Consider the following 277,833-nt stretch of genomic DNA (forward strand, 5'->3'; position numbering starts at 1 on the left):
GGGGGGAGTGGGGAGGGGGAGAGAGAGGGGGGAGAAAAAAGAGAGGGAGTGGGAAAGAGATGAAGGGGGAGGGAGAAAGAGAGAGAGAGAGGGGGGAGGGAGAAAGTAAGAGGGAGAGAGGGAATTGGGGAGAGAGAGCGGAAATGGAGAGGGGGGAGAGAGAGAGAGAGAGAGGGAGGGGGGAGAGAGGGAGGGGGAGAGAGAGAGGGAGGGGAAATGCGAGAGGGAGGGAGAGAGAGAGTGGGAGGGAGAGATAGAGAGAGGGGGGAGAGAAGAGAATGAGGGAGGGAGAGAGAGCCCTCCCTCACAAAAAAAAAAAAAAAAGAGAGACAAAGAGCTAACCTATTGTGTGGATTTCCACAGACATACAGCTGCAGAGAGAGCCCAAACTGCAGGGTACAAACATATCTTTGCTTGGATGCACACATTCTGCATTTGAGCTCAGGTCAGGCTGTCTTGTTCCCGTTCACTTCCCAGAAGCTGGGCACTCCTCCTCTCTGAGAAGGCCAATCACTGAGAGGTAAGCGCCACCTGACCTTCCCGCAAGCTAAATCATTGGAGAGGAGGAGGCAAGGAGAGGATCTGAGAAATCTCTCTGTTTGACCCATGTGTTACCCCAGGGCTGCAGCTGGGTTTTGCGATGCAGAGACTAGGCTGGCTGCTGCCCATTTTTTGAGATTCTCCCCGGGACATTAATCAGTTTCCCGTGAATGTCCTGGGAAATCCTTGAGTGTTGGCAACTAGGATAACATGAAGCAGTGCATTGCAATAGTTCAGCGACTTCAAAGTGCCTGGCTCAGTCAAGAAACAGTCTAGGGGTTTTGGTTTTTGTGGTTTTATTGAGAACTTGGATAGGAGAAGGGAATGAGTGGGATACTCCAACTTGAATAAACTATGCACAATTTGCATTTAGGGAGGACTTGAGGAAGCAGTGCAAAAGGACTTTTGAACTAAAAGGAGTGTCAGAAGTCAGTTTCAGCTCAGTGACAGCAAGTCAGTAATCACAAGCACTAGCAAGCGTTGGTCGGCATTCAGCCGGCGTCAAGTCAGCGCTGGAAGGCATTTTTCTTCAAGTGTCCCAATTTGTGTCCCAAATTTCCCAAATAGAAAAACCCTACTAAAATACACTGTAGGCATGTTTTTATAACTGTCACTGTACTTTTAAAAGCATTTTAAGGTCTTTAAACACACTTTTAAAACAATAGAAACTCATTTAAACACATAAAAGATACTGAGAGACAGAGCAAGAGCTATGGAAAACACAAAAATATTTCATTTTCAGTGATTTCATTAGTAAACTAACATTACAGAAAAAAAACACAATATACCGGGACCGCAAAAACTGAACCGCGATGAAGCGGGGGTTTACTGTACATACAAATAGTTACTTCATCTATTTCTGACACATCAGAAGTACTAATCAATCTGTAGTGAGTGGATCTCAATGCGTTTCACGAAAACACTAATTCGCTTTATCAGGAGAGAACACAGATATATATATATACTTTGTATAAATGTCAGCCATAGTCACAGTCCACTAGTATGATCACTACTGTTTCTCTACATCCAAACCAATAAATAAAACAGCGACAGAAGAAAAAACGTTCCTCCTCTCAAGGGAAATTGTATGTGCTACTCATTCCCACCGGGAGTTGGGGAGGGAAGGGACACTGGGCCAGGGAGACAGAGGCACAACCTCCAGATGGAAAGGCCAGTAGATGGAATTCTAAGGGCTCTTTCAGACAGTCCGCTCCGTCGGCGGACTCCGTTTATCTCAGTGGGGGATCGATCCGCCGATCCCCCGCTGAGCAGGAGAATGACAGCTGTTCTCTCACTGTGTGCGGAGACACAGCTGTCAGAGCCCCATACATCTCTATGGGGGAATCCGCTGGACGGATGGAAAATAGGGTTTCCATCCGTCCAGATTTGACGGATCGGATCGGGTAGTTGAGCCAGAGTAGTATCCCACTCATTCCCTTCTCCCATCCCCATATAAAATAAACAAAAACAACCAAAGATGCCAGACTGTTCATTGTCTCAGATCTCACACTTGGGCAACAAGCTTAAATGTGCTGTTGGTAGTAACGGTAACCTTGGCAGACCCACATCAGGCCCAATGCCTGGAAATATTGCTACATTTATAAGAGGAGTTTATGTTTTTAATTTCTTTAAAAAGAGCCCCATGCTGAGGGAAAACATAGTCCTCCCTTGTTGGTCTCACCTTCTGGAATTGCCTATTGCCTGGCTGGCATGCTGATCTCAATGCTTAAATACTTTCTCAGTCACTGAACTAAAATATGTATGCTGCGCAGATCGCTGTCTTCATTCGGTCTTTACTTGTTGCCTGCTTGTCAGGATCAGCCAGTCAGAAAATAATGAAATCAGAGACAGACAGCCAGACAGTTCTAAAGGTTAGTCACTGCAATCTACATATTTCTTTTGGCAGAAGCTTGGCATATAGAAAACTTTGCACAAGTCCCCGGCTACGATGTTGCCCAAAAAGCTAAATTTTCCATAGAAAGAAGCTGAAAGGTTTCTATGTCATCACAGAGATGCTGGAATCCCTCCCAGCCTTGTGACTTTAGTGCTGGATGCAGCGTTTGTTATGAAATCACAATACGGTCTTTCAAGACCCTAAAGGGCTGTTTCTCATTAATCCTTGCTATAAGTCTCCTGCCGCTGTGTAGTTACTTACTTAACTTCCACATAACAAGGGCATGATGTATAAATGTTAAGGGTCAGATATGAAAAAACGGGGAAGGTATTAGCACAAACATGATTCCCAACTGGTGCCGATTGTGCTGCAGAATTAAACTGTGGAAAAAGCTGGGAATATTTTATACAGCCCTCAAAGTTATGTGGGCATCAGATGTAAAAACACCAGAGATACACTGGATTCTGGACACTGAAAGTCTACACTGTGCCTAGACAAAAAAGGGGCAAACAACAAATCGGCAGTCATGTTCCCCCAGCCGCAGAGAATTGCCAAATTGGCCTCAGTGATAATAAGGATGGAGGGAATAATGATGATGACTTGGTTGGGGAATAGAGCAGAGGAGGAAAGTTAGTGTGAGACACAACCCCAACAAGGCAGCCATCATGGAAGAGAAGAGATCAGCCAACCTATTCCATTACATCTCCTGGCCCACTTCCCACAGCTCAGCTATCTGGGCCATTTTTAGCACATGGGCAGCTGATCACACTGTTGCACAAGCAGGTTAGGCATGACAAAAAAACAAGCCATTTGGGTACCACATGCTTAACAAGGCATTTAACCTCCCACCACTCAGCCCGTGAGTACCTAAAAGCCACACAGAAGAGACCTAATTCTGCTCCTCCTCACCTTTCAGGTCTACCCCTGCTATATCTTATGACCTCTCAGCAGCCTCCACTAACAGGGAGTATGGTATAGCAATAGGAGTCACGGGTCCTTGCAGCACATCTGCCAGCAGCACACCACCAGCTGTAGACTATAGTAGGCAAATTTGCCCCAGCTGCTGACTGCCGCAGCAAAAATAAAATAAAAAATACAGTCACTGCCACCCACATGCCCAGCATCTAAATTCAAGCTTGTCAAAGCTCTGGTTTTACAACTCCTGTCTTTCCCTCTGGTGGATTCTGCCCCTTCTGTGAATTTGCAGAATGTCCTGTACCCCAATGGCAGGCTACCAGTCACTATTTATTTTCACATAAGGCTATTTCAGCTCTGTACCATCACCTAGAAGGCAATGTCGTGGCGCAAGGTCCCCATTACTGCTGGCACGTGTTCCAGCAAGCATGGTCAGGAACTATATAGTTGATTCACAGCCCACTGGGTAACTCTGCTTGCAACCTGGAATGATGCAGGACAGGGCTCAGTGTTGCAGCTTGTTTTGCTGCCACGTCTCCATACAGCTGGTGGTGATGTGAGATTTGTCAGCTCCACCCCCTCCTCCTCCTCCTCCATGCTCTCCTCAGCTGTATTGTTCTATGAACCACCAGTACTGCCTAAGAGTTTCAGGGGCTAGTCGACTAGTCAGGCTAAAAGATGCCATGCAGTGTTTCAGCTGGTCTGTGTAGGGGACAGGAGCCACACCTGAGCAGAGATTCTTTCAACTCTGCAGAAGCAGGCCCAGAGGTGGTTCACGCAATGCCAGCTGGAGCCAGGAATGGTGGTGTGCAATAATGGCAGTAACCTCCTGTCTGCTCTTAAACAGGAAAAGTTGACATATGTGCCATACCTGGCACATTGCCTTAATTTGGTGGTGCAGCATTTCTTAAACAGGTACTCAGGTTTGGAAGATCTGCTAAAGCAGGCCAAAAGAGTCTATAGCCATTTCAGGCAGTCATACACAGCCAGTGCTTGGTTGGCTGAAATTAAGCGGGAATTCCACTTGCCCGTAAACCGTTTGATTTGTAACACGCCTACCAGGTGGAACTCAACTTTGGCAATGCTGCAGTGACTGCACATGCAGCAGAGGGCCATCAATGAGTCCCTTTGCGAGTATGGTGGGGATTTATTTCCCCACGCCAAATTGCTGCTGATAAAGGATGCATGCCCCGTACTGTCACCATTTGAGGAGGCGACAAGGATGGTGAGTCATGACAATGCATGCATCAGTGACACAATCCCTGTTGTGTTGCTGCTGGAGCAGACTCTGCGTGGCATTATGGACAGGGCACTCGAGGCAGAGCAGCGGGAGGAAGAGGAGGACTTCCTTTCCGCTCAAGGCCTGCTTTATGCAGGCACCATTCTTGCGATGCCAGAGAACACACAAGAGGAGGAGGTGGAGGAGGATTATGGCAGTTTTGGAGGCATTGAAGCAGAGGAAGACATACATCAAACCTTAAGAGATTATTTTCCGTCCCCAGAACCCTTGCGAGTAGTACATGGCTGGCAGGAGGCAGTTTCAGATACTGTAATCTTTAGTGACCCCGAGGACTCTGCTTCTTATGCCTTCGCAAACTTGCGGTGCAAGGGCTCCCTCATTCTTCAAAACCAGTGAAAGAACCTGAGAATTTGTGTCATCAAGGAAAAGGATCACTATTGGCTGGCAACCCTCCTTGACCGCCGTTGCAAGGGGAAAGTCTCGGAACTCATCTTGTCCTCACAGAGGGGGCAGAGGATAAAATATCTTCAGGACACCTTAAAGAGGAATTTATGTAATGCCTTTCCAGACTCTGCTAGGTTCCAGTCTCATGGAAAGACTATTTTTTTGTTGTTTTCTTTTTTATTAATTACATTTTTTATTTAAATTTTCACAATAAAGTTACAAACATAGAAACAGATTCAACATTCAGCACAACGACGCATCAGCACCAGTGAACAATGCAGCTCTCAGGCCAATAATAGTGACAATTGTCTTGTGGTATTGCCTCTGCAAATCTTATTTTATTCCTTTTCATGTACCTTTTTTACATCACCCCGGAAATACCAACAGTAACTGAGTCAGGTGCCTATCAAGGCCTACATATATTCAGCTTCTTGCCCACAATACGAACCTTTAAGTAACAATCAATTAATCTGACACTGAAGAATTATCATCTATCCAAACACCCCACACCTTTTTAAATTTATCAGGTACCCCTCTATTAAGGTACGTAGTTTTATATAGCAGTAAAGTATTATTTACAAATGCCTTCCAGGCCATGATGGTGGCGGCCACCGGTTTCTTGCATGACAAAAGATTATTTTACGTGCATAGTACAGGAGCAATATAAGTAGCATACGGATCACCTTTTTGGGTGGAAAGGCTAGTTTTGAGGCTTCTGTTGGTCAAGAGAGCCGCATCAGTGATGCCTTTCAATATTTTTTTAGTCCTCAGTGCCCAGGGTTGTCAGCGCTTACATCCCATCAGCAGCGTCTGCATCATATGGTGGGAGATTATCTAGGGGCAAAAACAGACATGGAGAGTTTTCCAGTTGACAATGGGTTACTGGGTCAAGAGAATAGACCACTGGCCAGAACTTGCCCAGTATGCAATTGAGCTACTGGGCTGCCCTGAATCCTGCGTGCTTTCCTAAAGAGGCATTCAGTGCTACTGGAGGTTTTGTGACAGATAAAAGAGCACGTCTGTCTACAAACTCCATAGACTGGCTGACATTTATCAAAATGAATCAGTCCTGTATTAGCAGCAGCTATCAAGCCCCTGATGCCGATGTCACCAATTAAGGAAACTGGATCTGGAATCTCTGCAAGGCTGTCTACGCTTCTTAGCATTGTGGGCACTCTCTGCCATTTGGGGGTCGGTCAGCTGCTGGTTTTCCAGCATGCTGGTCAGACATACACACGGGCCAAATGTCGGCCAGTTTTGTTTTCAACCAGAAAATGTCTCCCGAAACCTACAGATGTCAAGCCTTTATCTGAACTGAACCCAAGCCTTTATCTGAACTGAACCCATTGGCTACTCCATTCTCTCCTCCAACACCTAAATATCAGGTATCAGATACCACCACTTCCAGCAGAAGGAGCATCTATTATTATAACCAGGCCTAAAAGAACTGCTACGTCAAACATTGTTAAGTACATGACTTGCAAAGAACTAATTAACACTGGCCTCAAGTTCGACAATCACCAGGAAACTACAGAAACTGGGGATCCACATATCAGTCGGTATTTAAAGACCTTAGCATCTCACCTCTGCTAGAAGTGGATTTTATAATCAGAAGGTAAGGTGCTCAGTCTTCAGACTGTGTTAAGACACTTAAATTGTTCACATCCAAGAACCAGGCATAGGCCCTATTCTTGCATGGGGCAGATTAGAGTAAATTTAGGTTTGCCCTAAAGTCATAGAACTTGCTTATTTAAAAGACTGCAGGACTTTCCTAGGTTGCCCAACAAACACAAGTTCCAGGAACTGAGCATTCTTCTTGAGCTTGAAATCGGCACAGAAGACCCACATCTACCAAGTCTTCACTATCTAGACACTACAAATATTGTGAACCCAGCTGTAGCAACCCTTATAATATCGAAAAACAAAAAGGTCAACAGTGTGTTCTCGGTATAAAGAGAAACATTAAGAATGGTCCATTAGTCTCAATTATCGACTGGAGTACAGGACAAGAAGTTTCTTAGGAACTATGATGTTTGTTTTAGATGTTTCGCAACTATACTCTGCACTTTACCAGAGACTGCAAGATTACAGTTAAGTGCTCAGAATGTAACAGCGATATGCACCTATGAGCATTACATTGCGCCCCCTTTAAACAGGACTCGACATCGACAAAGATCACCCACATCAGATCATGGCTGGGAGAGCCATTAGCAGTTGCCTAGAATGATCGTATCCATAAAAAAATTTCTCCTGAGACAACTAGAGAAAGCCATCAAAATGTACGCTGTCTTGAATGACCAAAGCAGTCATTGGTTTGCTACTTCTGAATTCTTTGACACACTTAAAGAGGAAGTAAACCCTCCTCTACAACTTGTACCTATAGGTAAGCCTATGATAAGGCTTACCTATAGGTACTGTAAATATCTCCTAAACATGTACAGTTTAGGAGATATTTACCTTACATGTCGCCAGTGACGTCACTGGCGCATGCGCTCTGAAGGAACGGCCGATCGTGCCGTTCCTTCAGAGCCCCGTGCCGTGACTGTCGGCTCTAGCGCGCGTGCGCGGGAGTGACGTCACCGCGGCTCCGGCCAATCAGATGGCCGGATGCCGCGATCCCGGAAGACGGGCGACTAGACATGTCGCCCGTCATAGAGGTGAGTGAGCGGCACGGCGGGGGCTCGTTCTGAGGTAAGTATTGCATAATGAGCTAATATGCGATGCATACTAGCTCATTATGTCTTTCTTTTGCAGGGTGTAAAAAAAAAAAAAAAACTCAAACGAGTTTACAACCTCTTTAATGTAAAGGGGGATGAATTGTCCTACCCTACACACCTGCTGGCACAACTAAAACAGGAAGAATTACCTCTGCTAATAATAATTATAACAGACATTAAAAGGGACTTATCTTTTTATACTTAAAATGGTTGTAAAAGCAAGAAGTTTATTTACCTCAATGCATTATCTGCAATAAGGTAAATACCTTTAATATGCAGTTCCCCCTTGCCCCCTAAATACTTACCTGAGCTCAATCTTAATCCATCTCTGTGCCCAAGAGCAGCAGCCATTGGCCCCTGCTGCTATCAATCAAATCCTGTTAGAAGGGGGTGGGGCAAAGCCACGCTGTATAGGTCAAAAAACGCACATAGCCTGGCTCAGGATCAAGCCCCCACACGTGGCCTGCTATGGGTGCACTTGGAAGGGAGAAGGAGGGAGCTAGGAGCGCCAGTGGGGTACCCAAGCGGAGGTTCGAGGCCCACTGAGCAAAGCCTTTGCAAAAAGCAGGTAAGTATACCAGGTTTACTAATTTACTATTGACTATTTTAAAAATGTAGGTTTACAATCAATTTAATGCAACCAAATACATTAAACCTTGGATTGAGAGTAACTTGGTTTGAGAGCGTTTACAAGACAAGCAATATTTTGACTTGATAAGCAAGCGATGTCTTGATATACAAGTAGCGTCATGTCACAACTCAGTATAAAAACAGAAGAGAGGCGCCTCTAAGTGTAGCAATATTGTTACATTTAATGAAGGTTCAACATTTAGCAACATGTTGATAAAGGAAAAACAAGGGCGCCAGGTCCGAAATATATTGTATAAAAGCAAACTTTATTCAGAGGCACTTACATGAAAGAAAGCCAGCGTCGACATGCAGGTACTCAAATAAGCTGGTCCCCAAACATAATGTACTGAGGGATGGTGTTGGTGGCGTACATCCAGCTGCAGGTTGGCACCGGTATCGAGGGATGGAGGTCGGAAGATCCTGGGGTGCCGAGAGGAGTCCGAAACACACCGCCCACAGGGATGTCGACGGCGCTCAGCCGGGAGCCGTCAGCTGACGAAGGAGGTGGATCCTCTGAAACGACCTTGCGACCCGCCCTCTCCACAGCCTCAGTCGTCTCCTGCCGGCTTCCGTGGAGGAACCGGCAGTGTCCTGCGACGCTGCATCCGGCTTCCGGCTGAGCGCCGCCGACGTCCAGTGATCTAGGAAAGGAAGTGGGAATTGTAAAAGCTTTAGATGGAGCAGTTTTTAAGTGTAGAAAAGGTCCAGAAGAATGACAGTCCTATTTTACTTGGGTTGTGTGACGCTTAGACGATGGGCCTGCAATAGGGACTGTAGGTATTGGGATAATAATTTGGCCTGAAAAGGGTCGTTTGGAGAGAATTCAGGATCCAGGAGCATGTTGTTAACTGGTGATCACAATGCCACATCTTGATAAATTGTGGTGTGTGATTTGAACCAGAAAAAAAAAAAAAAAATATTGTGGTGTGTGAAGTTTGGTTTTTGAAGAGTAGTATGTTGAACGTCTTTCATGCATGGGGGGGGGGGGGGGACTTGGGGTTATATAGGATAGGAGAGGGGGAAAACCTATATGCATTTAAAGCTTGGTTGCACAAATGCCAAGTTGGTGCAACAGTCTGGTGTTTGCGGATGTCCAGAGCTAAAGGTTTGGTGCACCATGAAGCATATCCAACAGTATGGGGGGGGGGGTTTGCTCTAGAGAGACCCACTGTTTTTTGACACAGTGTCTGCACCAGTCAAGGGGTCTTGCGAAAAGTGACATTCCCCAAGTGGTTTTGGTCTACAAAGGATTGGAGGCTTGTTATGGCCTGGCTTGCCGTTCCACTAAAAGTGAGGATGGATTGAATGGATTTGATGTAGGACAATGCTTCCCAAATTTGGATTAAATTAAGTGGATAAAGGGTGCGAGGCAGGATATTTTGTTTGATAATGTTAAATTCCCTCCCAGGTTTTTTCCCACCTTGGCTACGGCAACTCTCTTCTCACTGGCCTACCTCTACACAGGCTATCCCTACTCTGGTCTATCATGAATGAACAATGCTCCCGGCTGCATCACCAACCTCATCTTGTATTGGCTAAATTTTACTCTTTGCTCCTGCCAAGACCTCCTGTTTTCTAGCTCCCCCATTACCTCCTCCTATGCTCACCTCCAGGACTTCTCTAGAACCTCTTCCATTCTCAGGAACTCTCTACCTCAATCTGCAGTTATCTCCTACCCTGTCTGCCTTTAGGTGATCCCTAAAAATGTATTCATTCATTCATTCATTCAGGGAAACCTACATCATCTCTGCCTAAAAACTGTTTTTTGACCACCTCTATTAGCTCATTCCTTACAGCTTTCACCTTTTGTATCACCCACCGCCCTCTCATTTAGATTGTAAGCTTCATAATCAGGGCCCACCTAATTCTTCTGTCTCCCTTTATATTGTAAAGCGCTGCACAAACTGTTGACACTATATGGGGGAGGGGGGGGGGGGGAGTTGGTAGATATGAGGAAGTTTAAAGAGTTCCCCATCTGGTGATCTAAGGGAGGAAAAAAAAGGAGCAGAGTAAGGTGGATGGGAGGTCTGGAGAAAATAGAAAGGAGGGGGGAAGGTATCAGAAGTGAAGTACAGTGAGGAAAAGGGGGTGGAGGAAGGGTTATAGGGTAAAAGAAAATGGGTCTATATGCTCTCAGCCAAGGGCTTAACTAGGTGGGTTTGGGGAGGGGGGACTAAAAATCTTTAGTCAAACCAGCTGATACCTAGAGGCTGCCTATGTGGGGTTATGTGGCAGAGCATTGGCCAGTGGAGTCCGTGAGCAGCAGGTCTGGCAGGAAACATGCTCAAAAACGGCTGTGCTCTGGACATGCCCACCTTTAAGAGCAAATCTATTGCTCAGAGAATTTAGGGTATTCAATTTGTTTCCCCAAAACGTGTGCTAAGGAACTCAATAGAAATACCGACTTTGACAATGAGACTGCTTGTGAGAGATCAAGTCTACTACAGATAGTCACCTTACAGTAGCGTCAGTGAAACAGCATTTCAAACTACTACTAACAGCAACAAGACTGAACTTTAAATACTGTAGGCTCCAGCTCCTGGACCGTGGAGGTAGTGCACATGATGTCATCTACCTGAAAATCCATAAAAGAAAAGGAATTGGCAGCACTCCAGGTTGAGTCAAAATCCAGGTTTATTGACTGGACATCCAAATATGACAATCGTGACAAGGTAGACGCGTTTCACACACTGACTGTGTGCTTAATCATTAAGCACACAGTCAGTGTGTGAAACGCGTCTACCTTGTCACGATTGTCATATTTGGATGTCCAGTCAATAAACCTGGATTTTGACTCAACCTGGAGTGCTGCCAATTCCTTTTCTTTTATCAAGTTTTCACGGAGGCGAGCCGGGGCATGCACCAGTGTGAGTCATCAGGCAATTACACCACCTTGAGCAGTGACTCCTTGTTTGTTCAATTGTTTACCTGCAACTCCAACTTGGCTAATCAAAAAATGCCTTGTATTGATTGAGAAAAATACAGGGCTCTGCCTTAATGGTTGGTATACCACATCTCTGACTTTCTTTCTGGTCCCACAAGAGAAGTGTGTAAAACTTTTCAGCAGATTGCTTTATGCAGCACAAACTCCTGCACTTTATTACAGCATACATTCAACAGTTGCTGGTTTTAACCACTTGCCGACCAGTCACGTCTGTACTGCGGCAAAGTGGCTCCTTATCGTCTGGCGATGTAGACCTACGTCACTAGACATTCCCCTCTCTCGGCGGCGCGCGTATTGTATATACGTATATATACATATATACGTGTATATACGTATATGTATTCAGTTACAGTGGGAGCTGGGACAGGGGAGGAGCGGCGGTGATCACCGCCGTCTCTTCCACGATCGTCTGGGATCTAGTGTGGAAATCCGCCCGCTTGTGTAAACAAAGCGGGCGGATCTCCTAAGTGACAGGAAGGGTCAGATTGCAGGGTTTAGCATAGCTGAACATGCGATCTGTCCCTGTGTCACTCAGTCCCCTCCCCCCACACACGTTAGTAAGCACCAGGCATACATTAACCCCTCCCTCTCCAATAAAAATTAACCCCTTCCCTGCCAGTGTCATTTTTACAGTAACAGTGCATAAGTATAGCACTGATTACTGTAGTAATGTCACTGGTACCCCCAAAAGTGTCAAAAATGTCAGTCAAGGGTCCAATCTGTCCACCGCAATGTCGCACCAAAAATGACAGAAATCTTTTCCTTGTTAGTAAATGCAATAATATTGTTATTTTTTCAAAATTGTCGCTCTTTTTTTGTTTATAGCGCAAAAAGTAAAAATCGCACAGGTTATCAAATACCACCAAAAGAAAGCTCTATCTGTGTGGGGAAAAAAAGGATATACATTTAATTTGGGTACAGCGTTGCATGACCGCGCAATTGTCAGTTAAAGTTGCACAGTGCCGAATCACAAAAAGTGGCCTGGAACGTAAGACAGCAAAATCCTCCGGTGGTAAAGTGGTTAATAAATTATTCTTTAAAGGAGAAGTTCACCTTTGGAACATGTTACATGTTCTACCCATTTTTTTGCTAAGGAAAGTGGAAGTATTTTGAGGAAAGCTTCTGAGGTCTGGCTGGCTGGTAAACAAGGCCAAGGCCTGCTGCGGCCAGATGCCATGGCCCCCATGTTTCCATAAAGCTCACTTTTTGTGTCACTGTGCAGCAAGGTATGCTGCTAGGTAGCTGTACAAATAGTGCAGTGTACAGTGGTCCTAAGATGCCTCTATGTTTATAGAATTTCTTTTTTTTTCTTTTTTTCTCGGGGCAGAGAGTTTGTTGGGCACTTCTTCCTTCCTGGTTGTGGCAAGGTTTTTTTCAGCAGGTTGTCTACACAGGGAATTCTCAATTCCTTAGTGTCTGTATGCCAAGGATGGTGCCTTGTCCCCATATTTGGTGCTTCCCTGTGGTCATTTTACAGCCCGTTTTTAATTCTTTGGATTAAACCACTCCCTCAGGTTTACTCCAGAAGTATTTCCCTAGAGTCTTGCAGGCTTATGGGCCATTTAGCACCCTGCTTATTGATCTTGATCACAGAGGCTGTACGCTTGCCTCTGCACATCCTCCTATATTGACAAGGCTCACTCAAAGTTGGGACTTACAGGTCAAACTTTTAGTTTTTTACAGTTCCATCCTCAATTTAGGCCACTTTAGGGTCCCTGTGCTGGAAAAATATTCAGGTCTTTCATGGTTTCCTTCTACGCTCCCCTCTGGTGACTGGAAGAACCCCACCCATTGTGCTCTTCTCCCTAACAAGTAGCAGCTTGTGCCCATTTAGGTGGCCTGTCTATCAATGTGTATTGCTCCTACTGTGAATCCAGCAAGGGCCCTCCCTCACTGGGCATAGTTCTTTCTAATGAGGATGCAGCTGCTTTTAGGACCCCATTGTCAATAACCTTGTTCCCCTGGAAAGGTCCGGTCCTGCAACCTGCCTTGGTGGTGATCTTTGCCTATCTCATTTTTTACTGGCTAGGTGCAAGCCATCAGAGATGACCCATTAGAGGTGTGAGTCTACTCCTTGTTCTGAACTTTTAGGCACCAACTTGCTGGTATGCCGTTAAAAAATAGAAAAGCATCTCTTCAGTTGCCCTGGAAACTCTCATTATGTGTCTCACTGGAGGAAAGAGCGCCTTTTTTGTCCTAGCGGAAAAAGACTATGACTTTGCCTAGGAAGGCTTTATTCGTCTTTGGATAGTGAGCAGAGTCCTTTGTTACTCTCAGTCCCACCACAAACCCTGGACTTCCAAGTTCCCCAATTCTTCAGATGGATCTTCTGCAGCATAGATACACTCTTATTTTCCTTTACTGATGGGACATCTGTTGGCCTTGTAGGCTTGGGCAGGCAGCATTTGGATGCCTTGGTGAGGAAGGTGGTTTTATGGGGCTACCAGCTGGATTTCCACTCTCAGACCCATTTCCCAGAAAGCTAAGAAACCTACTCTTGCAACACTTGCAAGTAGTCTGGTGCAGGGATCATGACTCTGGTTACGATTGTGGAAGAAACCTAAGTATTTTAACATACATGTTTAAAAGGTCCCCAAACCAAAAGGGGCCCCTCCCATACCTTAGCTTTCAAGACCCTATATATTTCTTCAGGGATAGGAGTTCCAAGTGGGCTTGCCAAGGTCTGTTTAAGCCCCTTTCCATCAGAGGAACATCTGTGGGTATTAAGGGCATGTAAGGGACTTTCTCAATTTGCTGAGAGGGGCCTATTACATGGTCTTTCCTTTGCATTCCAGAGTCCACAAGATGTTTGCTTCTGTACTTGCCCACTTCGGATAAAGCACCCCTTTGGTTGGTTATCTGAATGGCCTCCATATGGGGCGACTGTTAATACAGGTCCTCGCTACCTATTTGGCTTAACCGTTTGGACTCTGCAAAGTTTCAGCTATGCCAGACTCTTTTGAAGTCAGCATTGGAGCAGTCTCCTGGTTTGGAATCTTGAGTCTTACATTGAATACAATTAAGCCAAAAGGTAATTTCTCCCCAAGAACAATTTCAACGCTTCATTTCTGAAATCACTCTTTTCCAGTCTTGGAGTCAACTGACTCTTTAATTCTGCTTAAGTGTTCTGCAGCAGATGGTAGACTCCATTCATATCAGTCCCATGTGTCCAGTTTCAGTTGTAGTCTCTACTAGATGCTTATGTTGTTTTTGGGGCAAGTCAAGCCACTCTTGGACAGATTGCTTCATCTGGTCCAAGGACCATGTTGTTTCTAGCATAATGATTTAGGCCTTTTTAAAGTCCTGTAGTATATGGATGCCAGTCTGTCGGACTTCAGTGTAAAGGACTTCAAACACTACTGGAATCTCCGCACCAGATCCTTATCGGAGAATCCTAGGTGCCTACGGTTGGATGTCCCAGCTGGCAAGTCAAGAGCCCAGGATTCCTACCACCTTCCTACCCATGCCACAGTGGTGATAGATTCTGTCCTGAGTAGAAATACATGTCCCATCCTTGGTCACAGTATACATCCTGGGCATGGCTGAAGGAAGGCAGACTGCTTCAGGTGGCGGTGCCTGGATTCTGGAGACTGGTTGTGTTTCCAGACCTGTTTCTAGAAAGGGTTTGTTAAATTTGGACATTCTTGCCTTCAGGTTTAACAACTTACTGCACAGGTTGTCTTTAGTACAGGGATTTTTTGCTGGTTCCTGTGGATGTTTGGATAGTTCCATGGGATCAGTACAGCTTGTTCCATGCTCTTCCTTTCTTTGTACCATTGCCTTATCTTCTCTTTATTCTTCCGTGACGTAGGACTTCTGATGATAGTCTAGCACTGATTGACCCAGGCAGATTTGGTGCTCTGACCTGATCAGATTCCTGACAGACTCAGTGGGGGAGATTTTCCAAAACTGGAGAACTCAAATCGGGTACACCTGTGCATGGTAGCCAATCAGCTTCTTAAGTCAGCTTGTTCAATTAAGCTTTGAAAATAAAACCTGGAAGCATTTAGGTTTCTGTGCAGAGCTGCACCATATTCTGTACTCTCCAGTTTCACTGAATCAACCCAGTAGGTCTTCCTGACTATATTAATCTAAAGCCCCGTACACACGTACCGATCGTCGGCCGAACGATCGCCCGTCTTTTGTCCAGGGCTGTCGGTGTCTGTTGAAAAGTGCAAAAGACTGCACAAGAATTTTGTCCGACTACAGCCGACTGCAGAAGTGATGTCATGTGATGGTTAACTTTCCCTGTGTTTTTTCTTTTCTGAGCATGCCCAGTCTTGCAAATCTGCTGTCTGTCGGCCGAATTCTGTACTGACTGGCGAACAATTGGCCGCTCTGGTGTCGGCATACAAAAATTTTCATGCTTGCAAGACAGATTCTTTTCGGCCGAAAGTGCGCTGTCGGCTGTCGGAAGCATCATACTAACAAGCCTACAATCGGCAGATCGGTCGTCGGCCGAAGCTTTTCGGCCGACGATCGGTACGTGTGTACGGGCCTTTAGTCCCTTTCTTTGCCTTACAGGCCTGGTTGTTGAAGCCCAGGTCTTTAGAGATAGAGGAGGTTTCTCTAAGTTGTGAATCCCTTGCTGTTGAAAGCAAGGAGTCTATATCCAAGGAATCAGCCATCGATTTGGACGACATACAGTATGTCACCTGGGACAGATCCTGGCCTTCAGCTCTTGTTGTGTTATGTTGTTGGCCTTGAATGCCATTGAAGGATACATTTAGGTGCCAGCCATCTTATTCCTCAACCTGCTAGACTTCCCTTTCTTGTTTTAGTCTTATACTGAGTATCCCTTTTGTTGCTTTCCCTGTACCTCAGTTGACAGTGTTTGGTGTTTGGCACTTCTTCTGCCGCTTTATATACCTCTCAAGACCATTCCCCTTTCCATCCTGAGTGTCTTCCTGAATGCCATCACCTCTGTGATTTTTCTGATCTAATGGCTTTGTACTGTACAGAATCCCTTTTGTTCGTATACAGGGATACAGTGTCTTGGAGGCTCAGAGCCTCTTTCTTTCTTAACTTGAGTTTTGTCTTTTACCTCATTTGTGGTTCCCTATCTAGCTTCAGTGCCTCACGTGTAAGTCTTATATTATGATCTAGATGTTTTTCATGCTGCGACAGTTGCCTCACAGTCATTACTTTTAGGTCTGCTGGAAGGGGCTTCCAGCCCCCCAGGCATTATATCCTGTAGAACCTGGCTGTTGCATGTTTCCCATGTTTATCATGTTAAGGGACATGTCACATAGGGATTGTTTTGTCTACGATTTCACCTCCTGTGAGTTTTTACATGAAGCATGCGTTTTTCATGCCTTGGGGGAGTGGTTTTGTTTTTTCCAGCCCCTCAGTTGACACAGTTTTGGGACATTCCAATGGTCATAGATTAGGATCTCATCTGGGGCTGGATCTGGGGGGGTTGCTAAGGTCAGTAGTGCCCCCCCCCCAGTGGAATTAGTATAAGGAAGCAGAGGTGCCGGGGGGGGGGGGGCAGCAGATGAGATGTAGTTGGCATGGCTGTAGTTGGTGTTACCAGCCCCTTTCTGCCACACTGGCATTCCTTTTCATTGTGCATTGGTGCACACCAGGATATACAGCATCATATATTGATATGGTTCTGGCGGCCAGTCTGCCCACGCCTTGGAACCAGATGAAGGTAATCGAGGGTGCACATTCAGAAATCCTGCTTTCATCCTGACCTCTGCCTTGCCCCTTGCCATAATGCTGCAGCCACAGTGAGGATTTGAGGGTAGGACTTTATTTGTAAAGAGGGGGTAGTGAGGATTCTGTTTCAAAAGGGACTATAATGTGTAGGGTAGGGGGGCTCTCATGTGAAGTGGGCTGACTTTTTTTTTTTTTTTACATCAGGCAGACTATATCCAGCTCTGATCTCATCTGTGCCTGTCAAACAGAAATTGTGTTTCTTTTCTCTGCATTCATTGGAGGACACAGCACCAGTCCCTCTGGTTATCTCTACATCCAGTTATTATGGACCTCCCCTAGGCTGTGCCTTTGTTTTGTGCTGAGTGTCCTACTCCTGAAGGTGGCACCATAAACCAATGGGTCAGAGATCAAGATCACGGCTGTGACCCTTATAAAATGCAGAGAAGAGGATTTTACATCAAGTACAAAAAATCAAAAATCAAATTCTTTACAGTTTTCAAAAGCTAAAGCTCAAATTTACATAAACTGAGACTCCAAAGAGTGGCTCCCTGTCCCACCCACTCCCTTTACCAATTTCTGCTATTTATTAAAAAAAAAAAAAAATAAGTATTGGGACGTCTGTCTTTACATGCTCATTAACTTATATAATACATAATGGCATCCCAGTTTTAGAGTTTTAGTCTGTAAGGTTCAATATTGAGTTGGCCCACCCTTTGCAGCTATAAAAGCTTCAACTCTTCTGGGAAGGCTATCCACAAGATTTAGGAGTGTGTATGGAGGTGTATAATCATTCTTCGAGAAGCACATTTATGAGGTCAGGCACTGATGTTGAACGAGAAGACCTGGCTTGCAGTCTGCACTCTAATTAATTCAAGGTGTTCCATCATCAAGCAGACATGTTAGAACAGGAAGGGGCCATCCCCAAACTGTAAAAACAAAAGGAAACAAAGGCGCCATTCCCAAACTTTTCCCACAAAGTTCAGAGCATAAAATAGTCCAAAATGTCTTGGCATGCTGATGCCTTAAGAGTTCCCTTCACTGGAAAACAAGCCAAGCCCAATTTCTGAAAACAACCCCACACCAAAATCCCCTCTCCACCAAATGATTTTGGACCAGTGCACAAAGCAAGGTCCATAAAGACATGGATGAGCGAGTTTGGGGTGAAGGAACTTGACTGGTCTGCACAAAGTCCTGACTGACCTCAACATGATAGAACACCTTTGGGATGAATTAGAGCGCAGACTGCAAGCCACGCCTTCTCGTTCAATATCACTGCCTGACCTCACAAATGCGCTTCTGGAAGAATGGTCAACCATTCCCATAGACACACACCTAAACCTTGTGGACAGCCTTCCTAGAAGAGTTGAAGCTGTTATAGCTGCAAAGGGCGGGCCAACTCAACATCGAACCCTACAGACTAAGACTGGGATGTCTTTAAAGTTCATGTGCGTGTAAAGGCATGCGTCCCAATACAATGTATATGAACTCTGTAATAAATGTGTTAAGATTGTATGGAAAATAGTAAAAGAGGTATAACCTACCAGCTGATAAAAAAAAGAAAATAAAACTGACCTTAAATACTAATCCATCACCCTTTACAGAACCGCTATTCTCATACTTACAAGGTGTACGGTATTAGATTTGAGTCAAAATCCTACTTTTAAAAACGCTGTCTGGGCGCGGCCATCTTAGTCGTGGGCATCTGAAGCCGTAGTGTAACCTGCTGTGTCCTTCTTCCTGATTCCAGGGAGAGTTCTGGGAGTTCTTCCTGATTCCAGGGAGTGTTCTGGGAGTTCTTCCTGATTCCAGCCTCCTGGGAGTGATGACAAACAGCTCCCAGGATGCATTGCAAAAGCGGAAGTGATGTCGGTGGCCGTGGCCACAGAGGGGGGAGAAGGAGGAAGTACAATCAAAAATGCCCTGAAAATAAGGTAAGGGACCCCCCAAAAAAAATTGAAAATGCCCAATTGTTGATCAGCATAGGGAGCACTCCAGGAATCAGTAAAGTTGCAAAATAGGCCGGAACTCCACTTTAATAAATTATATTTTCCTTTTAATATTGTATATTTGAGTACTCATTGGGAAAGCCACCTGCCCAAGGTCTTTCACATCCATCAGTGTAAAATATATCATGCTGTCAAGAACTCCACTAGAAGAATTTCCCATCCTAAAACTGCAGCACGCATCCCAGTGACCTTTTACCCTAATGCATCAATTCACCATCCGCCAAGATTAGGCAGCCATTCCAGGTCTCCGGATGAGATAATGTAGGATTTCTAAGCTTTGCAAACACTGTCTCTTCTACATGAGTTATTAACCGGGACCTGAAATCCCTGTGATGGTTGATTTCCCTTCACCAGTTATGAGCAATAGAGACAGGCGTGATAGTAAAGACTGAGCAGTAAATGTCAGGTCTAGCGCAGAAGCTTTTTAAAACGAATCTACATAGTCCAATTATCCACCATGTTTTGGTTCTATAAATGATAAGATCTACATCTACCATATCCTGCCTTGATATTGGGTTGTTTTTATATACAGGGCCTTTATCATTCAGTTTTCTCAGTCACAAACATTACTTAAATTAGAAAATCAATAAACACATTTGTAGTACTATCCAACTTTACATTTTCTTTAAATTAAAGGATTAAACATAGATAGCACTATACTGAACTAGGGCGATGATGTAGCACAGAGATACTAAGCCTCTAAGGGACTTAGCCAATTCTCCATCTTCAAAGTACAGTTTAATCCGAGGTGTGAGTAAAATTAGCAGGGACAGGTTGGCGTGTGCTGTAATCTCTATAAATAGCAGTAGCCAACACTTGCTGTGTACAAGTGAATGCCCTCTGTCCTGAACTTGGGAGGCCGAGGACTCAAAGTGTCCCTGTAAAAGGTGGATTGCTTCCCCTTCAGGGAGTAGTTCCTTGAGAGGGGAGCAGAGAAGAGGCAAATTATGAATTTTGCTGCTCAGTTCCTGTACTCCAAAATACTAAGCAGCAGGGATCCTGCCCAGGACTCCGAGCGAGAAGAAGACTCTGATCCCTTCTGGAGCAGGTTGGGCAATCCATAACCCACTGTAGTCCCTTAGGAGGCATGGGCAATGACAGAGCTCTGGGCACCCCTCTGTATCCAGAACCTCTCCTTCCTCCCTTGGGGGCAGTAGTGGCGTGTGTGCTTCACATCGCTGTCTTTGTCATAGCTGTGCTATATAGGTAAATCCCTTTATGTGGCTTATAATTTGTTTGTTATTAGCTATATGCTATACACTTTTTGTCCCATATGCTTTTATATGCTACACCATTTAGCTTTCATTTGTTATTTAATGTCATTATGTCACTGACTTGCTTTGCTTTACTTTGATCAAGGTCATCAACTAGCTGGAAATAAGCAATACCTTACAGTTTACCACTTGTAAAAGAGCTGTTGTGTATAAATCACAAATCAAATAAAAATGTTAAAGCGATATTAAAACCAAACATTTATTATACTGCAGCCTACCAATTCTTAGATGTGAAGGCTGCATTGGCTTTCTTTCCTTTATTTTCATCTGGTTATCCAGCCAGTAATCTGTTTTTCAACACAGAAAGCTCTTCTGCAAATGTAGAAGTTAGAGGAATGAGACAAACCATTTGCCACTGACAGGGGTACCTAAAATAATTTTATGTAATTATGAAAAATCTTTACCCCAAAAAGAAAAAAAAAAAAAAAAAACTTCTTTTAACGGCTTGTGTAACTGCAGTGTGAGTTTGGCTTTAATTTGTTAGTATATCTAAATCGGTCAGTACATCAAAAAAACTCTTTGCCACCACCAAGCTGGCAATGTTGCTATCTAAGAGGTACCCCTGTGCTACTTCATCCAGAGCAGGGGCACTGTATTTTAGGAGGTGTATTACTGGTCAGATCACCAGGTGATAACAGAGAGGAAAAAGCCTAAAAAATGAAAACTAAATTGCATCATCCACATCCAAGGAATAGTGGGCTGTAATATATTACATTTTTGATGTTTGGTTTAATACGGTTTTAAAATATTAGGACTTTAAATATTTGGCATGGAGCTCCGATTGTGGCTTGATCCTGTTCTAAGCATATTCTTGGATTGCTAAAGCAGACTTCATATTTACAGTGAGGTCCATACTTTTTGGTTGTACCTTTTCTTCTGCAGAAATGACGTAAAAATTGCTAAAGAGATAGATTTGCAGATCTGTGAATTAAAAATAATCTCATAGTAATATGGGCCCAATTATAGTTTTAGGCAACACTTAATACACAGTTGCACCTTTATGGAGCCAGTCTCTTGTAGACCCCAGTGCTGTAGTTCTTCATCTCTACTCCCCAAATAGAACTGAAAATATTGAAAATACATTGTGCTGAGAGTTTGGGGTTTAATTAGACACATTCAACCGCTAGTGGATGTTTACTGATTTTTTAAACCCTTTACTAGTGATTTATCAGTGCATAAAATCTACAGATCAGACTAGCTCAGAACTAAAAGGATATCATCTGTAGCACCTTTGGGTAAAAATAAAGTACATTTTGACAAGTTACATATTTCCTATTGGTTTTACTGTTGCCTTCCCTTGACCTTGCAGCAGATTGACAACAGAATGGTAACTACTAGTAGTGAAAGCTTTAACTGCTGGCAAGTATCTACTGTAAACGTACTGTTGAAAACCTGTGCCAACTGCAAAATTCTGCCATACAGCATAGCCGGTGCAGCAACTAGACTTAAATTAGAAAGCACATCTAGGCCTCATCCCTGACCCCTCTTCCCACCTGGACAGTAAAGGGGCAGCCTTTAGACAGGTTGTTGAGATCATTCCTCCTATAAGCATGTTCCTTGGCAGTGGGACACATGATTGGCCACAAGTACTGCCCCTCCTCTCCCAGTCTCAGTGCTGCTGCTATACAGAACATTTTAAAGGGGTTGCAAAGTCATCATGTTTTTTATTTTAACTACTTGCCGCCCGTGCTATAGCCAAAAGATGTCTACAGCGCGGACCTTAATTGCCGGGAGGGCGTACATTGACGTCCTCCCATGCACGAGTGGCCTGCGCGCTCTATGCGGAGCACGCTTGGCTCGTTCTGTGATCAGCGAGTCTATGAGACTCGCCTGATCACAGATCGGAGTAAGGGGCAGTCCCGCCCCCTTACCACGTAATCAGCTGTCAGCCAATGACAGCTGATCATGTGAAGTAAACAGCAGCCGACGATCAGCTGTTTTTTTATCCTCACAATATCAGTGTGAGGAGAAAAAAACAACGATCACCGGCTGCTGTCAGAGGGACATCGGTCCCGAAGAGGAGAGGGCAAATTGTGCCCACCAGTGCCACCTACTAGTGCCAGTGCCCACTATTGCCACCTATCAGTGTCCACCAGCGCCACCTACCAGTGCCACCTACCAGTGCTCGATCATAAGAGTCACCTGTGAGTGCCTATCATTGCCCATCAGTGCCACATATTAGTGCCCATCAGTGCCCATGAGTGCTGCCTATTAGTGCCCTTCAGCACCACCTACCAGTGCCCTTCAGTGCTGCCTATCAGGGCCCATCAGCGCTGCCCATCAGCGCAGCCTATCAGGGCCCATCAGTGCCTCCTCATCAGCGCACATCAATGAAGAAGAAAATTTACCTGTTTGCAAAATTTTATAACAAACCATAAAAACTGTTTGTTTTTCCAAAATTTTGGTCTTTTTTTGTTTGTTCAGCCAAAAATTAAAACCTCAGTAGTGATTAAATACCTCCAAAAGAAAGCTCTATTTGCTTGAAATAGGCTGAAAGCTGAGCATTGGCCTGGGCAGGAGGGGGGTTTAAGTGCCCTGTAGGCAAGTGGTTAATGCATTCTATGCATTAAGATAAAAAACCTGTGTGTAGCAGCCTCCCCAGCACCCCCTAATACTTACCTGAACCCAATCTCTGTCCGGCGATGTCCACGAGTCTCTCGGCCGTCTGGGACTCTTCCTCCTGATTGGCTGAGACACAGCAGCGGCTCCATTGGCTCCTGTGGCTGTGAATCAAAGTCAGTGAGCCAATCAGGAGAGAGAGGGGTGGGGCCAAACAGCAGCTCAATGTCTGAATGGACACACAGAGCTGCAGCTCGACTCGGGTGCCCCCATAGCAAGCTGCTTGCTGTGGGGACACTCGATAGGAGGGAGGGGCCAGGACCTGAGAAGAGGAGGATCTGGGCTGCTCTGTGCATATCCACAGCAACAGAGCAGGTAAGTATAACATGTTTGTTGTTTTAAAAAAAAAAAAAAAAACGCGACTTTACAATCACTTTAAGGGCTCTTTCACACGGTCCGCCTCCGCAGGCGGATCCGTGTTGCTCAGCGGGGATCGATCCGCGATCCCCGCTGAGCCGGGCGGATGACAGCTCCGTCTCCGCTTGCAGAGCGGAGAGGGAAGTGTCTCAGCACCCGCTGCCCTCTATGGGGGATCGGAGGAGAGCGGACCGCTTGTCCGCTCTCATCAGATCCACTCCGCTCCGATTACTGAACGGATGGAAAAATAGGGTTTCCATCCGTCCAGATTTCAGCACAGGATCGGATGCGGATGGCAGCGGGTGTCAGCGGAGGTGACCTCCGCTGACACCCGCTGCCCCATAGAGCTGCATGGAGGATCCGATCAGATCCGCCTAAAAAACTGACAGGCGGATCTGATCGGACCGCCCGTGTGAAAGAGCCCTTAAAGACTGAAACCAAAATATTTGTATTTAACCTAACTGTACAAAAATATTTCAGGATTTTGAAATACATACCTAACTGCCATCATTGGCATTTTGCAATATATTATATACATACACACACACATAAACACACAGCTATTAACCACTTCCATACAGGGCACTTTCACCCCCTTCCTGCCCAGACCAATTTTCAGCTTTCAGCGCTCTCACACTTTGAATGATAATTACTCAGTCATACAATCATTTTTTTTCACACAAATAGAGCTTTCTTTTGGTGGTATTTAATTACCACTGGATTTTTTATTTTTTGCGATACAAGTGAAAAAAGAGCAAAAATTTTGAAAAAAAAACATCTTGTTTTAGTTTCTATTATAACATTTTGCAAATAAGTAATTTTTTTTCATAAATTTGAGCCAACAGTTATACTGCTACATATCTTTGGTAAAAAATAACCCAAATTAGTGGATATTATTTTGTCTGTGTGAAAGTTATAGTCTACAAGCTATGGTGACAATCATTGAAAATTGATCACACCTGATGTATTGATGGGCCTATCTCATTTCTTGAGGCCATGAAATTACAGGACAGTACAAATAACCCCTAAATGACCCTTAAGAGGCATGGTGTGTTTTTTGAAGTTGAAATTTTTCCCCCCATAATTCTTGGGAAAATGAAAAAAAAAATTGTTTTATAATATATATATATATATATATATATATATATATATATATATATATATATATATATATATATTTTTTTTTTTTTTTTTTTTACACAAAATTGTCATAACAACAAGGTATTTCTCACACACAGCATATGCATACTTGCAATTACACCCCAAAATACATTCTGCTGCTCCTCCTGAGTATGGCAATACCACGTGTGAGACTTTTACACAGTCTGGCCACATACAGAGGCCCAACATGCAAGGAGCACCGTCAGGTGTTCTACGAGCATAAATTAGACACATCATTTCCTATAGATCTAACACATTTTGAAGGCCCTGGAGCACCAGGACAATATAATTACCCAAAAAATGACCCCATTTTGTTAAGCAAACACCCCAACGTATATTCTTTGAGGCATATTAAGTCTTTTGAACATGTCATTTTTTTCCACATGTTTTTGGAAAATGTGGAAAGAAAATGAAAACGTATTTTCTTTTACACAAAGTTGTCAATTTAGAAGATATTTCTAACACATAGCATGTATATAGCAAAAATAACACCCCAAAATACATTCTGCTACTCCTGCTGAGTATGGCAATACCACATGTGTGAGACTTTAACAAAACCTGGCCACATACAGAGGCCCAACATCCAAGTAGCACCTTCAGGCATTCTAGGAGCATAAATTACACATCTAATTTCATTACAACCTATCACACTTATAAAGGCCGTGTAAAAATCAGGACAATGGAAACGCCCCCCAAAAATGACCCCATTTTGCAAAGCAAACACCCCAACACATAATCTATGAGGCATGGGCTCCAGATAGGTACTCAGGTATTTTGATGAGCTGAAGCTAGATCCTCGGGTACTCTGATGGGCTTCAGATAGATACTTGGGTACTCTGATGGGCTAGAGACAGGTACTCAAGTAATCTGATGGGCTGCAGATAGGTGCTCGGGCACTCTGGGCTAAAAACAGGTACTCAGGTACTCTGGGCTGAAGACAGGTACTCAGATGGTCTGCAGATAGGTACTCGGGTACTCTGATGGTCTGCAGATAGGTACTTGGGTACTCTGATGGGCTACAGAGAGGTTCTCAGGCACTCTGGGCTGGAGACAGGTACTCGGGTACTCCAATGACAGATCCTCCTGTACCCTGAGTACCTGTCATCAGAGTACCCGAGTACATGTCATCAGAGTACCTGAGTACCTGTCACCATCCCATCAGAGTAGCCGAGTACCTGTCATCAGAGAACCTGTCATCAGAGTACCCAAGTACCTGTCCCCATCCCATCAGAGTAGCTGAGTACCTGTCATCAGAGTACCTGATGGGCAGGTGACAGGTACTTGGGTACTCTAATGGGCTGGTGATAGGTACTGGGATGGGCTAGGGACAGGTACTTTGATGGGCAAGTGACAGGTACTTTGATAGGCTAGTGACAGGTCCTCTTTATTGGGGGGGGGGGGCAATCAGTGTGTTTTAGTGTGCACTGTAATCAGTAACTAGCTGTTACCGCATTTGCCTCCTCACACAGGATGGGTGTGTGAGGAGGAGAGCCGGGTAACATCTAGTTACTGTGGTTTTGTTGACATTCTGTGACCGGCTGTGATTGGACACAGCCGGTCACGTGGTAAAGAGCCAATTTCATTGGCTCGTTATCCTGATTGGGGATGGACTGTGTCAGAGTGACACTCTCCGGCATGCATGAGGACAGTGCATGTGGCCGGCTGCGATTATACACAGTTGGTCACATAGTAAAGAGACATTTTTTATACAGTTTTTGCAGACATTACATTATGCCATCAGTTTAGGTGTAATTAGAGAGTTATTTGACAATTTATGGATGTCTGATCCATCAGATATTATACATTTCCATATACTTCCTTAGTCCAAGTAAACTGGCAAAATTAGAGATTGACAGAAATAAAGGATTATAAAATTAGCAATCTACTAAACCTTTGGCCTTAAAGGGATAAAGCTAGTTTCTGTGGTCCAGCTTGCATTTCTATTTCATTTTATTATAAGTTGTGACGTTATAGGATACCGTTGCCATCCTTTCCTCCTCTTTGTGTGTGTTTCAGCTGTGTGCAGAAGTTGTTCCTAGACAAGTAGGTTTTATATCGTTCTATTTTTCTTCCTGGCTGCTTGCAGTGTTTTCATGCTACGATCACTTGGCCTGCATGTCCAGAAGTTATGTGGCCACATTACAGAAAAACCCTCATAGCACCGTGTGCTCGTACTTGGTGAAGGAACATTTTTGTGCCAAAACTCATCTATTAGATACAGATCTCTATATGGGAAAGACTGCATTACATCAGAAAACAATGATGACATTTATATTAGAATCTGATGTGTCTCAGCATTAACATAGTTTGTGAATGGTGTAATAGCCACCCCCTTGTTGGTCTGCAGCTTCACAGGGGACAGCTGAAAGAAGGAAATGAACATTATTATTTAGATTGATGGTGTAATCATGAGGCCCTGGGCCCTTTTGTTATTCCAAAGTAATTACACATGAGATTGCTGCCTTAGCCCCCGTTTACATCGGTGCGATTTGACAGATCAAATCGTAGCCTATTGCCAGTCCCAATCTGCATGGTGCCAACTTTGCGGCACCGCACTGATTTCCAAAAGCAGTTCTTGCACTACTTTTGGCAACTTAGGGGGTGACTTCAATAGACACCTGCACAGATGTCTTTCATGTCGCCCCCAAAGTCCGACTGAAATGCGGCTTTAAAATCGTGCGAGTTCAGGTGATTTCAAATCCGTGTTCACTGTGAACGAGGGCTAAATAGTCAGGGTTTGCTTTTTTTTTTTTTTTTTTTTTTTTAAAAAAGGACAACTTTATTATTATTATACAGGATTTATATAGCGCCAACAGTATACGCAGCGCTTTACATTAAAAAAAGGGAGACAATACAGTTGCAATACAATAAAATACAAGCGGGTTAAAAAGGCCCTGCTTCAAAGAGCTTACGAGTTTATAGAGTGTGTCAGGTAGTACAAAAAGTTGCAACTGTGGGGAATGAGTTGAAGGAAGTGGTAAAAGATTAGTCTGAGGTGTGAAAGGCTTTCCTGAAGAGAGGCATTTTCAGGGATCGCCTTAAGGCAGCTAGAGTAGGCGATAGCTGGACAGATTGAGGTAGAGCGTTCCAGAGGATGGGAGAGGTTCTGGAGAAATCCTCGAGAGAAGCATGGGAGTAGGAGACAAGGAAGATAGCGAGCAGGAGGTCTTGAGAGGAGCAGAGAGGACGATTTGGGTGTGGATGGCTTTGTATGTTGTAGTTCGAATTTTGAATTATATTCGCTAGACGATCGGGAGCCAGTGGAGGGATTGGCAGAGAGGGGTGGAAGACACTGAGTAGTTGGTAAGGTAGAGGAGTCTGGAAACAGCATTCATGATGGACTAAAGAGGGGATAGCCTATGAAGAGGTAGGCCTATGATCAGAGAGTTGCAATAGTCAAGGCGAGCAATAACAAGGGAGTGAATGAGTAGCTTGGTGGTTTCATTAATTAAAAAGAGGCGTATTTTAGAGAAGTTGAACAACGGTTGTATTTGGGGCTGAAGTCCAGGATTTCACCTACTACCCTGGTGTAAGGGGAGGGATTGATGGTTGCATTATTGGTTTTGATGGAAAAGTCATGGGGGGGGGGGGGCACGCGTATGTGTGTGTGTGGGGGGGGGGGGATATTATAAGCTTGATTTTAGAGAGATTTAGTTTAAAGAAGTGGTTCGACATCCATGCGGATATGTCCGTTAGTAATGCGAGAGGAGACTGAAGGAGTGAGATGAGGAGTACAGAGATAGATTTGGGATTTGGGTGTCATCAGCATAGAGATGAAATTGGAAACGGTGGGAGGTCATCAAGTGGCCAAAGAAAGAAGTGTAGATAGAGAAGAGAAGGGGCCCAAGGACAGAGCATTGGGGAACCTCCACAGAAAGGGGAACCTCCACAGAAAGTGAAATGTACAAATGCAGCACTTTAGAAATTGGATGAAAGGACAAAAAAAGAATACCAGCAAAAAAAAAATTCAGAAAAAAAAAAAAAAACGCATGGGCCCCCCCCAATTCCATAGCAGGCCCTTCAGGTCTGGTATAAGATTCTAAAGGGAACCCTACCTCAAAATAAAAAAAATAAATAAACCAACGATGTGGGGCCCCTCCCCAAGATCCCTACCAGACCCTTATCTGAGCATGCAGGCCAGGAAGGGGGGGGGGCGAGGGGTGCCCCTTCCTCATGAACCATACCAGGCCACATGCCCTCAACATGTGGGGGTGCTTTGGGGCAGGGAGGGGGGGGGGGAGGCTGGGATCTGGGGTCCCCCTTTCCTTGCCTGCCTGGGCTGCATGTTTGGATAGGATTCTAGCATGGATTTTAGGGGGGCCCCCACACAATTGTTTTTTAAATGTTGGCGTGGGGTTACCCTTAAAATGGGGGGGATACCCACACTGTTTTTTTTTTTTTAAGCCGAGCTAGACTGGCTATGAACACGCGTGTTGTATGGTGAAGGTGTTGAATTGGCTGACAGAACTCAATTACAGAGGAAATTACTAACTGCAAGAATAGGAGTAAATTTGTGAACTATTCCATGTGATCAGTTTGATGAAGTACCTATATGCAGCAATGAGCAAACACAGCTGTGTCCAATTTATTAAACATTACAGTTAAAATACAAAACCCTACTCCACCTTTCCCTTATTGCCCAAGGGTAAACCTAGCCCAATTCTGACTGCATCTGCTTAAATGATGCAAAAAATTCCATCGCTCAGTGATTGTGCAAGTACATAATTCTAAGTATATAAATTTAGGCCGATTTGTGAACAGATGGTGCAAAATTTGGTCGTGTTTTCAGAGTCAAAACAGAAATTCAAGGCTTCTTTTTTTTTTTTTTACTTTTTAATAGGATAGGGAAGGATTAGACTCGGGTCAGGTTTTATAAATCCAGGGGTTTACTTTAATTTGTTTTTTTTTAGATGCGTTAATCTAGTTATTCGAAAATGGTATAGCCATCTGTGCCCCATTGGGGAGATTTATTTTTACTTCCTGACCCACAGACCCAACAGTGAGGGAGAGTAAATTTCCCTCTTGGACAGATGGCACTGAAACAAACATCCCCATGGGAAGATTTCCCTTTTGTTCCAGTACTGGTAACAAATTAAAATGATTCCCCTCACAATTAAGCACATGAACAGCAATAAAAACCTGACAGTGGTTCAAACTCCTTACTTTGCTATTCACAGCTTAAAAAATAAAAATAAAAAAAAATACTGTGGGAGGTCTAGGTGTTAGTGCATGCTTCAAGTAAAACTATAGGCAAAACTTTTTTTCCCCATTTTGGATATAGAGTAGAAGAGGGCTATAACCCCTGTAAGGTTTATTTTTGCCATCTGTTTCCCATTAGGGAGATTTTCTTTCACTTCCTGTCCCATAGCCAAAACAGGAAGTGAGAAGAAATCCATTTGGATCACCAGAGCTAATGTCCCCATTGAAAGATGTCCCCTCTATTAAGGTTTCGGGGACAGCTCCAAATGTGGGATTTTCCTTGCATTCACTTTCAATGATAATGTTAAACAAGACAAAATGAGACAGTGAATTTCAACAGGGGGGATGCACAGCAATAAAAACCCAATAGGTGTTCTAATCCCTCATCACTCTATCCAAAAATTAAGAAAAGGGAGAACTTAAAAAAGTTTGTCTTTAAATATACTTTCAGTGTCACCTTTAAATATACTTTCAGTGTCACCTTTAGTTAGAACTGGTAATTTCATTAACTTGCAAAGCAGATTTGCTCCAAACTGGCAATGTGGTCCAAAGCACAACTTTCTTTCCTTTGCTGCAGAATCTACCTAAAGCAGACAGTAGAAAATATAGGGTCTAAGAAAGCTTCTTTCCCACCCACTTATAGCAAAAGGGGGACTTGGAGATTTTCAACCTATACCCCTTAGCGTGTCTAAAAGCAAGATCCCTGAAGGCCCCTGTAGGTGACAGCAGGAGGTCAGCAAAAAAAATGGGGAGCATTTAAATTAAATCATAAGTGGTTTGTGGGATTACTTTTGTTCTAGTTCAATTATCTCCACTAGGCATCATCAAATATTTACCTGGCAGAGAAAACAACAGAGTGCACTATGCCAGACTACCAGAAGAGTGGAACTTGCATTATTTGGTTATCTTTAAGTCGACCATAGAGGGTTTGAATCTTGGTCGGTTCAGCGGGAACTAGCCGATATTCAAACCATGTATGGGCAGACTGAATGTACCCAAGTAGATTGATCCATCAACTTGGGTACAACCAGCCTGTCGGTTATACATGTGATTATTGCTAGTGGCTGTTACAGTATAGCTGCTAGCAATAAATCACTGTGTTCTCCTGGTAGAGGGGAGGGAAAAGAAAAATCGCTCCATCTATGGCCAGCTAAAGATATATTACAGGACAACATTGCAAGTTTTATCTTGTAAAGGTGACAATCAGATTCTCTTGGCTGAATCAGATCAGAAACAGATGGTTGCACAGGATTACATTGAGGAGTATGTTTAATTAGGAATTCAGTTGCGTAATTGTATCACATATATTTTTGGCAACGATTTATAAAAAAAAAAAAAAAAAAAGAAAAAAAAAGGGGGGGGGGGTGTTAAAAAAAAAAAAAAGTGCAACAAATGTTGTTGTAACTGAAGTGCAGCCAACCAACTTTTATGTTTTTATTTTCTAAGCTGTTTGGAAAAAAATGAAAGATAGAAGCTGATTAGTTGGATGGGTAACAGCACCAGTTGAGAGAGAACTTTTCATTAATTCCCTAAAGGTCTTTGTTTTTTTTTTTCATAAGTATACTGTACAATGGTGTGTGAAATGATAAGTCCTAAGTCAACTGTATGTAAGCTCAGCTGAAATGACACAGACATTAATTTAATGGGTTACAGGAAAAATTCATTTCATGGGTTACTGGAAAAATGAAATTTAATGGGTTACAGGCATGAAATTCATGCAAAGGGGTTACCAACCCATGCTGCGTTATATAGATATTGGATTTCAGTCTTTTGCCTTTTTCCAGGTGTGTTCCTTCACCAAGTGCTGCCACAGTATTTGGTTATTTTATCAGTTTTCATTTGAATGTAATCTAATTATCTTCTAAACATGATAACAGCCGCATGAACAAATGGACAGTGCATTTATCTACGGAGTGGATTTAAGGGAAATTTAATAAAGACATAAATCATCAGTAAATTTACATAATAGTAGCTTATGCCCACCTGCTAGTTCTACATATTGAATAAGAGCTCCAGTAGTTCCTGTGTCCCATTTTTTTTTTATTGTGCTTAGTTCGCACAGGCTCCTATGTGTTGGACCACATTAACATGCACCTCAGCACACACAGAAACCCATTCAATAAAAGTAGACCCTGATGGAATTTAACTTCTCATAGACACAGGATGACAGTTTCCCAATGGGACTAATTTAATTTGGATTAGGCGATCTTATGGTTGTAGGCTCTCAAAAACGTCAACTGATTTTGACTGTTTTTAGGAGCAATCACGCAGGCAAGAAAATAAAATCTTGCTCATTTACTATTGTTTACCCTAAGCCAGAGGTGTTTTTGTGCACCTTCCCGAAAAGTGGCACTTTTTTTTTTTTTTTTTTTTTTAGAAATGCCATGCAGCCGTGTAGATGACCAACTTCCCCCTACTTAAAGTGGAATTACACTGCATCTGAGCACCGCTAACTAAAAACGCTATTTTTTCATTTTTAAAATTCAAAGCAAACTCACCCATCCATCCATGTCTCCATGCTTTATTTTGCTGAGACATCATTTTGAAAAACATCCCCCTAGCATTTCTGGCTGTGGCCGTTGTAAGGGCAGATGATCCATCTGCCCTAAGCCGAGGAATGTAGGCAAGAGGGTGTGCATAGCTGAGAAAACCCCTCCTCCCATCCTAAAGACTTTTGGGATGTATGACATAATTTGCCTAGGCATGGAAAGCAGGAAGTAGCCAAAGAAATGTAAAACAAAGATTAAAACAAGTGAATTTATTATACTTTCCTATCTCTTTACTAATGCTAGCAGCATACGTAAAAAAAATAATCAATGTTGATTGAGAGAGTGAAATTCCACTTTAATGGGTACCATCCCAGAATTGTGATGTGGATTATTGGCCTTTATTCCTAACTGTTCATCCAAGCACGAACAAAAGATATGTTCGTATGAATTATTCATTACAAAAATCTGTGTCTTGCCTGTAAATCTCCTCCAGTATATATGTGTGAGCTAACAAGATTTCTTTTACATTTCTTTCTTTACATTGGTGTGCCATACTAACACCCTACTAACAAAAGAATAAATGCACTTTTAAAATGTATTAGCTCTCCCAAGATCAAACCACTTTTACCCCTACTTTTTCTTCTCTATTTTCTGAGTGCTGTCATCACAGACCAAGGCCAATGTGAACACTGATTTGTTTCTATATACACCTCTGAAGTATCTGCTTGCCATCTGTATATTTGCACAGCAGGACAGAGAGCAAGGAAGGCATTAGAGATCCTTTCCAGACATGAAAACTGCCTTTATCATTTGTCTGTCTAGGATCACATAGGGTGGGGTAGTGATCTGTGGCTTCTGAGGAGGTTCTTCAATGATTTCATGGGCTTCCTGTGAGTATAGTACAGTCTACAAATTATAAATAATATATTCTTCCATTAAGACTTAAAATACACTACACTATATTACCAAAAGTTTTGGGACTCCTTCCTTTACACACACATGAACTTTAATGGCGCCCCAGTCTTAGTCCGTAGGGTTCAATATTGAGTTGGCCCACCACTTGCAGCTATAACAGCTTTAACTCTTTTGGGAAGGCAGTCTACAAGGTTTAGGAATGTATCTTTGGGAATGTTTGACCATTCTTCCAGAAGCACATTTGTGAGGTCAGGCACTAATGTTGGACGAAAAGGCCTGTCTCGCAGTCCCAGTTCTAAGTCATCCCAAAGGTGTTCTATTGGGTTGAGGTCAGGACCAGGCCAGTCAAGTTCCTCCACCCCAAACTCGCTCTTCCATGTCTTTATGGACCTTGCTTTGTGCACTGGTACGCAGTAGTGTTGGAACAGGAAGGGGCCATCCCCAAAGTGTTCCCACAAAGTTGGGAGCATGAAATTGTCCAAAATGTCTTGGTATGCTGACGCCTGAAGAGTTGCCTTCACTGGAACTAAGGGCCAAGCCCAACCCCTCAGAAACAACCCCATAACCCCTCCACTAGATGATTTGGACCAGTGCACAAACAAGGTCCATAAAGACATGTATGAGTGAGTCCTGACCTCAACCCGATAGAACACTTTTGGGATGAATTCAAGCATAGACTGAGCTAGGCCTTCCAGCCCAACATCATTGCCTGACCCCGCAAATACGCTTTTGGAAGAATGGTCAAAATTTCCATAGACACACTCCCCAACCTTTTGAACAGCCTTCCCAGAAGAGTTGAAGCTGTTATAACTGCAAAGGGTGGGCCAACTCAATATTGAACTCTATGGGCTAAGACTAGGATGCCATTAAAGTTAATTTGCGTGTAAAGGCAGGCGTCCCAATAATTTTGGTAATATAGTGTAAGTATGTGAAACCAACACCTGGCATGTTATTAAATAAACCTATTATTTTAGTTGAGTGGTGTGCAGATTAAAGCTGAACACCAGGCAGAAGATTAAGGGTCCTATTTTCAGTGTCCACATCAATGCTGACGCCATGAAGAGGTGACCAGTCAGAAAGGTCACAGTATGCAGTGCTGGATTCATTGCTCCATCATTACTTCTGGAAACCGTGCCTGTGAGGGACGCTGAAGGCAGATTTCTAAGTATAAAAACAGCTTTGTACAAACTTTTTTTTAAATTTCATATTACTGGCAGTCAGAAATCTTTGCCTGGAGATGGGTTTTAATACCACAAAGCAATGCAATGTGATTTCAGAAGGCGCAAAACTTCTGATTATGTAATGATGGCAGCATGAAGTTAAACCATGTTCTGTGTAGTTACAGATAAATATTGAAAAACTGGGAGCATAATGGGAATATATAATACACATATTTTACTTACAGTATATGTTTATAGCACCCCTTCAGAAAGACCTCTCCTTTTACAGTTGACTTGACCTAAAAGTGAAATGGGACCATAGAGCATCAGGAGTATATGAAATGTAGCACCAAACAAACAGTTTATGGAAACCAGAAATGGAGTCCAGACAAAAACTTCAGGAAAACAAACCTTTTTATTCGCTAGCAACGACTCAAGTCAGTTTGCCAAGTGCCCAAATAAACGTGTACATCACATATATAACAGCAGTTACGTCACAGATACATATTTTCCTAACTAGTTTGGCAAGCCATACAGATGTTCCTGGTTACTTCTTATCTATGGCAATTAACATTCCTGGCTTCACACTTATCTGTATTCTCCTTAGTTACAGGAGAAAAGAGAGAAAGAGATAGTGGGGGAGAAGGGGGATCTAAACTGTATTCTCCTTAGTTACAGGAGAAAAGAGAGAAAGAGATAGTGGGGGAGAAGGGGGATCTAAACTGTATTCTCCTTAGTTACAGGAGAAAAGAGAGAAAGAGATAGTGGGGGAGAAGGGGGATCTAAACTGTATTCTCCTTAGTTACAGGAGAAAAGAGAGAAAGAGATAGTGGGGGAGAAGGGGGATCTAAACTGTATTCTCCTTAGTTACAGGAGAAAAGAGAGAAAGAGATAGTGGGGGAGAAGGGGGATCTAAACTGTATTCTCCTTAGTTACAGGAGAAAAGAGAGAAAGATAGTGGGGGAGAAGGGGATCTAAACGGTATTCTCCTTAGTTACAGGAGAAAAGAGAGAAAGAGATAGTGGGGGAGAAGGGGGATCTAAAACGGTATTCTCCTTAGTTACAGGAGAAAAGAGAGAAAGAGATAGTGGGAGAGAAGGGGGATCTAAACTGCGCAGCTTGACCGTTTCTGTCTTTGTAGTACTACAGGGATCGTCAGAATCAATCATTTTGTTTTGCTAAATATTTACCATTTTAGAAGGCTTTCCAGGTGATGCCACAATTAGAGGAGGAGCTAATACTATGTTCTACCTAAAGCTAAACAAGTTAGTAAGAGCTGTGGTTATTTTGCAGCTTCACATTTCAGTTAGGGGTTCTAACCATAAGGGTTCTGGAAAATATTTAATATGCTGTATATAAATATGTTTTTTCCTTTTTTCCCCAGAAATGATGAGGGCACAGGCAAAAGACACAGTATCTCACAGAAAGATAAGGGTCAGCATCTTAAAAATGGTCCTGCTCCATGTGACCAAAACGGACCACCCATCCATCCTGAGAGACTGAAGGACTTTGTGGAAGAAGAATACCTCAATGGAGACCTGACCACATGGGAGAAGAAAGTAACTGGAAATGCAGAGGAAGCACTAAAAGGAGATACTGAGCCAGTGCTTCCAAAAGTGAGGAAGTCCAGTGTGCGACCAAAGAACGAATTCCTGAGATTTGAGGACATCAGTGCAGCAGCCTTTAAAATCCAAAGTGGCGTTCTGAAAACCCCTTGCATGGTAGGACATCCGCTAGTAGCAGGATACCATATGGTTGACACAAATTGTAAGCTAATGAACTGTGTTATAGCCATTAACATTGGTGGCTGCATATTTATGTATTTCTATTAAGGTATAAGTGACACAATGACTAAGTCACACTGCATAATGGAGATCTACAGCATACATTTTCATTTCTGCCTTGTGATATTAATACAAAATAAAATAGTCAAATAATAGTCATTATTGACAATCCAATATAAGCTTACTTGAAAGGTCTCCTTCCATGCTGTGACTTCTCTCTCTTTCCACAACTTCCTGCATTCCCTGCATGCTTTGCAGCAGTGGTGGAACTACCGGGGTCACGAAGGTCGCACTTGCGACCCGACCCTGGTGTTCCGCCACTGTCAGGGGATCCCAGCAGGGTTGCTGACCGCAGGACTCTGAGCTGAGAGCATCTCTCTCATACAGCTCAGAGCCTGCACTGACAGTCCCCTCTTCCTCCTCCCTTGCACAGATGGGAGAGAGCCAATCTTCTCCCTTTTTCCGGCTCCTCCCCTCCTGTGTGAACTGTGGGAATTGTGAAGCTAAGTAGCTGAGTAGCTGAATTTGATATTTAACTGCTGGGTTTCACAGTTCCATGGCCCACACACAGGAGGAGAGAGGCGGGAGGAAAGAAGCAGATCGTCTCTCTCCTCTTCCATCTGTGTCAGTGCAGGGCTCTGGGCTGTATGAGAGAGACGCTCTCAGCTAAGAGTCCTGCTGAGGAAGCACTGTTAAGCTGTACTGATGGGCACTGATAGGTGGCATAGATGAGCATTGATAGGTGGTACAGACGGCACTTATAGGCGGCATTGATAGGTGGCACTGATGGGCTGCACTCATAGGCACGGGTAGGAGGCATTGATGAGCACTTATAGGCAGCACTGATAGGCGGCATTGATGACCACTGATAGGTGATACTGGTTATCAGGGCACTGATGATCAGTGCTCTGATTAGAAGTGTAAACAATGTACTATCAGTCTCGCCAGTTAACGATTCTCGCCAGTTAACGGCACAGACACAGCGTGGGAGGAAAAGACTGCCGATAACCAGCAAGTCTGTTTACATGTGGTCAGCTGATCACATGGTAAAGGGCCATTGTGATTGGCCATTTACCATGATCGGTGATCAGCTGTGGGGGGGAGGTAGGGTTCTGGGAGGATGTCCATGGACGCCCTCCCAAAATTGGAACCCCGGGGCTTGGATGGAATGGGGGGAGGGGGGTCAGAGGAACCCTTTCTGGTTTCTTGCACCGGGGCCCTGAAGGTTCTAGTTATGCCTCTGCTTTGTAGCTTCTCCTCTGCTGTTTACTTTTATTCTCCAAGGACTACATACCCCATAGTACTTGCAGCTGGCAAGCTGTGATTGCTGTACTGACTCTGCGAAATGTGTGACACAGCAGTGCCTTATCACGGGGAATAGTGAATATGTATCACAGAATTCAAGAAAGTAAGTAAGTGTGTGTGTGTGTGTGTGGGGGGGGGGGGGGACTTCAAAATAAGCTTAAAAAAGTCAAGATCCTTCAGAGTAAAAGAAGGAGTAGATTAAAAATTATTGTTTAAAGCCTATTACATGTGGTCAACGGTTTCTACAAAATATATAAAGGCTACACTGAAAAATTGCATATATATTATGCTTTCAGAAACAAAAGTGTTGATAGTTTATTTGTATCAATGAAGAAAATGGAAAGTAAATCAAAAGTGGAATGGAAAGTTGGAAAGTAATCAGATCAATATTTAGTGTGACTCAGTGACTCAGCTCTTCTAGGTACACTTGCACGCAGTTTTTAATAGAACTCGGCAGGTAGGTTGTTCCAAACATGTTGGAGAACTAACCACAGATCTTCTGTGGATGTAGGCTGCCTTAAATCCTTCTGTCTCTTCATGTAATCCCAGACAGACTTGATATTGAGATCAGGGCTCTGTGGGGCCAAACCATCATTACCAGGATTCCTTGTTCTTTTTTATGCTAAAGATAGTTCTTAAAACATTGGCTGTTTGAGTCTGCTGTCCTGCTGCAGAATAAGGGACTAATTACATGCTTGCCTTATGGTATGATAGAAAATATATCTGCCTGTATTTCTCAGCATTGGAGACACCATTGATCCTGACCAAATGTCCAACTCCATTTGCAGAAATGAAGCCCCAAACTTGCAAGGCACCTCCATCCTGCTAGACTGTTGCCTGCAGACACTCATTATTGTACAGCTCTCCAACCCGTAGGCAAACAAACTGCCTTCCGCTACAGGCAAATATTTTATATTTGAACAAATCAGTCCAGAGCACCTGCTGCAATTTTCCTGAACCCCAGTTCCTATGTTTTTGTTCATAGTTGAGTCGCTTAGCATTGTTTCTACAACACAGTTTTGCTTTATTGGACAGTAGATGGGTGTACCTGGGTCCCACTGGTTTCCCCCAGTTCTCTGCTGATTGCACTGCTGCACAGCTTCTGATGTCGAAGGGCAATAAGCATGATGTGTGCATTAGGCTTCCTTGTCTGGCCACTGTGTCTACACTCCTCAGGGTTGCATGCTTCTTTGTGCTTCTTCAAAAGAGCTTATATAGCACATCTTGAAACCCCAGTCTGCTTTACAATCTTTGCCTGAGTCTTGTGCTGTCTTGCCATGGTGTATGGCAGTGGCGGCTGGTGCTCCATGGGTCACACCAGGCCATGCACCATACCCCCCCCCCCCCAAAACCACAGCAGGACAGGGGACAGGAAAGGACAGAGCAGAGGACAGAACCCCCCCCCCCCGCGCTCACTCGCCCTGCCTGGATATCTGCAGCAGCAGGCGGCTTCTTCCTCCTTTCTTCTGCATCTCCTCCCTCCTCCTCCATGCCCAATGGCATGTCTTCTCCTTTCGGCCAATCGGGAAATGGGTCTCAAGACCCGCTTCCTGATTGGCCAGGAGGAGGATCCGTGTGACAATAGCAAATTTTCATTCGCTATTGTCACACAACTGGGTGCTCTGCACCCCGAGACCACCCTTTTTTCTAGCCTATTAGAGCCTCTGGCTCTAATCACATGGCTTAAAAAAAAAAAAAGGAGCCCCATTGAAGTCCATGGACTGGGGGGGCGGCGCCCCTGCCAATGCACCAGCAGCCACTGGTGTATGGCCTGTCACATGGAACTGTCTTCCATAACCTCACCTTAGTAGCAGAGTTTGGCTTTTTCTCAACTTGTTTTCATCCTCCTACACAGTTGTTTCAGTTAATAATTGCGTTTCAACCTGTATATGAAATGAATGATCGTTAGCACCTGCTTGGTTTAATTGGTTAATCATACACCTGATTCTAATCCTACAAAGTCCCTGACTTTGTGCAAGTGTACAATGTGTGCAAGTGTAAGAATTGATGCTGCTTTGAAGCTTGGATATGGATTTTTCTTCTGTTCGCTCACTTTGCATTTTGTTAATTGATAAAAATAAACAATTAAAATATGTATTTTTGAAAGCAGTCTTTACTCTACAGCATTTCTTCACAGCTGCCTAAAAATTTGAACAGTAATATATACACACATAGTATTTTTTCTATTTGTCAGCCTCCGACTGCTTTCAGTAGGGCTTCCGCCCCAAAACTAATCGATGGGAAGCCCCCCTCCCGGTCTCTAGCATGTAATCGCTAATGACCTTAAAAAATACCACCCCAAAAAACAATGTTTCTGGTACAAAGCCTGGGGATGTTATTTAAAATTAAGTGGAGGATTTCTCAGAACAGGAACTGTTGCTCCCCAATCAGGGCCGACGCTACCGCTAGGCAAATTAGGAAGCCACCTAGGGTGCACTGCTGCCTAGGCACAGCCATGGCCCCTGGCTTCCCTACTCTCTGATGGGAGGAGGGGGCACCGGGAGCATGTCCGTGCCTCGTTCTTTATCCCACTGTGTGACAGTAGTGATACCACTGTCAAACCTTTCAGGGCGCCGTGCAGTCCTGTAGAGGAGGCATTGGGAGCTTGTCAGTTCCTCACTCTCTATCCCAGTGTTTCTCAACTCCGGTCCTCAGGGCACACTAACAGGCCAGATTTTAAGTAATACCTTGGGGAGATGCAGCCTAGAATAATGCAATCACTGAGCAGCAAATTATATCACCTGCAATGTATTTCAGTTTTCTTGACTGGCCTGTTAGTGTGCCCTGAGGACCGGAGTTGAGAAACACTGCTCTATCCCACTGTATGACAGGAGTGGCACCGCCATCACGCCGTTCATTTGGGTAGCTGGAGAACAGGGCACAGAGCCAGAACTGCAACAGCTGCTGCAGGGAGGTTATTTTTATTGTCTTCTCCCTCCAACAGTAGCTGGCCAAAGGAGAAAGTGAGCGAGACAGGTGCCCGCTGTGGAAGACATCAGTGTCTTATGCCAGGGAGAGAAAAGGTGAAGGTGGGCAGGACACAATGGTACATGTCACCCTGGAGATCAGACACTGCCCACACCGGTTCCAATGGGGAGGCGGGGGGATTTGATTTAGGGAGCTGTTCCATTTTCTCTAGAAAGATGGGGAACCTGAGAGCTCAACAAATGGGGGACACACATTCAGCCAGCAGTAGCAAGGCAAGAAGCTTGAGATTTTTTCTCTATTCCACTTGCAAAAGTGCTGCGTAGAAATCCCCAGTGTGAATTACCTGATTGGGACACAGTGTAGTGACATTAAAGTGATTATAATTGCATTTAAAAAAAAACAAATGGGTTTTTATTTACCTGCTCTGTGCAATAAAATTACACAGAGCAGCTCAAATGCCTCAACGGCAAGAAGCAGAGGCAGGTTTTTGGATTTTGTGACCACTGTGACTGAATGTCACAGCAGTCACATGATCACAAGCGACTGATCACTATTATACATCAGGGGCTGCCTGTAATATTTTATTTACTGTGCGGAGAACGCAATCTAAGCACAGAAAAGCCGTTCCCTGTGGACACATATTGTGATCTTAAATTTACTGTTGCACATAATATATGATGGATGCAGAGCCAATTATTTACTTCCAGTGACAACACTGACACAAGGACATTTTCCTTCTAGTGACACCATCAATGCAGGGACATTTTTTCAGTAACAGCACAGATGCAGGTGTATTTCTACCTAAGTCCCCGTCCACCCATGCAGTGACCTGTATTTTAAAAAAATGTAAGTTTTATTTTTTATTTTTTGCAAGTAACTGGTCTTGCCTGAGGCGCAAAATAATATAGCACCGGCCCTGTCCACAATGAATAAATTATCTGGAACTGGTTAGTAGTGACCAGACAAATGACCCTCCAAAATGTGCCATTTTACCTGGTATAGTACATGATTTTACATGTGTGTGGGTACTCTGGGTCTGCACCCACACTCAAAGACGTGATAATTGCCAAAATGTATCAGTCATAGCGTCAGAGAGCTGGGGAATGACTGAACAGATACATACATATACAACTTTATTAGTACTGATAAACGTCCCCTAGACCTGTTTTTTATATGTAAATATTTTTGTCAGTTTTTTTTTTTTAAAAGAGTAAACCTCTATGATGTCCCCTTTACTTCAATAAGAGCAAGAAGCTCCTCTCAGGCCAGGTTCACATATTTGCGGCCGCAGGTTTGTGCCTAGGGTCCGATGCATGTCTGTTCACTGGTTCAGGTCTGAATTTTTTTGCCTATATTTGCACCTGAACAAGACCCAAACAAGCACAGGACCCTTTTGGAATCTGGACTGCAGTCATCCCGGACCTGTGTGAACCGGCTCCATTGATAAACCCTCATCCAATTTGCCCACATATATTGTCAAAAGTATTGGGACACCTGGGGACTTTAATGGCATCTCAGCCTTAGTCCGTAGGGTTCAATATTGAGTCGGCCCACTCTTTTGCAGCTATAACAGCTTCAACTCTTCTGGGAAGGCTGTCCACAAGTTTTGGAAGTGCGTCTATGCAGGCCGGTTAAGTTCCTCCACCCCAAATTCGCTCATCCATGTCTTTATTGCTTTGTGCACTGGTGCACAGTCATATTGGAACAGGAAGGGGCCATCCCCAAAGTGTTCCCACAAAGTTGGGAGCATGAAATTGTCCAAAATGTCTTGGTATGCTGACACCTTAAGAGTTCCCTTCACTGGAACCAAAGGGGCCAAGCCCAACCCCTCATCATAATCCCCCCTCCACTAAATGATTTGGACCAGTGCACAAAGCAAGGTCCATAAAAAAATGGATGAACAAGTTTGAGGTGGAGGAACCTGATTGGCCTGCACAGAGTCCTGACCTCACAAATGCGCTTCTGGAAGAATGGTCAAACATTTCCATAGACGCACTCCTAAACCTTGTGGACAGCATTCCCAGAAGAGTTGAAGCTGTTATAGATGCAACTCAATATTGAACCCCACAGACTAAGACTGGGATGCCATTAAAGTTCATGTACATGTAAAGGCAGGTGTCCCAATATTTTTGACAATATAGTGTATTGGAACCCAGCCTCACTCTCCTCAGTGCTTTGTGCACTTACCTCACACACTCCTGAGAGTGGAACTATGCACACACTTCATTCTTCTTTTCTATAGCTAAAGCAACAGTCAGCTTTTTGTTAGGTACAGCACGTCACATCCTAATACAATACGGGCTGCCACCATAGTTGCCCTGTGCTTAGCAACTGATGTTATTCTGCCATATAATCAATACCACGGGTGTTTAACCGCTTGCAGACTGCCGCACGACTATTTACGTCGGCAGTCAGCCCCTCACAGGCAGAGCGACGTAGGGCAACGTCGCTAGCCGGTAAGGGTTTTGGGAGCGGGCGCACGCCGCCGGATGCGTGCTCCCGCTTGGTCACGGACCCCCCCCCCCCGCGCGTGTGACCGGCGGACCCGATGTCCGCCGGGCACTCGCGATCGTCTGTGACAGCGGGAGAAAGGCAGGCGGCTAGTGTAAACAAAGTCGCCTGTCAGTTCAACCTGTGTAAGAATGGTGATCAAACGGTTCTACTATGTAGGACCGTTGATCACTGTTCTTACACATCAAGTCACAGCCAATCACAGTTAGAAACACGCCCCTAGGACACACTTAACCCCTCGCTCTCCAATACAGTTAACTCCTTCACTGCCAGTGTCATTTTTACAGTAACAGTGAATATGTATAGCACTGATTACTGTAGTAATGTCACTGGTAACCCCAAAAATGTCAGTCAAGGGTCAGATCTGTCCGCCCCAATGTCGCAGTCCCGCAAAAAAAATCGCAGATTGCCGCCATTACGCGTTAAAAAAAAAAAAAACAACAAAAATATTTCCCTTTGTTAGTAAACGCAATAACTTTTGCGCAAACCAATCAAAATAGGCTTTTTGCATTTTTTTTTATCAAACATATGGTAAAAAAAAATTGGCCTAAAATGTTAAAAAAAAATTTAGATTTTTACATTTTTTTGGGGGAATTTCATATAAAAAAAATGTGAAAAATATTGTTATTTTTGCAAAATTGATGCTCTTTTGTTGTATATAGCGCATGATCAAAAAATCGCACAGGTGATCAAATACCACCAAAAGAAAGCTCTGCTTGTGGGAAAAAAAAAGGACACCAAATTCGTTTAGGTACAGTGTCGCACGACCACGCAAATGTCCGTTAAAGTCAAGCAGTGCCGAATCACAAAATAGGCCCTGGTCAGGAGGAGGGTAAAATCTTCCGGGGCTTAAGTGGTTAAAGAACACCACCACATCAATAACGTCAAAACCAAACAGAAAATGTATAGAAAATACATGTACACAAATTTGCACACCAAACAATAAAATTTGAAGTAATAAATCATGGCATTGTAGCGGAATTCTCAGACGTATAGCTATATTTATATTGTGGGGGGGTCAGCAAAAAGTCAGTCCACTTACCAAGCATCGGTTCAGGGTTGTAGAAGTGGCCACTTCTACGCCATCCAGAACAAGGTTTAGGGGGTACAGGCAGCAAAACACAAAATAACATAGGACTTTTCCACCCCCTGGCCTGCTCTCTTCACAGAATTCAGACTCTGCTTATTTAGGCCTGGACATACTACACACATTACCTCAGCAGCACCACCTTACAAAGGAACCCTGTCTGTGTACAGCCTCTTCCTTCACCCAGGTGAAGCACACCTGTCACCTAATTTGGCTTGCTTATTCCAGGCTGTCAGGCACTGTTTCCTTCCCATCGCTAGCTCCTCCAGCCCTATTCTGCCACACACAAAAAATGTTTTTATAAGGCCACAAAAATACATGTCATGAATTGCCAAGTATTGTGATGCCATGTGCCTGAATGTGGCAGAGCAGGTGACTTTTGTAGCCCCCACATGGGGCACTGCCATAGTAGATCCTATGCACTGTGATTTTTGCCCAAGTACAATAACTTCTCAGTCAGCAGTAGGAGACGAGGGGAAATAGAAAAAAATGCATGTGGTGGGCATGCTAACAACAATGGCTGTAACCAGAATAGGCACGGCCTACAGCTTCTGATGCAACTGACCACAGGGAAAGAGAGTCTTAGCTAATTGTCACCAAGCTAAATAGGATGGCTTGCTTGTGTAAAATAAAATAGTAGCCATTTTTTAGTCAATGTGCAACATGGAAACATTCTGGAGATCCTGTCAGTAACAGGAGGCTGACAATGCTGCTGCTAATCGGCCGGTAGCAGCTAAGCGTTGTCAGCCTGTGACAGGAAGTGCTGTTACTAGCAAGATCTCCAGGTAGGAAACTGTGCAGAGTGATGACAGTGGTGCCACTGTACTGAAAAACAGCACAAAGGACTGTACTTTTTTTTGTGCAAGCTTTATCAAAAATGTCACATTTCTGTAAAGAATAATTCCAGGTGTGGATATTGTTACATAGTTATATAGGTCCAGCTTAGACCAACGTAACTGTGGCTGGTTGCAGGAAAGAAATTTGTTAGATTCCCCCATCAACACAGACAGTGTTGACAAGGGAATCCCTCCTGTGGAGAACACAGTGATTATTGCTATAACACTCGCTAGCAATAATTGCATTTAACCACTTTACCACCGGAGGATTTTGCTGTCTTACGTCCAGGCCACTTTTTGCGATTCGGCACTGTGCGACTTTAACTGACAATTGCACGGTCGTGTGATGTCGTACCCAAACAAAATTTACGTCCTTTCTTTCCCACAAACAGAGCTTTGTTTTGGTGGTATTTGATCACCTGTGCGATTCTTACTTTTTGCGCTATAAACAAAAAAATTGTGTAAATTTTGAAAAAATAACAATATTTTTCACATTTTTTTATATGAAATTCCCCCCCAAAAAAATGTAAAAATCAAAATTTTTTTAAATTTTTGCCCAATTTGTTTTCTGCTACCTATGTTTGGCAAAAAAAAAATCACAATAAGCGTATTTTGATTGGTATGCGCAAAAGTTATTGCGTTTACTAACTAAGGGAAAGATTTCTGTCATTTTTGGTGGGTTTTTTTTTACGAGTAATGGCGGCGATCTGCGATTTTTTTTGCGGGACTGCGACATTGCGGGGGACAGATTGGACCCTTGACTGACATTTTTGACACTTTTGGGGGTACCAGTGACATTACTACAGTAATCAGTGCTATAAATATGCACTGTTACTGTAAAAATGACACTGGCAGGGAAGGGGTTAATTTTATTGGAGAGGGAGGGGTTAATGTATGCATGGTGCTTACTAACGTGTGTGGGGGGAGGTGACTGAGTGACACAGGGACAGATCGCAGGTTCAGCTATGCTGAACCCTGCAATCTGTCACTTAGGAGATCCGCCCGCTTTGTTTACACAAGCGGGCGGATCTCCAAACTCGATTCCCCAACGATCGGGGAAGAGCGGCGGTGATCACCGCTGCTCCTCCCCTGGCCCGACTCCCACTGTGACTGAATACAGCGGGAGCGAGCCTCCGGCGGTGCGCGTGCGCTGCCCACAAGGGGAGGAGTCCAGCGACGTAGGTCTACGTCGCTGGACGGGAACTAACCACTTTGCCGCAGTAGAGCTCCAGAGAGCGGTCGGCAAGTGGTTAAACCGCCTATGGCCGGCTTAAGTATACACTATATCTGACAATGCTCATGGAAGTTGAAATTTACTGAAGTGGATACTGCTACTCCAGGGACCTCCACTTGCTTCCAGGTTCTGTGCTGAGCCGCTGCCCTGCTCCATTCTGAACACGGGAGGTTGGCCACTCAGCACAGCCACCGTTCAGAGAATATTTAGCATTTTCTGAATGAATGCAAAGCGTTCTCTGACTGGAAAAGGTGGAGATAATGACATCAGCGTCCCATCCCTCCACCTCATCCATTATGCATTGTACTAATAAAGTAGAACTGTACAGAAAGAAATATGAAAGCTAGCATCACTAGTTGCCTAAATATTTGTTCCATATTGTTCAATGCCCTGGAACAAGCATGCAACTAGTGAAGTCAGAGGAAAGTAAGAACTCCTAAACGACATAATTGTCCTGGATCACTGATTTAGAAAGTATTAGATGGATTGACACCTGGCGGTCCTGGTGTTGGGTTTACATATGCACATTATGTTGGATGTTAATGTGCATTGTGTTAAGGCAGCCCATTCAAATGAAAACAAGAAAATGGACCATTTCTAGCAAAGAATCGCATCTCATTGCATCGTGCATTACCATGCTTTGTGGTATGCTGCAACACACGTTTTGATAAAGTGTGTTGGGTTGCCATTCAAAATTAATATAATACATGTGTTACTGCAAGGTATAGGTGCGATTCCAGGCTCAATGCCTTTAAGGCAACATAACTGCCAGGCCACTGGCATTTTTAAAATATGAGATTATTAGTGGTAGGCTATGCACTTTCTACAGGTTTCTCTTCAGTTTAGCAGTAGCTTAGTGCTAGGCAGAGGATCAATATGGCCCCAAACATAACTCTGACATTGTTACAAATATCAGGAAAATATTTTGGGGTAATTTCGATGTATTTGTGAAGTACGACAATAACAAATAATATATACGGCTAAAACAATTAAGATTCCAACCATCTTCTTTCTCGCTAGGCGAGAGGACTTCCCTGAACTTGCACAAAGATGGAGCAGGTACTGTATGGTAGTCCCAGATCACAGCTGTTTGCTCATGTGCAGGAAACCCCCGTTCATGCACAGATGTGCTACAGGGATCTGCCAGCACCCGCAGGCTGGGCAGAGCCCTTTAGCACATCGGCCCTTTGGCAGATTATCAATGATTACAGCAACAGTGATCAATGACATAGGGGACTGAAGTTCCTCTTTAAACCTCCAACAGGATTTTATTGATGTAGAGCAGGGGGTCTCCAAAAGGGCCAGTTTACTGTTCTTCATACTTTAGGGGGGCCTGACTGTGGCCATTGGGCGTAGAAAATGTCCTGGCATCAGTGGGAGAAAACAATGCCCCATCATTGGTATAGGGAAAGTAATAGTCCTCCATCGTTGGTTAAAACAGGAGGAATAGTGCCCCATCCTTGGTGTCAGGGGGAGTATAATTGCCCCATTGTTGGTGTTAGTGGGAGTAATAGTTCCCTATCATTGGCGTCGGTGGGAGTAAAAGTGCCCTATCTTTGGTGTCAGTGGGAGGAGTAGTGCCCAGTCGCTGGTTTTAATGGGAGTAATAGTCCGCCATCACTGGTTCAGTGGGAACAATAGTGCCCCATCGTTGGTGTCAGTAGGAGTAGTAGTGTGCCATCATTGGTGTCAGTGGGAGTAATAGTGCCCCATTGTTGGTGTCACTGAGAGGAATAGTGTCCCATTGTCCATGTCAGTAACAGGGACTATACCCCACTGTTGCTGACACAAGAGACAGATAAAGGTAAGCAGAGGGCCATATCTGGCCCCCGGGCCGCAGTTTGGAGACCACTGATGTAGAGGTTCACACTTTCCATTTGTCTTGGTGATGATGGAAAAAGCAAAATATTAAAGTTATCACTTGAACAGGGGGTAAGGGGAAATCTTCCAATAAGGACATCTGTTCTAGTGATGTCTATAAAGGAATGTCCTCTCACTTTGGAGAGATTACTTCTCACTTCCTGCCATGTTTCTGGGAAAGGAAATTAATATAAATCAAATCAATGGGACACAGACAGCAAAAAGTAAAGCTGGCAAATGTCCCCTACACTATTCAAAACTAAAACATTTGGCTTTAGCAAAACTTTAGGACTATAACTTTCCAGTATAGGTCATAAAAAGACTTGTGTAGCACCCTCCTAGGTAGGTGCTAGGATAGTTAGGTAAGTGGTAGTGTTTGGTTTTTATAGGTAAATTTAGTTGCCACACTTTAGTCAGTGTGGCTGCAATGTTTGGATTAGGCAAAAGCATATTTTGCTCACTGTATCAAATAATGTTGTAATCTGCTAGTTAGGTCTGCTTAGTGTGCTCAGCTGCTGACAGTCTAGCCTATAGGTTCCTCTGTATTCAGGAGACTTGAGAAGTTTCTGGATAGTGGGTGTGAATATAGATAGCAGCATAAATATTGATACAGCCACAGCCAATCCCAGAAAGGCAGGCTCTAAAGGCATGCTGGGAGACTGTATTTATTCGGTGAGCACACTAAGCTCTGGGTCTTGTCCCAGAGTGGAGGAGTCTAGCCTGAGGTGCTGCCCTCTCAGGCACAGACTACCATGTGGAGGTCTCAGGTGGGCGACCTGAGGGAGGAATGCAGAGGCCAGGGTGCTTAGAATAGGCCGACTGAAGGGAGCTGTCTGCCACAGATCTGTCCAGTGTCACTAGAGGGCATTGCTTGGAAGATTGGAAAGAGGCATCCATCTGTCCTTTGGCCTTGTGAGTGCAGACATTACTGCATCTTGGGGACCTTGTTCTCTAGCTACCATTTTGGGGCCTAGTATAGTCAGCTGTGGGTCTGTTAAAGAAGGGACTTTGCTCTACTGGTTTTACTACTACTTAAGCAGAAGGGAAGTTTAAGTCCTCCGTGTGCATAGTTTTTATTCTTGTAGTATCACACTACTACTCTCATCCCTATCCAAGTTCTTCAAAAATAAAAACAAAAACAACATCCCCGACCCCAAGACAGTTTTTTGGAGAAAGAGTGAATAATCCTGCTGTGTGCCTGGCTGCAGGGCTGAAGTTGAGAAGGCCTGGACAAGTGAATTCTGCAGGTCCTATGGGAGTAGCGCTACACTAGTAAAATTCAAACTTAGGTGCGTTTGTCACATTTTGAATTTTGTGTTCACAAAAATGTAAAACAATTAACTTTTTGCCGAAATTAGATAAGTATATTTTATTTTGGTATTAAAACCTTCCAGATAGCATAATATTTATCTTTCAGGTATTAAATAGTTATAAAATACTCTAATTTCCAAGTGTTCATATATTTAATTAATTAAGATATTTCACATCATTATCTTATGTACTGATATGATATCACAGTTCTGTTTTTTATTTATTTATTAATTTATTTATTTTTTGCTTTTTTTTTTAGTATTCAAGGATTTCAAAGCAGTATGGGGTAGATATTTATCTGAAGAAGGAATATTTGCAGTACACAGGTTCGGTCAAGGAGAGGGGAGTGTTGTACCTGCTCACATCCCTTCAGGAGGTAAGAGAATCAGCACAAATGTCCAAATAAATAAAATTAACTTGAGATGGGCTTTGCAGTTCTGCAGTTTTCCTTTCATACAGCAAGGTTTAAGTTTAGGTTGTGTGCAGGTTGGGACAATTTTCCCTTTGTCCACCCTACATTATGCCTAGCTGTCAAATGATTGCTAGTAGTTGCAAAAAATATAGAAGAAAGGGTACAACTGCACTACGGTCATACTGACCAAAGAACATTCTGTACCTTTTGGAAGAGAAAGCATAACCTCACTACTAAGACCAAAATCTTCAGAATTCTGTAGATCGGTACCTGTCCAGGGCTACATTCTCTTCTGTCAGCTTGGTAGACTGTGGATGAGCTTCCATGTGAGCCTTGGTGTACACGTGTGTGCACATATCTGCATATCTGAAGACAGACAGGTCACATCATAAGAATTTTAGGTGAACAGGGTAGTATTCAGGTTTTGTAGGTTACGAATGTACAAGAGAAAGGGAGCAAATGCACTAAACATTGTGAACTAGCTCCTAAATATAAATGTATTTATTTTTTATTTATTTATTTCAGGTTTTTATAAAACGCTGTCAATTTACGCAGCGCTTTACATATACATTGCACATTCACATCAGTCCCTGCCCTCAAGGAGCGTACAATCTAAGGTCCCTAACTCACATTCATACATACATAGTAGGGCCAATTTTATACAGGATCCAATTACTAGTTATTAACAGAGTGCTTTTTACCTTTATAAAATACCTGCTCCTTCATATTAAACATTAAACCTTAAGGACTTCTTTTGAAAGTGCGCTTATATTGAAAGCCCATATTTTAAAACAGCTTGCGCTGAAATTATAGCATTCCATGACTTCCCCTATTTATATATTGCTTGTAATATGTTACTATTCCTTACTTTATAATCACCCCTGAAATTGTTTACAGAAAAAAAATAGTAATTGAAAATTGACTATAGAGTAAACTTAAAGCCAAGCTCCATTGTTGGTAGTGCACTTAACCCCGGAGTCTATCAGCATGTAGGCTGGTGTAGTTAGTCTTACGACCCGTAGGCGCTCTTGTGTCACTATTGCATGGGAAGAAGGGGGTCTTGTAGGGGAATTTTCTCCTTGGAGATCCCGTGCAGTGCCTCAAGAGGAGAAGTTTTTGGATTGGACACAGAACTCTCCGGAGACTTGGTGGCCATCTTGGGTGAGGGCAGTGCTGTATCTTGGCCTAGGCCAACAAGGCCCAGGCCTAGGGCGGCACTTTGGAGGGGGGCAGCAAAAAAGCTGCACCCTGAAAGAAAAAAAAAAAAAACAGCCTTCTCCCGGCTCCTGCACGAAAAGGTCCCCACCGGCTTGCACTACACACTTTTAGTATAGTGCCAGTCTTATGGAGCGAATTGGGCTGGAGGGCAGGATCCAGGAGGTAAATCAGTCTGGCACCCCCATAAAGGGTCACACTGCTACCTGTGGGTATGATAATACTGACCGGTGAGGACATTCAGACAGACCGCAGGCCAATGACCACACTGATGAGGCTGCACAGATGGCCACTGATGAGGCTGCACTGATATGACGCACTGATAGGCTGCATTAATGGACATTGATAGGCTGCATCTGTGGCCACTGATGAGGCTGTACTGATGGGCAGTAATGAGGCTGCACTGATGGGCAGTAATGAGGCTGCACTGCTGGGCACTGATGAGGCTGAACATATGGGAACTGATTAGGCTGCACTAATGGGCACTGATAGTCTGTGGTTGTGGTTTACAGATGGTAAGGCGGGTCATAAACAGGAAGGGGTGTGGCCTTTACAGGAAGGGGTGTGGCCATATTTAAATTAGGGGGTGCCCAAGTTTAGTTAGGCCTAGGGCAGCACAAAACCTAAATACACCACTGGGTGAGGGAACCTTTTAAATAGAGAAACTCACGTAATGTTGGTGTGCTGTTTGTGAGTGGTTAAACAGGGAAAGGAACCTGCTTGTGAGGGACAGTATCCAGCATATGGAAAGGTTCCAGTCAAGCAGGAAATGCTCCTTCATCAGTACTCCAGTGGCTGGTCCAGTAGCACAGAGCTAGTGCAGATTGCTGAAATTACTTATCCGCTATTCCACCATGGAACACTACACTCTGTAGCTGAACATGTCCTTCATTAACATGTTTTGACATATGCCAAGGTTGATTATTCACTGTACTATTGTATCAAGTGCCAAACACTGGTTAATCTGTTGTACTAAGAAACCACCTCAAGATTTACAAAAAATACCTAATTGCATCACATGCTCTGGGTGAATGATTCCTACCAAACAAGGTACCTAACATATGCCCTGCCTACAACCACATGTATTTTTAAAACATTATTGAATACATACCTTTTTTTACCAGGGGGCCACATGATGCACATGGTCCTATGTCTCTTCTCTGGTAGTAGGTGGTCTTAACTAGTGCAGCATTGTCCTGTGAGCCCGGGCCGTAATGCTGATGCACCCCCATGAGGTGTGTACATGATAGCATGAGCTCAGGGAAAGTGGGTTGAATGACACTGGGTATCATTTAATCTATGAAAGAACCTAGGGCAGCAAAAGTTGCTTTATTTTGCTTTTAAATGTGCTAATTGTTTTTTTGTTAGTGACCTATTACCATACTTTTCCCATGGCTATAAGTGGAGTTGTGGAGGTCCAAGCTGATCCAGGTTACTGCTTCCATGCTTGGAGAGGAGAGCTCTGGTGATCTTTTTGTGCTTCTAAAGGCTATCAAGTAAAGCTGTGGAGGTCTGTCCCAAGTTGATCCAAGATTACTATTTCCAACTTGAGAGAGGATAGCTGGGCTTGTTTTTAATTGATATTAGGTGAGAGGCCAATCTTTATGGTAGTGGTCGATCGTGCACTGGATAGCACCTGTGTCCCCATTTAGGATCAGTCTGATTCACCTCCTTTCCACGGGTCTTGCATGGACTTTTTTCTACTCAATTCTATTTTTGAATATTTATGTTCTATTTTGTGAATATTTATGTTTGATTTGATCTATGAAGCGCTGCACTATTTCTTTGGATATACAGTAAATAAGCTAGAGTATAACTGTTTTTCCACTTATACAGTGAAACTACCCAATAACTATCCAAAAAAATGATCTCTTTACATCTTTCACCTATAGGCAAAGGACTAGCGTACCCAATGGTTTTTTGGGTTAGGTACCTCAGGCCTAAGGGTAAGGGGGACTTTATGGGCAAGGTAATAAGGAGTAAATGGAAATACAAATAATAGTAAAAAATTTAATTTGTTTACTGTATAAAAAACATTGTATAAACAGTGCACAGCAATGTGGGTGAGGGGGTTGTAGACCCCTGAGTGAAGAGGGTGATAAAGGTAATGAAGGAGTGACAGTTGTGAAAGTTGTGACTTGGTAAATGGGAAGCTTCTCTATGGGATTAGAGAGTTTTCCTATGTTCGCGTCCCAACGCGTTTCGGCTCGATCCTGGAGCCTTTTTCAAGGGTATAAGTCACACTTGTTTCTGTAATAATCATATAAATAGTCTTAGTTGCAGATTGGTGAATACCATTGATTGATATATCAAACAGTGGTATCTCCAAAAAATACATTAATACATACATTTGTGTTTTGCCGTAAGCGGTGATGGTGTTCCCTCAAAACAACGAGAACCTGTAACCTGCAAAGTATTGATTGGGTTCAAGTATGACGTATTTATCTTGAAGGGTGCTATGTGTATTAAAGGGCTTGAACTTACTGACTGTGTCACAGGTTTCTTAAGGCCCCTGTTGGCCGGATAGAACATCAAATAGTCCCATCCAAGTGATGCTCTGGTATCTGCTATGTTCCACTCCGGATTGGAATTGTGTGTCCAGCCTGGAGAGGTCTGTGTACAAATTTTATTGATTTGAATTTTAAGTTGCTAAGATTTAGGTATGAGTATTTTAAAGTAGTTTGAAGGGTACGCATGTAATACAACAAGTGTATCTGACCCTTTCTCGATTTGTACCTTGTGGGGTTCTTTGTTGCATAGAAGTCGAGCATATGTTCCAATGCGTGCTTAACCCTCAGTGTTGTATGCCCCGGTTGGTCGCTGGCTGTAAAAGTGCATATACACAACAAAAATGAATCCGTGTATTTAACTATATTTTGTGTGTGGCCATAATGCGGCCCTATGTGTGGTTATGTGCGGAGCATTCTTGGGTTCGTATACCTTTTTGCACGTGGTTGCGGTGCGTCCTTCTTAGGATTAAGTCCTAGATCGGGCGACTTGGGTCACTAAAGATGATAAAAATTATTATTGGTGACCAAAGGGAATATGTGTAGATATTATCTGAGGTCTGGGGTATCCCAATAGCCTAAATGGTTGTTGAAGCCAGGTTGTATGGAAGAATCATAGCCATCTACATAGGGTAAAAGAGTAAAAGGCGTCATGTATTGCCTTGTAGCAAGTGCCACATGTACGATCATACTCTGTGGCCTGCTGACTTAGTACAGGACTTGTGATAATGGGGCTCATTAAACATAATTTTCGTTGCTGTGAGTATGCAAAAAACAGGTGACTTGAGGGTTAATGCCAGGATTTCTTATCGACCTGTGTCCTGGTTTGTATATATATGGTGAAATGCTAGCCATTCAGCGGGCAGGGATTGCAAATAACTGAGAGGCACATAGGGATGGTGTGGTAGGTGAAGAGTTAAACAGTTCTCAGAGTGGAGATGGAGATCACAGTAATTGTTGTGGGGCACCTTTAAATGTAGTAAAATTGAAATGCTAGCATATTCAGGGCAGAGACTCACATTTGGATGGTATCGCTGGCAGGTATACTTGCTTGGTATGCAGGTCGGCACTGGCTCTCCCGGGACCTCTCTCCTCTCTGGTTGAATGACAGTGAGAGGACCCGAGGCTCCCCAGCCTATTTAAGAGGGACGCGCGTGCGCAGATCGCGCCGCACGTTCCTCCAGCTGATTCCCTTCAGCTGACGCTGGTGTGTAGGGCGCGTGCGCGCATTGCGCACGCACCCTCACATACGTCATCCGGGATATCAGCTTGCGGCCGCCGACACGGACGAGCGTGCGTGCTCCCATGGGTATGGGAGGGGGCGTGATGTGAGAAGCCTCCTCGCATCTGTGCGCCCCTGCCGGCCTAGTCAGCGACAGCAGGGGCTTTCCGTGTCGGGTGTTTTGGAGGTCAGCATAAACTTGCGCTACGGCTTACAAAACATGTAAATAAAAAGTATATTCAAGTGAGAAATTGTAGACATAAGAATAATCAAGGCTGGAATAAAACATATAATCCATGTCAGTGATCAAATATTCCACTAGTATTAACAGCAGTGCATAATTTAGAACCTGGATATGTATGGAGTGACAAATGTCAAGGGAGAGGGATATAGCCAGGGATGGTAGCCTGGGTTCTAAACGGATTAGACACCGGGATTGCCTGTTTCCTGGCTTCGTTCGACCTCTAAGGGGGGGACAGTCATTCAGGCCATTGATCATCTGAAGCGTACCCAATGGTAAATGTGGCCTTGTGTACAATATATAAGCAACAATAATATTGTTCTTTAGTATAGACCCCTTTTAAATGCATTTCCACTTCTGGTATTTATTGGGTATATGGGCATTTGTACATTTCCTAAAATAGGTAGCATTTCAGAAATAATGCTTATATTTTTTATGAAAAAGATTGCAAAATACTTCGGCACATTGTGATCTGGGGATATTGTTTTCACTCTACACAAAATATAAACCAGTTTTTTGGCTTGCAAGTCATTTAAATGGTGATGGCTTTTGTTATACCATGCTTTTGGGTCAAGTCTCCGATTTTATTTTATAATTATGTACAAATTATTATTAACTTTGCAGTGATCTGTTTTTTTCTTTCCATTCACCCACAGGATCAGCAAAGGAAAGGAGTCATTGTAGCTACAGACAGTAATTTTGCCATGGCAGTGGCTTTCCATGCAGCACAACTACAAATCCCAGTGTTTGTTATCATGTCAGCTGGAACATCTCCAAACCGTGTCAGAATATGTCGGGATTATGGGGCGATGGTTATCCTTTTTGGACCCACAGCAAGAGATGCCCAGAGCCATGCCAGGAGGCTGGCACAAGAAAATGGATACCTGTATATAGAAGAGTATGTCTTAATATTTAGACAGTTATTAATGTTCTGTAAAATGTGTTTTTAGCAAAGAAATTGAATAGGAACAGAGGAGACAACAGCAGAAAGTACCGTATTTTTCGCCGTATAAGACGCTCCGGAATATAAGCCGGCCGCAACACTTACTTTAATGGTCGTTAATGGGGCAGTTTTAATGCAGGCTAAATGTGTATTTGTCGTATAAGACGCACCAACTTTTCCCCCCCAGTTTTGGGGAAGAAAAAGTGTGTCTTATACGGCAAAAAATACAGTAACTGAGTTTAACGGAATGTTTCATATAGGGACTTGTCTTTAGTTCGCTAATAATATGATTTAAAAGGATATTGATAGTAAACCCAGGTACTGCCTTGTTTTTCCACTTAGGAAGGTTTTAGGATGTTCTCAAAACACTGCCAATCAGCAGGTCCGGCAGACGCAATGTCCGTCGGGCACCCACAATCGCTCCCCACGGAGACAGAATGGTGGTCTGCCTATGTAAACACGGCAGACCGCTGTTCTGTCAGTGATGAACACAGGGATCCTGTGTTCCTCCTATTTAAGAACACAGGTCTCTGTGTTCATCCAGTGATTACAACCCCCACACAGTTAGAAAGCATCCCCTAGGCACACATTTAATCCTTTGATCACCCCTGGTGTTAACCCCTTCCCTGCCAGTGTCATTAGTACTGTAACAGTGCATATTTTTAGCACTGATTACTGTAATAATGTCACTGGTCCCCCTAAAAGTGTCACCTGAGTGTCCGATCTGTCCGCTGCAATGTCGCAGTCCCGCTAATCACTGATCCCCGCCATTACTAGAAAAAACAATAAATAAAAATGACATAAATCTATCCCCTAGTTTGTAGACTCGATAACTTTTGCACAAACCAATCAATATACACTTTATTATTTTTTACCAAAAACATGTAGCAGAATACATATTGGCCTAAATTGATGAAAACGTTTTATTTTTTTTTATTTTGAATGTTTTATAGTAGAAAGTAAAAAATATTGTTTTTTTTTTTTTCAGAATTGTTGCTCTTTTTTTGTTTATAGCACAAAAAAATAAAAACTGCAGTGGTGATCAAATACAACCATATGTAAGCTCTATTTGTGGGGAAAAAAGAACATCAATTTTATTTGGGTACAGCGTTGCACGACCGCTCAATTGTCAGTTTAAGTAACGCAGTGCCGTATGGCAAAAAATGGCCTGGTCATTAAGGGGGTAAAACCTTCCGGTCCTTAAGTGGTTAAATAAAGTATGGACCTATGCATTATTTTATTGCCTGCATTCCGAAGATGAATTCTTCTTACTTCTAGTCCCAGTGATTCTTGGAAGTCAGGAGGTCTAGGCAGAAATTCTGGACCTTATACACTCTATTAAAGCCATATTTATTAAACATTTTTTGGTTTTGGTGTCCCCATCACTTATTTGAAAATGTACAACCTTAGCAGGAAGAAAATTAACACTTCTTTTCTTTTCACATACATAACTGTACGTCATACTCTTAACTCTTTACTCGAATACTGCCTGTTCTGTATCTAATCATTTTTCCAATCTGATACATTATTATTTTTCCGAATAGAGAAGACAGTGCTGGGTATCTCGCTGGCTTGGGAACGGTTGGGCTGGAGATATATGAACAAGTGCCCAGTTTGGATGCAGTCATTTTTCCAGCAGGTGGACATTGTGGGTTACTAGCCGGATCAGCAGCTGCCCTAAAACACCTCAATCCAAAAATCACAGTCATTGTAAGTTATGGTAATGCACTTTGAAATGTGTAAGTACTGTACGTAAATGCCTGAATGCATGCTGCTAACAAAGAGATGTAAAACCTTGATCATTCTGTGCTAGTCATGGATGTCACGAGGCAGTTTCTACTACTGGAAGACTTTTTTTTAGAAGGGTAGTGAAAAAGCATTTGGGACTAATGAGAACACATTTGGAACTTAAACGGGTATACTCAACTCAAAACTGCTAGATTTGGCAAATTGAATACTCCATCATGTAGTTTCCAGCTATCTTGTCCTAACTGCAGGGAGAGGGGGGGTCTCAAGTCTTTTTCTGTACCCTCCAAAAATGTACAGGGAAAGTAAAAAACGTAGAGAAAAGGGGGGGGGGGTTCCAAATCTACCCAGATGGGTAGGGTCAGAACCAAAGGGGATTTGGTTCTAAACCTTTGGTTCTAACCCTACCCATCTGGGTAGATTTGGACTACCCCCCCTTTTCTCTACATTTTTGCTTCTATGGGGAGGTGCCAATATACCTTAGGTCCTTTTTAAGCCAATTTCTCCCCCTCCACAACCAAAAAAGGAAAGTAAAAAACCCTTGTAACAGCAAGGTATAGGTAGACACAAGTGGAACTGAGATATTACTGCCAGAACCAAAGAAGCCAAATAATGATTTAGGTCACCAGACTACCAAATTAGAATCAATTCTCAGTTGACTTATCCTATAATAATGAGAATATTTGTTGCTTGGTCACACTTTGTTTCAGGGGTTAGATAAGCTAGACTGCTACATCCACCTAACATTAAAATCAACATGAATGTCTTGTATTTTCAGGGTGTGGAAAGTGAGAAGTTCCCTATAGTACAACAGGCATTAAAAGCTGGACGCTGCTTGACTGAGCACGACTATCTTACTCATCCTTTGTATGGAGGTAAGATTTATGTTGCACTGTTCATATGCTCTATAATTGCTACTTACTGTATATATTACAGCCTCCAGCCAGCTTAACCTCTTTAGCTCCGGAAGGTTTACCACCCTTTAAAAAATCCACAAAATGTAACCGCGCTAGTAAAATTAAATTAAATTGCAAGCAGCAGCTTCCAGTGAGATATCACCAAACAGCAAATATAATATATATACAAGCTGCGCTAAATGATAAATAGGTAAATGAAAAAATCTGTGCAAATAATAAACACAAATCTAAATAAAGATGATCATTCAAATATTAAACACAATAATCTAAATAAAGATGATCAAATATTGACCAATGACATAAATAAATAAATATATATATATATATAATGGTAGTCCAAAAAGTCCCAATAAAGTGACACGATCTGCAAATATAATTAAAAAGTGCTGAGTGATATCCACTGCCAGTGCTCAATCCACCACCAACTGTAGGTCTGCTTACCAGAAGCCGAATAAATATGGCTTATCGATCACCAGGCGAATGAGTTTCAAAGGCAGCAGGACTTGTAATGATCACTAAGACCTGGGGGGATGTCCACAACTGGAGGTATACAGGCCGTGTGTGTCCCCTAAATGGCAACACTTATCCAACCTCAGAGTCCACGGGTGGGCAAGCAACCATCATGGAAAACAAACATAGGAGGCTCCATAGTGTATACCGTTGCACAATTTATTAGAAATAAAAGAGGGAAACTTACATAAAAGCAAAGTATACACGCTAAAAGCAAAACAGCCGGCCGGCTGGAAAGTCCGCCCGTCCTTCCGGGTTACGTGGGTGACGTCAGTAAACCGTGACCAAGCACCTTGTCCCCATCAACATGGAGACAAGGTGCTTTAGGGTTGGGGGGCAAAGTTGCTTTGGGGTGGAGGGGGGGGGGGCTCACTCATTCCCTCCCTTCCTGACCTGCCGGTCTGCATGGTCGGATAAGGGTCTGGTATGGATTTGGGGGGGCCCACACTATTTTTTCTATATTGTGGCATGAGGTTCCCCTTAATATCCATACCCGACCCAAAGGGCCTGGTATGCATTGGGGGGGGGGGGGCTTAGCATCCAGCTATTTGTCAAAAAAACGAAGGGACCCTCACGCTGTTTTTTTTTACAAATACTGCATGTGATACCACCAGGAAAACCGTGGTGGTAAATATTGCATGCTTTTATACTCTCTGGTCTGTTTATAAAGCCATATATACCGGCACTTTTTTTTTTTCCGGTGAATGCCGCATAATCGTTTTTTTTTTTAATGAATTGGACTTAATTTACCGCATGCGATAATTAATGCAAATTAGTAATATGATACCCTTATCGTAGTGAATTGACCCCTTACTGGGTAAAAAAAGTAAAAATGTGGGTGGAGTGTGTAAGATGGATTGGTTTATCAAAATGGTCAGTTACTTGATAGAACACTGCCTGTAATGACCGGGATAGAAAAAAGCAGCCTTCCTTTTTAGGAGACAGGTGGTTCCTGGGTGGGATATTATTCTCTAGGTGGAGTATTAATAATCAACTCACCATCAGGAAAAGTGCAGTAATACAAACACTCTTTGGCTTAATGTTTTTGGATACACACCTATACGAGCTTGATCGATTTCCATTTCCAAAACCATGCCCATCAAAATTTAGTTGCCCATCCCTTTGAAGCTACAAACGTCTGAAATATTCTGGGAAGACATTTAACAACATGTTGCAGTGTTTCTGTGGAACTTTGTGCTTTTTTAGCCAAAAGAACAATTTTGAGGTCAGGTACTGATATTCCAACTCATCCCTAAGATGTATAAATAGGGTTGAGTTCAGAACACTTTACAAGCCGCTTGAGTTTCTTCACACTGTGACAGTACAAGGCCCTGGCACGGTATGAGTTTAGTAAATTGGTACAGAGGTGACAAAGGATTCCCAAATATTAAGTTTGAGAAGACCAGTATGTGTATTGGAAGTGGAAAACGCTCTGTTTTAAGTTTTCTCCAGAACAGGGCCTGGAGTGTGAAGGTTCCTGAATAGGGCCTGGAGTGTGAAGGTTCCTGAATAGGGCCTGGAGTGTGAAGGTTCTAAAATGTCTTGGGGGGGAAGAAACCTTCAATTCTGTGTCCGGACTTTGCGAGACACCTGCAGCCTGGGTGAGTACAGGGTGTCGAGGGTCGATATAAGCCTGATCTTAGCTAATGCAGTTGCTTCCATTCAGAAACACAGTTAGTGTGTGAGGACAGAGGTGTGTGGCGGCCAGGGGAGTTGACCAACTGGGAAGACAATACTCCAGGTGGGGGAGACTACCTTACCTGCAAGCAGGGCCTCTGATAGGGGGGACCACCAGCCCTCTTGTAGGGGGCCCCGAGCACACAGGGGGGCCCACACAGAGAGGGGGATTAGTGATGGACAACAAATACAGAAATCTTCCTCCAGCACCTGAATCTGATCTCTGTTCCTCTCCCTGCTATCAGCTTTTATCTGCTGAGAAAGACAGTTGTCCCTCACTAATCCCCCTCCCTTGTGTGGGCCCCCCTCCCAGCACTTATCTCTGCTCAGGAGTTTATTTGTAAATTGTAACTTTGTTTCTCTCTCTCTGTCTCTCTGATCACTGAGCTCCAACTGCCCAGCCTGTATATTTTTCTCATCTCATCTTCTTTTTTATTTAACATAGTTTTTTTTTAGATTTAGCAGGAATTATGCGAGTTGTGTTATATTTCTGTCTGCTAATAGTGATTTTGTTGGAATTGTAGCTAAATATATCTTTAATATTTTCTTGGGGGGGCCCTGCCAGGTAGTTTGTATGGGGCCCTGCGATTTCTAACAGCAGCCCTGCCTGCAGGACTGGGAGAGTTGAGACACGACTTAGGCAGGTCGGCAGAGGATTGGGAGAGCTGAGGCAACTAGAGAGGGACCTGTAAGTCTTGAGTGGGAGAGGCTGGGGTGCTGGGAGACCTGATCCAAAAGCCAGGAGTAGGCCAGCACAGTGAGGTTCTGTGAGTAAAGGCTAAATGAGCCTGAAGAACCCATGGTCTGGGTGACCAGTGCAAAGAGCAGAGGTACTGCTGAAGTGAGAGTAGGTGGCTTAGTATCTTCTGTTACTGGTTCTGCTGTTTGAAACTGAAACCTTTGGGTGGACAAGTTTGTGTTAAGACTTTCTTTTCCTTTTCAATAATTGTGGGCTGCTGTTCCCTTAAACTGCAAGTTTGGACTGACATGGACTCACCACATTGAGGTGTACGTTTAGTAACCGGTGTTAATTCTTGCATTATCACCGTTCTCCTAACACGATCTAACACCGCCAATTTTTACACCGGCTGTGAGGCTGTTTAGTAAACCGTGTTGTGTTGACACCAGCTCGGTGATAAGCGGTGTTAGCTAGCAGCGTGTTAGCACCGTGTTAGAGAATGAGGAAGGTTTAACTAGCTGCACAGCAGCCATCCTGTGTGTGAAAACCTATGATCCACAGTAAAGGAACATTGAGGTGTACGTTTAGTAACCGGTGTTAAATGGGTGTTAAGTGGTGTTAGGCTTTATCACAGAGAATCAGGGTGTTAATTCCCTAAGACGTGTTTAATAAACCGTGTTAACTAAGGTAGGAACCAAATATCACATCTCTTCACCTTACGGTGTTGTCTCTGTGATAACTACAGTGTTAGTATAGGAATGTACCTGTTTAGTAACCCGTGTTAGCTCAGAAGAGTCCTAAAACCAGTGTAAACTTGGTGTTAAACCCCCTGAATTTAACACCAAGTCAGACCAGGTGTTAAAGCCTTTTTTCAGTGTAGAAGAGGAATTTTACTGCTCAATGTGGTCAGTAAGTGTTTCAGGACAACATTATTGTAGACTGCAGGGTATGTGTTCATCTAGAACCCTGTGTCTGCAGCATTCACATATCATGAATATATAATGGCAGAGCAGAGGGCACATCTATGCTGAGAAAGGAGAGGAGTAGACCTCAATGACAGAGAGGTGCATATTTCCTACTGCATGAGACCACTATCTTAAGCCACTCATACATGGAGGGAAATTTGGCTGGTTCAGCACGGACCAACTGAAATTCCATCAATGTATGGGCAGGCTGGTTCTACAGAAGTTCAGTGGTAGATGGACTTCTGTACAACCAGCCTGTCAATTAGTGCCGCCAGGTATATCCTGCAGTACTGATCAGTATTCTGACAGAGGGAAATATCCCTGTGGTCAGAACTCAATAGCTCAGTGGAAATGATTCCCCCGTCCTCATAAATTGAATGAATGAATGGGTGAATCAAGTCCTTTTTTTGTTTAACTCGGTGGTTAAAAAAAAATATATATATTAATGTATGCCTTAGCATGTCTGATGCTTGGCAGCTGACACGTAGGATTGATATGTACTTTTTCTAAGGGCCGATTCACACCATGCCAGCACATGAATCACACAGAAATGCACTGTGAGTTCCTGTGCGATCAGAAGGCATGCAAAATGCATTCCATTTGTGATCTGCAGTGGGCGTCAATAGAAAGGTAATGACACTTCAATCCAGGTTGAAAATGCAGTGCGTTTGCCCGCACTGGATCGCATAGTGCTTTTGTACCATGCGATCTGGTTACAGTGTGGTTTAAAAAGTAGTGCACGCACTACATTTGGTGCAGCGTAGTGCGATTTTAGCCCATTCAAGGCTGGTTCATACTATGCCTACACATGCATCGCACAGAAATGAGCTGTGCATTCCTGTGTAATTTACATGTGGTTCTATGTAGTGCGATTTCAGACAATTTGTTTTGAATGCACTAAAATCACACCACGCTGCACCAAAAGTAGTGCATCCACTACTTTTTAAACCGCACTGTAATCAGATCTTTTGTACCATGCAGTCCAGTGCGGGCAGGTGTGGGAAAATGCAATGCGTTTGCAATCTGCGTTTGGGGTGTCATTAACTTTCTATTGACACCCACTGCAAATCGCAAATGGAGTACATTTTGCATGCAGTCTTAATCGCATAAGAAAGCACAGTATATTTCTGTGCGATTCATGTGTGGGCATCGTGTGAACCAGCCCTAAAAGAGAAAAAGAAATGTGTCTGGAAATGAATGCAGTTAGCTAAGGTGGGAGGGATGGCAGGGTAATATTAAAAAAATCTTTATTATTTTAATAAAGGTGTGTATAGGTTTTAAATGTTTTTTTTTTTTTTTTTATTGGCTATATTTTAACCCCATAACTCAGTGCTAAGGATTAACTTATGACCCTTTAGGGTGGAGGATGGTAGAGGAATAGTAGTTTTAAAAAAATAATATATGTAAATTTATATTTTAGAATATTAGTCAGGGTGTGTATGTGCTTTTACATGTTTTTATTTTTTATTTTTCAACAGCTTTGAGAAACATTCAATGCTCCTTTACTGTGGATCATAGGGTTTCTCACACAGGATGGCTGCTGTGCAGCTACTTAAACCTTCCCCACTCTCTAACACGGTGCTAACACGCTGATAGCTAACACCGCTTATCACCGAGTCAACACAACTCGGTTTACTAAACAGCCTCACAGCCGGTGTAAAAATTGGCGGTGTTAGATCGTGTTTGGAGAACGGTGATAATGCAAGAATCAACACCGGTTACTAAACGTACACCTGAATGTTTCTCAGAGCTGTTAAAAAATAAAAATTAAACACATGTAAAACACATACACACCCTGACTAATATTCTAAAATATAAATTTACATATATTATTTTTTTAAAACTACTATTCCTCTACCATCCTCCACCCTAAAGGGTCATAAGTTAATCCTTAGAACTGATTTATGGGGTTAAAATATAGCCAATAAAAAAATAAAACACATTTAAAACCTATACACACTTATTAAAATAATAAAGATTTTTTTTAATATTACCCTGCCATCCCTCCCACCTTAGCTAACTGCATCCATTTCCAGACACATTTCTTTTTCTCTTTTAGGGTTGGTTCACATGATGCCCACACATGAATCGCACAGAAATATACTGTGCATTCCTAGACTGCATGCAAAATGTACTCCATTTGCGATTTGCAGTGGGTGTCAATAGAAAGTTAATGACACCCCAAACGCAGGTTGCAAACGCATTGCATTTTCCCACACCCGCCTGCACTGGACTGCATGGTACAAAAGATCTGATTACAGTGCGGTTTAAAAAGTAGTGGATGCACTACTTTTGGTGCAGCGTGGTGTGATTTTAGCGCATTCACAGCAAATTGGCTGAAATCGCACTGCATAGAACCACATGTAAATCGAACAGGAATGCACAGCTCATTTCTGTGCGATGCATGTGTAGGCATAGTATGAACCAGCCTTGAATGGGCTAAAATCGCACTACGCTGCACCAAAAGTAGTGCGTGCACTACTTTTTAAACCGCACTGTAACCAGATCGAATGGTACAAAAGTACTATGCGATCCAGTGCGGGCAAACACATTGCATTCCCAACCTGCATTTGGGGTGTCATTACCTTTCTACTGACACCCACCGCAGATCACAAATGGAATGCATTTTGCATGCCTTCTGATCGCACAGGAACTCACAGTGCATTTCTGTGTGATTCATGTGCTGGCATGGTGTGAATCGGCCCTTAGAAAAAGTACATATCAATCCTACGTGTCAGCTGCTAAGCATCAGACATGCTAAGGCATACATTAATATATATATATATTTTTTTTTAACCACCGAGTTAAACAAAAAAAGGACTTGATTCACCCATTCATTCATTCAATTTATGAGGACGGGGGAATCATTTCCACTGAGCTATTGAGTTCTGACCACAGGGATATTTCCCTCTGTCAGAATACTGATCAGTACTGCAGGATATACCTGGCGGCACTAATTGACAGGCTGGTTGTACAGAAGTCCATCTACCACTGAACTTCTGTAGAACCAGCCTGCCCATACATTGATGGAATTTCAGTTGGTCCGTGCTGAACCAGCCAAATTTCCCTCCATGTATGAGTGGCTTAAGATAGTGGTCTCATGCAGTAGTAAATATGCACCTCTCTGTCATTGAGGTCTACTCCTCTCCTTTCTCAGCATAGATGTGCCCTCTGCTCTGCCATTATATATTCAGAGACGTGATATTTGGTTCCTACCTTAGTTAACAAGGTTTACTAAACACGTCTTAGGGAATTATCACCTTGATTCTCTGTGATAAAGCCTAACACCACTTAACACCCATTTAACACCGGTTACTAAACGTACACCTGAGTCTAATCAACCTACTCAACACACAACACCAAACTCATCAAAGCATGTCTCTATGGAGCTGGCTATGTGCAGAGAGGTAACATCATACTAGAACAGAAACAACATTTTCCCATACTGTTGCCACAAAGTTGGAAGTATACAATTGTCTACAGGGGCAGACTGGCAACTTTTGGCCCAGGGGGCAAGTACAAACCAGAGGCCCATGGTGCAGTGACCCGGCCCCCCTCCCACTCTCCCTCTTCCCTGTCCTCCTCCTGACCCCCATTCCAGGCTGAAGCTCCGCTCAAGGTACTCTCTACTCACAGGCATAATCCGGGTTCCCAACCTGGCCATCAGGGGGCAGTTGGGGGAGCTGGGACAGCTCAGTTGGGGCTGGCCAGGGGAGGAGAGTCTCCAGTGGGGCATGGAACCAGCCATTGCTGGGGGGGGGGGGGGAGGTCTGCGCTCGGTCCTTATCTCCATCCCGTACTCTGTAGGTCAGCAGTGGGGACTTTTTACTTCTCTTCATCAGGAATCCTTTAAGCATGTCTGTGGCAGAAGCGGTACAGCCTTTTTACAGGACATCAGAGCAGCCCAGGGGGCAATTGCCCCCCTGCCCCCTGGCCCAGTCCTCCCCTGATTGTCTAAAATGTCTTTGGATGCTAAACATTGGCAGTACACTTCACTGGACACTTATCATTTGGAGGGTTTTTCAACATAATTTTGGCCATACAGTATAGGAGTGATGGTCAGATGCACACAAATGTTTGGCCAAATAATTTACCTTATGAGATGAAACTTGTTTCTAGATAGAGAAAATGAATCTGTGCCTGTAACTGCGTGTGAAAGAAAACTACTTAGAATAAAATTACATTTATATCTTATACGTTTTACTGAACTTTGCATGATACTATGCCAACATAATACAAAAGTCAACTCTATCTATATGATTTTTATGCTGATTTCTGACCCCTTTTAAGTTTCTTACTGAGACAACAAAGGCAATGCATTTTTCATTGTGAAATAAAAGCTATAAAATGCATTTTTAGTGCAGAAAACAACCCATATATGGTAAAGGACGTTCTTCTCCTGCTCGGCTACATATGTTTGCTTTTTATCCTGAGTCTGGCTGAATACACCCAAAGCAATACACATAAGACTCTATAGAAACATTGTGCAGTACAAGCTGGATGGAAATGTTTCACTTCTGGGAACTTCTGGGCTATAGTTACAGAGACAGAAAAGTAAAAATACTGTGTAAAAGCAGACACAGCAGATGCCAGCTTTTAGAAAAGCTTCTATTGTGCACCTCTCTGATTTCATATTCATTACTGGGTCCTGAAATTCTTGACGTCATACTGGGTCCTGAAATTCCTGACGTCATACTGGGTCCTGAAATTCCTGACGTCATACTGGGTCCTGAAATTCATGACGTCATACTGGGTCCTGAAATTCCTGACGTCATACTGGGTCCTGAAATTCATGACGTCATACTGGATCCTGAAATTCATGACGTCATACTGGGTCCTGAAATTCATGACGTCATACTGGGTCCTGAAATTCATGACGTCATACTGGGTCCTAAAATTCATGATGTCATACTGGGTCCTGAAATTCATGACGTCATACTGGGTCCTGAAATTCCTGACGTCATACTGGGTCCTGAAATTCATGACGTCATACTGGATCCTGAAATTCATGACGTCATACTGGGTCCTGAAATTCATGACGTCATACTGGGTCCTGAAATTCATGACGTCATACTGGGTCCTGAAATTCATGATGTCATACTGGGTCCTGAAATTCATGACGTCATACTGGGTCCTGAAATTCCTGACATCATACTGGGTCCTGAAATTCCTGATGTAATCACCCTATCCAATGAGATTGCCTTTATAGCTACTAAGGTAGTCTCATTAAATAGTGGACTGAGAGTGGTCAGGGTTTATCTTTGAACTAAAGGAACCAATTGTCAGGACCAATTAAATTCATTGAAACGAAAGAAGCTTTTTTGACTAATAAAGGTAATAACAACCATCTAAAGTCTGATTAAATTCTTCCATATTTAGAGGGGATTGTGTATGGTGCATGACTGAATTCTAAACTCGCTGATGGCCTAGGGCAGTGATGGCAAACCTTGGAATCCCAGATGTTTTGGAACTACATTTCCCATGATGCTCATGCATTCTGTAGTGCAGTTGAGCATCATGGGAAATGTATTTCCAAAACATCTGGGGTGCCAAGGTTCGCCATCACTGGCCTAGGGCAATGATGGTGAACCCTGGCACCCCAGATGTTTTGGAACTACATTTCCACCGATGCGCATGCACGCTGCAGTGTAGTTGAGCATCATGGGAAATGTAGTTCCAAACCATCTGGCGTGCCAAGGTTTGCTATCACTGGCCTAGGGGTTACTCTCTATTGACAGGGGCATCCCAAAGGACCCCTGGAGAAGGTAACTGAAGCATAGGAAGAATGAGAAGGCCACACTAATATCAACAGATCATTGCAAATAAAGCCAAAGGGGGAGATTTAGTAAAACTGGCAGACACAGAATGTAGTGCACCTGTGCATAATAACCAATCAGCTTCTAGGTTTTAGGCTCCATTTAGAATTGGAGTTTCAGGAATTCAGGCAGAATCACTTTGATTTTGCCCACAATCTCAAATCATACTGTGATTTCAAAATGCATGTTCGGGTGCCATTCATTTTTAATGACACCTAAAAAAAAAGTGCGGTTTTGCTGCGACTGCGACAAGCTTCACACTTTTGGGCGACAAGCTTCACATACTGCAGTTCATGTCCTTATAAAGGCACATCCAATATTTTTTTTTAAATATTTATGCTCTTTATACTATATGGCTTTATGTGGACATGGACGCTATCAGTATTTCGTTTTTCATCATTACCATCATTATGAAGTTTATATTGTTTATTTTACACAATTATTTGTTCTCCAGATGTTAAACTGCTACTTTTTTATTCTATATGCAATGTTATTTACAATTTTATAAACTGTAAGTCTTTTATTCTATGCATTCTATCATGATTTTCAATGTAATTATTTTTGAAAGAAAAAAAAATAAAATGAATATATGCATATATACTCTATATTATCAAAAGTATTGTGACACCTGCCTTTACACGCACATGAACTTTAATGGCATCCCAGTCTTAGTCTGTAGGGTTCAATATTGAGTTGGCCCACCCTTTGCAGCTATAACAGCTTCAACTCCTCTGGGAAGGCTGTCCACAAGGTTTAGGAGTGTGTCTATGGGATTGTTTGACTATTCTTCTAGAAGCGCATTTTCTGGCACTGATGTTGGAGAGAAGGCCTGGTTCTCAGTCTCCGCTCTAATTCACCCTAAAGGTGTTCTATCAGGTTGAGGTCAGTCAATTTCCTCCACTCTAAACTTGCTCATCCATGTCTTTATGGACCTTGCTTTGTGCACTGGTCCAAATCATTTGGTAGAGGGGGGATTATGGTGTGGGGTTATTTTTTAGGGGTTGGGCTTGGCCCCTTAGGTCCAGTGAAGGGAACTCTTAAGGCGCCAGCATACCAAGACATTTTGGACAATTTCATGCTCCCAACTTTGTGGGAAAAGTTGGTGGATGGCCCCTTCCTGTTCCACCATGACTGTGAACCAGTGCACAAGGCAAGGTCCATAAAGACATGGATGAGCGAGTTTGGGGTGGAGGAACTTGACAGGCTCAGACTGCGAGCCAGGCCTTCTCTCCAACATCAGTGCCTGACCTCACAAATGTGCTTCTGGAAGAATGGTCAAACATTCCAATAGACAAACTCCTAAACCCTGTGGACAGCCTTCCCAGAAGAGATGAAGCTGTTGGGTGGGCCAACTCTATATTGAACCCTAAGGACTAAGACTGGGATTCCACTAAAGTTCATGTGCCTGCAAAGGCAGGTGTCCCAATACTTTTTGTAATATATTGTGTGTATATGTATCAATCATATATATATATATATAGCACCCTACAGGTAGGTGCTAGGCAAATGTATAATGGGCCTTGTCTGCCTAACAGCAGGGCCATGATTTCTTTTTGCCAGGTGTCAGGGCTTCCAGGTGTGCCTGCTGAGAGGGAAGTCTCCCCACTGGTCTCTGTGAGAGGCTTCTCATAGGGCAGTGGAGGAAACCCAATCAGGGGACACATTCAGGCTTGTAACTACCCCAGAAGGCATATTATGCCGCAAGGGATTCTGGGAGTGGGTATAAGTTTGTGGGAAGTGCGTGACTGGGTGTCTTTAGCAGGAGCAGAGTCCCAGGAGCGAGAGAACGACTGTCTCTCCTCCTGTTTGAGGAAGAGGATGTCTCTGGGTGCTGAGTTGAGCTGAGGGGGATCTGGTGTGCCTAGACCTAAACCCTATTGAGCATCTGTGGGGCATCCTCAAATGGAAGGTGGAGAAGCGCAAGGTCTGTAACATCCACCACCTTCGTGATGTCGTCATGGAGGAGTGGAAAAGGACTCCAGTGGCAACCTGTGAAGCTCTGGTGAACTCAATGCCCAAGAGGGTTAAGGCAGTGCTGGAAAGAAATGGTGGCCACACAAAATATTGACACTTTGGACCCAATTTGGACATTTGCACTTAGGGGTGTAATCACTTTTGTTGCCAGCGGTTTAGACATTAATGGCTGTGCCTTGAGTTATTTTGAGGGGACAGCAAATTTACACTGTTATACAAGCTGTGCACTCACTACTTTACATTGTAGCAAAGTGTAATTTCTTCAGTGTTGTCACATGAAAAGATAGAACAAAATATTTACAAAAATGTGAGGGGTGCACTCACTTTTGTGAGATACAGTATATATGTATATCTACCGCAACATTATATTTTTCTTTATTAAGTGTGCAAAGTGTAACATTTTAGCGTAACAGTAATCTAAAGCCTAGATGGGTTTAGGGGCTCTTTCACACGGGTGGTCCGATCAGATCCACCTGTCAGTTTTTTAGGCGGATCTGATCGTATCCTCCATGCAGCTCTATGGGGCAGCGGATGTCAGCGGAGACACCTCCGCTGACACCCGCTGCCATCCGTATCCGATCCTGTCTGTGAAACCCTATTTTTCCATCCGTTCAGGGATCGGATCGGATCGGACCGGATGAGAGCGGACAGACGGTCCGCTCTCATCCGATCCCCCATAGAGAGCAGCGGGAGCTGTGACACCTCCCTCTCCGCATTGCAAGCGGAGACGGAGCTGTCATCCGCCGGCTCAGCAGGGATCGGCGGATCGATCCTCGCTGAGCAGCACGGATCCGCCTACGGAGGCGGACCGTGTGAAAGAGCCCTAAACATTTTGTATTGCAGTATGCCATGTTTACAAATTAGCCATCATGTTGCAGTCATGGACCGCCAAGTGAAACCTAAAGCAGAACTATAGGCAAAACTTTTTTTTTTTCATTTTGGATACTAAAGGAGGGTTATAACCCCTGTATAGTTTTTTTTTCGCCATCTGTGTCCCATTGTGGTAATTTACCTTCACTTCCTGTCCCATAGCCAAAACAGGAAGTGAGGGGAAATCCCTGCAAAATAAGGGAATCCATTGGGAACCCCCAGGTCTCCAGAACTAGCGTCCCCATTGGAAGATTTCCTCTCTATTACTTTTCTGGGGACAACTCAAAATTTGGGATTTTCTTTTACGTGCCCTTTCAATGATAATGGTACACAGGACAAATAGAGAGGATGAATCTCCCTTACAGGTACACCGACAGCTATAATAGCCTGGTAGGTGTTCTAATCAATCTCCACTTGCATTTAGTTATACCTTAACATTTAATAATCAAACATATGCATGCTTGTTAGTGATGATGTCAAAGGATTTATTGCTGCTTTGTGTAAGAAGAAGTGATCAGTACATAATGACATACTTTATAAGTGAATTACAGAAAACAAAATACTAATTTCTCTTTTTTTAAGAACTAGGTGGACCTTCTTTTGGTGTCAATACAATAAAATTAACCAAGAAGCTTATAGACCACATTATCTCAGTAAGGTGAGTACTTTTGTTGCTATATGTAAATTTCTACAACCAGTATTTACATTTTAAATCATTAAAGTGTATGTAAATTCTAAATCTGTTTTTCAGTATGTTCAGCTTAATGCCTCACTGCCAATTTTCTTTAGCAAATCATTTTTTGTGAATCATTTTTAAAGTTTCTTACCTGGAGATCATGCCACCAACAGCACGTCTTCTTGCAGGCCAACAACTCAAACGTATAGCCTTGTGTTGGTGATCAAAGCATTATTTTTTTCTAAAATCTTTGGATCAATCACCATCAGTGGATCAACCGTGGACAGGGCTGCCATTAAAAAATCATGGGGCTTTGTACAGTCTACCTGATAGGGCCCCATTCACCTGCCAGGGCCTTCAGGCAACCAGCAGAAAAAAGATGGTGGTGTGCACAATGCACCGTTGAGAAATATAGATGTGACAATATCATGGTAATAGTAGGAGGGGTTTAAAGCGGTGGGTAACATCCATAGTTCAGAGGTCAGCAATGTTTAATGTACATAGTTCAAAGGTCAGGAGTGTGTAATATACATAATACAGGAGTCAGGAGTAGAAAATGTACAGGGGTCAGGAGTGGGTAATGTATATACCGTATCTCACAAAAGTGAGTACACCCCTCACATTTTTGTGAATATTTTATTATATCTTTTGTAGTGAGTGTACAGCTTGTATAACAGTGTAAATTTGCTGTCCCCCTAAAAATAACTTAACACACAGCCATTAATGTCTAAACCACTGGCAACAAAAGTGAGTACACCCCTAAGTGAAAATGTCCAAATTGGGCCCAAAGTGTCAATATTTTGTGTGGCCACCTTTATTTTCCAGCACTGCCTTAATTCTCTTGAGCATGGAGTTCACTAAAGCTTCACAGGTTGCCACTGGACTCCTCCATGACGACATCACAAAGCTGGTGGATGGTAGAGATCTTGCGCTCCTCCACCTTTACCCTCAGCTGCTTTAGCAAGGCAGTGGTCATCTTGGAGGTGTGTTTGGGGTTGTTATCATGTTGGAATACTGCCCTGCAGCCCAGTCTCTGAAGGGAGGGGATCATGCTCTGCTTCAGTATGTCACAGTACATGTTGGCATTCATGGTTCCCTCAATGAACTGTAGCTCCCCAGTGCCGGCAGCACTCATGCAGCCCCAGACCATGACACTCCCACCACCATGCTTGACTGTAGACAAGACACACTTGTCTTTGTACTCCTCACCTGGTTGCCGCCACACACGCTTGATACCATCTGAACCAATTAGGTTTATCTTGGTCTCATCAGACCACAGGTCATGGTTCCAGTAATCCATGTCCTTAGTCAGCTTGTCTATACCAGGGAGGGAAAATCGCTAACTGGGCCCAGTTTTTTTTCACTTAGGGGTGTACTCACTTTTCTTGCCAGTGGTTTAGACATTAACGGCTTCATGCTGGGGTTTTGTTGAGGGGACAGCAGATTTACACTGTTATACAAGCTGCACACACTCTACTTTACATTGTACCAAAGTGTCATTTCTTCAGTGTTTTCACATGAAAAGATATAATGAAATATTTACAAAAATGTGAGGGGTGTACTCACTTTTGTGAGATACTGTTGTTTAGGGGTCAGGAGTGGGTAATATACAAAGTGCAGGGGTCAAGGCTATGTAATGTACAAAGTGCAGGGGTCAGGACAGGGTAATGTACAGAGTGCAGGGGTCAAGGCTATATAATGTACAGAGTGCAGGGGTCAGGAGAGGGTAACATGCAGAGTGCAGAGGTCAGGACTAAGTAATGAACAGAGTGCAGGGGACAAGGCTATGTAATGTACAGAGTGCCGGGGTCAGGAGAGGTTAACATACAGAGTGCAGGGGTCAAGGCTATATATTGTACAGAGTGCCGGGGTCAGGAGAGGGTAACATGCAGAGTGCAGGGGTCAGGATTGGCTAGCATATTGAGTGCAGGGGTGAGGAGCGTGGTAGTGCAGCATTTAGAGGTTAGAACAGGTGGTGAAGAGGTTGTAGAACACCTCCTCACTGCCTGTCCAATGCAGATCGCTCTTCAGAGAGCAGCGATATTATAAATGGGCCCTAATGCTGTTCATCCAATCAGGTATGTTCTGCCAATTCAGCAGGGGACAAGGGGCAGGCAGAGGGGATTCCTATAATCTCTGTAGCAAAAAAAACTTTCCTGGGCCCCATTTGTTAAGCAGCGGACAGTGATTCCTCTCACTCATTTTTTATATTTCAAAACTGTCTCAGTCCGCACAGCTGCGTCATTCAATCACAGGAATCTGTAATTGAGAAAACTACAAGTCCCATCTTCCACCAAGGCAGACAGCTTGAAGTTTTAATGAACCGTGAGGGCACTAATGAGCACCCTTGTAGTTCATTCACAAGCTCTGCAGCTTTCAAACTGACAGCCCATACAGAGGTATAGCAAGAAAGCTGTAAGACTTGTCTGCAGGAACCTGACATGATTATTCAATCGACTTTTGTCAAAGGACCCTGCTGGAAATTTCTCAGCTGAATAGCAGCCTCTGTTGTGGTATTTTGAGAACCGCAGTAGGAGATCCATCCATCTGCGCTATATGTTTTTTTTTTTGCAGTGTATGGCCAACTTTAAGGCAAACATGACAGAATATACATTAAATTGATTATTTAGGTATACTCTATCACTACATAGTTTTCTTGTGAATCTAAAAAGGATTTTAATATTTCTCTGTACTGTATAATAAGGCTATACATAGGCAGGGGGTGTGCCAGGTGTGCCCTAATCACACCCTAATCAATTTTTGCAGTGCCGATTTCCCCCACTGCCCAGGCTTCCCTCTGTGTTGCGCCCCCCCCAATGCTGCTGGCTTCCCTTCTCTCCTTTCCCCCTGGTTGTTATGGGGGATGATTCAAGATAAAGAGAAGGGGAAGGAGCCAGTCAATATGTCATTGACCGGCCCCTTCCTTTTTTAAATGAACACAGTGAACACACTCACTCACTGTGTTCATTCATAGTTGAAGCATTGTAAAACATTTTACTAAGTAAGGGTGTGCCATTCTTCAGTTTGTGAATGAACACAAAGACGCTCAGCACAGAGCACTTTTCATTCATTCACTGTCCTGTGCAGCTGAGGCTGCAGAGAAAGGCATGAATGTTTGAGCTTTGGGGTGCACACCCTAATGAAATGGGCTACGCACACCTATAAGGCTGTAACAAGCTTTCGTCATATCTGTGTAGACTAGGTGGACTGGCTGACAAATGACTGGTGGCAACCTCATTCTATGGCTCTTCTATAGGCTTGCTTACATACTGATCTAATTTTTACTGCTGAGTGATGTATGCATGCAGAATAGGTCAATGGCACGTTGATACTAAGTCAATGTATCTGATTCCAGTGAGGAAGATGTACTGCTATCAATGCTGAGGTTACTTGAATGCGAGAGGGCTACAGTGGATGCAGAAGGTGCCATGGGACTTGCAGCTCTAATATCTGGAGCATTACCAGACCTGAAAGGGAAAAGGTATCAATATGTGATAATAGATTTAAAACCCAGTACTGAATCCACCAATCTCACAGTTACTTGAAGATAACTTTTCTTTTGTGTATACTGAGTGTGTTATAAATAAAGACTCATGTATCAAAAATGTAAGTGTAATACTTCTTAAGAAGACACCCTACGAGTTCTGCAGATGTGCGTGCAGGAGCTGCAATGCTTAGTTGAAAGAAATCCTCCAGATGCTGCAAAGAAGGCACGGGCATGGAAACATACCTCCCAACTTTTTTAGATGGTAACAAGGCACATCTATTAGCAAAAGTATTTAGCATGGGACCCCCTGCCACACACCCTTAAAGGGGAATTAATAAAAAAAAGATCAGTTAAACCAACAAGTGCTTTTTTACCACTACTCTTCCTTTATTATGGCTTTTGAAACTTACAAATGTAGCCATTTAGAAATGAGATAAAAGGTTTAGCACTGGGAAAAACATTTTGATAGATAAGTAATGCATTTTATATACAACTATATAGATCAGAGCAAAATGGGGGGCAAATGGGGAGGGAAGAGGGACAGGTGTTCCAAATCAGGGACAGTTGGGAGCTACTGTATGTGGAGACGAAGCCGGAATGGGCAAAAGCTTATACAAGGCCACCAGTCATGCATGTACTAGCACAAACCTTTTTCTCATTACTCGATTTTCTGTGATGTGTCCAAAGAATTTTTTTCAGCCATTTTGCATGTCCCCGTACAGGCTGACCTTTGTGGTTAGGGAGAACTTCTAAAGCAGGCCTGTAGTATTTTATTGCACAGTATAGAAAATAAGTGACCCAAATGTACTTCACTACTTTTTGTAAGGAAATGATTGATCATTGATTAAAAACATTTTCTGACAATCACCTTGGCACTAATTCTTGCAATGGACAAAGATGATGAATTCTGGTGTATGGCCATCTAGTGTGTGTATGGGCATCTATTGGATGGATGTCAAGGAAGACGAGAGAGAGATTCAGTTACTCAAATGTTGCACATTAACTTCAAACTAACAGAAACTTGTTTGGGTTCTTCTATGTTAAGGAGTTAAAGCACACTTACTTTCTAAGTGACTCTGTATTTAGTCCTTCTAGGTCCATGATGGCCAGAGGTTTTGTAGTTGGGTCTTCTAAATTTCTAATGTTTTTGTATTTGTAAAATACCCAAACATGTCATTTTTAATATTGTAGGACAGTCAATAATGAATTTCTAAGAACAAATCACTAAGTAAAGTGCAGTACCCTATAGCAAACAACCATCTATACTTAGCTGACTGCAGTAAACTAAAGCATAATTGTTTTTTTTTTGTGGATTGTTGTAGATTACTACAGTTTGCTATTTCCAATATTTAACCAATTTATCTTGAAAGAGTTCTTGAAGATCAGACTTCCTGAACATCTTCGATACTTTTCTTATATTATTCATGGTTCATAACTCTTAATAGCTAGATTTACTGAATAAACAATGAAAATAGAGATGTTTTATATCTGGAATTGTGAGTTCACCCAAAAATAACACTTTTGTATTTGTGAGATGTCAATGCAATGAATCATTCATCTTATGATCTGTGATTTAGCGACTCCAGTGGCCAAATCTCTGCAACTGAGTTGTCAGGTCTGCCTCCCATCTATGGCCACTACAAGTTGAGTCTCTCTCTCCCTCCTATTTTTTTTTTTATGTATTTTATATTGCATTGCTTGAAACAGAAGGAGTGACAGACTTTGAAGATACAGCATGAAGGTGTTACCTTGGGAGTCCCTGGTAGGAGAGTGGGTGAATTAGCCCATTGGTTTTCAATCATAATTAAAATATTGATTTATTTTTACTAACCTTTTAATAGCAAAAAAGTATAACTTTATACATTTGTGTGTCGTGTGTCATGCTTTTTACGCTTGCTTAAGTCCTTACTAAGACAATCACCTTTGCTCTACAGAGTGGCGGTGGTTGCGTGCAGTGGGAACCTGCCGTTGCCTTTGCTACGTCACTGCCTGGACAGAGCTCTGGTTCTTGATAATAGAGTCTGCAAATTCTCAGTCGTGTTGCCGGATTTTCCAGGGGAGATAACCAAGCTCTTGGAAGCCATTGGTCGAGAAGATGTCAGGTGATTATACAAGTGCACCAAGCAGGTTAGAAAGCTTACCCAGCCCTCCTTTCCCACCTTGAGGACTTTAACCTTTTATTTATTACAGATCAACTAAATTTATCTACATAGTGTTATGAATTGTTTGTTATCCCATATGCTAAATGGAAGCCACTTTAGCATGTCAGTAATTGCGTGTATCTTTTGTAAAGCGTATGGTCTGAGTGATTAACCACTGGAGTTATAGCATTTATGTTTTTGATTCAGGCAAACTACAGTGTGAATACCCTCTTTCTCTTAAATTAGTTATAATATTGTAAGAATTAGATTTTAACAATCATACCCTGAGCCAGGAAATTGGTATCATTTGGGGTGCCTGATATTGGCGTGTTTCCCCCAGAAGTGAATAGTAATGTAATACTGCAATCACGGTTGCTTCAAATTATCCTTTAAAAATGAATTTTGGCAGGCAAAAAAAAACATCAGTGTTTAAAGTGGTTGTAAACCTCTGACATGAAATATAAACAAAGCATGTGCCTCTATAGTGTGTATTTGTTTCAATCCAGAGCACTAAGAGTCATTTCTGTCTGCTACTCCTTTCCTAAGCTAGCTGCATGATTCACGTCTGATTTCCTAACACCAAGAGGTAAAAAGGTGATAGGGGAGGGAGCTCCAGCACACAGTCTGTGATTGACAGCTTCAGCTGTGTTCCTGTGTGCTGTGTGAAGGGGTGTGTGTCCTTTCCCCCCAATTGTCTCTCCTTACTGAGCTGTGCAGGCTGTAACTTGAGCCCCCCCCCCACACTTTATGAAAGCTCAGACAAGCTGTATGAATTCTGGACTTTAAACAGCTGTAGATAAACACGTGCAACTTATGTAGCAGGATTTGTTTCATCTCTTTGTATCACCTGAGGCTAATCACTTCACTGGGTACACGGTACGTAAGGGTATACAACCACTTTAAGCACTTTAAGTGATCCCAGCCAATCTATCTTTTTTTTTTTTTCCTTAAAGATTTTATTACCCAGTTATACTTTACTTTTACCTTGAAACATGGTCCCTTGTTCCACTGCATCAGTGCAGGTGAGGGCAACTGGTCAGCTGTAGCCACTCTTTATGTAGTAGACCAGTCTTGTTGCCGCCCCCTCATGCCAACATCATCACTGTAATTAGTGCAGAACATTTTTGCAAGTAAACTGGCAGCGTCCATGTAATTGGGATAGAATGCAGGCACTGCAAGAAGTACCCTACCTCTCTGCAGTGCTAAAGACTTGAGGACTAGGATGTAGGACTGTTGATGAAGGCAAGTAAAACTGAGTAATTAAAATATAGTTAACACAGATTGGCTCTGGAAGCTGGGTGCTTTAAAAGCCAGAGTTAAGCCTAGTACACACGCAACGATTATCGGCCGACCGATCGTCCGTCTTTTGTCCAAAGTGGTGTTTTGTTGGTTGGAATGTGCCTAGACTGCACACGAATTTTCTTGCCCGACAAAATTCTACTTCAGAAGTGATGTTATGTGTTGGTTTGCTTTCTTTGTGTTCTTTCTTTTCTGAGCATGCCCAGTCTTGCTCATTCGATTTTTTCCTGTCGAAATCTGTACTGACTGCACGAAAATCGGCCATGTTTTGACGGCGGACAAAAATGTTATAGCCTGCACACCAGATTTGTCGGAAGCATCATACTAACAAGCCGAAAATCGGCAGATCGGTCTTCGGACGAAAATTCCCTGCCGATTTTCGACGCGTGTGTACGAGGCTTTAGCTTTAAAGTTCACAATACAGTGTTGAATTAGACTTAAATGTCCTAAATAACATACAGGTAGTATTCAACACCTTTATATACTGTTACATAGTGAGTAAGGTTGCCTCGCTGTTCAGCTCTTAATTAATTAGCTATTATTTAGTGAAACAACAAATTAAACAGTATTAAAGGAGCTTTTATTTAGCCATACAAAACCTTCCACTGTCACAGTGGCTCCTGGTCCGATATCCCTGGCATTGCAGTGTTTTTTCTCTTTCTTGTCTGGTTAGCTTGCTGCACAGCTTGGCCGGCAATGGCTGAGAACTGGGTGGGCTGGAGGAAAGTTTCCACTGTATCATACTGGACATATTGTAAAGTGTCACTGTAAATATGGAAGAGCCTAGGAGTAAAATAAAGTGATCTGGAGAGTTAGGGAGAAGAATACGTAATGAGTATTACACTGTTGTTGTCCCTCCCCATGTTCACAATGGGATTAAAGTGTACTTAAGTATAAATTTAAAAAATGGCATATATTATGCAGACTTTTAGTAGCAACAACACAGCAGTTTTAATTTTTCTAAGTCCTCCACTTTACCAACATATTTGATGACCTGTAGACCACTGGGAGAAGGGTCATAACCCTTGTATGAAGAAAAAGGGGGCAGAATAGCAGCTAAATATGGGTTCGGGGAGTGGTACAGGAGGAAGAATAGCAACAGGTTGTAGAGTGGAGGGCGGTGGGGGGGGGGGGGGGCAATAAAGAGATATAGTGGAAGCCAATAATGGCAAGGGGTGGATGGAGAAGCAAGTGAAAAGTGCTGCCAATGAGACATTGGAAAAGGCAGAATCATAGCCTAATCTGAAGTAAAGCGATATGAGTAAAAGTGTATACTGACCAAGTAATGGTGAGGCTGAGAGAAAAAGAACTAAGAAAATAGATGATCGTTGATGGGGAAAAGAGGGAGAAATTAGAGCTTGAGCTGATTATGGACAGGGGGAAAAGAAAGGGAAGAGATGACTATGGACCAAGGGAAAAGAGGAGATGGGATATGGGATCTGACTTTGGATAGAGGAGGCTGACCACTAGGAAACAAGGGGGGGGGGGGTAAATAGAGGTAGGGCTAAGCATGGCTGGAGGACGTAAAGGATGGTAATTGTAGATTGGGAGATGGAGGTAGAGTAGGATCCCATTGTGGACAGGGTAAAGAGAAGGCACCGAGTATTGCTGGGAGGTGGCATAGGCATGCTTTTAGTGTCATACTGAATTCACTGTAATTTAGACCAACAATTCCTACATCTATTATTTGTAATATTTTACAGTATTATCAGTTTATGTAAACTGTCTTGTATTTTGGTGCGTTTGAATAAAATAAAAATTAATTATTATCATTATTAATATCTGTGTACCGTTAAGAAAAGAAGTGTTCTGATTTAAGTAAGAAGACTGAACATCCTGTGATCAATACAGTCTGCCAATAATAGGACATTGGCAGACTGCTAGCGCACATTTTTTAAAGTGATTTTTATGAGGAAGAAATCTTGATTTCCTTGCAACAAAATTGGCCTGGCACAGAATCTGGACTTATGGCCAGTTACAATGTGGCATTTAACACTTATGGCATTTTCCCAGTCTTTAGTTACGATTATGTTTGATGTTTATAAATTATGTAGATTGGTTGGTTTTTAATTAATGGGACTTTTTTATTTCAGGGTTCTGGATATGCAAAAGGAAAATATTTTCCTGAATAATGACCTGTTCACCCTAGAGGTAGGTAAAGGCACGAGAGTCACCATATACAGCAGAACCCGTATCAGATAAACAATGTTTCGAAGCTCCATCAAACTTAAGGCAACAGATACTGACTCATCTATAGTGAAGATGCATGTATTCTTATTTGCTATGTATTTGGTGTTTATTGGAAGTCCAGATGTGCTTCTAACATGTAATCCACTGCTGCCAAATAGTGAATCACAAAGGCCGTGTACATTCCTGGCTTCAGGCTCTTAAACCTTCCCCTTTGTTTTCCCTTTGGAGATGGAATTTGCTGTTGTAATTCACAAATGGTTCCCATTATTGTAACCAAAATAAACATTGGGGCTTAACTCCTCCGATCCTGGCCCAAAGTCTCAGCCGCACATTCTCAATGTGGAGTGGCTGCTTTGAATAAAGAGGAGCACACATTTCTCTCTCTGGAGACTATTTGTCATTCAGCATGCTCCATCGTTACACCTACCTGGCAGACTCACAGAGAATGAATGAAGGGTTGCAGAACATATTTCACAATGTTCTTTATCGATCGACCACCAACATATTTCAACATTTATGACCACTGTAGCAGAGTCAAATAAAAACATTCAGTTGAATGTATCTCCCAGAGTGAAAGAAGGAGACACTGAGCATGTTTTGTTTATGACATAATAAAAGTGTTGGAGTGCTTTGGCTAATTTAAAGTGGACCTATGGGGATGAAAACATTTTGGAGCAGTTATTGCTGACTTTTTTTCAAAGGTGTGAACTACAGACCAGTGAAGTCTGAGCAGTCTTCAGACTGGTCCTGCACCCACTAGGAAGTACAATCAGTACTAGGTGACCGTCCTGCACATTTAGAAACAAGTGAGCTATGACAACTCCCATACAGTGCCATGAAAAGTATTCATACCCCTTGAAGTTTTTGACATTTTGTCATGTTACATCCAAAAACATATTGGATTTTATGTCATAGACCGACACAAAGTGGCACATAATTGTCAAGTGGAAGGAAAATTATAAATAGCGTAGAACCCTCCTAGGTAGGTGCTATAGAGAGTGAGTATAATTTTGACTCTGTCTGCCTATAAGAGGAGCAGCAGGTAAATTCTATATTGCTTTCTGCTTAACAGAGAGCAGAATCTGTGAGTTAGGTCTGCTCATTGGACTCAGTGTGTGGTTCATCTGGTCTAGGGGAGTGTTTCACATTGGTCCAATAGGGAGGCATATTGGACAGTGGAGGAAATCTGACCAGTGATTTGCACAGACTGATTGTTTCAGTGCATTGTGGGGTGTAGTATAAATGCCAGGAGCACATTTGCTGCGGGGTCTTTGGCTGGTGAGCAGAGTCCCAGAGGGAGGGTGGCGGCTGTCTCCTCCTCTGTAGCAGTGGCACGAGGTCACAGGCAGTAGGCCGGGGGACCTGGAAGGAAGAAGCTGAACCCAGAGGTCCATGAGAGCTGACTGAGGGGGTAGAGAAACTGGAGACCCTCGAAAAACAGTACCGTGAGTACAGGAAATCGTGTCTATTGGCCTGAACTGAGGGAGGCCCCCCCCCCCCCCAGTGTAGGATAGTCAGAGGATGGTTGTCAGCAGTTGGAGTTAAAGGGGGTACTTGGAGTGTATCCCGAAGATAATTCATCCTAACAAGTAATCAATCCTAAATTAATCTAAGTGGCAAGGTAAAGCCGGGGAGGGGGAGGTGTGGCCTTTGTATGGGACATCAGAGCGGCCTGTGGGGAATTTGGCACCCTGCCCCCCGCTAGGGTGACAACATTTCAAAAATGGCATTCAGGGACGGGGGGGGGGGGGGGGATGTAGTCTCAGGGTTGATCAGCAGCAGGGGTGATTTGTCGGGCGAATGCCTGGTGTTAGCACTTAAATCATCCCGACGCCATACTTGATATGGTGTCATGATGATCAGACCACATTATTTCTATTACTTCATTGTAATATATAATGAAATAAATTTACTCACCATAATGCAGAATCGGTGAGAACCCTGAGCTTGTCACTTGCCACCACGAGTTTGTAGGCTGTCGAGCAGCCACTGGTGGTGATGGAGGTTGGGACCAGCAGGCTGTTTGTTAACCTCACCAGCCTGTGTATTTTCCAGGGCCGGATCTGCGCACTCGCACAGAGGAGAAGGACACGGGCACGCGCATAGGGGGAAGAAGAACCAAAGCCATGGGAGAACTCCTAACTTGAGGGGGGGAGAGAAGCCAAGCCTTCTCTCCAACATCAGTGTCTGACCTTACAAATGCGCTTCTAGGAGGATGGTCAAACATTCCGATAGACACACTTCTAAACCTTGCGGACAGCCTTTCCAGAAGAGTTGAAGCTGTTATAGCTGCAAAGGGTGGGCCAACTCAATATTGAACCCTACAAACTAAGACTGGGATGCCATTAAAGTTCATGTGCATGTAAAGGCAGGCGTCCAAATATTTTTGACAATATAATGTATGTGAACCCAGCCTCACTCTCCGCAGTGCTTTGTGCACTTACAAAGGGTAGGCCAATTCAATATTGAATGCTTACAGACTAAGACTGGGATGCCATCAAAGTTCATGTGCGTATAAAAGCAGGCATCCCAATACTTTTGGTAATATAGTGTATATAGATAGATAGACAGACCAGCAAGTATACCTGGAGCATGGTTAGGGCACAATGAAACACATCTGCCATTTCTCACCTGCTCTTGAAGTGTGCAGAGTCCAGATCTTCCTGGAGCCCAGAAGCCTCCCAATCTTCATCTAGTATAAACAGGCACATAAAAGGGTCCATGTGCAGCTACATGGTTTACAGGCCTTGGTTTTATGCACTCCAGTGCCCCCCCCCCCCATCCTTTACAGCCAAGGAAGCTGCCATATTAGCCTCTCTTTGGTCTGCATTTGCCATGATCTGACAGTAGTTCTCAACCACCAGACCATGGTCCACTGATGGGCCGTGGCCTCCCTCTTGCTAGGCCTCCAGCCACCTGCATATCTAGAGTTTTTAACCATCCCCTTCTTTATCCAAAAGGAAATACATGTCTGGCTTTGGATACTTTAATACGAATGTTATTTCAAAAGAAAAGAACAGAACATAAGCCCTGACAGATATTCCCAGTGATTAATTTTTCCTGTATCATGCTCATGTTTCCAGACTGACAGACTGAGCACACACTGCTCCACATATGGAATTTATGTCTCTTCCCTTAAACAGAAAATGACATATTTTTCTCTTGCAGTATATGGTGCTTGTAATAGCTCACTGGTTCACTGGCTATAAATAAGGCATTCTGGAATCTCATGTTTACTTTTAATGCAGCGCTCATTTAGTTTTACATATTTATGAAAACATATCTTATTGGCGTTCACTGGCGATTTCTGCTATGTTCTTATATTGTTATGGTTCCTAATCTAAATATCCGGATTGCGCAGCATACAATGTCTTCATAGATGTATAAACGTATTTTTGAGTGACCGAATCAATCGTTCTAGCTATTCATGCTTTATTACTGCTGATTAAATATAGCTCATTATAAAGGCTCAATGCCTCATGAGAATTGTAGTTCCTGAACAGCTGTAGGGCCATAGTTTGGACATGGGGTTTTTTTCTCAGAGAACAGGTTCAGGAACTCTTCTCTTTTAAGTCACCCTTCGCCTCTGCCCCTTACCCACCTCCAAGATCCGTTCCTTGGTTCCACCCATTACCCACCTCCCAATACCGCCCCTATTAGAGAATATAGACCCAAGTATAATTTTGTGGTGCTAAGTATTTTGTATGGAATTTGTTAATGATAACAAGAAAGACAGTAAAATAGATCTAGCAACAATGGACACTCCAACGACAACACTGTATATCCACCCCAGCAACAATAGACTCCCAACAGCCAACATTAATAGACCCTCGAGCAGCCAGCAACAAAGACCTCTCCCTCAACAGTACATCCCTCCCAGCAGCAATTGACCCCCTGCATCATAAGATTCACCCCCATTAACAATAGATCCCAACCAGCAACAATAGACCCCCCCCCCTGCAAAAATAGATCCCTTCCAGCAACAAAAGGTTCCTCAGTAGCCAGCATCAATAGACCCATTCCTCTACAGTACCTCCCTCCCAGTAACAACTGACCCCCAGCAACATACATTACATACATACATTCAGTTCTGGAGGTGCCGGAACTGTGTTCCCCCGCGTTCCTGCTGAAAAAAGCCCTTGCTTTAGCTAATTCATTATCGCTCTCCAGAAAAATGTGTAGGTCACCTACCTACTACAGGAAAAATTGTTAGTGTACTTTGTGTGTCATCTACCTTAACAGCTTATGTGTCATCTCTGCCTGGTCGGACATACTGCCGGATATTGGGAGAGGGGTTGGGGGGAACTATTAGCTAAATGTCGGGGCTGTCCTGCAGAAAGAGGGCCACTTAAAGGCTATAGCTGATTAGATGGAAACCATCTGAGTAACCATCATAATCTCCTTATGATTGTTCATGTGTGGCCTTGAGCCCACAGGGCAGTTAATGCATTTTCCTGGTGCATCTTGCATTTTTTGACATTTTTTTAATACGTTTTAGGGAGGTGTATGTTCTCATGCAGCAGAAACCAGCAAAAAAAGGCAGCAGAAATGCATCAAAAATGCAAGCACTGCGTTCTTGATGCATGTGTCCCATTACTTTTGGTAATATAGTGTTGCAGGCCTTCCCATACTTTTGGTAATATAGTGTGTTTGTATATACAGTTTTTTTTTTGGTTTTTTAATTTTCTATACTTTTTTTCCTACAAAAGTGGAGTTTACTTTTACCCACTTAAGCCCCCGGAAGATTTTACCCCCTTCCTGACCAGGGGGTATTTTGCGATTCGGCACTGCGTGACTTTAACGGACAATTGCGCGGTCGTGTGACGCTGTACCTAAACGAATTTGACGTCCTTTTTTTCCCACAAACAGAGCTTTCTTTTGGTGGTATTCGATCACCTGTGCGATTTTTTTGATCATGCGCTATAAACAAAAAAAGAGCGTCAATTTTGCAAAGATAACAATATTTTTCAAATTTTTTTATATGAAATTCCCCCAAAAAAATGTAAAAATCAAAATTTTTAAACATTTCGGCCAATTTGTTTTATGCTACATATGTTTGGTAAAAAAAAAATCGCAAAAAGCGTATTTTGATTGGTTTGCGCAAAAGTTATCGCGTTTACTAACAAAGGGAAAGATTTTTGTCATTTTTGTTGTTTTTTTTTTTTAACGCGTAATGGTGGCGATCTGCGATTTTTTTGCGGTACTGCGACATTGCGGCGGACAGATCGGACCCTTGACTGACATTTTTGACACTTTTGGGGTTACCAGTGACATTACTGCAGTAATTAGTGCTATACATATGCACTGTTACTGCAAAATTACACTGGTAGTGAAGGGGTTAACTTTATTTGAGAGGGAGGAGCTGTGTGTGTCCCTAGGGGCGTGATTCTAACTGTGATTGGCTGTCTGTTGAGCTGTAGAAAAAGTGATCAAAGGTTCTACATAGTAGAACCGTGTGATCACAGTTTCTACACAGGGGAGAATGACAGGCGGCTTGTTTACACAAGCTGCCTGACTTTCTCCCTCTGCAGCGGCGATCGCAGAGTGACCTGCGGACATCGGGTCTGCCGGTCACACGCACGGGGGGGTCCGTGACCACGCGGGAGCGCGCCTCCTGCGGCGCGCGTTCGCTCCCTAGACCCTCACAGGCTAGCGACGTAGACCTACGTCACTTTGCCTGTGAGGGGCTGACTGCCGACGTAGATAGTCGTGCGGCAGTCGGCAAGTGGTTAAGTTACTTATCCCTCTAGAAATACTATAATGCAAAACATTTACAGAATCAATTTAAATATGATAAGTTCCCCACTATGAGATAGCTTTGAGAGCAGTTAGTGTGTTGCAATGTTAGTTACTATTTTACAATTGCAAAGGACTCTTGATCTTACTCAAGGGTCCCCAAAATACTTTGTTGTGGGGTCCCATGGCTTATATACCATTTTTAGCTCTTAATTTGAATATCTAATTTCTGAGATAACACCAGGAGAATCTTTCTTGCTCATAGATGTGTTTATGCATATATCCTAAATTCGAAATGTTTGGGAGACTTCATAGTAACATTTCTCTAATTATGCACTGTATGTTTAAAAAATCTTACAATCTGCCTGAATTTCATAAAACAAAAGGTATAACTACATTGGAAAATACTTCTAGTGCCTGTGCGATCTAGGGCAGGGGTCAGCAACCTTTTTCCACTTAAAGAGGAAGTAAACCCTCCCCCAAAAATGAAAAAAAATAAAAAAACCCTGTAAGGCAAAGGCATAATGAGCTAGTATGCATCTCATACTAGCTCATTATGAAATACTTACCTTAGAACAGTGGTTCTCAACTCCAGTCCTCAGGACACACTACTAAGCCAGATTTTAAGTATTACCTTGGGGAGATGCAGACTAGAGTACTGCAATCACTGGGCAGAAAATTAGATTACCTGTGATGTATTTCAGTTATCTTGCAAACCTGGCCTGTTAGTGGGTCCTGAGGACTGGAGTTGAGAAACACTGCCTTAGAACGAAGCCCCCGCATTGCCGCCCACTCAGCGACAGGACAGCCGACATGTTTGGCCGTCCTGCTTTCTGGTTCGCGTCCAGGGGCGTACCAAGGGGTTGGCAAGATTGGCGCCCGCCAGGGGCGCAGGCTGAGGGGGGAGGGCGCAAAAAAATTGGCAGTGTTAGCAGTGATTTTTGCGCCCTCTGCTCAGCTTGAATCCCCAGGTCCCCCAGGCAGCGTGCGGCTCCAATTCTGGAGCCTTGTGCCCACTCCAGGCGACAGTGCGGGCTCTCCGGAGCTCTGTCCGCCAACACATGCAGCCGGTCAGCAGTCACATGACCGTGACATCATCAATCGGCTCCAGCTCGGTGGCAGGCTGGGGACTGCACTGGGGCTGTCAGAGGAGACCATATCGCTGCTCAGCACGGTGAGACTCCTTCAACCCCCTCTCCACTCCCAGGCAAAGCTGACTGGGGGACCCCCCTCTCTCTGTCACCCCCCTCTCTCTCTCTGTCACCCCCCTCTCTCATCCCTCTCTCTCTCCCCGTCACCCCCTCTCTCTCTCTCTGTCCCCCCCTCTCTCTCTTTCACCCCCTCTCTCTCTTTTATCCCCCTCTCTCTGTCACCTCCCTCTCTCTCTGTCACCCCCCCTCTCTCTGTCACTCCGTCTCTTTCTCTCTCTGTCACCCCCCCTCTCTTTCTCTCTGTCACCCCCCTCTCTTTCTCTCTGTCACCCCCCTCTCTTTCTCTCCATCACCCCCTCTCTCTCTCTCTCTGCCACCCCTCTCTCTCTCGCTGTCACGCTCCCTCTCTCTCTCTCTGTCACCCCCCTCTCTCTCTGTTACCCCCTCTCTTTCTCTCCATCACCCCCTCTCACTTTCCGTCACCCCCTCTCTCTCTCTGTCACCCCCCCCTTTCTCTCTCTGTCACCCCCCCCTTCTCTCTCTGTCACCCCCCCTCTCTGTCACCCCTTTTCTCTTGCTGTCACCCTCCCTCTCTCTCTGTCACCCCCTCTCTCTCTCTCTCTGTCAGCCCCTTTCTCTGTCACCCCCCTCTCTCTCTGTCAAACCCTCTCTCTGTCTGTAAACCCCCTCTCTCTCTGTCACCCCCACTCTCTTTCTGTCACCCCCCTCTCTCTTTCTGTCACTCCCTCTCTCTCACCCCTCTCTGTTTCTCTGTCACGCCCCGCACCTCTGGCCCTATTTACATTACACAGCCCCGCACCTCTGACCCCCTTTACATTACACAACCCCCTGCACCTGTAGACCCCTTTACATTACACAGCCCCCACACCTCTGGCCCCCTTTAAATTACACAGCCCTCTGCACCTCTGCACCCCTTTACATTACACAGCCCCCCGCACCTCTGGACCCCTTTACATTACACAGCCCCCTGCACCTCTGGCCCCTTTACATTACACAGCCCCCTGCACCTGTAGACCCCTTTACATTACACAGCCCCAGCACCTCTGGCCCCCTTTACATTACAAAGCCCCCTGCACCTCTGACCCCCTTTACATTACACAACCCCCTGCACCTGTAGACCCCTTTACATTACACAGCCCCCACACCTCTGGCCCCCTTTAAATTACACAGCCCCCTGCACCTCTGCACCCCTTTACATTACACAGCCCCGTGAACCTCTTGACCCCTTTACATTACACAAACCCCCTGCACCTCTGGACCCCTTTACGTTGTGGTGCATGAGCAGGCAAGTCAAAATGAAAAGGGATTGCCTTATCTCAATGTAGATGAATATAGAATATTGTAGAACAACCTGATGTGGCGTAGTGGAAAAGTCTAAGTGCCCCCTTACAGGAAAATCACATTTTACTTATAAGGTCCAGCTGCCTTTATCTCTGGATGCTTTGATAATTTTTCTCTACAGGTGACCCGTACTCATGTATTTTGTCTCTTTCCTTAGTCTAATTTGCCCAGGTTTATAATGGATTTGCTATATATAGTATATGATGAAAGCTGAAATTCAGGTAAACTGAGATGATGTTGATTTTTTTTTTCATTGAATACAGGTAACCTGCCTGGTGGAGACCAGGGATAAGAGCCACTCTTCACAGTTGAGGACTGCGCTAGCAGACAGATACGCCACCTTGAAATGGATAGACCAATAGAAAGAGGGGGTTGGTCATGCAGAAGGGATTTATGTTCTTACTGCAAGTATAGACTTTTTATTAGAACATGCTTTTGCTTTCAGGTTTGAAACAACCACAATAAATCATGTGTTTTTCTTTCTTGAATTATGTATGTATGTGGGCCAAGACCTCGCTCGTTTATCAAGTTAAAATTTATTTAAAAATTTTGCTCATCTTGTAAAACACTCGCAGACCAAGTTACTCACAATCCAAGGTTTTAATTTAGTTATATGCTGTAATAGTGTGCAGTAATCTATAGCAGCAAGCCAGGTATCCAGGGTTGGCCTAATGGTGAGGTCAGACTTCTGTTGCTAATCTTCACACAAGTTCATGTCCATTATTACTCTTGAAACATGAATTAAAATGACTTTCAGCATGACCGTCTGCTTATACACAACACAACCGTGTATCACATTCAGATTCAAACATACACTTTTGCTCAGTTTGACAGGTAAGAGACATACTAGGGACACTTCTAGTACAGAGGGATGCTCGGAGATGATGCTGCAGAGTGAATTACAACTGCTGTAGCATAGAATTGTTTTAGCTTAGATATTTGTGCATTCTGACAATGGGGCCTAAGAGGACATCTCTCTGGTATTGTGGGTTATAGTAATCTATGCCAGTGTTTCTCAACCGGGGTTCTGCGGAACCCTAGTCCTCAGGGGTTCTGCCGCAATTCATCATTGTGGCAGATGTATACCAATGGTGAGTTCAATGCGCAATGACAGTGAGTACTGTCAGGGCGCATTGATCCCTGGTGCATTCCCTGAAGTTCTGGCTGCTGTGACATCACTGAAGAGGGTGGCGCGGGACAAGAGGAGAGCATGCAGCGTGTCTCCCTCCCTTACTAGCAGCTATTGATTCCAGCAGCCGTTGAATGTTGTAGCAAGGTGAGCTATGTACAGCATACCTGTGCTCCTACTAATCCTAACTGTACTTCACTGATCCCCGCCAGCTCTTCTCTTCTGTCCTTCCCAGACACTTGTGTATGACATCCCCTGGGATGGATGAGAGGAGAGCTGGCATGGATCGGTGGGCCAAAGCAGACATGTACCAACAGCTTCCCTGAACACTCCAGCATGTGGAGGAAATAAACAGTACTACAGACCCCCTGTGTCCTGATCTGGTGACACCCCTGTGTCCTGATCTGGTGACACCCCTGTGCCCTGATCTGGTAACACCCCTGTGCCCTGACCTGGTGATACCCCTGTGTCCTGACATGGTGACACCCCTGTGTCCTGACATGGTGACACCCCTGTCCCTGACCTGGTAACACCCCTGTGCCCTGACCTGGTGAAACCCCTGTTTAATTCAGTTGAAGATAACATTTTTGTGTGCATATCCCAAGTATGACCCAGAACTGAGCATCTGCAGAAAAAAAGACAGCCCAAGTTTCACATTAAGGAAGTATGTTCTAATATTTATTCTATTATTTATTTCGATTTAAAAATAATAATTATTGTTATATTAACAGCTCTGTGATCACACCGATGTTCCGTGCGCTGTAGATATATGAATTATTCCACATTTAGGTTTAGCATGCCATTACAGGACAATGCCAAACACGGGAACCTCTGTAAAAAAATTCAAAATATTCCCCCCGAGATCTCAAATATTTTGCCAAGGGTTCCTGAATGGCAAAAAGGTTGAGAAACACTGGGGCAGATTTACTAAAGGCAAATAGACTGTGCACTTTAGAATGTGAAGTTGCACTCTGCAAGTACAGTTGCTCCACAGTTTAGTAAATGAGCAGAAGCTCTGCTGACTTCCCTCATCCCATCATGTGCAAGCAAAAATGTTGCTTTTTTTTAAATTTTCCTTGCATGTGATTGAGCATGGGAACACATAGTGTTCAAAAAGTGTGGGACTTTATGAGGTGTGGCCAGTATACACATAATGATAATGGTATTACATATACATCTGCTGGTAAGCATATGATTAACACCACGTGTTTATTAACATGTCCATAGCAGTTGGCATAAATACAGTAAGTACACAACAAGTAAAAGGGGACATAAATAATGTACATATGGATAACATGATAAGACCATCAAAAATAATAAAGAACAATAACAAAATAAACCAGAAAACGTAGAGTTTGGATGAATATTGATAATAGGATGCATGATGAATATGGCAGAATACATCCTATTATCAATATTCATCCAAACTCTACGTTTTCTGGTTTATTTTGTTCATTATGTGTATACTGGCCACATCTCATATAAAGTCCCACACTTTTTAAACACTATGTGTTCCCATGCTCAATATAATCAAGGATGGAGACTCAATTGCACGAGTCCATGTAAAGTCCCATCTTCCCCTTTTTTTCCCTTCCTTCCAACATCCCCTTTCCTCCCCTTTTTTCCTTTGTCCTTTTAATTACTTGCAGGTGATTGGGTATTCTTTGCAAAGTGACAGTTTACCTCATTTACTAAGCTCTGGAGCACTTGCAAAGTGCAGTCTATTTGCCTTTAGTAAATTATTCCCACTGATCTATGCTTAAATAAGGTGTGGTGATCTATGGGAATATAGAGAGGTTTCCAGTATAAACATTGGGTGCTGGAAGGTCTATGAACACTGACTAAAGCAGGTCATGTAACTGGATGCATGAGCAATTAACAGAATTGTGGCTGAAGAAGGGGTTTCATGGGTTTCAATAAATAGCAGTGGAATCCAGTGCATAAAATTACATAACATCCTTGACTCATTCTGGCCAGCTGATTTTTTTTTTTTTATCTGTTTTATCCCATTTCTACATTGTCAACTTTTTTGACTATGAAAGTGTTATAAGAGATAAATGTGATATAGGTGCTATCCTGACCAAGTAAGACATACATCATAACACCCCATGTATAGCAGGTAGCAGAACTTGATGAAGCATGTATAGTTGTAATGTTCAGCAAAAAGAAGGAACAATATCTGAGTAGGGTACAGACACTTAGGTGGATGGGTACTGGATTTAGGGATAAGAAATATGAGTATAACTTATTGTTAGCTAATGGCTCCTACCAGGATGCAGGGACGAAGAGCACCTGGTCTTTACTAGAGTTGGTAAAGGTACGGATGGACTCAGCCAACTCCCAGAATGTGACCCACAGGATTTCCTGAATGAAAAACCACAGACAGGTATAGAAAAGATCATAACCAAGAGCAACAAAATACAGAGACAACAGACACAAAAAAGTCAGCCAGTAATGGCTGAACTTAAATGCAGCAATAAGAAAAAAAGATATGATCTGAAGTATACACAGTAACAAACCTCCATCCCTAAATGTATATACAAAAAAAGAACAATGGTCACGGGACTGTGGATGAGGTAGGTTACTTGCTAAATGACTAGATTCGATAAAGTCTCAAAATAATTAATTTATTACATATTTCATGATAGACAAAAATATATAAAAAAAAAAATCACATAATCCAGATAAAAAAAAAAAAGACATATATGAATAGAGGACTGACATAAAAAAAGATATGTTACCGTGCATTTGTACAATTCATATAATAAATAAATATCATAAAAACGTGTGTATGTATATCAATCATAAATAATACATGGTCGATATCCAGATAGATATGTCATCACATCTATGGGCTCTATGCGTTTTGTGGATCCTTGTCCACTCATCAGGAGCTTGATTAAAAATATCTGTTAATGTAGACTCATTTAGAATATAAAATTATCGTATATGTGGAAAGAATACACCAAAATACTCCCTTGAAAAAAACATATATATGGAATCCTACTACTTACATGTCAATAACTGAATGACTGAGAATGAGAGCACCACGAAGCAAAGGTCTAACCCGGGGCTGAGGCGGGTATAAGCCAACCGGTCCTGGGGTTGGGGGGACCCTAGAGAAGAGGCATATAAGGACACCCATGGGAATTCCAGAGGATGTGAACACATGTGGTGGCCAGATATTCTATGAAAAAAATGAGTATAAAATAAAATGTGGATGTGTATATGTATAATCAGATCAAGAGAATATTTGGTAATATGTGGTACAGGACCAAGGAACATCCAAGGTATAATAATAAAAACACCAAAAAGTGCAAGGTGAACATGAATGCCAGTGATGAAACAGAAAGCAAAGAACCAGTGAAGAGAAGACATGAATAATGAAGCCAAGTGCCTGAATGGAGATAAGGGTGAATGGAATATAGAGATTGGAATGTATTGAAGGTAGCCAAACAACAATCTTACCAATGACAGGGTGGTATAAAGAGAAGAGTGATATGATAGTAGCCCAACCAAAAAACCAGGTGAACAAAGTGAGTCCATGCTCTGCCTCAGCTTAATACCCCGACGGACCAGGGCTAAACCCCACCAGCGCCATGTGGATGCCAGTATGTGGAGGCAGGGCAGAATGACCTCAGCATCCGGCAAGTGCGCCGGAAGCCGGTCATATCAAACCACCCCTGGCGGCGGAAGTTGGAAGGGTAACCCTGACAACGCGATATAAGGAAAGGACCGCGGGTCGGGCATGAAAACATGGCGCTGATGCGCAGTGTGACCTCCCACCCGCATCCCTGGTGCGAACAGAGACAGAACAAAGGATGGAGTGTAAGACTGTGCATCGCAGTCCCGGGATCTGACAGGCAAAAAGGGATCCCATTCTCACACTGGGCTATTAGTAAAAAGAAATAAAGGTAACCCATATTCTACTGTATATATCAGGGAGAAAAATTGGTGTATTCCTAGAAGTGATATGACAGATCATGATCCATCCAATTCCATTCCAATCTCTATATTCCATTCACCCTTCTTATCCCCATCCAGGCACTTGGCTTCATTATTCATGTCTTTTCTTCTTGGAATATAGCTTGGAAGTTCTTTGGTCCTGTAGCACATATTACCAAATATTCTCTTGATCTGATTATACATATACACATACACATTTTATACTCATTTTTTTCATAGAATATCTGGCCACCATGTGTGTTCACAGTCACATCCTCTGGAATTCCCATGGGTGTCCGTATCTGCCTCTTCCATAAAGGCCAGATTTGTAGAGTGCAGGACTAATAGTTGTCCTGTGGACAGATTTTCCCATTGGAGCTGTGGATCTCTGCAGCTCCTCCAGAGTCCCCATGGGCCTCTTGGCTGCTTCCCTGATTAATGTTCTCCTTGCCCAGCCTGTCAGTTTAGCTGGACGGCCATGTCTAGGTAGGTTTGCAGTTGTGCCATACTCTTTCCATTTTCGGATGATGGATTGAACAGTGCTCTGTAAGATGTTCAAAGCTTGGGATATTGTTTTATAATCTAACTGCTTTAAACTTTTCCACAACTTTATCCCTGACCTGTCTGGTGTGTTCCTTGGCCTTTATGATGCTTTTTATTCAGTAAGATTCTCTAACAAACCTCTGAGGGCTTCAAAGAACAGCTGTATTTATACAGAGATTAAATTACACACAGGTGGACTCTCTTTACTAATTAGGTGACTTCTAAAGGCAATTGGTTCCACTGGATTTTAGTTAGTTATCAGAGTAAAGGGGGCTGAATAGAAAGGCATGCCACACTTTTCAGATATTTATTTGTAAAAAATTTGGAAAGCCATTTATCATTTTCCTTCCACTTCACAATTATGTGCCACTTTGTGTTGGTCTATCACAAAAAACCCTAATAAAATACATTTACATTTTTGGTTGTAACATGACAAAATGTGGAAAATTTCAAGGGGTATGAATACTTTTTCAAGGCACTGTATCAGTGAACCAACTACAGCAATGTATTCATGTATTTTTGTACATCATTACTGTCCTTTGTAGTGCTTTCTTGAGTATTCTGTTTTATTTGATAATTATCCATGATCTTCCCTGTAAATAAAGGATGTCTTATGATGAAGTCTGCCCATAGATGGACAGGCTTCTCTTCAATAATGATGGACAACAATCACTGATTTAAGCCCCGTACACACGTAGCGATTGTCGGCCGTAAATATTCAGCCACCGTCCCATCGGCCGATTGTCGGCTTATTAGTATGATGCTTCCGACAACCGACTGCGACTTTTCGGCCGAACAGAATCTGATGTGCATGCTTTCAAATTTTTGTTGGCCAACACCAGAACGGCCGATTGTTCCACAGTCAGTACAGAATTCGGCCGACAAACAGCAGACGAGCAAGACTGGGCATGCTCAGAGAAGAAAAAACACACGGAAAGTTAACCATCACATGACATCACTTCTGCAGTCGGCTGTTGTTGGCTGACAAAATTCGTGTGCAGTCTTTTGCACTTTTCAACCTACACGACAGCACCAGACAAAAGACGGCCGGTCGTTTGGCCGACAATCGGTGCGTGTGTACGGGCCTTTCCTTTGCAACTTGTCTGACAAGGAAAAGCAGGAAAACGAAGCAGCCCCCTCCTCAGTTGGGTTGGCCAGGATGCTCCCCGTTGGACCCCCATCAACAGTTCCCTACAACATTGGTACACGGACCTGTACACCTGAGAAGCAAAAGGTAGTCACGGATCTTCACATGCAGCTGTGCTTGTAAATCTATGCAGGACCAATGTACAGCTTAGAATTTAGACAGACTGCATTTGGAGCCATGCATCGGTCCGACACAGATGTACTCTCAGAGATGTGTGTGAAGATCCATGAAGACTTGTGCAATTGTTTACCTGTCATTGAAATGAACAACGAAAAAATAAAGAAATTGATTTGAAACACTAAAAGAAAAGTTGCAAGCAAAGACATACATACAGTGCATCCAAAAAGTATTCACAGCAGTGGCGGCTGGTGCTCAAAATGTTTGGGGGGGCGCAAAAAGAAAAATGTAATAGGTATTGCTTCGCGTCAAAAAACGCAGTAAAAAATTGCGTGACTTTGAAGTCATGGTACAGGCATGGCACAGGTGATGGTATAGGCATGGCATAGGTGATGGTACAGGCATGGCACAGGTGATGGTATAGGCATGGCATAGGTGATGGTACAGGCATGGCACAGATATGGTATAGGCATGGCACAGGTCATGGTACAGGAGATGATATATGCCCCCTTTCAATGCAGTGACCAGCATACATGCCCCCTTCAATGCAGAGTTCAGCGTGCGTGCCCCCTTCAATGCAATGAACATTGTGCTGTGCCCCCTTCAATGCAATGAACACTGTGCTATGCCCCTTCAATGCAATGAACTCTGTGCTATGCCCCCTTCAATGCAATAAACACTGTGCCCCCACAATGCAGAGTTCAGCGTGCATGCCCCCTTCAATGCAACTGTGCTGTGCCCCCTTCAATGCAATGAACAATGTGCTGTGCCCCCTTCAATGCAATAAACACTGTGCTGTGCCCCCTTCAATGCAATAAACACTGTTCTGTGCCCCCTTCAATGCAATGAACACTGTGCTATGCCCCCTTCAATGCAATGAACACTGTGCCCCAACAATGCAGAGTTCAGCGTGCATGCCCCCTTCAATGCAATAAACACTGTGCTGTGCCCCCTTCAATGCAATAAACACTGTGCTGTGCCCCCTTCAATGCAATGAACTCTGTACTGTGCCCCAACAATGCAGAGTTCAGCGTGCATGCCCCCTTCAATGCAACTGTGCTGTGCCCCCTTCAATGCAATGAACACTGTGCTGTGCCCCCACAATGCAGAGTTCAGCGTGCATGCCCCCTTCAATGCAACTGTGCTGTGCCCCCTTCAATGCAATAAACACTGTGCAGAGTTCAGCGTGCGTGCCCCCTTCAATGCAACTGTTCCGTGCCCCCATCAATGCAGAGTTCAGCGTGCGAGCCCCTTTCAATGCAGAGCGCCACAGCATTGTCCCCAATCACTGCAGAGCGCCACAGCATTGTCCCCAATCACTGCAGAGCGCCACAGCATTGTACCCCAATGATTGCAGAGCGCCACAGCATTGTCCCCCAATGATTGCAGAGCGCCACAGCATTGTACCCCAATGATTGCAGAGCGCCACAGCATTGTACCCCAATGATTGCAGAGCGCCACAGCATTGTCCCCCAATGATTGCAGAGTGCCAGCATTGTCCCCCAATGATTGCAGAGCACCACAGCATTGTCCCCCCAATGATTGCAGAGCGCCACAGCATTGTACCCCAATGATTGCAGAGTGCCAGCATTGTCCCCCAATGATTGCAGAGCGCCACAGCATTGTCCCCCAATGATTGCAGAGCGCCACAGCATTGTACCCCAATGATTGCAGAGCGCCACAGCATTGTCCCCCAATGATTGCAGAGTGCCAGCATTGTCCCCCAATGATTGCAGAGCGCCACAGCATTGTCCCCCAATGATTGCAGAGCGCCACAGCATTGTCCCCCAATGATTGCAGAGCGCCAGCATTGTCCCCCAATGATTGCAGAGTGCCAGCATTGTCCCCCAATGATTGCAGAGCGCCACAGCATTGTCCCCCAATGATTGCAGAGCGCCACAGCATTGTCCCCCAATCGATGCAGAGTGCCAGCGTGCGTGCTCCATTCAAACTTACCTGGCGGCGGCGCGGCTCAGCTTCTTCCTCCTCTTCTGCGGGGGTCCTCCTCCCTCGTCTCGGCGGCGGGAACCGGCGGGCGGCCTCTCCTTTTCTCTGAGCGGCGGTGACGGTGAGTGACTGACGCAGGCACCGGCACCGCCCCCATTGCGACGTCAGCGATATCCTGGATGATGATTGGTCCAGGCTGTAGACTGGACCAATCACAGCCAGGATATCAGAAAGTGGGGGTGTCCAACCGCAAAGACTTGCGCCCAGGATACCCCCCAGAAGGCAGCCAATCGGCGCCTCTTCTGGGACGTAACCCCACCCCTCCCCCCAGCCACCAGTTCCTTGGGTTCAGGCCGGCTAACCCAATTTTTTTTTTTATACAACTTTATTTGTTCGTTTTGTTTTTTTTCTTTCGTTTTTTTTTTAGGGGTAGGAGGGCGGCGCCCTGGCGCCCCCTATGCACGGGCCGCCACTGATTCACAGTGCTTTACTTTTTCCACATTTTGTGATGGTACAGCCTTATTCCAAAATGGAATCAATTCATTATTTTCCTCAAAGTTCTACAAACAATACCCCATAATGACAACTTGAAAGAAGTTTGCTTGAAATCTTTGCGAATTTATTTAAAAAAAAATAAAAAACATCACATGTACATAAGTATTCACAGCCTTTGCCCAATACTTTGTTGAAGCACCTTTGGCACCAATTACAGCCTCAAGTCACTTTGAGTATGATGCTACAAGCTTGGCACACCTATTTTAGGGAAATTTCTCTCATTCCTCTTTGTAGGACCTCTCAAGCTCCATCAGGTTGGATGTGGAGCGTCAGTGCACAGCTATTTTCAGATCTCTCCAGAGATGTTCAATCGGGTTCAAGTCTGGGCTCTGGCTGGGCCACTCACAGACATTCACAGAGTTTTCCAGCAGCCACTCCTTTGTTATCTTGGCTGTGTGCTTAGGGTCGTTGTCCTGTTGGAAGATGAACCTTCACCCCAAGTCTGAGGTCCAGAATGCCCTGGAGCAGCTTTTCATCAAGGATGTCTCTGTACATTGCGGCATTCATCTTTTCCTCGAACCTGACTAGCTGCCACCACCATGTTTCACTGTAGGGATGGTATTGGCCAGGTGATGAGCGATGCCTAGTTTACTCCAGACATGGCGCTTACCATTCAGGCCAAAGAGTTCAATCTTTGTTTCATCAGACCAGAGAATTTTGTTTCTCATGGTCCGAGAGTCCTTCAGGTGCTTTTTGGCAAATTCCAGGCGTGCTGTCATGTGCCTTTTACGGAGGAGTGGCTTCCGACTGGCCACTCAACGATATAGACCTGATCAATGTAGTGCTGCAGAGATGGTTGTACTTCTGGAAGGTTCTCCTCTCTTCACAGAGAAATGCTGCAGTGACCATTGGGTTCTTGGTCACCTCCTTGACTAAGGACCTTCTCCCCTGATCGCTCAATTTGGCCAGGTGGCCCGCTTTAGGAAGAGTCCTGATGGTTCCAAACTTCTTCCATTTGCGGATGATGGAGGCCACTGTGCTCATTGGGACCTTCAATGCTGCAGAAATGTTTCTGTACCCTTCCCCAAATCTGTGCCTCGATACAACCCTGTCTGAGGTCTACAGACAATTCCTTGGACTTCATGGCTCGGTTTGTGCTCCAACATGCACTGTTATCTGTGGGACCTTATATAGACAGGTGTGTGGCTTTCTAATACATGTCCAGTCAACTGAATTTACCACAGGTGGACTGCAATCAAGTTGTAGAAAAATCTTAAAGCGTAACTCCACTTTTGTTGAGGAAAAAACATTCCCCTCTGGGTGATCTCTGTACATTACAAGAATTTTAACAAACTTTTTTGCAGATTCCTACCTTTTGTTATTCCTGAAGAAATCATTGTTTGTTCCTCTGTGTTGAGTGGGTCTAATGGGAGTGGTTTCATAATTATCTATCAGCTGTGGTAGCTACAGGGCATAATTGAGGAAAGCTCCTGGGCTTGTATCCCTTTAGATGTGTTCCTATTGGGAGTATCTCACCAAAAATGACATCTTGTATCCTAGGCAGACTTCTGGGAAAATTGGTGAGCCAATCACAGTAGCAGGAAATTATGTTTCTGGGGCGTGGTCAGTACACATTCTGTGTACAGAACAGCTCCAGGTAGCCATATTGCATTGCATTTTCAGAAAATTACAACAGCTGCAGATTGATAAGGAAAAGTCATTTTTAATAACATTCAATTACAATATGATTTGTGTTGCAATTGTATACGCTATATTTTTTATTTGCTATTTTTTTCCCCCACAAAAGTCTAGTTACCCTTTAAGGATGATCAGTGGAAACAGGATGCATCTGAGCCCAATTTTGGGTGTCATGGCATGTGAATACATGTGAATACATGCGATTTTTTTTTTGTTTTTTCAAACAGACTTCTTTCACATCGTCATTATGGGATATTGTTTGTAGAATTTTGAGGAAAATTATGAATTGAATCAATTTTGGAATAAGGCTGTAACATAACAAAATGTGGAAAAAGTGAACCGCTGTGAATACTTTGCGGATGCACTGCACATGCAAAAAAAAAAAAAAAAATTAAAGCATATACTTCTTACCTCTCTGGTAGAGAATTTTTCTTGATTAGTGTGACATTCTGTAGTGCGGAAAGCCAAAGTCCAGGGTCTGTTGATTTCCTGGTCCCTGCAGTGCTCAGTGGTTCCTCCTGCCAACTCATATTGTGTCCTAATGCAACGTAGCACAAGCCACTGAGCATGGCGGGGAGCCAAGAGTTTTTTATTATTTTCATTTCAAAAAATGGTGTTTGTGGAGTGCACAAAAAACAAATCATGAAGAAGGAAATGCAGGTACAATGCACAGGTTAAAACATAGTGCTATACAGAGCATAAGCATTACATATAATCAGAAGGTACTGTAAATTCATGTAATACAGTACAGCATATATAAAAATTAAAAGGGCTACTAGCAATAGTAACAGATAAAAAGAGCTAGGAACCAACTTAGTAGAAAACCAAGCTTCTGAGCTGAAGGGGGATACAGTTTGTCCCAGATACAATGATATAGTTTCAAATGACCTCTTGATTTATACATTTGAGGGTCTATGAACAAAAAAAAAAAAAATTGGACAAATGTGTCAAGCTGTCCATTATGAATTCTTAATTGTATCTTTCTTAATATAGTAATATTCTATGATGAGTGGCTCCATCTAGTGGCCAGAATTAGAATCCTTTTTTTTCTGAAATAACTAAATCAGAAAAAATACAGCATTATGCGCACTAGGTGAAGCTGATAATCTTGTAGGGTTTTATTATAACCAGATAGCTCAGAAAATCAGTAGGGCATAAATTCCTCAAGGAGGGCTTTGGAGGATCAGAGCGCTGTAGATAGTGGAAGAGGTGTGTCTTGGTTTAAAATTTTTAAGTGACAGTCACTTTAATTAGGCAAGGGGCTTGTATGTGCAAAGAGAAAATAAGCAATATTAGGTTATAATAATGCTCACCGTTGTGTATTTTTGTTCTAAAAGTATTATTTTTGTGTTTATGTGGTTTTGTATTCCCGTATTGAAATAAATAAAGGTGTTGTTGAAATTTTACCCACATTTTAGAGCAAACATAACTTTTTGTTAATAATAGGTAGGCTGTTTTGCATACTTTGCTTTGCACTCATACTGTAAATGAAATGCAATTTAATAGTGAAAATACTTAATTGTGGTTTGCTTGTTCAGCAAAGTTAACTAGCAATCACTATGTACTAAAGCCATATATGCATAGGGCTTCCTGCAGCCTCCATCACACATTCACAAAGTGCAATACAAGCAGATATCCTGCTTGTACAGGACTGACACGTTGGCAAAAATTGTGTCGTTGTTTCCTTTTTTTTTCTCTTTCGCAGGCGAGCCCTGTGCGTAAGAGATCCCTTTCTACACAAAATAATTACTGTCCTCTATGTGCTTCTTTGTATATTGTCTCTTTTCTTATTGTTTTACTATGACAGTGGCTGCAAAGGCCTTAATCTTATAGTATAACTCCACTTATGTCCTTTGCTGACTGATTCTGAATTAGAGTGTCTGGTTCAATATAATCACCTGTTGCACTTTTTGTGTTCTGATGAGAAAAGCTGAAGGGTCTGCATCCCTTTAGAAGCATTTACCTCTTGTAGAATATCTCACCATAGAGCAGGGATATGAAAACTGGGGCCCTCCAGCTGCAATACTACAAGTCCCATCATGGCTCTGGGTGTCATGCTTGTGGCTGTCAGTCCTGCAATGCGCTATGGGACTTGTAGTTCTGCAATAGCTGGAGGGCCACTGTTTGCATATCCCTGCCAAAGAGTATCTCAGTCATACATTTTGTTTTCTGGGAAAATCAGCGAGCCAATCACAAATGCAGGAAATTACATTTCAATGGGCGTGCTTTAAAAAACAGTGTACAAAACGCCTCCAGGAAGCCATATTGCTTTACATTTCACAGAAAATCATTGATGGATTAATTTTTAATAACAATAAATTACAGTATGGCTTGTATAGCAATTGTGTATGAGGTATTACTTTTTTTTTTTTCACAAATGTAGAGTTATTTCTTAGGCATTCCATTAAAACTTCGGAAGGAACTCTATTTGGTTTTCCTCAACAAGAGGCTTGGTGTATTACATTTAATAGTGTCCCAGTTACTTTCAAACAGATGTTTGCTTATACTCTCTAATAGGGATGGGCTCAGGCGCGTTCGCCTGAGCAATCCCACCAGGAAGCGGTCACTGCACACCGCTAATCATAAACCGCGTCTGTATGTGCAGCTGCAGGCCGGGAAAAGTCTCACTGTCTGGCGGTGTGCAGTGACAGCTTCCTGGCGGGATTGCTCAGGTGGGTTGGGACTAGGATCACAAACACACCTGAGCCCAACTTGCTAATATGCCTGACTTTGTGGTTGATTTAAAAAAAAAAAAAAAAAAAAAAGGAAAAACAGCCTGCTCACTCTCTAAGTGACGTTTCACTTTGCAAGGAAATTTTCCCCAAAGCTTAGTGAATATGGCGATAATTCACTTTGCAAGCGATGATAAAGAGGATCTCCAGGTTCCCCCCACAAATACTGTAGCTGCTGACTTTTAATATAGGACACTTACCTGTCCAGCGATGCAACAATGTCCTCATTTGAGTCGATTCTTCAATCGGCTTTCGTCACAAATGCCAGGATCTTAAGGGAAATGAGCAGTGAAGCCTTACGGCTTCACAGCCAGTTTCCTAATACACATTTGCAAGCCGTGCTGCCCTTCCAAATGGTCCTGCAGTCTTCTGGGACCAATGATGTGTCCCAGAAGGCTGCGGGGGACCAAACTTCTGGCTCAGATTGCCACAGCAGATACCCAAGTACTTGCTACCCTCAAAAAAGTGCCAAATGGGGCATGGAGGGATGCAAACAAGTGGAACTTCCCTTTTTGGGTGAAGTTCTGCTTAAAGAATGATACTTCCCTTATTATGGGTATCCTAAGGGCTCATTTACACTTGCTTCGATTTCAACACACATTAAAGCACCTACCGCTTCAACATGCTTTTTTGCTTCGGGTAGTGCTTTTGTGAAGCTTTAATAAAGCTTGGCAGATGCCCTGTGTGTTCTGATATCTCATACCTGCAATTTCTCCAAATTAAAGCTTCTTAAAAGCTGCAGGTGCTTCAAATGAGCTTTGTCAGACTTCTATGGAGGCTTTGAAGCATCACTAAAGCGACAAGAGGTATAATTTTTGAAGCAAAGCAAATGTAAGGTGTAAGCTATTTTATTTAGTGACAGGAGCTTTGACTGGTGTTCAGAGAGCTTTAACAAAGCGTGTCCCAAGCCATGTTTTGAAGTGCAAACGAGCCCTTAAAGAGGCATTCCAGTCAAGCTCGAACTAAGCTTAAATCTACTCCCACCTCTATTCTAAAACCTTTCCATCTATCCTGGAAGGAAAGATGTCTATACTTACCTATTCCGAAGTCGCTCTGGTCCAGTCACATGAACAGCTTTCCGCACCAGCTTCAGTGTGGAGGAGAGGCAGCGACAACAGCTGCAGAGCCAAGGGGGTGAGTATAAGCATCATTCTTTTACAGGATAGATAGAAAAGTCTTAGAATAGCGGTGGGAGTACATTTAAGTTTAGTTAGGGTATGAGTGGAATTCCACTTTAAAGAGTATGTAAGCCCAACATTTCATATTCCTGATACAGGCAGTCCCTGGGTTACAAACAAGATAGGGTCTGTAGATTTGTTCTTAAGTTGAATTTGTATGCAAGCTGGAACAAGTACATTTTTAAGTGTAGCTCCAGCCAAAAAAAAAAAATATGTTTTAATGGATAGCAAAGGAAATGGTTAACACCCCTGTAATATTTGTTTCTGTCTGTGTCTCTGTTCAGTGGATTTCACCTCACTTTCTGTCCCTATTACAATTGGATTTTGAAAATTTTGGGTTGTTTTGGAAACAAGGGATTGGTAAAAAAAAAGCTTCAGGGGAGACACCTTTTTCCCATGATAACTCTTACAGGAGTGAATTTCCCTTCCTAGGGGTAGATTTCCTCTCACTTCCTGTTGTGTCCCTTTGTTGGTAAGTCTGAGGCATTTGTAGAGTCGGATGTTTGTAACCAGGGACTGCCTGTATGTGCCTGCTGTACCATGTCCCTGTATGAAAAAGTATCCTGTTCTCTTTGTATTGCTTCCTTTGTGTGAAATCCCTGGTGTTCCTGCCAGTCCATCTACTTTCCTATCAAAAACAGACTACACTAGGGATGAAAGCATAGCGTGGTCAGTTCTCTAGCTATGCTGCGAACTCAGTAGCGCTGATTTACTAAAACTGGAAAGTACAAAATCTGGGGCAGCTCTACATTGAAACCAATCAGCTTCCAGGTTTTTGTCAAAGCTTAATTGAACAATTTAGAGTTAGAAGCTGATTGGCTACCATGCACAGCTGCACCAGGTTTTATACTCTCCAGTTTTAGTACACCAACACCACGTTGCTCTCCTCCAATGATCACACTTGTCCTGACACAGACAGCCTTTCAGTGTGCTGCTGTTTCTCCTCCCCCAGCTCGTATGTAGCTAAGAACAGAAGGAATGTGATCACTTATAAAAAACAAAAAGGGAGGTATCATTTTTTTTTATATCTATACATAAATGTTTTGCCTTTTATTTCTATTTTAAACAGAATGGGTTTTTACAAGGTGAGGGTTTACAATCACTTTAAATTATCTACGAGCAAGGGCCAGCGAGGACTAATGCACCGTACACACGATCAGATTATCGAACGATCTGTCGTCCGTTTTTTGTGGCATGCTAGTCTTATGTGGAAAAGGAAGAGGTTTTTTTCATACGAATTTTCCCGTACGACAGAATTCTACTTCAGAAGTGATGTCATGTGCTGGATTGCTTTGTATGTGTTCTTTCGTCTCTGAGCATGCCTAGTCTTGCTCTTACAAATTTTTTTAGTGGAAATCTGTACTAATGAGACAAAAATCGGACGTTGTTTTGACGGATGACAAAAATTATATAGCCTGCACATCAGGATTTTGTCGGCCAAAAAAGTCGGAGTCGGCTGTCCAAAGCACCATACTAACAATCCGATTTTCTTATCGTGTGTACGGGCCTTAAAGCTCAGATGAAGAGAGCAACAGTAGAAAAGCTGCATTAGGAAGACTATTACACCTTAAAAACCTTAAGGGCTTTGCAGACAAGAAGATCAAGCATTCCAAAATATAAAGTCATTAAATACTATAATGAACACAATGTTTTAGAACCCTTTATTTGATGAATTTTAATCTCCAGTTTAAAGTCTGCCATGTAGATGGCTTTTGTACTGGTATTGGACACCTTAAAAACAGAAAAGAAACTAAAAATGTACAATAAGTTTGTACTGTATATGTTTTCAATAACATGCTTAAAAGGTGACCATTGTGGGTCATTTATTATTCAGTTTCAGATGATCTCCTTGGTAATATCCTAGTTACACAAGTTCCACCCATTTCATACTCACTTAGAATTTTTTTCCCCCTATACATTTCCTGCTTGCTGCTTCGGCGTTTAAACTCGGTTTAAGAAAAAAAAGAAAAAAAAAAGAAAGGAGGAACCAGTGCATGAGAGCCTTTCAAATTAAAATTGATTTAAAAATCCCTGCAGCTTAAAGGTTGTGCATGAACTTATACAACAGGTCAGTCCAGGAAACCCATGGAAGCACGATTGCCATACTGTCCTTGTATCTGCTCTAGCGTCGCTTCTTCGCAGGCTTGTACGCAATAAGCAGAGAGAGAGAAGCGATTCCGAAAAGGAAAGTTTGGAGGACCCACTGTCTTCTGGCTCCCGAGTCTGTGATTCCTTTCGCACTAGAAAAAGTGTGTCATGGATTAATACACAGCATATAACCTTTCAAAAGGCAAATGGAACTTGCAGTGTAATTAACAATAAAAACACGACTAGCATTTTACGGATCATAAATGGTCAATTCTGGTACTATGAGGGAGCACGTGACAAGGCCCCTGCCAATCCAAAATACGGTAACTGCAGCACAAGTGGCTGGGATCAGAGCAGATAGGAAACAGCCCCGAAAAAGGTACCAAAAAGTGCTTAGCACATGGCAGTTGGTTTGTCTTTCAATTCAAAGTGATAGGTTTGTTTGTTTTACGCCTACAGGAAAGAGTTTTTTTTCAGTTTCTGGAATTCATTTTCCCTAGTATATTCCATACAGATTACTAAAACTGGAATGCATCTTAGTATATTTTAATACCGTTCCATAACAAATTATAGAAAGAACAAACCAGATGTGCTGTGCAGGATATTTATACAGAAATGATTAACAGAAAATCAAATGTTATACCACAGAATGAGTCAAAATACCTCCAGATTTAGTTTAATGGCTGAATCACACAGATTCAGTTTAATCACATTGGGTTGCTATGTTGTTAACAAATAGAATTATTATATGCAAACTGAAAAGATTGCATAGAAAAAAAAAAAAATTAGGATTTTATTTGTGGGTTCAACAGATGGTGTTTTGTTTAACAACTTCCATTCACAGAGCATACTGCCATCTGGTGTATAAAATGGGAATATCAAACACACTTCCCACTGAGCAATATCAGTAACTTCCAGTTAAAGTTTATCGTAACGTACCATTCTATACAAATCCAAAGCCACCAGGATCAATTCTACTGCAGAATGGGTTGTAATTAGGCTCTAATTATTGCGCCATATCCTTCTATGCAAACACTTTAGAAAAAGTTAAAGGTAAAGACTGGTTGGACTTTTAAGGCACCACAAATTTATATAAAACAACACCTATGAAAAAGCACAATTCAATTCCTTAGAAAAAAGAAAAGAACAATGTAGTTAAAAAATGAATAAAAAAACTCTATTAAAGCGGTGATCTACCCTGAAATTTTTTTTTTTTTTTTTTTTAGATAAAAATACCCCCGGGACAGTCAGGGCTAGTGCAGTTAAGCAATGGTAGCCTCTGAACGGTCCAGTTTCACTTACCTTTTAGAAGAAATACTTACCTTGAAAAATGTCTTGTCCAGCGCTGCCATTTCAGGTGTGGGCAGCTGAAGCCAGAGCGTCCTCGTCGGTGACGTCAGACCTACACAGCTTCTGGTCATGCCCAGAAGCTGTTCAGCAGGGAATGATGCGCCTGCACCGGAAGGGACGAGCGGGGCCGGTGCAGGCGCATTGACTCCTGGGAGCGATGACGCTCATCTCCCAGGAGTCAATGCAAGCAGAAAGAGATGGCGCGGGCCACGGCCGCAGAGGGAGGAAGAGGAAAGAAGGGTAGTATATTTTCTTTAAAAACAAGGTAAGTAAATAAAAAAGAAAAAAATGGAATTTTTGTAAAATCTTACCGTAAAATTCCTTTCTCTGAGTCCTCCGACAGTCGCTGCCCCCTTCCAAGTCCTCACCAATGGGTATTGACCTTTGCTCCGTAGGAGTAGCTAGGCAACAAGAATTGTTAATACAAAAGCTTTTAGCATAGACACACCCCTAGGGGCTGTCCCCTCAGTCAATACCTCCCTGCACCAGCATTCCCAATTCAGTTTGGTAGCATAGCAGTAAGAGTACACAAAAAACCCCAAAAGAGGGGCGGGGGGCGGCGACTGTCGGAGGACTCCGAGAAAGGAATTTTACGGTAAGATTTTACAAAAATTCCGTTTTCTCTTACGTCCTCCGACAGTCGCCGCCCCCTTCCAAGTCCTCACCAATGGGACGTCCCAAAGCAGTGTAGACATGAGGGGTGGGAGACGCAACCGTAGAAAGGCAACGCAGTACCCACATCAGAGAAAGGAACCTTACCACAGTAAGAGAACCAACTGGGCAACAGGAAAACGTGCTCAACAGGAGCAACAACCCAGGAAAACAAGTAACCCAGGGGTAAAACACCCCAATATCCAAGGGCCCACAAAAAACAAGGGTCCCTAAGAAACTGCCGCACTGAGAACTTTACGGCCAAAGGAGTCATCAGCCGATGCCTGAACATCCACCTTATAGAATTTTGAGAAGGTGTGAACGGACGACCAAGTCGCCGCCTTACACACCTGGGCCACAGAAGCCTGATGACCATAAGCCCAAGACGTACTCAAAGACCTGGTAGAGTGCGCCTTCACAGGGAAGGGGGGAACCTTCCCCTTCAAGGCATAGGCTTGCTCAATGATCTGTCTGATCCATTTGGCAATGGTCGCAGCCGACGCCGCCTTGCCCTTCCGAGGTCCCTCAGGAAGGACAAAGAGGGAATCCGACTTGCGAAAAGATTTAGTGGACGACAGGTAAACCCTGATCGCCCGGACAACATCCAAGGAATGTAAGGCAACCTCCTTCGGATGCTTAAGCTTCGCGCAGAGCGAATGCAAGACAATGTCTTCATTTAGGTGAAATTCCGAGATCCTCTGCAGAAGAAAAGATGGGTTAGGTCGCAGGACCACCTTATCCTTGTGGATCACCAGGTAGGGAGAGTTGCAGGACAAAGCCGCCAGCTCCGACACCCTGCGAGCCGAAGTGATCGCCACCAAAAAGGCAACCTTCTTGGATAACAGAGAGAACGATATCTCCCTGATCTTTTCAAAGAGAACCTGTTGTAACACGGACAGAACCAAGTTCAAGTCCCATGGAGGCAAAGGTTCCCTCCTAGGAGAGGCCAAATGTCGCACCCCCTGAACAAAGGTGCTAACCAATGAATTAGACGCCACAGGGCGTTGAAAGAGAACGGCCAGCGCAGAAATCTGACCCTTAATCGTGGCCAATGCCAAACGCTGGTCCACTCCCGTTTGAAGGAAAGCCAACACTCTCGACACCGAGTATGAGCGAGGGGAATACCCCCTGGACTCACACCAAGCAAAATACGCTTTCCAAGTACGGTAGTAAATTTTCCCCCGAAGAGGCTTTTCTAGCCTTGATCAAAGTGGGAATGACCCCAGGGGAGAGACCCCTATCCTTCAGGACCTGGCTTTCAACAGCCAGGCCGTTAAAGCCAGCGACTGTAAAGCAGGATGGAATATCGGCCCTTGAGACAGAAGGTCTTCTCGAAGCGGCAGACGCCACGGAGCGTCGACTGCCAGATTTACGAGGTCTGCGTACCAAGACCGGCGAGGCCAGTCCGGTGCCACCAGAATCGCTGTGTGCGGTTCCGAGGCTAACCTGCAAAGGAGCCTGGACAGTAGTTGAACCGGTGGAAAGGCATACATCAGACGAAACTGATGCCAGAGCGCCACTAACGCGTCTGAGGCGTCTGCCCGAGGATCGCGCGTCCTTGCCACGAACCTTTCCACCTTGTCAGACGAGACGCGAACAGGTCCACATCTGGGGAACCCCACTTCGCGCACAACATCTGGAAGACATCCGGGGTGAAGGGACCATTCTCCCTGGTCCAGGGTCTGGCGACTCAGATAATCCGCCTGCCAGTTCTCCACCCCCGGAATGTGAACTGCCGTTATTGCCGGGACGTGCGTCTCGGCCCAAGACAGAATGTCGGCTACTTCCCGAGCCGCTCGGGCACTCCTGGTGCCCCCTTGGTGGTTGATGTAGGCCACCGCGGTGGCATTGTCCGTCTGAACCCGAACTTGACGGCCCCGAAGTCGGTCCGTCCATCTCAGAAGGCAAAGCTTTATCGCCCTCAATTCCAGAATGTTGATCGGAAGGGAGGACTCCTCCCCCGACCAAGTTCCCTGGGCGGACAGAACGCCCAGAACACCACCCCAGCCCGACAGACTGGCATCCGTGGTGAGCACCGTCCACGATAATGGATGAAAAGACTTACCCCCCGACACCGCCGGGGACTGGAGCCACCACAGAAGATCCCTTCTGGAGTTGTGGCTCAACGAAATCCGCAGATCCAGGGATTGCGGCCGCCCGTCCCACTCGGCAAGAATCTCCGCTTGGAGACTCTGCGTGTGAAACTGGGCAAAGGGGATCGCCTCGAAGGCCGAGACCATCAAACCTAGACATCTCATGCATGTCCGGAGAGACGATTGTCGGTTGTCCCTGAGGGACCTGACCTCGTCCTGAAGAGTCCGAAGCTTGTCTTCCGGTAGGAAAACCTTCGCTTGGACAGAGTCCAGAATCATTCCCAGGTAGGGAAGACGAACCGAAGGACACAGAGTCGACTTCGGAATGTTTATGGTCCAACCGAACTCCTGCAGAGTCCGCATCGTGGTGGACAGGTCGGTCACCAGGCTCTGACTGGCGTTCGACCGTATCAGGATATCGTCCAGATACCCCAAGACAGTAATGCCCTGTGCTCTCAACAGGGCCAGAACCGGCGCCAGCACCTTGGTAAAAATCCGCGGAGCCGAAGCGAGACCGAAAGGTAACGCCATGAATTGGTAGTGATCCTCCGCAATGGCGAATCGAAGGTACCTCTGGTGACCCTCGAAAATGGGGATGTGTAGGTACACATCCTTCAGATCGATGGAGGCCATGAATTCCCCCGGACTCAGGGCAGCCACCACTCATCGCAGAGATTCCATGCGGAACTTGCGTACCCGCAAAAATCGGTTCAGAGCTTTCAGGTCCAGAATCGGACGCACCTTGCCCTCCTTTCTGGGCACAGTGAACAGATTGGAGTAAAACCCCCGAAATCTGTCCCGATGAGGCACCGGAACCACCACCCTCTGGGCCCGCACCGCCATGTGCAGATCCTGCAAGCGCTCCGGAGACAGCTGAAGATTCGAGGGAAAAAATCTGCCCGCCGGCCGAGAGAGAAATTCGATCTTGTAACCAGATCGAACGATTTCCTGAACCCATCTGTCCCGAATGCGGGTCAGCCAAGGTTGTAGGAAGCCGCGCAGACGTCCCCCCACCCCAGAAACGGGTGAGGGCGCCCCTTCAGGCGGAAGTGGTATGGGAAGTCGACCCAGACTGGCCGGACTTCTGCTTCCCTGCCCACGGCTTCTTCTGGGAGCCTTGGCCTTTGAAGGGCTTGCCCTTGGACTGTGACCGAAAGGCACGAAAGGACCCCTGAGAGGGCCTAGACGAGGAATTCCGTTTACCACAGAAAGACTTATGCTTGTGAGACTGGGGCAGGAGAGTACTCTTGCCCCCCCGTAACCCCTTTTATCAGAGTATCCAAAGCCTCGCCAAAAAGGCGAGATCCCGCGTAGGGAAAATCCGCCAGCGTCTTGCGAGAAGATTGGTCGACCGACCAATTCTTCAGCCAAATCAGAAGACGGTTCAGTATCGCCACGCTGGACAGGCGCGCAGCCAAGGGAGCTAAATTCAAGTCCGCATCGCACAGGTACATGACACCCTGATGGATCTGGTCCACCATAGCCAACGTGGTGGGCGAAGCTGAATCAGCCACCAAGGTGCGCCTGAGCATCTTAGTCCAATCTGCAACAGCCTGGGCCGCCATAATGGAAGCAAAAATAGGCTTCAGCATAGAACCAGCAACCATGTAGGCATGACGGGCAAGAGACTCCATTCTCCTGTCCATAGGGTCCCGGAAAACCGGGGTATCCTCAGAAAGCACCGCAGTAGCCTTGTTCAAAATGGCCACCACGTGATCCACCTGAGGCGCCACACACCAACGCTCGTCGGTGGAGGGCGCAAACGGATAAAGCAGTTTAAACTTATTTGGCACAGTAAAGGGCTTCTTTAAATTGCGCCACTGTTCATTAACGGTGAAATTCAGCAGGACAGGGAAAAACCTGCGCTGATTTGCGAGTCCTCTGCGTTCCAAAAGAGGACACCCTAGGAGGAGGAGGCTCATCCTCCAGGAGCAAGGTATCTTTTATGGAAGCAATCAGCTCATTCACGAGTGCAAGCTCTTCAGGCGAGCCAGGGGGAGAAACATCAACCCCCTCCACCTCGGACCCCAGAAGGTCCAAAGATGAGCGGGACCCCGAGAAGGGTACGCCAGCCACAGCAGCCACATCGCCCTCTGAATCAGAGGAAACGGACACCCTGGCCCTTTTTGCGGATCGTTCAGCCATCAGCATCTGCACCTGAGACACTAAGGAAGCCACTACAGCGGTCAGATCGGCCCCCTCGGGGGGTGCAGCAGCCCCCTGGTCCCCCACCAGGGCGGGGGGAAACTTTCTATCCTGAGAATCCATGCCCCAGCACAGAAAAGTAATAAAGGTACTGGCCCTTTAATACCACGGCGAGCGCAGCCCACCGCACACTACTGTATGCACCGACCCCGCAGGGAAAGATAACACTGAGCAAGGAATGACAGGACAAGAAGGCAAAAACCTGGAGAGAGCACAACAGACTGCTGCCACCGATTGCTGTTCCCAGAGAAAGAGGAAGTGATGCAATGCTGGCTGACTGATATAGCCTATGAAGGCTCCGGCAAAATGGCCGCTCGGCTGGGGGAGAAGGCTACAGGAAAATGGCGCCGACATGTGCTCGGACGAGCACCGCCCGCCAAAATGGCGGCGAATGGCGCCAAAACACGGCGCTGCACAGGGACAGGGCCGGTCACAGCATTCAGGCAAAGAAAATGGCGGATCGCCGCACACACACGTCTGCACACAAAACTGCACCCAGAGTATAATTCACAGCAGAGCAGGATGGCCCCCCCCTCGCAGCCCACAGGCAGTGCAGCCACACAGGGATCTGACAGGGAGCCCGCAGTTACACAGACATGGGGGGTACTACACAGCCACAGACTGACACACAGAAGGTCCCCACACAGAAGGTGCTTACCGTACCAGATGGCGTGGGGAGCCGTCTCCAGCGGCAAACCGCTATCAAGGCAGACAGGGAGTGCCGCAGCCAGGACGCTGGTGAACTGCAGCCATAGACCGCAGTATGGCGTCCAGTGAGGTAGCCACCTCACAGGCAGCATCCCTGCAGCGAACAGGGATGGGTCGTTCAATGTGCCAGGGCAAACCTAAGCTGAACGCTCGATGGCAGGCTGGGGATCCATCTGGCTCTCAGCCCTGGGATCCAGGGCGGCCAGTCCGAGACCCAGCTCCGCATGACGATTCTTCATCCGAAGATCCCTAAAACTAAAGCTGACAAAATAACAGCTAGTAAAGAAAAGAAAAAATACTTGAAATAAAATCAAAAAAAGGGTAGAAGGCGGAGACTGAGCCCCAGCACAGGAAAGCCTGCTACTCCTAAGCTAGGCAAGAGCAAACTGAGTTGGGAATGCTGGTGCAGGGAGGTATTGACTGAGGGGACAGCCCCTAGGGGTGTGTCTATGCTAAAAGCTTTTGTATTAACAATTCTTGTTGCCTAGCTACTCCTACAGGGCAAAGGTCAATACCCATTGGTGAGGACTTGGAAGGGGGCGGCGACTGTCTGAGAACGTAAGAGAAATGTAAATTATCCAATTCTTTTTCAGGTACATTAAAGCAAGCGGATGGTGCAAATTTGATTTCGAGGGTGGAACTCCGCTTTAACCCTTAGCAATGTATTGCTCTATCATCTGTTTGAAGTAGTAGTACACTTCACCATGGGCGTAGCCCAATGTTACAATTATCTAGCCCCTTTCGACAGTTATCAACAGACAAACTTGGGCTCAACACATTTCCCATATTATAAGCACCCACTTCGTCAGGAGTTTTGAGTCTGTACTATCAAAATATTAAGATGTAGCTTTTCAAAATTCATATATCCCACAATAAATGCAAAATCCAAAAGTGGTAAAGGATACATCGGGTCCTACCAGGTGCAAGGAGCAGGGCCGCTGATAGGGGGGGGGACCACCAGCCCTCTTGTCAGGGGCCCAGAGCACACAGGGGGGCCCACACAGAGAGGGGGGATTAGTGATAGACAACAAATACAGAAATCTTCCTCCAGCACCTGAATCTGATCATCTGATCTGTCCCTCTCCCTGCTATCAGCTTTTATCTGTTGAGAAAGAGACAGTTGTCCCTCACTAATCCCCTCCCTTGTGTGCCCCCCCCCCCTCCCAGCACTTATCTCTGCTCAGGAGTTTATTTGTAAATTGTAACTTTGTTTCTCTCTCTCTGATCACTGAGCTCCAACTGCCCAGCCTGTATATTTTTCTCATCTTCTTTTTTATTTAACATAGTTTTTTTTTTTTTGATTTAGCAGGAATTATGCGAGTTATGTTATATTTGTGTCTGATAATAGTGATTTTGTTGTAATTTTAGCTAAATATATCTTTAATATTTTCTTGGGGAGGCCCTGCCAGGTAGTCTGTACGGGGCCCCGCGATTTCTAACAGCAGCCCTGGCAAGGAGTGCCATAAATTGCCTAACTGCCACTTTGTATTTTCCATTACCATTGTAATATATAAGATCAGGTTCCTGTTTTTGAAACATGCTTTTGGTTTTACCCACATAGAATGCGCCACAATCGCAGGCCATAAGGTAGACTACTCTGACTGTGCTGCATTTCACATGGTGTCTGGATAATCCTAACATTGGTCTATGCCCATTGTGAAGGGTGTTATTGCCTGAAACAGACGATAACGTAAAAACTTGTTAAGGGGTCACTACTTTTATTGTGCTAAATATATGTTGATTTATATAAAATAAAGTTTGTTATATAAAAATTAAAAAAAAAAATAATAATAACAATAATGTGTGAATTTGTAGTGCCTCAAAAGTCCAGCTAATCTTTACCTTTATCTTCTAAAGTCCTTGTGCTATATCTGTAAATCGTGCAGACAACAGAAGTGGCAAATGTGTGGTTAAGCACTTGGTAAAAGGACAGTCATTTTTAAATGTAGAGATCTTACTACAATCTGGAATATCCCTGTGTGCCTATGGCAGTCAGCATGTTTTAATACTCTTGGTGAGGTGTTGCATAATCACCATGTTGGCCCCTGAACTGGGAAATAATCAGATCATAGCTACACAACAATCAAATCAATGAAATATAAAAAGGTCTAAACCCGGCCATAGATGGTTTGAATCTTGCCTGGTTCACCTGGGACCGGTGAGATTCAAACCATCTATGGGCAGCACGGGTGGCCGTTCCTTCAGAGTGCATGAGCCAGTGATGTCACTGGCTGCAAGTACAGTAAATATCTCCTAAACGGTGCTTGTTTAGGAGATATTTACACTACCTATAGGTAAGCCTTATTATTGGCTTACATACAGGTCAAAGATAATGATGGAAAAATTACGTCCACTTTTACTGAGAGAGGCAGAGAAGTCTGTTCCTTAGGCTTCTTTCACCATCAGCAGCTTTCTTGATAATGTTATCATGAGTACATCAGAAGAAATGACAGCCCGCAAAGGCCATGCTGAATAAACACTTCTTGGATGTGGGTTCTGAAGTCCAGCACTTCAGTAAAAGTGTCCTCCACATGTGTACAAACAGGAGACCCATGCAGGAAATGAGACTGTACATCTCTCAGCCCGTCATAACTGTGGGTTAAAGCTATAACCATTTGCCCCAAAGGCTCTATATGCAAGGGATACACCACAGCACTGGCAAGATCTGCTTTACGGACTTTAATCAGTCAGCCAAAATACGACCACAGTGAAGATCAGGTAAATAGTAGGGCTTGCTAACAAGAAAAAGAGCTCTAGGGAGGGCTTTGGACTGTTTATCCCTTAACGAAAGGTTCATCCTCCACTGGTATGGCGGTCACTTTGTAAAAAAATAAAAAGTGGAAGGTCCTGACGGTGTTATACTTGAAGTATCTTGTGCTGCTTGGCCTGACCAGTCCATTCAAAAAGCAAATAGTCAAAGACAGGGCAAGATCTGAGACAATGCTAGAAGCTCTAGACCTGGAAAGCGCTCTGTGGCTAACTTTTTATGAGCATTGAGTCTGGATAGTGCCCTATGCAGAGCCCAGTGCATGAAGGTCCAAGCTATTCCCACAAAGCCCAGTCCAGCAGGGTCTGGATGTGACACACCAAAGGCCAGGCTGAAAAGGCTACCCCCAATTGGAGAGACCAGCTTAGGAAGCAATGTAAAAAAGTCTTATTTAAAGGAGGAGGGAAGGAGTAAATCAAAAGATACTGGCCCCAGGGGGCCACCTGCGCATCAGTGGCGTCCGCTAGCGCATCCCGTGACCGTGCCACAAACCTGTGCACCTCCCTGTTGCGCTGAGATGCCAACAGATCCACCTCGGGGGGTGCCCCACTGGAGGCACAGCTGATGAAACACCTCCAGATGAAGGGACCACTCCCCTTGGTCCAACTGAGATAATCCGCCTGCCAATTTTCCACCCCTGGAATGTGTACTGGCGGAGAGGGCCGTAACGAAAGGTTCTGCCCACCGAAGAATGCCAGCTACCTCCAGAGCTGCCAGTACACTTCTTGCTCCACCCTGGTGATTTACATAAGCCACGGCCGTGGCATTGTCCGACTGGATTCGCACCGGACACCCCTGTAGGCGATCCATCCAGTGATTCAGGCACAGCCTGATCGCTCTGAGTTCCAGGACACTGATCAGGAGTCTAAACTCTTCCAGTGTCCAAGCTCCCTGAGCAGAGTTCCGACCCAGGACACATCCCCACCCGGACAGACTGGCATCGGTGGTGACCACTGTCCAATACAGGGGGGAGAAAAGATTTGCAAATTACAAAGCAGTTCAGGGCCTTGAGATCCAGAATTGGACGCGCTTTGCATTCTTTTTTCAGGACCGTGAACAGATTTGAATAAAATCCCTGAAACCGTTTCGGAGTGGAACCGGAAAAATGACCCCTTGAAGACCCTGAGGGGGTCTTCCAACCGGTCCTTGGACAGGTGCACATTGGAAGGAAAGAACCGCTCCAGGAGGGTAAGAAGGAAAGTCGATCTTGTAGCCAAACTATATCACTTCGTGGACCCACTTGCCTTGCACCAAGGAGGTCCATGGGTCCGGAAACCAGCGAAGACACCCCCCCACCCCAGGCACGGGTGAGGGTGCACCTTCATGCAGAAGGAGCTTTGTCTGCGGGTCTGGAGAAACCCACTTTGGACTTGCTAGAGCAAAGGTCGCCTGGATCCTCCCAAAGAGGTCTTGAAAGGCTTTGAGAAAGAAGAAAAAAAAAAAACTTCCTGTGAGCTGAGAAGAACGGGCCACGTCTGCTACAAGGTTCCTTACCCTTACTAGCCTGCAGAAGAAAGGAGATCGACCCCCCCCCCCCATGGGACTCTAATGAGGTTATCCATGGTAGCTCCAAACAGGCGGTCTCCTTTAAACGGAAGATCAGTAAGGGCTTTTTTAGAGGTCTGGTCCGCAGACCAACATTTGAGCCACAAAAAACGCCTAAGGACCACTGCCGAAACAGACAGTCTAGAAAGCAGGGGAACATTATCCAAAGAGGCATCACAGATAAACTGCAGCCCCTGGACCAACTGGTCTGCCAGCTCTGCAAAAGCAGGTACTCCAAGTCACACCGTAAAAGCTTAGTCCACTTGGTCAGAGTTTGTGACATCAGGGCAATGGTGAAGACCGGTCAGAGTGCCGAGCCAGCCACGGTGAACATACTGCGGGCCACAGCCTCTGCCTTTGTCAGCCGAATCCTTAAAAGCCAGCAATTCTTCTACCGGAATAATGGTTGCCTTATTCAACCTGGAAACCGGGGGAACAGTCCACTTCTCAAGGAGGGACTCTTCAGAGGGGTACCTCATTGCAAATCGCTTAGGGACCACAAAAGGAAAGTTTGACATTCCCACTCTTGTGACAAATCTGTCAAAATAGGAAGGAAATGGAAACAACTTCGCCACTCTAGATGGCTTGTGAGTGCCAAAGGGAAACCGTGCCTCTGCCCCAGCTTCAGCTGCGTCCTCCGTTTTTAAAGTCTCACGCACAGACACAATCAGTGCGTCCACCAGCGCCTTTTTGTGCATGGCTACAGGAGTGGAATCATCCCATCTGAAAACTCTGGTTGTAAGGCTGCAGACCCCTCAGGGCAGGCCCCGTCTGTGGCCGCCAGATCAGATTCAGAATCTGAGTAGACAGATGAAGCAGGGGAGGAGGGGGGCACTTTTTACTACCCCGCCGCCCAAAAGCCACCTCTACCCGGGACACAAAGGACTCCAGGACCGCCGTCAGTGCATCAATGAATGGTTGGGACCCGGAGGGCCTCGCAGGCCCTGAGAGGGGGTCAAGTGGTGAAATGTTCTCTAAGGACTCCATGAGGAATAAGGGAACCCCACAAAAAAGTGCAAAAAGACACTGCCAAGGGACACCCCCACCGTGCTGGTAACACCACTCGGTCGCCAGCCACAGAGCACCCCCCCCAATCCTGCAGCAGAGAGAGGGAGAGAACCCCACCCCATCAGGCAGTCACTGGCAGTACCAAGATTAACCACTTCCTTACCGCTGGACGTCATATGACATCCAGGGCTTTAGGGGATATCTAAATGATGCCTGCTGCATTCAGATATAATTTTTTTTTCAGCCGGTGATTCCCTGCACCATAAGAACAATCATAGCGGGTATTCAGCCGCCTGATCATTCTTACAGATGGCAGGAGGGGACACCCCCCCCCCCTCCCGTGCTTCTACCGCATGGGCCAGCCAGAGAAGGAATCCGCCAGTGGCGAAGTACACCATAGAGAACCAAATGGTCCTTGGCGGTCTCTATGACTCTCAGAGGCCCGGGTACGACGTTATGACGTCACGCCTGGCCGTTGTCAATACTGCTGCCGTGATCTCGGCTGGATAGCCGGGACCGTTTTTTTTATTTTTTTTATTTCAGGGTTTCTAGCCTGTAGGAGAGATCTGAGGTCTTATTGACCCCAGATCTCTCCATAAAGAGGATTAGTGCTTGACAGGTCCTATTACAAGAGATATTTACATTCCTTGTAATAGGAATAAAAGTGATCCAAAAAAGAAAAAAGGTGTAAAAACAAAAAATAAAATAAAACAATAAAAAGGTGTACGTCGTGACCACATAAGTAAACAGCATTCAATCCATACATCTGAGGTATCGCCGCGAACGTTAGAGCAAGAGCAACAATTCTAGCCCAAGAGCCCCTCTCAACTGGCAAGCTGTAAGAAACATTTTAAAGCGTTGCCTATGGAGATTTTTTTGTACCGGAGTTTGGCGTCATTCCACGAGTGTTTGCAATTTTAAAGCGTGACATGTTAGGTATCTACTTACTCATCATCTTTCACATTATACAAAAAAATTGGGCTAACTTTAGCGTTTTTTTTTTTTTTTTTAATTCATAAAACAGTTTAAAAAAAAAAATACATTTGAAAAATGTCTGCGCAAACACCGTGTGACATAAAAAGTTGCAATAACCGCCATTTTATTCCCTAGGGTATATATAATGTTTAGGAGTTCTGAGTATTTTTCTAGCAAAAAAAATGATGATTTTTACATATAACAGCGGCGTGCCAGAAATGGTCCGGTATGGAAGTGGTTAAAGCACTTCATGAGCAGCGTCCAGGAAGGAAAGAGGCCCAGGAGTCAGCACCAGGGGATAAGGAGGGGCTACCACAGCTAAAATGGCCCCAAAGAAGACTTCATGGCAATGGGTGCAATTCATTTCAATGCCGGACTAACGCAAAATGGCCACCGCGGCTACACAAACATGGCCATAAGCCTATATAGAAAATAGACTACACCAAAATGGCGGCTCTACAAGGCTCCCAGGTACCCAGGAGGGATCCCTGGGCCCAGGCAAGACACAAAGCAAGAAGGGGGGGCCGTAGCAGAAGCCCCCCCACCAGGTACAGCCCCCTCCCCCCCACAGCCGATGAGGGGGGCGGAAGATGACCCACAGGACCATCAGACTCAAGGGGGGAGCCCAACGGGAAGGAGGGGAACCCAGGGATCTGACCGTCCCAGGGAGGAGGAGCCCACGTCCACCCCAAAACCCTCCAGGGGGAGGGGGGGGGGCAATAGCTACTCACCATACCAGGACCAGGCAGGCACCACTCCAGACAGAACCTCCTCGCCATCTAAATGCGGGGGCTGTCGGCCAGGAGGAACGCTGTGACGCAGGCTGAGGCCCAGTCGTATGTGACTTTGCGAGGCGTTTAACTCGCAGGCCAGCCCCTGTCCGGTGGGACAATGTCGCAGCCAACTTGGCGCGGAGCTTAGGTTTGCGTGCATTCGCTGGCCAGACTGGAGTGATCTGGATCTAGATTAGTGCCCTTAGGTCTATCTGAGAACATTATATTACCAGCTTGGAACAATATAGGCTTTGAAGAGGTCGCCTTAAATGTTTATTTATATATTTATTTATTTTTACAGATATACTGTATGTCTCTCTAATATTTTTGTATAAATAAAATGTCATTTTTTTTATTATGTTTTTGTAATTTTTGGATACTGGGATGGTCCATTTTCCCTGCTCAGGGCACATTGGCGGTGCCCCTAAGCTTTCATTTCATCTCTCAGTCCCTCAATGAAAAAAACTATATATTTTAGCTTTGGCTGCAACAGATAATTGAACCACAAAAAAACAAAAAAAAAAAAAAAGTAATTTGTTTTAGTGGCATATTTATAAAGCAATGAATGTGAAATTCACCAAACATTAACTGTAGGTGAATCAGTCACTGAAATGTAAAAACTTTCACCAGGAAGATACAACAGATAAACTGATAATTGTAAATCACTGTAAAATAAGTATTATATACTAACCTGCAGAGTCGTAAACTATAAGCAGCTTCAGCGACATGTATTAACCACGCCACCCAGAACCTGGCAAGATAAAAAAAAAGTTCAAATGGAACAGATTTACCATTTCATGCAGCATGTGAATCCAACACATCTAGCGTAAGTAACAGAAGGGGGGGGGGGGGGGGGGTCCCAGTTCAAGCAAAGCTGAATGACTGACTGCCTAAACTTCATTAGCCCTTTTTGGTGATATCAAATCGACATTTTATTATTCAATCAACATTTTATTTATTATTTTAGGTACTTATATAACATGTGGATGCATTTGATAATACAGACGGATTCATAGGTTTCTCGCAAAGCATTTGTGATTTGGCTCAAGTTTTACACACTAGCACGACTTGTGAGGCGACTTGTGTAGCCCCAGGTCGCTTGACATAACAAAAGCAATGTTAATCAATCAGTGCCGTCTTAATTGGCACTACTGAAGTCACTCCGACTTCAGAAAAGAGTCCTGTACTACTTTGAGGCAACCTGTGATCCGACTTGTCCCATATACTTCAATGGGAGTCGCCTCCTTATCTTAATTGAAGCGACTTGTTATCAGACTTTCCAGGAAGAAGAAAGATTAGCCAGGCATTCCCCACAGACAAAGTCGCCTGTCTCTTCCAAGTAGTGCACAAGTCTCTTCCCAAGTCTCTTCCCAAGTCTCTAAACAAGTCACGGGGCGACTTTCTGGTCCTGGTAGTGTGAACCGGCTCTTACACTTACTAGTTTTTTTGCTGACACTTTAAAGCAATTGGAAAGTTACATTTTTTTTTATTTCTTAAAATAATAATTATTATTATTATAACAACAACAACAGACAGACAGTAAGTATCCATTGACACACAGCACGGCTCGGCCCCGCCCCCCGCTAATAGGATTTGATTGACAGCAATGGCTCCCGCTAAGGCCTCTCTGTCCTGTGAAATCAGGGAGAGAGTGTGAGGACTTTCAATTCATTTAGAAAGAGGGGGGTGATACTGGGACCTAATTTTACCTTAACCTACCTTTACCTTGGGCATAAAACCTACAATTTTTTTTACCTTAAAGTGGTTGTAAACCCAGATAAAAAAAATTAAACTGAACATTTTAGCAAAGCTGCTTGCTGTGGGTGCACTCGATAGGAGGGAGGGGCCAGGAGCAGCATTGAGGATTGGGGCAGCCCTGTGCAAAACCAACTGCACAGAGAAGGTAAGCATAACATAGCATGTTTTTTTTTTTTTTTTTTTTATATATAAATGAGACTTTAGGCTCTGTTCACATGTAGGCATTTTGGGGCGTTTTTGGGGAGTTTTTCTGCTCTAGGATCAGCTCTCAAAACGCCCAACAAGACAAATCCTATTCATTTCAATGGCCCCTGTTCACATCTGAGCGTTTTGACGCTGTAAGCAAAACGCCCAAAAAAAGTACACGAGCTTCTTTTTGGGCAGATTACAGGCGTTTTCCATTGGTTTCTATTCAATCTAAAAACGCCTGCACAAAAAACGTCTGTAAATCGCGGTAAAAAAATGCACGAAAACACTACGCTCAGGTGTGAATGTAGCCTTACAAATCACTTCAAACACTTGCCTACTGGGCATTTTCACCCCATTCCTGCCCAGGCCAATTTCCAGCTTTCAGCGCTGTAACACTTTGAATGATGCTTCACTGTACCCAAATTAAATAGGTCTATGATTTTTTTTTCCACACAAACTGAGCTTTATTTTGGTGGCATTTAATCACCACTGGGTTTTAAGTTTTTGCTAAATGAATAAAACAAAAAAAAAAAAAAAAAAAAAAAAGTTTTTCATTGCTTGTTATAAAAATTGGAAAACAGGTAATTTTTCTTTTTCACTGATGTGTACTTATGTGGCATCACTGATAGGCGGCAATGGTGAGGAAGCACTGATTGGCAGCACTGTTGGGACTGCACTGATAATCCAGACACTGAAAATCAGCGCCATGATTTTTAGTGTAAATGTCCCTTTCACAAGTCTGTTATTGGCTCTCCTCTCCTCCCGCTTTCAGCACGAGTAAAGGAATGCAGATAACCGGCTTGTGTTTACATCATGATCAGCTGCCATTGGACACAGCTGATCACATGGTAAAGGACCACTGTGATTGGCCCTTTACCCTGATCTGTGTTCAGCTGTGTCCTAAGGACACAGCGATCACAGAACATACCACCTGTGCACCATGGTGTTAATCCATGGATGTAAGCCCATCAATCTGTCAATGTAAGCCTGCGCTGTAGCCGTCTTTTGGCCATAGCACGGGTGGGAAGTGGTTTAAGTAAAAAAAAAAATGTTTAGGCATCAGTATCCCAAGTCACCCCCCCATTTTTTACTTAACCAAATCCTAATTTTATCTGGCGTGTGCCAGTCTGCAGCTCTTCTATCCCCTCACTTCCTGGTTTCACTGGCATTGCTGAGGCAGTGGGTGCCATTGGTCACTGAAAGCCAGTGACGAGTCCTGGAGTCGGTTTCTATAGATGCAGGCAGTGAGGCTCAGAAGCAAGCCCAGCACAAGTGCCCCATAGAAAGTGGCTTTCTTAGGGGCACTCGCCATAGAGGAGCCAGAAGCGCTGGCAGAGGACCTGAGAAGAGGAGGTTCAGCACTGTTTGGTGTACAGAAACCCATTTGTTTTATATAAGAAAAAAAAAAAACACACACACACACACACACACACACTGGATTTTTGTCTTACCATAAAATCCTTTTCTCTGATGTTCATAGACGGACACAGCTCCATGTATTCTTTGACCCTTGGGTTATGCTGCTCTTCATAGGAGTATAACTAGGCGGAAACAAATTTGACTACGCCCCCTAGGGTGGTCTTAGGGGGTATACTCCCACTTCTTGCTATAGGACTTCAGTTTGTAACAAGCCGGGTCAGAAGAATACATAACCCATCTCAGAGAGGTGGGTGCTGTGACTGTCAATTAACATCAGAGAAAATGATTTTACAATAAGACAAAAATCCAGTTTTTGCTTTTGTTCATTGATGGACACAACTCCAAATCTTCTTTGACCCTTGGGACATCCCAAAGCAGTGTCACTATGAGGGGTGGGAAAACACAGCAGTATAGAGAATTCCCAAAAAAGGCTAAACACGGCCAACCAGGTAAACTAGGAGCTCAACCAGGAAAAAAATACACCCTCAAGAGGCCGGAGCCTCTGCAGCATCCACCTTGTAAAACTTTGTGAATGTGTGTACAGACGACCACGTAGCCGCCTTGCACACCTGAACTACTGACACCCAGGAACGCCCTTGTAGAATGCACCTTGACAGGGAAAGGAGGAACCTCATTGATTATTATTTTCTGTTCCTGTGAGAACTACAAAACGAAAAAAAAATTCAATTTAAAAAAAAGGAAAAAAATGCCAGGACCAGAGATCCCAGCAAGGAACTAGGTCCTTATTCCTGACTAGGCAGAAAAAAACTGAAGTCCTATAGCAGGAAGTGGGAGTATACCCCCTGGGACTGCCCTAGGGGCGAAATCAAATTTGTTTCCGCCTAGTCCTAATCCTATGGAGAGCAGCATAACTCAAGGGTCAAAGCTGTGTCCGGTAATGAACGAAAGCAGAAAAAGTATTCACAATCACGTTAATGCAGGGAATGCAATAAGGTAAAAATGTATAGCCTTTACAACCACTTTAACAATACAGATTCTCTAAATTATAAAAGCATTTCCAAAGTTTTTATGGCATTGATGACCCGTGTAAAAAAAATGCGCACCGATTAGCTGCTTCTGCCTAACCAGTAAATCAGTGCTGCTGTCTGAAAACACTTCCAGCATGGTAAGGGTGCTTACATGACCCCCCTGCTGTGGGTATAGCTAAGACCTGTGGATGAACTAAGCACAGTGCAGGCATTGGGCAAATAGAATACATTTTTTAGCAGATTAGGATTTAAAGTAGTAGGAGGAGGGGTGGAAAAGGTCTGGCTTAACATTTCACTTAACTCTACATTAAAAGGCGCAGTGCTAGTGACCATCCCTTCCATCGCCTTTTAGAAACCTCAGCATGAAATGTATTATTATACAGGATTTATATTGCCAACAGTTTGCGCAGCGCTTAACAAAATGAAGGCAGACATTACAGTTGGTTCAAGAGGAATCAGAGGGCCCTGCTCGTTAGAGCTTACAATCTAAGAGGGAGGGTCAATTGATACAAAAAAGGTAATAGCTGTGGGGGATGAGCTGATGGAAAAAGTGAAACAGTGCATTAGTTAGAAGCCGGATGGACTTCTTTAAAGAGCAGGGTTTTAGGGCAGGGGTTGTCTAAAGATGGATAGATTAGGAGACAGTCGGACAGATTGGGGTAGGGAGTTCCAAAGTATGGGAGAAGACCACAAATATGTACCCTCCCTGAGCAAAGAAGCAAAATTCTGGAGGCTGTGGAAGGCCTGAGAAGATACACCAAAAGACTCCTAGTAATCTGGCAATGCTATATATATATATATATATATATATATATATACACATATACATACACACACACACACACACACACCTTTCTTAACCTTTTCAACACAGAGGAACCCTTGAAATACAATTTCTGGTCTCTGGGAACCCCTGCTAAAAATTTAAGTGTGACATTCAGTGGGAAGAATGCTCCTTACTCTTGTCATCATTGGGAAGAATTACCCCCTTACAGAGGCTAAAAAAGGAACAACGGTGTCATTGGGAACTTATCTGAGAGGCAGAAATTGTTCATTGCTCAAGGAACCCCTAGGGTTCCAATGAACCCTGGTTGAGAAACCCTGGTCTATATACTGGAAAACTGTATCCGATAAAGTCAAAATTGTGGTATTCTTGAAAGGTTCCACTGAAAATAAAACTGGCCATACACTACTATATTTATTCTAACAGGGTTCTTCATCCTCACTACACAGCATAGATGGACGAAGCACTGTGCTGGGCTACTTTAATAGGTCAGCCGAGGACGGCAGCTGTCAGAATATTCAAACAATGGAGGCAGCCACTGTGTGGCTGACAACTCTATCAGGCTCCTTCGATTCTAAAATCAAAGAGCATCAGGCAAAAGGGGGCCCGACAAGGCAACCTTCTGAGTGAGTTTTGGCTGGTTCATCAAGAACTGGACAAAATTTGATCAGAGTATGGCCAACATAAAAAAAAAAAAAATATGGGAATACAAAAAATTATACTTGCGTAGATGGACGCTGCATCTGTCCCCCGCTGGCTCCAAGACCAAGTAATCACATTACTGTCGGTTGCTCAGTTCTTGACTCCAGTGAACAGAGAGTGGTGACATATACTGGAGCACTGGGCTGTGGAGGAGACAGCAGCGGATGGCAAAGTCTCACAGTGGCAAGCCGGAAGGCTGAGGCAGCTGCTGGTCAGGCACCTGGTTGGATCCCGACAGTAGTCAGGATTAGGGATGATCGAACGGTTGGGGTCGACCATCGGTTCGACCCAAACATTGGGTGTTCGAAATTCGGCCGAATTCCGAACTTTTTGCGGTAAATTTTGGAATTCGGTCACCAGAACCGCCCAAAATGCAATGGGACAGGAACTGGGCTTTAAAAGCCCGTGATTGGCCCAGAAACGTCAGTAAAAGCCAATTGAGGGGGCAGGAGTCTGCTAGGAATGTGATTGGAGTGACTACAGGGTCCAGAGGCCAATCAGTAGTGAATACGCCCCCCAGTATATAACATAGCCCCGCCTAACCTCTAGCACTGTAATACAGGGGCCATACATACCCCTATACAGAAGTTCAGATGTCATGCCTGCCTCCAAACGCCTTAAAAAACGCCCAAAAAACGCCTAAAAAACGCCTGAAACAAAAACGCCCAGGTGTGAAAGGAGGGTAACACCATCCCTGCGCTACTGAAATTATTTTTTTTCTGGTTCTGGACATGCTACAGAGCTGAAACTTCACAGATACACTTTAGACCCCCCAGACACTAAATCCAAAGAAATCTCTTTCTTTTTTTTTCAATAATTTTTTTCAATAATTGGCTTTCTATCAAAAACGACAATTTTTAAGAACTTTTTTTGCCTGATTCATAGTCCCTGGGGCATGACCCAGAACCCTAGGCACTTTTTAGGGGCATTTATTGGGTTTTAGGGCTTCAAAATGGTGTTTTTTGATTCCCGAAGTTCGGGTCCCATTAACTTCAATGGGGTTCTGGAATCCGAACCGAACTTTCGGGAAATTCGGGTGTTCTGGTCGAACCGAACTTTTCAAAAGTTCGATCATCCCTAGTCAGGATCCCTCCAGAGTTTGGCCCGCCTCTGACATCAGCCAGCTTTAGCCCGCTGTCAGCTGAATACGGGTCACAGCATTGCAGAAATTAGTGCCCTCACAGGAGAAGGACAAAAGAACTTTGGCCATACTTCCCCTTTAGGTTGGTAAATGTGGGAGGAAATCTCTAATAAATATATATAGGATCTATTAGTCAGCATTGTTTATAATTTCCTTTCTTCCCGGAATGACCTGGAATGCTGAAAATGAACCCTTCTTGGAGTTCAGTTATTTGTGTCCAAAGGTGAAGAGCACTTTGTACAAAACACGCACTGAACTCTTCTATCTGCCTTCCTATCTGATTTTGCTAGAAGAGGGTAAAGAGCACTTCTATTTATATGAATTCTCTACAGTACCTTTGCTACAAAAACCAAGCTGGCAAAGGGAGGGATCTTTTACTTCTGAGCACACCAAATGATATAATGCTGTTTGTACTTTACAATTCATGTAATTTTAAACAAGCATTTCAGTAAAAAATTATAACTGCTATGGACATAGTGTGGGAGGGGGAATAGTGGGGGTGTGGGAAACGGTCCTCGCCGGGAGCGAACAGTATTTATCGCCATTAGCTATTACAGCCGCTAGCAATAATCGCAAGGGAATACAGCAGGCTGGTTGTACCCAGGTTGATTGATCGACTTCAGCCTGCCCATTAATGGTTCGCACCACGTATGGCCGGCCTAAGAGGCTCTTACAGAGTAGTCACAAAACAGAAAATACATTATGTGCAAATACAGTCTAATGGTAAGATATTTAATAATGAAATGAAGGGTCTGGGAACAGTCATTCGAAAGTATAACTGTACTAAAAAGTATAGTTCTAAAAGTACTATTGCAAAACTTATTCAGCCAAAAAAAAAATCTATATATATATAAAAATATAATATATTGTCTGTACGCACACACACACACACACTTTTCCCATTGTCCATCCCAATGAACATTGCTCTGTCGCGTATAAATCTCCCAGATCAAAGCGGAACTTTAGTCTCTCAATCAACAATCAACATGAGCTACTTTTAACCCTTAGGCCCCTTTGACACATACGGACCGTTCATTTCATCAGTTAACCCCTTGCAGACCAGCCGCCGAACATACACTGTAGCCGGCCTGCTCTGTCCCGCGAAACTACGTACCTGTACGTGGCTTCGTGGGGTGCACACGCGCCCATTCGCCACAGGGAAAGCCAAATCGTTGGTTCGATAGCTCCCAGTGGAGACAAAATGGTGGCCTGCCGTTGTAAACACGGCAGATCGCTGTTCTGTCCGTAATGAACACAGGAACCCTGTGTTCCTCTTATTTGGTAACACAGGTCTCTGTGTTCATTCAGTAAATACATCCCCCCAGTTAGAAAGCACCCCCTTGGGACACATTAAACCCTTTTGATTGCCCCTGGTGTTAACCCCTTCCCTGCCAGTGTCATTACAGTAACAGTGCATATTTTTAGCACTGATTATTGTAGTAATGTCACTGGTCCCCCAAAAGTGTCAAAAATTTTCAGTTAGGGGTCCGATTTGTCCGCCGCAATGACGCAGTCCTGCTAAAAAAAAAAAAAAATTGAAACCAATCAATATACACTTTTTTTTTTAAACCAAAAATATTTGGCAGAATACAAATTGGCCTAAAATGATGAAAACATTTGATTTTTTTATTTTTTTTTTATTGGGAATGTTATATAGCAGAAAATAAAAGAAATTGTTTTTATTTTTTTTTTCCAGAATTGTCGCTCTTGTTTTTGTTTATAGCACAAAATCTAAAAACTACAGAGGTGATCAAATACCACCAAAAGAAAGCTCTATTTGTGGGAAAAAAAGGACATCAATTTTATTTGGGTACAGCGTTGCACGACCGCACAATTGTCAGTTAAAGTAAGGCAGTGCTGAATTGCAATAAATTACCTGGTTAGTGAGGGGGAAATTCTTCTGGTCCAGAAGTGGTTAAGTCACTTTTTGTCATCAGTTTTTGTTTAGTCAACATCAGTTTCACATTCGTTGTCATCCATTTTTCATCCGATCAGTTTTTTTTTTTTTTTTTTTAAACAGATAAAAAATAGGGCTTTCATCCGTTCCAAAAAAAAAAAAACGACGGCGACGAAAGGATCATCCGTTTGGATGAAAAACGGACGAAGGAAGTGTCCATATGTGTGAAAGGGGCCGAATGCTGCTAGGATTAGTAGATAGGAAAATGTAATACATTTGTTTTACATTGTTTAGGCCAGGGGTGGCGAACAAGTTCGACAAAAGGAGCCAAAATTTTAAAAACTGTGAGAGTCAGAGAGCCACACCACGCAGTGACCTGCCAAAACAGACAAACACTCACACAAAAGCATATAACTTTATAACATGGCACAGGTGATGGAATAGGCATGGCACAAGTGATGGAATAGGCATGGCACAAGTGATGGTACAGGCATGGCACAAGTGATGGTACAGGCATGGCACAGGTGGTACGGCATGGCACAGGTGGTACGGCATGGCACAGGTGGTACGGCATGGCACAGCTGGAGTCTGGACCAATCACAGCCCGGACATCATAAAAGTGGGAGTGTCCCGCTGAAGAGCGCCAATCGGCGCCCCTGCTGGTTTTTGACTCCACCCCCCCATACCCAGGACACAGTACGGCGCCCGCCAATGGGCGAACATTTTACATTTTTTTTTTTTTTTTAAATCTAACACTGCGCTAGACGAGCCACAGTATACCATAAGAGGCAAAGAGCCAAAGAGCCGCATTCAGTTCGGCCGGGAGCCGCGTGTTCGCCACCCCTGGTTTAGGCATATGTTGGGATACTTCCCAGAATTCTTCAGGAGGAAAGGAGGGGTTTTCTCAGCTAAGTACACCCTCTTGCCTCCATGCCTGAGAGAAGGGCAGATGGATTCCAGGAAGTAAACACTACGTGAATCATTTGTCCTTACTCAAGATGGCTGCCACTAGAATTACTAGGGGGGGGGGTCAAAGTGATTTTTCAACAATAAGCATGGAGACAAGGACGTACATGAATATCAAAAATGAATGAAATAGTGTTTTTGGTGTGTAGTTCCACTTTAATTTTCAAGGTAGGGTTGTCATAACGTAAACCTCTGGATAATTAAAACAACCGAGTGAACTATTGGCAGCACACGTTGTCAGTACATGTTGCTGCAGAAAGTCATACCTCAGCCTCCCAACATAGGTATGCAAACAGAAAGTTACTCCACATTGCAATGCCTCCTGCTAAATATTAGGCATACCCATCACCCCCCTCTCACAATACCATACCTGGTATCGATTGGGCCTGCTGATGGGTAGCTTAGCCACCAGGTATGATATTGTGAGAGGGGGCTGACGGGCATGCCTAATACTAGGAGTGGCATTTCTCGGGTCAGTTTCTGCAGAAGCAGCAAAGCTGCCCGTGTCCATAGCTTTTGCTAATACCGAGCTGCTGAAAGCTTTTTTTGTTTTGATTCGATGCCAAGTGTGCTTGAAGTTCTAGAGTGTCAGATAAGTATGTAGAGCTTGGAGAAGAAGGTTGAGAATCACTGTTCTAAATGACATGCAATGGCAAATGTTGCCAGTGCCGTTACATTTCTGGCACATGTAACTAAATAGGATTTTACATAAAGCCATGATCCACACTAGACTCCAGGAATCTGGCTGTAAAAAATTGATATCCCGCTGGTACTACACTCCATAAAAACTCCACAAAATGTTCCCAAGAACCATCACACTGTGTTGGAGATTTTCTATATCTGAAGGTACTCCCTTATTTTGGGCCATCCTGGCAAACTCCATCATCATCATCAAGCTAACAGATACAACACCTCCTGGACATCCCCATCTACGTTTGTGCGATATGGACCAAATGAATATATAAAAAAGTTCCTACTCCTTCATCTGATTAATGCTGCTAGAATGAGGATTCAAATTATGGAAACAATGACACACACCCACTGTACAAGAATGGTGTAGAGCACGAATTCCCAAACTATGGCCCTCCAGTTGTTCAGGAACTACAATTCCCATCATGCCTAGTCATGTATGTGAATGTCAGAGTTTTACAATGCCTCATGGGATGTGTAGTTCTGCAACAGCTGCAGGGCTGTAGTTTGGGAAGCCCTGGTGTAGAGAATTGATTATATGCAACACGTGGGATTTACCAAATCTGACAAATTCTGGCATCTATGGTTACCGTTTTGCCACTATGGTCAATACAATCCCCCCCTGCAGTCTTCTGGCACACATCACAGGTCCCAGAGTACTGCCGGACAATTTACAAAGCACATGCATGCGCAGTGGGCAGCCAGCTGTGAAGCCGAAAGCAGATAGCTGGTTGCCCACAGTAGGATGCTGGCGTCGGGAGCCTTTAAGCTAGAGAAGAACTAGTCCAGGTGAGCACAGCGTTGAATCCCTGGACAGGCAAGTGTCATTTTATTAATAGTTAGCAGCTGCAGTATTTGTAGCAGACTTTTTTTCCCCCTAGACTGAACAACGGCTTCAATACATTATGTACTCAGATGGACTGGTCTCTAATTCTTTTAAGGGAGGTTTCGAGACCCCAAAATAGCCTTCATCTCCCTCCCCTTCTATACGTTTCTTTCTTTCCACTACCACCAAAATCCCCTTCCCCCACCGTAAACCCTTCTCCTTCCAGACAATGCTGACATAGGACACAAGTCCCTCAAACATGCCTGCAAGCTTTAAAATAAGAACTTCCCCCGCAAGTGTCTTCAATAAAAAAAAAAAAAAAAAAATTAAAAATCATACATACAATATTGTCAAAAGCATTGGGACACCTGCCTTTACATGGTATCCCAGTCTTAGTCCGTAGGGTTCAATATTGAGATGGCTCACAAGGCTTAGGATTGTGTCTATGGGAATGTTTGACTATTTTTCCAGAAGCGTATTTGTGAGGTCAGGCACTGATGTTGGACAAAAAGGCCTGGCTGGCAGTATCCGCTCAAATTCATCCCAAAGATGTTCTATAGGGTTGAGGTCAGGACTCTGTGCAGGCCAGTCAAGTTCATCCCCCCCAAACTCGCTCATCCATGTCTTTATGGACCTTGCTTTGTGCACTGGTGCGCAGTCATGTTGGAACAGGAAGGGCCATCCCCAAACGGTTCCCACAAAGTTGGGAGCATGAAACCTTCCAAAATATCTTGGTATGCTGACACCCTAAGAGACTTTCCTTTACTGGAACTAAGGGGCCAATCCCAACTCCTGAAAAAACAAAAAAAAAAAAAAAAAAAAAAAAACCCCACACCATAATTCCTCCACCAAATATTCTGGACCTGTGCACAAAGCAAGGTCCATAAAGACATGGATGGGCGAGTTAGGGGTGGAAGAACTTAAATGGCCGGCACAGAGTCCTGACCTTGACCTTAAAGAGGAAGTAAAGCTTCCCCTGTAACTTGTACCTATAGGTAAGCCTGTTTTTTAATAATATTCAATTACAATATGATTTGTGTCGCAATTGCATACGTTATATTTCTCTTACGTCCTCCGACAGTCGCCGCCCATTCACACAGTCTTCACTAATGGGGTATTGCTTCCTCTCCGCAGGAGTTTCTAGGCAAAAGACATGTAAAAGAACAATTCATCTACATAGTCACACCCATGGGGGCTGTCCTACTAGTCCAATACCCCCCTGCAATAGCCATCCCAACTCAGTTTGGTCGCAAGCAGTGAAAGTGTAGAAAAAACCCCAAAAGAGAGGCGGGGGCGGCGACTGTCGGAGGACTCAGAGAAAGGAATTTTATGGTAAGATTTTACAAAAATTCAGTTTTCTCTTATGTCCTCAGACAGTCGCCGCCCATTCACACAGTCTTCACTAATGGGGATGTCCCAAAGCAGTGTAGACATGAGGGGTGGGCATTGCAACCGTCAGAAAGGCAACGCAGTACCCATATCAGAGAAAGGAACCTTACATGAGCAGAAAGGTAACCTTCTGGGTAACAAAAAAGGGCTCAACAGGAGCAACAACCCAGGAAAACAAATAACCAAGAGGGAAAAACAACCCCAACAGCTAGGGACCCGTACCAAACCAAGGTACCCTATGGCACTGTCGCACAGAGAACTTTGCGGTCAAAGGATGCATCAGCTGATGCCAGAACATCAATTTTGTAGAATTTTGAGAAGGTGTGCACCGACGACCAAGTTGCAGCCTTGCACACTTGGGCCACCGAGGCCTGATGCCGTAAGGCCAAGGACGTACTCACCGACCTGGTAGAATGCGCCTTGACAGGGAAGGGAAGAACCCGTTCCCGCAACGAATAAGCCTGTACAATGGTCTGTCTGATCCATTTGGCAATGGTCGCCGCAGACGCAGCCATACCCTTCCGAGGTCCCTCAGGAAGGACAAAGAGAGAGGCTGCAGACCAAGGAAAATGGATGCCTATTAAAACTAATGGGAGGCTTCGGCAAGATGGCTGCCGACATGTGCTCGGAACGATCGTTTGCCACACACAAGATGGCGCCGCAAGGCGCCAAAACCACTACATAGCATGCTGTATAAGCACCCACAGTGAAGCCAGACATGCTGCCCACACCAAAAATAGCGGATCGGCGGTTTTTAACCCCCGCAGCGGTCTCCGTATGTGTCTGTACCTCCAGCACCCAAAAGTGACCTTAGGGGAGGGACCCCCAAAAACCCCACACAGCGCTGCTGTGAGAGAATAAAAACCCCTGCAGGGACCGGGACCAGGGAGCCCAAAAAACGCACAGACATAGAGGACACCACAGACACACAGGACTGCTGACCCCAGACAGAGGCCCCACACAGAGTGTACTTACCTGTACCCGATGGCATGGGGTGCCTCATATCAAACGGGAAACCGCCGCCCTTAGATGGCAGGGGAGTGCCGTCAGCCAGAAACGCAGGACGCTAGTAGTGCACGGACGAACCTATGCTGTGTCCAGTGAGGTAGCCACCTCACAGGCTGCATCCCTGAGGACAGGGATGGGTCGTTTACGAGGCCAGGGCAAACACATAGCCTGCGAAACGCTCAATGGAAGGCTGGGATTCCATCTGACCCTCTGCCCTGGAAAACCAGGATGGCCAGTCCGATTCCCAGCTCCGCAAACGCCGTCTTCATCCGAAGATCCAACTAACTAGCGCTGATAAAATAAACAGCTAGCAATTTAAAGAAAAAAAAAAATGGATTTTTGTAAAATCTTACCGTAAAATCCTTTTCTCTTAAGCTCATTGACAGACGTAGTCCTCCTTGATTAATATCAACTCGGGTTATACTGCCCTCTACAGGAGTAGGACTAGACAGGAAAGAAAACGTTCTGGCCACACCCTAGGGGCAGTCCCAGAGGGTATATCCTCTCACTTCCTGCTACAGCAAATCAGTTATGTCACAAAGCAGTGTTTAGAGAATTTAACCCAACCCAACTCAAAAACAGAGGGGCGGGTACTACGTCTGTCAATGAGCTTAAGAGAAAAGGATTTTACGGTAAGATTTTACAAAAATCCATTTTTCTCTGTCGCTCATTGACAGACGTAGTCCTCCTTGATTAATATCAACTCGGGACGTCCCAAAGCAGTGCCACAAATGAGGGGTGGGATAACAGAAATCAAAATCCAGAAGGCCCAACCGGAGCCAACCAGAAGCATCAAGGACTCATTGAGCAAAAAGATGAGACCTAAGTGAAAAAAACCCAACAAACCCTCGAGGTAGACTAACGGTCTCCTCAAATTGCGGCCTGCAAAACCTTGCGGCCAAATGAGGCATCCGACGATGCCATCACATCAACTTTATAAAATTTTGTAAAGGTATGAACCGACGATCAAGTAATCGCCTTGAAAACCTGGACCCCTGACGCCTGATGGTGGAAGGCCCAGGAAACACTAAGCGCCCGAATAGAGTGCGCCTTAACAGGGAACGGAGGATTCCGACCCTTAATAGAATAAGCCTGTACCACCGTCTGACTAATCCATTTGGAGGTAGTCGCGGCAGATGCAGGCAACCCCTTTCTGGGGCCATCCGTGATCACAAAAAGTGAATCCGTCTTACGGAACGATTCCGTAGTCTTCAGGTATACCCTGATTGCCCGAACCACATCCAAGGAATGCAACGCATATTCCTGAGGATGATTGGGCTTAGGACACAAGGAAGGTAGCACAATATCTTCATTCAGATGAAAATCTGAAACCACCTTAGGAAGAAAGGATGGCTTCGGATGAAGAACTACCTTATCCCTATGAACCACTAGATATGGGGAATGGCGTGATAATGCAGCCAGTTCTGACACCCTGCGTGCAGAAGTGATAGCCACCAAGAAGGCCACCTTCTGGGATAATGTCAGCAAGGGAATCTCCCTGATATTTTAAAAAGGGAGGTTTCTGAAGAACCGACCAACACCAAATTAAGATCCCAGGGTGGTAAGGGCGCACTCACTGGCGGAGCCAAGTGCCGCACCCCCTGGACACCAAGGAATGAGTAGCCCAAGGCTTCTGAAAGAAGATTGCTAATGCTGAAACCGGACCCTTGATAATGCTCAAGGATAGTTTCTGCTCAACCCCCTTTTGCAGAAAAGCCAAGATTCGGGTCACCGAATAGGTACGTGGGGGAAATTCCAAAGATTCACGCCACGCGATATGAGTCTTCCATGTGCGATAATAGACTTTGCTGGAAGTCGCTTTCCTTGCTTTAATTAGAGTAGGAATAACTGAAGCTGACAACCCTTTGTCCTTCAGTACCTGGGTCTCAATAGCCAGGCCATTAAAACCAGCGACTGTAAAGCACGATGGAAGATCGGTCCTTGAGACCGCAGATCCTCCCTGAGAGGAAGTCTCCAAGGAGCGTCCGCGACTAGCCTGTCCAAGTCTGCGTACCCGGCTTGACGAGGCCAGCCCGGAATTTCCAGGATAACTGGAGTTCCCTCCACCTCTATCCTGCGGAGAAATCTCAGCAGCAATTTGAGAGGGGGGGGGGGGGGAAGACATACAGTAGCTAATACTGCCTTTACAGGCCGTTCAGCGCGTCTGCTGCGTCCGCTAGAGGATCGTGGGTGCGAGCCCTGTTGAGCCAACCTACCAACAGATCCATATCCGGGGTGCCCCAATGAAGGGACAGCTGGTGAAATACCTCTGGATGAAGAGACTATTCCTCTTGATCCAGAATCTGACGGCTGAAATAATCTGCCTGTCCACTTCCGTGATAAATATTGCGGAGAGAACTGGAACAACTGTTCCCCCAATAAGAATGTTGGCCATTTCTATGGTCGCCAGGGCACTCTTGGTGCCCCTTGGTGATCGACCTAAGTCATGACCGTGGCATAGTCCGATTGGATCCGAACCGGGCTGCCCTGGAGCTGTTCGGTCCAGTAAATCTGGTCGCTCTCAGTTCCAACACATTTATCGATAACCTGGAATTTATCAGAAGAAATTACTTCCCCTGGCTGAGCATCGGAGACCGAAGCCACCAGACCAGAGCCTCCCTGGTCCGCTCACTCAATCGGATCCGATTTTCCAGGGAATCTGGATTCCGATTCCATATGGGAAGAATCTCCTCCTTGGAGAATTCGGGTATGAGACTGGGCAAACGGTACTGCCTCTAAGGAGGCGACCATCAATCCCAGCCAGTTGACGGACAGCAACATCCGAATCATTGACTGAATCTTCTGGAGTTTCTCCGCATGGAGAAACACTCTTGCCAAGGATGTATCCAAAATTAGGCCCAGATAGTTCAGTCGCCTGGTGGGAACCAGGGATGATCTTTGGGAAAAGCAACGAAAACGCTGATGTCCTGCGAAGATGGGGATATGAAGATAGGCATCCTAAATGTCTATGGACGCCAGGAAATCCCCCTGATGCAGGGAGGCCACCACTGTATGGATGGACTCCATCTCTACCAAAATTGGACGCACCTAGCCCTTTTTCCTGGGCATTGTGAACAAGTTTGACTAGAACTCCTCCAAGTAAATGGGAACTACCACTGCTTGTTGTATCAAGCTGTCCCCCGCAAAGCTTTTTAAGCGACCCGGGGATGTTGAATATTGGAAGGGAAGAATCGCACCGGTGGAAGTGATCGAAACTCGATCTTGTATCCCGACCATATGACCTTGCGAACCCCTTTATCCGGGATTCTGGAAAGCCCTGGATCCGGAAACCGGTGAAGACGTCCCCCCACCCCAGAGATGGGTGGGGCCCATTCTATCAATCCAACGGGATAACAGTGGTTTTATTTAGTCTGGAAATCGGTGAGTCCACTATTGGTGATACCGTCCATCTTTGAAATGAGGGATTCCTCAAAATCATAGCGCCTAGCAATACGTTTGGAAATAGCAGGGGCTCGTTTACGGACGACCCCATTTGGGCAAGGGAAACCCTTCGCCATTTTGGTAGGCTTGCTAGTACCAAAAAAGGAATACGAGTCTCAGCTACCTCTGCCGGTGTAACCTCAAGATTTAAGGTTTCCCGGACAGACACAACTAGTGCTTCCACCAATGCTTCTTGTGCTATGGCGGAGGCAGAAGCGTCCACCTCACTGTCTGAGGAGACCGTACCTGAGACAACAACCCCAGAAAAGGGACTGCAATGACCAGCTCAGAATCCGTATCTGAGGTATCAGATGACATAGGGGTAGGCGGGGGTCGCTCTTCTTGACCCCCGTCCCTGACAGGCTACCTCCACCCGGGATACCAAAGACTCCAAAACGCTGATAATGCATCATCACAAGTGGGGTACTGGAGGGTCCTGCGGCCACCCTGAGGGGATAAGGTGGGGATACATGTGTGGCAGGGTTCATGTAACAAGACACTTGCCAGCAAAACACAAAAAAATTAATTGCAAGAAAAAAACTTTTTTTTTTTTTTTTTAACTTAGTCCCCCAGCGCAGTAGCGCCCCTCAGTCTACCTGCTTGGACCCCTCAGAAAGAGAGAGAGAGAGAACGAGAGAGAGAGACCCCAAGGCTCACCTGATGCACAGAAGTTTCTTATCAACCTGCTTCCAGCACTGTCTGTTACAGACAGGAAGTCTTTGGCTTGCTTTCCCTGGGCCAAGGAGGCGGCTCCGCCCCTTTACACGCCTTCCGGCGCCTCCCAATTACTCCATGAGGTGTTTGGTCACCTCAAACATGGCCGCCCCCATGCTGGAGACACGAGGCTACGCCAATATGGCGGCATCATGCGATCTGCAGGAAAATGGCGGCGGCTTGCAAGCTAGCAGCGGACTGCGGGATGTGTGCATTTGGCCTGTGCGGCCTGCGGAAGTGCCTCTGCCTGCGGGAGGTGTCCTCGGCCTGCGGGAGGCTGTGTGGCCTGTGAAAGTGACCGGCTTTCTGGAGGGATGGCGATCTGTGGCTGCAGTAACTCAGGCATAGGCATCGGCCTGTGTACACACTGGACAAGGTAGGATACCTTTTACTTCAATAGTAATGCCTTTTAGTAGTCTGCCACTGACTTCAGTCACCCTTACAGTCATATAGTGACTTTAGATCGTCAGCTCCCAAACCAAGCCTCCTGGTTTCTATTCACAAAAATCACACTCAAATTGGGGGATCTGTGACCTGTTATAGGATAGAGGGGAGACCCAGAAAACCGAGTGTCCGACCATCCCAGAGAGAGGCCCGCGTCCACCAACAAACCCGACAGGGGGAGAGGGGGAACATTCTACTCACCATACCGGAACCAGGCGGGCGCCAACTCCTGACAGAACCCCTCTCCACCGGGGTGGGGGGGCTGTCGCCCAATACGGACGCCGTGACTCTGTTGGTCATTGGCGTCCAGGCGAGACGTTTAACTCGCAGGGTCAGTCCCTGTCCAGTGGGACTATGTCGCGGCCAACCCAGCGTGGAGCTATGGCCTGCACGCGCTCGTAGGCTGAACTGGGGTGACCACTGGATCTCAACATCCAGCCCATCGCCCAGTTTCAGCGTACTTGCTTGAAGATCTCACAGGAACACTGGAGAAAAAAAGCTGTCTAAAAAAAGTATTTCTAAAAAAAAATCCTGCCAGGACCGAAGATCCTAGCAAGGAATCTAGGTCCTTACTCCTAACTAGACAGAAAAAAATGATATCCTGTAGCAGGAAGTGAGAGGATATACCCTCTGGGACTGCCCCTAGGGTGTGGCCAGAACGTTTTCTTTCCTGTCTAGTCCTACTCCTGTAGAGGGCAGTATAACCCGAGTTGATATTAATCAAGGAGGACTACGTCTGTCAATGAGCGACAGAGAAATACATTTTCAGAAAATAAATCATAAAAGAAAAGAAGAAGGCTGAGACTGTAGCCTCAGCACAGGGAAGCCTATCCACTCCTAAGCTATGCAGAAGACAAAATGAATTGGGATGGCTACCTGCGGTGAGGAAGCAATACCCCATTAGTGAAGACTGTGTGAATGGGCGGCGACTGTCGGAGGACGAAAGAGAAATAGAACGTATGCAATTGCGACACAAATCATATTGTAATTGAATATTATTAGAACTTACCGTAAAATTATTTTCTCTGAGTCCTCTGACAGTCGCCGCCTACTCATACAGTCTTCACTTATGGGTATTGTCCTTATCCATAGGGGTAAACTAGGCAAAAGATTTTTGTTAAAATCATACATAAAAGCATTTGCATGTACACACCCACAGGGGGCTGTCACTCTGGACCATACCCTCATGCTAGCAGCATTCTCAACTCAGTTTGATAGCAAGCAGTATATAGATCCAACAACCCCAAAAGAGGGGCGGGGGCGGCGACTGTCAGAGGACTCAGAAAATAATTTTATGGTAAGTGCTTACAAAAATTCTGTTTTCTCTTACGTCCTCTACAGTCGCCGCCCACTCATACAGTCTACACTTATGGGACGTCCCAAAGCAGTGTAGACTTGAGGGGTGGGAAACCAACCGCCACAAGGGTAAGGAAACACCCAGGTCAGAGAAGGAACCTTATCGCCAAGATAAAGGTAAAAAACACTGGGTAACAGGAAGCTCAACAGGAGCAACAAAACCCAGGAAAGCAAAAAACCAGGGGGTTAATCCCCCAACAGGAAGGGACAGACGCAAAACTGTAACGTCCCCCTAAAGTACAGCCGCACTCAGAACTGTGCGGCCAAAGGAGGCATCGGCCGACGCCAAAACATGAAGTTTGCAAAATATGGTAAAGGTATGCACGGCCGATCAAGTCGCCGCTTTGCACATCTGGGACACCGACGCCTGATGGCAAAAAAATAAAAACCCCAAGACACACTCACCGCCCTGGTAGAGTGTGCCGAAACAGGGAAAGGTGGAACCTGTTCCCCAAGCGAATAGGTACAATCATCTGCCTGATCCATTTAGAAATGGTTGACGCAGACGCAGCCGTACCCTTCCGAGGTCCCTCAGGAAGGACAAAGAGAATCAGACATTCTGAAGGATTCAGTAGACGACAGGTAGACCCTGAACGCCCTGACAACATCCAAGGAATGCAAGGCAAATTCCTTAGGGTGCTTAGGCTTCGCACACGGCGAAGGCAAAACAATATCCTCAATGAGATGGAAAACAGAAAACCACCTTAGGAAAGAAGGATTGATGAGGTCGCAAGACCACCTCGTCCCCAAGGACAACTAGGTAGGGAGAGCGGCAGGACAAGGCCGCCAACTCAGACACTCTGCGAGCAGATGTGATAGCCACTAAAAAGGCAACTTTCCGTGACAGTGACAGCAGAGAGAACTCCCTGATATTTTCAAAGGGAGGACGTAGGAAAACGGACAGGACCAGATTCAAGGCCCAAGGAGGTAACGGCGCCCTCCTAGGGGGAGCCAGATGACGCACACTTTGATCAAAAGTGCGGATCAAGTAATTTGATGCCAGGGGGCGCTGGAAAAGAATAGCCAGCGCGGATATCTGACCATTAATAATAGGCAGCGCCAAACGCTGATCCACACCAGATTGCCGGAAGGCCAACACCCTCGCCACCGAAAAGGAGCGAGGATGGAAACCCGGAGATTCATGTCAGGCAATATAAGCCTTCCAGGTACGATAATAAATCCAGAAGAGGCCTTCCTAGCCTTCAGGAGGGTAGGAATGACCGCCGACAAGAGACCTCGATCTCTCAGGACCTGGCTTTCAACAGCCACGCCAGCAAAGCCAGCGAATGTAAAGCAGGATGGAAGATCGCCCCCTGCGACAGCAGATCGTTTCGTGAGGGGAGCCGCCAAGTAGGCTCGACGACCAGTTGCATGATGTCCACGTACCAGGACCGGCGCGGCCAGTCTGGAGTCCCTAGGAACACCTGCTTTTGGTACCGAGGCCAACCTGCGAAGGAACCGGGACAAAAAGTGAATCGGAGGAAAGGCATAGATCAGACGATACTGATTCCACGGCACCACCAACGCGTCTGAGGCGTCTGGCAGAGGATCGCGAGTTCTTGCCAGGAACCTTTCCACCTCGTTGTTGAGACGAGACACGAACAGATCCACGTCTGGGGATTAGACTCCACCCATCTGTCCGCCGGGTCCCTAAAACGCCGGGCATTAGAGTGGCCATATTCAACCTGGACACAGTGTGGTCCACCTTATGGGCCATAGTCCAGCGCAAATCCGCGGGAGACGCGAAGGGATAACGGTACTCAAACCGCCTAGGGAACCACAAAGTTGCGCTTTAGATTGTGCCAATGTTCATTCACCATTGCATGAAATCCGGCGTGACAGAGAAAAAACCTGAACCGATTTCCGGGGTCTACGGGTCCCAAAGGATGACCGCGTACCCTGCTGGTGGGGCACATTCTCCAAATACAGCGGTTCTGTGACAGAACAAATGAGCGCAGCCATAGCAGAGTGATCTCCGGCAGCCCTGACAGGGGAAACTTCCCCCTCCTCCATTTCCCCCTCCCCCTCCGACTGGGAGGACTGAGAGGGGGTACACTGTCCGTGACAACCATATCAGAATGTGAATCAGAAGAAGGTGAAGGCCTGGCCCATATCCTAAAAGACCGTTCAGACATCAGCAGATCCACCTATGATGCTAAAGTCGCTAGTGCAGCGTCAAGGGAGCTTTGCTCAGAGCTGGGGGGAAATGGCTATCCTGGGATGCCATATTAAATCTAATGAAGATTTGGAAAGCGCTGGCCCTTTAAGTAGTAACCGATGCGGATCGCACCGCGAGGTACCGCAGCAGCAATAAAATAGTGTCACAAGCAACCAACAGGAAAGTGACTGCCAGCATGTAAAAAATGACCCAAGAGAAGCTAAAAGACCCCCAGAAGGCATACATACAACCTCTACGCTTTGCTGGAACGATCTGCAGTCTGAATAAAGGAAATAATGTCATCCGCTAGAGGACACAGACTAAGGGAAAATGGCTGCCTATGTAATGTAATGGGGAGGCTTTGGAAAAATGGCCGCCGAGCCCATGTATTGGAAGGACCGTGCCACATCCAAGATGGCGCCAGAAGGGCGCGAAATTGCTGCAGGGAGGAGTGCAGAGCCCATAATGAAGCTGAATAGCGCGCCCACACAAAAAAATAGCGCCCCCGTGATTTTTTGCAGCGGGCCGCCCGCACATGTCTGACACCCCCACAAAGTACACAAAAGGCACACATTGGGGAGAGGGACCCTCCGCCACCCCCCCACAGCGCAGCAGAACCGCAATAGTGCCCACAGGGACAGGGAGAGACTGGGAAGGACACTGACAGACATGAGGGGAATAATACAGACATCACAGACAGACTGTCATCCCCAACACAGAGGCCCCACAGACACCCCCCACATAGAGGGGTTACTCACCGACCAGCGATAGCATGGGTGCCGGCGTGAGACGGGAAGCCTCCCACCCCAGGTGGTGGGGGTACCGTCAGCCAAACAGGATGCTAGCTACACGCGGCGTACCGCAGTAGAGTCATCCTAGCGAAGTAGCCACATTCGCGGGCAGTGTCCCTGAGGACAGGGACAGGTCGTTTGCGAGGCCTGGGCATACGCATAGCCTGCAAAACGCTCGATGGCAGGCTGGGATTCCTTAAGGTTCTCTGTACTGAAATACCAGGACAACCAGTCCGATTCCCAGCTCCGCAAACGCTGTAGTCTTCTGATCGGACTAAGCGCAGGAACAAATAAAATTCTATCACGAGATAGAGAAAAAACACTTTTTCAGAAATAAAATGAAATAAGAAAAAGTAGAGAGGCTGAGACCGCAGCCCCAGCAAGGGAAAGCCTGTCTACCCCTTATCTAGGCAAAAGACAAACTGAGTTGAGAATGCTACTAGCATAAGGGTATGGTCCAGAGAGACAGCCCCCTGTGGGTGTGTACATGCAAATGCTTTTATGTACGATTTTAACAAAAATCTTTTGCCTAGTTTACCCCTATGGATAAGGACAATACCCATAAGTGAAGACTGTATGAGTGGGCGGCGACTGTCAGAGGACGTAAGAGAAATGACCTTTCCTTTTCAATCTGCAGCTCTGTAATTTTCTGAAAATACAATACAGTATGGCGACTTGGAGATGTTCTGTACACAGAATGTATACTGACCACACCCCAGAAACATTTACCGCTTGTGTGATTGGCTCACTGATTTTCCCAGAAGTCTGCACTAAGATACAGGTCAGATTTCTGGCATCCCCTGCAACAAAAACGTCATTTTTGGTGAGATACTCCCAATAGGAAAATCACATTTAAAAAAGGGATGCAGACCCCAGCAGCTTTCCTCATTCGTGCCCTGCAGCTGCACAGCTGATTGATGATTACGAAACCACTCCCATTAGACCCCACTCAGTACAGAGGCACAGAGGAACAAACAGGGATTTCTTCAGAATAACAAAAAAGGTAGGAATCTGCAACAAAGCTGGTTATAACCCTTGCAATGTACAGAGATCACCCAGAGGGGAATGTTTTATTTCTCAAAAGTGGAGTTACGCTTTAAAGCCTAAAAATACTCTGAAAATTAAGTTACCATTCCAGTTAAATCTTTTTAGTGATACCTCTGGCGAGAAATAATGGTATTGAAAGATGGTTGTGAAGGTTACCCGTTAAACAAGGTGCTATAGTGATTCTTCACCAGATACTGAACGAATGATCCGAGAGGTCCAAGATGCTCATATGGAACCTTGGTTGGCCAGAATACCGTCCACTGAAAAAGAAATAAGAATCTCTTATTTGTGTGTGTTAAATAGGCAGGCGCATTACAAGGGAGTAAGTAATGTCATTTTACTTTATCACAATTATTTTATCATAAAAGGCCTTAAATGGTTGTAATCCCAGACATGAAATCTGAACAAAGCATATCTCTCTATAGTGTGTACTTGTCTCAATTAAGTGTCATTTTGACCGCTAATTGATCAAATTGTGGGGAAAATTGATAAGAGAGCTCATTAAAATTATAGAATGAAGTTTATGATTCTGTGGTTTACAATTTTTATTCCATGTAACCACTGAAGTCACACTGAACGATGGGATCGATACACGTGTTGTCACGTTTGGATCCCATCCACACCTGACGATTTGGGATCGCGGGCAGAATCGCAGCAGTTCTGTCCGCGATTCAAAAATCGCACTGCAATCACTGAGCAACAAATGATATCACCTGGGATATATTTCAGTTATCTTGCAAACCTGGCCCGTTAGTGGGCCCTGAGTGCCAGGGTTGAGGCCCACTGTCCTATGTGACAGATTACAGGATTCAGCATAGCTGAACCTGCGATCTGTGTCTCTGTCACACAACCCCCTCCCCCCACACACGTCAGTAAGCATGAGGCATACATTTAACCCCTCGAGCACCAATAAAGTTAACCCCTTCCCTGCCAGTGTCATTATTACAGTAACAGTGCATATGTATAGCACTGATTACTGTAGTAATGTCACTGGTACCCCCAAAAGTGTCAAAAATGTCAGTTAGGGGTCCAATCTGTCCGCCGCAATGTCGCAGTCCCGCAAATAAAAAAAAAAATAAAAAAAAAACGCAGATCGCCACCATATTACTAGTAAAAAAAAAAAATAAACAAAAAAATGACAAATCTTTCCAGTAGTTAGTAAACGCAATAACTTTTGCGCAAACCAATCAAAATACGCTTATTGTTATTTACCAAAAATATGTAGCAGAAAACAAATTGGCCTAAAAAGTTAAAAAAAAATTAAAATTTTTTTTTTGGGAAGGTTATATATCAGAATGTAAATAATATTGTTTTTTTTTTTTCAAAAATGTCGCTTTTTTTTTTTTTTTTTTTTTTTTTTGCGGTACTGCAACATTGCGGCGGGCAGATCGGACCCTTTTTTTTTTTTTTTTTTTTTTTTTTTAAAAAAAGAAGGGTCCGATCTGCCCGCCGCAATGTTGCAGTACCGCAAGAAAAAAAAAAAAAAAAAAAAAAAAAAAAAAAAAAAAAAAAAATCGCAGATCGCCGCCACTACACGTAAAAAAAAAAACAAAAATCTTTCCCTTTGTTAGTAAACGCGATAACTTCTGCGCAAACCAATCAAAATAGGCTTTTTGCGATTTTTTTACCAAACATATGTAGCATAAAACAAATTGGCAGAAAATGTTAAAAAATGTTGATTTTTACATTTTTTTGGGGGGGAATTTCATATAAAAAATATTGTTATTTTTGCAAAATTGTCGCTCTTTTTTTGTTTATAGCGCATGATCACAAAAAAAAAAAAACGCACAGGTGATCAAATACCACCAAAAGAAAGCTCTGTTTGTGGGGAAAAAAAAAAGGACGTGAAATTTGTTTAGGTACAGCGTCGCACGACCGCGCAATTGTCCGTTAAAGTCACGCAGAGCCGAATCGCAAAATACCCCCTGGTCAGGAAGGGGGTAAAATCTTAAGTGGTTAAGGACTGCACCATAGCAGATTTACAGCTACAGGGTAGCCCTCCTGTGCAGAATCACATACATACATACACACATATATATATATATATATATATATATATATATATATATATACACATACACACACACACACGATTCTGCACTTCCGCCTGGGGATATGCAAGCTGCCGGTGGCCCGTTTCTACTGTAATTACTCACAACAGAAGCTGATCTGTGGGTGCCCGTTGGGCAGAGACACTGAACGTTGGGCAGAGACACAGAACGTTGGGCAGAGACACAGAACGTTGGGCAGAGACACAGAACGTTGGGCAGAGACACAGAACGTTGGGCAGAGACACAGAACGTTGGGCAGAGACACAGAACGTTGGGCAGAGACACAGAACGTTGGGCAGAGACACAGAACGGAGAGCTCCCTATGTAAACAAGGCACAGCTTCCTTCTGACAGGGATTGATGGATTTAACCCCCTCCTTCCCAAGCCTATTCTGACACTTCACTCCTACATGTGAAAATCTACCTTTTTTTTTTTTTTTTGCTAGAAAATTACTTAGAACCCCAAACATATTTTTATTAAAGAGGAAGTAAACCCTCCTCAGGAAGTTGTACCTATAGGTAAGCCTATATTAAGGCTTACCTATAGGTACTGTAAATATCTCCTAAACATGCACCGTTTAGGAGATATTTACCTTTAATGCAGCCAGTGACGTCACTGGCGCATGCGCTCTGAAGGAACGGCAGATCGTGCCGTTCCTTCAGAGCCCCGTGCCGTGACCGTCGGCTCCCGCGCGCGTGCGCGGGAGTGACGTCACCGCGGCTCCGGCCAATCAGATGGCCGGATGCCGCGATCCCGGAAGACGGGCGACTATACATGTCGCCCGTCATACAGGTAAGCGGACGGCACAGCGGGGGCTCGTTCTAAGGTAAGTATTTCATAATGAGCTAGTATGCGATGCATACTAGCTCATTATGGGTTTCTCTTTCAGGATTTAAAGAAGAGGAAAAAAAAAAATCTCGGTGTACAACCTCTTTAAGCAGAGACCATAGAGAATAAAATGGTGTGTGCTGTAATTTTTTTTTTTATGTCACACAGTATTGCGCAGCGGTTTTTCAAATGCAATTTTTTGGGGGAAAAAACAAAACAAAAAAAAAAAACAGTAGTTAGACGGGCGCTTTATCTTTTTTGTACGAACGTTATTGCTATCACAAGTGATGAACAACATCCCTTGTGACAGTTTGGGCTGTCATCCAGTCATGGTGGGTAAACCCAGCCCCCACCTTGGATCCAGTGATGAAGGGTACACCCAGCCCCCACCTTGGATGCAGTGATGGAGGGTACACCCAGCCCCCACCTTGGATGCAGTGATGGAGGGTACACCCAGCCCCCCACCTTGGATCCAGTGATGGAGGGTACACCCAGCCCCCACCTTGGATCCAGTGATGGAGGGTACACCCAGCCCCCACCTTGGATGCAGTGATGGAGGGTACACCCAGTCCCCACCTTGGATCCAGTGATGGGGGGGTACAACCAGCCCCCCACCTTAGATCCAGTGATGGGGGAGTACACCCAGCCCCCCACCTTGGATCCAGTCATGGGGAGTACACCCAGCCCCCCACCTTGGATCCAGTCATGGGGAGTACACCCAGCCCCCCACCTTGGATCCATTGATGGGGGGGGGGGTACATCCAGCCCCCACCTTGGATCCACTGATGGGGGGGTACACCCAGCTCCCACCTTGGATCCAATGATGGGGGGGGGGGGGGGGAGGGGTACACCCAGTTCCCACCTTGGATCCAATGATGGGGGGGGGAGGGTACACCCAGCTCCCACCTTGGATCCAATGATGGGGGGGGGTGGGGTACACCCAGCTCCCACCTTGGATCCACTGATTGGGGGGGGGGGGTACACCCAGCTCCCACCTTAGATCCAATGATGGTGTCTGCTGATCACACCCCTATAGAGATAACCCAGGTAGGTCATGATTTGTGATGACAGCTTGTCTCCTATTCCCAGTAATGCAGACTCCCCTCTTCTATAGAAATCCTACGGTGGAATGTCCTGTGTACTAGTCCAATCAATGTCATCACGTGCATCCCCCCCATGACAGCCTCCAATGTGCTGACCATGGAATGATCGTTCACCACCCCGCCCCTCTTACTGCGAAGAACCCCATAGACAGGGTGATGATCGTCATCCACAACAGGCTGGCTCTCTGGAAGTGAGCAGAGGCAGCGCTGCCAGCCGATGCCATGATGTCAGGACCGTGCACAGCTCCAACTACACACCGCCCGGGAACCTACACACAGCTTCCTATGTGACAGCCAATAGGGAGACAGATCGCTGACACTGAGCCAATCGCTGTGCGGTCCCGCCCCCCTAATTGAGAGCACCTTGCCTGCTCCTGTATTGGCCGGCTGATGGATCATGTATCTCTATTGTACCATTGACCCCAGGGGGCGGGCTAATAGTCCTCATTGTTTCTTAACCCTTCTGCTGCCACACATACATTATATTTGTACACATACACTATTAGAGTACATATTCAGTATGTGGTCACTTCAAGGCACATCACCAGAGTACATTACCGATTCTTTTATAAAAGTGGTTCTAAAATCATTTTTTATTTACTTTAACCACTTAAGCCCCGGATGATTTTACCCCCTTCCTGACCAGGGTTTTTTTTGCGATTTTTTACTGCGTGACTTTAATGGACAATTGCGCGGTCGTGCGACGCTGTACCTAAACGAATTTGACGTCCTTTTTTTCCCACAAACAGAGCTTTCTTTTGGTGGTATTTGATCACCTGTGCGATTTTTTGATCATGCGCTATAAACAAAAAAAGAGCGTAAATTTTGCAAAAATAACAATATTTTTCACTTTTTTTTATATGAAATTCCCCCCAAAAAAATGTAAAAATCAAAATTTTTTAACATTTTCGGCCAATTTGTTTTATGCTACATATGTTTGGTAAAAAAAACAAAAAAAGCAAAAAGCGTATTTTGATTGGTTTGCGCAAAAGTTATCGCGTTTACTAACAAAGGGAAAGATTTTTGTCATTTTTGGTGGGTTTTTTTAACGAGTAATGGCGGTGATCTGTGATTTTTTTGCGGTACTGCGACATTGCGGCGGACAGATCGGACCCTTGACTGACATTTTTGACACTTTTGGGGGTACCAGTGACATTACTACAGTAATCAGTGCTATATATATATGCACTGTTACTGTAAAAATGACACTGGCAGGGAAGGGGTTAACTATATTGGACAGGGAGGGGTTGTGTCCTAGGGGCGTGATTCTAACTGTGCAGGGACAGGTCTCCTAGTGTAAAAACACAGATCAACGGTTCTACATAGTAGAACCGTCTGATCTGCATTTTTACACAGGGAGAATGACAGGCGGCTTGTTTACATAAGCCGCCTGCCTTTCTCCCGCTCTACCGACGATCGTAGTGTGACCGCACTCCCACACTCCTCCGTGAACGAGGCGGGCGCGCGCCTCAGCGGGCGTGCGATCGCCCACTATTGGCTCTAAAGCGGATGACAGGCGAGTGACGTAGACCTACGTCACTCTGCCTGGCCGGGGCTGACTGCCGCAGTAAATATACTGTGGGCAGTCGGCAACCGGTTAACAAACAATTGTGCGGTCGTGCGACACTGTACCCAAATACAATTGGTGTCCTTTTTCCCCCACAAATAGAGCTTTCTTTTGATGGTATTTGATCACCTGTGTGACTTTGACAATTCTGAAAAAAAAAAAATTATATATATTTTTTTTTTCTTCTTCTTCTTCTTACTTTCTGCTGTATAACATTCCCCAAAAATAAACAAAAAAATCAAAGGTTTTCATTCTTTTAGGCCAATTTGTATTCTTGTATGGGAATCACAAAAACACTCGCGCCAAAGAAAAAACAAAATACAAAACAAGATCAATTATGACTGCTAATGCTGCAAGCCACTAAGGGGGGGGCATAAGGTATATATAAATTAACCGCAACTATATATGTGATCAGCAGCGCAAATTCAAAATCCAACTGATTAATAATTGTGCAAATTGAGTAAACACAATTTAGCAATAATGACAATAACGTGCTCTATGCAAGTAAATAAGTGGAAAAAGAGAGAAAAATAGAAAAGTATAAAATAGAAAAAAACAAAGTGAAAAAACTGTGCAAATTTAGTCCAAAAGTCCAACAATAACTGTGTGCTCCTGGTTAACCACTTCAATACTGGGCACTTTCCTCCCTTCCTGCCCAGGCCAATTTTCCCCTTTTAGCGCTGTTGTATTTTGAATGACAATTGCGCGGTCATGCAACACTGTACCTACACCAAATTTGTCATTTCCCCCCCACAAATAGAGCTTTCTTTTGGTGTAAAAAGACCGAAAAGTTTGAAAAAAAAAAAAAAAAAAAAGTTTTTTTGTTTATGTTATACAATATTGTAAATAAATGTTTTTTCTTGCACTGATGAGACTGCACTGACAGGCACTGATGAGGAGGCACTGATGGGGTGGCACTGATAGGTAGCACAGATATGCAGCATTGGTGGGCACTGATAGGTGGCACTGATGGACACTGATAGGCGGCACTGGTGGGCAATAATGGGCACTGGTGGGCGACACTAAAAGATGGCAATTATGGGCACTTGTGGGCAGCACTGATAGGGAGGGCACTGGCGGGCAGCACTGATGGGGAGGGTAATGGGGGGCTCCCTGAGCCCTGATTGCCATCCCTGGGGTCATAGTGGGCATCCCTGGGGTCATAGTGGGCATCACTGGTGGTTCTAGTGGCATCCCCCCCCCTAGGGTCTGCACTGGTAATCAATGATCTGATTACCAATGCTGACCCCCCCCCCCGTCAGGGGAGCCGCCGATCGGCGCTCCTTTACTCGTGCCTGTCAGGCACGAACTAAGGAAAGCCGATCAACGGCTGTTCCTGTTTACTATGTGACCAGCCGTGATTGGAGATGGCTGATCACATGGTAAAGAGCTACGTCAGTAGTCTCTTTACCGAGATCGGAGATGCAGGGTGTCAGGCTGACACCTCGCCTCACCGATCGCCGCTCTGCGCGCCCCCGGGGGGCGCCCAGAGCTGTATTATCCTGCCTCCATCATATGACGTCCGGTCAGGATAATACAACCACATTCCCGCCGTCAATTGCCAATAGGGCGGGCGGGAAGTGGTTAAAAATATCTCACCAAGTGAACACACTCTTCCTAAGGTGCAATAATTCCTGAATATAGTGAGAGAGAGTGAGTGAGAGAGAGTGAGTGAGTGAGTGAGAGAGAGATGTGGACTCCTCATGGTGTAGTACCATAAAATTATTAAGTCGTTGAATAAAAAAAAACTTTCCCGATAGGGTCAGATGCAATAGATTACAATAAATATGCAAGCAAAACAGAGCTCCTGGAGGGGGGAGGAAGATCAGCGGAGTTCCGCTTTAAGAAGATATTTGCCACGCTGGGTGCTTACTTAGCTCCCATCGCAACTCCCTTATGTTGACGGAAATATGTTCCATCATGCCAAAAATAGTTGCTACCCATGGCTCGGTCCAACATTTCCCCCAGAAATATCTGTTGTTCCATCTTAAGCGAAGATTTCTCTTTTAAAGACCATTTAACTGCTCGAAGCGCATCGTCCTGGCCAATGTTCCTCTAGAGGGACTTCACATCGCCTTCTACACTCATCTCTTCTAGTATGTTAAGAAGTTGCAACAAAAAAAATCCCAATAAACATATTTTGATTGGTTTGCGCAAAAGTTATCACGTCTACTAACTAGGGGAAAGAGTTATGTCATTTTTATTTTTTTTTACTAGTAATGGCGGCGATCAGCTATTTTTAGTGGGACTGGGACATTGCGGCGGACAGATCGGACACCTAACTGACATTTGTGACACTTTTGGGGGACCAGTGACATTACTACAGTAATCAGTGCTAAAAATATGCACTGTTACTGTACTAATGACACTGGCAGGGAAGGGGTTAACCCAGGGGCGATCAAAGAGTTAAGTGTGAGCCTAGGGGGTGTTTCCTAACACCCAGCGGGCGGAAGGAGAACACAACGTGTTTCAGAGCATGCACCGCGGCTCCACTGGGCATGCGCAGTCCTTTTTCAAGTGTACAGGGAGGAGGAAGGACAAGGAATTTATATGCTGTTAGATGGGCGTAAAAGCTACCATTTAAATGGGAAATGGACTAAAGGGAACTTAAAGCGCCAACAGTTAACAGGCACAGAATGAAATGCGCTGATGAGACGGGACTGATGGGCACTAATAGGCCGCACTGATGGGCACTGAGGAGGTGGCACTTAAGGGCACTGATGAGGAGGTACTAATATGCTGCACTGATGGGCACTGACAGATGGCACTGATGAGCACTGATAGGCGGCACTAAGGCAGAAAGGCAGTACTGATGGGCACTAAGAAGCGACACTGATGGGAACTGATAGGCGGCACTAACGGGCGGCACTGATGGGCACTGACGGGCAGCACTGATGGACATTGGTGGGCAGCACAGATGAGCAGGCACTGACTGGCAACACTATGGGCACTGATTGTGGGCACTGATGGGCATTGCTTGGGGGGGACTTATGGGCACTGTTTTTTACTTTACAGTAATCAGGGCACTGATGAACAGTGCCCCGATTACCTTTCCTAGGCTTCCCTTTGAGGAGGAGCCGCTAATCGGCTCTCCTCGCCACACACTCTGACAGTGGATGCATTAAAGACCCCAAGCATTGGTGTCGGTGGACGCATTAAACCCCCAGCATTGGTGTCAAGGGACGCAGTAAACCCCCCCTCCCCCAGCATTGGTGTCACTGGACGCATTAAAAGCCCCCCAGCATTGGTGTCAGTGGATGCATTAAAAATCGCCCAGCATTGGTTTCAGTGGACGCATTAAAACCCCCCAGCATTGGTTTCAGTGGACGCATTAAAGACCCCCCCCCAGCATTGGTGTCAGTGGACGCATTAAACCCCCCCCCCCCAGCATTCATATCAGTGAACGCATTAAAGACCCCCAGAATTAATGTCAGTGGATGCATTATTAACCCCTAGCACAGGTGTCAGTATTATTAAACCCCTCCCCCACATTAATAACCCCCAGCATTGGTGCCGATGGATGCATTAAAACCCCCCAGCATTGATGTCAGGGAATGCATTAAAACTTCCCAGCATTGATGTCTATTGATGCATTAAAGAACCCCCCCAGCATTGAGATCAGCGGATGCATTAAAGATGCCCCAGCATTGTTGTTAGTTTACTCAAAAAAGAACCCCCCAGCGCTGATGTCAGTGCACACATTAATAATCCCCAGCATTGGTGTCAGTGAACGCAAAAAAGACCACCTGCATTGATGTCAGTGAATACATTAATAACCCCCAGCATTGATGTCAGTGGACGCATTAAAGACCCCCTAGCATTGGTGTCAGAGGCTGCATTATTAACCCCTAGCACAGGTGCCAGTATTATTAAACCCCTCCCCCACATTAATAACCTCCAGCATTGGTGCCGATGGACGCATTAAAATCTCCAGCAATGATGTCAGTGGATGCATTAAAACCTGCAGCATTGATGTCAGGGAATGCATTAACCACTTAAGCCCCGGAAGATTTTACCCCCATTCCGACCAGGGGGTATTTTGCGATTCGGCACTGCGTGACTTTAACGCACAATTGCGCGGTCGTGCGACGCTGTACCTAAACGAATTTGGGGTCCTTTTTTTCCCACAAACAGAGCTTTCTTTTGGTGGTATTTGATCACCTGTGCGATTTTTTGATCACGCGCTATAAACAAAAAAAGAGCGTCAATTTTGCAAAAATAGCAATATTTTTCACATTTTTTTATATGAAATTCCCCAAAAAAAAAATGTAAAAATCAAAATTTTTTTACATTTTTGGCCAATTTGTTTTATGCTACCTATGTTTGGTAAAAAAAATCGCAAAAAGCGTATTTTTATTGGTTTGCGCAAAAGTTATCGCGTTTACTAACAAAGGGAAAGATTTTTGTTGTTTTTTTTTTTAACGTGTAATGGCGGCGATCTGCGATTTTTTTTGCGGTACTGCGACATTGCGGCGGACAGATCGGACCCTTGACTGACATTTTTGACACTTTTGGGGTTACCAGTGACATTTCTACAGTAATCAGTGCTATATATATGCACTGTTACTGTAAAAATACACTGGTAGTGAAGGGGTTAACTTTATTTGGGAGGGAGGGGCTGTGTGTGTCCCTAGGGGCGTGCTTTCTACTGTGATTGGCTGTGGCTTCAGCTGTAAGGACACTGATCAACGAATCTACATACTAGATCCGAGTGATCAGTGTCTTAACAGCAAGGAGAATGACAGGTGGCTTGTTTACACAAGCTGCCTGACATTCTCCTTCTCCCCCGCCGATCGCCGAGTGACCGGCGGACATCGGGTCCGCCGGTCACACGCGCGGGGGGGTCCGTGACCACGCAGGAGCGCGCCTCCGGGGGCGCGCGGGAGCTCCCTAGACCCTCACAAGCTAGTGACGTAGCCCTACGTCACTTTGCCTGTGAGGGGCTGACTGCCGACGTAGATCGGCGTTAGGCAGTCGGCAAGTGGTTAAAGACCCCCAGCATTGGTGCCAGGGGATGCAATAAAGACCCTCAGCACTGAATTCAGTGGGCACAATAAAACTCGCAGCATTGATGTCAGTGGACGCATTAAAACCCCTCAGCATTGGTGTCAAGGGACGCAGTTAAACCCCCCCCCCCCCCCATCCCCCAGTATTGGTGTCAGTGGATGCATTAAAATCTCCCAGTATTGGTGTCAGTGGACGCATTAACAACCCCCCCCCCCCCATATTGGTGTCAGTGGACACATTAAAACCCCCCAGCATTAATGTCAGTGAACGCATTAACCACTTAAGCCCCAGAAGATTTTACCCCCTTCCTGACCAGGGTCTATTTTGCGATTGGGCACTGCGTGACTTTAACGGACAATTACGCGGTCGTGTGACGCTGTACCTAAACAAATTTCACGTCCTTTTTTGCCCATAAACAGAGCTTTCTTTTGGTGGTATTTGATCACCTGTGCGATTTTTTGATCATGCTCTATAAACAAAAAAAGAGCATTTTGCAAAAATAACAATATTTTTCACATTTTTTTATATGAAATTCTCCCCCCCCCCCCCAAAAAAAATTTAAAAATCTAAATTTTTTAACATTTTAGGCCAATTTTTTTCTGCTACATATGTTTGGTTGAAAAAAAAAAAAAAAAATTGCAAAAAGCGTATTTTGATTGGTTTGCGCAAAAGTTATTGCATTTACTAAGAGAACGATTTTTGTCATTTTTGTAACGAGTAATGGCGGCGATCTGCGATTTTTTTTGTGGGACTGCGACATTGCGGCGCACAGATCGGACCCTTGACTGACACTTTTGGGGTTACCAGTGACATTACTGCAGTAATCAGTGCTATATATATGCACTGTTACTGTAAAAATGACACTGGGAGGGAAGGGGTTAACTTTATTGGAGAGGGAGGGGTTAAGTGTGTCCTAGGGGTGTGTTTCTAACTGTGATTGGCTGTGGCTACTGGTGTAAGTACAGAGATCCACGGTCCTACATAGTAGAACCGTATGATCTCCATTCTTACACAGGGGAGAATGACAGGCGGCTGTGTTTACATTAGCCGCCTGCCTTTCTCCCGCTCTAACGGACGATCGCGAGTGCCCGGCGGACATCGGGTCCGCTGGGCACACGCGCGGGGAGGGGGGGGGGGGTCCGTGAGCGAGCGGGAGCACGCCTCCGGCAGCATGCGCTTGCTCCCTGAAGCCTCACAGGCTAGCGACGTAGACCTACGTCGCTTTGCCTGTGAGGGGCTGACTGCTCGCGTAAATAGTCGTGCGGTGGTCGGCAAGCGGTTAAAGACCCCCAGAATTAATGTCAGTGGATGCATTAAAGATCCCCTAGCATTGGTGTCAGAGGCTGCATTATTAACCCCTAGCACAGGTGAGAGTATTATTAACCCCCTCCCCCACATTAATAACCCTCCAGCATTGGTGCCGGTGGACGCATTAATAACCCCAGCAATGATGTCATGGAATGCATTAAAACTTCCCAGCATTGATGTCTATTGATGAATTAACCACTTAAGCCCCGGAGGATTTTCCTGCTAAAAGACCAGGGGGTATTTTGCGATTCGGCGCTGCGTGACTTTAACGGACAATTGCGTGGTCGTGCGACGCTGTACCTAAACGAATTTGACGTCCTTTTTTTCCCACAAAGAGAGCTTTCTTTTGGTGGTATTTGATCACCTGTGCGATTTTTTGATCACGCGCTATAAACAAAAAAGAGCGACAATTTTGCAAAAATAGCAATATTTTTCACATTTTTTTATATGAAATTCCCCAAAAAAAAATGTAAAAATCAAAATTTTTTAACATTTTCGGCCAATTTGTTTTATCCTACCTATGTTTGGTAAAAAAAATCGCAAAAAGCGTATTTTTATTGGTTTGCGCAAAAGTTATCGCGTTTACTAACAAAGGGAAAGATTTTTGTCATTTTTGTTGTTTTTTTTTTTAACGCGTAATGGCGGCGATCTGCGATTTTTTTGCGGTACTGCGACATTGCCGTGGACAGATCGGACCCTTGACTGAAATTTTTGACACTTTTGGGGTTACCAGTGACATTTCTACAGTAATCAGTGCTATACATATGCACTGTTACTGTAAAAATACACTGGTAGTGAAGGGGTTAACTTTATTTGGGAGGGAGGGGCTGTGTGTGTCCCTAGGGGCGTGCTTTCTACTGTGATTGGCTGTGGCTTGAGCTGTAAGGACACTGATCAACGGATCTACATAGTAGATCCATGTGATCAGTGTCTTTACAGCGAGGAGAATGACAGGTGGCTTGTTTACACAAGCTGCCTGACATTCTCCCTCTCCCCCGCCGATCGCAGAGTGACCGGCGGACATCGGGTCCGCTGGTCACACGCGCGGGGGGGTCCGTGACCGCGCGCTCGCTCCCCAGACCCTCCCAGGCTAGTGACGTTAATTAACGTCACTCTGCCTGGCAGGGGCTGACCGCCGCAGTAAATCTACTTGCGGCGGTCAGCAAGCGGTTAAAGACCCCCCCAGCATTGATGTCAGCGCACGCATTAAAACCCCCAGCATTAATGTCAGTGGACGCATTAAAGACCCCCCAGCATCGATGTCATGGAATGCATTAAAACTTCCCAGCATTGATGTCTATTGATGAATTAAAGACCCCCCCCCCCCCCCCTCAGCATTGATGTCAGTGGACACATTAAAACCCCCCAGCATTGATGTCAGTGGATGCATTAAAGACCCCCAGCATTAATGTCAGTGGACGCATTAAAGACACCCCAGCATTGGTGTTAGTCGACGCAATAAAGACCCCCTAAGCATCGATGTCAGTGCACGCATTAAAACCCCCAGCATTGGTGTCAGTGGGCGCAATAAAACTTGCAGCATTGATGTCGGTGGATGCAGTAAATACCCCCCAACATTGGTGTCAGTGGACGCATTAAAACTCCCCAGCAATGATGTCAGGGGACGCATTAAAACCCCCCAGCATTGGTGTGAGGGGACACATTAAACCCCCCAGTATTGGTGTCAGGGGACGCATTAAACCCCCCCAGCATTGGTGTCAGTGGACGCATTAAACCCCCCCAGCATTGGTGTCAGGGGACGCATTAAACCCCCCCAGCATTGGTGTCAGGGGACGCATTAAACCCCCCCAGCATTGGTGTCAGGGGACGCATTAAACCCCCCCAGCATTGGTGTCAGGGGACGCATTAAACCCCCCCAGCATTGGTGTCAGTGGACGCATTAAACCCCCCCAGCATTGGTGTCAGCGGACGCATTAAACCCCCCCAGCATTGGTGTCAGGGGACGCATTAAACCCCCCCAGCATTGGTGTCAGGGGACGCATTAAACCCCCCCAGCATTGGTGTCAGGGGACACATTAAACCCCCCGGTATTGGTGTCAGTGGATGCATTAAAGCTCCCCCAGTATTGATGTCAGAGGCTGCATTATTAACCCCTAGCACAGGTGTCAGTATAATGAAAGAAGAAGTAAACCCTCCTCTGACACTTTTACCCATAGGTACTGTAAATATATCTCCTGAACATGCACGGTTTAGGAGATATTTACCTTACATGCAGCCAGTGACGTCACTGACGCATGCGCTCTGAAGGAACGGCCGCTGGTGCCGTTCCTTCAGAGCCCCGTGCCAATCAGATGGCCGGATGACGATCCCGGAAGACGTGTCGCCCGTCAGAGGTAAGCGGACTGCACGGGGGGGGGGGGGGGCTCGTTCTAAGGTAAGTATTTCATAATGAGCTAGTATGCGATGCATACTAGCTCATTATGTGTTTCTCTTACAGGTTGCAAGAAAAGAAAAAAAACGGTTGTATGGGTTTACAACCTCTTTAACCCCCTTCCCCTGATCACCCATTGGTGGTCAATGGCATTGAAATGTAACCCCTTCCATGACCACCAATGTGGGGGGAGGGGGTTATTAGTACTGACAGTACCACAAATGCAGAAGAGGGGAGGTGGGTTAAAATTAGTGGTGATCGACGGATATCGTTTTTTTAATGCAGATACCGATATTTTGGTGATCGGATATCGGTATCAGCGGATATTTTCACAAATGTAGAAAATATATATATTTTTTTTTCTACAGGTTCTCCTTCTGGAGGGATCCGGCGGTCTAAAAGACCCCAAACCCCCCTCAGCACCGAAAAGCATTCCAAACGCCAAGTTTGGCTGTTTTGAATGCAGTCAGTTTATTTAATTCGGCGCAGAGTACCCAGAAGTGACGTCATGACATCACTTCCGGAGATCTGGGTCTTCTCTTGGGCAGCGGAGGTAGGATGGTAGACCCAGGGCGAGCCACGGAAGGCGGCAGGAGGGGGGGGAGGGGCGGACGTCCCATCCCTCTCCTTATAATCACAGCTGAGCGGCTTCTCAGCCGCATTGGTTGTCATTACAAGTCAGCTATGGACACCGGTACCGGGGGGATGCCTCTAGCTGCAGGCATCACTCCGCTACAGCACTTTCCCTAAATATCGGCAAATCAAAAGGCCGATTCGGATATATTGGGGAAAGTGCTTATCGGCCCCCCGATATATCGGTGTTGCGGATATTCGGTCGATCTCTAGTTAAAATGCCACTGCCATGAGGACAATGCAAAGTGGGGGATGGGGGGAGGGTAACTTTCACTGCCACTGACTCCCCCCCATCCTCCACCTGCATCAGTGAACACAGCAAAGTTAACCCCCTCCTCACTTCCAGTCTACTGCAGGATCTGAGGAGGAGATAGGGGGGGGGGGGTATGTGAGGATCTGAGAATGAGAAGGGGGGGGCATGTGAGGATCTGAGGAGGAGATGGGGGGGTATGTGAGGATCTGAGGAGGAGATGGGGGGGGGGGGTATGTGAGGATCTGAGGAGGAGATGGGGGGGGGGGTATGTGAGGATCTGAGGAGGAGATGGGGGGAGGGTATGTATGTGAGGGTCTGAGGAGGAGATGGGGGGGGGGGGGGTATGTATGTGAGGGTCTGAGGAGGAGATGGGGGGGGGGGGGTATGTGAGGATCTGAGGAGGAGATGGGGGGGGGGGGTATGTGAGGATCTGAGGAGGAGATGGGGGGGGTATGTGAGGATCTGAGGAGGAGATGGGGGGGGGGGGTATGTGATGATCTGAGGATGAGATGGGGGGGGGGGCATGTGAGGATCTGAGGAGGAGATGGGGGGGTATGTGAGGATCTGAGGAGGAGATGGGGGGGTATGTGAGGATCTGAGGAGGAGATGGGGGGGGGTATGTGAGGATCTGAGGAGGAGATGGGGGGTGGTATGTGAGGATCTGAGGAGGAGAAGGGGGGGTGTATGTATGTGAGGGTCTGAGGAGGAGATGGGGGGTGTATGTATGTGAGGGTCTGAGGAGGAGATGGGGGGCGGGTATGTGAGGATCTGAGGAGGAGATGGGGGGGGGTATGTGATGATCTGAGGAGGAGATGGGGGGGGTGTATGTATGTGAGGGTCTGAGGAGGAGATGGGGGGGTATGTGAGGATCTGAGGAGGAGATGGGGGGGGGTATGTGAGGATCTGAGGAGGAGATGGGGGGTGGTATGTGAGGATCTGAGGAGGAGAAGGGGGGGGTGTATGTATGTGAGGGTCTGAGGAGGAGATGGGGGGTGTATGTATGTGAGGGTCTGAGGAGGAGATGGGGGGCGGGTATGTGAGGATCTGAGGAGGAGATGGGGGGGGGTATGTGATGATCTGAGGAGGAGATGGGGGGGGTGTATGTATGTGAGGGTCTGAGGAGGAGATGGGGGGTGTATGTATGTGAGGGTCTGAGGAGGAGATGGGGGGGGGGTATGTGAGGATCTGAGGAGGAGATGGGGGGGGGGGGGTATGTGAGGATCTGAGGAGGAGATGGGGGGGGGGGGTATGTGAGGATCTGAGGAGGAGATGGGGGGGGGGTATGTGAGGATCTGAGGAGGAGATGGGGGGGGGGGGGTATGTGATGATCTGAGGATGAGATGGGGGGGGGGCATGTGAGGATCCGAGGAGGAGATGGGGGGGTATGTGAGGATCTGAGGAGGAGATGGGGGGGGATGTGAGGATCTGAGGAGGAGATGGGGGGGGGGGTATGTGAGGATCTGAGGAGGAGATGGGGGGTGGTATGTGAGGATCTGAGGAGGAGATGGGGGGGTGTATGTATGTGAGGGTCTGAGGAGGAGATGGGGGGTGTATGTATGTGAGGGTCTGAGGAGGAGATGGGGGGGGGGGGTATGTGAGGATCTGAGGAGGAGATGGGGGGGGTATGTGATGATCTGAGGAGGAGATGGGGGGGGGTGTATGTATGTGAGGGTCTGAGGAGGAGATGGGGGGTGTATGTATGTGAGGGTCTGAGGAGGAGATGGGGGGGGGGGTATGTGAGGATCTGAGGAGGAGATGGGGGGGGGGTATGTGATGATCTGAGGAGGAGATGGGGGGGGGGTATGTGATGATCTGAGGAGGAGATGGGGGGGGGGTGTATATGAGGATCTAAGGAGAAGATGGGGGGGGGTGTATGTGAGGATCTGAGGAGGAGATGGGGGGAGGGGGTATGTGAGGATCTGAGGAGGAGATGGGGGGGGTGGTATGTGAGGATCTGAGGAGGAGATGGGGGGGGGGGGTATGTATGTGAGGGTCTGATGAGGAGATGGGGGGGGGTGTATGTATGTGAGGGTCTGAGGAGAAGATGGGGGGGTGTATGTGAGGATCTGAGGAGGAGATGGGGGAGGGTATGTGAGGATCTGAGGAGGAGATGGGGGGGGGGGTATGTGAGGATCTGAGGAGGAGATGGGGGGGTGTATGTGAGGATCTGAGGAGGAGATGGGGGGGTGTATGTGAGGATCTGAGGATGAGATGGGGGGGATGTATGTGAGGATCTGAGGAGGAGATGGGGGGGTATGTGATGATCTGAGGAGGAGATGGGGGGGGGGGTATGTGATGATCTGAGGAGGAGATGGGGGGTATGTGATGATCTGAGGAGGAGATGGGGGGGGGGTATGTGAGGATCTGAGGAGGAGATGGGGGGGGGTGTATGTGAGGATCTGAGGAGGAGATGGGGGTGTATGTGAGGATCTGAGAAGATGGGGGGGGTGTATGTGAGGATCTGAGGAGGAGATGGAGGGGGGTGTATGTGAGGATCTGAGGAGGAGATGGGGGGGTAGGTGACAATCTGAGGAGATGGGGGGGTAGGTGAGGATCTGAGGAGGAGATGGGGGGGGGGTAGGTGAGGATCTGAGGAGGAGATGGGGGGGTATGTGAGGATCTGAGGAGGAGATAGGGGGTGTATGTGAGGATCTGAGGAGGAGATGGGGGGGGGGTGTATGTGAGGATCTGAGGAGGAGATGGGGGGGATGTATGTGAGGATCTGAGGAGGAGATGGGGGGGATGTATGTGAGGATCTGAGGAGGAGATGGGGGGGGGGGGTATGTGATGATCTGAGGAGGAGATGGGGGGGGGGGTATGTGATGATCTGAGGAGGAGATGGGGGGGTATGTGAGGATCTGAGGAGGAGATGGGGGGGGTGTATGTGAGGATCTGAGGAGATGGGGGGGGGTGTATGTGAGGATTTGAGGAGGAGATGGGGGGGTATGTGATGATATGAGGAGGAGATAGGGGGGTATGTGAGGATCTGAGGAGGAGATGGGGGGGGTATGTGAGGACCTGAGGAGGAGATGGGGGGGTAAGTGAGGACCTGAGGAGATGGGGGGATAGATGAGGATCTGAGGAGGAGATGGGGGGTGTATGTGAGGATCTGAGGAGGAGATGGGAGGTGTATGTGAGGATCTGAGGAGGAGATGGGGGGGTATGTGAGGATCTAAGGAGGAGATGGGGGGAGGGGGTAGGTGAGTATCTGAGGAGGAGATGGGGGGGGGGTAAGTGAGGACCTGAGGAGATGGGGGGGTAGATGAGGATCTGAGGAGGAGATGGGGGGGTAGGTGCGGATCTGAGGAGGAGATGGGGGGGGGTAGATGAGGATCTGAGGAGGAGATGGGGGGGTAGGTGAGGATCTGAGGAGGAGATGGGGGGGGGGTAGGTGAGGATCTGAGGAGGAGATGGGGGGAGGGTATGTGAGGATCTGAGGAGGAGATGGGGGGAGGGTATGTGAGGATCTGAGGAGGAGATGGGGGGGGGTGTATGTGAGGATCTGAGGAGGAGATGGGGGGGTGTATGTGAGGATCTGAGGAGGAGATGGGGGGGGTATGTGATGATGTGAGGAGGAGATGGGGGGGTATGTGATGATCTGAGGAGGAGATGGGGGGGGTGTATGTGAGGATCTGAGGAGGAGATGGGGGGGTGTATGTGAGGATCTGAGAAGATGGGGGGGGGGGTGTATGTGAGGATCTGAGGAGATGGGGGGGGGGGTGTATGTGAGGATCTGAGGAGATGGGGGGGGGTAGGTGACAATCTGAGGAGGAGATGGGGGGTAGGTGAGGATCTGAGGAGGAGATGGGGGGTAGGTGAGGATCTGAGGAGGAGATGGGGGGGTATGTGAGGATCTGAGGAGGAGATGGGGGGGGGTGTATGTGAGGATCTGAGGAGGAGATGGGGGGGTATATGTGAGGATCTGAGGAGGAGATGGGGGGGATGTATGTGAGGATCTGAGGAGGAGATGGGGGGGGGGGTGTGATGATCTGAGGAGGAGATGGGGGGGGGGGGGGTATGTGATGATCTGAGGAGGAGATGGGGGGGTATGTGAGGATCTGAGGAGGAGATGGGGGGGGGGGGTATGTGAGGATCTGAGGAGGAGATGGGGGGGTAAGTGAGGACCTGAGGAGATGGGGGGGGGGGTAGATGAGGATCTGAGGAGATGGGGGGGGGGGGGTAGATGAGGATCTGAGGAGGAGATAGGGGGGGTATGTGATGATCTGAGGAGGAGATGGGGGGGTATGTGAGGATCTGAGGAGGAGATGGGGGGGTATGTGAGGATCTAAGGAGGAGATGGGGGGAGGGGGTAGGTGAGGATCTGAGGAGATGGGGGGGGGGGGTAAGTGAGGACCTGAGGAGATGGGGGGGTAGATGAGGATCTGAGGAGATGGGGGGGTAGATGAGGATCTGAGGAGGAGATGGGGGGGGGGGGGTAAGTGAGCACCTGAGGAGATGGGGGGGTAGATGAGGATCTGAGGAGGAGATGGGGGGGGGGTAGGTGAGGATCTGAGGAGGAGATAGGGGGGTAGGTGAGGAGATGGGGTTCTAGGGAAGAGAGGAGATGGGTAGTTGAGAGAACTCTCAGGATGAGGAGAGGTGTGAGGAGGAGAGAGGGAAGGTCTTGGGCTGAGTTCTCCCCCCTTGTACTTAACACACCAGGAAGCATCGATTTCCTCCCTCCAGCCGTGTGACCAGGGTGATAGAGGGAGGACGGCTGCCTTCCCTCACTACACAGTGGCGCTCTCTATTGCCATCTGCAGGCTGGAGGGAGAAGAAAGTCTAATCCTCGCCCCAGCTCTGTCACTCCTGTCAGTAAGCATCGCGGATGAGCGGCCTCACTGGCAGCGCGCGGAGGTGGGCTCGCGCTTCCTCTGATTGGTGCAGGGGGCAGGCGGATCATGTGATTTTATAGCACGCGGAGGCGGAGCGGCGCCATTTTTACTGTGGTTGCCAGGGAGAGGGAGTGTCTCCTGTCACTGCCGTCACAGCGCCCTATAGTGGAATCTTCTAGCACTACAGCCACAGCTTCTATATCAAATCTTCTGTATCCAGGAGAGACAGTAAGTGTTATTAGCTGTCATGTCACCTTACCAGTGAGGTCGGGTCCAGTGTCTGGATATGTGGGGTGGGGGGGGGGGCAATAGAGACCTGGACCCGATTTGTACTGTAAATGATCTGTCAGTGTTTTCTCTCCTCCTTTCTAGTTGGAGGGAAGAGAAATCACTTTTTCACACTCAGGATCAGAGCTGCCCTTAGAAATCACAGGGGCCCCGAACAGCCTCCTGACAGGGGCCCCAAACATCTGATCTGACAGGGCCCCCCCCTCACAGTTCAAATCCTTTTCCCAACTCACATCCCACCCCCAATTCCCCCTCCTAGCAGAAATCTACTCCCCTAAATCCCCCCCACCCAGCACACATCCCCCAATCCCTTCCTTCCAGCACAAACCTCCCCCCAAATCACAGCACAAATCCCCTCCTCCCAGCACACATCCCACCAATCCCTTCCTTCCAGCACAAATCCCCCACCCCCCCCCCCCCCCAATCCCAGCACAAATCCACCCAATCCCTTCCTTCCAGCACAAACCTCCCCCCAAATCCCAGCACAAATCCCCCACCCCCCAATCCCAGCACAAATCCACCCAACCCCCTCCTCCCAGCACAAACCCCCCCCCCCATTCCCCGCCTCCCAGCACAAATCCTCCAATCCCCGTCTCCCAGCACAAATCCCCCCAATCCCCTTCTCCCAGCACAAACCCCCCCATCTCCTCCCAGCACAACCCCCCCCCAAACCCCTCCTCCCAGCACAAATTCCCCCATCCCCTCCTCCCAGTACAAATCCCTCCAATCCCCTCCCAGCACCAAGTCACATTGTCCAATTGTGTCGCCTGCGATTAACTGCGATTATTAGCATTTTTATTCAAATATATTGCTATCAAACTATTATTTTATATATTACTATTATTACTAACTTTTAGCTATTTTCAGGTACACCAACATCAGTCAGCATCAGAATGCCACGTCATTCACGACAACGTACCCGTGGAAGGCGACCACGTCAAGAGGGCGGAGAGTCTCCAGTCGCCCACAGGACGAGAGGCCAACTTTGGAGGAGACGGGAGGACGCGGCCAACAACAGGAGCCGTTCTCCCAGAGACCGCAGGGATGCTGAGCACCACCCAGCGCCACAGAGACCACCAGCAGTGGAGCGGCCTATCTGTTCCATCTGCCTGAGTGAGTATGTCACAGAGGACACCAGAACACTAGGCTGTTCTCATACATTCCATTCTGTTTGTATCCACAGATGGCTTTTACACTCTGCTACTTGTCCCTTGTGCCGGGCAAGTATTCCTCTACCATGTGAGATAGACGTTCTGAACATTCATGTCATCCTGGAGCTTGGTGAAGATGGAGACCCCCAAGTGTATTTCTGGTATGTATAACACCTTTCTCTTCAGATGCCTGTATAACAACATGCAGTAATTTAGACCAATATATATATATATATTTTAGCTATTTTCTCCTTATAGTAGAAAATGCTTAGAAAAAAAAAAATATATATATATACTGTTAATTTTTATAGTAATATTATTTTTATTTATTATCTGCCTGTAGGCATAATATGTGATAATAGACTACTAGATATCAAACTATTACCAGAGAAAAGGGGTCTGTTCATTCGGATCAACCCACCACCGCTCAGGGGGACATTCCAGACGTCTATCGCAAAAAGGAGTCCGTTCATTCTGATGAAGCCACCACCTCTCAGATAAACACTCCAGACTTTTTACCACAGAAAGGAGTCCGTTATCCTGATGAGGCCACCACCTCTCAGATGAACACTCCACACTTTTTACCACCGAAAGGAGTCCGTTATCCTGATGAGGCCACCACCTCTCAGATGAACACTCCAGACTTTTTACCACAGAAAGGAGTTTGTTATCCTGATGAGGCCACCACCTCTCAGATGAACACTCCAGACTTTTTACCACAGAAAGGAGTTCGTTATCCTGATGAGGCCACCACCTCTCAGATGAACACTCCAGACTTTTTACCACCGAAAGGAGTCCGTTATCCTGATGAGGCCACCACCTCTCAGATGAACACTCCAGACTTTTTACCACAGAAAGGAGTCCGTTATCCTGATGAGGCCACCACCTCTCAGATGAACACTCCAGACCTCTACCACAGAAAGGAGTTTGTTATCCTGATGAGGCCACCACCTCTCAGATGAACACTCCAGACTTTTTACCACAGAAAGGAGTTCGTTATCCTGATGAGGCCACCACCTCTCAGATGAACACTCCAGACTTTTTACCACCGAAAGGAGTCCGTTATCCTGATGAGGCCACCACCTCTCAGATGAACACTCCAGACTTTTTACCACCGAAAGGAGTCCGTTATCCTGATGAGGCCACCACCTCTCAGATGAACACTCCAGACTTTTTACCACAGAAAGGAGTCCGTTATCCTGATGAGGCCACCACCTCTCAGGTGAACACATTTTATCCTTGAGGCACCAGCGACTCTTATGAAATTGTCTCTGTAGGTTTCTGCCTCCTTATGTCATCCTCCTCCATTACCTCCCAAACTTCTTTTTTAGCCCGCAACCCAAAACCCATTTCAGGAAGTTAGATCGGAAAAAAGATAAAATAAATAGATATGTGGAGGAGTCTAAGATCAGTAAAAAAGTACTTGTTTGGGTAAAGAACACATACCTGAATTATATATTTTTAAACTAGATTTAAGTGTCACTTCAACATCTTACAAAAAAAGGAGAGTGATTGGCCGGCTGTAGGGGAGGAGGAGGCCGGACTTTTTTTTTTTTTTTTACACTAAACAATATCCTTTTCCCCTTCAGTTCTGCTTCTTTGGAACGAGCAGTACACTTTAGTTGCAGTTATGTGCACTGCTCCATATACACTGCAAAGCCCATAGCCTACAGTCCATGGCCCACCGCCTACAGTCCACCCCCTCAACACAGTGGCGGAGCTAGACTTTTAAAACAGGGGTGGCAAGGTATTATTTTGGGGGGTCAATATACAAAGTGTTCAATTACACCGCAATGTCGCAGTCCCTCTAATAATCGCTGATCGCTGCCATTACTAGTAAAAACAATTAAAAATATAAAAAGTTCCATAGTTTGTAGACGTAGTAACTTTTTTGCAAACCAATCAAAATACACTTAGGATTTTTTACAAAAAATATGTGGCAGAATAAATATTAGCCTAAATTTATGAAAAAATTTGATTTTTTTCATTGGGAATGTTTTATAGTAGAAAGTAAAAAGGATTTGTCGCTAATTTTATGTTTATAGCGCAAAATATAAAAACTGCAGAGGTGATCAAATACCACCAAAAGAAATCTCTATTTGTGGGAAAAAAATACATCAGTTGTATTTGGGTACAGCGTCACACAACCTCGCAATTGTCAGTTAAAGCAATGCAGTGCCGTATTGCAGAAAATGGCCTGGTCATTAAGGGGGAGCTGAGGTAGTTAAAGGGTCAGTTTTTTCAGATAATCTTGCCCATTTAAGACTTTTTTCTGAGTGGTCAGGGGATGGTAAAAACAGACAACTCGAAGTCTAGATCACAACTGGAACCCCTCTACATGTGCCACAGCTTTGATGGTTTATGTTAAGCCTATGAGAAATTTGGCTATCCAGGTCAATGGGGCCATGCCACAACCATAAGCCAAACACTTGGCTTGCTGTTGTGGCTTATTAGCCCCATAAAAAATCTGCCACTCTGCTAAAAATAAAAAAAGCAGGATTTAGGAGAATTATTATAAATAATTTTGCCCCCCTTTAATAAGTCATTGTAATGCCACCCATATTCCTGTCCTTTTAAACAGGGTGACTGACAGTAAGCTGACACTAATGCTGCACAGGTGTTACTTTCACCCTGGTAAAAGGGCAAGAATATGGGTGGCATTACAATGACTTATTAAAGGGGGAAACATTTTTGGTAAGGAGCATAGACTGTACAGGAACAGGCGCTTCTGCTACTTGGGCTAAACTGTCCCTCACCTCAGTCACTGCAGGCTGCCCAGGAACTCCTTTCAGAGCTGATCCATCCCACAAGACCCACACCAAGACAGGAAGACCGCGGGAATCGGGATGAAGATTTAAGGCATGTGATTGACAGACAGAGCTTCCGATGCACCCATTGGCTGTGTAAGTAGCAGGAGGCGGTGCAGCCTGCAAGATTTAGGCTGCACCGACTCCTGCTGCCTCCCCAGCCAATGGGTATTTGAGGTTCTCCTTAGTCCCTCCCTTATGACATCACCCAGAATTGAGAGGACACAATGTAAGATACAGGACAATTGTCCGGTCTTCTTGTCTTGGTGTGGGATGGATCGGCGCTCCCCTTTGATTACTCCGCTCCTCCTCTCTCCCTCTGCCTACCAGCTCTCCATCCGCCTCCCTCCGCAGCTCTCGTACAGCGATCCCAAGATTCCTCTGCTGCCATGCACCCGCCCAGGATCGGGGTGGCAACAGGGGTGGCAAGGACTTTGTCTGGGGTGGCAATCGCCACCCCAGCTAACGCTCTGGCTCCGCCACTGCCTCAACAGGAAGTCAGATCACAAAAAAAAAAAAATGGAGATTTGGAGGAGTCTGAGATCAGTAAAAATCATTTTTTTGGAGCCCAAAACCCACAGCCCGCAGCCAAAAACCCACAGCCTGCAGCCAAAAACCCACAGCCTGCAGCCCAAAACCGGCAGCCCAAAACCCACAGCCTGCAGCCAGGGCCGTACCAAATGGTAGGCTAAACCGGCGCCCACAAGGGGCGCAGGCTGAGTGGGGGGGGTGCAAAAACATTGGCAGTGTAGCTCCTTCGGCCGGCGCCCCCTTCGCCCCCCCTCCCGTCACAAGGCTGTGTGTGTCTCACATAGCCCAGTGAGCGAGCGCAGCTCCCCTCCTCCAGGAATGGGAGAGGCTGCATCTGCTCGGCCTTCTCCCGCCCCTCTCTCTCTCTCCCTGTGCCCGCCCATACATTCAGTGCAGCCCGTGCGTGCTGTCTGTGAAGGAGATGTGTGGGCGGGAAAGTTACTACATGGTGAACATGGCCCCTGACTGAGTAAGATGAGCACTGTGACCGAACTTACTTCTCCCTACCCTCTCACCCCCCTCTGTCCCTGTCACCCCTCTGTCCCTGTCTCTCCGTGTCAGCCCCCTTTCCCTCTCTCCATGTCAGCTCCCTGTCTCTCCCTGTCACCCGCTCTCTCTCCCTGTCACCCCCTTCCCTCTCTCTCTGTCACCCCCCTCTCTCTCTCTCTGTCACCCCCCCCCCCCCCCGTTTCTCTCAGTCAAACCCCCTCTCTCTGTCGAACCCTCTCTCTCTCTCTCTCTCTCGGGGGAGGCGTCGATACAGCTTCTCGCCAAGGATGCTGGAGACCCTAGGTACGCCTCTGCCTGCAGCCCAAAACCCACAGCTTAAAACCCACAGACCACAGCCCAAAACCCAGAGCCCGCAGCCCAAAACTCACAGCCTGCAGCCCAAAACCCACAGCCCGCAGCCCAATACCCACAGTCTGCAGCCCAAAATCCACAGCCTGCAGCCCAACACCCGCAGCCCAAAACCCACAGCCTAAAACCCGCAGACCACAGCCCAAAACCCAGAGCCCGCAGCCCAAATCCCAGAGCCCGCAGCCCAAAACCCAGAGCCCGCAGCCCAATACAGACAGTCTGCAACCCAAAACTGGCAGCCCAAAGCTCACACCCTGCAGCCCAAACCCACAGCCCAAAACCCGCAGCCTGCAGCCCAAAACCCACAGTATATTTTTTAAACTAGATTTAAGTGTCACTTCAACATCTTATAAAAAAAAAGGAGCGTGATTGACAGGCTATAAGGGGAGGAGGATGCCAGATTTTTTTTTCTTTTTTACACTAAACATTATCCTTTTTTTTTCAGTAAAAATCCATACACATCCACTAGGTAATGACCCTGTTACCTATTTTTCAATAAATAATTTCTTACTTTTTTTCTGCTTCCTTGTTCTGTAACATCCTCCATGAGCTCCCACACCTCTCCTTTTCCCCTTCACTTCTTCTTCTTTGGAACGAGCAGTACACGTTAGTTGGAGTTATGTGCACTGCTCCGTGTACACTGCAAAGCCCATATCCATGGCCCACCACCCATTGGCTACAGTCCACGGCCCACCGCCCATTGGCTACAGTCCATAGCCCACCGCCCATTGGCTACAGTCCACAGCCCACCGCCCATAGCCTACAGTCCACGGCCCACCGCCCATAGCCTGCGGCCCACTGCCCATACCCTACAGTCCACGGCCCACCGCCCATACCCTACAGTCCACGGCCCACCACCCATACCCTACAGTCCACCCCCCACCCCCCCCACAGCAGGAAGTCGGAACACAAAAAAAAATATGGAGATTTGGAGGAGTCTGAAATCAGTAAAAATCACTTTTATGGAGCACAAAACCCGCAGGCCAAAACCCACAGCCCAAAACCCACAGCCTGCAGCCCAAAAGCCACAGCCCGCAGCCCAAAGCCCATTTCAGGAAGTTAGATCAGAAAAAAGTTAAAATAAATAGATACGTGAAGGAATCTGAAATCAGTAAAAAGCATTTTTATAGGTAAAGAACACATACCTGAATTAGATATATATTTTTTAACCAGTTCCAGACCGCACGCCGCAGATATACAGCGGCAGGCAGCACCTCCTGCGCGAACCGGCGTAGGGCTACGTGGGGTCGTGAGCACTGCTCGGGGCGAGTGGGAGTGAGCCCTCCGTCCCGTGATGGTCTGATTCGGTACAGAACCGATCAGTCATCAGGTCCAGGCCAATGATTTTTGGCCTGGTCCTGGCGATCGGTTATGACGAATGGCAGAACATCCTGTGTCTGTGTTTTGCAAACACAGGCACAGGAAATGCTGCTCTTTCCCCTCGTGGAGCCCTTTTCGGTTCCAGCTTGAGAGGAGAGAGCATCTAACCCTGAGTACACCAATCACTATACGTACACCACCTCAGATAGGCACATTGAACCCCCTGATCACCCCACAGTTAACCCTTTCACTCCCTGTCACAGTGCACACTATATACAGTATATAGCTGTTTTGCTGATTACTGTAATAGTGTGCCTTGTGACTTCATTTAGCGCTAGCGGCTGTTAGTTTCTGTCCCAAATAGGTTTAGGGTACCCGTCAGCCCCCCCATAAAGATTTAACCCCCTGATTACCCCCAGTTAACCCCTTCATTGCACTGTCACAGTGTCACTTTTATAGTGTACAGATCTCTTTTCTGATCACTATATTAGTGTCACAGGTGACATAAGTTAGCGTTAACGCTAGTTAGCGTCAATCTAGGACAGCGTCAGATCCCCGCCGCATATTTAGAAATATAAATCTAACCCTTTGATTGCCAGTGACACACACATACACACACTATACACCTCCATTACTAGTATAGTGTCTGAACGGATCAAAATCTTTGATCTGATCAGAACTATACTAGCGTCCCCAATAGTTTAGGGTTCCCAAAATGCAGCGTTAGCAGGATCGGCCATGGCACCTGCCAGCACCTGCGTTTAGCCCCTCGCCCAGCCCACCCCACCCGAGCAAGTGCAGTAATCAATAGATTACTGTTACTTCCAAAAACACAACACACAAAACCACAGCACTAGCAGAGTCAGGCCTGATCTCTGCTAGCACTAGCAGGTTTTTTTTCGTAGCGATTCAACCAGGGGCTTTTTTACCTGTGAGCCACACTACGTACCTGTAAATTTATTGGCCAAAATGTCCAAACGGAGGTACACTAGTGAAGAGGCCTACAGGATACTGACCATGTCAAATGAGAGCGATGGGGAGGCCTCACTGGCAGAATCAGGGTCAGTATACGAACCTGTAGAGAGCAGCGGCACCCTGACAGATAGCGCTGACCACGGATTGGTCCCTGCTAAGGTTAGGCATACCCAACCCCGTTCTAGAGTTGCTGATGTGCAACAATCGCAGAGTTCTTGTATGGAGCAGAGTGTCGGTACTAGTGCCGCTCAACCTTCTGGTGAACTGGCAAGCACCAGCTGCCGAGTACATCCTGGTCGTAGACAAACCAGCACTGCAGTATCACTTGGTGACGTGGTGAGTCCCATAAGTGCAGTTCAAGCTGGTGCGGTGGCTAGCACGAGTAGTGGCCCACAGCCAAAGAGAATTTAAAGACAGGCCTGTAGAGCCCATAGTGCCCTCCCTGATGCGCTGGCAAATCCTGATTGGCAGCCCACAGATTCTGCAGTGCCCGTACTTCCCCCATTCACTGGCCAACCCAGGATTTAAGGGGAAACATCCAATTTTACTTCCCTTGATTTTTATGAGCTGTTTTTCATGGAAGATCTGTACAGATCTATTGTGGACCAAAGCAATTTATATGCTAATCAATTAATCACCGCAAACCCAAATTTGTCCCTTGCCAGAGAATTCGGATGGAAACCTATAACTGTTTCCGAGTTTAAGACCTTTCTGGGCCTATCCCTCAACATGGGCATTACTAAAAGTAGTGAGTTGCGGTCATATTGGTCCACTGACCCAATTCACCATATGCGCGTGTTCTCTGCTTCCGTGGCCAGAACGAGATACGAGCAAATCCTGCGGTTCATGCACTTCAGTGACAATGAACTCTGTCATCCTTGGGGTGACCCTGGATATGACTGGCTCCACAAATTCAGCCCCTCGTAAACCATTTCAATCAAAGATTTGCAGCCTTGTTTATCCCCCAACAAGTTGTCTGCTATGATGAGTCCCTGATTAAATTTTCTGGCTGCCTTGCTTTAAAGCAGTTTATCCCCAGCAAGCGTGCCAGATTCGGGGTCAAGATGTATAAGCTATGTGACAGGGCCACAGGCTATACATGTAGTTTCCGTGTTTACGAGGGAAGAGATAGCAATGTGGAGCCCCCCAACTGCCCAGACTATATAGGGAGCAGCGGCAAGGTTGTTTGGGACTTGGTGTCACCCTTTTTTGGAAGGGGGTACTATTTATACGTGGATAACTTTTACACAAGCGTGCCACTTTTTAGTCACCTGCTTGAATTTAAAATTGGCACATGTGGCACCGTGCGACATAATCACCGGGGCTTCCCCCAACAGCTTGTAGATACCCAACATAGACAGGGGGAGAGAGCCTGCTTGAAAACAAACAGATTGCTTGCAGTGAAGTGGAGGGATACACGGAATGTTTTCGTTCTGTCCTCCATTCACGCAGACATGACAGTCCAAATTTCTACGGCAACTGGTGTTTTGGAAAAGCCCCTCTGTGTCCACAACTACATCCTTAATATGGGAGGGGTGGACCTCAATGACCAGATGATGGCGCCGTACTTAATTGCTCGTAAGGCCAGACGCTGGTACAAAAAGTGTCTGTTTATGTATTTCAATTGGCTCTACTGAACGCTTATGTGCTATACAAAGCGTTAGGACGAAGTGGATCCTTCCTACAATTCCAGGAAGAGATCATCAGAGACCGTCTGTATCCAGGAGGTGCTTTGGCCCAACTTCCCCTACCAGATGCAGTGATCCGGCTGCATGAGAGGCATTTTCCGTATGTCCTCCTGACCCAACTCCTACCCAAAGATACCCCCAAAGAAGATGTCCTGTCTGTAGGAAACACGGATTTAGACGTGACACCAGTTATTATTGTCCATCCTGTCCTGGCCAACCTGGTCCCTGCATGAATGTTTCCATCGCTACCACACACTAGTGGATTATTACTATAGGGTACAGCACGGCACAGTCTAGGGCAAACTTACACAGGGTCTCCAAAGATGTTCGATGGCGATCGCATTTTGAGAGACCCTAACCTGGAACGTTTTAAAGTTACAGAAAAAAAAAGTTACAAAAAAAAATTAAATAAAAAAAGCCAAAAATAGTTGTAGTTTTATTGAGTTAATTTTCTGTTCTTACTCTGCTCTTTTACTTCTACTCTTTCTACTTTTACTGTACTTTATTGTTGCTGCTTTTCATTGTTAACCATTTTTTATTTTTCAGATACCAACATTCCATGCTATTATAATGTAATGTTTTATTCTTATTGTTAACCATTGTTTGCCTTGCAGGTACGCCCATCAGCTGCCACACTGATTTATATATTCTGACAGCAACAGCGTTTGCACTCAGCATATATGTAAGTCTAGGATGGCAGCGCTGTAGGAGGAGATTTAACCACCGCAGTTTAAAAAAAAGGCATACATGGCTTTCATCATGTATGCCCATCATTAGAAGTGGGTGGATGTTGGGCGGTCTAATGATGGGTATACCACACATTTTCTGGCAGAGATTTCTTCATCCACATCGATTGATGTGGATGGAGGAATCTGTTAGGTTCTCTTTTTTCGTTCAGCCCACAGGCTGCATGTAAAAAAAAAAAAAACCTACAATATATGCCGAACTAAGACCAGCAATGTACTAGTACGTCGCTGGACTTTGAGTGGCTATACCAGGATGATGCATGCAGATTTAGGCATCATCTTGGTATAGTTTTTTACAGCCAGTGGTCGGCTTACATGTAAAAGCGATCCTAGCAGGTAACTAGCCGCTAGACTGCTTTTACAGTCTAGCAGCTAGTTGCTTCCCCCCCCCCCCCCCCACTGCCTTCCGTGGTTTTTCTCTGGATCACCTGTCCCACCGGGCAACCTGAGAGTGCAGCCAGTGGTTCCATTATCTGACCATAGAGCTGATCAGAGACGAGAATGGCTCCAATCATCTCTATAGCCTAAGATACCCGAAGTTTCGAGCATCGGGTCCGCCAGGCACACGCGTGGGGGGGTCCGTGACCGAGCGGGAGCGTGCATCCGGCGGCGCTAGCTCGCTCCCCAGAGCCTCTGAGGCTAGTGACATACCCCTACGTCACTTTGCCTGTGAGGGGCTGACTGCCGCCGTATATAGTCGGACGGCAGTCGGCAAGTGGTTAAAAATAAAATATGTTTTCATGTAAAAAAGTCACAGAAAAGGCTTGGTCTTCAAGTGGTTAGAAGAGTGGGTGATGTGTGGCTAAGATTGAGCAAAAAATGCCAGGGCAGTTCAAACACCCCCCCCCCCCCCAAAATTACCCCATTTTGGAAAGTAGACACCCAAAGCTATTTGCTGAGAGGCATGTTGAGTCCATGGAGTATTTTATATTTTGCTCTAAGTTTCGGGAAAATTACAATTTTTTTTTTTTAGACAGAGTAGTCACTAAATGATATATTGCTCACGCATGCCATGGGTATATGTGAAATGACACCCCAAAATACATTCTGCTGCTTTTCCTGAGTACAGGGATACCACATGTGTGAGACTTTTTGGGAGCCTAGCTGTGTACGGAACCCTTAAAACCAGTCACCAGCTTCAGGTTTTCTAATGCCGTAAATTGTCCTGATATTTCAAGACAGCACAAACCCCCCCCCCCCCCCAAATGACCCCATTTTGCAAAGTAGACACCCCAAGCTATTTGCTGAGAGGCATGGTGAGTCCATGGAATATTTTATATTTTGCCACAAGTTTCGGAAAAATTATTATTATTTATTTTATTTTTTTACACAAAGTTGTCACTAAATGATATATTACTTACACATGCCATGAATATATTTGAAATGCCACCCCAAAATACATTCTGCTGCTTCTTCCAAGTATAGAGATACCACATGTGTGAGACCTTTTGGCAGTCTAGCCGCACACAGGCTACCGAAAACCAATCACCACCTTCAGGCTTTCTAAGGGCATAAATTGTTGATTTCACTCCTCGCTACCTATCACAGTTTTGGAGGCCATGAAATGCCAGGATAGCACAACCCCCACTCCCCAAATTACCCCTTTTTGAAAAGTAGACACCCAAAGGTATTTGCTAAGATGCATGGGGAGTATTTTGCAGCTCTCATTTATTTTGGAAAAGAAAAAAGGAAAATGCATTTTTTTCCTTTTTTTTTTTTCCATTTTCAAAACTTTGTGACAAAAAGTGAGATCTGCAAAACACTCAACATGCCTCTCTGCAAATAGCTTAGGGTGTCTACTTTCCAAAAAGGGGTCATTTGGGTGGGGGGGTGGTTGTGCTGTTTTGGCATTTCATGGCCTCCGAAACTGTGATAGGTAGTGAGGAGTTCCAATCAACAATTTGCGCTCCTTGGAAAGCCTGAAGGTGGTGATTGGTTTTCGGGGTCCTGTACGCGGCTAGACTGCCAAAAAGTCTCACACATACTCAGGAGAAGCAGCAGAATGTATTTTGGGGTGTCATTTCACATATACCCATGGCATGTGTGAACAATATATCATTTAGGGACAACTTTGTGTAAAAAAATAAAATAATGATTTTTCCCGAAACCTGTGGCAAAATATAAAATATTCCATGGACTCACATGCCTCTCAGCAAATAGCTTGGAGTGTCTACTTTGCAAAATTGGGCCATTTGGGGGAGAGTTGTGTGCTATCTTGAAATTATAGAGCCTCCGAAACTGTGATGGGCGATGAGAAAGTAGAATGTGCAATTTACACCCTTAGAGAGCTTGAAGGCGGTGATTGTTTTTTGGAGTCCTGTACACAGCTAGGCTCCCTAAAAATCTCACACATGTGGTATCTCTGTAGTCAGGAGAAGCAGCAGAATGTATTTTGGGGTGTAATTACACATATACCCATGGCATGTGTGAACAATATATCATTTCAATGACAAATTTGTGTAAAAACAAACATTTTTTTTTTTTGTCATTTTTCAAACACCTGTGACAAAAAAATAAAATATTCAATGGGCTTAACGGACCTCTCAGGACATTCCTTAGGATGTCTACTTTCCAAAAAGGGGTAATTCTGGGGGGGTTTTGTACTGCCCTGCCATTTTAGCACTTCAAGAAATGAGATAGGCAGTCAGAAAGTAAAAGCTGCATAGATTCCAGTATAAACACCATTGTTTGTAGACGCTATAACTTTTGCGCAAACCAATAAAAATACGCTTATTGAGATTTCTTTTTGTCAAAGACATGTAGCTAAATACATGTTGGCCTAAATATATCTCAAAAATTTAGTATATTGGATATTTTTTATAAGAAAAATTAGAAAATGTCATTTTTTTCTCAATATTTTCGCTTTTTTTTTATTAATATCGCAAAAAATAAAAAGCACAGAGGTGATCAAATACCAACAAAAGAAAGCTCTATTTGTGGAAAAAAAAGGACGTAAATTTAGTTTGGGTACAGCAATGCATGACCGTGCAATTGTCAGTTAAAGTCACACAGTGCCAATTTGAAAAAAGTGGCCTGGTCATTAAGGGGCAAATCTTTCCGGTCCAGAAGTGGTTAAACTAAATTTAAAGTGGTTGTAAACTCCCCATTTCAACTTTAGCTCATTCTAATCTGCCTAACCAAAGCTATAGATCGGTGCCTATAAAACATTACTTACTTGTATAATCTTCCTGCAATTCATCCAGAAAACATTTATGACGTCATCGGCGCATGCTCAGTTTGTCTTTCAATTCATGGCACAATATGTGTGCCGTTTCCATAACAACAGCATGACTGGTCTCAGTTCGTCCGAAAACGGCACAGCTAGGAAGATACTGTGCCTTTCTCTTCAGCTTCCTGGTTCTCCCCTTGTGACTGTGAAACGTCACACAGGGGGAGTTAACCAGGGCAGCATCTGCTTTAGCAATACAGAGTGCCATACTGCGGGGCTCGGTTGCCGTAGTAACGGCGGTCGAGAAAGAGGCTTGGAAAGCACCAGATCGCAGAAACGTCCGCAGGGGGAGCCGACAGCAGTAGCTAAGATGGCGCAGCCGAGTCCAGGAAGAAGCTAAAAGTAAACTTCAACAAAAAGGTATTTTCTAAACTTTTTAATATAACTATTTAATGTGCAATTCATTAACATTGTTTGTTCTATACATACATTAGAAAAAAATGATTATTAAAGCTGAGTTTACTTCCTCTTTAAGTGTCACTTTGACATCTTACAAAAAAAGGAGTGTGATTGGCCGGCTATAAGGGGTGGAGGAGGCCGGATTTTTTTTTTGTGATGCTAAATAATATATATATTTTTTAAATAATCCATACACATCCACTATTTAATGTCTCTGTAATTTATTTTCAATGAAGTCATTTCTTATTGTGTTTTCTACCTTACATCCGTAACATCCTCCATGAGCTCCGACACCTCTCCTTTTCTCTCTCACATCTGTTTGTTTGGAATGAGCAGTGCACATTAGTTGCAGTCATGTACAGTGCTCTGTGTACACTGCAAGTCTCATATTGCACAGGCAATGCTCTTGCTTACTGTGAGGACCATGGAGAAGGAACGTAGCCACCCTCTAACAGGAAGTGACATCACAGGGAAAACAAAGGAATTTGGAGAATAGGAGGCTGAGACCAACAGAAGGGACTTTTTTGAGTTAAAGTGATTGTAAACGATCACCTAGTAAGACAACCCATTCAGTTAAAAATAAAAAAGAAAGGCAAAACATTTTTGTGTAGATAATGTTTTTTTATAAGTGATCACATTCTGTCTGTTCTCAGCTTCATATGAGCTGGGGGAGGAGAAACAGCGGCACACTGAGCTTCCCAGTGAATTGTTATGTAGACGGGGACGTGTCAGGTCAAGTCTGATCATTGGAGAAGATTACACAGTTCTCAGCACAGCTAAGGGAACTGGCCACGCTGTGCTTTTCTGCTTAGTGTGGACAGTTTATAATAGGAAAACAGAGTGACTGGCAGGAACATCAGGAATTTCACATAAAGGAAGCAATAGAAAGAGAACAGGAGACTTTCTCATACAAGTACATGGTACAGCAGCCACATATCAGGAATATGAAGTGTTGGGGTAACAAACGCTTTAAGAACACATACCTGAACAGAACCTTTATTTTTTTTAACCAGAGTTTAGTGTCTAAAAAAAGGGGGGGGGGGGTCCCCAGCGCCAACAGACCACCTCTGTGGGTATAACCTACTAAAAAAGTACTAAATGATGTAATATAATATAAAGCAGCTGCTGAACCCCCTCCTGCCATGGAGATAAAATAAAGAGAAAAACAGGGGGTAAAAAAAACCCTCCCAGTTCAGCGCTTGCGAGTACCAGTACCATTAAGTACTAAAAATATTAGTAGAATGTGGATAAGGATTAAGTGAGTGGTGGGAAGGATTTGCATATAATCATTCTTAGAAAATCAATAAAAAACAATAAAATGTGCTGCATATATTCAGTGCAAACTAAACATAGGCTGCACGTGATATGAATCAGTGGATAAATACCCAAAAAAACATCAAATTAAGATTAGAAAGAAATATATAAAAGGAATAGGAAATATTGCATTGACTATAATGACCCACATATATATATATATATAGCAAATTTTCAAGCAAGTCTATTGTGCAAGAGTGCAAAAAAGGTTATTCACAGGCTGTAGTAAGTCCGCATACAAATAGACAATGTCATGCAGGATTGGTGATCAAAAAACACAAATAGCTCCCAGGAGAAAGAAGGTTGAATGTAGAGGATGAAGATCGGGGTCACCACTATGTGCTCGGGGGATGTGTCAGGAAAACTCACCAGATGTGATGGATCCCCTCTTGCCTTACGGTAAAGGGGATCATTCAGGCTTAAGGTGGTCTCCCCCACCAGGGAGCTGGTCAATACCTCCTGCGATCCTCTCCTGACTCCTCTCCCTTCTCCTTCCTCCTTGTCTCCCAGAGGACTCAGGCGTGTGTGGATATGTGAGAAAGAAGGTACAGATGCCTCATAGTGTAGTCCGGATTTAGAAATCTTTATTGATTAAAAAAGTCAATAAAACACATAACTTTTCACGCAACACACAGTTTACTTCCATGCAACATTTAATAAGTAGATACCCTTCTATTTCATAATAGCTGCAACCCTTCACCATCACACATGCACATATATGTTACTTATGCATTTTTATTTTGTTACTAGAATCTTTCCAACATTGTGCACACTAGAGCATCAATTTATATGATGGGTTCATTTATGCAATATGTTTGCGCGGTTATTATAATATAGCATAATAGAGATTTCTTTTGAAAACAAATACTTTTTGGTAAGATGCGAATCAGTCCATGGAAAGCTATTATTATTGTTTAATACATGTAATCCGTTTATCCAAATTGCCTATTTATATCTATGTGTAGCACCCTCCTAGGTAGGTGCTAGGAAAACCATATTGTGGCCCTGTCTGCTTATCAGGGGGGCCTGATTGTTCAGCTAGGCTGTCATGTGTTTCCAGGTGTGTCTGTTGAGCTTGGGGAGTCTCCCCACTGTATCCAATAAGGGCTCTTGTTGGACAGTGGAGGAAACCTAACCAATAGCACACCAGGGCTTATATCAGTCTCAGTGGACTGATATAACAGTAGAGCCAGAACCCGTTATACTGTTGGGATATATGGCTGAGGCGGGACTGGCTATGCTCATGTGTGTATAGAACATGATACATGGCTGAAGCCCCCATTCTAGAAGTACTCTGTAAACGGCACTTTGGTTCTGTCTTGGTCCTATAGTGCAGGGGTCCCCATCCCCGGACCTGTGACGGTCCACAGCCTGTTGATGACCGGGCTGCACAGCAGGAGATGAGCGGTGACTGCGTTAGACCCGTGCAGACTGCGGTCGCCGCTCATCTCCTGCTGTGTGGCCATGCCTGCATATCCTCTCCCAGCACCTCCGCCCACCTGGCCAATGATGTCATCCAATCAGCAGGGTAGGGGGCGAGAGGAGGTGCAGATCAGAATGGAGAGTTTCACATGTGCTCTTCACATGTCTTTCCTTCCTCCTCTACTCCGTGTGCCTTCTTTTTATTTGTCTCCCTCCCTCCTCACTACTTCCACCACTCTATAGCCCTACTGTGCTCTTCACATCTTTCCTTCCTCCTCTACTTCTTGTTCCTTCCTTTTCCTTCACTTCTTCTCCACTACTACCGTTCACTGTCCTACTGTGCTTTGCGTGTGTGCATGCCTTTCCATCCTCCTCTACTCCTTGTTCCTTCTTTCTGCTTGGCTCCTTCTCCACTCTTTGGCCTACTGTGCTCCTCACATGTCTTTCCTTCCTTCTCTACTTCTTGTTTCTTCATTTTCCTTTGCTCCCTCTACACAACTCCCACAATTCTGTCTTTCCTTCCTCCTCTACGCCTTCTTCCTTCTGTCTCTTTTGCTGCCTCTCTGCTACTCCCACAACTCTATGGATTACTGTACTCTTTACGTCTTTCCCCCTCTACTCTCTGGTTCTTCTTTCTGTAATTGCTACTCCCACCACTCTATGACCTACTATACTCTCCACATCTTTCCTAATTCTTCTACTCCTAGTCCCTTCTGTCTCCTTGTTCCTTATTTCTTTTTGGCTCCCTCTCCACTACTCCCACAAATTTGCCTTTCCTTCCTCCTCTATGCCGCCTTCCTTCTTTTCTCTTTGCAGCTTCTCTGATACTTGCACCAATCTATGGCATACTGCTCTTTCCGCATGTCTTTCCTTCCTCCTCTGCTCGTTATTCCTTCTGTCTCCTTGGCTCTTTTTGCCTTTTTTATCTGCTTTAAACACTTGAACCGGCACTAGCGTACCGCAACCTCATGCATCACACAAGGTTGTGGGGTGCCCCCATTTAGTTAAATGGCTTGTGTGACAGCCCGATGAACATCACAGTAGGAATAATTGTGGCAAATTTACCCCCCCCCCTCTCCCCTGCCTTTGCAGCATAAGGTAAGAAGAGTTGGGGTGGCGGTAGACGCACATCTTTCCCATTTCCCCTCCCCGACAAACACAAGTGTAAATGAGGCCTAAGGATGGGCTCACCCGTCGCTCAGACTCACCTTCCATTTGCTTCCATTTGCTCTCCTTCTCTCATATAGGCATTATGGAGACAGGAAGTGACAAACAAAAATCTGAAAATTATTCCCCATGCTGTCTAAAACTAAAAACCATAACTAAAGCTGCACCAGACATGGAGCCTCAAATAATATAAACCCACTTTATGTGTACCAAATTCCTTATCAAAAGTAGATAAAAGTAAAAAGTAGCAGTGACATCATCACCGTTCTGTACATAACCTGTGCAGAGAGCAGAGCTGTGGGAGGGGCTGCCTGCAAAGGGGGTGGAGGCAAGACCAGTCACCCTGCAGAAGGAGAGAGAGCAGCAGTGAGTGGTCTTTATTACAGGAAGTCTCACACTGGAAGAAATACACAAAGTACACCGAGATACAAGGAAGAATACACATGGCTCTTGTCATTAGACAATATTTGCTGATCCCGGAGTTCAGCTTTAATTGGGGTTGGCTTTAGTCCTGTCTTTCACTTCTGTTCTCTAACCTATTGTGACTTTCAGAAAAATAGAATTGAGCTTTTTTATCTGCCAGTTAGCAATACAAATGTCTTATGTGTTTGTAGAGAGCAAAGCGCTGCTGCATGAAGGAGACATCGCTGTGGATCTCGGACGCAATGCTTTAAAGTGTGACGACAACTCCTGCAGATGGAGCAAAAACAGCACTGGATTCGTGAACATGCCCGACACCCTCTGCTCCGCCTTCAGTGAGTATTCTGACTCCTCCCGTGATGAAACATCAATCTGCAGTACTATGGCCCCGGGGGCCATTTCCCAGCAGGACACTATGAGAATGAAGGCTTTGTCTACTCTCTTTGCCTGTGTGCGGCTCCTGTACAAGACAGTAGGTCAGGCGTCTAGAATAGAAGGGGCAACACCTGGATGAAACGTCTATTTTCATTTATTTCTTTTTTTTTTTTAAAAGTTCTTATGGTTATTGTACGATAACTGTGTGCAGGAAAGGGGTTTAGCTTCTACAGAGGATGGTCACAAGACTCTCTGCAGCTCAAAAGGTACACAGTCATCCTCTCTTTCTCTTTAGGGTGCAGTTTAGCCAGTTGTACTGCCTAATTCAGTGGCAGCTTTGGCTTAGCAATGGTATAATGCTAACCCATAGTGCATAGTTGATGTAACTGATACAATAATAAAGCATGTGTATAGCGCCATCATCTGCCATGCCAAACTACAAAGTGATAGATATTACAAGGGAGGATGGGGCGTGTAATACAAGAGCAGGGCTCTCAGATTCCTGCTGTATTGAATTGTATTGTAAACGTACTGTCTGTGCAGATGTTGTAAAGCACTGCGCAGGGCCCTCCTAACCCTCTTGTATTAAATTGTATTGTTGCTGTATTGTCTCCCTTTATATTGTAAAGCACTGTGTAAACTGTTGACGCTATATAAATCCTGTATAATAATAATAATAATAATACAGAACATGTTCCATAGACTAGAAGATAGAGCTGTTTAGAAAAAAAAAAAAAAAAAGCAATAAGTGGAAAATAGCTGACAAAAAGGGTGGTATACTGAATGAAGGTGGTCACAAGACTCTCTGAAGCTCAAACGACATTATTATTATTATTATTATTATTCAGAATTGATATAGTGCTAACTATAGTGACAATACAGCAACAATACAAGAGGGTTAGGAGGGCCCTGCTCCTGGGAGCTTACAATCTAATAGACATGCACTCATCTTTTCCTTCTCTTCAGGGTCTTGTACTCTGCAGTTCAGTCAGTTGCACTGCTTAGTTCAGTGGCAGCTTTGGCTTAGCAATAACATACGGTCTGCCCTAGTGCATAGTTGATTTATTTTTCATAATAATAATGTATGTGTATGGCGCCATCATCTGCCATGCCAAATTACAGTGAGGAAGAGTGGACAAGTATAATACAATACAGAAAATACTCCATAGACTAGTACCTAGAGCTGTTTTGCAAAATAAAGCAATAACAAGTGCAACATAACTGCGACAAAGGGTGGTATACAGAGCAGCATGCTGTATTTTCAGTTCATACTTTTGTTTATTCTTGCATTGTTTACAGTCAAATACAATTTTTTTACGCTAGTTTCACATTTTTAAATGCGTGTCGTTTTATCTTTTGATAGTGCATTGATTAAGTAGATAATTGTTGATCAGCCACTAGAGGGAGCAAACTCTCCATTTGCATTCACCCACTTCAGCTTTCCTCCCATTACCGTTGGGATGGTATGAATATGGCTGAATCCGTGTATATAAAGCGGGTGTGGGAAAACGCAATGCCAATATTATTTCACAAGATGCGCCTAATAAAGATGTCTTCTGGTTCCACAGGGTCCTCCAATATTGCAGTATTCCTCAGCGCCATGCAAGAATTTGCGACTCTCACCTGCGTTCGCTTCATCCTACGTACCACGGAATCAGACTATGTACTATGGATGGGTATGTGAAAAATTCTTCTCCAGCCTCCCTTTCCTTTTTTTCCAATTTGATGTGAATGTGGAGCCAGTACTCGTTTTTGCAGCGGCGCGAGCTAACCGTGACGGGGGCGGCTAACATTTTTTCATTTTTTTTCCTATTTATTTTATTTTTTACTTTATTACAGGTTTTTAAAAAAAAATAAAATCTCATCACTTTTATTGCTGTTACACTCACAAGCAATGTAAACATCCCTTGTGACACCAATATGCAGTGACAGGTACTCTTTATGGAGGGGTCGAGGGTCTAAAAGACCCTCGACCCCTCCACTACACTTTCATGTATGCAAAACGCCAAAAACTGCATTTTTGCATACAGCCGTTTTTTTAAATCTGCCGCCCTTTGCAGCAGACTAACCCGGAAGTGACGTCATGGACGCCGCCTCCGGATTATGTCATCAGAGACCCGATCTAAGCCGCTTCCAGCTTAGATCGGGACTCCATCCAGCAGGCGGACGCGCCAGCTGGGTGCTCGGGTCTCCCGGTGGGACGGAAGGCCCGGGCAAAGTCACGGAAGGCTGCGAGAGGGGGGGGGGTGCTCACCCGGGTAATGATCGAGCGGGTCCCGAGCCGCATCGGTCGTTACCGATGGAAAGCCGACCGTTGGCTGTAAACCACGGTACCCGGATGGTGCCTCTAGCTAGAGGCATCATCCCGGTATAATACCGCAAATCTGCTGACGTACCCCTACGTCACTTTGTGGTAAGTGGTTAAAATCCTTATTTTTTAAAGAAAATTACTTAGAACCCCCAAGCATTTTCTGAAAGCCAATGCCCTGGAGAATAAAATGGTAGCTGTTGCAATTTTTAGTTAGTTACTAGGGATGCACCTATACTAGTATCGCTGCCTATACCAAGCATTTTGGCAAGTATTGGTACTCACCTAGATGCTCAAAAAGCTCAGGTCCATAAAGACATGGATGAGAGAGTTTGGGATGGGGGAACTTGACTGGCCTGCACAGAGTCCTGACCTTAACTCCATTGAACACCTTTGGGATGAATTAGTGCGGAGACTGTGAGCCAAGCCTTCTCTTCAACATCAGTGCCTGACCTCACAAATGCGCTTCTGGAAGAATGGTCAAACATTCCCATAGACACACTCCTAAACCTTGTGGACAGTCTTCCCAGAAGAGTTGAAGCTGTTATAGCTGCTAAGGGTGGGCTAACTCCATATTGAACCCTACGGACTAAGACTGGGATGCCATTGAAGTTCATGTGGGTGTAAAGGCAGGTGTCCCAATACTTTTGGTAATATAGCGTATATAGATTATTTTGCACGTGGCCACATATGTACTGTGAGTTCTGACATTTTCTAAATTGCCCACTAGATGGCGATTTAATACCCATTTATACACACACACAGGAGCAGTGGGGGAAATCCCATATGATAGTTTGCAGTATGATTTGCACCAATTTTTTTTATTGATGCAAATCGCATGGCAAAGTATTGGTACTTGGTATTGGCGAGTACTTGACCGAAAGTATCGGTACTCGTACTCACCAATAAAAAAAACGGTATCGGTGCACCCCTAATAGTTACTATAGTTGCAAATAGTTTTACATTTTCTTGAAAAAAATCACTTAAATGCATTTCAGTGTACTCAAACACAACATAATACCCATTTTTTCGTAAAATATAAAATGTGATGTTGCGCCAAGTAAATATATCCCAAACACAGCAAGATTTCACATTGCTAGTGAATTGCTGCCAAACTACGGCACTTAAAATTGTCCACAGCTGATGATTTACAATGATTCTAAAGTTTTGTCTTTTTTTTTTCTTTATTATTAAAAAATAGAAAATAAAAAAAAATACTTACCTGCTCTGTGTAATGGTTTTGCACAGAGCAGCCCCTCTTCTTCTTGGGTCCCCTGCTGGCGGTCCTGGCTCCTCCTTCCTCTAGCTATGGAGGCACTTGAGCAGGCTCGCTACCGAGTCGCACTCCTGTGAAAGGACATTGCAAAGTGCCAAGTGGCCCCCCGCGCTCTCCTTTTTGGCTCAGAAGTAAGAGCCAATGGTTCCCGCTGCCTTTATGAATCAATGAGGGAAGAGAGACACGGTAGAGCTGATGCTCTTGTGCACATCGCTGGATCAAGAATGGGCTCAGGTAAATATAAGGGGGGCTGAGGGGGAGCTGCACTCCCAGTATATACTCCCTGCATAAGTAAAATGCATTAAAGTAGAACTATAGGCAAAACTGTGGGGGTTTTTTTTTCCATTTTGGATAGAGCAAGGGAGGGTTATATTTTATTTTATTTCGACATCTGTGTCCCATTGCAGAGATTTCCCTTCACTTCCTGTCCGATAGCCAAACAGGAAGTGAGAGGAAATCCCTGTAAATTAAGGGAATTCCTTGGGGACCCCCAGGCCACCTAAACTAATGTCCCCATTCAAAGATTTTACCTTTATTTCTTTTCTGAGGACAACCCAAAATTTTGGATTTTATTTCACTTTCAATGATAATGGTAAACAGGACAAATAGAGAGGCTGAATCTTCCAAACAGGGGCACAGACTGCAATATAAACTGACAGGTGTTCTAATCCCTCTTCACGCTATCCAAAACTAAAAAAAATGTTTGGCCTTTAGTTCTACTTTAAGGTAAAAAAAAACCTCCAAAGAACCACTTTGAAAACCAGGAGTTTGTTTTGTTTTCTTAATTTTTCTTTATTTTATATAAATTTGTTTTACACTTTTACACTTTTTTTTTTATTTTTCATTTAACTTTATTGCTATCACCAGGAGTGAAGAAGCACCTTGCGATAGCTTTGGGCAGTCACAGGTACTTTTTATGGAGACATCAGGGGCCTATTAGACCCCTGATGTCTCCGCTGCCTTTTAAAACATCTGATTAAGCACAGATTGTGTTTGTTCAGATGCTTCCTTGGCTGTACCGGCCAGACCAAGGCAGTTTCGAAAACCGGAATTGACAAAATCTTTGTCACTTCCCGCTTCATTGTCACAGAGGAAATGGGGGAATCATGGCTGCAGCAGCCTTGATATACACTGTTCCCTACACTTTAATGTGATTGGTTACTGAATGCAGCTCTTGGCACATCACCCTTTGCGATGACATGATAAAATGGTTATCTTTCGTTCCCTACAGATGTTGCTCCTATGTTGGTAAGCAAGGAGGAAGTCGAGCTGCTTTATGGTACACGGCTCTATCCAGTACGAGCTGAACCACGCTCTGGGATTCTTCCATGAGCACTACATCAATATCATATACAGCAACATCATACCAGGTATCCGACTGGGTGAGATCATTAGACTAAGGGGTGTATCATTACAGTTTCATAGCTGTTCATCCATAGAAACTGCATGTAAATTTGTTCTGTGATAATGAGTTAAATTCAATGTTTTCAGGCTACAATGTATTCTCTGCAAATCATTTGGGTTAATGGGCAAAATACTACATGGTAGCCAGAAGATGGCGCTGAGTAACATAAGAAATAAATATGCCCATCAGTGCCACCCAGTGGCCATAATGCAGTATTCTCCTCATCTATAGATTCAGTCTACAGAGAATATAGCCTAAGAACATTAAATGTTGCAAAAAAAGATTAACACTTAGTTTTGATGGAGAATAAATTATGCAATTTTTTTTTATAAATCGGAGTATATTATATAAATGTAATTAGGGCTGGTTCACACCTGATTTGCACAGGAACGCAGAACGCAGACTCAATGCAGTACAATTTTCAGCCCTTTCATTTGAATGGGCTGATATCGCACTCAATCACACTACTTTTCAAAAATGCACTACACCAAATTGCATGGTAGTGAGTGATCTGCTGCAGCAAATGCAATTTGTGTTTGGGGTTTCATTAGGAATATATTGGCACCCACAGCGGTGCATTGTGAAGGTGGTGTGGGAAACGCTCATGGAACGTGGATTTCCAGCACTGCGTTCTGGTGTGAACAAGCCCTTAGAACATATTTTGGATCATAAAATACACATCTCCGTTTCATATCTCTAGTGTATGAAAAGTAATGTTTTTGGCTACTATGAGCAGCATAAGTCGTACTTTTTAGGTCACTTTCATAAATGAGGGTCATTTAAAGAGTATCTTCCGTCAATTTAAAAAAAATGAGGTCAAATACTGTGACTGCTGACTTTTAATAAAGAGATACCTGTCCAGGGATCCAGCGCTGTTCTCACCTGGGCCCGCTCTTCACCAGTCTTTAGGTTCCCGATACAGCCATGTTTACTGTGGGAAGCCAGCTGTGACTTCCTGCAGCTTCAAAGTTAGATCCTCACTGCACATGCGCACTGTGCGACTGGTGTGGAAGTGGGTACAGGTACCTGCCAGAAATAGGTACTCACTCCCTAAAAAAAAAAAAAAAAAAAAAAAAAGTGCCCAAGGTGAAAGGGATCAGTGGAACTTCTTGGTGAAATCCTGCTTTAAAGTGGAACTCCAGCCTACAATTTTTAGGCCACGCTGGGCGGCAAAAATGCCACTTTCAAGGGCAGTTGACTTTTTTCTGCCTCTAAATGCCAAACTATGTCAGCCTATGTGTCCATGCAGAAATAGGTGTTTATATTTATATATAGAAAAAAAAAAAAAAATTGTGCGTTCAGAAGAGGTACATTTGAGCATTAAAAACAGCAAATGCACATTTACGTTAGACGCATACGTACATTAATGCATGCGCATTCACAAGAGGAGTGTTTCAGCAGAAAAAAATGCTTAACGCTCCCAAACATGCCTAAGCACTAGGTGCGTTCTTTCAAAAATTAATATTCGGGCCAATTGAATAAATAAACACCCGAACGCCGGACACACTTAAAGGCTTCTAATCACATTTGCAAAATATGGTTTTAGGTGCATTTACTACGCTGCTTTGCTCTTGCCAGGAGAAAAAGCATTCAAAGAGCTGGACAGGGGGGCGTGTCCAAGATGGCCACCGCAGCGGACGTGTTTTACTGAAGCCTCGTACACACACAATGAATTTCCGCCGACCGGTCGTCCGTCTTTTGTCCAGAGTGGTGTCTGTTGGTTGGAATGTGCTCTAGACTGCACACGAATTTTCCCGCATGACAGAATTCTACTTCAGAAGTGATGTCATGTGTTGGATTGCTTTGTATGTGTTCTTTCATCTCTGAGCATGCCTAGTCTTGCTCATAAGATTTTTCCCCATTGAAATCTGTAGTGACTGCATGAAAATCGGACTTGTTTTGACGGAGGACAAAAATTTTATAGCCTGCACACCAGGATTTTTTTGGCCGAAAAGTCGGAGTCGGTTGTCGAGAGCACCATACTAACAAGCCGAAAATCGGCAGATCGTTCGTCGGACGAAAATTCCCAGCCGAATTTCCACTCGTGTGTACGGGGCTTGAGGCTCGAAACCTAGCTGCTGTTTTCACACTGTTTTCTCTGCAGAACTGGGGCTGATTACCCACCTTTCACACCGCCCGGTTCTACATGCCGTCCAGATTGAAGAGTAGGGACTCTTCCTCCTTCCGCGCCCCTGCTAAATCGCATTCAAGCTCTACTGCGGCCGGCGGGGTGGGATGCTCTCCTGCCACTCTCCTAAATATGGCAACCCAAACAGAGGACACTGAACCGGCTCTGGTGAAGCAAGCCAACTTCACTGCTCTCATGCAGGCTATCGCTGGCGGCCAGGCGGCCCTCACCGGAAAGATCGACCGTGCAGATGGATGTCGGCCTGATCCGGAGAGATATGGACACCTTCCGCTCCAGGCTGAAAGAGGCCGAGAGGCGGGTGGGGGATGCGGAGGATATTCACAATGCCCACGACGGAACCCTCCGCACGCTCACCACCAGGGTGAAGGCCCTGGAGTCCAGGGCTGAGGATGCTGAAAACCACAATAGGAGGAACAACCTGCGCATCGTAGGTCTCCCGGAGGGGGCAGAGGGCGCAGACCTGCGCACACTTCTCCCACAGGCCCAATTCTCCCCCTTCTTTGTGGTGGAGCGGGCGCACAGGATGCCATCGACCCGAGGCACCCCCCCCCCTTGCACTCTCATCCTGTGTCTAATTAATTTCCGTGACCTGGTGCTTCGTGAAGCCCGGAAGATGGACTCCCTCCGCTATGAAGCAGCGAAATTGATGATATTCCCGGATTACTTCATTGACACCCAGCGCCTGAGAAGGTCCTTTGACCAGGTCAAGCTGCAACTCCGCAACCGTAGCATTAAATACAGTATGCTGTTCCCTGCAAGACTGAGGGTTCTAGATGGTGAGATGGTGCGATTTTTTACATCCCCTGAGGATACTATGCAATGGCTGGAGTCGCTTCCTAGAGCGCGCCCCTGATTCTCATCCTTAAATGACCTGAGGTTTTACGCTGGATGACCCGCTGAACTGTTTACCTCGTAGTGTCCCCCTTGGTTTGTGAGTATGTTCCCTTTGGGGGGCGGTGAGGTACTTGGCTGGGTGGCCGGACGGTGCTGAACGCTTGCCTTCAGGGCCTGCTCTTGCTGACTTGCGGGTCTGGTTGCCCCTGGTTGCCCCCCCCCCCCCCCCCCTTGGCCCCAGGCCTCTTCCCTACTCCTGCTCACTGTTTTGTTTGTACCAAGTTTAAGGCTGCGTCCCCGGATCAGAGGTCCGTTTAAAGCGCAGAGAGAATCATGAAGAACAAGGAACACACCAGGCAGGTCCGAGATACTGTTGTGGAGAAGTTTAAAGCCGGATTTGGATACAAAAAGATTTCCCAAGCTTTAAACATCCCAAGGAGCACTGTGCAAGCGATAATATTGAAATGGAAGGAGAATCAGACCACTGCAAATCTACGAACACCTGGCCGTCCCTCTAAACTTTCAGCTCATACAAGGAGAAGACTGATCAGAGATGCAGCCAAGAGGCCCATGATCACTCTGGATGAACTGCAGAGATCTACAGCTGAGGTGGGAGACTCTGTCCATAGGACAACAATCAGTCGTATACTGCACAAATCTGGCCTTTATGGAAGAGTGGCAAGAAGAAAGCCATTTCTTAAAGATATCCATAAAAAGTGTAGTTTAAAGTTTGCTACAAGCCACCTGGGAGACAAACCAAACATGTGGAAGAAGGTGCTCTGGTCAGATGAAACCAAAATCAAACTTTTTGGCAATAATGCAAAACGTTATGTTTGGCGTGAAAGAAACACAGCTCATCACCCTGAACACACCATCCCCACTGTCAAACATGGTGGTGGCAGCATCATGGTTTGGGCCTGCTTTTCTTCAGCAGGGACAGGGAAGATGGTTAAAATTGATGGGAAGATGGATGGAGCCAAATACAGGACCATTCTGGAAGAAAACCTGATGGAATCTGCAAAAGACCTGAGACTGGGACGGAGATTTGTCTTCCAACAAGACAATGATCCAGAACATAAAGCAAAATCTACAATGGAATGGTTCACAAATAAACATATCCAGGTGTTAGAATGGCCAAGTCAAAGTCCAGACCTGAATCCAATCGAGAATCTGTGGAAAGAACTGAAAACTGCTGTTCACAAACGCTCTCCATCCATCCTCACTGAGCTCGAGCTGTTTTGCAAGGAGGAATGGGCAAACATTTCAGTCTCTCGATGTGCAAAACTGATAGAGACATACCCCAAACGACTTACAGCAGTAATCGCAGAAAAAGGTGGCACTACACAGTATTAACTTAAGGGGGCTGAATAATTTTGCACGCCCAATTTTTCAGTTTTTAATTTGTTAAAAAAGGTTTAATATCCAATAAATTTCGTTCCACTTCATGATTGTGTCCCACTTGTTGTTGATTCTTCACAAAAAAATACAGTTTTATATCTTTGTTTGAAGCCTGAAATGTGGCAAAAGGTTGAAAAGTTCAAGGGGGCCGAATACTTTCGCAATGCACTGTGTATATATATATATATATATATATATATGTATATAAATAAATATAAAATATATATATATATATATATATATATATATATATATATATATATATACACACACACACATTGGTATGCAAAAACCAATATATTAGTGTTACTTCCTATATCTAACCAACCCAAAAATATATTAATTTCACACATATACAATGTTTTATTTTTGGGGAGGAGCCATATTAGTGTTGCTCAGTGCCATCCTAAGAGCCTTATAGGCCCCTGGGCAATGCAGTGCTCTGGGGCCCTGCCTACACAATCACCCACGAGAATAAAAATGCAAATTATCGATAAGGCGATATTTATTGGTATCTCCAACAAAATCAGCGTTTAAACTTTAACACAACGTTTGGACAATATAACATGGGTTTGAAACACAAGGAATTGAAAAACAAGAAATTACAGTACAAAAACACTTTGGATTATTGAATAACAGAGAGAACATGGCAGGTATACGATGGCACAGAGACAGCGGATGTACATGACAGGTATAGGATGGAATACAGAGGATGTACATAATATATATATATAGGATTACACAGTGTAAGGACTTACAGTGCAGGTACAGGAGGGCACATGGACACAGAGTATACATGGGAGGTATAGGATGGCACACAAGAGGATGTACATGACAGGTATAGGATGGCACACAGAGGATGGCACATAGAGGATGTACAGGACTGATATAGGATAGCACACAGAGGATGTACATGGCAGGTATAGGATGGCACAGACAGAAGTTGTACATGGCAGGTATGGGATGGCACAGAGGATGTACAGGACAGATACAGGATGGCACACAGAGGATGTACAAGAAAGATATAGGATGGCACATAGACAATAGCATACAGAGGATGTACATGGCAGGTAAAGGATGGCACAGACAGAGGATGTACATGGCAGGTATAGGATGGCACAGACAGAGGATGTACATGGCAAGTATAGGATGGTACATAGAGGATGTACATGGCAGGTAAAGGATGTCACTGACAGAGGATGTACATGGCAGGTATAGGATGGCACAGACAGGGGATTTACATGGCAAGTATAGGATGGCACACAGAGGATGTACATGGCAGGTATAGGATGGCACACAGAGGATGTACATGGCAGGTATAGGATGGCACAGACAGAAGTTGTACATGGCAGGTATGGGATGGCGCAGAGGATGTACAGGACAGATATAGGATGGCACATAGACGATGGCATACAGAGGATGTACATGGCAAGTATAGGATGGCACCCAGAGGATGTACATGGCAGGTAAATGATGGCACAGACAGAGGATGTACATGGCAGGTATAGGATGGCACAGACAGAAGATGTACATGGCAAGTATAGGCTGGCACGCAGAGGATGTACATGGCAAGTATAAGATGGCACACAGAGGATGTACATGGCAGGTAAAGGATGGCACAGACAGAGGATGTACATGGCAGGTATAGGATGGCACAGACAGAGGATGTACATGGCAAGTATAGGATGGCACCCAGAGGATGTACGTGGCAGGTAAATGATGGCACAGACAGAGGATGTACATGGCAAATATAGGCTGGCACACAGAGGATGTACATGGCAAGTACAGTATAGGATAGTACACAGAGGATAGCACACAGAGGATGTACATGGCAGGTAAAGGATGTCACATACAGAGGATGTACATGGCAGGTATAGGATGACACAAACAGAGGATGTACATGGCAAGTATAGGATGGCACACAGAGGATGTACATGGCAGGTATAGGATGGCACACAGAGGATGTACATGGCAGGTAAAGGATGGCACAGACAGAGGATGTACATGGCAAGTATAGGCTGGCACAAAGAGGATGTACATGGCAAGTATAAGATGGCACACAGAGGATGTACATGGCACACAGAGGATGTACATGGCAAGTATAGGATGGCACACAGAGGATGTAAATGGCACACAGATGATGGCACACAGAGGATGTACATGGCACACAGAGGATGTACATGGCAGGTAAAGGACGGCACAGACAGAGGATGGAGAGAGAGAGAGAAAAAAATCAAGCTGCTGCAGCAGTCTAATTACCTTCCACAGTGGCCGCACAGCACATGAAGGGAGGCGGTGGGTGGAGCCATTCTAGGTGCCGAGGACGAGGAGGATCCTCCTCCTGCTGTGCATGCTGGGTCCCCTCTCCTCAGGATGTCACTGGTTGCTAGATGCCAATCGGCGGGCCTTCCTAGCAACCAGTACAGCGTAGACTGACAAACTGGTCAGGGGGGGCCCCTAGACCACCAGGTAAACTAATCTGACCTGGGGGGGGACGACAGATCATTGCCACCCTGTGTGTGGGGCCCCTTGGCAAGTGCCGGGTGTGCCCATTCGGAAAGACAGCCCTGGTGTTGCTTGTCATATAGAACAGAGACAGTTGCAGGTAGTTCAGGGATTTGAACGTCCAAATACACTGTTGCACGACAGATTTGCTAACCACTTAGCCACCTGGTCCTCATGACATTTTTGAAAAGCATGTGTGATTTGGTTATAGACTTCTTTTAAAAATAAAAACAAAAACATATATATATCTGTGTGCATATCTATATATAGACAGCTGCCCATGCTCAAACAGTTTGCAAATTTTCACATTTTTCTGTGTTTTGATATAGGAATAGATTTGTTGGTTGAGTGGGGAGCCATATTAGTGTTGTTTCTGTTATAAAAAACTCAGATCCGGTGATTTTGGAAAACAAGAGGAATTTGTTTATTTACATGCGCATGGAGATATATACAGAGTTCAGTCAAAGCAGCCTGTGTCATGCATAAAAATCTACCCAGACAATAGGGTTTGCACTTTTTATAGTGATGAATATTTATGAGGTATAGGTGTGTTCTGGGGCTGCTCTAAAGTGTAATAGCATTTTTCATCCAATCAATGTCCACTTCTGCATCTGGTAGAGTGACGGTTACATCAACTGTCCCAACCTTTAGCTGTTATCTCTCCGTCAGAGTTGGTTCTGGAAATTGGTCTTGGAATGAAGCATCCTGCTTCCTTATCTCTCAAGGTTTTTTGCTGTAGGAATAGACACACAAACTTTCCTTTCATGCATGCGAGGGGGATGGGGGCCTCTATCACTAGAAATAGGTTCATCATAAAGCATCACTCTAACTACTGTGATTTATATAAAGTATTCACCTCTATCTACATTTCTAGGTTCACACATATATATATATCTATATATATCTATATATATCTATATCTACAGTTACATTTAGTGAAAGATTCCTGACTCAGCCAATTCTTCCAACAGTTTCCTATATAGAACCACATTAAACTCTGAAAAAATGCAAACTGTTTTAGCGTAGCTGAACCCAGAACTCTTTCCTTAAAAACTACATATATATGTGTGTGTTTGATTTTTTTGGCATATTCATATATATATATAAATAAATATATTTATATGTTTTATGCTTAATACTAAGGTGTCTACAACTTATTTTGCTTGACTGTTGGATATTGTAAGCTCTATCTATTCATCATATGTCGTATCTTTTTGCACTGTAATTTGAATAAAGAGGACTTGATTTGGGGGTTTTGGCGGGAACATTTCACATTTCATCTGCCTGCTTGAGTGATTACTGATGTTTTATACAGGTTCAATAAAGCTTATTCATTTGTACACAGCTCCTGTTTTTTTGTTTTCTTTTCTTCATATTTGTCTGGATGTAATTCAGATATCTTTTGTGTCTTTTGAATGTAATCCATTTCTTGTATTTTTTGTGTGTGTGCAATGGCAGTACAGTATGAACGTGTATGGCTCCGTCCCTGGAAAGCGGCAGGGTTATGGTTTCTCCCTGTACAGCGGCAGGGGTATGGTTTCTCCCTTTACTCCAGCGAAGTGTGTGTGTGTGCGGGGGGGGGGGGGGGGGGGTGTGTATGTGTGGGTGTATGGGGGTGGGGCGTGTGGGTGTGTGTATATGGGTGTGTGTGGGGGGGAGGGATGGGGTGTGGGGGGGATGGGGGTGTATGGGTGGGTGTGTGTGTGGGGGGGGGGTGTGTGCGTGTGTATGGGGGGGTGGTGTGGGGCTAAATTGTAAGAAATAATTAAAGTGTGTATGTATAGATTTAACTAAAAATATATATAAATTAAGGAATAATGCAGAATTTCCGTTCAGCCTCTGTGGATGAATGTAACCAAAAAATGTAATAAAAAAAATCACTAAAAACGATTACTGAATAAAAGATTGCTACAGCGCTGTATTCATGCATGACTGACTCACCTTTTTTTGGCCTAGGTTAGTGATAATGAACCTTGGCAACACAGGTGTTTTGTAACAACATTTCCCTTGATGCTCACCTACACTGTAGAGTACATGAGCATTATGGGAAATGTAGGGCAAAAACATCTGGGGGGGGTTAAGGATTACCATCACTGGCCTAGGTAAAACATTTCCAATACATGTTAGTTGTCTGTGTGCACCACTTTTAAAATAAAGCAAAATCCCTTTAACCACTTGCCTTCTGTGCACTTAAACCCCCTTCCCATCCAGACCAATTTTTAGCTTTCAGCGCTCTCACACTTTGACTGACAATTGCGCGGTCATGCTACACTGTACCCATATGAAATTTTCACACAAATAGAGCTTTCTTTTGGTGGTATTTAATCATCTCTGGGTTTTTTATTTTTTACAAAAAAAAAAGAAAAAAGACAGAAAATTTTGAAAAAAAAAGTTTTTCTTATTTTCTGCGAGTAAATTTTGAAAGTAAATAAAATTTTCTCCTTCACTGATGTGCGCTGATGAGGCGGCACTGATAGGCTGCACTGATGAGGTGGCACTGATGAGGAGGTACTAATATGCCGCACTGATGAGCACTGATAGGTGGCACTGATAGGCAGCACTGATAGGCGGCACTGCTGGGCACTGAGAGGTGGCACTGATGGGCACTTTAGGCAGCACTGATGGGCACTGGCGTTTGGCACTGATGAGCACTGATGGGCAGCACCATCAGTGCCCACACTCAGTGCCCATAGTGCTGCCAGTCAGTGCTCATCAGTGCCTAGATGAGCAGGCACTGATGGGCACTGACTGGCAGCACTATGGGCACTTAATGTGGGCACTGTGGGCAATTTGTGTATGTTTTTTACCTTTTGTAATCAGGGAACTGGTGATCGGTGCCCTGATTACATTCTTGTGTCCCCGGCGCTGGGCAGCTCTCCCTCCTTCCTCACACTGCAGTCTCCGTGTGAGGAAGGAGCGCTGGCGATGAGAGATGATCTCATATGTTTACATATGAGATCATCTCTCATTGGACGGTCCGATCACGTGGTGAATGGCCATTCACCACGATCTCCCGCGCGCTCCCGAGAGACTGTTTCTGGGAGGCTGTTTAAAAACGGCCTCCCGAAAATGTGAGTCCGCGCTGCAGCCGTATATAGGCTATAGCGCGGACCAGAAGCAGTTGAAATAAATTGCAAATGGCACATGGGCGTTCGCCCCTGGACCAGAAATTACACCAGATTGGGTTGCACACATTCCAGGAAGTGGTCACAATCAACTGGCTAATCATGGTGAGGGCCACTTTCAGCCATGAAGAAATGGCATTCATATGCAAAGTGTGGAGGGTGGGGGGGGTCTGTGCTTGTAATCAGAGCATTGATTACCAGTGCAGACCCTTGGGGGATGCCACTAGAGCCACCAGGGATTGCTAACCCATGGCCACCAGGGATGCCCACCCATGCCACTATTGATGCCAATCAGTGCTCAGGGAGCCTGTTAGTGCCCTCCTCATCAGTGCTGCCCATCATTAACATCTATCAGTGCTGCCCACAAGTACATGATCCAAAACTTCCGGGTCTGGGGCATACACAGCAGGAGCTGCTCAGCAGGTACCGTGGACTCGATGTCTGCCGGCAGTCGCCCATTGTTCGGTGCAGAGGGAGAACAGCAATCTGTCTATGTAAACAAGGCAGATTGACGTTCTGTCAGTACAGAAGATATAGATCCTGTGTTTCTGCAAAGCAGGGGCACTGATCAATGCATTACCCTGGTACAAGCACCTCCCCCACAGTCAGACAACAGCAGCTAGGTACACAGTTAACCATTTATTCACCCCTGATGTTAACCCCTTCCCAGCCAGTGTCATTAGCCCAGCGACAGTGTATATTTCTTTAGCACTGTATTAGTGTCACTGGTCCCCAAAAAGTGTTTGTGTACGATTTGTCTGTCAAAAATATCGCAGTCCTGCTATAAGACGCTGATTGCCCCCAATACTAGTAAAAAACAAAAATTCTCCATAGTTTGTAGAAACTATAACCTTTGCACAAATCAATATATGCTTATTGGGATTTTTTTTTTTAACCAAAAATATGTAACAGAATACATATTGGCCTAAATTTATGAAGAAATTCGATTTTTTATTGGATGTGTTTTATGGCAGAAAGTAAAAATGTATATGAGTAGTCTAGGAGAGGCTACCTATAGCGCTTGCTCTAAAAAGACATACAATAAACAGTGCATAAATAGTCCCATAAATATATTATTGGCAGCTGCTATAGTAAAAGGATATATGTAGATAAGTAGTCTAAGGAGATCTAGGCTACCTATAGCGCTTGCTCTTAAAGGACATATAACAAACAGTGTAAAAATATTCCCATAAATAAATATATATATATATATATAAATACAAGTGAATATGTGTAAAACTGATACTTAGCAGCTGCTATAGCGAAAAGTAGGCTGGAAGGTAAGTAGTCTAAAAAATAGGCTACCTATAGCACTTGCTTTAAATACATTCAATAGTGTACACAAATAAAATGACATGTATAAAAAAATAGTCCAATAGATTAAATCTTCAGTGAAAAATAATAGCCAAGTGAAAGTTCCAAAGGAAAAATTGTGCAAACAATTCTTATATAAACGGTGGTTCTTCAGTGCAAATTTTTCATAAGTAAAGTGCAGGTGCTGGGTGCCGTATTACATCCAAGTGATAATGGTAGAATTCAATCACTCACCAAATGTTGTGGGTCCTGTGTGCCTTATAGCACCAGGACCTATTCAGACTTGTATAGCCCCTTGGGCTAAAAAGCGATCTGTCTTGCTTCTAATTTGCTTCTAAATGGGTAGGGTGATGGGGTCCCCCTCCGTCTCTTTTTGTTCGTGTGCATGCATTTTTTGCCCAGTTGGGAGTAAAGAGTTTTAAAAGATAACACACTATCTGGAGCTTCATTTCTTGCATATACCCTGGCGTGGTGAGAGGAGACGGAGGGGGACCCCATCACCCTACCCATTTAGAAGCAAGACAGAAAGATCGCTCTTTAGCCCAGGGGGCTATACAAGTCTGAATAGGTCCTGGTGTTATAAGGCACACAGGACCCACAACATTTGGTGAGTGATTGAGTTCTACCATTATCACTTGGATGTAATACGGCACCCAGCACCTGCACTTTACTTAAGAAAACTTTGCACTGAAGAACCACCGTTTATATAAGAATTGTTTGCACATTTTTTCCTTTGGAACTTTCACTTGGCGATTATTTTTCACTGAAGATTTAATCTATTTATTGGACTCTTTTTTTATACATGTCATTTTATTTGTGTACACTATTGAATGTATTTAAAGCAAGTGCTATAGGTAGCCTATTTTTTAGACTACTTACCTTCCAGCCTACTTTTCACTATAGCAGCTGCTAAACTAGTATCAGTTTTACACATATTCACTTGTATTTATATATATTTATTTATGGGAATATTTTTACGCTGTTTGTTATATGTCCTTTAGGAGCAAGCGCTATAGGTAGCCTATATCTCCTTAGACTACTTATCTACAGAAAGTAAAAATATATATATATTTTTTTAAATTGTCAGTCTTTTTTTTATACCGCAAAAATTAAAAAACCGCAGAGGTGATCAAATACCACCAAAAACTCTATTTGTGGGAAAAAAGAACACACATTTTATTTGGGTACAGCGTTGCACGACTGCGCAATTGTCAGTTAAAGTTAGGCAGTGTCCTATCGCAAGAAATAGCCTGATCACGAAAGAGGGTAAATCTTCTGGAGGTCGAGTGGTTGATATTTAGAGCAAACCCCCCCCCCCCTTCCTCCATCCATGTCTCTATGCTTTATTTTGTTGAGAAATCACTTTGAAAAGCCTCTAACATTTCTAGTAGTGGCCATCTTTAATATAAGCAAATGATTTATGTAGAATTTACTTCCTGGAATCCTTCTGCCCTTAGCTCAAGCAGGCATGCAGGAGAGTTTGATTAGTTGAGAAAAACCCTCCTCCCCTTCTGAAGACACCTGGGATGTATGCCATAATTTGCCTAGGCAAGAAACAAGGAAGTAACTGAAGAGATGGAAAAAAAAAAAAAGTTGAAAACAAGTAAATGTGATATACTTTCTTATCTATTTACAAATGCTAGCAGCATGAGGAATAAATAAATAAATGTTGATTGGGAGAGTGAAGTTCCACGTTAACTGAGACAAGTACACTGTATAGAGGGATATGCTTTATTCATATTTCATGTCTGAGGTTTACAATCACTTTAGGCGTTTTAAAAATCTCACCTTGCCTTGCAAGCAGTGCAGGTGGAGGAATCTATCACTGCTGGCTATCACATATAAACAAAGAAGGTTTAAGGTTTAAACATCAGAAAGATGCTTATCTTAATGCATTCTATGCATTAAGATAAAAAAAACCATTCTGTGTGCAGCAGCCCCCCTAATACTTACCTGAGCCCTATCTTGATCCAGGTATGTTGCAGGAAAGTCTCAGCTGCCTGGGACTCTCTCTCCCAATTGGCTGAAACAGCAGCATTGCACCGATGGCTCCTGCTGTTGTCAAAAAAAGTCAGTGAGCCAATGAGGCAAGAGGGGGGCGGAACTGAACTGGAGCTCTGTGTATCCATACAGCTGCTTGCTGTGGGGGCACTTGGCAGGAGGGAGGGGCCAGGAGAGATGAAGAGGAACCCCGAAAAGAGGATCTGGACTGCTCTGTGCAAAACCAACTGGACAGAGGAGGTAAGTATAACATTTTTATTTTTAAATGAAAAAAAAAAAAAGACTTTAGCATCACTTTGACGCCCCTTTCACACGATCGGTCAGTGTTTCAGGCAGACTCAATCGGGCTACCCATTGACCTCTATGGGAAGGCAGATGCCAGCAAACATGTGCCAACTGACAACCAATCTGACAAGATCCACTAAAAAAAGACAGATGGCGATACGTTCGCCATCCATCAGGCTGTCTGTTTTCATTCGATCTCCCCGTAGAGGAGAGCGGGACTCTACAGGTCTGTCTATGCACAGTGAGCGGAGATGGACCTGTCATCCACCTGCTCAGCAGGGATCTACGGAACGATCCCCACTGAGCAAGCAGAGTCCGTGAAAACGGATGAAAGGGGCCCAAATAGATTTATTTTAATAATAAGACAAATGAATCCACTGACAAAAGCTATAAAGATATATATTTTTATTATTTCCTGAACTGAAAAAAAACATACAAGATCCTATAATAAAAATCACCAAGCAGTGTTATTTCCACACTTTTTTACCAAAAAGAGGTTTGGGAGGTAATGGAGAAGGATGACAGAAAGAGGCAGAAAGATAGACAATTTCATTAAAGTCACTGGTGCCTTAAGGAAAAAATGTAATGTCCTTCAACCAATGGGTAGGGTGTTGGGTGTTAGTTCAACTTTTTTGAGAAGGTTGTAATTTTAAATAATTTATAACGTGTTTAGCTGTTTATATTTTGAGTTTGTTGCTACGTTTTGTAGTCTGGTTTTGAGTGGATGAACGGTCTCCTTTCTGTGGTAAAAGCCTGGAGTGTTCACCTGAGAGGTGGTGGCTCCATCATGAACGGCCTCCTTTCTGTGGTAGAAGTCTGATATCTAGTATCAAATATTATGTCTACTACAGGCAGATAATAATATAAAAAGTAACAGTATCTATCTATCAGCATTATCTACTGTAACTACTAGAAGAAAAAAATAGCTAATAAACTGTATATATTGGTATAGATTACTCCATTTTGTTTTCCAGGCCTTTGAAAGAAAAAGGGGTTATATTATACATATATGAAAACCACATGGGGGTCTACCTTTTCATCAATCCCCAGGAAAACCTGAATAATCACAATGTCTATATCATATGGTTCAGGAATAATTGCCCGGCACACGGGACAAGTTGCAGTTTGTTGAAGCCATGTGTCCATACAAGCAGAGTGGAAACTATGAGAACAGTGAAGTGTTCTCTGTCTTCTGCAACATACTCATACAGATGTAAGAGATAGGCTGCGCCATGGCTGGTGGTCCCTGTGGCGCTGGGTGGTGCTCAGCATCCCTGCGATCTTTGGGGGAACGGCTCCTGTTGTTGGCTGCGTCCTCCCATCTCCTCCGAAGTTGGCCTCTCATCCTGTGGGCGACTGGAGACTCTCCGCCCTCCTGACGTGATCGCCTTCCATGGGATCGGCGTCGTAAAGGTCGTGGCATCCCGATGGTGACTGATGTCAGTGTACCTGAAAATAGCAAAAAAATTAATATAATAATAATAATAATAATAATATATACAATAATAGTATGGTGGGGGGGATTGGGGGATTTAAGCTGTGATGGGGAATTTGGGGGAGTAGATTTCAGCTAGGAGGGGGAATTGGGGGTGGGATGTGAGGTGGGATTGGGGGAGGAAAAGATTTGATCTGGGAGAAGGGGCCCCTGTCAGGTAGACTGTTCGAGGCCCCCGTGATTTATAATGGCAGCTCTGATCCTGTGTGAAAAAGTGATTTCTCTTCCCTCCAATCAGAAAGGAGGAGAGGAAAGAAAACACTGACAGCATAGTTGCCAACATTGGGGAAAAAATTGTTAGGGCAGAAAGAAAGTGAGTGGAGAGTTATGCTAATTAGGGACGGAGCAAGAGATTTTGGGTGTGACCATAGTAAAAGCATGTGGCACACTTTGCGGGGAAAATGGGAGTGGCTAAACTCATGCTAAACATTGGGCGTGGCTTAACCACTTACACACTGGGCATTTAAACCCCCTTCCTAACAGACCAATTTTCAGCTTTCAGTGCTCTCACATTTTGAATGACAATTACTCAGTCATGCAACACTGTGCACATATGAAATTTTTGTCGCTTTTTTGATTCAAACAGGGCTTTCTTTTGGTGGTATTTAATCATTGGGTTTTTTATTTTTTGCGCTCTTCGTTTCAGTTTTAAAATTTTATAAATTTAGTAATTTTTCTTCATAAATTTTGGCCAAAATGTATACTGCTACATATCTTTAGTAAAAACAACCCAAATAAGTATACATTCTTTGGTCTTTGTGAAGGTTAGAGTCTACAAGCTATGGTGCTAATCATTGAAAATTGATCACACCTGATGTACTGACGGCCTACCTCATTTCTTGAGACCCTAAGGCCCCTTTCACACAGGCGGACCGTTCAGATCCGCCTATCCTTTTTTTTTTGCGGATCTGAACGGTCCCCCCATGCATCTCTATGGGGGATCGGATATCAGCTGAGACATGTCCGCTGACACCCGATCCGTCAAATCTGGACGATGGAAACCCTATTTTCCATCCCTCCAGCGGATCGGATCAGATGAGAATGGACCGACGGTCCGTTCCCATCCGATTTACCCCATAGAGATGCATGGGGACCTGACAGCTGTGTCTCCGCACACAGCGCAGAGACACAGCTGTCATCCTCCTGCTCAGCGGGGGATCTGCGGCTCAATCCCCCGCTGAGAAAAACGGAATCCGTCCAACGGACGGATAGTGTGAAAGGAGCCTAACAAGCCAGTAAAGTACAAATACCCCCCAAATGCCCCCGTTTTGGAAAGTAGACATTCCAATGTATTTAAGTAAGAGGCATGGTGAGTTTTTTGAAGTTGTGATTTTTTTTTTTTTTTCACAAAATGGCCATATTACAAAGTTATTTCTCACACATTTTATTGTCATACTTGCAACTACACCCCAAAATATATTCTGCTACTCCTCCTGAGTATGGCGATACCACATGTGGGACTTTTCCACAGCCTGACCACATAAAGAGGTCCAACATCCAAGTAGCACCTCCAGGTGTTCTAGGAGCAAAAATTACACAAATAATTTCCTGACAACCTATCACATTTTGAAGGCCCTGGCACACCAGGACAATGGAAACACCCGCAAAATGACCCCATTTTGGAAAGCAAAACGCACCAACACATAATCTAGGAGCCATAATGCGTCTTTTGAATATGCCATTTTTTTCCACGTTTTTGGAATATGTGGAAAGAAAATGAAAACTCATTTTTTTTTTTTTACACAAAGTTGTCAATTTATAAGATATTTCTAACACATAGCAAAAATTACACCCCAAAATACATTCTGCTACTCCTCTTGAGTAGGGCGATACCACATGTGTGACACTTTTATACAGCCTGGCCACATACAAAGGCCCAACATGCAGGGAGCACCATCATTTCCTGACTTCCCATTACAATTGTGAGGCACTGTAGGGCACTGATAATAAGCACTATAGTGACACTGATGTGGCATGGATGAGCAATGATGTGGCGTGGATGTGGCACGGATGAGCACTGACGTGTCATGGATGTGGCACGGTAGAGCACTGACATGGCATGGATGTGGCACGGATGAGCACTGGCATGGCATGGATGAGCACATATGTGGTACGGATGAGCACTGATGTGGCACGGATGTGGTACAGATGATTACTGACATGGCATGGATGTGGCGGGATGATCACTGATGTGGCACGGATGAGCCCTGATGTGGCATTGATGAGCACTGACGTGGCATGAATGTGGCACGGATGAGCCCTGATGTGGCATTGATGAGCACTGACGTGGCATGTATGAGCACTGACGTGGCATTGATGTGGCATGGATGAACACTGGGGTGGCATGTATGAGCACTAATGTGGCATGGATGAGACACGTATGAGCAGTGAGTTAGCATAGGTGGGCACAGATGTGGCATGGATGAGGCACGGATGGGCATAATTGAGGTATGGAGGAGGCAGAGGATGGGTGCAGCTGCAGTTTCTTTCCTCTCCTCGCACGCTGTAACGATAGTTGTGTACAGTGTGTGAGAGGAGAGAAATTAACCAGACATGAGCCAGTTTGTTGACAAGTGATCGCTTCGCCATTGGACGGAGTGATCACGTGGTAAAGGGTCGCTGTCTTTGGCCCTTTACCACAATCCCTGATGCGCAGGGTCCCCGGCGCCCGTAAAGCGCGTTTCTATGAGGAAGTCATAGAATAAGCTGACCGCGCTGTAGCCATCATTCGGCTATGGCCTGGTCGGCAAGTGGTTAAATGGGGTGTGCTTAAATGTCTAACATAGCTTACATCCTGGATTACAAGAGTTTACAAGAGAGGGACAGAGACTGCTGGCGTTGTCCAAGAGAGGGACAGAGACTGCTGGCATTGTCCAAGAGAGGGACAGAGACTGCTGGCATTGTCCAAGAGAGGGACAGAGACTGCTGGCATTGTCCAAGAGAGGGACAGAGACTGCTGGCATTGTCCAAGAGAGGGACAGAGACTGCTGGCATTGTCCAAGAGAGGGACAGAGACTGCTGGCATTTCCAAAAGGGAGACAGAGACTGCTGGCATTTCCAAAAGGGAGACAGAGAATGATGGTATTGTCCAAGAGAGGGACAGAGAATGATGGTATTGTCCAAGAGAGGGACAGAACCTGCTGGCATTGTCCAAGAGAGACAGAGACTGCTGGCATTGTCCAAGAGAGACAGAGACTGCTGGCATTGTTCAAGAGAGAAACAGAGACTGCTGGCAATGTATAGAGAGGGCCAGAGACTGCTGGCATTGTGCAAGAAAGGGTCAGAGACTGCTGGCATTGTACATGAGAGGGTCAGAGACCATTGGCATTGAACATGAGGGTCAGAGACTGCTGGCATTGTACATGAGGGTCAGAGACCACTGGCATTGAACATGAGAGGGTCAGAGACTACTGGCATTGTACATGAGAGGGTCAGAGATTGCTGGCATTGTACATGAGAGGGTCAGAGACTGCTAGCATTGTACAATATAGGGTCAGAGACTGCTGGCAATGTAATAGAGAGGCTATTATACAAACAAAACAACACCGGCCAAAGTGGGTGGATCAGCGCTTACTGGTGCATACAAATAATGATAAATAAATACAAAAGGGAATAAGAAACAAATAATAGGTGCATAAAAGTAAACCAATAAAAACAAACATTGATATCAAAAGCCTGAGCTGGCATATGTCCAGGGCAAATGGAGGGGGGGGGGGGAGAAGGAAAGTTCCTGTTGATATGATAGCCAAAGGCACTGTCAAACTGTAACCAAAGAAGAGATGCAGGCGACCGGCAGCTCCTATGAGAGGTGTGGGAATCCTCCGGAACAAATATGCAATAGAAAACAAAGGGCGCCAGGTCAGTGAAGGAAGTAATAAAACGGAATTTTTGTAAAATCTTACCTGTAAAATTCCTTTCTCTGAGTCCTCCGACAGTCGCCGCCCACTTCATATTCATCACCAATGGGGTTATGTCCTTTATTCCGTAGGAGTAGCTAGGCAATAGAATATGTTAGTACAAAGACTTTTAACATATCCCACCCCCAGGGGGTGGTCCCCTCAGTACATAACCCTCCACTTCCTGTATCCAACTCAGTTTCAGTGGAATAGCAGTAGAGAGTACATCAAAACCCCAAAAGAGGGGCGGGGGCGGCGACTGTCGGAGGACTCAGAGAAAGGAATTTTACAGGTAAGATTTTACAAAAATTCCGTTTTCTCTTACGTCCTCCGACAGTCGCCGCCCACTTCATATTCATCACCAATGGGGATGTCCCAAAGCAGTGTAAATATGAGGGGTGGGAAGAACTCAGCCGCGCCCAAGGCAACGCCGTCTCCCCATCAGAGAAAGGAACCTTACCAAAGGAAGGAAACCAGTTGGGCATAAGAACAAAACACTCGCTCAACAGGAGCAAGAAAACCCAGGGAACAAACAAAAATCCCAAAAAGCCAAAGAACCCGTAACAAGGGCTCTAGGAAACTGCCGCACTAAGAACCTTGCGAACAAAGGAAGCATCAGCCGATGCCTGAACATCTACTCTGTAGAATATCGTGAAAGTGTGTACAGTCGACAAGTCGCCGCCTCACACACCTGGGCCACAGAGGCCCCATGACGACAGGCCCAAGACGTACTCAGAGATCTGGTAGAGTGCGCCTTCACAGGTACAGGGGGAACTTTCCCCCTCAAAGCATAGGCCTGATCAATGGTCCGTCAGATCCATATGGCGATTGTAGAAGCCGACGCCGCCATGCCCTTCCGAGGACCTCCCGGAAGGACAAACAAGGCATCCGACTTGCGAGAAGACTCAGTCGATTTGAGATAGACTCTAATCGCCCGGACAACATCCAAGGAGTGAAGCAACACCTCCGTCGGAAGCTTTGGCTTCGCGTAAAGCGAAGGTTTGACAATGTCCACATTGAGATGAAAGTCCGAAACCCTTTTTGGAAGAAAAGAAGGGTTAGGTCGCAAGACCACCTTGTCCAAATGCACAACCAGACACGGAGACTTGCAGGACAAGGCTGCCAGCCCCGACACTCGACGAGTCGAGGTGATAGCCACCAAAAAGGCGACCTTCTTGGATAACAAAGACAGCGAGATCTCCCTGAACCTTTCAAAAGGAGCACGCTGCAATACTGATAGAACTAGATTCAAGTCCCAAGGGGGAAGAGGGTCCCTCCTAGGAGGGATCAGATGACGTACCCCCCGCACAAAAGTGCCGACCAAAGAATCAGATACCACAGGCCGTTGAAAAAGAACGGCCAAAGCAGACACCTGACCCTTGATCGTGGCCAGCGCCAGACGCTGGTCAACACCCGTCTGAAGGAAGGGCAACACCCTAGACACCGAATAAGTGTCAGGAGAGAAACCCCTGGATTCGCACCAGGCAAAATACGCCTTCCAAGTACGGTAATAAACCTTCCCCGAGGAAGACTTCCTCGCATTTATTAAGGTGTGAATGAACTCAGGGGAAAGACCCCTGTTCTGCAGGACCTCGGATTTAACAGCCAGGCCGTCAAGACCAGCGACTGTAAAGCAGGATGGAAGATCGGTCCTTGCGACAGAAGATCTTCTCGAAGAGGCAGACGCCACGGGGCGTCGATTGCCAGATATACGAGGTCTGCGTACCAGGACCGGCGAGGCCAGTCCGGTGCCACAAGAATCACCGTGGTCGGTTCCGCGAAGGAACCTGGACAGCAATTGAATCGGTGGGAACGCATACATCAGTTGGTGCTGATGCCACGGGGCAACCAACGCGTCCGACGCGTCTGCCCGAGGATCGCGCGTCCTTGCCATGAACCGTGGTACTTTGTCGTTCAGACGAGACGCGAACAGGTCTACCTCCGGAAGACCCCACCGCGCGCACAACATCTGGAAGACAGCCGGGTGAAGGGACCATTCCCCCTGGTCCAGGGTCTGGCGGCTCAGATAATCCGCCTGCCAAACTTCCTCCCCCGGAATGTGAACTGCCGATATTGCCGGGACATGCGTCTCGGCCCAAGACAGAATCGCGGCCACGTCTCGCGCCGCCCGGGCACTCCTGGTGCCCCCTTGGTGAATGATGTAAGCCACCGCCGTGGCATTGTCCGTCTGCACCCGAACCGGGTAGCCGTGAAGATTGTCCGTCCAACGACGAAGACAGAGGAGTATCGCTCGCAGTTCCAGAACGTTGATCGGAAGGGAGGATTCCTCCGTCGACCAAACACCCTGGGCGGACAGAACGCCCAGAACACCACCCCAGCCCGACAGGCTGGCGTCCGTGGTGATCACCGTCCACGAAAGGGGACGAAAAGACTCGCCCCCCGATACAGAGGGGGATTGAAGCCACCACAGAAGAGCCCTTCTGGTCCGAGAACTCAATGACATCTGGAGATCCAGAGACTGCGGACGCCCATCCCACTTGGACAATATCTCCGCTTGGAGATCCCGTGTGTGAAAATGGGCGAAGGGAATCGCCTCGAAAGCCGAGACCATCAATCCCAGACACCGCATGCACGTCCTAATGGACGAAGATGGAACGTCCCTGAGGGACCTGACTGCCTCCTGAAGAGCTGCGAGTTTTTCTTCCAGCAGGAAGACCTTCGCCTGGACAGAGTCCAGAATCATACCCAGGTAAGAAAACCGAACCGATGGGCACAATGTCGACTTTGGAAAATTGATCGTCCAACCAAACTCCTGCAGAGTCTGCAACGTGACGGACAGATCCTTCTCCAGACTCTGGCTGGTCGCAGACCGAACCAGAATATCGTCCAGATACCCCAGAACCGAAATGCCCTGGGCCCTCAACAAAGCCAGAACCGGTGCCAGCACTTTGGTGAACACCCTCGGAGCCGAGGCGAGACCAAAAGGCAACGCCACAAATTGGTAATGATCTTCCGCTATGGCGAATCGAAGGTACCTCTGGTGACCCTCGAAAATCGGGATGTGAAGATACGCATCCTTCAAGTCGATGGAAGCCATGAACTCCCCCGGAACCAGGGCAGCCACCACCGACCGCAGGGATGCCATGCAGAACTTGCGCACCCGCACAAAGCGGTTCAGCGCCTTCAAGTCCAGAATCGGACGCACCTAGCCCTCCTTCCTGGGCACGGTGAGCAGATTGGAATAGAACCCTCGAAATCTGTCCCGATGAGGCACCGGGACCACCACTCCCTGAGCCCTCAGGTCCTGCACCGCTAGATGCAGGTCCCGCAACGCTCCGGGGATAAGAGAAGACTTGAGGGAAAAAAATCTGCTCTCCGGCCGAGAGAGAAACTCGATCTAGCAACCAGATCGAACGATTTCCTGTGAATTGGGTGAGGGCGCCCCTTCAGGCCGCACTGTTGTGGGCCGCAGAACCGGATTGGCCGGACTTCTGCTTACCTGCCCACGGCTTCTTGCGGGAGCCTTGACCCTTGGACGGCTTGCCCCAAAGTGTGACCGAAAAGGCACGAAAGGACCCCTGAGGGGGCCGAAAGAAAGCATTCTTTTTTCCAGGAGCCGTCTCAGTCTTGTGGGATTGAGGTAAGAGCGTGCTCTTACCCCCCGTGACCCCTTTAATGAGGGCATCCAGGGATTCGCCAAAAAGGCGAGATCCATCAAAAGGCAGATTGGCCAAGGTCTTACGTGAAGATTGATCCACAGACCAACACTTCAACCAAACCAGGCGGCGAGATAACACCGCCACACTGTGTACACGTGTAGCCAACGGAACCATATCCAGGTCCGCAGCACACAAATACATGACACCCTGGTGGATTTGATCCACCATATCCAAAGTCGCCTGGGGGGCAGAATCAGCCACCAGGACACGCCTAAGCACCTGCGTCCAGCTCGCGACCGCCTGGGCCGCCATAAGTGAAGCAATTAAAGCTTTTAACATAGACTCCATCCTCTTGTCCGTGGCATCCCGGAACACCGGGGTATCTTCAGCAGGAATCGCAGTGGACATGTTCAAAACTGCTAACGCATGGTCCACCGGAGGTGGGACACACCAACGCCCATCAGTAGCGGGCGTAAAAGGATAGCGCAGCTTAAACCTACTTGGTACAGCAAAAGGTTTGCGTATATTACGCCATCGTTCTTTCACAGCGCGCTGAAAATCATCAGAGCATGGAAACATCTGCGATGATTTGCGCCTTTTCTGCGTCCCATAAGCCGCCAAGGCAGCTGGAGGACATGTGTCCTCCTCCAAACGCAGAGTTTGCTTGATAGAAGCAACCAATTCATCCATGAGTGCAAGCTCTTCAGACGAGCCAGGGGGAGAATTATCAACCCCCTCTACCTCAGCCTCCATTTCTGACCCTATAAGGTCCAGGGAGGAACGAGACCCCGATAAGGAGATCTCTGCCACAGCAGCCCCAGTACCATCACCCTCTGAAACAGAGGAAATCGAAAACTCTGGGCCTTTTAGAGGATTGAGCAACCACCAGCATTTGCACCTGAGTCGCAAGGCTAGCCACAATCGCAGCCAAATCCCCCCCCGGGGGGGGGAACCGCAGTCCCCTGGCTTCCCACTAAATTGGCAGGAAACTAGTATTCCTGAGAATCCATGCCCTTGTAGCAGCAAAAATAAAAGGGTGACCGCCCCTTTAAGAGAGCGCTGCGATCGTAGCCCACTCACACTAGGCATCCCACACAAGGGACCCCCACAGGGACAAGTATACCAAGGCAGGATACAGGGAATAAAAAGAAATGAACCTGGAGAGATCGGTGCTGCTGCTGCTGCCTGCGGTGCTCCTGAAGGAAAGGAAATGCTGATATGCAGGGCGCTCTATGAAAGCCTATGGAGGCTACAAGAAAATGGCCGCCATGCATGTGTACCATGCGGCCGGAGCGAGCACAGCCAAAATGGCGCCGTTTGGCGCCGAAACCGCCGCTCCCTCACCTCATGAAGGTGAAATGAAAATACACCATAAGTCATGAATAACATGGTGGACCGCCGCAGCGGCGCTGTAATGTGCCCCAAGCATGATAGCATCAAGCCCCACAGCACACAGCCGTTCACACAGTCAGACTGACACAGAGTGCAGCACAGCCCCCCCTCCATGCAGCCCACAGCATGCAGTGTGAGAGATAGGGAAACATCAATAGTGTGAACACAGGGCAAGGTAACACAGTCCCAGACTGACACCCCCCAGACAGACAGGTCCCCACATAGATACACTTACCTCTTACATGGCGTGGGGGACCCGCACAGGCGAACAAGCCGCTGTACATGAGACAGGGAGAGTCGCATCCAGGACGCAGCAGAGGGTGGGTTGAGAAACCGCACAGCGTCCAGTGAGGTAGCCACCTCACCCTAGCATCCCTGCACGGAACAGGGATGGGTCGTTCAGAAAACTCAGGAGCGGTACCTGACTGAACGCTCGATGGCGGGCTGAGAAGCCACTGACCCACAGCCTGCTACCAGGGGGGGTCAGCCCGAGACGCAGCCCGCATGATCCTCTTCTTCCGAAGAACTAACTAACGCTGGTAAAATAACAGCTAACAAGAAAGAGAGAAAAAACTGAAATAAAATCCAAAGAAAGGAAAGAGAGCTGAGACAAGGTGCCCCAGCACAGAAACGTCCAGCTACTCCTGACAGCTAGACAAATGAAACTGAGTTGGATACAGGAAGTGGAGGGTTATGTACTGAGGGGACCACCCCCTGGGGGTGGGATATGTTAAAAGTCTTTGTACTAACATATTCTATTGCCTAGCTACTCCTACGGAATAAAGGACATAACCCCATTGGTGATGAATATGAAGTGGGCGGCGACTGTCGGAGGACGTAAGAGAAAAACACATTTATTATTCGCACACTTACATTGAAATTGGCACAGGTCAATGTGGGGAAAGGCAGGTCATCCTCATGAGTAAAGTGGCGTCACCCTCGCCGGTATCCGTGGAGGATCCGGCGTCTGGGGATGAAGCCATTTCCAGCATCCAGCTGCCGACGCTTCTGTGTGAGGCACGGCAGCAGTTAGACAGCGCCATTCAATACACATCTCCCTGCTGCTGCAATCAGCTCTTTGTACACAGCAGTGCCTGCACTGATACTCACGACTTCTGTGTCACCCTCCAGCCCACACCATCATCTGGACACTTTACTCATGAGGATGATCTGCCTGTCACCACATTGACCTGTGCGAATAATAACGGAATTTTTGTAAAATCTTACCTGTAAAATTCCTTTCTCTGAGTCCTCTGACAGTCGCCGCCTCCTCGAAGTCATCACTGTTGGGTATTGTCCTCTGCTCCGCAGGAGTAGCTAGGCATATAGACTTAGTTAAAAACAAAAGGCATTTTCATATACACACCCATGGGGGCTGTCCCATCTGGTCAATACCCCCCTTGCAGTATCACTCCCAACTCAGTTTGGTAGCATAGCAGTAGGTAATAAGAACCCCAAAAGAGGGGCGGGGGCGGCGACTGTCGGAGGACTCAGAGAAAGGAATTTTACAGGTAAGATTTTACAAAAATTCAGTTTTCTCTTACGTCCTCCGACAGTCGCCGCCTCCTCTAAGTCATCACTGTTGGGATGTCCCAAAGCAGTATAGACATGAGGGGTGGGAAACGCAACCATAGAAAAGGCAACGCAGTGCCCACATCAGAGAAAGGAATCTTACATGCACCGTAAGAGAACCTACTGGGCAACAGAAAAAAACAAATGCTCAACAGGAGCAACAGCCCAGGAAAGCAAATACCAATAGCCAGGGACCCAGAAAAAAAATTCAAGGGTCCTTCACGGCACTGCCGCACTGAGAACTTTGCGGCCAAAAGGAAGCATCAGCTGATGCCAGAACATCTACTTTGTAGAATTTGGAAAAAGTGTGCACCGACGACCAAGTCGCAGCCTTGCACACCTGGGCCACCGAGGCCCGATTCCAATAGGCCCAGGACGCACTCAAAGATCTAGTAGAGTGCGCCTTAACAGGGAAGGGTGGAACCCGTCCCTTCAAAGCATAAGCCTGCTCAATGGTCTGTCTGATCCATTTGGCAATAGTTGCTACAGACGCAGCCATGCCCTTCCGAGATCCCTCAGGAAGGACAAAGAGGGAATCCGTCTTCCGAAAGGATTCCGTAGACGACAGGTAAACCCTGATCGCTCTGACGACATCCAAGGCAATCTCCTTTGGATGCTTAGGCTTCGTACAAAGCGAAGGCAGGACAATGTCCTCATTAAGGTGGAACTCAGTGATCACCTTGGGAAGAAAGGACGGGGGTGGTCGCAAAACCACCTTATCCTTGTGAATTATCAAGTAAGGGGAGCGGCAAGACAACGCCGCCAGCTCCGACACTCTGCGAGCCGAAGTGATCGCCACTAAAAAAGAAACCTTTTTTGACAGCAGAGGCAACGATATCTCCCTGATGTTCTCAAAGGGATCATGCTGTGGCACGGACAGAACCAAGTTCAAGTCCCATGGAGGTAAAGGCTCCCTCCTGGGAGGAGCCAAATGTCGCATACCTTGAATGAAGGTGCGAATCAAGGAATGAGACGCCACAGGGCTTTGGAACAGGATAGCCAGTCCAGACACCTGGCCCTTTATTGTGGCCAGCGCTGGTCCACTCCAGACTGGAGGAAAGCCAAGATTCTCGACACCGAGTAAGAACGAGGGGAGAACCCCCTGGACTCACACCAGGCAAAATAAGCTTTCCAGGTACGGTAATATATCTTACCAGAGGAGGATTTCCTAGCCTTGATTAGAGTAGGGATAACCTCCGGGGAGAGACCCTTGTCCCTGGGTCTCAACAGCCAGGCTGTTAAAGCCAGCGACTGTAAAGCAGGATGAAAGATCGGTCCCTGAGACAGTAGATCTTCCCGCATTGGCAGCCGCCACAGAGGCGCCACTGCCAGGTGAACGACGTCAGCGTACCAGGACCGGCGAGGCCAGGCCGGCGCCACCAGAATCACCAGGTGCGGTTCCGAGGCTAACCTGCGGAGGAAACTGGACAGCAACTGAATCGGAGGAAAGGCATACATCAGACGATACTGATGCCAAGGGGCCACTAACGCATCCGAGGCATCCGCCAGCGGATCGCACGTTCTTGCCACGAACCTTTCCAACTTTCGGTTTAGCCGAGATGCGAACAGATCCCCGTCCGGGGATCCCCACTTCGCACACAGCATTTGGAAGACCTCCGGTTGTAGGGACCATTCCCCCTGGTCCAGGGTCTGGCGGCTCAGATAGTCAGCCTGCCAATTCTCCATACCGGAATGTGAACTGCTGAGATCGCCGGGACATGAGTCTTGGCCCAAGACAGAATGTCGGTCACCTCCCGGGCCGCCCTAGCACTCCTGGTGCCCCCTTGGTGGTTGATGTAGGCCACCGCGGTAGCATTGTCCGTCTGTACCCGGACAGGACGACCCTGAAGACGGTCCGGCCACTGGAAGAGACCGAGTTTTATCGCTCGTAATTCCAGCACATTTATCGGGAGGGAGGATTCCTCCCCCGACCAAGTGCCCTGGGCAGACAAGTTGCCCAGGACCCCACCCCAGCCTGACAGGCTGGCATCCGTGGTAATCACTGTCCACACCAACGGACGGAAGGACTTGCCCCCCGCCACCGACGGGGACTGGAGCCACCACAAAAGAGCCAATCTGGTCTGACGACTCAAGGAGACACACAGATCCAGGGACTGAGGCAGTCCGTCCCACTTGGCCAGGATCTCCGCTTGGAGAGCCCGTGTGTGAAACTGAGCAAAGGGTATCGCCTCAAAGGCCAACACCATTAACCCCAGACACCGCATACAGGTTCTGAGTGACGAGGACGGTTTGTCCCTGAGGGACCTGATCTCGTCCTGCAAGGTCCGGAGCTTGTCCTCCGGCAAGAACACCTTTGCCTGAGCAGAGTCCAGAATCATTCCCAGATAGGGAAGACGAACCGAAGGAGACAATGTCGATTTTTGAACGTTGATGGTCCATACGAACTCCCGGAGCGTCTGTACCGTGGTGGACAGATCGCGCACTAGGTCCTGGCTGACACTCGATCTCAGTAGGAGATCGTCCAGATACCCCAAGACTGCAATGCCCTGTGCCCTTAACAGGCCCAGAACCGGCGCCATCACTTTGGTAAAGATCCTTGGAGCCGAAGCGAGACCGAAAGGTAATGCCACAAACTGATAGTGGTCCTCTGCGATAGCAAACCGAAGGTACCGCTGATGACCCTCGAAAATGGGGATGTGTAGGTACGCATCCTTCAGGTCTATCGAGGCCACCACCGAACGGAGAGATTACATGCGGAACTTCCGAACGCGCACGAAGCGGTTCAGCGCTTTCAGGTCCAGAATAGGACGTACGTTGCCCTCTTTTCTGGGCACATTGAACAGATTGGAATAAAACCCCCGAAACCTGTCCCGATGAGGCACCGGGACAATCACCCCCTGAGCAAGAAGGTCCAGAACCGCTCGTTGCAGGTCCTGCAGGCGCCCCGGAGGCAAATGAAGATTTGAGGGAAAAAAATCTGTCCGCCGGCCGGGAAAGGAATTCGATCTTGTACCCTGATTGAATGATTTCCTGAACCCACCTGTCCGAGATTCGGAGCAGCCAAGGTTGGAGGAAACCGCGCCAACGTCCCCCCACCCCTGAAACGGGTGCCGGACTTCTGCTTGCCCGTCCAGGGCTTCTTCTGGCTACCTTGGCCCTTGAAGGGCTTGCCCTTAGTTTGGTTCCGAAAGGCACGAAAGGACCCCTGAGTGGATCGAGAAGTAGAACCCCCGCTTGCCGCGAAAGGACTTGTTCTTCGGGTTCTGGGGCAGCAAGGTGCTCTTGCCCCCCGTGACGCCTTTCACCAAGGTATCCAACGCCTCACCAAAAAGGAGAGAACCAGCATAGGGAAAAACGGAATTTTTGTAAAATCTTACCTGTAAAATTCCTTTCTCTGAGTCCTCCGACAGTCGCCGCCTCTTCATATTCGTCACATATGGGGGGTATTAGACTTTGCTCCGAAGGAGTAGCTAGGCAACAGAATATGTTAACAATAAAGCTTTAACATATCCCACCCTCAAGGGGTGGTCCCCTCAGTCAATACCCTCCTACTTCCTGCAACCATATCTCAGTTTTAGTGGAATAGCAGTAGAGTATACATTCAAACCCCAAAAGAGGGGCGGGGGCGGCGACTGTCGGAGGACTCAGAGAAAGGAATTTTACAGGTAAGATTTTACAAAAATTCCGTTTTCTCTTACGTCCTCCGACAGTCGCCGCCTCTTCATATTCGTCACATATGGGGACGTCCCAAAGCAGTGCAAACATGAGGGGTGGGAAACGCATCCGCGCCGAAAAGGCAACGCAGTCTCCACATCAAAGAAAGGAACCTTACCAAAGGAAGGAAACCAGCTGGGCAACAGCAAAAATAAGTGCTCAACAGGAGCAACAACCCAGGAAAAGACAAAAAAAACCAGGGGATACAAAAAACTATCCCAACAGCCAGGAGTCCCCAACAAGGGACCCTATGGAACAGCCGCACTAAGAACCTTGCGGCCAAAGGAAGCATCCGCCGATGCTTGAACATCTACTTTGTAGAATTTTGTGAAAGTGTGTACGGTCGACCAAGTCGCTGCCTTACACACCTGGGCTACAGAAGCCCCATGACGGCAGGCCCAAGACGTACTCAGTGATCTAGTAGAGTGCGCCTTCACAGGCACAGGGGGAACCTTCCCCTGCAAGGCATAGGCCTGTTCAATGGTCTGCCTGATCCATTTGGCAATGGTAGAGGCGGAAGCCGCCATGCCCTTCCGAGGACCCTCTGGAAGAACAAACAAGGAGTCAGTCTTACGAAAAGACTCAGTCGATGTAAGGTAAACCCTTATCGCCCGAACAACATCCAGAGAGTGCAATCTCACCTCCTTCGGATGTTTAGGCTTCGTGCACAACGAAGGCAAAACAATATCCTCGTTAAGATGGAATTCCGAAACTCGTTTCGGTAGAAAAGAAGGATTAGGTCGCAAGACCACCTTATCCAAATGAACAACCAGGTACGGAGACTTGCAGGACAAAGCCGCCAGTTCCGACACTCTGCGAGCCGAAGTGATCGCCACCAAAAAGGCGACCTTTTTGGACAACATAGACAACGAGATCTCCCTGATCTGTTCAAAAGGAGCACGTTGTAACACAGATAGAACTAGATTCAAGTCCCAAGGGGGCAAAGGATCCCTCCTAGGAGGAACCAGATGCCGCACACCCTGAATAAAAGCGCCAACCAAGGAGTTGGAAGCCACGGGACGTTGAAACAGAACGGCCAGCGCCGACACCTGACCCTTAATCGTAGCCAGCGCCAAACGCTGATCGACACCCGTCTGAAGGAAAGACAGCACACGGGAAACCGAGTACGTGCGGGGTGAAAACCCCCTGGACTCACACCAGGCAAAATAGGCCTTCCAAGTACGGTAATAAACCTTCCCCGAGGAAGACTTCCTCGCGTTGATCAAAGTATGAACGACCTCTGGAGAGAGACCCTTCTCCTTCAGGACCTCGGTCTCAACAGCCAGGCCGTCAAGCCAGCGACTGTAAAGCAGGATGGTAAATCGGTCCTTGAGACAGTAGATCGTCTCGAAGAGGCAGACGCCAAGGAGCGTCGACCGCCAGATTCACGAGGTCTGCGTACCAGGACCGGCGAGGCCAGTCCGGTGCCACAAGAATCACCGTGCTGCGTTCCGAGTGCAACCTGCGAAGGAACCTGGACAGCAACTGAATCGGTGGAAACGCGTACATCAGCCTGTACTGATGCCACGGGGCCACTAACGCGTCCGACGCGTCTGCCCGAGGGTCGCGCGTCCTTGCCACGAACCTCTTCACCTTGTAGTTGAGGCGAGACGCGAACAGGTCCACATCTGGAAGACCCCACTTCGCGCACAACATCTGGAAGACAGCCGGGTGGAGAGACCATTCCCCCTGATCCAGGGTCTGGCGACTCAGATAGTCCGCCTGCCAGTTCTCCACTCCCGGAATGTGAACCGCCGTTATCGCCGGGACATGAGTCTCGGCCCAAGACAGAATGTCGGCCACTTCTCGAGCCGCTCGGGCACTCCTGGTGCCCCCTTGGTGGTTGATGTAGGCCACCGCCGTGGCATTGTCCGTCTGCACCCGAACCGGGCAGCCCTGCAGCCGGTCCGTCCAGCGATGAAGACAGAGCCTTATCGCACGCAATTCCAGAATGTTGATCGGAAGGGAAGACTCCCCCTCCGACCAGGTCCCCTGGGCGGACAGAACGCCCAGAACACCACCCCAGCCCGACAGGCTGGCATCCGTGGTGATTATCGTCCACGAGATCGGACGAAACGACTTGCCCCCGGACACCAACGGGGACTGGAGCCACCACAGAAGGTTTTCCCTGGTGCGATGACTCAACGAGATCTGAAGATCCAGAGATTGAGGTCGCCCGTCCCACCTGGACAGGATCTCTGCTTGGAGACCCCGCGTGTGAAACTGCGTGAAAGGAATCGCCTCGAAGGCCGAGACCATCAATCCCAGACATCTCATACCCGTCCGCAGAGACGAGTGTGGAACGTCCCTGAGGGACCTGACTTCCTCCTGAAGAGTCCTGAGTTTGTCTTCCGGCAGGAAGACCTTCGCCTGCACCGAGTCCAGTATCATTCCCAGATAGGGGAGACGAACCGACGGACTCAGTGTCGACTTTGGAACATTTATCGTCCAACCAAACTCCTGCAGAGTTTGCATTGTGACAGACAGGTCCTTCTCCAGACCCTGTCTGGTCGCAGACCGAACCAGAATGTCGTCCAGATACCCCAGGACAGAAATGCCCTGGGCTCTCAATAATGCCAGAACCGGTGCAAGCACCTTGGTGAAGACCCGCGGAGCCGAGGCGAGCCCAAAGGGCAACGCCACAAACTGGTAGTGATCCTCCGCAATGGCAAATCGAAGGTACTTCTGATGACCCTCGAATATGGGGATGTGAAGGTACGCATCCTTCAAATCGATGGAGGCCATGAATTCCCCCGGAACCAGGGCAGCCACCACCGAGCGCAGGGATTCCATGCGGAACTTGCGAACTCGCACAGAGCGGTTCAGAGCTTTCAAGTCCAGAATCGGACGAACCTTGCCCTCCTTCCTGGGCACGGTGAACAGATTGGAATAAAACCCCCGAAATCTGTCCCGATGAGGCACCGGAACCACCACTCCCTGAGCCCTCAGGTCCCGCACCGCCAGGTGCAGATCCCGCAGGCGCTCTGGAGACAGTTGAAGATTTGAGGGAAAAAATCTGCCCTCCGGCCGAGAGAGAAACTCGATCTTGTAACCAGATCGAACGATTTCCAGAACCCATCCGTCCCTCACACGGGCCAACCAGGGCTGAAGAAAACCGAGCAAGCGTCCCCCCACCCCAAAACTGGGTGAGGGCGCCCCTTCAGGCCGAACTGTTACGGGCCGCAGGTCCGGATTGACCGGACTTCTGTTTCCCAGACCAGGGCTTCTTCTGAGAGCCTTGGCCCTTGAACGGTTTGCCCTTGTAGTGCGGCCGAAAGGCACGAAAGGACCCCTGAGGGGGCCGAAAATGAGCATGCTTCTTCCCAGAAGCCCCCTTAGCCTTGGGGAAATGGGGCAAGAGAGTGCTCTTACCCCCGGTAATCCCCTTAATCAACACATCCAGGGACTCCCCAAAAAGGCGAGACCCATCATAAGGCAGATTGGCTAAGGTTTTACGTGAAGATTGGTCCACCGACCAACATTTCAACCAAACCAGGCGGCGAGACAACACCGCCACGCTGTGCACACGCGCGGCCAACGGAATCAGGTCCAGGTCCGCATCACACAGATACATGACACCCTGGTGGATCTGATCCACCATATCCAGGGTCGCCGCCGAGGCCGAATCGGCCACTAGGACGCGCCTAAGCATCTGCGTCCAACTTGCGATCGCCTGGGCCGCCATGAGAAGCATAGAACCCGTAACAGAATAAGTATGACGGGCAAGAGACTCCAGTCTCCTATCCGTGGCATCACGGAAAACAGGGGATCCCTCTGCAGGGATCGCAGTGGCTTTGTTCAAAACCGCAATAGCATGATCCACTGGCGGAGGCACACACCACCGTTCATCAGTGGCAGGCGAGAAAGGATAACGCAGCTTAAATTTACTTGGTACCGCAAAAGGCTTGCGCAAATCGCGCCATTGGTCCTTAACAGCGCGCTGAAAATCAGCATTGCAGGGAAAAACCTGCAGCGTCCTGCGTTTTCTCTGCGTCCCATAAGCCGCCAAGGCAGCGGGGGGACACACCTCGTCCTGCAAACGTAGCGTCTGCTTAATGGAAGCAATCAACTCATCCATGATTGCAAGCTCTTCAGGTGAGCCAGGGGGAGAATTATCAACCCCCTCAACTTCAGCCTCTACCTCAGACCCCACTAGATCAAGAGAGGAGCGGGACCCCGATAGGGGGGTCCCCGCCAGAACAGCCCCATCACCTTCACCCTCAGAATCAGAGGACAGAGCAACTCTGGGCCGTTTAGCAGATTGAGCAGCCACCAGCATTTGCACCTGTGCAGCAAGGCCAGCCACAATAGTGGCTAAATCCCCCCCTGGGGGGGAAACAGCGGTCCCCTGGCTTTCCACCAATACTGTGGGAAACTTGCCCTCCTGAGAATCCATTGCCCCTGTATGCCAGACAACCAAGGGTTAACTGCCCCCTTACAGCAAGCGCGGCAAGCGCAGCCCACCGCACCACACTCAGGCACAATGAGACCCCCACAGGGAATATACAGACTGAATACAGGCAATGGAACACAGGAATAGAAGGATAAAACCTGAGGAGACTCCGCTGCTGCTGCTGCCTCGATCGGTGCTTCCAGGAGAGAGGAAGTGATGCTGCCAGGGCGCTCTATGTAAGCCTATGGAGGCTACAAGAAAATGGCCGCCGTGCATGTAAACCATGCGGCCGGAGCGGGCGCCGGTAAAATGGCGTCGTTTGGCGCCGAAATCGCCGCTCCACAGTGCATAAAATCACACACAATATTATCCCATTATATGGATACATGTTAGATCGCCGCAGCGATCGCTGTATATGCCCCAACATGCCATTAAAAACATGCCCCACAGCACACAGCTCCTCACACTGCCCAGCCTGACATACTCAGTGTCATACAGCTCCCCCCCCCCCTTGCAGCCCACAGCATGCAGCCGAGAGATAGGGAGACAAGCAGTGTGATTAAAGGCAGGTTACACAGTCCCAGACTGAGACCCCCCCCAGACAGACAGGTCCCCACATAGATACACTTACCTCACATGGCGTGGGGAACCCGCACAGGCGAACAAGCCGCTGCACATGAGGCAGGGAGAGTCGCAATTCAAGACGCACGCAATGGCGGTTCAGAAACCGCACAGCGTCCGGTGAGGTAGCCACCTCACCAATCATCCCTGCACCGAACAGGGATGGGTCGTTCACTGTGCCAGGAGCGTTACCTGGCTGAACGCTCGATGGCAGACTGGGAAGCCACTGACCCACGACCTGCGACCAGGGGGATCAGCCCGAGACCCAGTCCGCATGATCCTCTTCGTCCGAAGAACTAACTAATGCTGACAAAAATAACAGCTAAGTAAAGGTAGAGAGAAAACTCAAACAAAATATCAAAAAGAAGAAAGAGTCTGGGACAAAAAGTCCCAGCACAGAGAGAGCCAGCCACTCCTGACAAGCTAGACATTAAAACTGAGATATGGTTGCAGGAAGTAGGAGGGTATTGACTGAGGGGACCACCCCTTGAGGGTGGGATATGTTAAAGCTTTATTGTTAACATATTCTGTTGCCTAGCTACTCCTTCGGAGCAAAGTCTAATACCCCCCATATGTGACGAATATGAAGAGGCGGCGACTGTCGGAGGACGTAAGAGAAATCAGCAACTGTTTTCCGTGATGACTGGTCAGCCGACCAGCTCTTCAGCCAGATCAGTCGACGGTTAAGCACCGCGACACTAGATAGGTGTGCTACCAAAGGGGCCTCATTCAAGGCCGCATCACACAAATACATGACTCCTTGGTGAATTTGATCCACCATAGCCAGCCGGGCAGGTGGAACCGCATCAGACACGAGGTTGCTCCTAAGCACCTTAGTCCAATCAGCCACCGCCTGAGCCACCAAAACGGACGCGAAAACCGGTTTGAGCAAGGAACCCGCCACCGTAGTAATGGCAGGCTAGAGACTCCAACCGTCGGTCCGTGGGATCCCCAAAAACCGGGGTCTCCTCAGTAGGAATCAAGGTAGCCTTGTTTAACACGGCCACAGTGTGATCCACCTGTGGAGGCACACACCATCGCGATTCCGTAGCCGGTGCAAAGGGATAAAGTAATTTGAACCGACTAGGCACCAGAAATGGATGTTTTAAAGTGCAGTGCAAATACAGCGCAAAGATAAGTGAAAAAGCTATTTGTCAATATTAAAATTATTGAAAAAAATTCTAGAATGCAGCTGTTCATAAATTGTGGTAACCCAAAATTCACAAATGCAAGAAAAATATATCACAGCGCAAACAATAGTGAATCATATAAAGAATAATTAGGTAATTAGGTTCTACTCAAAAACTCATAAAGTGCACCGTGCAAATATGTGCAAAAATGGCTGGAGTGTAGAAACCATGTAAACATATACTAAATAAATAAAGTGCCAGTCCAGATAAAATAGTTCTTTAAGATCTCAGTAGATAATAAGATATAAACAGTCCCAAAAATATGTCCCACGAAAGTGCTGGAGTGCCAGGAAGAAAGTGCACAAACATGCAATGGTGACCCCTATGCTGTATAGCTATAGAGATCGACAGGGCTTATGTCGATCTCTATAGCCAAGCCCTGTCGATCTCTATAGCTATACAGCATAGGGGTCACCATTGTCCGGTAAGTGAACACCCAAAGGGGGAGGACCGGCACTTGCTCACTGCACCGCAAAAGATTGCATGTTTGTGCACTTTCTTCCTGGCACTCCAGCACTTTCGTGGGACATATTTTTGGGACTGTTTATATCTTATTATCTACTGAGATCTTAAAGAACTATTTTATCTGGACTGGCACTTTATTTACTTAGTATATGTTTACATGGTTTCTACACTCCAGCCATTTTTGCACATATTTGCACGGTGCACTTTATGAGTTTTTGAGTAGAACCTAATTACCTAATTATTCTTTATACGATTCACTATTGTTTGCGCTGTGATGTTTTAAAGTGCGCCACAGTTCATTAACAGTGTAATGAAACTCAGCGGGGCAGGGAAAAACCTGCGCCGACTTGCGGGTCCTGTGTGTCCCAAAAGAGGACACAATGCCTGGAGGACTGGGCTCATCCTCCAAATGTAGTGTTTCCTTCACAGAAACAATCAATGCATCCATGGTCGCGCGTTCTTCATGCGACCCCGGGGGAGAATCATCAACCCCCCTCCGCCTCCCCCTCAGATCCCAGCGGGTCTAAGGATGAGCGAGACCCTGAAAAGGGCACGCCCGCCGCAGCAGCCATATCACCATCTGAATCAGAGGAAAGAGACAATCTGGGCCTCTTTCTAGTAGCACGTTCAGCCATCAGCACCTCCATTTTGGACACTAAGGACGCCACTACAGCGGCCAAATCAGGCATAACAGGGGCCACAGCAGGACTGGGGTCCCCCACCAGGGCTGGAGGGAATTTGTTGTCCTGAGAATCCATTGCCCAAGGTGAAAATAATAGTGCAAGAAAAAGGGTACTGTCCCTTTAACACCGCTGCGGAGTGCGCAGCCCACCGATATGTGAACAATGACAAAAGACCCCCAATAGGAGAAGAAAACTGAGCCAGAAATGACAAAACAGAAGGTTATGGAAGAGACAGTCTGCAGAGCCCACAGAGTGTTACCACCTAGGTAGCTGCTTCAGAGGAAAAGGAAGTGAGGTCATGAGAGGCTGAACTATAAGCTGCAAATGACTCAGGGAAAATGGCTGCCCATAGGACTGAATGGGAGACTTCAGGAAAATGGCCGCCGAACACGTGCCGAAAGATCGTTCGGCCACGCGCAAGATGGCGTCGGAAGGCGCCAAAACAGCATGTAAAGCAGCCCACAGTGAAGCCAACATGCCTGCCCAAAGCAAAAATGGCGGACCGTGCGGTTTTTCCCCCGCTGTGGCCGCCAAACACATCGTCTGCACCCCCCCTGAAAACACCAAAGTGACACAGGGAAAAAGGGGCTCCCACAACACACAGCACCATAGTGCAGCGTATGTACATACAGTAAAAGACCCCCTCAGGGATCACAAACAGGGATGCCCACACCAGCACAGACATGGGGGACACAGCAACACAGGACTGCCACCCCAGACAGAGGCCCCACACAGAAGTACTTACCTGTACCAGATGGCGTGGGGAGCCTCTCAGAATGGAAAGCCGCTGTCCTCATCTGACAGGGAATGCCGTTAGCCAGGGACATTACACTGCAGCACCGCAGATGTGTCCAGTGAGGCAGCCACCTCACGGCTGCATCCCTGCTGCGAGCAGGGATGGGTCGTTCATAATGCCAGGACGAACCACGGCTGAATGCTCGATGGCGGGCTGGGGGTCCCTCTGACCCTATGCCCTGGAAACCCAGGGCGGTCAGTCCAATTCCCAGCTCCGCAGGAATCCATCTTCATCTGAAGAATCAACTAAAACTACAGCTGACAAAATAAACAGCTAGTAAATCAAAGAAAAAAACTGAAATTTTCAAAGAAAAATCAAATAAAAAAAGATAAGAAAGGCTGAGACTGTAGCCCCAGCACTGAGAATCCTAACTACTCCTGACGCTAGGCAGAAAGAAAACTGGGTTGGGAGTGGTCACTGCAGGGGGGTATTGACCAGTGGGACAGCCCCCATGGGTGTGTATATGCAAATGCCTTTGTTCTTTTGACTAAGTATTTATGCCTAGCTACTCCTGTGGAGCGGAAGTCAATACCCAGTACAGTAGTGATGACTTAGAGGAGGCGGAGGACGTAAGAGAAAAAAAGACGTAAATTTTGTTTGGGTACAGGGTTGCACGACCACGCAATTGTCAGTTAAAGTCGCGCAGTGCCAAGTTGCAAAAAGTGGCCTGGACGTTAAGCAGGAAAATCCTCCGGTGGTAAAGTGGTTAAAGAAAAATCGAACGCTGCGTTCAGTCTATAAAATTGTTATTGTACCGCACATCCAGTTTTTGTCGTATGAAAATTGGCTGTCGAATACACTATACTCACGATCCAAAAATTGGCAGATCGTTTTGTCGGACGAAATTTTACCTCCTATTTTCTTATCGTGTGTATGGACCTTTAATCACCAGATATGAACTAAGCTAAGGGTGGCCATATACACTACAATTCGATTGCACAATCCCTGTACCCCTCAATTATCTGACCAATTTCTATCCAATCACCCGGGCCTTTACAAGATAAAGTTATTGGTCCATATTCACGTCAATAAACAAATCGATTTCTTTTACGACTGGAATAATCCAGCTATAGTCGAAAACACGTTTGATTGCTATGCCACACAAGGGGAAGTGGATTTGGATTTTTAGGATGCCATTTCAACTTATGATCATAAACCATTGATTGCATCTCTGTTTCCGCCCCATATTCTCATAATCTAAATATGGTTGTATCAATGAACAAAGTACCCCGGTCAATCCATTCCGTTTGATTACATTCGATTGAAATGGAGTCTAAAGCTTTGTTCAAACAGTTGAGCTTTTGCTGTACTAAAAACGCAGCTTCGCAGCATGGCAAAAGTGCATGGAAAAAAGTCCCATTTTAATGTGTTTTTATACAATTTGTTGCATTTTTGAAAAGTCCTGCTTGCTACATCTTCCTGCCCTGTTTCAAAAACGCATCTTCCATTATAGTCAATAGAAACGCACCCAAAATGCTGCAAAAACTGACCCTACTTTAACCACTTAATCACTGCCGCACGGCTATTTACTGCGGCGGTCAGCCCCTCACAGGCAGAGTGACGTACATCTACGTCGCTAGCCTGTGAGGGTCTAGGGAGCGAGCGCGAGCCCCCAGAGGCGCGCTCCTGCTTCGCGTGGTCACGGACCCCCCCCCCCTTGCGTGTGACCGGCAGACCCGATGTCCGCCGGTCGCTCGCCGATCGTCGCTGCAAAGGGAGAAAGGCAGGCGGCTAGTGTAAACAAGCCGCCTGTCATTCTCCCCTGTGTAGAAACAGTGATCATACGGTTCTATGTAGGACCGTTGATCAGTGTTTCTACAGCTCAAGCCACAGCCAATCACAGTTAGAATCACGCCCCTAGGGACACACACAGCCCCTCCCTCTCAAATAAAGTTAACCCCTTCACTACCAGTGTCATTTTGCAGTAACAGTGCATATGTATAGCACTGATTACTGCAGTAATGTCACTGGTAACCCCAAAAGTGTCAAAAATGTCAGTCAAGGGTCCGATCTGTCCGCCGCAAGGTCGCAGTACCGCAAAAAAAAAAAAAAAAAAAAAAAAAATCGCAGATCGCCGCCATTACGCGTTAAAAAAACAAACAAACAAATATTACAAAAATCTTTCCCTTTGTTAGTAAACGCGATAACTTTTGCGCAAACCAATCAAAATACGCTTTTTGTGATTTTTTTTTACCAAACATATGTAGCATAAAACAAATTGGCCGAAAATGTTAAATTTAGAGATTTTTACATTTGGGGGGGGGGGGGTAATTTCATATAAAAAAAGATTGTGAAAAATATTGCTAATTTTTGCAAAATTTACGCTCTTTTTTTGTTTATAGCGCATGATCAAAAAATCGCACAGGTAAAGAAATCTCTGTTTGTGGGAAAAAAAGGACGTCAAATTCGTTTTAGGTACAGCGTCGCACGGCCGCGCAATTGTCCGTTAAAATCACACAGTGCCGAATCGCAAAATAGGCCCTGGTCAGGAAGGGGGTAAAATCCTCCGGGGCTTAAGTGGTTAACCACTTAACCGCTTCCATACAGAGCAGTTAGACCCCCTTCCTGCCCAGACCAATTTTCAGCTTTTAGCACTCTCACACTTTGAATGACAATTGCTCAGTCATGCTACACTGTAACCAAACAAAATTTTTATCATTTTTTTCACACAAATAGAGCTTTCTTTTGGTGGTATTTGATCACAACTGGGGTTTTTTTTTTTTCGTGATATAAGCAAAAAAAGAGCAAAAATTTTGCAAAAAAAACACTTTTTTTTAGTTTCTATTATAAAATTTTGCAAAAAATTAATTTTTCTTCATACATTTGGGCCAAAATTTATACTGCTACATATCTCTGGTAAAATTAACCCAAATTAGTGTATATTATTTAGTCTGTGTGAAAGTTATTGAGTCTAGAAGCTATGGTACCAATTACTGAAAATTGATCACACCAGATGTACTGATGGCCTATCTCCTTTCTTGAGGCCCTGAAATGTCAGGACAGTACAAATACCCCCCAAATGACCCCTTTTTGTAAAGTAGACAGTCCAAGGTATTTAGTAAGAGGCATGGTGAGTTTTTTGAAGTTATAATTTTTTCCCACAATTCTTGGGAAAATGAAGAAAACATTTTTTTTTCTTTTTTTTCCCCAAAACGTTGTCAATTTATAAGCTATTTCTAACACATAGCATGTACACAGCAAAAATGACACCCCAAAATTCATTCTGCTACTCCTTCTGAGTATGGTGATACCACATGTGTGAGACTTTTACACAGCCTGGCCACAAAAAGAGACTCCACGTCCAAGTAGCACCATAAGGCGTTTTAGGAGCATAAATACACATAAAACTTTCTTACTACCTATCACACTTTTCAAGGCCCTAGAGCAACAATACAATGGAAAAGTCCACAAAATTACCCCATTTTGGAAAGCAAACACTCCAACGTACATTCTATGAGGCATTATGGGTCCTTTGAACATGTCATTTTTTTCCACAAGTTTTTGGAAAATGTGGGAAAAAAATAAAAACTTTTTTTTTTTTACACAAAGTTGTCAATTTATAGGATATTCCTAACACATAGCATGTACATCGCAAAAATGACACCCCAAAATACATTCTGCCACTCCTCCTGAGTATGGCAATACCACATGTGTGAGACTTTTTCACAGCCTAGCCATATAGAGGGGCCTAAACATCCAAGGAGCATCATCATGCATCCTAGCCACTTGCCTAGGCCTATTTTTGACATTTGGTGTTTACAAGCTAAAATCAGTTGTTTTTGCTAGAAAACTACTTAGAACCCCAAAACATTATATATTTTTTTTTAGCAGAGACCCTAGAGAATAAAATGGAGATTATTGCAATATTTTTTATCACACCGTATTTGCGCAGCGGTCTTCCAAACGCAATTTTTTGGGAAAAAAAATCACTTTTTTTAATTAAAAAATAAGAAACCAGTAAAGTTAGCCCAATTGTTTTCCATAATGTGAAAGATAATGTTACGCCGAGTAAATAGATACCCAACATGTCATGCTTCAAAATTGCGCACGCTCACAGAATGGTGACAAATTTTGGTACTTAAAAATCCCCATAGGCGACATTTTAAAAATTTCTACAGGTTGCTATCTTAGAGTTACAGAGGAGGTCTATGGCTCAAATTATTGCTCTTGCTCTAACGATCGCGACGATACCTCACATGTGTAGTTTGAACACTGTTTACATATGTGGGCGGGGTTTCCGTATGCGTTCGCTTCTGCGCGCGAGATCGCGGGGACAACGCGCTTTAATTTTTTTTTTTTTTTTTTACTATTTATTTTATTTATTTTTTATTTTTACACTGTTTTTTTTAAAAAAAAAAAATTGATCATTTTTATTTCTATTGCAAGAAATGTAAACATTACTTGTAATAGAAAAAGGCACGACAGGACCTCTTTTTTGTGAGATCTGGGGTCAAAAAGTCCTCAGATCTCACAAGTACACTAAAAGATAGAAAAAATAAAAAAAAAAAATTAAAAAAAAATTAAATAAAATGAAAAAAAAAAAAAGGGACCTTTAAACTGGTTGCTAGGCAACGACGTTTGCCGTAGCTCCGGTCCTCCAAGACCATAGAGTCGAGTGAGGGCAAGCTTGCCCTCACTCGACATCCTGTCTGTGAGGATCTGGGACCGGATCGTTTTCCCCGCTGCCGGCGGGTCCGGTAAGCGGGGAAAAGGACCAGAATGCAGCGGGAGGGGGGGGGGCACCTCTTCCGCCACCCCGGAAGGGTGATCCCGCGGCGAATCTGCCGCTAGGACCACCCTTATCGGAAAGCCAACCGTCCACCGTTTAAAAAAATACCAGGGTTATGGCAGCTATCTGCTGCCATAACACCGGTATTTAGGTTTAAACGGACGACGTATGTTAACCTTTTTGGACTTAGACATGGTGGCTGTATGAAGGGTGACAGGTACTCGGGTACTTTGCTGGGCAGGTGACAGGTACTCTGGTACTGATGAGCAAGTGGCAGGTACTCGAGTACTCCGATAGGCAGGTGACAGGTACTCGGGTACTCTTATGGGCAGGTGACAGGCAGGTGATAGGTACTGATGAGTAGTACTGATACTGATAGGTGATACTGATACTGTACTGATGGGTACGGATGATCAGTACTGATACTAATAGGTGATAGGTACTGATGGGTACTGATGAGTACTGATGAGTAGTGATGGGTAATGATGAGCAGGTGGCAAGTACTCGGGTACTTCAGGTGTCAGGTACTCTGATGAGCAGGTGGAAGGTACTCGGGTACTCTGTTGGGTAGGTGACAGGTACTCGGGTATTCCGATGACGGGTACTCAAAGTACCAGAGTACCTGTCATCAGAGTACCCGAGTACCTGTCATCAGAGTACCCGAGTACCTGTCATCAGAGTACCCGAGTACCTGTCATCAGAGTACCCGAGTACCCGTCATCAGAGTACCCGAGTACCTGTCATCAGAGTACCCGAGTACTTGTCATCAGAGTACCCGAGTACCTGTCATCAGAGTACCCGAGTACCTGTCACCAGCCCATCAGAGTACCTGTCACCAGAGTACCCGAGTGAAAGGCAAGGGTGACCAGCGCTATGGAGTCTGAGGTAGAACAGTGTGTAACGAGTGTGAAGGTGTAAGCAGCCAACAACCAAACCCCAAAGGGTTAAGGATAAAGTGAAATGTGCAACAAGGGTTGAAAACGGCGCTACCTGAAAAGTGATTGATAATATAGTGCAATAATGTGCAAATGCCTTATTAAAGGGAAGTGACACCGGCAAATAATAAATAACGTGAAAAATAATAATATTTCAAAAAAGTAGAAAACCACACATATCCTTATCAATAACCACAACCGATATGGTCTGTTCATGTGTGGTGAATTTTATCTGTAAAGTAATAATAATAGTGCCAACAAGTGAGCAATTCTTATAGTGGGTTTATTCAAATAGTGATACAGTGTAAATCAAACAATATATAATACATAAATCCCTGGTGGTGAAGTGATGGATAAAGGTGACCAAAGTGAATACTGCAGTGCTGTATTCCTTAGAAGTGTAGGTGTTGTAGTACCCCAGGTGACCACTAAGTGAGGTATATACGACCTGTTCACATGAAGTGGTCCCAAGAGGGGTGGTTAGTGGGGTCCTCTCCTTGTCCCGCAAGGCACCGGCTGGTAATCTCACGGAAAGAAAAGAAAGGGAAGCCCCATCAAGTAGTATGCAAGGTTAAACCAATGCAGAAAGCAGTAAAAACTCACGGTGAAGCTGCCTCGGATCAGTGTAGAGAGACGCCGGGAAGCTTCCGCGTTTCACGGCTCCCAAGTCCGAGACCGGAAGTGACGTAATGACGCAATGGACCCGCCCTACGCGTTTCGTCAGAGGACGTCTGCTGGAGCGGCGTCACCATCACGCACTCCCGGAATCACTTCCGGTCTCGGACTTGGGAGCCGTGGAACGCGGAAGCTTCCCGGCGTCTCTCTACACTGATCCGAGGCAGCTTCACCGTGAGTTTTTACTGCTTTCTGCATTGGTTTAACCTTGCATACTACTTGATGGGGCTTCCCTTTCTTTTCTTTCCGTGAGATTACCAGCCGGTGCCTTGCGGGACAAGGAGAGGACCCCACTAACCACCCCTCTTGGGACCACTTCATGTGAACAGGTCGTATATACCTCACTTAGTGGTCACCTGGGGTACTACAACACCTACACTTCTAAGGAATACAGCACTGCAGTATTCACTTTGGTCACCTTTATCCATCACTTCACCACCAGGGATTTATGTATTATATATTGTTTGATTTACACTGTATCACTATTTGAATAAACCCACTATAAGAATTGCTCACTTGTTGGCACTATTATTATTACTTTACAGATAAAATTCACCACACATGAACAGACCATATCGGTTGTGGTTATTGATAAGGATATGTGTGGTTTTCTACTTTTTTGAAATATTATTATTTTTCACGTTATTTATTATTTGCCGGTGTCACTTCCCTTTAATAAGGCATTTGCACATTATTGCACTATATTATCAATCACTTTTCAGGTAGCGCCGTTTTCAACCCTTGTTGCACATTTCAGAGTACCCGAGTACCTGTCATCAGAGTACCCGAGTACCCATCATCAGAGTACCGGAGTACCTGTCATCAGAGTACCCGAGTACCTGTCACCAGCCCATCAGAGTACCTGTCATCAGAGTACCCGAGTACCTGTCATCAGAGTACCCGAGTACCCATCATCAGAGTACCCGAGTACCTGTCACCAGCCCATCAGAGTACCTGTCATCAGCCCATCAGAGTACCCGAGTACCTGTCATCTGAGTACCTGATGGGCTGGTGACAGGTACTCGGGTACTTTGATGGGCTAGTGACAGGTGCTCTTTATTGGGGGGGGGGGGGCAATCAGTGTGGTTGGGGTGCACTATGATTGGTAACTAGCTGTTACCACAATCTCCTCCTCACACAGGATCAGTGTGTGAGGAGGAGAACACGGTGACAGCTAGTTACCGTGTTCTCTGATGACATTTGTGACCGGCTGTGATTGGACACAGCCGGTCACGTGGTAAAGAGCCAATTTCATTGGCTCTTTACCTAGATCGGGGATGGGCTCTGTCCGAGGGACGAGCCTCGTCCCCGATCGCCGCGCTGCGCGCCCCCGGGGGCGCGCATTAAGGAAGGAACGAGCGGCTCGCGCTGGAGCCGCTCATGTGATCGGCTGTGATTGACACAGCCGATCACGTGGTAAACAGCCAATTTCATTCATTGGCTGAATGAAATGAAATTTCATTTCATTGGCTGTTTACCTTGATCGGGGTTGGGCTCAGTCCGAGGGACAAGCCTCACCCCCGATCGCCGCGCTGCGCGCCCCCGGGGGCGCGCAGTAGCGGGGAGATCCGGGCGCCGTCATATGACGTCGGCCCGGATCGAGAAAGGATTTGTGCCGACGTCATTTTACATGACGCGGTACGGAAGGGGTTAAGGACTGCCCCATAGCAGATTTACAGCTACAGGGTAGCCCTCCTGTGCAGAATCACATACATACATACATATATATATATATATATATATATATATATATATATATATATACACATACACACATACATACATACACATATACACACACACGATTCTGCACTTCCGCCTGGGGGATATGCAAGCTGCCGGTAGCCCGTTTCTGCTGTAATTACAACAGAAGCTGATCTGTGGGTGCTCGTTGGGCAGAGACACAGAACGTTGGGCAGAGACACAGAACGTTGGGCAGAGACACAGAACGGAGAGCTCCCTATAATGTAAACAAGGCACAGCTTCCTTCTGACAGGGATTGATGGATTTAACCCCCTCCTTCCCAAGCCTTTTCTGACACTTCACTCCTACATGTGAAAATCTACCTTTTTTTTTTTTTTTTGCTAGAAAATTACTTCAAACCCCCAAACATATTTTTATTAAGCAGAGACCATAGAGAATAAAATGGTGTGTGCTGTAATTTTTTTTTATGTCACACAGTATTGCGCAGCGGTTTTTCAAATGCAATTTTTTGGGGGAAAAAACACATTAATGGAAAAAAAAACAGTAAAGTTGGACGGGCGCTTTATCTTTTTTGTACGAACTTTATTGCTATCACAAGTGATGAACAACATCCCTTGTGACAGCTTGGGCTGTCATCCAGTCATGGTGGGTACACCCAGCCCCCCACCTTGGATGCAGTGATGGAGGGTACACCCAGCCCCCCACCTTAGATCCAGTGATGGAGGGTACACCCAGCCCCCACCTTGGATCCAGTCATGGTGGGTACACCCAGCCCCCACCTTGGATCCAGTCATGGTGGGTACACCCAGCCCCCCACCTTGGATCCAGTCATGGTGGGTACACCCAGCCCCCCACCTTGGATCCAGTCATGGTGGGTACACCCAGCCCCCCACCTTGGATCCAGTCACGGTGGGTACACCCAGCCCCCGACCTTGGATCCAGTCATGGTGGGTACACCCAGCCCCCACCTTGGATCCAGTGATGGAGGGTACACCCAGCCCCCACCTTGGATCCAGTGATGGAGGGTACACCCAGCCCCCAACCTTGGATCAAGTGATGGAGGGTACAGCCAGCCCCCCACCTTGGATCCAGTCATGGTGGGTACAGCCAGCCCCCCACCTTGGATCCAGTGATGGGGGGGTACATCCAGCCCCCCACCTTGGATCCAGTGATGGGGGGGTACATCCAGCCCCCCACCTTGGATCCAGTGATGGGGGGGTACATCCAGCCCCCCACCTTGGATCCAGTCATGGGGAGTACACCCAGCCCCCACCTTGGATCCAGTGATGGAGGGTACACCCAGCCCCCACCTTGGATCCAGTGATGGAGGGTACACCCAGCCCCCCACCTTGGATCAAGTGATGGAGGGTACAGCCAGCCCCCCACCTTGGATCAGTGTTGCCAACCCCCGGGAGGGAAATTTACTGGCAGAATGTCCAAAATTTACGGACAGCACCAATTTTTTACGGACACTGAAAAAAGTACCTAAAATAACAATTTTCAGTGCTAAACCGTGCAAATATCAATATTTTAACGATAAACATATAGCTAGTGCTATTAGCAATGTGTTAAAGTTAAACAAAAGTCAAAAAACATATTTCTCAAATTTACATGAAGGTTGGGTTACCATAACCCAGCCAGCACAGTGTTCCCCCTTACATCAGAGTCTGCAGACTCTGGTCAGACATGGTACAGGAGGTGGTCAGAGACGGTACAGGAGGTGGGCAGACACGGCAGACATGGTACAGGAGGTGGGCAGACATGGTACAGGAGGTGGGCAAACACTGCGGACATGGTACAGGAGGTGGGCAGACACTGCGGACATGGTACAGGAGGTGGGCAGACACTGCAGACATGGTGAAGGGGGTGGGCAGACACTGCGGGCATGGTGAAGGGGGTGGGCAGACACTGCGGGCATGGTGAAGGGGGTGGGCAGACACTGCGGGCATGGTGAAGGGGGTGGGCAGACACTGCAGACATGGTGAAGGGGGTGGGCAGACACTGCGGGCATGGTGAAGGGGGTGGGCAGACACTGCGGGCATGGTACAGGGGGTGGTCAGAGACTGCGGACATGGTACAGGGGGTGGTCAGAGACTGCGGACATGGTACAGGGGGTGGTCAGAGACTGCGGACATGGTACAGGGGGTGGTCAGAGACTGCGGACATGGCACAGGGGGGTGGTCAGAGACTGCGGACATGGCACAGGGGGGTGGTCAGAGACTGCGGAGATGGTACAGGGGGTGGTCAGAGACTGCGGTCATGGCACAGGGGGTGGTCAGAGACTGCGGTCATGGCACAGGGGGTGGTCAGAGACTGCGGACATGGTACAGGGGGTGGTCAGAGACTGCGGACATGGTACAGGGGGTGGTCAGAGACTGCGGTCATGGCACAGGGGGGTGGTCAGAGACTGCGGACATGGTATAGGGGGTGGTCAGAGACTGCGGTCATGGCACAGGGGGGTGGTCAGAGACTGCGGACATGGTACAGGGGGTGCTCAGAGACTGCGGACATGGTACAGGGGGTGGTCAGAGACTGCGGTCATGGCACAGGGAGGTGGTCAGAGACTGCGGACATGGTACAGGGGGTGGTCAGAGACTGCGGACATGGTACAGGGGGTGGTCAGAGACTGCGGTCATGGCACAGGGAGGTGGTCAGAGACTGCGGACATGGTACAGGGGGTGGTCAGAGACTGCGGTCATGGCACAGGGGGTGGTCAGAGACTGCGGTCATGGTACAGGGGGTGGTCAGAGACTGCGGTCATGGCACAGGGGGTGATCAGAGACTGCGGTCATGGCACAGGGGGGTGGTCAGAGACTGCGGTCATGGCACAGGGGGGTGGTCAGAGCCTGCGTGGACAATGGAAGTGCCCTCCTCACCCCCTCACAGTAGTTTCTTCCTCTGTCCCCCTTACCTTAGCTCTCCACATCAGTGTCCTCCTCCTAAGTCCCCTTCACCTCTCCATAGCAATATCAGTGACCAGTGTTGCCAACCCCCCGGAGGGAAATTTACTGGCAGAATGTCCAAAATTTACGGACAGCACCAATTTTTTACGGACACTGAAAAAAGTACCTAAAATAACAATTTTCAGTGCTAAACCTTGCAAATATCAATATTTTAACTATAAACATATAGCTAGTGCTATTAGCAATGTGTTAAAGTTAAACAAAAGTCAAAAAACATATTTCTCAAATTTACATGAAGGTTGGGTTACCATAACCCAGCCAGCACAGAGTTCCCCCTTACATCAGAGTCTGCAGACTCTGGTCAGACATGGTACAGGAGGTGGTCAGAGACGGTACAGGAGGTGGGCAGACACGGCAGACATGGTACAGGAGGTGGGCAGACATGGTACAGGAGGTGGGCAGACATGGTACAGGAGGTGGGCAAACACTGCGGACATGGTACAGGAGGTGGGCAGACACTGCGGACATGGTACAGGAGGTGGGCAGACACTGCGGACATGGTGAAGGGGGTGGGCAGACACTGCGGGCATGGTGAAGGGGGTGGGCAGACACTGCGGGCATGGTGAAGGGGGTGGTCAGACACTGCGGGCATGGTGAAGGGGGTGGTCAGAGACTGCGGACATGGTACAGGGGGTGGTCAGAGACTGCGGACATGGTACAGGGGGTGGTCAGAGACTGCGGACATGGTACAGTGGGTGGTCAGAGACTGCGGACATGGTACAGGGGGTGGTCAGAGACTGCGGACATGGTACAGGGGGTGGTCAGAGACTGCGGACATGGCACAGGGGGGTGGTCAGAGACTGCGGACATGGCACAGGGGGGTGGTCAGAGACTGCGGAGATGGTACAGGGGGTGGTCAGAGACTGCGGTCATGGCACAGGGGGTGGTCAGAGACTGCGGTCATGGCACAGGGGGTGGTCAGAGACTGCGGTCATGGCACAGGGGGTGGTCAGAGACTGCGGACATGGTACAGGGGGTGGTCAGAGACTGCGGACATGGTATAGGGGGTGGTCAGAGACTGCGGTCATGGCACAGGGGGGTGGTCAGAGACTGCGGACATGGTACAGGGGGTGGTCAGAGACTGCGGACATGGTACAGGGGGTGGTCAGAGACTGCGGTCATGGCACAGGGAGGTGGTCAGAGACTGCGGACATGGTACAGGGGGTGGTCAGAGACTGCGGTCATGGCACAGGGGGTGGTCAGAGACTGCGGTCATGGTACAGGGGGTGGTCAGAGACTGCGGTCATGGCACAGGGGGTGATCAGAGACTGCGGTCATGGCACAGGGGGGTGGTCAGAGCCTGCGTGGACAATGGAAGTGCCCTCCTCACCCCCTCACAGTAGTTTCTTCCTCTGTCCCCCTTACCTTAGCTCTCCACATCAGTGTCCTCCTCCTAAGTCCCCTTCACCTCTCCATAGCAATATCAGTGACCAGTGTTGCCAACCCCCCCGGAGGGAAATTTACTGGCAGAATGTCCAAAATTTACGGACAGCACCAATTTTTTACGGACACTGAAAAAAGTACCTAAAATAACAATTTTCAGTGCTAAACCGTGCAAATATCAATATTTTAACTATAAACATATAGCTAGTGCTATTAGCAATGTGTTAAAGTTAAACAAAAGTCAAAAAACATATTTCTCAAATTTACATGAAGGTTGGGTTACCATAACCCAGCCAGCACAGAGTTCCCCCTTACATCAGAGTCTGCAGACTCTGGTCAGACATGGTACAGGAGGTGGTCAGAGACGGTACAGGAGGTGGGCAGACACGGCAGACATGGTACAGGAGGTGGGCAGACATGGTACAGGAGGTGGGCAAACACTGCGGACATGGTACAGGAGGTGGGCAGACACTGCGGACATGGTACAGGAGGTGGGCAGACACTGCGGACATGGTGAAGGGGGTGGGCAGACACTGCGGGCATGGTGAAGGGGGTGGGCAGACACTGCGGGCATGGTGAAGGGGGTGGGCAGACACTGCGGGCATGGTGAAGGGGGTGGTCAGAGACTGCGGGCATGGTGAAGGGGGTGGTCAGAGACTGCGGGCATGGTACAGGGGGTGGTCAGAGACTGCGGACATGGTACAGGGGGTGGTCAGAGACTGCGGACATGGTACAGGGGGTGGTCAGAGACTGAGGACATGGTACAGGGGGTGGTCAGAGACTGCGGACATGGCACAGGGGGGTGGTCAGAGACTGCGGACATGGCACAGGGGGGTGGTCAGAGACTGCGGAGATGGTACAGGGGGTGGTCAGAGACTGCGGTCATGGCACAGGGGGTGGTCAGAGACTGCGGTCATGGCACAGGGGGTGGTCAGAGACTGCGGTCATGGCACAGGGGGTGGTCAGAGACTGCGGACATGGTACAGGGGGTGGTCAGAGACTGCAGACATGGCACAGGGGGGTGGTCAGAGACTGCGGTCATGGCACAGGGGGGTGGTCAGAGACTGCGGACATGGTATAGGGGGTGGTCAGAGACTGCGGTCATGGCACAGGGGGGTGGTCAGAGACTGCGGACATGGTACAGGGGGTGGTCAGAGACTGCGGACATGGTACAGGGGGTGGTCAGAGACTGCGGTCATGGCACAGGGGGTGATCAGAGACTGCGGTCATGGCACAGGGGGGTGGTCAGAGCCTGCGTGGACAATGGAAGTGCCCTCCTCACCCCCTCACAGTAGTTTCTTCCTCTGTCCCCCTTACCTTAGCTCTCCACATCAGTGTCCTCCTCCTAAGTCCCCTTCACCTCTCCATAGCAATATCAGTGACCAGTGTTGCCAACCCCCGGAGGGAAATTTACTGGCAGAATGTCCAAAATTTACGGACAGCACCAATTTTTTACGGACACTGAAAAAAGTACCTAAAATAACAATTTTCAGTGCTAAACCATGCAAATATCAATATTTTAACTATAAACATATAGCTAGTGCTATTAGCAATGTGTTAAAGTTAAACAAAAGTCAAAAAACATATTTCTCAAATTTACATGAAGGTTGGGTTACCATAACCCAGCCAGCACAGAGTTCCCCCTTACATCAGAGTCTGCAGACTCTGGTCAGACATGGTACAGGAGGTGGTCAGAGACGGTACAGGAGGTGGGCAGACACGGCAGACATGGTACAGGAGGTGGGCAGACATGGTACAGGAGGTGGGCAAACACTGCGGACATGGTACAGGAGGTGGGCAGACACTGCGGACATGGTACAGGAGGTGGGCAGACACTGCGGACATGGTGAAGGGGGTGGGCAGACACTGCGGGCATGGTGAAGGGGGTGGGCAGACACTGCGGGCATGGTGAAGGGGGTGGGCAGACACTGCGGACATGGTGAAGGGGGTGGGCAGACACTGCGGGCATGGTGAAGGGGGTGGTCAGACACTGCGGGCATGGTGAAGGGGGTGGTCAGAGACTGCGGGCATGGTACAGGGGGTGGTCAGAGACTGCGGGCATGGTACAGGGGGTGGTCAGAGACTGCGGACATGGTACAGGGGGTGGACAGAGACTGCGGACATGGTACAGGGGGTGGTCAGAGACTGCGGACATGGTACAGGGGGTGGTCAGAGACTGCGGACATGGCACAGGGGGGTGGTCAGAGACTGCGGACATGGCACAGGGGGGTGGTCAGAGACTGCGGACATGGCACAGGGGGGTGGTCAGAGACTGCGGAGATGGTACAGGGGGTGGTCAGAGACTGCGGTCATGGCACAGGGGGTGGTCAGAGACTGCGGTCATGGCACAGGGGGTGGTCAGAGACTGCGGTCATGGCACAGGGGGTGGTCAGAGACTGCGGACATGGTACAGGGGGTGGTCAGAGACTGCGGACATGGCACAGGGGGGTGGTCAGAGACTGCGGTCATGGCACAGGGGGGTGGTCAGAGACTGCGGACATGGTATAGGGGGTGGTCAGAGACTGCGGTCATGGCACAGGGGGGTGGTCAGAGACTGCGGACATGGTACAGGGGGTGGTCAGAGACTGCGGACATGGTACAGGGGGTGGTCAGAGACTGCGGTCATGGCACAGGGAGGTGGTCAGAGACTGCGGACATGGTACAGGGGGTGGTCAGAGACTGCGGACATGGTACAGGGAGGTGGTCAGAGACTGCGGACATGGTACAGGGGGTGGTCAGAGACTGCGGACATGGTACAGGGGGTGGTCAGAGACTGCGGACATGGTACAGGGGGTGGTCAGAGACTGCGGTCATGGCACAGGGAGGTGGTCAGAGACTGCGGTCATGGCACAGGGAGGTGGTCAGAGACTGCGGTCATGGCACAGGGAGGTGGTCAGAGACTGCGGTCATGGTACAGGGGGTGGTCAGAGACTGCGGTCATGGCACAGGGGGTGGTCAGAGACTGCGGTCATGGTACAGGGGGTGGTCAGAGACTGCGGTCATGGCACAGGGGGTGATCAGAGACTGCGGTCATGGCACAGGGGGGTGGTCAGAGCCTGCGTGGACAATGGAAGTGCCCTCCTCACCCCCTCACAGTAGTTTCTTCCTCTGTCCCCCTTACCTTAGCTCTCCACATCAGTGTCCTCCTCCTAAGTCCCCTTCACCTCTCCATAGCAATATCAGTGACATTACTGCAGAGTGAAGCTGTGTGACTCTGCCTGTGGAGAGGTGAAGGGGGCACAGGAGCAGGACACTGATGTCCTCTGCCCCCTGACTCATCTCTCTACTACTTCAGTGACAGTCTACGCTGCTACTGCTAGCTGAGTGTCTGAGCCTCGGTGGCTCAGAACCCCACTCACCAGACCAGTCCTCCTGCTCTTCTGTGTGCTCTCTCTGCCTCTGCTGTCGCAGCCTGTCTGCTCTGTCCACTCCACTCCACCATCCGTCCGTCCAGTGGCATCTTCTAGAGTTCTAGTTCTTGTCCACACTCCACAGCTGCGCTGCAGCACAGACTCCACTCCATACTGCTGGCGCAGCGCCTGGCGGGAAAATTTAAATGACGGCGGGGGGTGGAGGCAGGGGCGGAGGCAGGGGCGGGCGCAGGCGGGCCGTGGCACTCGTCCGGCGACGATCATCATCCAGTGCGAGTCTGCATCTCTCTGCGAGTGCGAGAGAGCTCGGGGATCTTCGGAACTGCGCGCCGCGCACGCGCAGTTCTGACAGTGCCGCCGCCGCCATAGATTTACGGGCACTTTTCTCCTGCTACGGGCATTTACGGGCAGGAGAAAAGTGCCCTGTTTTTACGGGCTGTCCGTAGATCTACGGGCGGTTGGCAACACTGCCTTGGATCCAGTCATGGTGGGTACAGCCAGCCCCCCACCTTGGATCCAGTGATGGGGGGGTACATCCAGCCCCCCACCTTGGATCCAGTGATGGAGTGGTACATCCAGCCCCCCACCTTGGATCCAGTCATGGGGAGTACACCCAGCCCCCACCTTGGATCCACTGATGGGGGGGTACACCCAGCCCCCACTGATGGGGGGGGAGGGGTACACCCAGTTCCCACCTTGGATCCAGTGATGGGGGGGGGGAAGGGGTACACCCAGCCCCCACTGATGGGGGGGAGGGGTACACCCAGCTCCCACCTTAGATCCAATGATGGTGTCTGCTGATCACACCCCTATAGAGGTAACCCAGGTAGGTGATGATTTGTGATGACAGCTTGTCTCCTATTCCCAGTAATGCAGACTCCCCTCTTCTATAGAAATCCTACGGTGGAATGTCCTGTGTACTAGTCCAATCAATGTCATCACGTGCACCCCCCCATGACAGCCTCCAATGTGCTGACCATGGAATGATCGTTCACCACCCCGCCCCTCTTACTGCGAAGAACCCCATAGACAGGGTGATGATCGTCATCCACAACAGGCTGGCCCTCTGGAAGTGGGCAGAGGCAGCGCTGCCAGCCGATGCCATGATGCCAGGACCGTGCACAGCTCCAACTACACACCGCCCGGGAACCTACACACAGCTTCCTATGTGACAGCCAATAGGGAGACAGATCGCTGACACTGAGCCAATCGCTGTGCGGTCCCGCCCCCCTAATTGAGAGCACCTTGCCTGCTCCTGTATTGGCCGGCTGATGGATCATGTATCTCTATTGTACCATTGACCCCAGGGGGCGGGCTAATAGTCCTCATTGTTTCTTAACCCTTCTGCTGCCACACATACATTATATTTGTACACATACACTATTAGAGTACATATTCAGTATGTGGTCACTTCAAGGCACATCACCAGAGTACATTACCGATTCTTTTATAAAATATAAAAGTGGTTCTAAAATCATTTTTTATTTACTTTAACCACTTAACGACTGCCTAATGCAGATCTACGTCGGCAGTCAGCCCCTCACAGGCAAAGCGACGTAGGTCTACGTCGCTAGCCTGTGGAGGGTCTAGGGAGCGAGCGCGCGCCCCCGGAGGCACGGTCACGCACCCCCCCGCGCGTGTGACCGGCTGACCCGATGTCCGCCGGTCACTCGGCGATCGGCGGGGGAGAGGGAGAAAGTCAGGCGGCTTGTGTAAACAAGCTGCCTGTCATTCTCCCCGGTGTATGAAGGATGATCATACGGTTCTACTATGTAGAACCGTCAATCACTCTTCATACATCTGAAGCCACAGCCAATCACAGTAGAAAGCACGCCCCTAGGGACACACACAGCCCCTCCCTCTCAAATAAAGTTAACCCCTTCACTACCAGTGTATTTTTACAGTAACAGTGCATATATATAGTACTAATTACTGTAGAAATGTCACTGGTAACCCCTAAAGTGTCAAAAATGTCAGTCAAGGGTCCGATCTGTCCGCCGCAATACCGCAAAAAAAAAAAAAAAAAAAAGATCGCAGATCGCCGCCATTACGCGTTAAAAAAACAACAAAAATGACAAAAATCTTTCCCTTTGTTAGTAAACGCGATAACTTTTGTGCAAACCAATCAAAATACGCTTTTTGCGATTTTTTTTACCAAACATAGGTAGCATAAAACAAATTGGCCGAAAATGTTAAAAAATTTTGATTTTTACATTTTTTTGGGGGGAATTTCATATAAAAAAAATGTGAAAAATATTGCTATTTTTGCAAAATTGACGCTCTTTTTTTGTGTATAGCGCGTGATCAAAAAAAAAAAAAAATCGCACAGGTGATCAAATACCACCAAAAGAAAGCTCTGTTTGTGGGAAAAAAAGGACGCCAAATTTGTTTAGGTACAGCGTCGCACGACCGCGCAATTGTCCGTTAAAGTCACGCAGTGCCGAATCGCAAAATACCCCCTGGTCAGGAAGGGGGTAAAATCTTCCGAGGCTTAAGTGGTTAAGGACCGGAAGGATTTGCCCCCTTAATGACCATTTAACAAACAATTGTGCGGTCGTGCGACACTGTACCCAAATACAATTGGTGTCCTTTTTTTCCCCACAAATAGAGCTTTCTTTTAGTGGTATTTGATCACCTGTGTGACTTTGACAATTCTGAAAAAAAAAAATATTATATATATATATATATATATATATATATATATATATATATATATATATATGTAATATTTTTTTTTCTTACTTTCTGCTGTATAACATTCCCCAAAAATAAATAAAATAAGATTAAAAATCAAAAGGTTTTCATTCTTTTAGGCCAATTTGTATTCTTGTATGGTAATCACAAAAACACTCGCGCCAAAGAAAAAACAAAATACAAAACAAGATCAATTATGACTGCTAATGCTGCAAGCCACTAAGGGGCATAAGGTATATATAAATTAACCGCAACTATATATGTGATCAGCAGCGCAAATTTGAAAGCCAACTGATTAATAATTGTGCAAATTGAGTAAACACAATTTAGCAATAATGACAATAAAGTGCTCTGTGCAAGTAAATAAGTGGAAAAAGAGAGAAAAATAGAAAAGTATAAAATAGAAAAAAAAACTGTGCAAATTTAGTCCAAAAGTCCAATAATAACTGTGTGCTGGCTCCTTTAAAAATATCCCACCAAGTGAACACACTCTTCCTAAGGTGCAATAATTCCTGAATATAGTGATGGTGGCACCCTCCATGTTAAATAATGGCAGAGATTCACACTCACCAGATAGTGTTGATCCCTCTTGCCATAAGGTAAGCAGAGATCCAAGCAGTAGCGCATGAAATCACTGTTAGATGACTTAAAGTGTAAAAAGCATGCTTGTCAAAGATACTGCTTGATATTAACATGACCTGTTTTATATGCAGAATGTTACTGGTAATGCTCTGCAGATCCACATCGGCACGGGGTAGTACTCCAAGGAATAATAATGTTATCTTTTTCCCATATTATGTGATTTGGATTGTCATTTTTCAGTGCTAAAGTGAATCTATTATATGGCAGGTTTCCTTATTGTTGTTATTGATGTCGGAAGTTCCACAGTGCGGTGAGCTGGTTAACTTCCGGTTTACTTACCTCATTGCCGATTGGACGCAGAGCGTTCCAGCAGGGCTATTTAGATGCCGGATGTTGTCGTTTAGGTCACGCCTCCAGTTGAAGTCGGACATGACGAAACCGGTCAGGGCGTGACCAGACCACACATCCGACATCACGTGACACGGCAGAGGAGCTACCCGGAAGGGACTGGGCTGGCGTGGAGTTAGCCCAGTACACTGGACGAGTCAGGCTTCCTCTTTGACCGATATGGAATTCAATGCCTATCCATATGCTTTTACATGTGAGTGCAAAATTTATATATTTGAATAAAGCAAGTGTTTTGATGGTACTTCACTATTTGGAGCCCTTCTTTCTCTCCATAATACCATTACATTGAGGAAAGTGTGTGAAGGGTACTTCTATGCGGCAGTGATGAAGAGACTCTGGTCTTCCATGCGTGTGCTCCCTACATCTGTATGGTATCCCTGCTCAGTTTGCTCTGGTGTGAGAACACTTGAGCATCGTTTTCTGGTGAGTTGCCATTTCTGCTATCTATCGGTGTGACACCTGGTGGTGGATGGTGATCCATTTATATACTTCACGCACTCCTGGATTTTATGGACTTGAAGGACATTGCTTTTCTTTATATTTTTTTGAGTGTTTATCAAGCAGTATCTTTGACAAGCATGCTTTTTACACTTTAAGTCATCTAACAGTGATTTCATGCGCTACTTCTTTTCCATTTCTGTATTTCCAAATATTATCCAGTATTTGTTTAAGTAGCAGCAGTGTTTCCACATTATAGCAGGCAAGTGACTGACTCCTCCTAAAGTGCAAAGATATTTGGACTTGACAGTGGGTGTCTAAGTTTATATATATATATTAGAGATCCAAGCAGGCTTATTAGATCTCTATGATCTTAGTACAGGTCCTCAACTTGTCCTCCCGATGGGTCCTCTCCACTAGGTGGACGCTTTATGCGAAAATCCCCAGAAAGGCAAAGAGAGAGAGGTGGACTCCTCATGGTGTAGTACCATAAAATTATAAGTCATTGAATAAAAAATAAAAAAAAAAACTTTCCCGATAGGGTCAGATGCAATAGATTACAATAAATATGCAAGCAAAACAGAGCTCCTGGAGGGGGGGAGGAAGCAGATCAGCGCAGTTCCACTTTAAGAAGATATTTGCCACGCTGGGTGCTTACTTAGCTCCCATCGCAACTCCCTTATGTTGACGGAAATATGTTCCATCATGCCAAAAATAGTTGCTACCCAAGGCTCGGTCCAACATTTCCCCCAGAAATATCTGTTGTTCCATCTTAAGCGAAGATTTCTCTTTTAAAGACCATTTAACTGCTCGAAGCGCCTCATCCTGGCCAATGTTCCTCTAGAGGGACTTCACATCGCCTTCTACACTCATCTCTTCTAGTATGTTAAGAAGTTGCAAAAAAAAAAAATCCCAATAAACGTATTTTGATTGATTGGTTTGCGCAAAAAAGTTATCACGTCTACTAACTAGGGGAAAGAGTTATGTCATTTTTATTTTTATTTTTTTTACTAGTAATGGTGGCGATCAGCTATTTTTAGTGGGACTGGGACATTGCAGTGGACAGATCGGACACCTAACTGACATTTGGGGGACCAGTGACATTACTACAGTAATCAGTGCTAAAAATATGCACTGTTACTGTACTGACACTGGCAGGGAAGGGGTTAACCCAGGGGCGATCAAAGGGTTAAGTGTGAGCCTAGGGGGTGTTTCCTAACACCCAGCGGGCGGAAGGAGAACACAACGTGTTTCAGAGCATGCACGGCGGCTCCACTGGGCATGCGCAGTCCTTTTTCAAGTGTACAGGGAGAAGGAAGGACAAGGAATTTATATGCTGTTAGATGGGCGTAAAAGCTACCATTTAAAAGGGAAATGGACTAAAGGGAACTTAAAGCGCCAACAGTTAACAGGCACAGAAGGAAATGCGCTGATGAGACGGGACTGATGGGCACTGATAGGCCGCACTGATGGGCACTGATGAGGTGGCACTGATGAGGAGGTACTAATATGCTGCACTGATGGGCACTGATAGCCGGCACTGAAAGGCAGTACTGATGGGCACTAAGAAGCGGCACTGATGGGCACTGACGGGCAGCACTGATGGGCAGCCACTGACTGGCAACACTATGGGCACTGATGGTGGGCACTGATGGGCATTGCTTGGGGGGGACTTATGGGCACTGTTTTTTACTTTACAGTAATCAGGGCACTGATGAACAGTGCCCTGATTACCTTTCCTAGGCTTCCCTTTGAGGAGGAGCCGCTGATCAGCTCTCCTCGCCACACACTCTGACAGTGGATGCATTAAAGACCCCAAGCATTGGTGTCGGTGGACGCATTAAACCCCCAGCATTGAATTGAGTGGACACATTAAAACCCCCAGCATTGATGTCAGTGAATACATTAATAACCCCCACCATTGATGTCTGTGGATGCATTAAAGACCTCCAGCATTGGTGTCAGTGGACACAAAAAAGACCCCCTCAGCACTGATGTCAGTCGATGCATTAAAACCCCTCAGCATTGGTGTCAGCGGACGCATTAAACCCCCCCAGCATTGATGTCAGTGGATGCATTAAAACCCCTCAGCATTGATGTCAGTGGACGCATTAACCCCCCCTTCCCCAGCATTGATGTCAGTGAACGCATTAAAGACCCCCGGCATTAATGTCAGTGGATGCATTTAAGATCCCCTAGCATTGGTGTCAGAGGCTGCATTATTAACCCCTAGCACAGGTGCCAGTATTATTAACCCCCTCCCCCACATTAATAACCCTCCAGCATTGGTGCCGATGGACGCATTAAAATCTCCAGCAATGATGTCAGTGGATGCATTAAAACCCGCAGCATTGATGTCAGGGAATGCATTAAAGACCCCCAGCATTGGTACCAGGGGATGCAATAAAGACCCTCAGCACTGAATTCAGTGGGCGCTATAAAACTCGCAGCATTGATGTCGGTGGATGCATTAAAGATCCCCCAGCATTGGTGTCAGTGGACACAAAAAAGACCCCTAGCATTGATGTCAGTGGACGCATTAAAACCCCTCAGCATTAATGTCAGTGGACGCAGTTAAACCCCCCCCCCCCATCCCCCAGCATTGGTGTCAGTGGATGCATTAAAATCTCCCAGTATTGGTGTCAGTGGACGCATTAAAGACCCCCCCCAGCATTAATGTCAGTGAACGCATTAACCACTTAAGCCCCGGAAGATTTTAACCCCTTCCTTACCAGGGCCTATTTTGCGATTCGGCACTGCGTTGCTTTAACGGACAATTGCGCGGTCATGCGACGCTGTACCCAAACAAATTTCACGTCCTTTTTTCCCCATAAACAGAGCTTTCTTTTGGTGGTATTTGATCACCTGTACGATTTTTTGATCATGCTCTATAAACAACAAAAGTGCGTCAATTTTGCAAAAATAATATTTTTCACATTTTTTTTATATGAAATTCCCCAAAAAACAAATTTAAAAATCAAAATTTTTTAACATGTTAGGCCAATTTTTTTCTGCTACGTGTTTGGTAAAAAAAAAAAAAAAAATGGCAAAAAGCGTATTTTGATTGGTTTGCGCAAAAGTTATTGCGTTTACTAACAGATCGGACCCTTGACTGACATTTTTGACACTTTTGGGGTTACCAGTGACATTACTACAGTAATCAGTGCTATACATATTCACTGTTCCTGTAAAAATGACAATGGGAGGGAAAGGGTTAACTTTCATGGAGAGGGAGGGGTTAAGTGTGTCCCTAGGGGCGTGTTTCTAACTATGATTGGCTGTGGCTACTGGTGTAAGAACAGAGATAAACGGTCCTACATAGTAGAACCGTATGATCTCCATTCTTACACAGGGGAGAATGACAGGCGGCTGTGTTTACATTTGCCGCCTGCCTTTCTCCGGCTCTAACGGACGATCGCGACTGCCCGGCGGACATCGGGTAAGCCGGGCACACACGCGGGGAAGGGGGGCGGGGGGGGTCCGTGAGCGAGCGGGAGCGTGCCTCCGGCAGCGCGCGCTTGTTCCCTAGAGCCTCACAGGCTAGCGACGTAGACCTACGTCGATTTGCCTGTGAGGGGCTGACTGCTCGCGTAAATAGTCGTGCGGCGGTCGGCAAGTGGTTAAAGACCCTCAGAATTAATGTCAGTGGATGCATTAAAGATGCCCTAGCATTGGTGTCAGAGGCTGCATTATTAACCCCTAGCACAGGTGCCAGTATTATTAACCCCCTCCCCCACATTAATAACCCCCAGCATTGGTGCCGGTGGACGCATTAATACCCCCAGCAATGATGTCAGTGAATGTATTAAAACCCCCCAGCATTGATGTCATGGAATGCATTAAAACTTCCCAGCATTGATGTCTATTGATGAAGACCCCCCCAGCATTGATGTCAGTGGACGCATTAAAACCCCCCAGCATTGATTTCAGTGGACGCATTAAAGACCCCCAGCATTAATGTCAGTGGACGCATTAAAGACACCCCAGCATTGGTGTTAGTCGACGCAATAAAGACCCCGCCCCCAGCATCGATGTCAGTGCACGCATTAAAACCCCGAGCATTGGTGTCAGTGGACGCATTAAAGACCCCCCAGCATTGGTGCCAGTGGACGCAAAAAACACCACCTGCATGGATGTCAGTGGACGCATTAAAACCCCCAGCATTGGTGCCGGCGGATGCATTAAAATCCCAGCATTATATAGAAAAGGAGCAAGAAAGAAACAGTATTCCTTATCCCACCCACTCAGCGCTCATGTGTATGCAATACTCCTAGGATCAAAACGTATGTATCTAGCAATGCAGCAAGATATACTCATATGCCTATATAACCAATAAAGCTGCTGCTATACTCAAAACATAACATAAAAAAGGGGTGCGTATAAGAGCCTCAGCCCATATAAAAACTAGCAGCGCTATAAACAGCCTCTGACGAGGTTGAAGGTATATGGCAAAAACAAACAGCCTAACAAAATAAGGAATTGTTATAAAGCCTTAAAGTTCATAAGTCCATAATATTCTCAGGGTGAAGTCACACGAAAGAATGGGTGCATAGAAAACTCTCCTTGAGGAGGAGGTGCTGCCTATATCCCTACTAGTTGGAGTGGAATCCTGAGGGGATCTCCATCCGGAAGTGGAGGATTATTGATTGAATAAAGCGCTAAACCTTAGCGTTAAGGGTACGTGTCAACTCTCAAGGGGGGGAGCACAGCGGTGAGGTGAAGGATATGATGGTTGCTGAGTGATCGATAAAGAAGTCTTGTGTTTCACCGCACAACGAGTTTTCTATGCACCCATTCTTTCGTGTGACTTCACCCTGAGAATATTATGGACTTATGAACTTTAAGGCTTTATAACAATTCCTTATTTTGTTAGGCTGTTTGTTTTTGCCATATACCTTCAACCTCGTCAGAGGCTGTTTTTAGCGCTGCTAGTTTTTATATGGGCTGAGGCTCTTATACGCACCCCTTTTTTATAAAACCCCAGCATTGGTGTCAGTGGATGCAATAAAGACCCTCAGCACTGAATTCAGTGGGCGCAATAAAACTTGCAGCATTGATGTCAGTGCACGCATTAAAACCCCCAGCATTGATGTCAGTGGACACATTAAACCCCCTCCCCCAGTATTGGTGTCAAGGGACGCATTAAACCCCCCAGTATTGGTGTCAGGGGACCCATTAAACCCCCCAGTATTGGTGTCAGGGGACCCATTAAACCCCCCAGTATTGGTGTCAGGGGACGCATTAAAACTCCCAGCATTGATGTCAGTGGACGCATTAAACCCCCAGCATTGGTGTCAGTGCACGCATTAAAACCCCCAGCATTGATGTCAGTGCACGCATTAAACCCCCCAGTATTGATGTCAGTGCACGCATTAAACCCCCCAGTATTGATGTCAGTGGACGCATTAAACCCCCCCCCCCCCCAGTATTGGTGTCAAGGGACGCATTAAACCCCCCAGTATTGGTGTCAGGGGACGCATTAAAACCCCCAGCATTGATGTCAGTGGACGCATTAAAACCCCCCCCCAGTATTGGTGTCAAGGGACGCATTAAACCCCCCAGTATTGGTGTCAGGGGACGCATTAAACCCCCCAGTATTGGTGTCAGGGGACCCATTAAACCCCCCGGTATTGGTGTTAGTGGACCCATTAAACCCCCCCAGTATTGGTGTCAGGGGATACATTAACCCCCCAGTATTGATGTAAGTGGACGCATTAAACCCCCCAACATTGGTGTCAGGGGATGCATTAAACCCCCCAGCATTGGTGTCAGGGGACGCATTAAACCCCCCAGCATTGGTGTCAGGGGACGCATTAAACCCCCCAGTATTGGTGCCAGGGGACGCATTAAACCCCCCAGTATTGGTGCCAGGGGACGCATTAAACCCCCCAGTATTGGTGTCAGGGGACGCATTAAACCCCCCAGTATTGGTGTCAGGGGACGCATTAAACCCCCCAGTAATGGTGTCAGGGGACGCATTAAACCCCCCCAGTATTGGTGTCAGGGGACGCATTAAACCTCCCCAGTATTGGTGTCAGGGGACGCATTAAACCCCCCAGTATTGGTGTCAGGGGACGCATTAAACCCCCCAGTATTGGTGTCAGGGGACACATTAAACCCCCGCAGTATTGGTGTCAGTGGACGCATTAAAACCCAGCAGTATTGGTGTCAGGGGACACATTAAACCCCCCAGTATTGGTGTCAGTGGACGCATTAAAGCTCCCCCAGTATTGATGTCAGAGGCTGCATTATTAACCCCTAGCACAGGTGTCAGTATAATTAAAGAAGAAGTAAATCCTCTTCTGACACTTTTACCCATAGGTGATCCTATATTAAGGCTTTCCTATAGGTACTGTAAATATATCTCTTGAACATGTACGGTTTAGGAGATATTTACCTTACATGCATCCAGTGACATCACTGGCGCATGCGCTCTGAAGGACCGGCCACTGGTGCCGTTCCTTCAGAGCCCCGTGCCGTGACTGTCGGCTCCCGCGCGTGACGTCACCGCGGTTGCGGCCAATCAGATGGCCGGATGCCGCGATCCCGGAATACGTGTCGCCCGTCATACAGGTAAGCGGACGGCACGGCGGGGGCTCGTTCTAAGGTAAATATTTCATAATGAGCTAGTATGCGATGCATACTAGCTCATTATGTGTTTCTCTTACAGGTTGCAAGAAAAGAAAAAAAAGGTTGTATGGGTTTACAACCTCTTTAACCCCCTTCCCCACATTAGTGGTCAATAGCATTGAAATGTAACCCCTTCCATGACCACCAATGTGGGGGGAGGGGGTTATTAATACTGACAGTACCACAAATGCAGAAGAGGGGAGGTGGGTTAAAATTAGTGGTGATCGACGGATATCGTTTTTTTAATGCAGATACCGATATTTTGGTGATCAGATATCGGTATCAGCGGATATTTTCACAAATGTAAAAAATATATATATATTTTTCTACAGGTACTCCTTCTGGAGGGATCCGGCGGTCTAAAAGACCCCAAACCCCCCTCAGCACCGAAAAGCATTCCAAACGTCAAGTTTGGCTGTTTTGAATGCAGTCAGTTTTTTTAATTCGGCGCCGAGTTCCCCAGAAGTAATGTCATGACATCACTTCCGGAGATCTGGGTCTTCTCTTGGGCGGCGGACGTAGGATGGTAGACCCGGGGCGAGCCGCGGAAGGCGGCGGGAGGGGCGGACGTCCCATCCTGCTCCATGTAATAACAGCTGAGCGGCTTCTCAGCCGCATTGGTTGTCATTACAAGTCAGCCAACCGTCGGCTATGGACACCGGTACCGGGGGGATGCCTCTAGCTGCAGGCATCACTCCGCTACAGCACTTTCCCCAAATATCGGCAAATCAAAAGGCCGATTCGGATATATCGGGGAAAGTGCATATCAGCCCCCGATATATTGGTGTTGCGGATATTCGGTCGATCTCTAGTTAAAATGCCACTGCCATGAGGACAATGCAAAGTGGGGGATGGGGGGGAGGGTAACTTTCACTGCCACTGACTCCCCCCATCCTCCACCTGCATCAGTGAACACAGCAAAGTTAACCCCCTCCTCACTTCCAGTCTACTGCAGTACCATTTACCTGGTTCTCTGGCAATTAGGTACAGCTGAGCTTACCTCACACACTCGCTCCTGGTTGGCTGCTCCCTCCTAGTGCTAACTGACTGGCGGTCAGACAGACAGGTGGGCGGTCAGATGGGCAGGCAGGCAGGCAGGCAGGTCAGCGAGCAGGGGGGGTTCAGTTGGGCGGGATCTCCAAAGCTGGCCGCATTCCCATCCCGCCCACACAACAAGAGCTGATACAACACTCACAACAAGAAGTCCTGCAGCTGGGGAAAGGGGAGGGAGCAAAAAAATCCCTCCAGCAGCCATTTAGGCCTGCACAGTGCTGTATGGAACGAGAGGAAGTCCCCTTTCCCTTAGGCTGTCCCCAACTCACACAGCCGAGGAGGCAACGGGGGAACCTCCAGCGCCCCCTACTGATGTGCGCTCTAGGCCGGTGCCTACCTTGCCTTTAGGTAGCAACGGCAAGTACACCGTTCATGTCAGTATACACAGTGCAGCACGCATACAGCTCAGTACACCGTTCATACATGTCAGTATACACAGTGCAGCACACATACAGCTCAATACACCATTCATACATGTCAGTATACACAGTGCAACACACATACAGCTCAGTATACCGGTCATACATGTCAGTATACACAGTGCAGCACACATACAGCTCAGTACACCGTTCATACATGTCAGTATACACAGTGCAGCACACATACAGCTCAGTACACCGTTCATACATGTCAGTATACACAGTGCAGCACACATACAGCTCAGTACACCATTCATGTCAGTATACACAGTGCAGCACACATACAGCTCAGTACACCGTTCATACATGTCAGTATACACAGTGCAGCACACATACAGCTCAGTACACCGTTCATACATGTCAGTATACACAGTGCAGCACAGATATACTATACTTTGTGGCTTGCTATAGGGGCACTCTATACTATACTTTGCTGCTTGCTATAGGGGCACTCTATACTATACTTTGTGGCTTGTTATTGGGGCACTCTATACTATACTTTGTGGCTTGCTATAGGGGGCACTCTATACTATACTTTGCGGCTTGCTACAGGGGCACTCTATACTATACTTTGCTGCTTGCTATAGGGGCACTCTATACTATACTTTGCTGCTTGCTACAGGGGCACTCTATACTATACTTTGTGGCTTGCTACAGGGGCACTCTATACTATACTTTGCTGCTTGTTATAGGGGCACTCTATACTATACTTTGCTGCTTGCTATAGGGGGCGCTCTATACTATACTTTGGGGCTTGCTATAGGGGCACTCTATACTATACTTTGCGGCTTGTTATTGGGGCACTCTGAAAGCAGGAGGAGCCAGAAGCACCGGTGGGGGACCCCAGGAGAAGGAGGATGGGGGCTGCTCTATGCAATACCATTACACACAGCAAGTAAAATAAGTGATACTTAAAATCTCTCTAACACCCTCCCACTGATCAAGGCGACTACTAGTCATTGGCTAGTGCTGGGGCCCAGAGTCCTGCGTTGGAGCTCTCAAAAAAAAAAAAAAAATTGTAATCCAACAGTAAAGGGAAGAAAAACCCCAAACTGAATCCCAAATTAGTGTGGTACTGTCTCTTTAAGAGAAGCGTAACAAGACTGTAACAAACGGCCTCTCACTAGTATGCAGTCTGCTGTAACGCCGTCTCCCTTTCTCTGCTGTACGGAACCCGGGACATTCAAGGGCTGAGTCTGTGGAAATAGCGGTGACTCTGGACTCTGTAGTGAGGATCTGTTACAAAGCCAGTGCTCTCCTATCCTCCAGCTTGCTTGGTCCCTCTGATGGTAGTGGCCTCTGAGCAAGTGTACCAGCACAGTCCCACCCTGATAGAAGTAGGAATTTTAGAATAATAAACAGTAAAGTTAGCCCCATGTTTTTGTATAATGTGAAAGATGATGTTACGCCGAGTAAATAGATACCTAACATGTCATGCTTTGAAATTGCGCACACTCGTGGAATGGCAACAAACTTCGGTCTAACACCTATATAATCTCTATAGGTGACAGTTTAAAAAATGATTCCGGTTATCTGTTTAGAGTTACAGAGGAGATCTTGTGCTAGAATTATTGCTCTCAATCTAACGATCGGGGCGATACCTCACATATGTGGTTTGAAGTTGAACACTTTACATTTTTGGGCGCGACTTACGTATGCGTTTACTTTGGCACGCAAGCATGGAGGGATGGGGTGCTTAAAAAAAAAAGTTATTTTTTACACTGTCCCTATAAAAAAAAAATTTTGGATCACTTTTATTGCTGTCACAAGAAATGTAAACATCCCATGTGACAGCAATAGTCACATGTCAGTTATTTGTTTGGAGAGATCGGAGGTCTAGAAGACCCCAAATCCATCCTTCGCACTTCAAAGCATTCAAAACGCCAAGATCGGCGGTTTACTGACATTTAATTAAAACTGGCGCTGTTGGCTGCCGAGTAAACTGGAAGTGACATTGTGACATCGTTTCCAGGTTACTATATCCGAGACCCAATCAAGGAGGGGAGGAGTGAGGAGGAGAGGGGTGGGTCTGAGGAAGAGGGTGGTTCTAAGGAAAGGGGTGGGGGGGGGGGTCAAAAGAAGAGAGGGGGGGTGAGGAAGAGAGGGGGTTCTCTACTAAGACAGATAAATTATTTTTACTGCACAGCCTGCAAATAGGAATTGGTGACAAAGAACAATAATGATCCTGAAGTCCCCTATATATCTAACATCAGCTGGAAAATGTCACAATGGGGGTACAGGGTCAGAGCCAACAGCCCCCCCCCCCCCTCCCCCACCCAGGCACCATAGCAGCTGCATGGACTGTGGTGGCAATTGTTACTTCACTGCATAAAAAATCCATGAGACCCCCTCTTTTCAATCAACGGGTGTCCTCATTTCTGAGCATACATCCCCTCCCCCACCACTATTATTAATGCATAAAATATATTTTTAAAGTCATTTTATTGTTGGCTATTTTTAATTACAATGTATTTTTACTCATGGATTTTCATAAATATACATTAAAAATTATTGTATAAGTGCCGGTTCACATTTCTGCGATGCGGGAACGCTGCGAATATACAGCGTGTTCCCGCATCGCATCCGCACCCCTGGCAGTTCACACTGCCATATGCCATACACTGGGGGTGTCAATTAAAGGTTAACGACACCCCCAGATCAGATGGCATATCGCAGTGCAATCTATAAGTTGGCACAGAATCGGATCGCACTAGTGTGAACCACCATGCCATCCGATTCTGCTGCGGACCAAAAAAAGGGTCCTGTGCGAGATGGGTGCGATTGCGGTGGGAATTGAGTCATACAATCTGTATGGGTGAATTTGCAGCGCACAGAGATGGCATGTTATTTTAGGAGCGCTCAGAATTACATGCCATCTCTGTGATGGCAGAAATGTGAAGCGGCACTAAGACAACATTTATGGTTTTGCTGTTGTTTTGGATAAAGTGGTGAAGGGTTCGTCCAGAGGGGGGCTTTAGCAGAGAAATGCTTTATAAATGCAAGAAAGTCATGGAAATAAAAAAATAAGATGAAAATGTAGAAAATAAATGTCTGCTTTCATGGTAAAATAAATCAATAAATAAAAAGAGAATAGACTGACAGGCTGATGGGAAAAGCACTGATAGATTTACTGGGAGACTTTACCAAGGATTACCAATGACATTTTCTGGGCTCCATATAATATAAGCCTGGGGGGGGGGGGGGTAGGTGAGGATCTGAGGAGATGGGGGGGGTATGTGAAGATTTGAGGAGATGGGGGGGGGGTATGTGAAGATCTGAGGAGGAGATGGGGGGGGTATGTGAAGATCTGAGGAGGAGATGGGGGGGGGTATGTGAGGATCTGAGGAGGAGATGGGGGGGGGGTATGTGAAGATATGAGGAGGAGATGGGGGGGGGGGTATGTGAAGATCTGAGGAGGAGATGGGGGGGGGTATGTGAAGATATGAGGAGGAGATGGGGGGGGGTATGTGAAGATCTGAGGAGGAGATGGGGGGGGTATGTGAAGATCTGAGGAGGAGATGGGGGGGGGGGTATGTGAAGATATGAGGAGGAGATGGGGGGGGGGGGTATGTGAAGATATGAGGAGGAGATGGGGGGGGGGGGTATGTGAAGATATGAGGAGGAGATGGGGGGGGGGTATGTGAAGATCTGAGGAGGAGATGGGGGGGGGGGGGTATGTGAAGATCTGAGGAGATGGGGGGGGGGGTATGTGAAGATCTGAGGAGGAGATGGGGGGGGGGGTATGTGAGGAGGAGATGGGTGGGGGGGTATGTGAGGATCTGAGGAGGAGATGGGGGGGGGGGTATGTGAGGATCTGAGGAGGAGATGGGGGGGGGGAGGGTAGGTGAGGATCTGAGGAGGAGATGGGGGGGTGAGGTAGGTGAGGAGATGGGGTTCTAGGGAAGAGAGGAGATGGGTAGTTGAGAGAACTCTCAGGATGAGGAGAGGTGTGAGGAGGAGAGAGGGAAGGTCTTGAGCTGAGTTCTCCCCCCTTGTACTTAACACACCAGGAAGCATCGATTTCCTCCCTCCAGCCATGTGACCAGGGTGATAGAGGGAGGATGGGCAGCCTCCCCTCACTACACAGTGGCGCTCTCTATTGCCACCTGCAGGCTGGAGGGAGGAGAAAGTCTAATCCTCGCCCCAGCTCTGTCACTCCTGTCAGTAAGCATCGTGGATGAGCGGCCTCACTGGCAGTGCGCGGAGGTGGGCTCGCGCTTCCTCTGATTGGTGCAGGGGGCAGGCGGATCATGTGATTTTATAGCACGCGGAGGCGGAGCGGCGCCATTTTTACTGTGGTTGCCAGGGAGAGGGAGTGTCTCCTGTCACTGCCGTCACAGCGCCCTATAGTGGAATCTTCTAACACTACAGCCAGAGCTTCTATATCAAATCGTCTGTATCCAGGAGAGACGGTAAGTGTCATTAGCTGTCATGTCACCTTACCAGTGAGGTCGGGTCCAGTGTCTGGATATGTGTGTGTGTGGGGGGGAGGACAATAGAGACCTGGACCCGATTTGTACTGTAAATGATCTGTCAGTGTTTTCTCTCCTCCTTTCTAGTTGGAGGGAAGAGAAATCACTTTTTCACACTCAGGATCAGAGCTGCCATTAGAAATCACAGGGGCCCCGAACAGCCTCCTGACAGGGGCCCCAAACAGCTTACCTGACAGGGCCCCCCTCCCCCTCACAGGTATAAATATTTTTCCCAACTCACTTCCCCCCCCCCCCCCAATTCCCCCTCCTAGCAGAAATCTACTCCCCTAAATTCCCCATCACAGCGCAAATCCCCCAATCCCTTCCTTCCAGCACAAACCTCCCCCCAAATCACAGCACAAATCCCCTCCTCCCAGCACACATCCCACCAATCCCTTCCTTCCAGCACAAATCCCCCAATCCCAGCACACATCCCACCAATCCCCTCCTCCCAGGACACATCCCACCAATCCCTTCCTTCCAGCACAAATCCCCCCAATCCCCTCCTCCCAGCACACATCCCACCAATCCCTTCCTTACAGCACAAACCTCCCCCCAAATCACAGCACAAATCCCCCCAATCCCCTCCTCCCAGCATACATCCCACCAATCCCTTCCTTCCAGCTCAAATCCCCCAATCCCAGCACACATCCCACCAATCCCCTCCTCCCAGCACACATCCCACCAACCCCTTCCTTCAAGCACAAATCCCCCAATCCCAGCACACATCCCACCAATCCCCTCCTCCCAGCACACATCCCACCAATCCCTTCCTTCCAGCACAAATCCCCCAATCCCAGCACACATCCCACCAATCCCCTCCTCCCAGCACACATCCCACCAATCCCTTCCTTCCAGCACAAATCCCCTAAATCCCCTCCTCCCAGCACACATCCCACCAATCCCTTCCTTCCAGCAAAAATCCCCCCCCCCCAATCCCAGCACAAATCCACCCAATCCCCTCCTCCCAGCACACATCCCACCAATCCCTTCCTTCCAGCACAAATCCCCCCCCCCAATCCCAGCACAAATCCACCCAATCCCCTCCTTCCAGCACAAATCCCCCCCCCAATCACAGCACAAATCCCCCCAATCCCCTCCTCCCAGCACACATCCCACCAATCCCTTCCTTCCAGCACAAATCCCCCCCCTAATCCCAGCACAAATCCACCCAATCCCCTCCTCCCAGCACACATCCCCCCAATCCCTTCCTTCCAGCACAAACCTCCCCCCAAATCCCAGCACAAATCCCCTCCTCCCAGCACACATCCCCCCAATCCCTTCCTTCCAGCCCAAACCTCCCCCCAAATCACAGCACAAATCCCCCCAATCTCCTCCTCCCAGCACACATGCACCGAATCCCTTCCTTCCAGCACAAATCCCCCACCCCCCAATCCCAGCACAAATCCACCCAATCCCCTCCTCCCAGCACAAACTCCCCCAATCCCCGCCTCCCAGCACACATCCCCCCAATCACCTCCTCCCAGCACAACCCCCCCCCATTCCCCGCCTCCCAGCACAAATCCTCCAATCCCCGTCTCCCAGCACAAATCCCCCCAATCCCTTCCTTCCAGCACAAATCCCCCCATTCCCCGCCTCCCAGCACAAATCCCCCCATTCCCCGCCTCCCAGCACAACCCCCCCAATCCCCTCCTCCCAGCACAAACCCCCCCAATTCCCCGCCTCCCAGCACAAATCCCCCCATCTCCTCCCAGCACAAATCCCCCCATCTCCTCCCAGCACAAACCCCCCCAATTCCCCGCCTCCCAGCACAAATCCCCCCATCCCCTCCTCCCAGTACAAATCTTCCCAATCCCCTCCTCCCATTACAAATCTCCCAATCCCCTCCTTCCAGTACAAATCCCTCCAATCCCCTCCCAGCACCAAGTCACATTGTCCAATTGTGTCGCCTGCGATTAACTGCGATTATTAGCATTTTTATTCAAATATATTGCTATCAAACTATTATTTTATATATTACTATTATTACTAACTTTTAGCTATTTTCAGGTACACCAACATCAGTCAGCATCAGAATGCCACATCATTCACGACAACGTACCCGTGGAAGGCGACCACGTCAAGAGGGCGGAGAGTCTCCAGTCGCCCACAGGACGAGAGGCCAACTTTGGAGGAGACGGGAGGACGCGGCCAACAACAGGAGCCGTTCTCCCAGAGACCGCAGGGATGCTGAGCACCACCCAGCGCCACAGAGACCACCAGCAGTGGAGCGGCCTATCTGTTCCATCTGCCTGAGTGAGTATGTCACAGAGGACACCAGAACACTAGGCTGTTCTCATACATTCCATTCTGTTTGTATCCACAGATGGCTTTTACACTCTGCTACTTGTCCCTTGTGCCGGGCAAGTATTCCTCTACCATGTGAGATAGACGTTCTGAACATTCATGTCATCCTGGAGCTTGGTGAAGATGGAGACCCCCAAGTGTTTTTCTGGTATGTATAACACCTTTCTCTTCAGATGCCTGTATAACAACATGCAGTAATTTAGACCAATATATATATATATATTTTAGCTATTTTCTCCTTATAGTAGAAAATGCTTAGAAAAAAAAAAAAAATATATATATATACTGTTAATTTTTATAGTAATATTATTTTTATTTATTATCTGCCTGTAGTAGGCATAATATGTGATAATAGACTACTAGATATCAAACTATTACCAGAGAAAAGGGGTCTGTTCATTCTGATCAACCCACCACCGCTCAGGGGGACATTCCAGACGTCTATCGCAAAAAGGAGTCCGTTCATTCTGATGAAGCCACCACCTCTCAGATGAACACTCCAGACTTTTTACCACAGAAAGGAGTTCGTTATCCTGATGAGGCCACCACCTCTCAGATGAACACTCCAGACTTTTTACCACAGAAAGGAGTTCGTTATCCTGATGAGGCCACCACCTCTCAGATGAACACTCCAGACTTTTTACCACAGAAAGGAGTTCGTTATCCTGATGAGGCCACCACCTCTCAGATGAACACTCCAGACTTTTTACCACCGAAAGAAGTTTGTTATCCTGATAAAGCCATCACCTCTCAGATGAACACTCCAGACTTTTACAACAGAAAGGAGTCTGTTATCCTGATGAGGCCACCACCTCTCAGATGAACACTCCAGACTTTTTACCACAGAAAGGAGTTCGTTATCCTGATGAGGCCACCACCTCTCAGATGAACACTCCAGACTTTTTACCACCGAAAGGAGTTCGTTATCCTGATGAGGTCACCACCTCTCAGATGAACACTCCAGACTTTTACAACAGAAAGGAGTCTGTTATCCTGATGAGGCCACCACCTCTCAGATGAACACTCCAGACTTTTTACCACCGAAAGGAGTTCGTTATCCTGATGAGGCCACCACCTCTCAGATGAACACTCCAGACTTTTTACCACAGAAAGGAGTCCGTTATCCTGATGAGGCCACCACCTCTCAGATGAACACTCCAGACTTTTTACCACAGAAAGGAGTCCGTTATCCTGATGAGGCCACCACCTCTCAGATGAATACTCCAGACCTCTACCACAGAAAGGAGTCCTTTCATCCTGATTAGGCCACCGCCTCTCAGGTAAACACTCCAGGTATTTACCACAGAAAAGAGTCCGATAATCCTGATGAAGCCACCACCTCTCAGGTGAACACATTTTATCCTTGAGGCACCAGCGACTCTTATGAAATTGTCTCTGTATGTTTCTGCCTCCTTATGTCATCCTCCTCCATTACCTCCCAAACTTCTTTTTTAGCCCGCAACCCAAAACCCATTTCAGGTGTTAGATCAGAAAAAAAGATAAAATAAATAGATATGTGGAGGAGTCTAAGATCAGTAAAAAAGTACTTGTTTGGGTAAAGAACACATACCTGAATTATATATTTTTAAACTAGATTTAAGTGTCACTTCAACATCTTACAAAAAAAGGAGAGTGATTGGCCGGCTGTAGGGGAGGAGGAGGCCGGACTTTTTTTTTTTTTTTTACACTAAACAATATCCTTTTCCCCTTCAGTTCTGCTTCTTTGGAACGAGCAGTACACTTTAGTTGCAGTTATGTGCACTGCTCCATATACACTGCAAAGCCCATAGCCTACAGTCCATGGCCCACCGCTGATAGCCTACAGTCCACCCCCTCAACACAGTGGCGGAGCTAGACTTTTAAAACAGGGGTGGCAAAGGGGTGGCAAGGTATTATTTTGGGGGGTCAATATACAAAGTGTTCAATTACACCGCAATGTCGCAGTCCCTCTAATAATCGCTGATCGCAGAATCGCTGCCATTACTAGTAAAAACAATTAAAAAAATAAAAAGTTCCATAGTTTGTAGACGTAATAACTTTTTTGCAAACCAATCAAAATACACTTAGGATTTTTTACAAAAAATATGTGGCAGAATAAATATTAGCCTAAATTTATGAAAAAATTTGATTTTTTTCATTGGGAATGTTTTATAGTAGAAAGTAAAAAGGATTTGTCGCTAATTTTATGTTTATAGCGCAAAATATAAAAACTGCAGAGGTGATCAAATACCACCAAAAGAAATCTCTATTTGTGGGAAAAAAAATACATCAGTTGTATTTGGGTACAGCGTCACACAACCTCGCAATTGTCAGTTAAAGCAATGCAGTGCCGTATAGCAGAAAATGGCCTGGTCATTAAGGGGGAGCTGAGGTAGTTAAAGGGTCAGTTTTTTCAGATAATCTTGCCCATTTAAGACTTTTTTCTGAGTGGTCAGGGGATGGTAAAAACAGACAACTCGAAGTCTAGATCACAACTGGAACCCCTCTACATGTGCCACAGCTTTGATGGTTTATGTTAAGCCTATATGAAATTTGGCTATCCAGGTCAATGGGGCCATGCCACAACCATAAGTCAAACACTTGGCTTGCTGTTGTGGCTTATTACCCCATAAAAAATCTGCCACTCTGCTAAAAATAAAAAAAGCAGGATTTAGGAGAATTATTATAAATAATTTTGCCCCCCTTTAATAAGTCATTGTAATGCCACCCATATTCCTGTCCTTTTAAACAGGGTGACTGACAGTAAGCTGACACTAATGCTGCACAGGTGTTAGGTTACTTTCACCCTGGTAAAAGGGCAAGAATATGGGTGGCATTACAATGACTTATTAAAGGGGGAAACATTTTTGGTAAGGAGCATAGACTGTACAGGAACAGGCGCTTCTGCTACTTGGGCAAAACTGTCCCTCACCTCAGTCACTGCAGGCTGCCCAGGAACTCCTTTCAGAGCTGATCCATCCCACAAGACCCACACCAAGACAGGAAGACCGCAGGAATCGGGATGAAAATTTAAGGCATGTGATTGACAGACAGCACTTCCGATGCACCCATTGGCTGTGTAAGTAGCAGGAGGCGACTCCTGCTGCCTCCCCAGCCAATGGGTATTTGAGGTTCTCCTTAGTCCCTCCCTTATGACATCACCCAGAATTGGGAGGACACAAAGTAAGATACAGGACAATTGTCCGGTCTTCCTGTCTTGGTGTGGGATGGATCGGCGCTCCCCTGTGATTACTCCGCTCCTCCTCCCTCCCTCTGCCTACCAGCTCTCCATCCGCCTCCCTCCGCAGCTCTCGTACAGCGATCCCAAGATTCCTCTGCTGCCATGCACCCGCCCAGGATCAGGGTGGCAACAGGGGTGGCAAGGACTTTGTCTGGGGTGGCAATTGCCACCCCAGCTAACGCTCTGGCTCCGCCACTGCCTCAACAGGAAGTCAGATCACAAAAAAAAAAATGGAGATTTGGAGGAGTCTGAGATCAGTAAAAATCATTTTTTTGGAGCCCAAAACCCACAGCCCGCAGCCAAAAACCCACAGCCTGCAGCCCAAAACCGGCAGCCCAAAACCCACAGCCTGCAGCCAGGGCCGTACCAAAGGGTAGGCTAAACCGGCGCCCACAAGGGGCGCAGGCTGAGTGGGGGGGGGGGTGCAAAAACATTGGCAGTGTAGCTCCTTCGGCCAGTGTCCCCTTCGCCCCCCCCCCCCCTCCCGTCACAAGGCTGTGTGTGTCTCACATAGCCCAGTGAGCGCAGCTCCCCTGCTCCAGGAATGGGAGAGGCTGCATCTGCTCGGCCTTCTCCCGCCCCTCTCTCTCTCTCCCTGTGCCCGCCCACACATTCAGTGCAGCCCGTTGTAACGCTCCTGCATTTTATGTATGATGTGGATTTACAGCTGCAGAAATATTCCACTTCAGTAGTCATGTAGAGAAACACTGAGACACCAATCCCAACTCCCAAAGACTCATCATGTGTGGATGATCTCAATTTAGCAAGTAAATACACACACTCAATAAGATGTTCCTAGAGTGACTTATGTATATAGTAACACAGTGATGATAGGCTGAAGAGACAGGTTGGGTAGAGATGGTAGATGACAGACACTTGAAAGGAAATGTTCTTGAAAGTAAGATAGTAGCAGATGGAATGCAGATAGGTTAGCAATCATGTATGGTAGCAGATGATAGAGTAGCAGGTGAACATACAGGAGAGACCAACCCAGTGCAAGAGCAGATGGTAGTAGGCTCAAGAGCTAGCAATCTTAGATAATGCAGATGTAATAATTGTCCTTAGTATGCAGAGCTAGATAGTGTAAGCTTTAGTATGAAAGTTATAGAGGTTTCCCCTGTGGGGTACTTATCACTAGTAGCAATGTAGCAGAGGAGAGGTTCGGCAAGAGCGGATGATCAGGTAGCGGGATACAGGGATCAGCGCAGCGTGGTTCCGACAGCGAGGTATGCTTGCAAGCATGAGAGCTTCAAGACAGGTTAGCATCAAGGCACAAAGCAGGTTGAACGAACACATGTGAGTGAGAGCTGGTGATTTAAATAGCTGTTCAGTCCGGCGCTCAGTGATGATGTCAGCACTCTTAAAGGGAAACACACCTATATGTGCTTCATCTATCTAGGTAGATGGAAAGCACCCGGAAATGATGTGATAGGAGGCACTGAGAGTGCCAGAACCTTACAGTACCCCCCCCCCCCCCCCCCCGTAAGGCCGGCTCCGGAAGGCCTCTAAGGCTAGTTGTCGATATAAGAATCGGAAAATACTGGTTGCCGATACGAGAATCGGATAAGACTGGTTGCCGATACGAGAATAGGATAAGACTGGTTGCCGATACGAGAATCGGATAAGACTAGTTGCCGATACGAGAATCGGATAAGGCTGGTTGCCGATACGAGAATCGGATAAGACTGGTTGCCGATACGAGAATCGGATAAGAATGGTTGTCGATGTGAAAATCGGAAAAAAACTGGTTGCCGATGCGAGAATCGGATAACATTGGTTGCCGATACGAGAATCGGATAAGACTGGTTGCCGATGTGAAAATCGAAAAAAAAAAAAAAAAACTTGTTGCCGATGTGAGAATCGGATCAGGTTGGTAACCGATGTGAGAATCGGATCACTTGTTGCCGATATGAAAATCGGATCAGGTTGGTAACCGATGTGAGAATCGGATCACTTGTTGCCGATATGAAAATCGGATCACTAGTTGCCGATATGAGAATCGGATCAGGTTGGTAACCGATGTGAGAATCGGATCACTTGTTGCCGATACGAGAATCGGGTCAGGTTGGTAACCGATGTGAGAATCGGATCACTTGTTGCCGATATGAGAATCGGATCAGGTTGGTAACCGATGTGAGAATCGGATCACTTGTTGCCGATACGAGAATCGGGTCAGGTTGGTAACCGATGTGAGAATCGGATCACTTGTTGCCGATATGAGAATCGGATCAGGTTGGTAACCGATGTGAGAATTGGATCACTTGTTGCCAATATGAGAATCGGATCAGGTTGGTAACCGATCTGAGAATCGGATCACTTGTTGCCGATATGAGAATCGGATCAGGTTGGTAACCGATCTGAGAATCGGATCACTTGTTATTAGGGTGTCTGCTACATGAACCCCTCACTAGAATCGGACGCATAACCATCCGAAGTAGTCCTAGTAGTCCTAGCAACCAATGCTTCTTCAAACATCCTCAGATCCTTCCTACATACCACCGTGCCATTAGAAGCGCGTACGCAGTCAGGTGCAAGAATCTCAATGTTTTCATTGGAAGCTAAAAATGTGCTTGCAAAAATAAGAGTATCCTCAGGAGGTGGTACAGGAGGTTTTTTAGAACGTGGTATCGAGTTCACTGGAGTTGAAGGAATATCTATTCCAATATTTGTCAAAGTCTGGGTGCCCTTTTTTGATATAGGACGGGGACAGGGCTGACAACAGCCTTGGTAATCTCCAGGCTGTTTTTCAGGGAAAACAGTCTGGATTCGCCTGGCCTCCATTGGGAGAGCCTTAGGCCTGGGGGGTCGGGTTGGGCAAGATGTAATGAAATGTCCCCCTTCTCCACAATAAAAACAAAGGCCACAGATTCTCCTGTGATCTTTTTTTTTGTAAGGACAACTTAGTATGTACGGCACCAATCTCCATAGGCTCCTTATCCATCTCTGTAGGATCAGGGTTCAAATGAGATGTGTCAGAGTGACAAGGCTGACTGTTTAAGGCAGGCTTGGACCATGACCAGGCAGGATCACCATATTCATTTGGTTTCCTTTTTTCCCTAGGTAGCCGGGGTCTGCGGTTACCTGGAGCAGGTTTAGGAGTAGATTTTTGGGAGGGGAGACACTGGGAGTGCATCGCAATTGCAAATGATTCCCAATTATCTAGGATCGGACTTTTTTCTTGCAGTTTCTCGAATGCCCACGTTTTCATTTTGCCAGAAAGCAAATTAATGGCAGCATGCACTTTAATAAAGTCATTATGATAGGTCCTGGGCTTAAGGATAAATAGGAGCTCACAAACCAATACGAAAAAAAAGAAAAGAGGAACGGGAACCATCAAACCTGTCTGGTAGAAGGACAAGAGGTTCTGGGGGTTGAGCAGCAGTAGGCTGTGTCAGTCTGGCCACCTGCTGCGTCAGAGCCCAATTGTCTTCTTTTAATTCAGTAAGTGCGTGTATTAACGCAGTTACTTGTTGTGTTAACTGTGTCACCTGAGTGGTCATTTCTGCTGAATCCATTTTATCTGGTTCGTTCAATCTGTAACGCTCCTGCGTTTTATGTATGATGTGGATTTACAGCTGCAGAAATATTCCACTTCAGTAGTCATGTAGAGAAACGCTGAGACACCAATCCCAACTCCCAAAGACTCATCATGTGTGGATGATCTCAATTCAGCAAGTAAATACACACACTCAGTAAGATGTTTCCTAGAGTGACTTATGTATATAGTAACACAGTGATGATAGGCTGAAGAGACAGGTTGGGTAGAGATGGTAGATGACAGACACTTGAAAGGAAATGTTCTTGAAAGTAAGATAGTAGCAGATGGAATGCAGATAGGTTAGCAATCATGTATGGTAGCAGGTGAACATACAGGAGAGACCAACCCAGTGCAAGAGCAGATGGTAGTAGGCTCAAGAGCTAGCAATCTTAGATAATGCAGATGTAATAATAGTCTTTAGTATGCAGAGCTAGATAGTGTAAGCTTTAGTATGAAGGTTATAGAGGTTTCCCCTGTGGGGTACTTATCACTAGTAGCAATGTAGCAGAGGAGAGGTTTGGCAAGAGCGGATGATCCGGTAGCGGGATACAGGGATCAGCGCAGCGTGGTTCCGACAGCGAGGTATGCTTGCAAGCATGAGAGCTTCAAGACAGGTTAGCATCAAGGCACAAAGCAGGTTGAACGAACACATGTGAGTGAGAGCTGGTGATTTAAATAGCTGTTCAGTCCGGCGCTCAGTGATGATGTCAGCACTCTTAAAGGGAAACACACCTATATGTGCTTCATCTATCTAGGTAGATGGAAAGCACCCGGAAATGATGTGATAGGAGGCACTGAGAGTGCCAGAACCTTACACCCGTGCGTGCTGTCTGTGAAGGAGATGTGTGGGCAGGAAAGTTACTACATGATGAACATGGCCCCTGACTGAGTAAGATGAGCACTGTGACCGAACTTACTTCTCCCTACCCTCTCACCCCCCTCTGTCCCTGTCACCCCTCTGTCCCTGTCTCTCCGTATCAGCCCCCTTTCCCTCACTCCGTGTCAGCCCCCTTTCCCTCTCTCCGTGTCAGCCCCCTTTCCCTCTCTCTGTGTCAGCTCCCTGTCTCCCTGTCTCTCCCTGTCACCCGCTTTCTCTCCCTGTCACCCTCTTCCCTCTCTCTCTGTCACCCCCCTCTCTCTCTCTGTCACCCCCCCCTGTTTCTCTCTGTCAAACCCCTTCTCTCTGTCGAACCCTCTCTCTCTCTTGGGGGGGGGGGGGCGATACAGCTTCTCGCCAAGGATGCTGGAGACCCTAGGTACGCCTCTGCCTGCAGCCCAAAACCCAGAGCCCGCAGCCCAAAACCCACGGCCCGCAGCCCAAAACCCATGGCCCGCAGCCCAAAACCCACGGCCTGCAGTCCAAAACTCACAGCCTGCAGCCCAAAACCCACAGCCCGCAGCCCAATACCCACAGTCTGCAGCCCAAAATCAACAGCCTGCAGCCCAACACCCGCAGCCCAAAACCCACAGCCTAAAACCTGCAGACCACAGCCCAAAACCCAGAGCCCGCAGCCCAAAACCCAGAGCCCGCAGCCCAAAACCCGGAGCCCGCAGCCCAATACAGACAGTCTGCAGCCCAAAACTCACACCCTGCAGCCCAAACCCACAGCCCAAAACTCATAGTCTGCAGCCCAAAACCCATGGCCCGCAGCCCAAAACCCACGGCCCGCAGCCCAAAACCCAAAGCCTGCAGCCCAAAACCCACAGCCTGCAGCCCAAAACCCACAGTATATTTTTTAAACTAGATTTAAGTGTCACTTCAACATCTTATAATAAAAAAAAAGGAGCGTGATTGGCAGGCTATAAGGGGAGGAGGATGCCAGATTTTTTTTTTCTTTTTTACACTAAACATTATCCTTTTTTTTTTCAGTAAAAATCCATACACATCCACTAGGTAATGACCCTGTTACCTATTTTTCAATAAATCATTTCTTACTTTTTTTCTGCTTCCTTTTTCTGTAACATCCTCCATGTGCTCCCACACCTCTCCTTTTCCCCTTCACTTCTTCTTCTTTGGAACGAGCAGTTCACGTTAGTTGCAGTTATGTGCACTGCTCCGTGTATACTGCAAAGCCCATATCCTACAGTCCACGGCCCACCACCCATTGGCTACAGTCCATGGCCCACCGCCCATTGGCTACAGTCCACGGCCCACCGCCCATTGGCTACAGTCCACAGCCCACCGCCCATTGGCTACAGTCCACAGCCCACCGCCCATTGGCTACAGTCCACGGCGCACCGCCCATAGGCTACAGTCCACAGCCCACCGCCCATAGGCTATAGTCCATGGCCCACTGCCCATAGGCTACAGTCCACGGCCCACCGCCCATAGCCTACAGTCCACGGCCCACCGCCCATAGCCTGCGGCCCACTGCCCATACCCTACAGTCCACGGCCCACCGTCCATACCCTACAGTCCACGGCCCACCACCCATACCCTACAGTCCACCCCCCCCCCCCCCCACAGCAGGAAGTCGGAACACAAAAAAAAATATGGAGATTTGGAGGAGTCTGAAATCAGTAAAAATCACTTTTATGGAGCACAAAACCCGGAGGCCAAACCCCACAGCCCAAAACCCACAGCCTGCAGCCCAAAAGCCACAGCCCGCAGCCCAAAGCCCATTTCAGGAAGTTAGATCAGAAAAAAGTTAAAATAAATAGATACGTGAAGGAGTCTGAGATCAGTAAAAAGCATTTTTATAGGTAAAGAACACATACCTGAATTAGATATATATTTTTTAACCAGTTCCAGACCGCACGCCGCGGATATACAGCGGCAGGCAGCACCTCCTGCGCGAACCGACGTAGGGCTACGTGGGGTCGTGAGCACTGCTCGGGGCGAGTGGGAGTGAGCCCTCCGTCCTGTGATGGTCTGATTCGGTACAGAACCGATCAGTCATCAGGTCCAGGCCAATGATTTTTGGCCTGGTCCTGGCGATCGGTTCTGACGAATGGCAGAACATCCTGTGTCTGTGTTTTGCAAACACAGGCACAGGAAATGCTGCTCTTTCCCCTCGTGGAGCCCTTTTCGGTTCCAGCTTGAGAGGAGAGAGCATCTAACCCTGAGTACACCAATCACTATACGTACACCACCTCAGATAGGCATATTTAACCCCCTGATCACCCCCCAGTTAACCCTTTCACTCCCTGTCACAGTGCACACTATATACAGTATATAGCTGTTTTGCTGATTACTGTAATAGTGTGCCTTGTGACTTCATTTAGCGCTAGCGGCTGTTCGTTTCTGTCCCAAATAGGTTTAGGGTACCCGTCAGCCCCCCCATAAAGATTTAACCCCCTGATTACCCCCAGTTAATCCCTTCATTGCACTGTCACAGTGTCACTTTTATAGTGTACAGATCTATTTTCTGATCACTATATTAGTGTCATAGGTGACATTAGTTAGCGTTAACGCTAGTTAGCGTCAATCTAGGACAGCGTCAGATCCCCGCCGCATATTTAGAAATATAAATTTAACCCTTTGATTGCTAGTGACACACACATACACACACTATACACCTCCATTACTAGTATAGTGTCTGAACGGATCAAAATCTTTGATCTGATCAGAACTATACTAGCGTCCCCAATAGTTTAGGGTTCCCAAAATGCAGCGTTAGCAGGATCGGCCACGGCACCTGCCCTCACCTGTGTTTAGCCCCTCGCCCAGCCCACCCCACCCCACCCGAGCAAGTGCAGTAATCAATAGATTACTGTTACTTCCAAAAACACAACACTCTAAACCGCAGCGCTAGCAGAGTCAGGCCTGATCTCTGCTAGCACTAGCAGGTTTTTTTTTCGTAGCGATTCAAACAGTCCTTGACAACCAAGGGCTTTTTTACATGTGAGCCACACTACGTACCTGTACATTTATTGGCCAAAATGTCCAAACGGAGGTACACTAGTGAAGAGGCCTACAGGCTACTGACCATGTCAGATGAGAGCGATGGGGAGGCCTCACTGGCAGAATCAGGGTCAGTATAGGAACCTGTAGAGAGCAGCGGCACCCTGACAGATAGCTCTGACCACGGAGTGGTCCCTGCTAAGGTTAGGCATACCCAACCCCGTTCTAGAGTTGCTGATGTGCAACAATCGCAGAGTTCTTGTATGGAGCAGAGTGTCGGTACTAGTGCCGCTCAACCTTCTGGTGAACTGGCAAGCACCAGCAGCCAAGCACATCCTGGTCGTAGACAAACCAGCACTGCAGTATCACTTGGTGACGTGGTGAGTCCCATAAGTGCAATTCAAGCTGGTGCGGTGGCTAGCACGAGTAGTGGCCCACAGCCAAACAGAATTTAAAGATAGGCCTGTAGAGCCCATAGTGCCCTCCCTGATGCGCTGGCAAATCCTGATTGGCAGCCCACAGATTCTGCAGCGCCCTTACTTCCCCCATTCACTGGCCAACCCAGGATTTAAGGGGAAACATCCAATTTTACTTCCCTTGATTTTTATGAGCTGTTTTTCACGGAAGATCTGTACAGATCTATTGTGGACCAAAGCAATTTATATGCTAATCAATTAATCGCCGCAAACCCAAATTTGTCCCTTGCCAGAGAATTCGGATGGAAACCTATAACTGTTTCCGAGTTTAAGACCTTTCTGGGCCTATCCCTCAACATGGGCATTACTAAAAGTAGTGAGTTGCGGTCATATTGGTCCACTGACCCAATTCACCATATTCACGTGTTCTCTGCTTCCATGGCCAGGACGAGATACGAGCAAATCCTGCGGTTCATGCACTTCAGTGACAATGAACTCTGTCATCCTTGGGGTGACCCTGGATATGACTGGCTCCACAAATTCAGCCCCTCGTAAACCATTTCAATCAAAGATTTGCAGCCTTGTTTATCCCCCAACAAGTTGTCTGCTATGATGAGTCCCTGATTAAGTTTTCTGGCTGCCTTGCTTTAAAGCAATTTATCCCCAGCAAGCGTGCCAGATACGGGGTCAAGATGTATAAGCTATGTGACAGGGCCACAGGCTATACATGTCGTTTCCGTGTTTACGAGGGAAGATATAGCAATGTGGAGCCCCCCAACTGCCCAGACTATATAGGGAGCAGCGGCAAGGTTATTTGGGACTTGGTGTCACCCTTTTTTGGAAGGGGATACTATTTATACGTAGACAACTTTTACACAAGCGTGCCACTTTTTAGTCACCTGCTTGAATTTAAAATTGGCACATGTGGCACCGTGCGACATAATCACCGGGGCTTCCCCCAACAGCTTGTAGATACCCGACTTAGACAGGGGGAAAGAGCCTGCTTGAAAACAAACAGATTGCTTGCAGTGAAGTGGAGGGATACACGGAATGTTTTCGTTCTGTCCTCCATTCACGCAGACATGACAGTCCAAATTTCTACGGCAACTGGTGTTTTGGAGAAGCCCCTCTGTGTCCACAACTACAACCTTAATATGGGAGGGGTGGACCTCAATGACCAGATGATGGCGCCATACTTATTTGCTCGTAAGGCCAGACGCTGGTACAAAAAGTGTCTGTTTATGTATTTCAATTGGCTCTACTGAACGCTTATGTGCTATACAAAGCGTCAGTACGAAGTGGATTCTTCCTACAATTCCAGGAAGAGATCATCAGAGACCTTCTGTATCCAGGAGGTGCTTCGGCCCAACTTCCCCTACCAGATCCAGTGAGCGGGCTGCATGAGAGGCATTTTCCGTATGTCCTCCCGAGTACTCCTACCCAAAGATACCCCCAAAGAAGATGTCGTGTCTGTAGGAAACACGGATTTAGGCGTGACACCAGTTATTATTGTCCCTCCTGTCCTGGCCAACCTGGTCCCTGCATGAATGTTTCCATCGCTACCACACACTAGTGGATTATTACTATAGGGTACAGCATGGCACAGTCTAGGGCAAACTTACACAGGGTCTCCAAAGATGTTCCATGGCGATCGCATTTTGAGAGACCCTAACCTGGAACATTTTAAAGTTACAGAAAAAAAAAGTTACAAAAAAAAATTAAATAAAAAAAGCCAAAAATAGTTGTAGTTTTATTGAGTTAATTTTCTGTTCTTACTCTGCTCTTTTACTTCTACTCTTTCTACTTTTACTGTACTTTATTGTTGCTGCTTTTCATTGTTAACCATTTTTTATTTTTCAGATACCAACATTCCATGCTATTATAATGTAATGTTTTATTTTTATTGTTAACCATTGTTTGCCTTGCAGGTACGCCCATCAGCTGCCACACTGATTTATATATTCTGACAGCAACAGCGTTTGCACTCAGCATATATGTAAATCTACGATGGCAGCGCTGTAGGAGGAGATTTAACCACCGCAGTTTAAAAAAAAAGGCATACATGGCTTTCATCATGCATGCCCATCATTAGAAGTGAAATGGGAAAAACGGGGGAAAAAATTGGACTTTGAAGGCACTATACATAAAAAACAACACTTTATTGTTGATAAGCATAAAACCAAAAAGGGGTACATCAACCGTCCCCAGAGGGCGGAGACAGTAGGTCAAAATGCAGGCGGCACAGTGACAGAAAACCTGCCACTAGGACATACAAAGTGACAAGAGTGGACAAGATAGCAATAAAGGTAGTAACAAAATGACACGGGTGAGGGCGCTATACGCTACAGTCGGGCAGCACCCGAAGTGGGTAACGCAGAGCGTCCTCAACAGTGGGGTACAATTTCCACAAGGGAACAGGTTCATGTAGCCAAATGCTCTACATGTTTCGCCTGATGTTCAAGCTTCTTCCGGAGCTGATGGAGTACACGTTCCCTATAAAGGTGTCACTGGGGCCAACAAGGGCGCCAGGAAGGTAGCCAAAGGCGTATCATGAAATAATAGTAGTCACGAGGACCTGCTGAGGCAACACATAGGGGCACGCACTGCTACGGCCACTTGGAAAGTATTGATTGTTCAAATAACAGAACAAATCAAGTGTAGACCGGTAGAAATCATAACAGGGCAAAGGCTGAGGGGGCTTAGTCCGTAGCAAACCCTCCGGTAAAAAGAAACATGCAGTGCGTCCTCCTGGTTTTCCTCACAGCAAAGATGCCCCCGGATGGGGAATAACCATTTTCTGGCAGAGATTTCCTCATCCACATCGATGAATGTGGATGGAGGAATCTGTTATGGTTCTCTTTTTTCGTTCAGCCCACAGGCTGCATGTAAAAAAAAAAAAACCTACAATATATGCCGAACTAAGACCAGCAATGTACTGGTACGTCGCTGGACTTTGAGTGGTTATACCAGGATGATGCATGCAGATTTAGGCATCATCTTGGTATCGTTTTTTACAGCCAGTGGTCGGCTTACATGTAAAAGCGATCCTAGCAGGTAACTAGCCGCCAGACCGCTTTTACAGTCTAGCGGCTAATTTCTTTTACCCCCCCCCTGACTGCCTTCCGTTTCCGTGGTTTTTCTCGAGATCTCCTGTCCCACCGGGCAACCTGAGAGTGCAGCCGGTGGTTCCATTATCTGACCATAGAGCTGATCAGAGACGAGAATGGCTCCAATCATCTCTATGGCCTAAGATACCGGAAGCTACGAGCATCGGGTCCGCCGGGCACACGCACGGGGGGTCCGTGACCGAGCGGGAGCGCGCGTCCGGCGGCGCGCGCTCGCTCCCCAGAGCCTCACAGGCTAGTGACGTACCCCTACGTCACTTTGCCTGTGAGGGGCTGACTGCCGCCGTATATAGTCGGACGGCAGTCGGCAAGTGGTTAAAAATAAAATATGTTTTCATGTAAACAAAAAGTCACAGAAAAGGCTTGGTCTTCAAGTGGTTAGAAGAGTGGGTGATGTGTGGCTAAGATTGAGCAAAAATTGCCAGGGCAGTTCAAACATCCCCCCCCCCAAAATGACCCCATTTTGGAAAGTAGACACCCAAAGCTATTTGCGGAGAGGCATGTTGAGTCCATGGAGTATTTTATATTTTGCTCTAAGTTTCGGGAAAATTACAATTTTTTTTTTTTTAAACAGAGTAGTCACTAAATTATATATTGCTCACGCATACCATGGGTATATGTGAGATGACACCCCAAAATACATTCTGCTGCTTTTCTTGAGTACAGGGATACCACATGTGTGAGACTTTTTGGGAGCCTAGCTGTGTAGGGAACCCTTAAAACCAATCACCAGCTTCAGGTTTTCTAATGCCGTAAATTGTCCTGATATTTCAAGAGGCATTTTCCGTATGTCCTCCCGACCCAACTCCTACCCAAAGATACCCCCAAAGAAGATGTCGTGTCTGTAGGAAACACGGATTTAGGCGTGACACCCGTTATTATTGTCCCTCCTGTCCTGGCCAACCTGGTCCCTGCATGAATGTTTCCATCGCTACCACACACTAGTGGATTATTACTATAGGGTACAGCACGGCACAGTCTAGGGCAAACTTACACAGGGTCTCCAAAGATGTTCCATGGCGATCGCATTTTGAGAGATCCTAACCTGGAACATTTTAAAGTTACAGAAAAAAAAAGTTACAAAAGAAATTAAATAAAAAAAGCCAAAAATAGTTGTAGTTTTATTGAGTTAATTTTCTGTTCTTACTCTGCTCTTTTACTTCTACTCTTTCTACTTTTACTGTACTTTATTGTTGCTGCTTTTCATTGTTAACCATTTTTTATTTTTCAGATACCAACATTCCATGCTATTATAATGTAATGTTTTATTTTTATTGTTAACCATTGTTTGCCTTGCAGGTACGCCCATCAGCTGCCACACTGATTTATATATTCTGACAGCAACAGCATTTGCACTCAGCATATATGTAAATCTACGATGGCAGCGCTGTAGGAGGAGATTTAACCACCGCAGTTTAAAAAAAAAGGCATACATGGCTTTCATCATGTATGCCCATCATTAGAAGTGGGTGGATGTTGGGCGGTCTAATGATGGGTATACCACACATTTTCTGGCAGAGATTTCTTCATCCACATCGATCGATGTGGATGGAGGAATCTGTTAGGTTCTCTTTTTTCGTTCAGCACACAGGCTGCATGTAAAAAAAAAAAAAACCTACAATATATGCCGAACTAAGACCAGCAATGTACTGGTACGTCACTGGACTTTGAGTGGTTATACCAGGATGATGCCTGCAGATTTAGGCATCATCTTGGTATCGTTTTTTACAGCCAGTGGTCGGCTTACATGTAAAAGCGATCTTAGCGGGTAACTAGCCGCTAGACTGCTTTTACAGTCTAGCGACTACTTGCTTATACCCCCCCCCCCACTTCCTTGTTTGTCCACTGGTTTTTCTCGGGATCTCCTGTCCCACCGGGCAACCTGAGAGTGCAGTCAGTGGTTCCATTATCTGACCATAGAGCTGATTGGAGACGAGAATGGCTCCAATCATCTCTATGGCCTAAGATACCGGAAGCTACGAGCATCGGGTCCGCCGAGCACACGCGCAGGGGGGGGTCCGTGACCGAGCGGGAGCGCTCATCCGGCGCCGCACGCTTGCTCCCCAGAGCCTCACAGGCTAGTGACATACCCCTACGTCACTTTGCCTGTGAGGGGCTGACTGCCGCCATATAGAGTCGGACAGCAGTCGGCAAGTGCCAGGTCAGTTCAAACCCCCCCCCCCCCAAAACGACCCCATTTTGGAAAGTAGACACCCAAAGCTATTTGCTGAGAGGCATGTTGAGTCCATGGAGTCACTTCTGTAGGTGAGATAATTTGTCGTCCCTATGTCCGCCCAAAAGACGTGCATGTTTTGACCTGCAGAGGATCCAGCTGGTCTTGCTAAAAGTTCTCTTTTGGGTATGTCACTCAATTGAAATATTTAATATTGAACATGTATTTGAATCCAAATGAACCATGGAACTGCAATAATGTATGTATGTAATTTATGTTTATTGTGTTTAGCAGAATATGATTTCCTCCAACATTGGTCCTGAGGAAGCTTCACATTAAAGCGAAACGCGTTGACCAGGGAAGGCGACCCAATTTACAGACACCCTCTTTGGGTATTGTAACCCAGGATGTACTAAGCAAGGGAGGTGCTGTATGAGGGTAAAAGTCTGTATGCACATGATATTTGTATGATTATAATGTTTTCTCTTCTGTACTTTTGGATGTCCTGCAAGCATCCTATTTTAAAAAAAAAAAATGTATGTATAAATAAAATATTTGAAATATTTGAAAAAATTGAGTTGATCTCATGCTATTGCCAGTAAAGTCCATCCATCGCAGGAGTAGGCTCTGTTTTGTTTTGTCTATATAGGCAGACTGCCATTCTGCTTGTGTACCAAAGGATAAGCAGGTGCCGGCTGACGTAGGGTCCGCAATACCTGACACTCAGCTCCCGCTTTGTATAATCACAGTGGGAGCATGCGGCCAGCAGCACGCATTTGTGCCCGTTACCCGGAAAAACCAGATCACGAATAAACACGTGATCCGGCGCAGAGGTGCTGCCCTGTAGCAGGAAATCTGATATAGGACAGACCGTAAGTGGTAAAATCTCATGGTTTGTAGTGATAATGGCATGATGCTAACGTGGCCAAATGTATTGAACATTTAAAAACACTTTAAAATGTATTTCCACTTTTGCAGCCACATTTGAAAGACACCTACTTTAGGTTTGTTACATGTCCCTATTCACATAGCATAACTTATAAAATTTTATATTTATTATATATCTTTGTCTGAGCCCTCCGGCAAGGAACAATTCTACTTTTCTTTGTTTATGCAGGGGCTGTGCAGCTGTGTTTGCCATAATTAACCCTGTCTGTACTGCACAGCTAGATATTCATTATCAATTGTAATCAGATTTGAACACTGATTTGTCCCAACAAAGGATTAAAGGTGCAGAGGTTGAGCTTCTTGCATTGTATGTTAGTGTGGACAGACTTAGATCAGGTTATTGTTCAAAAAACCCTGCAGTCAGCCATGATATCGCCTCCTGAGAAGCCTTTAAAAGGCATGCTGTGTCAATGAAAATGCATAACAAACATAGAGTGGATTTTTGTTTTGAAATTTGACTGCAAAAGTGGAAAAATGCTTTAAGAAATTTTAGAAAACATGCCTAATTTTTCAGGATAAAATTCTATACTTTAAATTCAAAAAGCCTTTACTGTGTACTACTGACAAATATAACTGTCTAAGATTTAATGTATTCTATGTAGCTCTGTAGCTTTACTGACCACTGGCTTTTTTTTTTTTTTTTTTTTTTTTTTTTTAGGATAACATTAGGAAATCAGTTGGATGGGATCCATTTATTGGATCCAGATGTTGTGGCTCGATTTAAGCAACAGTATCAAGATGGGGTGATCTCAAAACCAAAGCCTGTGATGAACTGCTCTTACTATATGAATGAGCAAAATAATTTGGATCAGAAATGCATTGGCATTTGAGGTCTATGCAGTCCCAATTAAAAAGGACTTTATCACGTTTTGTAAAAAGACTTGTTTTACAATTGTAAATACAAATGTATGGCATTGTACTTCTTTGTATTCTAAATTAAAAGTTCTAAGAAGCATTCAAGGAACACAGTGTACCTTTTTTTTTTATCCCGGTATAGCTGTATTGTACGATCCTGCTTTGGAAAAAAAAAAAAACCTGCTTCCAGAAGTGTCTGTTCTGGAAACGACATATTGGGTGTGGTTTATAACTGAAGTGGGCTTTCCAATTGTACCTCCAATTGTGTCTGTTTTCCATAGATTGCTGGAGAAAGTACTCACCAAGGTGTTGCTGCCATTCCC

The 277,833-nt window shown here is 46.1% G+C and overlaps 2 protein-coding genes across 6 annotated transcripts; one reads left to right on the forward strand and one right to left on the reverse strand.

Moving 5' to 3' along the window:
* The first annotated feature begins 19,846 nt into the window (after positions 1-19,846).
* Positions 19,847-89,248, forward strand: LOC309563639 (L-threonine ammonia-lyase-like). Of its 5 annotated transcripts, none has more exons than XM_082268212.1 (12): positions 19,847-20,042; positions 26,422-26,448; positions 35,553-35,889; positions 49,284-49,400; positions 55,278-55,519; positions 57,109-57,274; positions 58,089-58,185; positions 71,301-71,376; positions 74,750-74,875; positions 76,816-76,983; positions 80,415-80,472; positions 89,024-89,248. In XM_082268212.1, exons 1-12 carry the CDS (start codon positions 19,942-19,944, stop codon positions 89,120-89,122), a joined length of 1,614 nt encoding a protein of 537 aa, XP_082124338.1. In that variant the 5' UTR covers positions 19,847-19,941; the 3' UTR covers positions 89,123-89,248. The 5 variants fall into 5 exon arrangements, 4 of the variants coding, with proteins under 4 accessions (XP_082124338.1, XP_082124340.1, XP_082124337.1 ...); XR_014225723.1 differs by having other exon boundaries at positions 19,908-20,200; positions 76,816-77,008; positions 89,024-89,079; XM_082268211.1 differs by having other exon boundaries at positions 19,908-20,200.
* Positions 89,249-105,629: 16,381 nt separating this feature from the next.
* TMEM254 (transmembrane protein 254) lies at positions 105,630-147,826 on the reverse strand. The gene is made up of 4 exons (XM_082269349.1): positions 147,677-147,826; positions 143,720-143,823; positions 120,546-120,605; positions 105,630-105,931 (listed from the first exon to the last, which is right to left on the reverse strand). The coding sequence occupies exons 1-4, from the start codon at positions 147,767-147,769 to the stop codon at positions 105,814-105,816; spliced, it is 375 nt and encodes a 124-aa protein (XP_082125475.1). The 5' UTR covers positions 147,770-147,826; the 3' UTR covers positions 105,630-105,813.
* Positions 147,827-277,833: the final 130,007 nt, after the last annotated feature.

This window comes from Pelophylax lessonae (genome assembly GCF_965119305.1).
Source record: "Pelophylax lessonae genome assembly, chromosome: 9".
Lineage (NCBI taxonomy): Eukaryota > Metazoa > Chordata > Amphibia > Anura > Ranidae > Pelophylax > Pelophylax lessonae.

Excerpts from the sequence above, each read along its gene's own strand:
- LOC309563639 (XM_082268211.1), top strand. The coding sequence starts at position 20,082 with ATGGGCAATGACAGAGCTCTGGGCACCCCTCTGTATCCAGAACCTCTC. Across the intron at positions 20,201-26,421 it reads GTCATAGCTGTGCTATATAG|CTGTGTGCAGAAGTTGTTCC; the intron begins GTAAATCCCTTT and ends TGTGTGTTTCAG. Across the intron at positions 57,275-58,088 it reads ATCCAAAAATCACAGTCATT|GGTGTGGAAAGTGAGAAGTT; the intron begins GTAAGTTATGGT and ends TTGTATTTTCAG.
- TMEM254 (XM_082269349.1), bottom strand. The coding sequence starts at position 147,769 with ATGGCATCGGCTGGCAGCGCTGCCTCTGCTCACTTCCAGAGAGCCAGC. Across the intron at positions 120,606-143,719 it reads TATAGCACCTTGTTTAACGG|GTTCTGGGTGGCGTGGTTAA; the intron begins GTAACCTTCACA and ends TTATCTTGCCAG. Across the intron at positions 105,932-120,545 it reads TATAGTTTACGACTCTGCAG|TGCGAAAGGAATCACAGACT; the intron begins GTTAGTATATAA and ends CACTTTTTCTAG.